Raw genomic sequence first — 288,358 nt, 5'->3', positions numbered from 1 at the left:
TGCTGCAACCTGCCAGGCTCACTGGGGTAGGGGGTGGGGGTGGGGGTGGGGTGGGGAGGTGGGGTTTGCTTCAAGCTGTTTCTTTCTAATGAATTGACCATTTCACTGCCCAAGTTCTGAAATGGCCGACAGACCTTAGAAAGACATCTCCTTAGGCTCCTGCTTGAAACCAGCAGTGTCAGGAAGCTGCCGGCCTTGATTCAGGACCAGCTGAGTTACTTTTGAACATCACCAATAGACAGGCTGGGTGTCCTTTGACTTGGGGACGATACTCAGAACAGAACAAGAAGGCCACAGGGACCTCCTGGGTGCCTTGAGAGCCTTTGAGCTTTTGGGTTCCCTCTATGAGGCACACAGGTTTTCATTTCTCTTTCATAACAGGCCTTGTCCATCTCCGCCATGTTTTCAAATTTTCCTTTCTCTTTAGCAGACATGATCTTCCCTTACTCTGAGCACTTCTCAGTTTTATTTTATTTTTATTTCATTTCATTTATTTTATTTAATAAATGGCAGTTTACCAGAGGCTGTGAAAAGGAGGAAGGAGGGAGGGGGTACGAAAGATTGATCAGTAGGCTCTAAATTATAGTCAGAAATATAAAGTTCTGTTGGGTGTGAAGATGCCTGGAGGCTGAGGCAGAAAAATCCCTGGGCATTTGAGGCCACCCTGAAATACACAGGGAGACCCTGTCTCAAAAAAAAAAAAAGAGAGTATGACATTCTATTTTTTTTCCGAGTTATTTATTTATTTATTTTTTAGGTAGAAATAATATGTTCAGAGGAAAAAAAACAGTAAGAAATTACTAGTTGATGTTTATATATTGTCGTTTTACAAATAGTTGTTCAAGATACAAAAGTGGAACATATAAAGTGGGAATTCAAACAGCAAGACTGCAAACAGTTCTGTTCAACTGTCCAACAAAAGCTTAGTAACATGGTTGTCATTACTATACACTTAAACATACATGCAGTTATCCATATCTTCATTTATACAAACTTAAAGCAGGTTAAAATCATTCTGAACAAAGAATAATAGTATTGCTAGATGTCACATCATGATACTCCGTGATCAGCACTGGGTACTGTAGTGTCTTTTTTTAAAAATTTAATTTAAAGAAAGACTAAACAAAACAGAAAACAAGTAGAAATAATACATACTTTCAAAAAAAAAAAACAGTAAGAAGTCACTAGTTGATGATTACAGATTGTCCTCTTACACATTGTTATTCAAGATACTAGAGTGGAGCATATAAAGTGGGGATTCAAACAGTGAGATTGCAACCAGTTCTGTTCAACTATCCAACAAAAACTTAGAAATATGGTTATCAATCCTATACACTTAAACATACATGCAGTTATCCATATCTTCAATTATGTTGAGACTGTTGTAAACCCAAGCAGGCTAATATCACTCTGAACAAAGAATAATACTATTGCTGGGTTTCACACTATGACACTCCAGGATCAGCACTGGATACTTCGGTGTCTCTTTTTCTTTAGAGTATTTGTTCATTTCATCATGTGTCATAAGATCAGTTCTCATAAACTGTTTATAGATTCTACACATGCATGAGTCTTAACATGTATTTCTATCTTTTCTATATTAGAGGGAGAAATAAATCAAAGCAACACAGAACAAAACATTCCTATAAACACATGGAATGAAAAAACATGTAAGACCGTTGTACAAAGAGTGTTACCATGGTTCCTGTGTTGTCTCTTGTTATCTGCAATAGAATTGGCTATATCATCAGATATAGTATAATTGAATATATCAGTACAAAACAGTATTAATAAAAACACAACTTGGTATATAGTATAGAACTTCAAAAGCCGGCAGTTATCAAACTAGAGTGTGTATCATTGAGTCTTGTCATCTTCAGTGTAGTAGCCTATAATCTCAGACTTGATACTATCAATCATATCAGTTTTGAATAAAATCTGTCGATACCAAACAGCAATCAAATAAACCAGATTTAATTAAGATCAGTCATGATAAAACAGTATAACTCATACAGGGCTCCAGATTAAGAAAATAGGAAATTAAAGATGATTACTGTGCGATATCCTGATGTTTTTGGGATAGCTGTCTGTGCCCTCAAATCTAATGCAAGTAGACAAACTGGGACAGAATAAAATCTATCAGTAAAAAAGAAAAAAATAGAATAAAATCTATCTAAGTAGAGTGGTGGGAGTAATGTGGGTTTTAAATCCTGATCCACCATTAACAATATCTTCTGCCATCTTTTTTAAGACTCTCCCTCCTCTTTCACTTCCCCAGGGTACACTGTGCATTTTTGGGTCTGACCAAGACCCTGGGTTTTAAATTGGGGGGGGGCTGCTCTTTACCTAAGTGGTTCTGAACCTTCTCTCTCCTGGACTTGATCTCTAATTGTATTCCTTTTCCTATTAAAGCCTGTCTTTCCAACCTATCCACAAATACTGGTCTAGTTGCCCCTGTTACTCTCTGGTTCTCTGTCACATAGAGCATTGTCTTCTCAAATTTGATTTTCAGACCATGTACTCTTTTTCATGTTAATTATATTTCCTATAAGTAGCATTTCCTATTTATAGCATTGCCTCCTGATCTACTCCATGTGTGGTTCTTTTTTTTTAATTTAGTGCATGAAGGCCATCTATTTTAGAGATTATAACCAACCTTCTCTGCCTCATTTCTGTTATGCTCTTTTTTTGCCATCAGTTGTATGTTTATCTTCTTCTTTCTGTTTTCTGCTCCATTCATTGAGGCCTCTCTGCCACTGTTCCTGGAATCCTAGTACTTTTCTCTCTCTCTAGAATGCCCTGCAGTATTCTCTATAGGGTTGGATTGGTAGTTGCAAATTTCCCAAGTTCTTCTTTGTCTTGGAAGCATCTTGTTTCTCTGTTAATTTCTAGAGACAGTTTAGCAGGGTATATGAATCTTGGCTGGAGGTTATTTTCTTTCAGGGCTTGAAATATTTCGCTCCAGGCTCTTCTTGACTTGATGGTTTGTGTCGAGAAGTCTGCCGTTATTCTGATGGGCCTTCCTTTATAGGTTATCTGTTTCTTGTCTCTAACAGCTTTTAACATTCTGTTCTTATGTTGAATTTCTGGGACCTTGATTATTATATGCCTGGGTGTAGCTCTGTTTTGGTTGTAGGTGGCTGGAGTTCTGTATGCCTCATAGATCTGAATATCATTTCCTTTCCCTCTGTTTGGGAAGCTTTCCTTAATTATTTCTGTGAATAGCCTTTGTAGTTCCTTTGTTTGTATCCCTGCTTCTTCACTCACATTCTTTATTCTCAAGTTGTAGATTCTCTTGTCATCTTCTAGCCTTTGTATTGTTACTGCTTGTTTTCTTGTTATTTTAAAAAAGTTTTTCCTTTCATAATCCTACATTGCAAAACTGTCCTCCAGTTTGGATAATCTATCCTTAGTTTCTTTCAAGCAGATTTGCCATCTTTCCATAGAGTTTTTAATTTCCTGGTGATTGCTTTGAATCAGCTTCATGTATTCTATATTTTCTTTATATTCTTCATCAAATGGTTCTCTCCTTTGTATGAGTTCCTCCCCTCTTCCATTTGTGTCTTCTTGAGGGATGCTTAGCATCTCTTTTATTAATCTTCTCATATCTTGCTTTACTTGGCTAAATATTTCCCTTTTGAACTCATCTATGAGGTCCCGAAGATATCTCTTTATGTCCACTGGTGCTGTGTTTGATATTGCATGTTTGCTGTTCTCATTCTCCTTTGTATTTACCTGTCCTGGGTCAATGTTCTCAGGGCTGGGACCTGGGGACTTTTTGTTGTTGCTTCCTCTTCCCATCTTTTTTGCTTCTTCCAGAGGCCCCAGTTTCTTTCTTTATTGGTTACAATTTTTCTGAAGCGGCCTGGCTAGATGACCTTTCATACTGCCCTGTGCTAGTGAGTTGCAGACAGGGACAGTGTATGCTGGCCCCCTCCCTCCAGGTCAGTCAAATTTCTGATGCTTCACTGGGTTAGTGTGCATCACTGCCTAGGGACTTGATTTCCTATTGGGTCTCAGCCAGGTCATGTGACCCAGTCCTAGTTCACTCCACCAATGCCCTTCAGGAAGGGAACAACTGACTGAAGTCACTGCTGCCCCTTGTACTTGCCAGTCCTGCCCTGTCCCAGAATGTCATCTGCCAGAGCCCCCCTTTCGGTGGAATGGCTCCACTCTCTTCACTCACCACAGGTTGATGCAGGCACCCGGCCAACTCAGCCCTCTGTTTGGCTCACTGACCTCCAATCTCAGTGTAACTGTACCTCCAGTGAGTTGAAGTGGCCAGACCTCTGACGGCTTGGCAAGTCACAGTGGGACCTCGGGCGGCCTGGCAGCTTGCGTAGGGGCCCTGGATGGCCCAGCAAGTCACCCGCTGTGGGGGAAGTACTGAACCTTTAGCTGTTCCATTAATAGAACCGGGACTGTATTTTTGGTTGGTTTTTCTCACCTTAATTTCTTCTTGGGAGGAGAGAATTCATCTCTATCTGTTTGGGGCTCTCCACGCTGTATTATGTTGAATTCTAAGTTGAGTATCTCAGGGAGCCTCTGTAGCCAGTTGTTATCTATCCACCATCTTTTTGGATCTCCCTTAGAGTATGACATTCTAGTGGGCTGTAGATAACAATTACGTGCTGCACATGGAAAGCTAGAAAACAGAATTGTGAATGTTTCACCATAAAGAAATAATAGTCTGAGGAGATCTTTAATTCCACCTAAACATTATACAATGTATTCATGTATCAGAACATCTCATGGTACCCCATAAATATGTACTGTTTTAATGTGTCAGTCAAAAACATAAATTTAGGGCCAGAGATTCAGTTCAGTGGCACACGTGCCTGCCTGGCAAATATGAGGTCATTAGTTTGATCCTTGTTACAAAAAAAAAGAAAAAAAAATCCCATAAACCTAGAGCCGGGATGCAGCTCTGGGTAGAGCCCTTGCCCAGCATGGATGAAGCCCTGGTTCAATAACCAGCCCTGAAAAAAAGAACTGACCATCCCAAAAACAGAAGGAAGGAAAGAAGGAAGAAAGGAAGGAGGGAAGGAGGGAAGGAAGACAGGTAGACAGACAGGCAGGCAGACAACAAAGAAAACACTGACTGGACCACCTTGAGTCCTGTGTCCATCCACAGACCAATTGCAAATGAGAAATAAATATCTCAAGGAAAATCAGCTTAACATAATGTTTAATTTATTTCCTGGAAAAATTTACTTTTAGAAAGTAAGTACATTTGTGTATTAAAGATATACAGAATGATGGACTCACGTGACTAGTAGAGACATTTAAAATGCAACCACTCAGTGTAGCGGCTTTTGCATTCCTGACTTCTTTTAAACTGTGTTGTACAAGTTATTTTACTTCACTACATGTGATCATTCAGCATAGGAAAATGCTTAATAAAGTAAAAACAAAAGCTGCGCCTGTGGTGTTAAACAGTTTCTCTAAACAATACTTCATTTTTTCAAAAGCCTCCTGAGAACATTGCAGATGAGAGCTGAGCTTGGAAAGGCTAAGTGACTTGTCCAAGGTGAAACCTGCCAGCGGTGAGGGGCATTTGAACCTAGAGCATTTGCTTTTAGCTTCTCTGGCTCCAGTAGGCTCCTGGCCACAGCACGAGCAGCACCAGGAGCTCAGCTCTGGGGATCCGGCACACAAGCTGTTCCAGGGCTGAGGTTCTTTAGCCTCATTGTTACCCAGCGCCCCCTCAAGGGCTGATAGCGATAAAATTAGGTTAGGCTGTGCTTTCAACTCCTCTTCTGCTGTGCATGAAAGGGAGGTTTCCTTTGTAGCCAATTTAACACAAGGTTTACTTCAGCTTCCTAGGGCCAGGCTAACAAAAGGATGTTCCCTTTTCAGTACATTCCAAAGCGCCTTTTAAGAACAGTGTAGAACCGGAAGGTTGCTGGAATACAGAACACTGGCCTGGTTAGAATGAGACCTAAATTCCTCAACTTCTGGTTTTTCCAGTCATCCCATGTGACTTTTTTTTTTTAATGTCTTTTTCATTTTTATCGGTACCAAGGATCGAACTCACGACCGCCTGCTTACAAGGCAGGTGCTTATGCCGCTGAGCTATATTCCCCAGCCACCCCCCCCATGTGACTTTTAAAAATCTACTTAACCTCTCTGAGCCTCAGCTCCCTGAACTGAAGTTGAATTAGGTCAGTATATTCTGATGGTGGACATACCATGCTGGTTCTTAGTTTGCCCATTTTAAAATTTCAGTCATTATATATTAATTTTGACATATAAAAAAGTAACACATCGGGCATTTTCTAGGGATCACCTCTTAGCATGATGCCAAGTTAAAAGGGCAGGGTTATTTAGGAAGATCATATTAAGTGCTAGGAGAAAGTCATACAATTGTGGTGTAAATTGTCAAGGTGCACTGTGAATAATGTCTAGGACCCACTGAGCAGAAAACAGAAGCTAACATTTACCAGGCACTTCCCATGTGCCAGGAACCTTGCATTTTATGTACATTCACTTATTTAAGTCTTCAAACAATCCTAAGTGACAGATGTCAAGTGGTGTGGTGGCCAAGAGCTCCTTCCCAGGCTCTTGCTGTCTCAAACAAGTGAAAAATGCAGAGGCTTTGCACTTATTAAAAGTAAAAGTAAGGAAAAGAAATGTTCTGAAAAGAAGAGCTCTGCAGTGTGAGTGAGGGTCAGTTAAAGTAGGAAAAGCAGTATGCTTTGCAGAGTGTAAGGCAGTTTGGTGAAGAGGCTCACAGCAGGCAAGAGCTTCATGACCGCTGTCTTTTATACCCCTATTCTGACGTCAGAGCTAGGCCATCCTATCAAAGACCTGCTTGATCTTGTGCCCGGAGGACTGAAGATAGCATTTTCTGATTGGTATTAAGTACAGTGCTCGGAAGCTGTTCTGAGCATGTGTCCTGAATCTCTTTGATTGACAGGTCTCTGCGATTAACAGGTCACACCCAGTTGCCCAGCTGCTTTGTGATGCCCTAGGCTGCCTTATGTCATTATTTTATCAGAGGGGACAACAGGGCACACAGCAATAGAGGGAGTTGAAAGCTGTTTTCTTATGGTTACCTGCCAATATGTGGCAGATCTAGGGTTTGATCTCAGGCTTTGTTCTTGGACTTTAGACTCTGCTGGCAATGATATTTTAGCATGAAGCACTTAACTGAGACCCAGTGACGTGATCCTGTGACCTCACAAGTCATACACAGAGGTCAGCACGGACAGCTCCAGGGGATTGTGTTATAAAAGCAGTCAGTCCTAGCCTCTCCTCCAAAAGTCCTGGCTATTCCCCTGGAGGGGTGCGGGAATGCCAAGTCTTAACAATCACCCAGGAAGCACGTGGGCCTCCAGGGTTTGAAAGCTGAGGGCAACCTGACCTAACTACTCTCTCACTGTTGGGTCAAAGTACCCAACACAGACAAGTTAAAGGAAGAGAGACTTACTGTTGCTCAGTTTGCAGAGGTTTCGGTCCATCCTCACTGGTTCCGAGGCATGGTGGCATGGCAGAGGGACACGGCAGAGGAGAAACAGTTCATGATGTGGTAGGCAAGAAACAGAGAGGGACGTGTACCCTTCCTGGCCACCTCCCCAGTGACCCATGCCCTCTACCCGGGCTTTCCCTCTCATCACATTTAGTTACAAATTCATCAGTGAATTACTCCACTGATGTGTACCATCCCGCACCCCCATGATCCAGCTACCTCCTCAGAGCCCCGCCTCTGAGCCCATGAGCCTTTAGGGGACATCCAGGTATAAACCATAACACAGCTGAATCAGGAGATGAGCCCCAGGGCTTGTTCCTCTGGCTTGTGGCTTCCACCCGAGGCTTATTTTCAGCTTGCGGGACAGAGGTAACGAGGTCCTGTTAAGAGCTTCTTCTAACCTTTCCGCTTGTTCATCACAGCATCAGTGAGGATTCTTCTCATGTTTCTCTGCAGCAGAACTACATGCTTCTACCAAACATGAGAAATGTCAAAGTGGAGAAAGAGGAAAAAGAGTTAGAAAAATTAAATGGGGAGGTCAGCAAATTCCAGTTTGCAGGAATTTTCCCCACGCATGCACTGCCACCTGCCAGCCCTGCTTCCTCTTCTGCAGCTGAGGCTCATTAGGAGCCCAAATAGGCCAAAAAGATGGGGCTGAGAGAGGCTCAAAGGAAGGGGGAGAATGTGTGTGCCTGTTCCAAAGAGCCGGTGAGGAAAGAAATGTCTGTGATCTGGCACGGCTTTGCCAGTAGGGCCTGCTAAAAAGCGAAGCAGTGGCAGGGGAAGGATGGAGAAGCGAGGATGTTTTGACCATTCGTGTACTTGGACATTTTCTTTCATCTAAGTCATGCCTGGATTCCTATCGGATGGGCCTGCTGTCCAGTTAAAGCATGATAAAGCATCAGTGCAGTTGCAGAGGATGTGACACGGAAAACAACGCGATGAGAGACCACGGGGTCTGGGTTGGCATGGCCTCGTGTGCCATGCAAAGGAGTGTGTGGTATGTGTGTGCCTTCACTGAATATGGAAGTTGCATAAGCTTATATATATATTATATGTATGATGCATGAGCTTTTTATCACTGTGACAAAATACCTGAGATAAGCAATTTTAAAGGAGGAAAACTTGAGTTTGGCTCACGTTTTCAGAGGTTTCAGTCCATGGTTGCTTGGCTTCTTTGCTTTGGGCCTATTGTGAAGCGGAACATCATGGAGGGAGCATATAGCAGAGGAAACTGCTCACTTTGTGGCAACAGAGGAAGGGGTCAGTGTTCCAGGATCCCCTTCAAGAGCAGTCCCTACTGGCCTGACTTCCTGCCACTAAGTCTAGCCTCCTACCGTTTTCACCCAATGCACCACAGGCTGGAGACCAAGCTGTCACCACATGGACCTTTGGGGGAAGCTTTTCCAGACCACAGCAAAAGCGTGCTGGGAGTGTGTCATGCACATGAAGGGTGTGGAGGTAGAGCAGCCCCTAAAAGCCAACCCTGTAAATGGTAGGAGCCCAGAACAGTGAGTGAGTGGCTTAGGAGTGATGACCACAATTGTACTTCAGAAACATCACTATTGTATCACTAGTGTGAGAAGCTGACACAATATAGGTGTGTGTGTGTGTGTGTGTGTGTGTGTGTGTGTGTGTGTAATCGTTAAGATAGTTATACTACTGATTTCTCTGTGTTAATTGTAGTGAAAGTTTGTGCTGGTATTGTTTGGACAATTGAATGCAGGCATCTTGTGCTTCTGGTGCCTGATCTGGGGATGACAATGCACAGTGTATATTTTGTTTTGAAATTTTGTTTCATTTCTTTCTCTTTCAAGAAAAAAAAGAGCTGACATACAGTTGTAGTGCAATAAATGTGGCCAGTTTCTGTGGGCCTTATTACAAGCAATTTATGTATTTTCTACTAGGTTTAATACAATGAAAATTATTCTGTTTCACATCAAAAAGAAAGAAAGAAAAAGAATCATCACTCAGGGGAAGTTGGGAGGGTGAGGGAGAAAAGATGATCAGGAGCACATGACAACAGTAACCCAGGTGGGTCTTGGGTTCCCCTCCCCATCGCCAGCTCCCCTGTTCCTCCCTGAATTGGTCATCCTGACCAGCTCAGTATTTGTGCTGCTGAAGTGAACGCTCCTGACTAGCTCAGGGCCTGGGATGTTGGGCAGGAGATCAGGCCAAGTGGGGGCGACTCTTCTACTGAAAACAGTGGTCTCTGTTGCATTTTCTCCTTCCTTCTGCTCGCCCGGACTTTATGCTATCTGGTCTACCCCAACCCTGCCCCAGAACAAGGGACTGAACCCAGTGTCTTAACACTTGAGTTGCATCTCTAACCCTTTTATAAGTTTTAAATTCTGAGACAGGGTCTCACTAAGTCATCAAGTTGCCTAGGCTTGCCTTGGACTTGCAATCCTTCTGCCTCAGGCTCCAGCAGTGCTGGAATTACAGGTGTGCGCCACCATGCCTGTCATACGCTTTAGTCTTAATCTATAAAAGACTTTGGATCATGTGCAAATGTGGGAGCTGGTCTTTGAAAAAGCTTCTCCTGCAGGCTGGTGAGCCTGTGGAGGCAAGGAAGAAGTTTTCGGGAACCTCAGAGAATATTTTTTATCCATAAGGCAAAGCCTGTACAAAGAAGCCCAAGCAAATGAGCAGAGAAGGAACCTCAGAGAAAGTACCCCATATCCCTGTGCCCTGATTGGGGTACATAACTGGTCTAGAAGCAACATTTCTTCTGGATGCACAGAGTGGTCCAGAGTAAAGGAAGGGGAGGAGAAATGAGAATATTCTTTTCCCCATCGCTCTTTTCCAGGAGAATATGAGGATTTAACCTAGGTTTTGTTTCATCCTAAACTGCACCTGGGAGCATTCTCTGTGGTGGATGACAGAAAAGCAAAACCAAGAGGCTAATTGTGGGGTGCACAGACACGCGATCTGCATTTCTCGGTTTTGTGTCACTGGAACACAACGTCCACAGTCAGTATTGCTGAGAAGTTTTCCATCTGCTCCACAAAAAACAAAAAAACAAAACGAAACAAAAAACTAAGAAGGTAGATCATTCAAACCACCTGATACTTGGTCATTAAAACGGCTTCTGACAAAAAACTTGATTACATGCTGGTGTGTGTGTGTGTGTGTGTGTGTGTGTGTGTGTGTGTGTGATGTCTGTACTTTTGTGTGAGCATGTTGGGCTGGGTGGGAGGAGGAGGATGGAGGGCAGAACAAAGGATTAAATCTCTTAAATCCTACATTTCATCACCAGGGCCCACCACAGTGCTACTGCCTGGTGACTAGAGACGCTGAGACCTGTCCCTATTGATTTCTCTCCATGCCTCACACCATGAGTGGAGATGAAAATAACAATTTGACATCTGGAGAACAGAAGTCCCATTGCAATTTCTGTTTTTTATTTTATATGCCCTCATGCACACAAAAATCTGAAAGAATAGTTTTGAGTCTGGAGAAGATCGATCCTATAGTATAAACTTTATGATAGTTTCAAAGGCGTTTTGCTTTGGTTGAGCTTTCTGGATCTGTTTGGAAAAATCAGGTTATAGAAACACAGTGCATTTGCAAAAGTATTTATTTTTATGTCTTTTATGTTGTTTCAAAATGTTTGCTGTATATATTCATTGTTTTTTTGTTTTTTGTTTGGTTCTAGGGATTGAACCTAGGGTTTTGCACTTGCACATGCTAAGCACATGTTCTGCTGTGAAGCTCTACTCCAAGTCCATTGGCTGTTTTTAAACAACTCATGAGTGTGAAACTAAAATTTAGAAGCTTTACAAATTAAGTTTCGCATAATTTCGTAGACCCCACCCATCCTGCTGAGATGAGTCAAGTGAGACAGAAGGGCTGTGTCCCCAGTCTTTGGGGAAGTCCCGAAGGAGTTCAGAGGGCAGATGGAGAAATCAAACTCAGGCGTGGTTGCTCTAGTGAAGCCACTTTTAGCTGCACAACCAGGGTGAGTTATTTAGCTTCTATGTGCCTTTGAAACATCTACTTTGGTAAAAAATAAAGTGGGGCAGGGAGTAATAATACTTGCACAGTTTCAGTACAGGCTATGGATCCATCCAGTAAATGGTAATGATGCCACAAAAAATGGGCACATAGGCACACAGAAGGAAAAACACTGGCAAACACGATGGGACCCGGTGTTTCTTCCTTTGTACATGTGTTAGATGACCCACAGGCATCTTTTCAGCATCAGATTATTACGTTAGGGCCTTCAAAATTAAAAGACAGACTTTGCTAACTCGCATTTTAGTCAAGACATATTTTCCTACTTTTAGGCTCTTTGTTTTGTTTGTAAGTCTTGTTGACATTGAGGACATATTTAAGGGGATATGGTCCAGAGGAGGAGGTGATGCCAGAACCGAAATACCATGATCTGGTTGGGATGCTAATCTCAGCCTCACAGAAGAGAATTAGGTCCCTTTTTCTGTCAACTTCCAAGAAGTGAAGACAGATTTCTCTATTGTAGAATATTCCTTGGTTCCTTGCTGTTTTAACCTCCACTTACTATTTAGCATCGCACCTGGTACGGAGGCACACTCAAGCATCTCGACAGGAAAGGGATGATGGGCTGGTCCCAGATGTTAGAGGCACTGTCTTGATGAAGCAGCTGATAGAGTGGCCTAAGGCCCAGGCCTTGGGGAGGGGCACCCAGCTCTTCACAGTCTTGCAGGTCATGAGCAGGAACTTGTGTGCCTTCTTACCCATGACCATCTCCCACCAAGGACACAAAACATAGCAAAATGTAGCACATCTCTCCTTCTGTTTGTGGACCACTTTCTGAAAACCACCTCTGGAGTCCTTGGGGACACCAGTTAGCCACCAGAATGTAGCCATTCTTCAAAAGGCTGTCTGCAACTGCATGATCCCCTGTAGCCATTTGAATTACCTCTATTCTAAGACTTTAATGGAGACTCCCCAGAGGTTGTACCGATAGCTCAATTTCAATGTCATTGTGTGTTTTTCTTTCCCCTTTTCAGTTATGACCTTGTTATTTTTCAGCTAGCAGAAAAAGTTACAGAAATCCAGAGAACAGAAACACCATGTTCTATTTAATGCATATTTCTAGACTCCCAGTCCAGGAACCCATAATATTTTTTAAGTAAAAAAGGCAGCTTTCCTTGTTCTATTATAACTAGGAAATAGACAAATGCTGTATCCCCGGGCTACATTCCTAGCCCCATTATAACTTGAAATAGAAGCTGACATCTACTGAGTATTTATTATGAGCTAGGCTCTGACCTAAATGTACCATCTTGTTTCACATATTTTATCTTCACAGATCCTACAAGCAAGGTAAGGTTAGTAAACCTGTTTGACAGACAGACTCAGGAATCTAACTGTAGCCATACCCTTGAGGTGGTGAGCCAGGGATTGTGAACCCAGGCCGTGTGGCTCTAGAATCTGCACCTTCAACCACAATGCCATTTGCCCCTTGATCTCTTTAAACTAACATATGTATTCCTTCAGGTTTCAGTTGGGGGAGTTTTGCCACAGGCATCCATGAGACCGTTGCCCTATGCCATGGTTTAGATGGAGATCGGTTCCCAACGCTGTGCAGGGATGGGCTTGGGAAGGAGACTATTGTCGGTGGGGGGTGAGGTATTCATCCTCCGAGGAACTCGGAGCTGCTCGGCTGACAGGCAGAGGCCTGCTCAGAAGAGGTGCTCACTGCGTGTGACCTGGAGGGTGCAGCTCCTTTCAGCTCCTCCCTTCTCTCTCTCTTCCCTGCCTTACTGTTTCTTCCTTGGAGCTTTTTGACCATGGAATGAACCTTCTGAAACTGTAAGCCAGATAAACCTCTCCTCATTTAAGTTGGTGTCATGCATTGTGTCTTAGTGACATGGAAAGTACCCAGGATAGCCCAGGAAAGATGTGACAAATTCTGCCCATGCTCATGGCTCCAGCAGTGAGTCCTCATTATCTGCCAGGCAGCCACTGGCCTGATTCCTATCATTCTAACTGGTACACTGTATATATTTTTAAAGTAACATGAGGAAGCATGATTTTCCATGTAAAATCAGTCTTGTGACTTCTTGGGGTTGAGTTTCAAGCTTTTTCTAAAGCTTGAACTAAAGCTTATGGACTAAAGTAATGAGGCTCCTGATATTGCACAAATTGTGTTTCCCCTCGACTGTATGTGTGGTAATGAAAGTCTCTTCATCATAGGATGGCATTTCTGTTTACATTTCACTCTCCTCTTCCTCTGGATCACGTCTTCGTTGACTGTCTTTGGTGTCTAGCAGGTTTTCTGATGAGGCAAAAACTATAGAGGTTGGTCAATACCATGAGGGCCAAATTTAATTTGAATAGATATGGAAACAATGCATTCTATTTTCTTGCAACTGAGCACAATACCCAACACCCACAAGTGAAAGATACAAAGGTTTGTTTTGGTTCACAGTCTGTAGAGGTTTCAGTCCACGGTGGGCTGGCTCCAAGGCAGGGTGGCGTGGCAGAGGGGAAAGCTCACCACACGGTGGTAGAAGCAGAGACAAGGAGGATGTTGTGGAACTTTTGAGCACACTTTCTGTCCAGTCCCCCTCTCCTGGCTCATAGGTGTGTGGCCCAGGCAAGGAGTGCTGGAGATGGATCCCAAGCTCTCATGCATGCTACGCAAATGCTCTAGCCCTCAACTGCAGCCCGAGCCCTCTGACTGGTTGATAGGTGAATTAATTGTGGTAGTGTGTGCGGAACCACCTAGAGGACTCTCCTTGAAAAGAAGAGCAACTGTTTCCATTTTGGATAAACTTGGCTCTATCTTCATGTATTGATATGTACAGAGCTGGCTGGGCTATTTCTTTGTCCCTTCAGCTGACTGTAAGCAATGTAAATTGGGCTAGCTGAGGAGCTGATGTGTAATTTCTGAAGCAGAGCAACAGGTAAGTGTTACCCCACCCAGTGACTCCCCCAAACTGTAGTTGAGCTGGGCTGGAGGGAGAGCAGTGCTCCATGTTGCTGGCTGGGATTGAGCCTTGAGAAAGGGGCTATGATTTCCCAGGGCAAAAAGATTACACATCAGAACTGAGGCACAGACCCCAAATCATTAGCTACTACCTCAGTTATATTAGGCAGGTTACGCTTTCTGCATTTCTCGCTCTTTGCTTATCACAGAGGTGATCTCAGAGCTCCTACCTAGTCCAGCTCACAGCAGTCATGGCAGTCACATGTTTCCCACTGTCACTCATCCCTGAGCAGCTCCCCTCATGGAGAATCAGTAAACCGGGGTAGGCTCTGGGTGTGGCCTTTATTCCAAAGAACACCATCTTAGCTGAACTTAGGGCCCCGTTGGCTCCCCATAACTGTGTGTATGTCTTAATGTCTTTATTCTCACCTTGGGTTGCACTGGAAGTGGTAGATGGGATTAACTCACTAGAATTCCAATAACTTCTTGGGATTACAAATATAAACCTTTCTGGACTGTGACGAGGATGGGACATGCAGCGAATTGAATGCAGAACCATAACCCCCCATTATGTACAAAAGTAAAATCAAAACAGATCAAACAAACAAATGTTAAAACAGAAACAACGTGCTGGAAGACAAAATAGGTAAAATTCTTGAAGACATAGGTGTAAAGGATTTTCTGAACAGAACCCAAGTACACAGGAAATAATACCAAGAATCAACAAAGGGGATTGTGTCAAGTTAAAAAGCTTCTGCATGACAGAAAACCGTGAACACAGTGAAGAGACAACCTACAGAATGGGGGAAAAATTTTCCAGCTACATATTGGACATAGAATTTAAAAAAAAACTACATCTCCCCCAATAAAAGAGCCAATAAAAAAAGGACAATGGAAATGAAAGATAAGGTGCAAATGGCCAATAAATACACAAAGACATGCTCAACATCACTGGCCACTGGAGAAATACAAATTAAAACAACACTGAGATCCATCTCACTCCAGAAAACATGGCTATTTTCAGTAAATTAACCAAGGACTGGGGATTTAGCTCAGCAGCATAAACACCTGCCTGGCAAGTGCAAAGTTGTAAGTTTGATTCCCGATACAAAAAAAAAAAAAAAAAGGAAATTAACCTATAACAAATGCTGGTGAGGCTGTGGGGGAAAAGTAACCCTCCCACATTGTTGGTAGAAATGTAAATTGGAGCAACCATTATGGAAGTCAGTATGGAGATTCCTCAAAAAAACTAAACTAGAAATGCCATTTGACTGTTACTCACCTTCTGAGTATCTTCCCAAAAGAATTAAAGGCATCCTATTACAGCAATCTCTGAATACCCATGTTTATAGCAGCAAAATTCATACTAGCTAAATCTTGAAAGAAGTCTATATGCCCATCAACAGATGAAGGATAAAGAAAATGTGGTACTTAATGGTATATGTGCACCCATTGTTATGAATGTAATTATTACATACTGTACACATGTACTAGTAAAAATAAAGAATACAAAAATTATGGTTAAAAAATGAAGCAGAGGGGGTCAAGGGAGGAGGAAGGACATTCTTGCAGGTCATACCCACAGCCACCCACTTCTTCCCACCAGGCTTCACACCCAGCTATAAGCACATCAGTGGACTCACCTAGTGATGAGTATCAATGTCCGTGATTCAATCACTGACCCCAGCCCCCACCTAGGAGTGCACGAGGCTTTGGGGGACATGTTAGGTATAAACCGTAACACCATGGTGAAGTAGCTTTCTATACTGCAGAATTTCAGTGTGCTCATGAGGCACTTTGTGCATCTCAAACTCATCTCCCCAGTCACTGATGATGGAGAACATCAAAGACTAGAGAATGCGCACAACCAACCAGAGAATTTGCTGAATTGAAATCTACTCCGCAAGACTGACTTCCTGATTTTTCTTCTCAATATGAATAATATTTTTCACATAAAAAAGAAACTATATTCCTTATTGGTGTTTTTGAGACAGGATCTTAATAGGTAGTTCAGGCTGGCCTTGAACTCATGATCCTCCTGCCTCAGCTTCCTAGGTGCTGAGATTACAGGTATGTGACATCACACCTAGAAAAAAGATAACCTTATTGATCACACAGATAATTAATCTTGTTTTTGTGGTGCTGAAAGTTGAACCAACAGCCTCATGCGTGCTGTGATCTACCACTGTGTCTCAGCTCCAATTAATCTTCGAAGTGAGACCATAAAATAATACAAAGTAGCAGGCATGCACCACCATTCCCAGCATACTTTTTAACTTTTATAGTACTTTAAGAACAATATTGCCAGCCAGGTGTGGTGGCTCATGCCTGTAATCCCAGCACTCGGGAGGCTGAGGCAGGAGAATTGTTGCAAGTTCGAGACCAGCCAAAGTGAGCTCAAGGCCAGCCTGAACTGCATAGAGATACCCTGTCTCAAAAAGATTTTTTTAAAAAAAAATATATATATTGCCATTTGCGGACTGTAGGGGAGAGAACCAGGCCTCACAGGAGCTGATCCCTGCCTGGAAACGGAATCATTTTCACTGTTTTCTTGGGTTGGGTTTTATTCTCGTTTTGTTTTATTATGTTAAATTGATGGCATGAGCAGCTACTTAAAAGATAGCAAGACATATTACAGTAGCCATTTTGGATTTACTATTGGCTTATTTTGAAATCCTTTATTGCATTCAATGTTTTATTGTTTCTGCTCTATTCTGTTCTGTTCAATTTTTACTATGTATGAAGGTATTTGTAGCTATTTTAAAGACAATAAAAGGCATTATGGTAGCTATTGTTGATTTCATAAGGTTTTGATGTCCTGTAGATTTCATTGTTTTATTTTCCTTGGTTTTATCCTCTTTAAAATAAAATTTTAAAAAATGCAAAAATAAAAAAAAGAACAATATTACATGATAGCTGGATGTGGTGGCTCTTTCCTGTAATCCTAACACTTGGTAGGCTGAGACAGGAGGATTGCCATGAATTTGAGGCCAGCTTGAGCTACATAGTGAATTCAAGACCAGACAGAATTATAGAGTGACATAATGTAATCACACACTTCTACTGGGAGAAGTTTGTTCTCCTAGGGATCTTAGGCTCCTCACTATGTTTTTTTTTTTTTTTTTTTTTTTTTGTCTTTTTCCTTTTTATCGGTACCCGGGATCGAACTCACGACTGACTGCTTGCAAGGCAGGCGCTTATGCCGCTGAGCTAAATCCCCAGCCCCTCCTCACTATGTTTTCATAGTTTGTTGAGCCAACTCTTCTTTTTTCCCACCATGTACAAGTCAAGCAGAGCCTAGTCTAGATGCTACGATGCCAAGAGAGGAAATGATGAATTCTCTTCCTGTTCATTACTTTTCTGTCATTTCACTGTTCAGTAATTCTAGGGACTTAGGCAAACCAGATTAGAAAAATGTGGAGAGATTTGACTTAAACCTTGATGCTGCGCCTGGGACTTTTGCCCATGTAATAATGTGAGTACATGAGTCTTCCTGAGTCTTAGCTGTGTATGGCCGCTCCATCTCTAGCTGCATAGCTTTTGCATTGAATCTGGACTCCACCCATAACCTCTTTGGTTTTTCTTTGTTAGATTTATTATTTGTCTCCTACGATTTGAGTTCTTCAAATTTTAGTATTTGCTGGCGAAGTCTGGCATCCAGCATTTTCTCCCGTCTCCTTGCCGGTGGGCTGTGTGTTGCTCATCACTGAGCATGTTTCTCAGTCTCCTCCACATGTGAGGAATTTGCTGTGGGACATAGCTTGATGTCCTCAGTGTTAAATGCTAGGAAGCTGCTGAGCGTGGTTGGCAGCTGGGGAAAGCTTCACTGTAGCTTAGGTTAAGGACTGAGATGCTCAGAAGCAATGTGTACTCTTGACCATGCATTGGCTCACTTTTCATGGGCTTGTCTTCCATAAAACTAACACTTCCTCCTGACAGAACTTCATGAAGGATAATCGGCATCTTACGGAAGCCATAATATCCATAAGAGTGCATATTTAAGAGGTGCCTTGGAACAAAAGGGCAAAGACTGTCTTATCTGTCTAAAGAAAAGAGAACTTCATTTAATATAGGAGGTCTTTATCCTTGGTTTCCACAATTCAGAGAAAATGAGCATTATTTTTATTAGTAAGGCTCGATAGTACTTTTAAGGGTCTGACTTAAACTAATTCTTTTGGGTAAATGGGTGATTTAAAATTTTTTTTTATTTTTGAAAAAATTTTTTTTTATTTTAAAGGGGATAAAATTAAACAGAACAAAACAGAACATAAGAAAGCAATGTAAATTTCTTTTTTTTTTTTTTTTGTCTTTTTCGTTTTTACCGGTACCAGGGATCGAACTCACGACTGCTTCCTTGTAAGGCAGGCACTTAGGCCGCTGAGTTAAATCCCCAGCCTCAGCAATGTAAATTTCAAAGCTAGACAACCTGAGATCTTCATTATCATATTGTGTCTTGTTTTCTTCCAAATAGTTGTCCATGTCTTCATATACAAAGAATTCATACAAAACAACATAGAATAAAACTGATCTGAACAGAATTAGGAAGGCGTTTTAGGTCTTCAAAACCAGACAATAGGGAAGTCACTCATGGCTGTTGTAGAGTCTCTTGTTCTTTTCAAAATAGCTATCCATACTTTCATGTATATTGAAGTTCAACAGAACAAAACAGGCAGTGGGGAGGGGTTGCTTGGTTTCCCAGTGTTCCAGGTCCCAGCATGGCACGGGTCCCAGTAAACGCAGGTGGCTTCCTTCCTGGGCTGCCGCAGCCTGCCATGCTCACAGCTGCTCACCAGGAGTGGTAGGGGTTGCTTCAAGCTGTTTCTTTATAATGAACTGACCATTTCACCGTCCAAGTTCTGAAATGGCCAACAGACCATAGAAAGACATCTCTTTAGGCTCCTGCTTGAAACCAGCAGTGTCAGGAAGCTGCCGGCCTTGATTTCAGGGCCAGTAAAATTAAAAAAAAAAATTTTTTTTGCATTTATACTCTTCTGCTTGCTTTTCACAGAGGAATAATTAGTTCTTTACAATGATATATATATATATATTTTAATCGTTACTGGGGATCGAACTCACGACTGCCTGCTTGCAAGGCAGGCGCTTATGCCACTGAGCTAAATCCCCAGCCCCGACAATGATATTTTTATACCAAGTGTCTTTCAAGCTTGCTTCCTCTTAGAGACAGTTTGCTTTTATAGATCATTAAGTACAGGTAAGGGCTTCTAGATTTTGTGTAGTCGTCTGGCCCATTAGATTGCCTGCTTTCGAATGGGAGCACACAGGACAAATTCTACTGGAAGGTTCCACCCTACCCTCCAACAGATGACACCAGAGGAATGTTCACACTTCTACTCTGCTAATTCTTCCTACTTCATGCAGGTTGTCCCCAGCAGGGCTCCTTCCCCTGCAGAGGTGTCCTGGGAAAGCTATGCAGTTATCAGGAAAAAATTCTGTCTGGTTCTTAGTCCTCTTCTTCCCCATGGGAAGGGCAGCTTTGTGTGCCCTAGATGTGCTTACTTTCGCTTCCTAACAGGGAGCCAGACACTTTCATTTAATCATCAAATCTCACTGACCTAACAACTTGCGAGGGGGAGAAAGAGATCTTTTGTGTAAAAAATGCATCTAAAACCAAGTTTTCCAGCTGTGATTTTTCCAACTATCTTGACAGAGTCTGATTTATATGCCATAGCCAAAAATTAAAGAAAAAATATTTTTAAAAAAAAATTAGCAGAATAGGCTTTTGTCCCTGGAAAGTATGTCTAACTGGTGATTAGTAATGATTTGGGAAAACTGTTGAATAGCTTGCCTGTGAAAGTTATGGCCTTGCTATAGACATTAAGTGACCAGGATGATAACTAGGAATTCACAGTGCTCTAGAGCAAGTTTTACACACACAAAAGACTATTTTGATAAGGCTCATCCTGATAATATGGAGAGATTAGAGATCATATTTGTTTTTAAAAAGATCATGGATGTATGTATGGGCACATATGTAAGCTCCTTGTAATTATTACTTATCCTAAGATGTCAGACATAATTAACAATGATCTTAATTCTATAGATGAATGACATGGTGTCATGCTATTTGACAAAACAAGAAGTCTTTCTCCTTTCCATTTGCTCAGTAACCATGGCACTGCTTTTTCTATATTATTGTACCTTAGTTTCATCACATCTATGAAACTGCAAGGAAATCATTAAGATCAGGACCAATCCTCACATTTTACAGATGAGAAAGCTCAAGCCAGGGAGATTTAAGTGACTTCCTCAAAGTCAACTCTTAGTAGCAGAACTCAAGTCTGACTCTAAAGTCCTTCAACCTTCCCGTCAGACTATTATGCTCTGGAGCTCTGGTTTTCTATGTACAGCTGTTTCCCCCACTAGATTAGAAATGGGTCCAGAGCAAGCCAAGGAATGTTTGTTTGTCTTATGCATCCCTTATTCTTTCCCAAGACTGTAACATGGCAAAGTGATAAAAATATGTACTGAATCTAGATGTTACCTTTTACACTTCTTAATGCCAACCTTGGTGTGACTTACTATCTTCCAAGTTGGAGATGAGGAGGCCAAGAAGAACTGATGAAGAACCAGATTAGATAAACTGCATAGTGGTGAAGACATTTGAGTCTTTCCTTAATAAATATTAAAATAGGAGACACTACTTTTGCCTCAAAACCATTTAAGTTTTCGGGTAAGGATGGAAGTACTTAGGACACCCTTGCTATACTTCTGTCAACCTTTAGATGACTGTAGGATCCTGATAAGTCATAGGAGTAGCCTAGTGCTAACGAGATGATCTGAGGATGAGGCACCTTTAGTAGGTAGTCATAATCCATCTAGCTACACAAGAGGGCAGAGCAAGGATCCCTGGGGATCAACATATTTTAAGAGCCAATCCATTCTTTTAATCTAACTCAAAATCTCGTAAGGCTGTCTTCATAATCAATTTGGTAAAATAAATAGTGATTGCTCACTATATAAAACATCATATTAAACAGTACAGTCAGAAAAAAGTTTTTGCTTTTGAGGGGATGTAATCTTCTAAGGCATCTACTTAATCTCATTATGGTAGGGTAATATATCAACAATAAACTTTTTTCATAAGATTGGAAAAAAATAGCTGAAAAATAGGCCATTAATCCTCAAGTTAATGAGAACACTAGCAAGCTTCACTTTGGGAAAAAAGGTGATCAAGTCTTTTAATCTGTAAAATACCCACTGAGGAAGATTTGCAGGCTCATGTTCTCTGATATTTATATGTCAAAGCACTGGACCCAAATTAAAAGATCAAGATGAAGTTCTATTCCTGCCTTTGTAATGGTTTTGGGAAGCTAAGACAGATAACCTTTTGGAGGTAATTTACTCATCTTTAAAATGAAGCAATGTGAGATGATTATAGGAAACCCACTCTGAGCCTCATCTTGATCCAGAGGAGTTCATATTTGTAATCCTAGGGAAAAAGTTACTGGAATTTCAGTAAGTAATTCCAATCTACCAGTTCCAGTGTAACCTACAGCATGAATACAGAGATAAATACATTACCTGTAGTTGTGAGCCAGGGAGGTCCAAAAGTTCAGTTAGAACAATGGTTAACTGGAACAAAGGCCTTGATGCAGGGCTGAACCTGGGTTTTATTAATTCACTAACTATATCCTCTGCCATAAGAGTGAATCTTAAGGATAAAATCTTGAAAGCAAGAATGTATTGTTTCCTATCCTTTAATGCGAGTGAGCCCCAGGAAATCTTAAAGGAATATATTATCAATGCTGCTAATAAAAATACAATCCCATAAGGGTTTATTTATTGGTGCTTTTTATTAGATGCACTGACATAAAAACTAAGCCTACACATAAATTAATCACATAAAGTATACAACTCGAGATATACATGTTTCATGATGAAGTGGAAAATTAAAATCAAAAGGAGTTAAATATCCCATTGCTTCACATTCTCTGAAAATAAAAAAGGTACCCAAGGTAGACAACTATACTTATACAAATAAAGGCATTCACCCTTGTATGCATTTCCATAATGTATACATATCATACTGAAAATTCCCTACTATAATGGATCAATCATCACAAAGAAAGTCCTAATAAAAGGTAGGCTTTTTCAGCACAAAACAGAAGGCCAAAACAGGACTGCAAGTTCAAGGCCAGACTGGGCTAACTTAGCAAAACCCTGTTTTAAAAAAATCCTAATACATTTTCAGTTTTAAGATGAACTTGTTTCTCATGATCACGGTAATCAGATTTATTTATTCTTTAGGACATGTCTTTGATACACAAATTATGTATTCTCATCCTCCAACATTCTGATGGGCCAAAATCAAAACCAATACAAATTCTGACAGGTAAAATAGTTTCTTCCTGAATATAATTCTTTAGAACTCTGAGTACATTTTTTAAAGAAAATATTCCCTTTGAATTTGTGCAGTATAAAGTTGAAAGAACTTCTACTGAACTTGGAGTTAGTAACTTTATAAGAGATGTAAACTTGTCCCTACATTCAATATTCTGAGAATAATGCACCACGGCTAGTCATTTTGCTCCTTCCAAAAGATAAATTTTGTGATGGGAGAGCAGATTAGTGACTGAACACTTGTCTAGCACACGAGGCCCTGAGTTCAATTCACAGAACCATGAGGGGAAACGAAAAAAACAGTTTTTGTTTTTAAGTTGGATAAACAGAAACACATGAACTTTTTACAGTAAAATTGAGAAATTTATTGTGTCCATGAAATAGTAAGCAGAATTAAAATAAAGAAATATACAGCTTGAAACAAGTGAAAGGATCCTACAATTTAATAACTATACATTTATGTCCAAAAGAAAAAAGAATACTTTTACATAATTAATTCACTGTAAAAATTTTGCTCAATAATTCTTCAGAAATTAAAATAGACATGAGGAGCACTGGGATCTGGGCACCTTATAAAATGAAATAATGCCACTTTATCCTTCTAAAAAAGTATGATCCTTGTAAAACAGTGGTTTGGTTCTGCCCTTCACTCACAGAAGCCACCTCCCTTTATATCATTTAAAATGTTATGATTATCAGTCTTTTCTGATTTGTAAGGATGCCAACTTTGGTTCTATTTAAAAATATTTTCAGTACACAGTCCAAAAAATAGACTTTCCCAGCCTTCCTTGAAGAGTGGAGGATCAGCACCCCAACAGTCAGCAGGTCATGGCTTTCTTCTAGAGCTCACTGAGGTCCAACTGCCTCATGTACTTACAAATGTTAAAAATCAAAATTATATCTTAACAGCAGCCAAAAATTTATATATTTGTATTTACAGTATTGTACATATTTACATGACATCAATACTGAATTGTAGAAATGAGATCATTCATAAAGGATAAAGGCATTCACTTAATGCCCCAGCATTACTTTTGTTTGCAAACAGAAACTTTTCTCAAACTTCTGTGAAAGCTAAAGACCATCGACATTCCGTAGGCCAACATCCATGGTTAAAGACCCAAACCTAAAATACACAAAAGAAAAAAGATAATCTCAAAAGATTCATTCACCTGATCTCTGAGAGTCTTTGTATTTTGCAGAACAGAGGCTAGAACCCAGGGCCTTTTGTACGTATTGGGTAGGGCTCTATACTGTTCAGCCATATCCACAAACCCAGTGTTTGAAAGAATATAGAATAGTTTTAAGAAGAATATGTAAATAAAAATAAAGCTACTTTTAGAGTTTAAACAACTGTGATTTGCTCTATTCTTACTGAAAAAAAACTTTAAGTATCATAAATGAAAAAATCCCAGTGTCTTGGGAGGCTTTTTAAAAGAAAATGGGAGTAATGTAGTTGGGAAAGTATTAGTAAGAACCACAGAACTTCTTTTTGGTGGGGAGGGATTTATAGACCAAGATATGGAATTGAGAATAAGACACTTTCAAGGGACAGTGAGGACCAGAGTCCTGTGGGAACACAGTGTTATTTTGGGGAGCAGTGAGAAATAAAGTTGGGTGGGCAGGCAGGGACCAGACAATTACTTGTATAGCTTTTGAACAGAAGTGTAAATTTAGACACTACTTTTTTTTTTTTTTTTGGTACTGGGGATCAAACTCATGACCTTGCACTTGTCAGGCAGGTGGTGCCTGTGCTGCTGAGCTAAATCTATGGTCCCCTAGACACTACTTCTTAAGTAACTGTAATTTAGACACCTTTAAAACAAGGGAATGGTATGATCATATCAGTATTCTGGAGGACTACTGTGGCTATAATACCTATGACAGATGAGAAGATCCCGGGTAGATAAACAGGGTAGCAGGTTATTACCACAGCTCTCACATGAAGGGACAGATGGGAGATCTGAATGGGTGTGAGGAGGGGAAATTTGGAAGCATTTTGAAGAAAGTTTATCAAACTTCTGGAGAACAAATGAAGAAAATTAAATGTGTAAAATTGTTCTTAACAAAGTAGGAGAAGGTGGTCCTATTGAAGAGGATAAGGGTATCAGTTGGATGATGTTAGAAACAAAAAATCTGAAGTGACAGTGGCACATCCATATGGAGACAGCATAGATTTGATGTTCATTTTAGGTGAGGCATCCATAATCTGAAAATCTAAACTCCAAAATAATCCAAAATTGAAAACTTTTTGGGTACAACGTGAGGACATAAGAGGACAGTTCCATAGCTGACTTCTGGGACAAGTTGCAGGTACACTAAAAATTACCTTCAGCCTACGTATAAGGCATATATAAACTATAGTTTGGTATGGTTCCCATTTTCAAGATTATTTTGTTATAAACAAGTATTTGAAAATCTGAAAATATGTGAAATGTTTCTGGTCCCAAGCATTTTGAATGAGGGATATTCAACCTTTACTGGTTCTGTCATAGATCCTTATGTAGTCACTTAACATTTACATTAAGACTATACAATGTTACATGAGCCAAATACTGTCAAATAAATCTGCAAAGAAACACAGGAGGAACTGATTACTGAACATGCTTTAGGAAGCTGGGATTTTATTGCACAAGACAGAAGTGGCTCAATACAAAATATTGTTAAAGCATCTTAATAGTTTGCTACTTTCTAATCTTTGGCCTTATAAAATAAATTTTGGATTTAGCTAAAGTTGTGATAAAACTATAAACTAGATACTTGATAAAAATTTAGAAAATTTCTGTGTACTTTCTACAAATAGGAAAAGGATTAATTAAAAAACCTAACAAGTAATTCCCAGAAGAAATAAAAATAGAATACATAAAAAGATGCTTGACATGGTTCTTAGCTCAAGAAAGACAAACTAAAAGATCTTGATTTTCACTAAGGAAATTGGCAAACATTTAAAACACTGGTAGACTGTTAACAAAGGCCACACATTATTTGCTTAAGATCCTAACATCCTACCATTTTAAAGAACAAATTTGTAATATCCACGAAAACTTAAATGTGCACACTCTGACTCTGAAATTGCACATCTAGAAGCAACTAGACATTGACTCCTTTGGCTAGGAATATAGGTCAGTGCGACAGTACTTAACTAGGATGTACAAGGCTTTGGGCTTGTCCCTAGCATGGGAAAAAATTAGATCCCTCAAAAATTCTTCTGTGGGGGCTGGGGATTTAGCTCAGTGGCATAAGCGCCTGCCTTGCAAGCAGGCAGTCGTGAGTTCGATCCCTGGTACCAATAAAAACGAAAAAGACAAAAAAAAAAAATTCTTCTGTGAATTCTTACATAAAGCGATACACTGAAGGATGTTCACTGGAACATGGTTTATAATTGTAAAAAAATCAGAAATAGCTTAAATGTTCTTTAAAATGGGGCAACACTAAATAAAGTAGGGAAAGGACTGTGTTAGGGTATGGAAGGCTGGGTTTTGGCTCCAGCTCAGCCTCTTGGGTATGATTTTTTTTTTTTTTTTTTTTTTGTCTTTTTCCTTTTTATTGGTACCAGGGATCGAACTCACGACTGCCTGCTTACAAGGCAGGCGCTTATGCTGCTGAGCTAAATCCCCAGGCCCTTGGGTATGATTTTAATAGCTGGAGATCACAGCTTCTGTACAAGGCTGTAAAGCACACAAAGTGAGATAATACAACAGGAAAGTGTACTGCAAGGGTATAAGACACCATGTTTTCTTTTTTGAGACAGGGTCTTACTATGTAGTGCAGGCTGGTCTTGAACTTGCTTATGTAGCCCAGGCTGGCCTTGAACTCATGGTAAACCTCCTACCTCAGCCTCCTAAGTGCTGGGATTACAGGTGTGTGCCACCATGCCCAGTGACACCATGTCATTTGAGGTATTTTTATTAAAGGTGAGAGAACTATAGAGTGCCTAGGGCTTGAGAGGGAAAGAGTTCTCCAGAGCAAAGTATGGCTGTACTTCTCTGAGAGATCAGGACAATGAAACAGCCATTCACAAATGTTTCACTGGCTCTGTATATTTTCAATTCTTTTCGGTCTTATTTATTAGGACACCAAGGATGATAAAGTCAGCCAGCTCTTCAAAGAACTGCAGTTGTGTATGGTAGTCTCCTGAAAGGGGGCTTGCAAAGGGCTTAAGGTTATGCACTACCAATCACTGTGGTGGCATCTTATAGCTGACATGAAATTTTGGAACAGAAAAATCATAATTATAGTAAACAAATGTTATATTTTCACAAACTGATTCAATTAGGCAAACAATTCTGTTAATCAGTGCTTCTAGGAAATGTAGCAAATCAATCATTTGAAAGCATAACAAATTCAACATCATGCTGAGAGAAAAACAAAGGGTTCTATCTTTTGTCCCCTTCCTGTTGCTTAAACTGATAAAGGACGGCAAACAGATACAAGCACAATGTGCACCTACTCAGCTGCATATAAAACCACATACGGACTGAGTTCTATAATACATATAAATACACATACTGGCTGAGTTCTATAATACTCACCTTTCTAGAATATGATTATTTTCAGCAAGTTCTTTAACCACTCCTTCCATCTCTTCCTTTAATTTCTTCATACTGTGAATATAAAATAAAGATAAAAAACTACTTCTGCTCAAAATGTACAAAATGTTTTAGAATGTTTACATAATGTTTTAATTTTTAGATCTAATCAGACATAGAATCAGATGTTAGTTAACACTAGATAACATTATCAAACATTAAAAAATTTCAAAACATAAGAACAAGATTCCAAAAAAAAAAAAAAAAAAAAAGAAGCATTACAATTTACAAATAATAAATTTCTTACCCTAGTGTCATTTCCACTAATGTGTTAGAACTTGGGTAAATTGGGGTCATGGTATGTTTGATTCCACTGGAAGCTGCAAACATTTTCTGAGGCAGAGTTTCCTGTAACTAAAATATCAAAAAAGCCACACCACAGAAGTTCTTACTGCAGAACACAGATCAAGGGCTACAGCATTAATGAGTCCTTTACAGTTTAAATTTCTATTTCAAAATCATTGATGATATCATATTTAAATCAATGTGCCCTTTGAAAACTTTTCTTACAAATGATAAAACTATGGTTTATCTGATGTTTTTAGTTGTAAAACATCTAAATTTAAGAAAATTGGCTCAAAATACGTATTGAAAATGGGTGAGCACAGGAGAATACAGGCATATGAAATGTTCTGTCTGCCTCAGTCATTAGCAGAATAACTCAGAATAATTTTTATTTTTCCAAACAGAAAAAAATTACAGGAATAAAGATTTTTTTCTACATATTTTTGACAGATATACCTCATTAGTATAGTCTTGATACTTTGATACTTCTTCTTCAATATCAAAACACTGGTTAGTTAGAGATAACAACTGTTTCCTAAGATGAAGCATCTTTCTGAAAACCAAAAATAATTCATTATAAACAGTTTAGTGAGAGTCTCACTTAAAATTTACAACATATTGTGCAGTCAATTACTATTACCCATAAACATGTTTACTTACCTCATCCATTCTTCTGACTTATTCAAAAATGTTTCATACTTTTTAACACATTCATCTGAGAAAAGTGTCATCGCTTTTGTTGCATGGTAATACAATTTTTGCCTACAATTTAGAAATAATCAAAGATGCTTAAACCAATTCCACTATTTCTGCTTCCAATACTTAAAAATTTCAAGTGTATGAAACTGGTTTCCTATAATGACTTAGGGTTATAGAATATTTACATACAAAGCACGGTTCCTAGGAGAGAAAACATAGCTATAAGAGGAGATCCAAAATGGAGAACATTTGAAAAAATCTTTTTTGAGTGGGGTTAAAGCAAGGTGGGAATACTTTTTTTTTTCCCTGGCCTCTATTTGCCGCTCTTCTGCTATCAGAAAAAATAAGGTGGAAGACTGAGTAGAACGAGGATCTTTCTGTCCCCTCATCCTCCTGTCTTGGTAATTCCTCAATTGGATGGGATTAGTGGGCCACAAAAATGTGCACCCCAAGTAAAAATCTTGTAAATCAAGATTAAAATTCTGGGGATGGCGGCACATATCTGTAATCCTGGCACTCAGGAGGCTGAGGCAGGAGGATCACCATAAGTGAGAGGCCAGCTTGGGCTACGCAGTGATTTCAAGGCTATCCCTAACTGAATAATGAGACCTTGTCTCAAAAAACAAACCAACCAACTCACCCAAAAAAAGGCCAAAAAATTTTAAAATATACTTTTATAATTAATTCCAATTTTAAGAATCATATTAACAGCAACAATCAAAACATCACTAAAAAACCACCTATTGAACATTATCAAGACACTTACTTATCGAATTTGTGGATTTGTTCTTCATTATAAGCCAATCCTAGAAACAAAAAATACATACTTTGTTAGTTGTAACATAATACCATGCATGGTATTTTCTTCTTAGATTATTGTATTACTAAAAAGGCAGAATTTGAAGCCAATGTCACGGACTTGAACTATTATGACCCACAGATGCTTTTGCTTGGTCTTTATGTAAGTTAGTTGCCAACATTTAAAATTCAGGGTATTTGTAACAGAATCTGTACTTCTAGCTTGCCTGAGAAATGGGAACCCTGGGAAACCTGCTGGGTGACCCTGAGCAGTGGTCTCCCTTTCAGATGGACTCTGATCATGTTCCTGTCTGTCACGGGCCTCACTTCCAGGCGTTTTGGAATTCAGGACCCTGATTTAAAATATTCAAAAGATTGGCTGCACTAGTAATTGTTAGTGTATTCAAACTCTTTCCAGAAAAACATTACATTTCTGAAACAAATAACTTCAGTAGTCACCTTTAAAAATATACCAAATTAATACAACTGAATTATGACTGCTACACCTGATTCATTAGATTAACAAGTAGGAAATTTTACTTACTACGTTCTGCTTTGTCCTTTTTGAACTGATAGTAAATCTCTGTGATGCAATTTAACAGGACTTGTAGTTTTTCTACACTATTTAAGGAAGAAAAACCCAAATAAATTAACTGAAACAATGTGAAAAAGGACATTTAGTAAGAGCAGAAACTATCCATAAAGTTTAACCTACTTTCTGTCTTTTGGATGAGTTCCTTCTTGATGTGCCCATGCATCTGTCAATAATCCACCTGGAGATAATTTGCTGTCAACGTCCTGCAGACTGGTTTCTAATGTTCCCTGAGAACTGGAAAGCTAAATGAAACCAACAGGTTGAGTTCTAGATTGCCAAAGTCAGAAATGATGATCACAATGCCAGCGAAGTCTAGAGAGTCTGGATCACATTTCTTTGTAGATTACTACTTCAATTCAAGGCAAACTAGTTATTTCCAGTTTTAATTTCAAGGGCAGTTTCTTAGATTGATTTACACCAAGAGTATAAAAAATATGATAATGAAACATAAGACTAACTGGTATTAAAACATTTCATCAGGAAGTAATTTTTGTGTGTCTGTGGTGATGGAGATTGAACCCAGGCCCCCATGAATGCTAAGCAAGTAACTTTGCCACTGAGATACAGCCCCAGTCTAGAAAATACCTTAAAAAAAGTAGAGCACTTTTAATAGTTCAATTAATCTTCTGTATTCTTTGTTTAACAATGCTTAATTCTCTATCCCAGACTTAAATAAATATGAGAACCACTGTCACAGTCCCAAGTATAAAATATCGCATGATTTGTGCTTTGTTTGGAGCTCCATCTCCCTGCAAAAAAATCTAACTTTATTGCTTCTTATTTTATAAGGTACTAGGAATTGAACCCATGGCCTTAACATTCAGCTACATCTCCAACTGTTTTTATTACTTATTTTGAGACAGAGCTTGCTAAATCATTAAGCTGCCCAGGCTGGATTCAACTGTGTCATCTGCTGGAGTTACAGGCATGTACCACCATGCCTGGCTGAAAAATAACTCTTCTTAAAAACAAAAACTCGTAAGATGCCTTATCTAACATCACTTTGTTCAAACAGTAAATTTATCACTTGTCTACCAAAGAAGTGAATATGTATATTTATAAAATTTAATTATGTTAGTATATATAAACTAGTAAGATGAAGCTTATATTTAAGAGATAAATATGTCTTAAATACGAGTTCTGATACAAATGCCTGCTTTTCAAATAAAGTTTTAAGTGACACTGCCACTAGAAAACAAGGAAGCCCTTCTTACTATATACTTTTTTTTTTTTTTTCCGGTACCGGGAATTGAACTCACAACTGCCTGCTTGCAAGGCAGGTGCTTATGCCGCTGAGCTAAACCCCCAGCCCCTTACTATATACTTTTGTCAACATCAGTATTACAATTTTTTTTTGGTACCAGGAATCGAACTCAGGGTCTCACACTTGCCAGGCAGGTGCTGCACTGCTGAGCTACATCCCTGGCCCAGTATTATACTTTTAAGCCTTGATAATTTGAAAGACAGAATGATAACTTACTATTATAATATGCAACTTCCTACTACAATTAGGTTTGAATTTTATTTGTATTCAAACTATATTCATTCATTTGTAAATTATCTCTAAATGTTCTTTGCTTATCTATTTATTACAGATTTAACGTTTTCCTTATCAATTTACATGAGACAGGGTCTTTCTATGTAACACAGGCTGATTTGGACCTCTAAACAACATCAAAATGTAACACAGTTCTGGTTTGAGCCTGCAGCAATCCTCCTGCTTCAGCCTCCTGAGCACTGGAATTATTATTATTATTTTTTTGTCTTTTTCCTTTTTATCGGTACCAGGGATTGAACTCACGACTGCCTGCTTGCAAGGCAGGCGCTTATGCTGCTGAGCTAAATCCCCAGCCCCAAGCACTGGAATTATTGACGTGTGCTAAACTCCTGGCTTACATAAGCTGTTTATATAAAAAACATTGCATTTCTCCAACTTGCTTTTTAAAATTTTTTTTAAACATAGAGAGATCTTACATTCTTATACAGTCAAATATACACCTTCATTTTTATGTTTCAACAGTAATGTTTAGAATATGTTAAATTATAAAACAATATTTGAAAAATAATTTAGGGGGGCTGGGGATTTAGCACAGCAGCATAAGCGCCTGCTCTGCAAGCACATGGTTGTGAGTTCGATTCCTGGTACCAATTAAAAAAAAAAAGAAAAATAATTTATGGAAAAGTTATTTCTTAGTATTATATAGAAAACTAAAAAACAGCAAGGAACCTAAAAAACTAATAATAAGGGAAAAATAAGTAAGAATACTAAGTCCATGGACTGCAATTTTATGTATATTAGGAAAATACTCTTGGTCTGGGAAAGTAGTTTAGTGGTAAAGCACTGCCTAGCACGCAGAACGCCTTGGGGTTTAATCACCAAAAATACAAAACCAAAAATACAAAAAAAACCCCACCAAAAATACAAAAAGAAAAAAAAAAAAAGATTTACCAACTTAGAAAATGTGATATTAGTAAAAAAACCTCAAACAACTACAAGTTATTCTTAATAATACATACAAAAGTGTAAAAGTAGGCTGTCAAAATGTCAGCAGCATCAGGGAGCTCCTAAGGAAGCCTACAAGAAGCCTTGCAGGGCCCCACTGTCAGTTTCTGACTCAACAGGGGTGGAGCAGGCCCAACCTGCTTTCCTAAGTCAGTATCCAGGTGAGGTGACCCTGCTAGCCCAGAGACCATTCCAGGAAGCACTGCTACAGGACACTGAAAAACCCTTTAATCATCATCATTTTTTGAGTGGTTAGCATATGCGGTGTTTTTCCTTTGTATAAATTTCACTTCTGTGGTGGGAATCTTTTTTTTTTTTTAAGGTCTCAATTAGGAAAGGAGCCATAACGGCTCAACAGGTTACATACTGAAAAATAAATGGTCAGAAAATAAAAGTCCCAACTATCCCAAGACTCTGCAATTAAACCATTTAGTTTTCTGTTCTTTCATTCTTAGAAGAAATAGAAATCTCACAAAAATGTCATTAAAATGAGACATGCTTTAAACTCTCCAAAGAAAAAGATCATTTTGACTGAAAGCATCAAATGATATTGGCCCTAGAAGTAAGAGTCCACTAGGATAATGAGTCAAGTTCTAAGCCAAAAGCAGGGAGTGAAAACAGAACATTTACAATACGGCTGCCTATATTTATGTGCAGGCAAATACTAGGGAAAACTATTTCTTGTTTCTCTGACTTTTGTTGCTTTGTCCATAACAATGTTTTCCAAACTTCTGACCATGATTCATTTAAGAAATTCACTTAGTTTTAACCCTGTTAACATATGAAGCATAAAATAACTGGATCAGAAGTTTAAAGGAACAGTGATTTCCTAGCATGTGATGCATTCTGACATTTTAAAATCTGTTTGAGAACAGTGCTAATGGTACTGAACTAAACTTCACAGCTTATTATTCATTTGCTATTGTATTTTGGAAAGCCACTGATCTAAAACTAAGGAAAAGAAACAACTAAATATCACACTATGGTGGAAAGAAAAAAGAATAAAGTTCTTTTTCACTTTTAACTGTACATTCATTTTACAAATAATTTAAATACTAAAAGCTTGCAGGAGAATATGCCACTTAATTGGTACAATAACCCATGAGATAAGCAGGATAAGAAACTGCCCATTTGTGAGAAAAAAGAAATGAAAGATTCAAAGAATTGAAGGCATTTTTAGCCAGTTGAGAGCAGAGCAGCTAGGTAAATGGGAGCAGGTCTGAGATAATTCTCATATCTATGTACTTTTATAGTATTAATGAAAGCTCCAGAAACGCCTTGAAATGCTACTGTATTTTTCAGTAAAGACTAGTGCCCTAAATGACTCACTGACTTGATCCTTTCTTTCTTACTCTTTATTTTAGAGAAGATCTGATATATATATTTTAAATATGGAATGCTTCACAAATTTTCATGTCATCCTTGTACAAGCGCTATGCTAATCTTCTCTGTATCATTCCAATTTTAATGCTGCTGAAGCGATCACAAAGTATTTTCTTAATTGCATTTATTTCTGAACTGTACTTATTTCTAAACAGGTTTAAGTATGCTATGTCCAACTGAATAGTAAGTTACATTTATGAACTTCCTTTAATTGCCACAGCAGCAACGTAAGAGCAACATGAATTTAAAAAACAAAAAGTAGGGAGAGGGAGAGGAAGAGAGGAGTAACAAGGGAGGAAAGATGTGGGAGGGAGCGGGAAAGCGGTTTTTAAAGTAGACCAGGCATTTGGAAATGTTACAAAGAACTTCATGGTAGTGATAGTATTTTAATATTGCTAGAAGACTCTAAAGAGGGCAAAAGGCTATTTTCTTTGATGAGTTTTGGAAATACCAATTTTACTAAGAAAGTTTAAGTCTAACTCTGCCAGCAAAAGGAGAGATTGTAGCCTATGATTTTCATAATTTGTACTTACTCTCAACAGTTTGGTGTGTATATCTGAAATTTCACCTAATTCTGCTGCTTCTAGGTTGATCTTCATCAACTTTTCATATCTGCATGAAAGGGCAGTCACAGGAAAAAATTAAGTGAGTCTAAACAATATGTAGATTTTAAAAAGTTTTATAAATTATATTTGAGTTTTTATCATAACTATTTCATAGAAGATTTAAAGTCTGTCAGTCAGCAGGTTTTAAGAAAATCTGTGTTTTCCTGAAGAAGGAATTTTATATACAGTGGTTCCTTTCTATCTATGGTTTCACTTCCCATGGCTTCTGCTACATATGGTAGCAGAAAATATTAAGCAAAAAACTCCAGAAATAATTTAGTTTAAAATTTATGCTACTCTGGTAGCTCAGAATCACACATTATCAGTCCTTCCTGCTGGCAAATAAGCCTGCAGGTCTGCTACCTACCCTTTAGCATTCAGCTTAGGTAACAGATCACCTGCCAAGGTATTTCGGCACTTGCAAACAGGATTTGGTACTATCTGAGACCTTAGGTATCTACTAAGCATCCTAGAACGTAACCCCCAGGATAAGAAAGGAGTACTTCACAAATTTGCAAATGAAGAGATAAGATAGTTAAGGTAAGTTAATTTTAAATAACCTCATGTCAGAATAATATAAAAAAAATATGAGATTTCAGAATAGAGGTCAACAGTAAATACTGATTTCACTTATTATATTTCCTCTGCAGTACAAATAGTCTAAAAAAGAAGCCAGTTTAAAAAATCATTTTGTTTCAGTGGCCATTTTCAGAGATAATAAATTAAAAATAACCCTGAAAATTCTAAAATACTACCAAAAGACTCTTCTTACTTCCTTTGTTGAGTATAGGTTTACATCTTTCTATTCAAATATTCTGCTTTGCAAAATAGATATAAAATATTTGTGTCTCCTATTGGTCTTTCCCTCACAAAGGAAAGGTGAAAATGGTATTCATGGGGGCTGGGGATTTAGCTCAGTGGCATAAGTGCCTGCCTTGCAAGCAGGCAGTCGTGAGTTCGATCCCCGGTACCGATAAAAAGGAAAAAGACAAAAAAAAAAAAAAAAAAAAAAAAAAAGATGGTATTCGTTTCTGACTGAGAAAACTGGTATTTTTCTTCCAAGAAATAACTATAACCTAAGCCTATTACATAATATAAACATATATTACATAACTTACACACAGCATGTCATATTGTTCTAAAGATAATTTTTTTAAATAGTTTTATTATTTTTTACTTTTCAAATCCATTTTATTCATAGAAAGAAAAAAAAGAAGAAAAAAACTACAACAAAATTTTAAAGTATATCAATCAGGGGGTAACAATGGTATATACATTGCACATTGTCATTCCTAAATCATTCGATACAAGACATCTGCCTTCAATTGTCTGAACACTACCTCTAAAGATAATTTAAAAAACTGGACAGAAAAAAATATTTATTTTCTTAACTTTTACCAGGAAGGAAGTAATCTACTCACACTTTTACAGTTTTTTCAATGTTTCTGATGCAGAAATCCAATGTGATCACAACTTCTGTCTTTTTATGAACAGTTTCATTGTAATCCTCTTTAGCTAATTCACTAAAAAAAATTACTCCCGTTAGTTTAAGAATTCTTTTCTCCTTGCCTACTGTCCTACTATCCAAACATATTTCATTCCAGTATTCTTAGTAGTGTGAAAGCCGAATCTCATTTTTAGGACAACATTAAAAGCACTTCTATACCCCTCATACATATATAGGGCAAGTATATTTTTATCAGGCATTAGTATAGAGAAACCTAAGGCATTCAAATTGTATTAAAGAAAAAAATTAATGCACAATTGAATTGGTAAGTTGTATGGCACTGACACTTTATACCACCAAAATTAATTTTACTACTCATAGCTGATGGCTCTGATTTTATTCATTTTTGTGGTACTGGGTGGGAGTCAAACTCGTGTCTTACACATGCTATGTATCCTATCACTAAGCTATACCTATAAACCATGGTTTACACTTAGTTTGGTACGACAGTTAGTGTGTTCGCTAAACAAGGATGACATAATTGAAGAACTTTTGGTGTTTTACAATGAGGCATTAACAAATAAGGCTGGAAGCCTGTTTCTGCGTGATCCGTAAACAAACATCACAGTTCAAAAGTTGTAAAAATAAAAGAATAATAAAGAAGAGATGACATATGTGTAATGATACCTAAAATACTGACAGACCCTTTAAAGAAAAAGTATGCCAGATATGGTCTATACTAATAACTAATTTTTATGACCTACTAAAGTAGAAAACAAAAGGAATAAAAACTTCATAGATCAAGGAGTAGGGTAGAAAACTGCCAAAGAAAATGAAAGCTGTTAATACACTTAAGATTTTTTTCCAGAAACTATTTAGGAAAATAAGAATATTTGGGGGGTATGTGTATCCCAGAGACTGAATCTAGGATCTTATAGTATGAGCTCTACCACTGAGCTAAGCTACACTAAGCCTCATAAGTAAGCTTTTTGCGGGGGGGGGGAGTGTTTCTTTGAGATAGGATTTCATTGTGCAGTTCAGGCTGGCCTTGAACTCACTTTGTAGCCCAGGCTGGCCTCAAACTCACAGTGATCTCCTGCATCAGTCTCCCGAGTACTGGGATTACAGGAATGAGCCACCACACTTGGCAATAAGGATTCGCAATAGAAACAGAAAAAGAGGCTTAGAAACTGATATGTGACTACAATGAAAATTATTTTAAGCACAAATTTGTGGGCTTCACATAACAGTAAGTGAGAAAAAAAAAGCCTGAAAAAGATAAAAACAACAATTTTTCAAGAAGGGATGGGTGTAAGGCAGGCATACATCTACTTAACATTACAAACAATAAAGCTCACAGGGAGTGCAGTGACATGAGTTTAGAAAACACACCTCTTAGCATCTTTCAGCAAAAAAGGTCATGACTTTGTATACAAAATTCAAAAACTTCAAATGACATGCAAAACTATAAGCACAATTCTCAAGAGATCCATTTATTTTCTACTATCAGATGGAAAAATCACATTATAAAAGGTTTTAAAAAGACCAAATCACATTCATCTTGCATTTCTTAGGATCACTTTCAGGAAGAGAATACTTAAATATTCTGTTCGAGAGTAACTTTATAGAATGCTACAGTAAGACATTACTTTCTGAACTGCTGAGCATATATTCATATTGCATGATTCTAGTTATGATAAAAGCCTGGAATAGGGAAATCTATACAAAGTATATCAGTGATTGCCTAGGACTGCATGGTTTGGGGGAAAAATGAGAAATGAATTGTAATAGGTGCAGAATTTCATTTTGGGGTGATTAAAGTGTTCTAAACTTGAGTGTGATAGCCACACAACTCCACAAATATACTAAAAAACAACTGAATTACATATTGAATGTTTTATTTTTTTCATTACTATTATTATCATTGTTTTTGAGACAGGGTCTTGATAACTAGTCCAGGCTGGCTTTGAATTCACTATGTAGCCTAGGCTGGTCTCGAACCTGCAGTGAGTCCCAACTCAACTTCCTGTGTGCTAGGGTTATAGGTGTGAGACACTATGCCCAGCGCTATGAATTTTACATTTTAAATTGATGAATTTTATAGTATGTAAATTATATCCCAATAGTGCTGTTTAAAAAAGTAAATGTGTATTTCTGTTGGGGAAATGGTAGGAAATGCAGGAAGATTCTGAGGACTTAAACCCTAGAAAATATAGATTTTACTGGATTACAATAATGTCAAAGCCTTCTAAGAGGGAGAAATGACAACCAAGTCAAGGCTTTTAGAAAAGGAATTCATTTGCCATCACATTATGCAGTGTTGCTAAAGTTTTAAAATTCAGATACTATTTGTCGCCGGAGGTTTAGCTCAGCGCTGTAAGTGCCTGCCTGGCAAGCACAAGGTTTTGAGTCAATTCCCAGTACCAAAAAACCCAAAACCAAAGACCCCAAAAAAAAACAAAAAACAAAAAACAACACCAGATGCTATTTGTCTCGCAGATTTCTGTAAAAAATAAATGAAAAAGGGCTGGGGATTTACCTCAGCAGCATAAGCGCCTGCTGTGCAAGCAGGCGGTCATGAGTTTGATCCCCGGTACCGATAAAAAGGAAAAAGACCAAAAAAAAAAAAAAAAAAAAAAGCTGCTAAATATTTTGTAAACTAAATGTGAAGCAAATGTAGTGTAGTAAAAATCAAGCACATGACCTTGTCTAAGTGGTAAACCATCAATGATGCAGTGACTACACAATTTTTAAATTGCAATCTAATACTTACATCAACCATCGTATCCCCTTTCGCATTAATTCCTGATAAAGGAGCAAGGTACTGGCAATTCTACAGGCATAGCACACAACTCCTGTTACTGCCTGATAAAAAAATAAAAAATGTTGATGGTGCCAAATGTTATAGGATTAAAAAAATTTTACACAATTTTCAAGCTATATATTTCTATCATGTTAATTAAAAACCACAATAAACTAATCTTTAAAAGGTAAGGACAGACACAACTGTAGTAAATATTTTATCCTTAGTATTTTCTAAACATGCACTGTCTCAATGGAGAAAATTTTCTTCTGAGTTTCACGAAGCATAGACCGTAAAAACAACACGTGAAACAACTTAGAAAAAGGTAAAACTTAACCGAATGATGCCCTAAGTCATTAGGCATATGTAAGGATAAAATACTTTTTTTTAAGACATGGTTTCACTATGCAGCCCAGTCAGCCTCGAACTCTCAGCAATTCTACTGCCCAGGATCCTGAGTGCTTGGATTATAGGTGTATGCCTCCATGCCCAGCTAAAATATGTTTTATTACTTCTACTACTGATAGGACAATTTACATCCAAATGTTGACACATAGTTTAATTAAATACTAACCTTAGCCATGCTAGCATCCCCATCTAAATCATAACGTGGATGTACTTTCGGAAGGGAAACTGAAATAGGAAGTAAAAGACTTAAAATCAGCAGTGAAATATTTTGAATAAATAATCTTTATATAGCAAACAGAACGCCCAAATTAAACAGCAGTGACATGCTTTTAAATGTATTTTTCCTGGTTAAAAATACTACTTGAAACAATAATGCTCATTCTGTAACTAATCACCCCCAATTTTCTCATGAGTCTCATTTTTTAAAAATTAAATATAGTCCTTTACAATGAGTTCAACCAATGTTTCAAAAAGGAATGTAAAAGTTTGGGCAATTCATTTTTTTTTATACCAGTAGGATGAATAATTCGAAAGGTTTCAAAAATGTAGATTTAATTTTTCCTAGACTGTAAAGCATGACACAATGTCTTATATGCACTGGGCACAATAAATTTGAATGTCATGATATATAATATTAAGTATTAGCAAAACACTTTAAATAAAGTAATAATAAAACATACAAACTATTTCACTATATTCTGAAAAAAATCTGAGGTCAAATTATGTTTATGAGGCTTTTCAACTTTACTATTTTCTTCCAATTAATCTACATAATTTAAATGTTTATGAAAAGTTCTACATTAACACTACTATATGAAAATAAGCATCATTTTTACAATGATAGACTTTTGAGTGTTTTTAAATGGTCATTTATAACAAGAAGAAAAAATCTTAACGCACTTTTCTCATATATTAATCCTATGGTAGTCAGGGGTTCCCGGCCTACTACAAAGATAGGATTTTCCTCTGTCGTTTTAGGAAAATGCTGTGCCAGTCTTCCAGGTTCCAGGACTAAGCGTCGTCCTTCATAGATCAATTCTTGATTTGAAGAGATAATTTTGGTTTGTTTATACACCAATTCATGAAATACAGTAGCACTGTGTGAGGAAGGTTAAAAAAAAGCCAACTAATTTTATCTAGTTTTAGATAAAGTGAGAAAATACTTTTATTAAATATTGAGTTCAACATTTTTAAGCTCATGACCACCAACCAGTCCCTATAAATACCACTTTGTTACTATGAGTAGTAAACTCTCCAGGAAAATGAAAATTCCATATTACCTATCCATATAGCAATCAATTCTGAATTATCTTTATCTTCGGATACCTTTGTAAAGTACAATCCTAATGTTTAAAAATGGGGAAACACATAACAGAAAGGTTAAGAGTCCTGATGGAGTCAGACAGATAACCGGGTTCAAAGTCTAGCTCTTCCATTTACCTGTTGTATAACCTAAATGAAAGTAATAGTACCTCTCCCTCAAATTAAATGATTTGAATATGTGAAAAACTGAAAATACCACCTACAGCAGCATGACTATTGCTAAATAAAATAAAATGTAAAAACCTGGGTATTTTCAAAATGATAGGGAAAAAGATAGAGTTCCCTTGAATTCAACTATGAACTCAAAGAAAGAAACTTTTCAGCAGAAATGTTGTCATCTGGCTCCTGCCTGAGCTTCTATTTTGGTTTGACTCAGGCTTGGGCTTCAGGCTTCTGAAATGAAAATTGTGACTAACATCTAAATATGATGCATATTTAGGCTGTTAAAGTACTAAAATAAAGATAATATAAGCTATACTATATTATTATATTTATTGACATAATAGAGATGTATTGCATATATTACCTATATTTCTCTTTTCCATCTTTCCTCAGGTTTTTGTTTTTTTCAAAATCCTGGAGCTTCATATAAGCCAACCAGCTGCTCTACACCTCCAGCCCCCTTTTGAGTTTTATGAGGCATCAAAACTCTTTGAATTTTGTCAAAATAGACACTAAGACACATAGAATGGGCACAATCCTCTCACTTCATTAAAAAAATTCTACTTTAAAGTTATTGTACATTCACATGTAGTTTTGAGAAATAATACAGAGAAAGCTGGACATACATATACACTTGTAATCCTAGCACTTGGGAGGCTGAGGCAAGAGGATCACTGCAAGTTTGAGGCCAGTCTGGCTACATAGCGAGTTGAAGGCCAGTATGGACCATATAGTAAGTCTGTCTCTAAGGAAGCAATACAGAAGAGATGCTGTATACTCTATCCTGTTTCCCTCAACAGTAACATCCTGCAATACATGCTACAATATCACAACCCAAAAGTTTTGTTTTGAGACAGGGTCTCATTATTTATTCTATTTTTTTTTTTTTTTTGGTCTTTTTCCTTTTTTTATCGGTACCGGGGATCGAACTCACGACTGCCTGCTTGCAAGGCAGGCGCTTATGCTGCTGAGCTAAATCCCCAGCCCCTCATTATGTATTCTAGGATGGGCTTGAGCTCACTATGTAGTCTAGAATGGTCTTAAACTCCCTGCAATCCTCCTGCCTCAGCTTCCTGATTACTGAGATTACAGACATGAACCATCATACCAGGCCACATCCAAGGTATTATTTTGACACAATCCATCTATCTCACATTTTCCAAGTTTTACATGCAAGTGTGTATGTGTGTGTGTGTGTGTGTCTATCCAGCTGTATGTAGTTTTATCATAGAGGTACATTTTTTTAATCATATGGATTTACTGTGTTATGTAAAACAAATGCATTTCTCCAGCATCTACTGAGTGATTTATGTCTCATATTCAAATAAAAACTAATCTATATTTAAGATTTAGGCTTTAATATTTTTAAAATCACAAAAGAATACACTTAATAAAACCTAGCTCATTTACTAGTACATACATGGTATTTGTACTTTTCATAAAGTTAGATAACCTTCATTTAATATCTCTTGTCAATGAATTATGTGATTATATAATCTGAAAGAAATAATGGATTAAAAGTATTTTTAAAAAACTTACAGTTTAAAGATAGGCCAATTTGCCTGTAAATTTAAGAAAATTAAATTTATTTTTATTCCAGAGACAAGTGAAAAGTGTATGTTTTTGGTGGAGCTGAGGCACACTATTTTTCTTAATGTAGGAAAACACTTATTATATAACATAATGTATTGATATAGGAATAAAATAGAGATACTTACGTATTATAGCTATGAATATAAATCTTATGGTGTGTCATTTGTTGTAGCGAAAAAACATGAATTATCATTCGGTGAAGAATATCACTAGTTTCTGCAAAAAATTGATCAAAACCCCAACACTTTTCCTGATCTGCTTCAAGAATGTTTGCAAGAACAGGGGTAAGAAGGACTTGAAGACCCCTAAAATAGTATTGAAAAAAGTTACTTACAGTATGTATAGGTAAACAATTATAGTATTTACCAACAAATCAAAGGAACTATTACTATTGCTACAGGTTGAACATCCTGTGTCTAAAATGCCTGGCACTAGAAGAGTTTCGAATTTTGAGTATTTTCAGATTTTGGAATAGCCGTATATACATCATGAATGCTCTGACAATGTGACTAAAGCCCAAACACGAAATTCATATTACACACACAATCAAAAGGTAATTTTTTTTTAACCATGTAATATACCTGAATTTCAATGGTGATTTGTCATGTGAAGTCAGTGGTGGAATTTTCCATGTGGGTGCAATGTCAGCACTGAAAAATTATAGATTTTAGAGCATTTGGGGTTTTGAATTAAGGGTGCTCAAGTTGCATTACTGACTTAAAATATTAAAGTCTGCTAACTTTTCATAAAGCTAGAAAACTTTCATTTAATACTGCTTGTCAATGAATTAGTAATTACAGCACTTTCATGTAAGCTTATCTTGTACTCAACGTCTTTTATCCTGTCCTTGTCAAATTTCCTCACTTTTCTAAACATATCATATACATAGGTGGTTATCTAAGATGATACCAGTTGATTAGGATAACATGGTCACAAGCACAAGATAATGGTTAATGTCCAGTAAAGGGTCTTTAATGTTTTTGTAATGTATAATTTTGTATGAGGAACTTGTATGGCTTTTTAGTTTGCTGAAATAAAATGACTATAATAATCTAGCCATCAATTACTGCAAATTCAATAAGGAATCTCTGTGAATGAAAAGTTCTTCCATATATATACATATATATATACATATGTATATATATGCATATGTGCGTATATGTGTACGCATATGCATACATATGTATGTATATATTTAATTCATATATATATGAATATATATATATATATATATATATGGTGAATGATAGGACTTTTACTTTGCTTCATGCTTTCTTTAAATTATATAGCATGTTAGGGGGCTGGGGATTTAGCTCAGCGGCGTAAGTGCCTGCCTTGCAAGTGTGCGGTCGTGAGTTCGATCCCTGGTACCGATAAAAGACAAAAAAAAAAAAAAAAAAAAAAAAAAAATTATATAGCATGTTCTAAATGACTCCCAACTGTGGAATTTCAAACAATGAAATTTGACTAAATTAATCCTTTGTCTATTAATAGTTTTTAGGAGACACTAAAGTAATCCTTTGTCTATTAATAGTTTATACACAGTAGACATTTTTGATTTTTGCTCAACAGATGACCATTCTCTGTCCTCCAGGAATACATACATACATGGACATGAGAGCCAAGTTTGGTCATTATGATTAACTGAAGGTCACAAGCAAGTGGCGTAAGTTCATCCATTGAGAACCCAGAAACGTTTCCTAAAACAGCTCAGGAACAAAAGTCTTTCTTCTGAGCTTTCAAGACTGTAAGAATATTAGTCTAGGAATACCAGCAGCCTTCTTTAGCTGCTAAGAAATAGTCTGACATTAAATAAAGAAAAATCACAAAGTAAAGAGACAGGTTTTGATGACAGTCTGTGGCCAAGGATTCAACCACAGTTTGAGTAACATTCATACGTGAACTTTTAATTACAAAGTCAAATCTATTTCTTTTTCCACTTTAATTAGTTGGGTTAGATTACTCTCTTACTATCTATTTCTCACTAATAACATAAGAAAGAGATATCATTATTATTTTTCTTACAGCCCGTTACATTTTTGGTTAACTGTTTTCATTGCTGATTTGTAATGAAGTCCTTATATTTTAAAACAAAACTGAAACAAGTCACATAATATATATTCTGATGTGTAATTTTTAAAAACTATTTTGTAATTGGAGAGACAAGGCATGTTGGCCTCCAGAAACAAGCACTCTAGTTCAGATCATCAGATTACTGACTATTTCTACAGTATAATTATTATCAGTTCATGCTTATTTCCTGAGCCCTTTACATTTTATATTTGCTTATGGTCCCTCAAATTGAGTATACTCTATATCAAAATTTAATGCAAATTACTGTAATATTAAATCTCTGCTCTCCAGCACAATGAATTTCTTTTAAGTCTAGTTGTAGACACAATTTGAAACATTTTTTTAAATAACAAAAAAATTAAAACTGTTAGAACAGTGGTTTTAGAAAATGATTTTATCAGTGGAACTTCTGGCTTAAATCAATTTTGAAAGAATTCAATATATCAATATGTTTAATGAATAGCTTGTTTTAGATATTTACTTACATGGTAAAAGTTGCACAAAAAGCACTGACAACTTTATTAGGTGCTAAGCCAGTAAATTGTGCCCTCTGTGTCTTCACTTGTGGATTACATATCTAGCATACTTGGGGATAACAGAGGTTAATTTAATAATTACAAATTCTAAACACTGGCAAGTAACTCTCGTGGCTGTATTTCCAGAGTGAAGTCTAAAGTAATTCACTTTTTACTTTTAATTTCTTCTACATTCTTTGCTGATGATGACAGGATTCTTTTTAAACAATACTGGTGTTGAACCAAGGGAGCACTGAGTTACATCTCCAAACCTTTTTCACTTAGAGACAAGGTCTAGCTAAGTTTCCCAGGTGGGGCTGGAATTTGTTCACTTTTGGTCTCAACCTCCAAGTAGCTGGGCTAATGTGCCACTGCCTCTGGCTTATAATAGAATTAATAGGATTCTTACTTGATAATAGCTTTTTGAGCTTTGCCTGTTAAATTTCAAGATACATATAAATATCTGAAATGTTATAAAAAATTCTAGAAAATGATTATTTCTCATCTTTTAAATAATTTGGATTTTTAAAAAAATCATGAAGATATTAAATTTCTTTAAAGCTTGTTTTTGTACAACTCCAACTGAGAAATTCACTCAAATATGTGACATCACAGTGGTCCATCAATATGGAGGACAGCCTGTCTCAAAATAAAAAAAAAACTAAAAGGGATGGGGATATAGCTTAGTGCAGAGGTACTAGTTCAGTCCTCAGCACCATGGAAACAGAACAATACAAAGCAACAATTCCTGGGTAGAATTCCCCACAATGGGAAGAATTCTAAGAATAGTGGTCACTTATCTTAAAAATATATATACCCTGTGGAAATATATATCCAGAATATAAGGCAAAAACTGTATGTTTTAATAATATAGTTAAAATAAAACCAACATGTATTCTTCAAGTATTTGAGTGTTTGTGATTTTAGGCAATATCGAAGTGCAAAAGATGAGAATTAGGAATACTATACCTACCGAGAAAGACTACAAGAAATAGGCATGTCTCCGCTCCAATCAATTGGTCCATTTTCTGCCTTCTGTACTCCAGATATTGCACCAGAAGGCTTTCCAGTAATTATTTTATACCTTGAGAAGAATAAAAGCATAATAAAATAAGTACTTTATTTGCAAAGTATTTCCTCAATTGTACCTACAAGTAGAGGAAATTTCACGATTGGTCACACAATCCATAAAACAGTCAAAATACTCTGAATCTGACTGACTTAAGTATAGTGGTTGTACAATTATTTTACAAGTAATTTTTAAAAAATCATGCCATAATTAATTTTCATTTGAGGTCTCAGAGTGCCATTAATAGCATCTTGATGCTCACAACAAACATATTAGTTTTTCTATTTGAAAAATGGAGGAAACACAAAAATGCTGTCACAGAATATCTGTAGACTCTGAAAACAGCATCTCATCCTTCTTATCCATATTAGTCAAAGGCATAGTCAGCTGAATTATATAATTACTGCAGAATAAGACCGTTTTTTTTTTTTTTTTTTGTACTGGGGATCAAACTCATGACCATGCACTTACAAGGCAGGCGCTTACACTGTGCTAATTCCATGGCCCAGAGCATTTCTTAAAAAAAAAAAAAAAAAAGTACCAGAAAAATTCTTCGCACATTAAAAAACACATATAGGAACAGATTTACATAGCAAAATTATAAGCCAAATTTAATGTGATTCCTGATGAATATGATAAAAATAAAGCTTAACAGAGGGTAGAGATAGATAGGGAGACAATAGAGTAGTACAATGGCCTAGTAAGTCAATGAAAGGAGTCCTTTAGGTATCAGAATACTCCTAAATAAAACCTAAAAGTTGGAGAAAAATATGAGTGTCATGTTTTTTTTTTGGCACAGGGATCAAACTCATGACTTCACACTTGCCAGGCAGGTGCTGTGCTGCTGAGGAGAGTTATGCTTTTAAGAATACTTTTCACACTAGAAAATGTAAAACACAATACAGCAGAATCTTATATAAACTTAAGAAATACTATTTCTATTGGATTTCTTTTTGTTGCCTAATACCTAAGTAAATATAATCTGAGGGAATCAATGCATTTTCTTAACCAGTACAACTCATTAAGATCGCTGTCACAATTTTTGCAGTAAACTGTGCCCTCTGTGTCTTTACTTGTGGAGACAGCATGTCTATCACAATTTTTGCTGTAAGCTATTTTTTTTCAAAGAAGAAAATTAATGTGAAAAATGTATTCACATGAAAAGAATCTGACCATAGAGAAGTAGACATACATGAGATTCATACAAAGTGAATAGAATGACAGAATTCTTATACAAATTCTTAAAATGTTTAATTTGGTAAGATCCACATATAGACACTCATAATATACAAACGAGATGCCAAAGGAACAACAATGCCATAATGTGAATGCATCATTCATTGGTAAAGTAAATCAGCCACCACTGACTAAATACCTCTAAACATTCAACAGTATCAGTGAAAATAAATGAGTTCTGTGAAAATAAATAACTTCTCCACCCGGATGTGCTGGCACACGCCTGTAATTCTAGCATTTAGGAGGCTGAGGTAGGAGGACTTCTACAAGTTTGAGGCCAGCCTGGGCTACAAAGTGAGTTCAACGCCAGCCTGAACTGCATAGTGAAACTCTCTCAAAACAAACAAATAAACACACAAAAACCAAAAACCCCTGCAAGATATAGCTTCTCTAATGCATAAGCACCCACGTGACAGTTAGGTAAAATCATCAGGTATTCCTAGTTGCTGATGAGTCATGTTTCCTTCACTAGGAAGCACTATAGTTTTATTTAATCCAGTGTTAGGACGTGAAGGAATGCTCATACTACTTTAAAACATACCTAAAAAAGCATGATTTATCAGCAAGCACAATCTATGTGAAAAACACAAACTGACTCTCAGCCTTTGCTCATCAAAAGATTTTATACAAACAACACTCTTGTAAAGCAGAATCAGGTTGACACTAGAGTGAAATGATTATTCCAGCTAATGTTATCTTTTCGTAAGCATATGTGCACTGTGCTTACTGGAAAATATTTAAATATGAAAGTATTAGCAAAGGTCATTATATCATCTGAATTTTACTTCCTCAAATCAATAAAAGGGAAAAAAATGCTTCTTCCTCAACTCTCTGAGATGATACTAGATGAAAAATTATATGAAAGGCAGGGTCAAATATTTAAGTCTTAAAAATCTGTGAAGATCTAAAATAATGGTTGGGCAGGTTAGGCTATCAGTGAGTTATTGTCCCAAACCATGTACTAAATTAAATGTTTATAACCTTATAGTTTTATGCTTATGTGTTAGCTGTTTTCATGAAGCAAAAGTATTGACTCTCATTTCTTCTAAAACAAAAAGCATGGTCAACATATAGCTGATTTTTTTCTTTTTCTTTCTTTCTTTTTTTTTTTTTTTTTTTGTCTTATTTGAGACAGGGTCTCTATGCAGTTCAGGCTGGCCTTGAGCTCACTTTGTAGCCCAGGCTGGTCTTAAACTTGCAATGATCCTCCTGCCTCCTGAGTCCTGAGGTTACAGGCATGCACCACTATGCCCAGCTAGATGAATTTTATAATACATTTCACATCTAGAAATCTCTCTTTCTTGTTATCTGGTTTACAGTAAGCAATTCTGCACACTATTTCCTAAAAATATGGGAATGCATGAATGTATATTATACTTGTAAAATGTGTGGTCCTAACCTGTGCCACTAGAAAAAACACTAGTACTGCCAAAATGTTATTTTTAAAATGGTAAAAGAAATAAGATCAGTGTAAGATAACTACTATATTTCTTTTATATTTGGTAATGGTTCTAGTATACCACAGAACTTTTTAAACTGTATAGAAGAAAAATGCTGACAAGCACAAGAAGTGAAACAGTGTGCAGAAATAAAATTCAGAAAGAGGTAAACTTCTAAGGATGGACTTAAGACTGGATACCATTTTAACTTTGTATAAAAGGCATTTAAACATGATATGGAAAATTGTGACTATACATTTTAATAGTAAAGCTGTATTTTCATTAAAAACTAGATAGCTTAAAATATTAGAAATGACTGCTAAGCCAATTTTTGTCAATATCTACCTCTAATATATGGGGAAATAATACATATATTTAAAATTTTATTTCTAATTTTAGATGGAGAAACCACTTACATTACTTCTTTGTTGCGACGTGGCCCTTCAAACGGTCTAAATGGCAGTGATCCGGTAGCTGCATGATAAAATGTTACTCCAATGCTCCAAAGATCAACTGTTGCTCCATACTTCTTCTGATGATCTTTTCTTAGTACTGCTCTCTCATACATATCAGGATGCTACGAAACAGACAAAAAAGCACAAAAAATACGAACCTGTGACCTACATTATAAACACAAAAATAGGCACTCAAAGTCTAGAAATTCTATCATGCTTTTCTAGTACATTTTTTTTTTTTTTTTTTTTTTTTTAGTGCTGGGAATCAAATTCAAGGCCTTGCTCTTGCGAGGCAGGCACTGCACTGCCGAGCTATGTCCCTAGCTCCCTAGTACTTACAATTTTACATTTATTTTATAGCCTTTCCATCTCCTTTGATCTTCAGTTTTGATGATCTCACTATATACTTCAGAGAGTAAATGGAAGCAATCAGATCAAGCAATTTCATTTATGTCCTTAACCAACCTACCCGAATCTGTGTCTATTTACCAGGTCTACTTTCCAGTTACAACAAAACTGCTATCAAAGACTGACATTTCCTTTTGTGCTATGAACCCATCATGTTGCTTTACCAACTCTAGAATCAGTTCCTGCAATTATTTCTTTATTTTATGCTAGATCATTTCTTTCCACATAAGAACAAGCTTTGATAACGCCATTTCGTTTTGTTTTGTTTAATGAGACAGAGCCTCACGTTCTAGTGCAGGTTAGCCTCAATTCATGGAAATCTTCCTGCCTTATCCTCCTGCAATTATAGATGTGTGGATAGCTCCATTTTTGAACAAGACTAAATAAAAAACAAATTAAATTGACCATACAACCTTTTCAGCAATCTCTGCTTCTCACCACAGCAAAACTTCCCAAAATAACTATTCATTCTTACAATTATCTTACTTCCTCCCACCTCCCATTATGGTTTACTGTGTTAAATATCATCTCTACGCTTTAACTTCTAACTCCTTCTCTTGTCCTGAGTTCCAGATTCACATGTCCTATTGCTTTCTTTTAATGTTTAAAAGGTAGTTCAAACTTAGCATGTGCAAAAGAGATTCATGGTCTTCTCGTTCAAATCTGTTTCCCTCTTATCTTTATTTTCCTATTCAGCTGCTTACACCCAAAAGCTATCAGGCATCTTTGATTTCTTTCTCATAGCTCATATGCAATTCACCAGAGCAAGTCATCTAGGGTCTGAAACAATAATTAATTCTGCAGAATTGGTTTAGAAGATTAGTTATTTGGGGATCAAGTGACCCACATAAGTAGCTGGTATGATGTCAAACACATGTTGCAGGAGACACTACTTCAGACTTGCTGACTATATCTGGCTCTTCTAAGAAATGTTTTAGGGCTGGGGATTTAGTTCAGTGGAACAGTGCCTGACTGGCAAGAGTGAGGTCATGAGTTTGATCCTGGTACAAAAAGCCAAAAAACAACCCCCCCACCCCCCACCCCCTAAAAAAGAAGAGAAGTGGTTTAGGAGCTAGTAGATTGTGAAGGACATTTAGCTCTGAAGACAAAACCAGTGGCTACATAGACTTCATCTCCTAATATGTGCCTTTGTGGAAGCTAATGCAGTGGCAACTGAAGCTTCTTGGCAGATAAAACTTGAAGAATGTACTATGGACCAAAGTAGTCAACCTCTCAAATGGTGCCAAGCCCAAACAATCCCTTATGATACCGTGGGATTTAGGTTCAGGGGAATGGGACTTGAGACAGGCATCACTGCTGAGAATGACTTCTAAATGACACAGTATATGACTCTGACTCCCAAAGAGTCATAATCTCTGGATTTGGTGGATGGGGAAAGGCTCTTTTGGGAAATACATTGTAGCATGAAATTAGAAGTAGAGGGAAGTAGGTAAGACTGGACTTTGCAAACATATGCCTAACAGATACATGGGTGTCTGAAAGAATTTGCTTATTCTGTGGGATAGCACACAAGGTGATTACTGTTCAAGAAAGTGACAGCCAGACCTCTGACTGTATAAATGGTATCGTGAACAGGCCAAGAGAGCATGGCCACGTCTACTATCTTTTGCAACATGAGGCTTCCACCACAGGAAAAGGAGATACAAGGAGACAAAGGGGTGCTCAGAAAGCACCTCTGAGGAGGTAGAGTCGTAAGCCTTAGGGAGTCACATGTGGATGGCTTGACTGACACATGTGAGTCTGGTATGACTGTGCCCACGGACTCTCTCCTGAATGTGGCACTAGTGCTTAAGTAGGGTTTGGCATTACTGGGCCTACACTACTGCATCCATAGCAGGAACATTAGGATAAAGCCACACCAGGGTTTTCAGGATTATATTACTGAGACAATCTATATTACTGAGTAGCGGAAAAGGTTAGGTTTGTTTAAAAAAAAAAAGGGCGGGGGGGGGGGGAACCTGGGGATTTAGCTCAACGGCATAAGTGCCTGCCTTGCAAGCAGGCAGTCGTGAGTTCGATCCCCGGTACCGATAAAAAGGAAAAAGACAAAAAAAAAAAAAAAAAAAAAAAAAAACCCAACATAAAACAGAGGGTTTAACTTCTGCATGAATGACTGCTGGGAAATTACAATGGAGTAAGGTTCCATCTAATACAGACTATTTCTAGACTATGGAACTTCTAACCACTATTTTCCTTATTTTATTTATTTATTGGTCTTTTTCAGTACCAGGGATCGAATTCATGACCGCTCACTTGCAAGGAAGGCGCTTATGCCCCTGAGCTAAATCCCCAGCCCCAATGACTTTTTTTTTTGGTATTTTCCTTATTTTAAAACTTTTTAAAACTGGTTTTAAAATGAAAACAGGGCTAAGTCTACTTTGGAGTGGAAATAGAGCCGGGTGTGATGGCACATGCCTGTTCCTAGCATTTGGGAGGCTGAGGCAGGAGGATCACTGTAAGTTAAAAGCCAGTCTGGGCTACAGAGTTCAAGGTCAGCCTGCACTACATAGTGTAACCTTGTCTCAAAAAACAAAGCAAAATAAATGGAAATAGATAAAATTTCCCCATAGAATACACAGTATAGATGAGAGTTAATTCATTTAATATTTTGTTCTATTTAAAAATCCCTTAAGAGGTAAAAGCTAGGGGCTGGGGGTTTAGTTCAGCAGCATAAGCACCTGCCTTGCAAGCAGGCAGTCGTGAGTTCGATCCCTGGTACCGATAAAAATGAAAAAGAGGTAAAAGCTAAACAGTGATTCTAAATGGAGAGTATATAAAATAGAAATGTTCACTACTTTGAAAAATCATGCCCATGATGATATCATAACTTGTGATGTATGAGTCACTAATACAAGATATTAATGCGTTTGTATTTGAAGTGTCATTACAAGCACATACGACTATTTATTTGCTAGAACTCGTTCCTAAATTTTACATATTAAATACTTAGTATTTTATTATAAAATATTTTGCTTTAAAATATTAGATATTATGCTATTCATTCACTTAGGTATGCAAGTTAATGATATTATCTAATAGTTTCATTCAAATGAAATTTAAGTTTCTTGATGCGGGCCAGAAAGAGAACCAAGAAGCCAACCTATGCTCTCCTATGAGCCAGCAGCAGTTGTGGACAGGGAAGAGAACCAGTAAGTCAATGTGTGCCCTCCCTTGAGCCACAAGAAGCCATGCAGGCAGGGAGAAGAACCAAGAAGCCAAGCTGCTCTCTCATGGAGCTAGCTGGTACACATGGGCTGGAGACAAGAAAGTATTCTTCCTTCCCCTATAAGCAATCGGCTGATTAGGGGGAACATAGGTTGAGAGCAAGTGAATTTAAAAAAACAACTTACTGCTTGAATTGTCTGATTGACTTTGCAGGCCTACAGCCAGTAGTCTGAGCATCTATTTAGAGGACAACAATATGCAAAATAGCAACTATGGGAAATTTCCTTCTGCCTTGTTTTTGAAATCCAGTATTGTTCTGTTTTGTTCCATTTTACTGTTTTGTTTTATTCTTTTTACAGAAAGTGAAAGAAATGTAAGTTTCTTCAAAGATAAAGGCAGATGTCAAACATTTATCATAAAAAGGGAGTGTTCATCTGACAGGGTAGAAATTACAAGCCTATGTAATCTGGCAGGCCCTGATCCCTGCTCCATTTCTAACTCCTAACACTTTCCCCTCATTCAATAAATTCCAGTCAAACCGCCAGCCTTTCTGTCTCTTGACTACCTACTGTCATTCTTGTCTTAGCCTTTAAGGTTCCTGTGTCCTCTGCTTATAATATCCCCAAATCCATGCTTGGTTTGCTGCTTTTAATCATTTCAGTGTCAGTTCATCTATGTGTGAAGGAGCCTTCCCTGGCTACCCTTCTCCTCTAGCCACTTTTTAATTTCACTACTTTAATTTACTGTCCTCACAAAACTTCAGTGATCTGAATTTACTTTATTTACTTGTTCATGTGTAATTTTCTGTTTTCTATACTAGAATGTGGGCCCCACAGAGCAGAAATGTACGTCTGGTTTAGTATAGAAAGGCTTGAAGAGTGTCTGGTATACAGTTTACTTCATAAACATTTGTGGAATGAATGAATGAAATACATGTTTAGGTATCCTCCACCGCAAGACTGAGTCTCACTAAGCTATGCAGGCCTTCAATGTGCAAGCCTACCTCAGCTTCCTGAGTAGCTGGGATTACAGGTACACATTATAGCACTCAACTTGTCTTTAAGCACATCTCCGGATTAGTTTGGGCTATTTATTGTGAAGAGCCTTTAAGAGGTCTTAATTCGGGGCTGGGGATTTAGCTCAGCGGCATAAGCGCCTGCCTTGAAAGCAGGCAGTCGTGAGTTCGATCCCTGGTACCGATAAAAATGAAAATGAAAAAAAAAAAAAAATAAGAGGTCTTAATTCATGCCAGACTTGGAAAAATCTTAATAAAGCTATCAGGGTGGCGAGATTCATCTTTCATTTTGTAACATTAACCAGAAGAATCCAATGGAAAAAAGTCATAAAGTCTAAGACTCAGGATCAAACCGAGTGATGACAATAGACATAAGTTACAAACTTCCAATTACATGCTAAAAGTATCTTAAAATATATTTTTTTGGTGTTTTAAATTTTACTAGTTTTTCATTAATGCTTACATACAAAGTTCTGGATTTTTAGCATTTCAACTTAGATATCTGCAGAGGCGTTTCATCTTTTGTGTGTTTCTAACAATGGTTGTTTTGGCCTATCAATAATGAGCTCCCCGCCTTACCAAACAGAACCTTCTGTTTGAGAAATGTAATGAATTTTTCTCTACTGAGAACTGTATTATAAAAAGCTCATAATATATTAATTGCTGTAATCCAAAACTGGAGTCTTTACTGGCTAGATAGTACAGATAGATTTGTCTTTTAGTATCGATCTATGTCATTAATGAAATCAAAGGATTTAATGGTGCTATAAAACCAATGATTTTAATAGAAAAATATCAGCATTTGTAGGAACAAATACCTAATTCTCTTCTTTTTTTTGTCTTTTTCTTTTTTATCGGTACCAGGGATTTGAACTCACGACCGCCTGCTTGCAAGGCAGGTGCTTATGCCACTGAGCTAAATACCCAGCTCCTAATTCTCTTCTTACACAATATATTCATTAGAATAGAAACTTTAGTTTTGGTCAGAAAAAATTATAACCTAGAGTGAATTGCTTCACCAATTATCTGATTATATTTGCAATATAGCTAGCTTTTAGAATTGAAATCAATGATAGATGACTTACCAAATATTCCTCTGTGCCATAAAGAGAAACAAATTGTTCATCATCTTCTAATTCTCTGGCTGCACCAAAATCTGTGAGTTTGTATACCGACTGCCCATCCTCCCCGATGACACGCATGATGTTTCCTGGCTTGATATCACGGTGCACTATGCCATTCTCTCGGAGGTGATTCATTCCACCCACTTCAGCAAAAAACATAAAATCAAATCACACTGTAGGTATCTATGTGTATTTAGTTCCCTAATTCACAGATCTAACACATTCACATTCACTCAAATGTAAGTATTTTTAATAACTGAGCTATAAATTGGGACAATGTCATTTCATCTAGTATCAATCAAGGTACTGGGGTTTGAACCCAGGGCCTTACACAGAGCTGTAAAACCCAGCCCCTGCCCTTTGGTTTTTTTTTTTTGTTGTTGTTGTTTTTTCTTTTTTCTTAATTTAGAGACATGGTCTTGCTAAGTCCCTAAACTGCCTGAGCTGGCCTAGAACTTGTGATCTTCCCATCTCAGCCTCCCAGAGTGGTGCTGTGATTATGCACCATTGTGCCTGACCAATCTCTTAAAACACCACCAGAAAAAGAAAATGGTCTTAAGTATTTGAATTCCTGAATTACTATATATATATATATTATATATATAACTTAAAAGAGTAATAAAACTTAATAATAAAGATTCTAGAAAGGTATCTTTCACCAGTTTTAGATTCTTTTATCTTGAGAAAAAATGCCATATAAAGTAAATGGAATTCAATAAATAAAATAGTAGGAACTGAACAGAAAGAGGGCAAAGTGCCAGACTTTTTCCAGAAAAATGTATTTCTAATATGCTTAGTACTATTACAGAAAGTTTATTTTCTCTCTCTTTTTTCAAGGGCAAAGGTGGCTATGCTGTGGAGTGAAGCTGTTTTGGCTGACAATATCACTGACGGATAACCTGAAACATTTCTTTGATAGCTGATAGATGAATGCCCCTACTAACACATGAAAAAATGCTTAAGGGTGTCAATGTATAATCATTAGTACTCAGGGTTCTCAATGTACTCTTAGGAAGGCACCAACTACTAATAACATCTATCTGATTAAACAACCTAGCTGGACGTAGTGGTACATGCCTGTAATCCCAACACTCAGGAGGCTGAATCAAGAGGATCACCAGTTTGAGACCAGCCCAGGATACACAGAGACGTCAAGGCCAAGCTGAATCACAGAGTGAGATCTCGTCTCAAAAAACCAAACCCAAACCAAACCAAACCAGTCTGTAGCACACTTCTTTGTTTCTTTTTATCTTCACCCCAATGGTCTCCACTCTGCTTTCAGCACCAAGAATTCCCATTAAATTTGTACCTCCTTTATCATGGACCTTTTCCCATTCCTAAAAAAACCTTTTTTTTCCAAGAAGATAATTACTTTCTTGCCTTTTTTTTTTTTTTTTTTTTTTTTTTTTGGTACTGAGGATCAAACTCTTTTTTTTTTAAATCTTTTTCTTTTTTTATCGGTACCAGGGATCGAACTCACGACTGCCTGTTTGCAAAGCAAGCACTTATGCCACTGAGCTAAATCCCCAGCCCCAGAGGATCAAACTCTTGACCACGCAACGCAGGCGCATACGCTGCTGAGCTAAATCCCTGGCTTGCCTTATTTTTTAAACAATAAATGTTTGAGGTGTGATGCCCATTACATTTATCTTTCTAAAAGCATATAATTTAGTGATATTTATTACAATAACAGATTGATACAAATATCACCACTAATTTCAGAATATTTATATCACATCCTAAATAAAATCCCCATTCATACAACCAAAAGAAATTCTATACCCATTAGCAGCCATTCCCCAACTCAGCCCCCAACCACCATTAATATGCTTCCTGTCTCTATAGGATTTGTCTCTGCTGAACATTTTATGTGAAGGAATCATGTAATACTAAGGCCTTTTGTGTCTGTCTTCTTTTATTGAGCATCACATTATATTTTAGCATGTATCACTTTTTTTCTTTTTAAAAAGAATATTCCATTGTGTGGAGGTACTACCTTTTTGTTTAACCATTCATCAGCTGATGGACATGTGGGCTGTTTCCATTTTTTTTTTGTTATTTTAAATAAAGCCACTCTGCAACCTAATGCACAAGTTTTTATGCTTAATACAGGGTCTTACTATGCAGTTTAGATTGGTTTTGAACTCACTGTACAGTATAGGCTGGCCCTGATCTTGCACAAAGTCATCTGTCTTAGCTTCCTGTGCCACCACAACCAGCTTGTATGGATGTTTTAAATTCATCTAAGTGTCTACCTAATACTAGCATGGTTGGGCCATACATAATTTGATATTTAACCTTTTGGGAGAACTTCCAGACTGTGTTCCAAAGTGGCTAAACTGGCTGGGTGTGGTGGTACATGCCTGTAATTCTAACACTTGGGAGGCTGAGACAGGAGGATCACTGTGAGTTTCAAGCCAATCTGGGCTACAAAGTGAGTTAAGGCCAGTCTGAACTGCACAGTGGAAGCCTGTCTCAAAAAGGCAAAGAAAGAAAGAAAGAAAGAAAGAAAGAAAGAAAGAAAGAAAGAAAGAAAACCCAAAGTGGCTAAATCATCTTACAATAGTACTAATAATGTAGAAAGACTTCCAGACTTCCAGTTTTTCTATATACTTTTTAATTTTTGTCTTTTTGATTTTGGCCATTCTGAGATAGGAAGGGGTATTTCATTGTGGATTTGATAGGAATTTTCCTAGTAACTACTGATATTGAACATATTCTAATGTATTCATTGGCCATTTGTAAGTCTTTCTTAGAGAAATGTCTATTTAAATCCTTTGCCCATCCTTAAATTGGAGTTCTTTTTACTGTTGTCTAGATAAAAAATTTTTTTTTTTCTTTGAGAAAGGGTCTTATTATACAGTTCAGGCTGGCCTCAAACTCACAGCAATCTTCTAGCTTCAGCCTCCCTCCTGAGTGCTGGGATTTCCGGTGTGTGCCACCATGCCTAGGTTAGAGAAATACTCTTATGTGTAATTTGCAAACATTTTCTCTCATTCTCTGAGTTGTCTTTTCACTTACTTTTTATCTTTTGAAGCACAGAAGTTCTTACTGCTGAAGTTCAATTTATTTTTTTCTTTTTTAGCATTTGAATTTTTGATGTCATATCTAAAACAGCACTGCATAAAGGTTTTTTGTTTTGAATGTAAGAAATTTGTTCTTTTATTCAGTGTCATTACGTATATATAAAATCATATAAATAAACATACCCACATCACGTAAAACAATTAAAAATTCTGATTCTGGTAGTCCATAGGCATTAGATGGCTCTTCTAAAACTGTGTATAAACTCCCACATGGACAAAATTCCATAATGAGTACTTTATGTCTGGTTGTTGTCTGAAAAAAAAAAAATCACTGATTGGGAATCAATATAAACAACAAGCTTCGATTATATGGCAGAACTTAGCTGATCTCATTTAAATGTAGGATTTGCTACATTTAAATGAGAACATTTTGAATTGGTTCACCTGGGATTCATTAAAATATCTGTTCGCATGTATAAGAATTAACAGATTCCTTATATGTAAGAAACTGGGATCTGTTTTGGAAGACAGTGAAAACTGAATGTATCTGAATCCCAGAATCATTGTTACAATGCTATAATGGTTCTTTTAAACTTTTTAATTTTTGTGTATAACAGTACATTTGAGACAACAGTTCTAACAAACCTTTTACACACTTGAAATCTCTCTCCTGACAAAGCATTTTTACTTCAAGGAATGGAATCTTAAGTCTTAAAAACAAGCAGAATAGCTAAGTACTCCCTCTTGCAGCAAAGTTTGGTTTGCTCTCAGTTTTAAACTTTGATTTTATTTTTTATTTTTTTTAGTACTGGATATCAAACTTACAACCTTGTGCTTGCCAGGCAGGTGCTGTGCCATTGATCTAAATCCCTGGTCCCTTAAACGTTGACTTTAATGTACCGCTGACATGTTTTTTTTTTTTTTTTTGGTACCAGGAATCGAACTCATGACTTTGCACTTGCCAGGCAGGCGCTTACACCACTGAGTTAAATCCCCAGCCCTGTACTGTTGATTTTAAAATGCATATTAATATAAGCTTTACTGGGAAGAGGAAATCAAAATTACATGTCAAATTACGTAATTCATAATGATCGTAAGATCCACACCAATTTTAGAAACTTAAAAATTTTAGTCTTAAAATCTATTATTTATCCCCAACTTTTTCCTTTTATATTTTTTACTTATCCCCAAAATATTTTTATAAATTATTTAAATTTCCTTAGTAATTAGTAGTTAAATTTTCAAATACTGTAAAATAAAATACTGTTTTTAAGTGATATATATATATATATATATATATATATATATATATATATATAGTGATTACTGAAAATTTGGGGAAGACATATAATTCTATCACCCAGGAATAATTATACTAATATTTGGTCTATTTCCTTCCAACCTTTTTTACATAGCCCAAATCATAATGCTATTTGTGTACCCTACTAAATATAACAATGACATACTGCACAAACATCTTTAGTCCTGATTTTCTTATACAATAGTATATATGCTCCCATGTGATTAAAATTATGGTAAATATCTGTTTTACTAGAGTGTGTGACAATGGGACTGATTCACGGTGCAGTGGTAGTCTCTAAAGCACTAGGATTAAGGTGTGAACATGACCTGCTCTAAGTAGCCTGGAAAAACTATAAGGGGTAGAAAGAGCTGTGGTCTATTTCTTGCTTTGTTACCTTCTGCCTGATGTAAACCATTTTTCTACTGCAATGCTTGTCTGCTATGTCATCTTGCCTTGGAGCCAGCCAATTATGGACTGAAACCTCTACAAAGTGTGAGCTAAATCTCTTCTCTTTTCACTTTGTGTGTCAGGGATTTTGTCTAAGCAATAAGAGAACTAACTAAGACGATGTGATTTATAATGGAGACTTTAAGACACACCATATCAATTATAATCTCCAAAAGAAATGGACACTGTAGGAATGAGCCCAAACTTATAGAAAAAACTGGGGACCTAAGGCCAGCCACACAGGCATAGTGATGGACACTCAGTAATCTCTGTATCACAAAGGCTTAGGTGGGTCTTCCTAGTTGGCGATTCTCCAAGCATATTTCCATACATCAAAGCTGGGAGACTAGCTGAATTGTTTGTTTTGTTTTGCTTTGTTTTAAATAAGTGACAGAATTTCCTATCTTGTGTAGGCTGGCCTGAAATTCAGAATTCTTTTTTTTTTTTTTTTGTCTTGTTTTTATTGATACCAGGGATCAAACTCACGACTGCCTGCTTGCAAGGCAGGTGCTTATGCCGCTGAGCTAAATTCCCACCCCCGAAATTCAGAATTCTTATGCATCTTCCAAATACCTTGGGACTACAGGTGCACACCACTATTAACCTATTCAACTTTTTAACTAGTCTGTCTTATAAATAGGGTACTAACTAACAGCTTTATGCATAAAACCATAATTTATATTTGACTAGTTCTTTTAAAAAAAATCACTGAAAAGTCAAATCACTAGAAGTAAAAACTGCCAAACTATTTTTCTAAATGTATTTTATTGATTACCGATGTATTAAGCAACTGAAATAGACCTTTGATTACACTATTTCTGGATTATTTTCCTATTCTTTTTTTTGGCCTTTTTCCTTTTTATCGGTACCGGGGATCCTATTTTCCTATTCTTACATTTATTATTTTTCTCTAACATCAACTGTACCTTTTTTTTTTTTTGGTACCAGGGATTGAACTCATGACCTCATGCTTGCCAGGCAGGCGCTTATGCTGCTGAGCTAAATCCCCAGCCCTCGACTGTATCTTTTATAATTGGATTTTATAGATTAATCTCTCAGTTACTAGTATTTTTACTGTTTTTACAAGGCTTTTGTTCTGACTTTCTCTTTGTACTTTTTATAATTATATCAATTTAACTTCACTTTTCTTTTTTTCTTTTAGTAATTTTTATGACTTATGTCTTGATGTCTCCCAAAACCTCATGAGGTCATAGATGGGAGTTTTTTAGCGGTGGCAGAATACAGAGTGTGCTGGGATTATGGGTATGTGATTACTAAATCAGCCAACTGATTGATTTGGTACTGCCCTAATTCTGGCACACTATGACTTGTTTGGCACTGCTCTAATTCTGGCAGCCTAAAGTATTAAGGGGCAGAAAGAAACTGCTAATGTACCTTACTTGCTTTGCTACCTTCTGCCCACCATGAACAATTTCTCCTCTGCAACCCTCTACATGCCATCCTGCCACGTAGTCAGACAACACTGGAGTCAAACCTCTACAAACTATGAGCCAAATAAATTTTCCCTCTCTTAACTTTGGGTGTTGGGTATTTTGTCTTAACAATAAGAAAGTAACTGAAAAAATAATATCAGTAACCAAATTCTTTTTTCTTTTTTTGTTACCGGGGATTGAACTCATGACCTCGTGCTTGCCAAGCAGGTATTTAGTTGACAGAAAATTTAGTTGTCTGAACCCTAATTTTCATCTGTTTTTACAACCATTTTTTAGTATTAGATTGTGTCTCTTAGATCATAACTACCACAAACATAAGATTAACTAAAACTTGATTACTTACCTCTTCTTCAATAGCAAATAACTTGACAATATTTTTGTGATTCAGTTTTTTTAACACTTCAAATTCTCTCATTTGAACATCCACTGGACGAAGGAAACTTATGTTATTAAACACTTTGATAGCAAATAAATCACCAGTTTTCTAATAAAAAAGAGAAAGGTATTAGTATTAGCTATAGCAATTTGTGTTTCTTACACAACAACACCATGCATCCTTTAGGCAAAGGTAATTTATACTAGGACCTGACTTTTTCAAAAAAAGTTAAATCTATCAACTGCTAGGCATTTCTTTCAAATTATATATTCTGGAACTTTGAAAAGCCTATTTTTTCATATTATCATTAAAACTTACATTGTTATACACTAATGGCAAAGATATTTATACATCAAATGATAAAACTTCTAACAGTATCAAAAATAAAACTTTCCACTGAACAAGAAACTAAAAATTAAACTATCTCCAGGGCTTAATTGAAAATTATATTCCACTCCTGAAATTTTTATTAAAAATACCAAAGAAGTGCAATTGCTTTTTGGAAATATTTCTTGTCTAAAGGACAACCACACACAATAGTACCGAAAGGCAACTTAATGAAAAAGATAATACATTTTGAATAACAAAAAGTATACTTAAGAACCTGGTCATTTAAGCAATAACACAAAAAAACTAACATAATGATTAAAAATCCATTCAATAAGACCAGAAGATCCTGGAAGGAAGGGTTTCAAGCCACAAACTCACAAAGAAGAACTAGATAAGTGAGTTAAAATGACTTCTTTGTTGGATTATATCACAGCTGACCTGGGTAACTTTCTGCAACTCCATTACGATGCTTAAGGCAGGTTGCTCCTTCATAGACTAACTCTAGAAGATCCTTCTCTATAGATGTACCTAGCACCCTTCTCTTACTCTCACCTGGCTTACTGAAGCAGAGAACACACAGCTGTAATTGGTAGGGACTCTGAGAGGTACAAAACACATACTTAATTTTCAGGCAACATCCCATTGCATGTTCTTCACATTAAGTTTCCTTTAAGAGTCTTTTCCAGACCTGACCACTTCTTTCCAATCACTCCTATCAATGAGCCTCTCCATGTGGCCAGTCCAGATTCCACTGAGTTTAGTCTGCATTTTTTCCCACTTATCCAAGGCTAAACTTCCCTAAAGCAAATGGAAAGATCATCTCATCTTTGAGTCTAGGGTTCAAGCATGCCCTACTTAAAAGATATTTCATGGCTTTCTGAATGCCAGGACCTCTGTTCCTACTTCATTACTGCTATATTACTTTCCACAGACTGAGTGTTAGGATCACGGATTCACTACGTACAGCCATTCAAACATCCTTCCTTCAACCTAGTACTATAATCTTTTTCTTAAAACTATTTACTAGTTCCTTAAGTTCAATTATACCGTTTTTCCATTTTTTTAGCCTGGGTAAAGACACTGCCAAAACTATGTATCACTAAACATGGTTAAAGACACTTTTCTTAAAAGTTTAAAATAAGGAGAATATTAACAGAGGAACAGGCAAGGAAAATAATACAGTGTTGCAGTGTACCCACTGTGATCAGTGCCAGAACTTTCCAAATTTTTGGAGTCCATTACACCTGCAGGATTATCGAGATATATGTGGGAATGTGCCATTTTTCCCTTTACTCATCTGCAGTCATTTATCATTCACTAAGTCAAAGCATACAAGAATTATGGAGATCTACAAACAATGCATATAGTTATATGCAAATCTACACATCCTACCTATAAGTTTCTTTCCTTAAAATTGACAGTGGTCATCACACACACCCCCAACTACACACAACAGTAGTTAAAGGCAACTTAATGAAAAAATATACATTTTGAATAACAAAAAGTATACTTAAGTACCTGGTCATTTAGGCAATAACACAAAAGAGCTAATATAATGATTAAAAATCCATTCAATAAGGCCAGGAGATCCTGGAGGGAAGGATTTCAAGCCATAAAACTTCCAATTTAGACTTTAAAATTTTCAAGGATGAGACAATGAAGCCAACAATGCCAAAAAAACAATATACAAGGCAGGGTTAAGTGTGTGTGTGTGTGTGTGTGTGTGTGTGTGTGTGTGTGTGTGTGTATGTATCAGCAATAGGAAAATAATTCAATGTCAGATATTCCTTTCAGTAATAACTCTTGATGTGAATTTTCTCAATTCCCCAGTTGATTAAGGGCAGAATGGATCAAAAAACAAAACAATATACACAATACAAGAAACATATTTGATCCAAAAGAGGTATGCAGATTAAAAATCAAAGGATGGAAAACAATATTCCATGCAACAAGAACCCAAAAAAAGCAAGAGTAGCTTTCTTAACTTCAGACAAAGTGGATTTCAAACCAAAACTGATCAGAAGAGATAACAGTTATAAAGATACATGTACCACAAACTACCACACCAAATTTCATAAACACCACTGGGCATAAAAAAATCAGATAAATCCCAACATATTTTAAATGAGGGACCGCAATACTCTACTGTAATAAGTAGATCAACCAGACAAAGATTTAACAAAGAAATATTAGAGTTGAATCAAAGCTTCAAACAAATGGACCTAATATCTACATTGCTCTACCCGACAACAGAATAAGAACATTTTTCTCACCAGCATATGGGGCTTTCTTCAACATACGCCACATGCAAGGCCATAAAACATACTTAAGTAAACACAAAAGAAGTGAAATTATTCCATGCATATTATCAGATTATAATGCAATGAAACTAGAAATCAGAGGCTGGGGATTTAGCTCAGCGGCATAAGCGCCTGCCTTGCAAGCAGGCAGTTGTGAGTTTGATCCCTGGTACCGATAAAAACGAAAAAAAAAAAAAAAAAGACAAAAGAAAAAAAATAAACTAGAAATCAATGCGAAATCACAGAAATTATGCAAACACATGAAACTTAAGCAATATCCTCTATTTATGAATGAGTCATAGAAGAAATAATGAAGAAATCAAACTATTCTTAGAATTCAACAGCAATGTCATTTGAGACACAATGAAAATAGTTCTAAGACTAAATTTATACCTATGAATGCCCACATCACAAAAACAGAATGAGTCCAAATGACCTAATGATGTACTTAAACATCCTTGAAAAACAAGAATCTAAATCCAAATCTAGAACAAAGAACAAATTATAAAAATCAGAGCTAGAATTAATGAAATTGGGATAAAAAAAAAACCCACAAAGAATTGATGTGGAAGAGCTAATTTTTTTGAAGAATATCCAAAACAGACAATCCCCTAGTTAATCTTTCCAAAAAGGGTAAGAAAAGCCCCAAATCAAAATCAGTGCAACAAGAAAAAGAAAAACTCAAAAATCACAACAGACCCTGCTAAAATTCAGAAGATTAATAAACATTTTGATAATTTTATGGTAATAAAATAGAGAATGTAGAAGAAATGGCTAAGACTCCTCATACATATGAACTATCAAAGCTAAACAAGGATGATATAAAAATCTTGCATATTACAGTATCAGGCAATGATATTAAAGTAATTTTAAGAAACCCATCAACCAGTAAAAGCCCACATCCCAGTGACTTCACTGCCATATTCCACAAGAACATTAGGGAAGATCTAATATAAATACTTCTCAAACTCTTTAATGAAATTGAAAGGGATGGAGTACTCCTGAACATTCCTAGAAGCTAATATTATTGTGTTATGGTTTAAATGTAGATGTCCTCCCAAAGCCTCATCAACTTACAGGTTTCTAGGAAGTGACTGGATTACAGAGGGATGACATTCATCTTTAGATTAGTCTATTAATGAGTTTATAGGTAAATATGATTTGGGAAGTAAAGCCTGGTAGGAGGCACTGGGTCACTGGAGGCATGACCTGTAAGGGTGTATCTCCCTCCTTCTTCCCTTGATCTCTACCTGCTTCCTGACTGCTAAGCAAACTTTCTCTGCCATGCTTGTTGGTCACGCCGCTCCATACCTTGGAACTAGCCAATTATGGACTGAAACCTCTATGAACTATGAGCCAAAAACAAATCTTTCCTTCTTTAAATTGTGGGTGTCATGTATTGTGTCCCACTAACAAGAAAGTAACTAAGACAGAGCTGAGTAACACAGAAGTGAGATTATTACTGTGATGATACTGGCCGTGTGGTTGAGAAGCTTTTGGAATTGGTTTGCAGGAGTTTGTGAAGGTTTGGCGATTCTAGTTGGAGAAGCAGCCTGAGAATGCTGTAACCTGAGATTGATGGGGGAGATTGTGGCTAGGGCTCACAAGACCAGAATGCTGACAGAAATGCAGACAGAAAAGATGAGGTTCAGGAAGTTTCAGCTGAGATCAAGGCCTCCACTGGTAGCTGGATTCATAATTGTAGGTGTCCATACTTGGCCAGAAAATACGTTTACAATTTGCTCATGTCCTGAGATTTTGTAGGAGGCTGAGGTTAAGGGTAGTGGACTAATTAGTCTGGTGAAAGTAATTTCAAGGCAGTCTAATTATAATGCAATGGTATGGATATGGTTGGGGGGCATTTAAGCACCTCCCTACCTTGAGACTCAAGAGCAAAAGGCACTACTTATTCTAAGCTTTAATCCGACCAGGAAGGAAATTCCAGTAAAGTTGGAATTTTTGCAGATGAAGTAGAGAGTTTGGTTGACAAAAATATTAGTGTTAAAAAAAAATCAAACACAAAGATACCTTGTATTCTGGTAATACAAAATGCCTCATGGCCAGAAGAGGAATTCAAATGATCCTGTCCTTCCCAGACTCAAATTTTTGCTTTGAGAGCCCCAAGGCCTCAGTCTAAGGAATGGGACTTGATTCTCTAGGATTTAGTTCACCTTGCTCAGCTATCTAGACAAGAGGCCTCTGCAATTACTCATAAGATCCCAGGGCTCAGCCTACTGCTCAGGCTTGTGGCAGACCTTGGCACCATCCACAAGGTACTGTTGTTACATGCAGGCAAGATGCAACAGTTGTGGGGTCAGGGAAGCTTCCGGCCAGATTTCAGAAGGCCTGAGAGGCCAGGCAGTAAGACCCTAAGATGGCAGTGCATAAAAATGTGAATATGAAGCTCAAAGTGCAGTGCAGATCACAGAAAGTTAGAAAAGCCAGGAATGTGGAACTGACAGTACATTAGGGCGTGGCACGCTACTGGGAAAGTAGGTGTGATCTGATTCCTAGTACAGGCACAGGTGTACTTTTACCTTGCTTCTTCCTCTTTTATTGGGTCCATGTTCTCTCTGCAGGGATAGTTTTTCCTGCACTCTTTTCACTTTTACTTTTTCAATTAAACTTTGTCACTGCCTTTGCTCATTTCATTTAATTCTTTGCTTGAGATGTGGGAAGAACCTAGAATTCAACTCCAAAAGGCAAGGTGAGCAACTCAAAACCTAGTAACATTTATTTGACAAGTCAACATTTATTTGACAAGTCACTTTTCGAAGGAGCTACCCGATAATACTATTTGAGGAAAGCCATGAGTAATAAGCAAAAGCAGCCCAAGAAAGAAGCCACAAGGGCTACAACCACTGGCAATGCTGTAGCACTGGGGCCAGCTAAGCCTTTGAAGTTTCTGCCACAGACTACCCCTGGTGCTGGGCCCAGAACTAGGAGATTTAATGTTTATCTGGCTGGGTTTCAGGCTTGCTTTGGTCTCTTTCCTATCCCCCCATTTCTCCCTTTTGGAATAGGAATGCTTACCTGGTGCATTTATATTTTTATGTCAACAGGGTTTAACTTCATTTTGATTTTCACAAGTGTTCACAGCTAGGAGTTTTGCCTTAAATCTTAAGAGGATGCTTTAGAGTTAGTCTTTTCAGCAATGTTAGAAGTGTTAGGACTTTGGCAACTCTTACAGATGGACTAAATGTATTCTGCATAAATACATGGCTATCAGTCTTTTTGGGACCAGTGTAGAACATTATAGTTTATATGCAGAGGGTCCCCAAAGCCTCATGCACTTATAGGTGGGGGTTTGGGGAAGTGACTGGATCATGGGGCTGCAAGTTTATAGCTAAATGGGTTTGGAAGGTAAAACCTGACTGGGGTGGGTGGGTCACTGAGGGTGTGGCAAGGAAGGGTATGTCTCCCTCCTCCTCCTCTTGATTTCTCTCTGTTTTCTTTCTTTCTTTTCTTTTTTTGGTACCAGGAATTGAACTCACAACTGCATACCTGCCAGGCAAATGCTTATGCCAGTGAGCTAAATCCCCAGTCCGGATTTCTCTCTGCTTTCTGACTGCCATGTCACAAGCAAATTTCTTCTGCTATGCTACCATGCCACTTTGCCTTAGACCCAGTCACCTATGGACTGAAACCTCTATAAACTGTGACTCAAAATAAACCTTTGCTCCCTTAAATTGTAGGTGTCTAGTATTCCAGCAACAAGAAATAATCAAGGCATCCTAATTCTGAAACTAGAAAAGGACCCAACCCAAAAAGAGACCTACAGGACATTTTCTTTAATGAACATTGACATAAAATCCTTGACAAGTAATCTCAGCACTTAGGAGGTTGAGGCCAGCCTGGGCTGCAAAGTAAGTTCAAGTCCAGCCTGCACTACATAGTGAGACTCTGTCTCAAACAAACAAACAAACAAACAACAACAACAAAAACACAAGATACTGGTAAAAAGGATGTTACAAATTATCAAAAAGATTATACATCATGACCAAAGAGTCATCCTAGCAATACAGGGATGATTCAACATAGCAAATCAATAAATGCAACATAGTACATAAACAGAAGGATAAAAATCACACGATCATCTCAAATGACACAGAAGAAGTCTGACAAGGTCCAGTGTCCAGTCATGATAAAAACTGTGTAGAAAGTAGATACAGAATTGTTCTCAATTTGATAAAGACGTATCAGTGGCCAATATCATATTAATTAAGGAGAAACCAAAAGCTTGCCCTCTAAAGCCAGGAACAAAACAAAGACGTCCATTATCAGCACTACTGTTCAATACAGTTCTCAAAATATTGGCCAGAAAAATCATGCAAGAGAAAGAAATAAAAGGGATATGTGTAGGAAAGGAAGAAGTCAAATCACCGTTAGTTACAGATAACATGATCCTCTACATAGACAAATCAAAAAGTTTCACCAAAAGACTTTTAGAAAAACCCAATTTAGTAGCATAGCATGATACAAAGTCAAAAGGAAAAAGCAATAGCAATAGCATTCCTGTATAGCAACTACAAACTTACAGGGAAAGAAATTAGGCAATACTTCTATCCAAAAAAAAAGGAGTTAACCTACCAAGGAAGTAAAAGGTTTACAATGAAAACTACAGTATTCTGAAAAAAAAAAAAGATCAAAGAGGAAATCAGAAAATGGACAGATACGTTCTATTCCTGGACAGGCAGAACCAATACCAGGCAGAACCAGTTAAAATGGCCATTCTTCAAAACTTAACACATAGATTTAATGTAACCCCACTGAAAATACTAATAGCATTTCTTAGAGAACTACAGAAAAAATTTCCAAATTCAGAGAGACCCAGAAAATACACAGAATAGCAAAAGCAGTCCTGAGCAATAAGAGAAAGGTAAGAGGAATCAAAATTCTGAACTTCAAGTTATACTACAAAGCCACAATGATAAAAACAGCCTGGTACTGGCAAAAACAAAAACAAAATAATTTCCCACAAACCCAAATATGTGGATTGATGGAATAGAATACAGGATGCAGAAATAACTCTAAGTTATACTACAAAGCCACAGTGATAAAAACAGCCTGGTACTGGCAAAAACAAAAACAAAAACAAAATAATTTCCCACAAACCCAAATATGTGGATTGATGGAACAGAATACAGGATGCAGAAATAATGCCACAAACTTACACTGGAAAAAAAGCCTCTAACAAATAGTGCTGGGAAAACTGGATATCCATATGCAAAAGATCAAAGCTACACCCTTATGTTCTACTATGCACTAAACTAAAATCAAAATGCATCAAAGATGTAAATATTAAAAAAGAAACAATCATTTGGAAGATAAAATACATTTTTGAAAACACAGGTACAAGCAAAGACTTTCTAAACGAACTCCAACTGCACAACAGGTAATACCAAGAACCAACAAATGGGACATGTCAAAAGTCTACTGCACCCAAATGAAACAATAAACAAAATGAAGAGACAACTTACAGAATGGGAAAAACCTTTTGCCAACTTTTCCATAGAGGACTAATATCTCTAATATACAAAGAACTAAAAAATATTAGATTTTCCTCCCCTCCCCAATAAAAGACCCAGCGGAACAATGGGCAACTGAAATAAATAGACACTTTTTAGGAGAAAAAAACCAAATGGCCAATAAATACATCAAAAACATTCAATTAGGAAGGGGAATGAGAGAGGGGGGAAGGAGAAGGGAAGGAAAAAAAATAGAAGAAAAACAAAGTTTTGTAAATAAGGAGGGGAAGCAGGGTTGATGGGAAGAGAATGGGGCAAAAAAGAAGAATCAAGGTATATTATGAGCAGGTTCAAATTCCCTATGATGAACGTGATCATTATGTGTATCACAAAAGTGTACCTATAAAATTAATTTAAAAATAATGTTCTTTTTGGCCATTAGCAAAATGCAAATTAAAACAACACTGAAACTCCATCTTTAAAACAAGGCTAATATCAAAAAAGCAGATAACAACGAACGAGGCAAGGCTGCAGGGGTAAAAGGAAACTCTTCTTCATCACTGGTAGGAATGTAAACTAGTACAACCACTATGGGAATCAATATGGAATTCTTCAAGAAACTCAGAGAAGAAATTCCATTCAAACAAGCTAGGGTTGATACACTGCTAGGTATCTTCCTGAAAAAGTTAAAGACATCACATTCCAGTGATAGATCAATACACGGGTTTATAGCAACACAATTCACAACATCTAAATCTTGGAAGCAGCCTGTATACCCATTAGCAGATGAATGGATAAAGAAAATGTGATATTTATATATAATGGAGTGTTACTGTGCCACAAGGGATACACTTGAGTCATTTAAGCAAGGGAAATGGATACACCCTGAGACCAAATCTAACACATAAGCTTAAAAAGCTCAGTTTCTCTTACGTGAGAAATCCAAAATATAAAGAGCAAAATAAAAGATAAATAATAGGAAAAAATACAAGAGGAAATAATACATGGAGGGTAAGGAAAAATGCAGCTAGGAGGGAGGGGACAGGAAGTGATGTAGAAAGAATTAAAATGTGTCAAGTACAAGTACCAATTCCTTACCGTGAATGTAATCATTATGTATTGTAAACAAATACTAATGAAGAATTCTTTCACTGGCTAAGGCAGGATTTTTTTTTTTTTGGAGTAATCTTAAATACTTAAAATTAATATCTCTAAGAATAAACATGGCTTCCTACCTTTTTTTTTTTTCGTACCAGAAATCCAACTCAAAACTTTGCGTTTGCCAGACAGATGCTTGCCAGACTGAGCTATGACCCTGGTCCTTGATTTTGTTTTGTTTATTTGAGATGCATTCTTACTATGTAGCCCAGACTGGCCTTGAATTCATGGAGATCCTACTGCCTCTATCTCCCAAAAGCTGGGATTACAACAGTACACCACCACGGTTGGCTAACATGGTTTCTCAAAAAACAGACTTGAGAACACAGACTTGAGAAGACTATGTGAGGGATCAAAAATTAAACTAGTTCTTAGCAATCTTTTATATGTCTTTTTTTTTTTTTTTTTTTTTTTTTTAGATAGGATCTTGCTTTCAATCCTCCTGCCTCAACCTCCTAAGTCCTGGGGTTGTAAGTGTAAGGCACTATACTTAGCTTGAGTCAAGTCTCTTATCTCTCAACTTCTTATTTTAGAATTCCACTCTGTATTGAAAGAAGCACATCTATCTTTGAAGAACTTAAAGCCGTTTTAGGGTAATCTAATGCCTTCATTTATTCTTCATTCATTAAATATTTAGAGTACTTAAGTACTCTAGGCATGTCCATGAAGGATACTGAGAAAGTAAAGAAACAGAACCAGAGTACATGAAATATAGCTACTAATACCAGGTACTTTTTTGGAGGGATTGAACCCATGGTCTTGGGCATGCCAGGCAAGTGCTCTTCTACTCAGTGATATGCCTATCCCTTTCTATTTCAATACAGGGTCTTGCTAAATTACCTACACAGGCCTCAAACTTAGATCCCCTTGCTTCAACCTCTCAAGCAGCTGGAATTATAGGTAAGTGCTACTTTGCCTGGCAGCAGGCACTTTAAATATGTCTTATTCAACTTCTACTGACTGTCATTAGTTTTCAATTTACCTCCACTTTATGCCTCTTTGTTATTAAAGCAAACTGTGTACAACTGCACATTAATTGCATGTAGTTATATATTCACTAGGTTCACCCCAGTGCCTGATATAAATCGAAAAATCATTAAAGTTTCTTTTGGTACCAGAAATTGAACTCAGGACCTTATACTTTATCAGGTAGGTGCTTATCCCTCTGAGCTATATCCCTAGCCCTAAAGTTTTTAAATTAAGCTGGAACTCAGGAAGACAGGGGGGAAATGCATTTTCAATGCTAAATTCTCTGTCACTGCCTGTTTTCTTTCTGCATAAAATAAAAGCAATTTCTAGGACACGAATATTTAAGATTGATTAGAATAAACCTAGGACCCAGCATGAGAGGGAAAATACTCAGAGCTGTCCACATGATATTTCTGGATCATTTTCTGTGATCCACCACACCCGGGAAACAGCCTCTCTCTGCATGCTTATGTCACTGACAAAATTCCTGGTAATCTTGAGGCTAAAGTAAAACAGGAAGACATTTCTCCCTACTGCAATGTTTATAGACCTTGATTCTAAAAGTAAGATGTTAGGGGGCTCCAAATATCATTCAGCTGAAAACAAATTCATAGTCCTGAAAAAATAGCATTATAATGGATTTTATATTTCATTATTTTTCTAACTTCTTTCCCACAATAGATGCTTTACTTATCTTCAATTTCTTCCCTTTAAATTAATTATATTTACTTTCATCCCCCAGTATTCTGAGATTAGCCCCTTACTATTCCCATTCTAATACCAGGTTTGGATTATCTCATACCCTATGCTTTTTGCTGAGAATCTCATTTTACTCCCATGTGCCTTGTAGAATGGAGTTTTTAGCAGGTGTATAAAACCTCGGTAGAGCAGATTAGAATTACTTGTAGGTTCCCCTCCTTCCCACACATTACCCCAAATAACTCTAGTGTCAGTGAACTTATTCACTACTCAGGAAGCAGAGAATCAAAAAGCACAATACTAAAGTCCTACTCCTTGGCTGCTTTTCAATCAACCTCTTAATTTTTCTCCATTCTATAACATGTGACCTCTGCCACCATTAGGGCGATGTTTCACTGCCTTTAATACGTGTTAAACCTTAAATAGTCACAAAATCATTTAAAATATTTTATTAGATAAAATAATCAGAATCACCAAGTCAAACATTTTAATGTTCATGTGTCTCTCAGTACAGAATATACACAGTGACAAAAAGACTTTAGGTGTGGCACAGTGGCCCACATCTGTAATCCCTGCTACTCAGGAGGGGGAGGAGGGAGGATTACAGGTTAGTCTGGATTACTTAGTGAAACCTTGTCTCAAATAAAAACAATGGTAGAGAATCCTGGGTTCAATTTTAATACTATGAAACCAAACCAAACCAAACCTTTGGTTTTCACTGTACCAACCTTATGTCTTCCACGAAAGACATTTGCAGTAGCTCCTTGGCCTAAGATATCAGATAAAAGCCACAGATGGTTAGGAGTGCTCTGCATCTCTGCTTTGTCGTGTTCTCTTGTTTTACTATGGAAGAAAAAAAGATTTGCATGTATAGCATAGGAAAAGATTTGCATGTATAGTATAGGAAATGACACAGTTAAGAAATAAACGTTAGCTATTTTTAGTCTCAAGACTACCCAGAATTCACTGTTAAACTAAAGTTATAAACAACTCAATGTAAAAATATGTTTCTACCAATATTAGAGACAAAAAATGTTATGTAGGCTCTAGAAGCAAACATTTATTGAATATATATATATATTCAGCTTAATTTTACAAAGTTTGAAAAAAGTATTTTCCTTCTAATTTTGTCTTTGCCAATGACAGTGATACTTCCTTCAAATATTTTGCAAGATCAATGTTAAGTTTTACATAAACAATGTCCCCTCAAAGACTTAAAAACACCAAGAGGTAGAGATTTTGAAAGGAGATTAAATATGGGGTGGGTGCTATAGCTGACTTGATGTTAGAAGGTAGATTCTAGTTGGAAGAGGCGGGTCACTAGGGGCAGGACCTGCAAGGGTGTATCTACCACCCCAGCCCTGCCATTCTCTCTCTGCATCCTGGCCACCATGATTTGCGCAGCTTTCCTACGCCTAGGCCTTTCCACCATGCTGTTTCTGCTTTGGAGCCAGCAACCAGGGACTGTAAGTGTGAACCAAAACATATTTTTTTTCAAAACACATTTCTTTAAATGAGGACTGTGCCTCAGCAGTACAAAAGTGGCTAAGACAGTTCATCAACAATGAATTATATTTTAAGTATTTTACAATAAAGAAAAGTAATAAAATACAACAGAGAGATAGTAACTTTTACTTTGTTTCATTCAGGGGCAGGACAACACTAATGGAAACAACTGTTGTCACTATGTAACATTTCTACAATCTAAAATTTCATCTATATACAGTCTTTACAATCATTAAAGAAAGGTACCAAAATTACTATTCTTGAAATGTTACTAACTCTTCTAAAATTTCAAGATAGTTTGTCTAACTTCCAGGTATTATATATAACTATACACACAATAAATACTTACATATTACCAAGTCTTTAAAAAGTAAGCATCACATCTAGTCGTTTAATGCTGGAAGTGTATGAAACTATAAAAGTATTAAAAATGTTTAAACTTCATATTGGAATAAAAATGAGGCATGGTAATACAGCATAACCACTAGTTCCACCATGCTCCCTTAAACGTGCTCTAACACCAGATCAAAATAAAACCTTGACATATTATCACCTTAAATTAGAACCAGAAGCAGTACACAGGACTGGGCATTTTATGATCCATTAGTGACTCCAATATTCCAGGCAGGGTTAGCAACATATAGAAAGGTAAGGGCCTAAATTTCACCAATTTCTTGTATAATAGAAAAGTTATATAATTTTATGATACATCTAATTAAGACAGGAAATTTTACATAGTTTATTGGAAATAAGCAATGACTCCCTTCTCAAAATAAGGAATACATTTATTTATTTATTTTTGTCTTTTTGAGACACAGTCTCAACCTGCAGTTCAGGCTGGCCTTGAGCTCAACTCATAGCCCAGGCCGGTCTTGAACTCACAACAATTATCCTGCCTCAGCCTCCCAAGTGCTGGGATCACATGCATTCGCCATCACACCTAGCTAGGAATATATTTATTAATTATTGCATTGTATTCTATAAATGATAAACTCTATAAATAATAACATATCTAATAAAAAACGTTTATTAGTGTAATCTTGCTGTTTTTCAGTAGCTGTAAACTATTCCAAAGAACCCAGTTGATAATATAAAACACATGTATCACTTACCTGCTGTTTACATGGTAATACAAAAACATGTGTCCTCAACAGTGATCAGGAGAAATGCCTTTTGAAATTATCTTCCAATGGCCCCATCATACTCTCACAATAAAACATGACTCAGCACACCCACCCAGTGCATGCTGTATACATCTTTACAACATTTGGCAAAAGTATAGTATTAACAGGCACTCAACAAATATATTACTAGTGACTACATCTTAGGTTCACTTTCTTTTTCCCTCCAAAACAAAAGTTACCAAGGATGAAAACTGCTTTGGTGACAGGGCCTACGGGACAAAGTTCCAGGACCTCTAGACTCTACTTATCTATTATGTCAATCATTGAAGACATACTATGTTGAAGCTGCCAGAGTGAAAAAGGTCGGTCTCTGGTCATACATTGTACAATTACGATGGAGAATCTGAAAATTCCTGGCAAATAGAAAATAAACCTACAAATCAGACCCACTGGGGGCAAGGAAAGGTATAGAAATCAGTATTTTGTCTGTGTATATGAAGAACGGCTTTAGCTTACGATGAAATCAATCTTTGCTGTTAACTTCACTGGAACCTTGGTGAAACCTCTAAAAAAATCTGAAAAGCCAGTGCATTTAAAAAAGCTACCAGTCGGAAAGGGGTGGCAGACGGCAGGTCAACTCCACGTCTCCACGGAAACAGCCCTGCCTCCTGGGGCGGTCACGGCCCAGACCGGCAGCGGACCCGGACTGTTCTGTATGTCCGCCGCCCGACCGGGGCCGCAGCACAGAGGGTCAGCCGCAGGGCGCCCGAGATGAGCGGACCGGCCGCGCGACCCGCCCCAGGCGTGGCGCCTCAGGTACGAGGGGGGCGTTCTCGGCGCGCTCGGTCCCGGGAGCTCGGCCGGAGATTCCCGGGGGCCCGCTCAGCCCCGTTCTGACTCAGCATCCCGGCCGGCCTCCCTCAAAGCGCGGATGCGCTCGACGCCGCAGACCCTCCCGCCCAGGTCCAGCAAGCCCCGGCCCTTCAGCCGTCCCCGCCCCGCTTACCCAACAGGGTCTCTGCCGCGCCACCGCGAGCGGGCTCCCGCGGCCTCCGAGCGCCCGCGGCCACTTCCGGCTTCCAGAGCCACGACCCAGGGCTCGTGACGGAGGCCGGCGCGCGTGCGCACACCTGCCGGCCCGTGCGGCAGCTGCCGCCTATTGGACAGAGCTCCGGGGCTTCTGAGGCTAGGGTGGGGGGCGCGGGGGACTGACCCGGACACACCTCCGCCTGTGCCGGGGACCCGCTTCCCCGGCCTTGAAGGCGCAGCTGGGCAGCCCAGCTGCGCACGCAGCGCAGTGCCTCAGATTCCCGCAAGTGCGCTTCCCGCTCTGTCCCGGGCGCCCACCGACAACGAGCGGCGGGGCTAGATTCCGTCTAGACAATCACGGGTGGGCGCGATGCTGGACGCGCGAGGGGCCGCCTCCGAGGACCTCTGGAGGGATGTATTTGTATTGGTTTTAAATGCTTTGCGGTGGTGCCAGATCACATTAACAGTATTCAAGAGATTAGATTCTTAGTATGTTCACTTTAAGCCCTGTTTCAGACTATATTTTGGAAAACAGCAATTCTGGAGAACTTAAGTACTAAATTTAAGACTAAAGCCAGTACTAAAATCAAGTCCTACTTAAGTGTTTTCCACACAGAACAGCACCGAAGCCTTGTTGTACTTCAGGAGAGAGCAGAGACCAAGGAGCAGAGGCGTTCAAATGGAACAGACCCAACAGTGCAGTCCCAGTTCTGCCTGCCAGGTACTTCAGGCAAGTCTGTTTTATCAGATGCACAGTGGAGATAACCAAAGCCCAGTCCAATGAATTCTTAGGAAGTTACTTTATTAGAAGCTTAAACAATGTTTAAGTGATGAATTCATCTAACAACAAATCTATTTACTGCTTATAATTCCAACCAGTTTCATTGTTCTGATATCAAATGACACAGTGAAGACCTGTCAGCTTCCCTCCAACAGTAAAACCCACAGCTTAAAGTCCTGGGAGGAAATGTGACATGTTTACATTAAGACATACAGTACATAGCCAAGTATGGCACACACCTGTAAACCCAGCATTTGAGTTACTGAGACAGGAGGCCTACAGAGCTCAAGGCCAGCCTAGACCACATGCTAAGATGCTGTCTCAACTCACCCGCCCCTCAGAAAGTGATAATGCGCATTAAAATACCACACAGTACTTTAAAGGTCAAGCCACTTGTGAACAAATTAAGGTTAGTATTAATATTTAAATAAACTGTTAGGCTTAGGACTCAAATAGGTATCACAAAACTCTGGTTCTACAGTCAATTCTCACAAAGCTGTAAATTTTGTGCCTCCTTTATCTCCCTTGTAACAAGTGAGATTTACCATTGAAGCAATTGTTTGGGTGCTTGCTTCTCTTAAGGTATCTTGATGGCAGTTTCCTGATGGTGCTTGGAGCAACTTCAAGGAATGAAAACAAGAATTATACATGGTTATATAATATGGAGCTTAATTGCTATTTAAACATTGGCTTCCATGTCCTGATTTCTCTTAATTCTAAACACATGAATCTTTTAAAGGGCTTTAAAGAGGTAGCGGAAAAGGTCTTGCTTTTTCCATGTATAAAATTACAATGATACACCCTAATATCAAGGCCTTATGTGTCAGCTACTGTAATAAGCTTTCCTGTTCAACTCACTGAATTCTTAATGAGTTATGAGGTAGCTACTATTATTTCCCCCATTTTTGAGATAGGGAAACCAAGTTTCTAAAACCAGTTACCGGCATAACTAGTATTGGAACCTACATAATTTGGGTCCTGAGCCTGTATCACATAAACTTTTAATTATGATGCCATTCATTTCATTAACGTACTTTTTGTCATAGATACAATTCTCTCTCCCACAGTATAGGAGAACCTACCAAAAAAACCCCACCCAGCTTTCACTTAACTATTTTTAAAAGCATTTTTTATTGAAGTATAAAATACATTCCACTTCCACTGATCTATTTGTCTACTTCAGTGTTGATTTAGTGTCTTTATTCCATAATGTAAAGAAAACGTTTAAAATCTTTTCTGGGAATAAAAAGATTTCATGTGCACTATTTAGAATATAATTTTAGGAAACTTATAAGTCACTGAAGCCTATTCATGAAACCCAAAAGTAAGTAAGACGAAACCAATTCCCTACCCCCCAATTTTATTTTTTGCTCTTTTGGTGTTGGAGCTAGTATCCAGGGCCTTGAACATGCTATGTGTGGGATCTGCCACTGAGCTACATCCTGAGTCTGCCTTCCTAAAAATTTTACATGGAGTTTTAAAATGAACTTAAATATCTGTGGTTACATTTGGTTTTGCCCCCCAAATCTCTCTTTCCAATGCTACTACTGATACTATTACTTTTCCTCTTGCCTTCTTCACTTGCCATGAATAAAAATGAGGGCAGGCAGAGGGGAATACTTCCAGTAATTAAATAATAGCTGACTATAGTATATACAGACATCATTAACACACAGGTACATTTTCTTCTAAGTTCACCCAGTAACAGGAAAAACACTGGTTTATTAATATCAACAGATTCACACAGATTTTTTTCTAATGCATTTTAAAGACTTATTTAACAATTAGGTTGCACGTAACCTTTTAGGAGACTAATGAAATAAGGCATCCACATTGATTTTGCAAACCTTTAAATGGGAAAATCAGAGAGCAATTAAGATGGGAAAATAAAGCTGAAGTATTTGTAATAATTCCAGAAAAGACTTGATAGATTTCACTACATAAAATTTATTTTTTTAATAAAAAATATGTAATATATGCACCTACTTTTAAATCAATGAATTTATGAGCCCATTTTCTCTGTAGAATACACAATGGCATTGAAGTAGTTTAAGGAAACATAATGGCTATCTACAAAAAAATCAGTTTTGATTGTTTTATTTCCTATATTTTTTATGTCCACATATGTAAAAGAAAAATTTTCAAACATTTTATACTCATCAATTTTTTTTAAAAAAGTAGCTTTCCACTCTATGATGGTCTTTACAAAGGACTTAAGAGTTCGAAATTTAAAAAAAGGTATTCGGATAACTCTGCTGTTATCAGCATTTTCATATAGAATAATTGAGCTGGCATGCAGCAACTTCTCTTGTTACATACCTATATTTAGGGGGATATTACACCCATTTTACAGAAAGCTCAAAGCAATGTTAAAAGACCAGTGTAAATGGCACACAAGAAATCATTTCTTTATAAATTATTAATTGGAATTCCTGATCATGATGTAGGCATAGGGAAATCCAGTCCTTAGGGCTTTGCTCTCTGGAAGAACACCTATAAATAAAGTATTCATACAATTAATACAAATGTCACAAAACTGAACCTCTTTTACATGAAGAATGGCTTCAAGTTCTGAATGCTAGTCACTCTTCTGTGATGTACAACAGATACAGAAAACATTTCACATAATTTATAAATCCATACAATAATTGAATCCATGTAATTCTTCTTCTGAAGAATTTGATAAAGTCTAGATATAAAATGGATGACATCACTCAGTTGGGAAAGTATTGGACCTATGGTATTATTATTATTTTTGGTACCAGGGATTGAACTCACAACTGCACGCTTACAAGGTAGGCGCTTATGCCACCTTGCCCCCTTATCCCCAGCCCCCTGGAACTACGGTATTATTATAATGTGTGAAGTCCAATAGTATGAGAAAAATATGCTCTCAACACCTTTACACTGATTTGACCTGCTTTCAAAATTAACACTGGAAATTAAATTCTGAGCTAAAGATAGCAGTTTGAGTCTGAACAGAAATTATAACTCACTGATGATTAAAGGTACTTCCAATTCAGTATTTGAGACTATCAAGGAGCAGGCTATAGCCCGTGCTAGGCAATGATCCAGTATTACACACTGCGATTCAGTCAGGTACATGAGACTAAAAATAGTAAATGGCTAGCAGTAAGTTTGCTGAGGACAAACTAAATTTACTATTTGTTGTATCCCTTGCATCTGCTGGATTAGATATGCAGTTGAATCTAAGCTGAGAAAAGAACAATCACTATATGAGCAAAAGAAAGGCTTTTAAGGAGGTCATGCTTAAGGTAAACATACAAGAATGGCAAATCCATGAAGGAAAACTGCTAATAAGGCAGGATTGTTTTGTTTGTTTTTAACAGCAAAGTTTTATTAAAAGTAGAGAAAAAGAAAGAAAGAAAGAAACAAAAGAAAAACAGGTTCTGCAGAACAAGTTTGGGCCAAGTAAAAAAAAGGAAGGAAGTACACCCGACAACAATGAGGGTGGACCACCATGGGAGAGAGAACTCAGCGGCTAAGACAGGATTTTTGAAGAATAATAATAGCAAAGACAGTCCCTTCAAGAGAAATAACAAAGGCAGTATGAAATCAGAATGTGGAAGAAAAGTTAAATGCTATACCAAAAAGATGAACTTGTTTTTAGTGAACAGCAGGTTTAGGAAGAGGGTGAAGGAAAGCAATGAATTCGTAATGACATGTTTTCGAGTCGATCAGCCTTGTTAGAACAAATGAAGGGAGATCAGAGATAAAAATGAAGTAAGCCTACCAGATGAGGAAAGAATCAGTAAGATCTGAGATTAGAGGGGGAAATGGGCACATTTATTCCAACTGGAAGAACAATGCTAACTCTGCGACAACACTATCCCTAATATAATGCCATCAGTGAGGACGAGCTGGAATAAAGAGGAAGACTTTTTTTTTGTGGTACTGGGAATTAAACTCACAACCTCGCACTTGCCTGGCAGGCACTTATGCTGCTGAGCTAAATCCCCAGTCCAAGAGGAAAACTTCTTATAAATGCTGTGCAAATGAATAAATACATTGGGAATATAAGCCTTTTACAGTGTCCCTAGATTTCCTATTATTGATCTAACGGATTCTTTTGAGTCCTTCAATCAAGTTGCAATGGTTGTTTCCCTATAGACACTTTGCTTTTATAGAAAAATAAGGGAGAGTAAGATTCCCAATGATAAAAAATGGTAACTAGAAAAATAACTGACAAAGGCAAATTTTAGAATTACTAACCCAGTTCTGTGTCCTGTGATGCTAATTCTGTTTCTAGACAGTGGGTTCCTTGGGAGAGATAAAAATCACTAATAGTAGTATCCACAGCATTCACCACAGTGCTTGCTTGGTATATAAAAAGAAGTCATGAAGTGAGAAATGACTGATAATCCAGGAGAATGCAGTTTATCTTATTAATTTAATCAAGTATAAATACCAGACAAACATTTGGTACTTGCCAATACTAGGTTAGTTTTTTAATTCAGTGACATAAGAGCTTTGATGCCACATCTTAAGATTCTCCTTTTGGTCTGTCACACAACTAAAATGTTTCAAAATAGCATACAAACGTGTAACTCATACTTCTGTTTTTATATTTTTAGCATCTTCCTCTTAACATAGGCAACTGTTAAACATTTCTTGTTCTCCCAATCTTCTAATTCCTATTTAATTACATCTTGAAACTCAAAGAAAATTGGCACTTTCATATTGATATACTCTGGGCATGTGTACATGCAGTGTGCATATCTAACTTTAAGTGATCTTTTGTGGGACCTTAGCTGAAAGGGGCTTTGCAGAAACATCTGTAACTGCAGATTCTTGAAAGTAGACTTAGAACGATGGGAGCCCAAAGTACGTAACAGTCAAACTATAGCATCTATGTATTCTCTGTGGGCCTTTAAATACCTAATTGTATGAAGACAGGAAGTTTCCAAATATTTACCTTTAAATAATTTTTAAAAACTTTAGCATCAGGTTGCTGAAGTGCTTGACAAAACTCCTAGAAAGTGGGAAAAGGAAGAGAGAGGAGAATCAATGTTTGTATTACATTCACTATAATTCATTCAAATATTCAACATTCTTTTTTTAACTGTGGCAAAACCTCCCCAACTTACTATCCATGTTAACCACTTTTAAATGTACACTACAGTAGTGTTAGCTACATGCTCAGCAGATCATTAAAGCCTTTTCATCTTTTTTTTTTTTTGATATAGGGTCTCCTATGTAGTCCAGGCTGGCTAGAACTCACCATGTAGCCCAGGCAGGCCTTAAATTTGTGGCTATTTTTTTTGCCCGAGTCTCTTGAGTCTTGGGATTACAAGTGTGTGTTACCATACCTGGCACCTTTTTCATCCTGCAAAACTGAAACTATGCCTCTAGAACAATTTCTGTTTCCTGTTGCTTACTCCAACAACCACCATTCTACTTTCTGTTTTGGAAAGTCTGATCACTTTAGATAGCTCATAAAAGTGGAATTGTGTTATATTTAAATCCTTTTGTGCTTATTTCATTTAACATAAAGTAGTCAAGTTTTGTTTATGTTACACCAGACAGGATTTTCTTTTTTATATACAAATGAGTAATAATAATGTATGTATGTGCCCTATTTTATTAATTCATCAATCAATAGACATTAAGAATGCTTCAAATCCACAGTATTCCTATTATGGCTTATCAAAAATCAAACCCTCAAAATCCACACCACAAAAGGTTATATGGCATTTTCAAATACAATGCTTTTCAAACAGGCTGCTTTTACTTTTGAGAACATGCTTCTGCTGGATAAGGTGAACTCATGCCTGAGAAAAGCGACAGTACAAAAACCACACTTTTATGCCATTATTCAGGAAAAGGGATCAGTGAGCACAGCTAGAACAAAATCAAAAAGGCAGTTTCCTTGGTACAATTCTCCAAAAAGTGTTTTCAGAACATAAAGCATATTAAGAAGAGGAAACTGAAGTTCCTTATACTACCCTACAATCAAATTATTAATAGAAATATTATAAGTTGCATCATTTAGCAATCTGGAAAGATATATAAACTGTTTAGTATATTTCTACTTATCATGGGTACAAAGTTCATGAGTAATTAATATCTTAGGGTTTTTATGAAAATAGTTTTTAACTACCCTATTTTTCAATGCTTGTTATTAAAAGCCAGCATTATAAAAACTGTTTAAAGCATTCTTTTCCTCTCATTGATGCTGGGTGTTAAACCTAAGACCTTACAAATGTTTCAATAATGAGACACATCCCCAGTCCTAAATATTCAAACTATCCAAAATGACACAAAAGATCTCTCTCTTTTTTTAAAATCTTTTTGAGACAGGGTTTCACTACGCAGTTAGGCTGGCCTCGAACTCACACCAGTCTTTCTGCCTCAGCCTCCCAAGTGCTGGGATTACAGGCATGCACCACCACACCTGGCCTTATAAGGTCTCAATTATGCAAGGAAAATAAATCCTAGTGATTTGCCTAATGTTGTATAGGTGCAATACTGTCCCTAAATTAACAATATTGTATTACACAATTTAAAAAATCAAAACCTTGTTGGTAAAGAAATAAATTTTAGACTATATAATACACTATTAATTCTAGTTTTAATCAAAAGTTTGAACTGCCAGGTGTGGAGGTGCATTCTTATAATCCCAGCACTTGGGAGGCTGAGGCCTTAAGACAACCACCATGAGTTTGAGGCCAGCCTGAGCTACATAACCAAGTTCAAGGCCAGCCTGCACCAAATAGTGAGACCCTGTCTCAAAAAAAAAAAGAAAAGAAAGAAAAAGAAAAAACCAAGTAAAAAACAAAAGCAACTACCACAACAAAAAAATACTTGATACTTCACTGGCTATGTATATTATTGGACAAAGAGTTTGGAAAGTCATACCCTAAGAAGAAAACTGAATGGTATTATACTTTAAAAGTTCTAGCCACTTATCTCAAAATATAGTTTGAGATTTATAAATGAAGATTTACAAATGGAATATAGTTTAAGATTTACAAATGAAGCATTGATAAACTTGGCACAAATCTTCAGAACAGAGTTTCTATTATGTGCTAGTCCCCTTTGGCCATCTGAAGATACCTACAGGTTCCTTTCAGAATGTGTTTTTGAAATGCATAAAATACCATACTATAGGATTACAAAGTAAACAAATTCTAATGAATTATGTACTAAATATTTAAGGTGTGGTAAAAATGAGACTTCTCTATTAGATTATAATATATATATACACACACAGCACATTACGAGTAACATGTAATTTCAAAACAATAACATTTATAAACAGTATTTCAGTATCTCCAACCACTCATGTGACATGAAAATATGTGTGCTTTCTACTAGACAAAAGTCCCAGAGAACATTACTGCTGTCATCGGTCATCTATTTGATGGCAGGAAATTAAATTTCTGTTAGAGGTAAATGAAAATAAAAAAAATACATTTTTACCCATGTAATTTCAGTTACCCTGCTTTGGACTTCACATTACTTAAAAGCTCTTGTTATTTTATACATACAAAACATCAAGGCAAATGCAATCTGGCATATTTGCTCAAAATTCAGATTGAACTATATTCTCATATTTCTTAATTAAATTAAAAAAGGGCTACGATGTAGCTCAATGGGAAGGCCTGGATTCAACCCCCAGAACAAAACCTGCCAGGACAGCTCTTACCTGAATTATTTCTGGAGCTACTTGTAAGGAGGGCAGATATTCCTGTTGAAGATATTGAACACATTCTGGCCCCTAAACAGTAAAAGAGAAATTTTTTTTTAAACAGATATTAATAATATTTAAAAATAAATTAAATTAACAGATGCTTTTTTTTTGGTCTTTTTGAGACAGAGTTTCACTATGCAGTTCAAGCTGGCCTTCAGCTCACTTTATGATTTATATAAGCTGTTACAGCCGCAAGGAAGAATGGAACATTCTGAAGTAATGAAGTTTATAATCATTTGTCATAGAAAGAAACTGGAGAAACACACCTATGAGGAAGCTGGATCTTGAGATTCTGGTTAAGATTTTTCATATCATTTGTCAAACCAAAACAAATATACATCTGAACCTTTTTGTTATCCAAAACTTCAAGAATAATAATGGCTACTGCTATTTCTATTTAACTCCTTTCCTACATCCAAAAAAGTTTATACTGCAGTTAATTATCTCAGAAAAGATGAGTCAAACACAATTAAAGACATAACAAATCTTAGGCACAAGATGAAAATGAAGATGCACAGATTTCAAACCTTACCCGTTTGAGATGAATTGTTTTCAGCGTCACGGCACACTCAGAGAGCGCCTGTGAAAAAAAAATTGTAGAGTTTTAATATGGTCACTTTGTGATTACTGATCCAACTTTATATTTCCCTACTGTCTGCTAGAAAATAGATAACTCATTGCATGGGACTGATAAAAAAACAACTGTTTCACATAAAATATTCCAGAGATGAAATTCTGAGAAATTATCATATAGAAGAAGAAAGTGGACATTTAATGTTCTTAATAGCTAAGGAAAACCATTAATTTAAAGTAAGAGGACTGGAGATGTAGCTCACTGTAGACCCTGGGTTTAATGCCCAGCACCCCAAATAGATGAAGTCGTAATTTAAAAATCACTGAACTGAAAGAAAGAAAAAGCAAATGAAAGAAACAAAATATAGTCATCCTGGCACTAAAGAAAATATGCACATATGAGATTGACACAAAGCGAATAAAGATTCTGAAGCACTTACCAATACTGTTTGTGCATCTGCCAGGTCAAATGTTTGTTTTAAAGGTGCTAGGAAACACGCAGGAACGATGTGCTTATAAACAAAATCAGCAAATCCCACTGGTCCATCTTTACCTCCTGTTAAAAGAATTCAGATTTTCATCTTGTATGCAGGGAAAATCAATTAATTCACCACCATAGAAAATAAACTCCCAGTTCTTATGTTTGGGCTAGGGTTCGATTTCATCTCTAAAATCAGTCTTATTAAACAGGTTGGAAAACAAAAGGTTAAAAAAATTATCAGGTTGAAGTTGTAGCTTAAAATAGCAGTTATAAGGCCTTGGGTTTGATCCCCAACACTAATAATAAATAAAACAAAACAAAACAAAAATTATCTTACCCCAGAGTTCTACCAACTTTGAGAGGATGATAAAACATGTCTTCTGTGCAATTGGATCTGGATAGTCAACTGCTCCTTGGATAATGGTTACCAACACTTGTTCTACATTCTCTGCACCTGAAGACAAAATATGAGCTTAACTTCAAAAAAACCTAAAAATCTGAAACTCTCATTTCATACAAAGTAACACGTCAAAAAACATTAACTGGGTCTCTAAATGTTAAGCCCTGAAAACTCCCTTGACAGTGTGCTCCTCAGGATTTCCTATACAGTAGAATTCTCTATGGTTTATTGTTGTTGTTGTTGTCTTTTTGAGACCCTGTCTTTTTGTACGGGGTCTTGCTATGCAGGTCAGGCTGGCCTTGAGCTTACTTTGTAGCCCAGGCTGACTTCAAATTTGCAACAATCCTCCTGCCTCAGCCTGCCTCCTGCTTCAGCCTCCTAAGGGCTGGGATTATACACATGCACCATCACACCTGGCTGAATTCTCTATGTTGATCTATATAATTGTTTATTTTTAATTTCAAAATGCAATTGACCAGCAAGACTAAACTGTCTCATCAACTCTGGCAAGTAATCACTACACTATTACTAAAAAAAGGAATACTAACTTAGGAAAAGGGAAACTAAATTAAAATTTATTTTAAGGTATTAAGAATGTAAGTAACTGATTTCTATAAGAAAAATATAACAAACTGCTTTCCTGGAGCTCAACATCCAATTGTTTAGCATTTACTCCAATTCATCCTTGCCCAAATAGATGTACAAATATGAAAAAGATTTAAGCAGAGAACCTATGCATGGCGTGCACCTCACCTTGATTTGCTATAACTTCACTCATTCCACTGCCTGTGACAGTCTGTAGGAAGGCAAAGTAACTCCTCCGCAACATCTGCTTCTCTAAAGCAGCAGACTGGTCATTCTCTTCTGCTGGTCGGAGAAGGACCTCAAAAATTGCACGAAGCAAAGGCATGAACATCTGCTGTAAAAATGGGGAAACCTGTATCTGAAGATAAGAAAAAACTATTAGCACTTCAGACTTAAGAAAATGCAAAACGTGGGAAAAACTTTTTACATAAAAATGTATCCTCAGAGTTTCTATTTAGGATTTACATAATTCAGTTAGAAAAACATCAAGTTTAAAACAAAATCTATAAAACATACATTAATGAAACTCTCACGATCAAGTTCAATCCATTTCCTAAGATTTAGGTTAAAATAATAGTCACAAATATTGCCATGGAGTAATTTCAAATTTAAATTTCCAAGCAATGAATTCGATTGCCAAACTACAAATCAATTTATATGACGGAACTGTGAGGTTTAACCTTCCCTTACAAAAATTTCTTTGTCTCGTTGTACCTCAATTTCCTTATCTATAAATGTCCTATTTCCTAGGATTATTATGAAGATCAAAAGAGTAAAGCCGGTATGATAGTGCGTGTCTGTAATCCCAGCACTCAGGAGGCCGAAGCAGAAGGGTTCTTGTGAGTTTAAGACCAGCCTGCGCTACAAAGTGAGCTCAAGGTCGGCCTGATCTAACTGCATAGGGAGACTCTGTCTCAAAAAGACCAAAAAAAAAAACAAAACAAAAAAATTGTTTATAACAGATTTTTAGCTCAGAAAGTATTATGTTTTAGCAAATTTTTTTTTTTTTTTGTCTTTTTCCTTTTTATCGGTACTGGGAATTGAACTCACGACTGCCTGCTTTCAAGGCAGGCACTTATGCCGCTGAGCTAAATCCCCAGCCCCATGTTTTAGTTATTTTTAATGCTAGTTTATGCCTGGCTTAATTTTTTTATGCAGTCTCACAATGTAGTTCACGCTGGCCTCAAACCCCCAGTGATTTTCCCAGATTACAGGCATACACTACCATGCCCAGCCAAATATTTTTGTACGTAAAACTAATACATTGAATTACTTTTAAACTGTTGCTTGGGCAAATAAATTAGTGCTTCTTATTTACCTCTTTAGACAGGCCTCAATACTATTTTATTAATTTTTCTAAAACAGCAGACTATTTTCTTCTGCTATATTCAGTAGATAAGGCTTTTTTTTTTCTTTTGTAGACAGCATCTTGCTATGTAGTTCAAGCTGGCCTTGAACTCAAAGTGATCCTGTGCTTCAGCCTCATGAATGTTAGGATTACAGGCATGTGACACCATGTCCAGCTATTTAGTCTGTTTTTATTAAAGCATTCTAGTAAGACTGACCTGTGTGTCAGATAGTGTGCTAGACCTGGAGATAAAAGTAACTCATTAAGAAAAATCTGCAAAATGAAGACATGACTGAAAATAAGTATGTCTAATATTAAAATCAGAAAAAGATGGTTAAATTAGGTGAGTTTTAGAGCTCTGAAAGTTTGTGGTACCTTAAATTTGGCTGTAATCTGGTTGATAAGGGGAATGAACTCCTGTAGGTCTTTTGCTTCACAATCTTTGAGCATATGTTCTGAGGCAGAAGGTATAAATGGAAGAACTTCTTCCTCTAGACAAATAATCATTCGATGAAGGAAAGTGCGTACTCCACTTCTGAGAACATCCTTTTGTAAGGGACAACTGAGGGCTGGCAAGAATGTCTGTAAACAGTCCAGATAAACTTCGGAACAGCCACACTGTTTCACAGTCTGTTTGTTGCTAAAAGCTTTGCTGGTGCGACTATGTAAGCAAAATCCAGACAACTAGAGTTAACTTTTACTTTAAGAGTATTGCGGAGTATTTTAAAGCAATGCGCATACACACAGAGTCACATACAGACACACAGATCTAAGAAATCAATCATCTTCCTCATCACAATTACTTCCATCTTTAGCCTTCATGACTATGTATAAGCTACTGCTTCTGGTCATTATTCTAGAACAAGAGACTCAAATCAATGGGATAGTTAATGCAACCTGAGTCTACCTAAATATTTTAGTAAAATCCTGATCAAGTATACAGAAAAGAAAAAAATCTATTCCCTATACCTAAGCTATACAGGGCAATCTGCAAAATATCCACTAAATTTAGAAAACAATGTCCAGAATCTATTTAGATAACCTTTCTAAGATCTAACTCTTGCTCTATGTATTCAGTAGAACAATTTCTCTGTAACCAATCACTGCAACTTTCATGCTATTAGTTTGCCAATAAAAAGCATATGTGAAAAGAAACAGCTGTTTTGGTGGCTTTCCAGACCCAATGCAACAGTTAAAGATAAGGCTTAAGACCTTCTCTTTAAGGTACCAAGACCAACCTAACAAGCCCCCATACTGCTTAGTATATAACATAATCAGTTTGTACTAAAGAAGCCAAAGGAGAGGTTAAAGAATTAGCCAGTGATCTAAAGAAAAATGTAGAATAGTATATGATCTATTACTTTCTTTAGCTAATTTTTTTTTAACTTACTAGACTTAGAAGAGAAAGGTCTAGACATCTTCCAAATAATCCAGCTTTTGGAAACAGATCTGTGTCTATTCTAAGATACAAGGAAGAAAATCTATGCAGATACATACACTTTATGATTTGAATTACACTCATGCTCACCTGGCAAATCCAACAGCATGATTCAGACAGTCTGCCAAAGATGCCTGCCTTTCTTCATCTTGTGCCAACATCAATTTTTCTAATAGAATTTTAAACTTTTCCATTAGTGGAGTCAACAGATTCCTCATTAATGCTTGTTTCCTATCTGCTGGGTATTCACTATTAACAATAAGTACTCCAGCTGTCTCATAAATAAATAGTTGATCATCGCTGCTCAATAAAGACTGGTATCCATTCTCCTAGAATAAAACTCTTGTTTAGTTTCTCTTAATCATGAATGGATTAGGAACAGGAGATTTAATGTACTGCATCGATTCACAGATCAAGTTCTTACAAACTTTCTCCCACAACCATGTCAACCATGTAACAGAAAAGAAACTGTTTTAATTAATTGTAGTCTTGGACTAGGAGTATATAGCTTGGCAGTGGATGGGTGCTTTGTATTCAATCCCCTGCACTGAAAAAAATACTAGCTTTGGTAAGTCTTTGCAAATCTTATATATAAATAACCATTAGCCCTTTTACTTATGTCCTTTTGTAAAAATCTTATTTGTAAGACTGTTACAAGGTTAAATGAGGTATTATATAAAAATGTTTTGTTGGTACAAAAGCCATCACAAACTATTTTTAAGTGTTCAAAGCTCACCCAATATATACACATACACAAGTATATAATATCAGTTACTTTAGAACATGATGAAAAACAAGACTATAAATTAAAAAAACAAAAAAACCCAGATCTCATTCATAAACAGGCAAACATACCATTTGCTGCTAAAATTTTATTATTATCAGATTTTGTTAATATTGACACTAACACACTCAGAGATTAAGAGTTTCAAATTAAAAGGCCACTCTAGGTGTAACATTAAAATTCTCTATTAAGACACTGTAGTTGGGCACAATGGTGTGAGCCTGTAATTCCAGCATTTTGGGCTGAGGCAGGAGGACTGTAGGTTTGTGTCTGCCTGGGGAACTCAGTGAAACCCTGTCTCAAAATACAAAATAAAAAGGGCTATGGATGTAACAGTGCCAAAGGCCCTGGATTCAATCCCCAGAAAAAACACATACATATGCATGTGCATGCACACACACACACACACACTCATATATAAAAACCTAATCTCAAAACAGATAAATAGTAGTTTGTTATAAAAAATTCTCCATCACTTAAAATATCCTTGCTGAAAAGTAATTAACACTTATTAAGTACCTGGTAGGACTTGTCACTCTACAAATATAAGGCAATCTAAAAGTGGTCAATATTTAAGAAAGCAATGTGAATCAGCTGCTTTCATGCAGTGAAGAAGGATTACAGTTCAAATGAAAATTCACATAGAAAATTTGCAATATATATAAGATAACAGCTTCTTGAATGCCAGTGTCTCATGGGTCAGCATAAACTGCCAAGCAAAACCAGCATGAAGTAGGTGATTTACTTTAAAACAGGTTTAGGTAGAACTAAATAAGCACATAATTCACTAATAAATAATCTTTTATGCAGTGATGTTACAAACCTTTCCAACCTGAATTGTGATATTTACTTAAAAAAACAAAAGTATGACTTTGCATTTAACATTCTCAAATCACAACTCTAAGAATCACTTTCATTAATTGACAGTAGGTAGCTTTACACAAAAATGTGTAAGTCAAAATGTACTTAGGAATATCTCACATCTTTCCAGTGAAATGGACACCCACCAGCATGTAAATATTATTAACCTAAGCCTGAAGACACACAGAGAAACTTCCATGTAATAGCAGTTGCTAAGAATAAGACTGCAGTAGTATTAAGTAGATAATAATTTAATGTTGAAAATTTTTTCTATCTATAAAATGCTTCACCAAAATTAATAGTACAGGGAAAGCACACCATTCTCAACCCTGCCAAATTTATTAATCAACTCTTGATTCTTCTCCATTATTATACTTTAGATTCTTTAGATTCTCCATTATTATACTTTATACATTATTATACTTTGCTATTATACATAGCAAAGGAATTTTTTTTTTTTTTTTTGGAGACAGGGTCTAACTATGTAGTTCAGGCTGGCCTTGAACTCAAAGGGATCATCCTTACTCATCCTACTGAGTGCTGGGATTACAAGTATGTACCACAACACCTGGTGCAAAAGAATTCCGGTAAACAGAACCAAGTAAATTTTATACACACACCTTTCTCCACTGCAAGTTAAAAATAACAGAAAGTATACAAAGACAAAAGCTTATATTTGTGACCTCAATATATGAGTAAAAGACAGATACTTACTGGTGGAGAAAGGGCCAATAAATCTTGTATTCTATTCAAAATATCTTCAATGAAAGGATTCATTTGTTTACTGAATACAGGCAAAAAGGAAAATGATTAAGTAAATAACAAACAAATCAAAAAAACTGCTAAAATACCAAATCCTTTTTTAAGACAGAACTAAAAGAATGTTCAACCCTGTGCTAACCATGATTCTTAATCAGTCTTACTTAATTCAGTCTTACTATGATTAATTTTAAAAATTACCTCTATCTGCTCTGTAGTGATAGACTGTCAAGACAACTTATAATCTTATAGTTATTTTCATACCAGAAAATAGTACTATAAAACAGTATAGAATACTATAAAACAGATTTAAAATGCATTTTCAAGGACTATTTTCAAGAATTTCAAAGAAATCATACAGTGATCTGTTGTTATGTAACTAGCAAATGCCACAAGTGATGACAGTATCATCTATTGGACATGTGCAGCAGCAGCTGAAGTGCACTTCATGCACTTACTATGTATGAAGCCCTGGGTTTTACCTGTTGTGCTGACCAAAGTACTTGACTAATGAGCAGGAACATATGTCAAAACATAAAGACACAGCCTGGCAAGGTGGTGCATGCTTATAATCCCAGCACTTGGAAGGCCAAGGCAAGAGGACTGTCACGAGTTTGAGGCCAGCCTAGACTATATAGTCAGTTCAAGGCCAGCCTGAAATGCATAGCGAGATCCTGTCTCGAAAAGAAAAAAGAAAAATATACCTAGGGAAGCATGCCTTAGAACAGGAAGAATCAAATTTATACCAGGCTCTTGGGAAGTAATTTACAGTTACTTCATAGTTCAAAACAAACAAACACTGCACATTAATAGTTGAAATTTCATACTTACTTTAGAGACTTGACAAATCTAGAGAACAGGTAAGCAGTTCTGCTCCGTACTTTAGCACTCGAATGCCGTAGACCCCTTTGATCTAAGAAAGCCATCTAAAGAAACAGAGACACTTTTATTATATCTGCACTTACTCAAGGCTTTTAATTACTCTTGTGCCACATTTCTATTCACATCACATTTTATTTTTTAGGCTCCTTTATTTCAAGGCCAAGACCAGAAATGCCTAAGTAATTTTATATTACACACAAATAGGACTTATTTTAAATGATAAAATTTTGACTCCAAAAGTAATATAACACAGAATACTCTCTGGTTGTTAGCTGAACTATCTGGAAAATAATGCAGAGTAAAGTGCTTACTTACTAGTACATTTGGAATGTGCTGAGGTTCAACTGTGAAAAACTTTTCATATCTAACAACAGTTTCAAAGAATTCCAATGTCACAGATGTGTGCTGGTAGGAACTGACTCCTGACGTTACCAACTGAGTAAGAAAAAAACGAAACCTGTTCTTATTTATTACAATAGCAAAAAGTTCCAAATAAACAAATACAAAGCTCTAACAGTTAAGAAACTTTCAATAACTCATAGGTAAAATGTTCAATTAGTTTCAAAATAAATTATCTTTAGTATACTCACGGTTCGCATCATATCCTGCAACGCACTAGCTTTTGAAACATCACCTGAGAAGTGAGCACCATGAGATACTGGAAGAGCTTCTGCCAACATATACAGCAATCTTATTGCTACTTCAACTTCCATAAACCGTGTAGTCTGCCAGTTCCTACCAAGGGGCAAACACGTCAATGAAACCTGAATGTAAATTTTTCACACAACTAGTGATGCACAAGATGGTAATTCACATTCAAATGCTTTTCATAAATAAAAAGTCCTACTGTTCATTAATTTTTCCAAGTGACACAATTTATATCACAAAAAGAGACTGGGTAAATTATAAAGAAAAAGTACATTGTTTCCAGAGACACCAGTAAGCAATATGGATTAATCACATGAATCACTGTTTTTATTAGGAAACAAAGAAGCAGGCTTGTTACAAAAACAGGAACAAACTTACTGAAGTGTAGAACTAAAAACTCTGCGAACAGAAGCTAGCAGTAACTCTGGTGAAACTTGAGCAAGTCTGTCCAACAGTAACTTCAGCTGTTTTCTATATTCTACAAACATGGCTTCATCTTCACCCTATGGTACGGGTGAAATACTTGTTAAATTTTTGTAAAGAATTCATATAAATGTTGAGCTCTGCACTTTTCTGCATTTATTAAGTTCATACTTTTGTCATCAATATTTATATAAAAAGTCACTATACCTAGTAGCTGTTTTCCTCCTGTTTGGAAATTAGTATTTCTCAACACAGCCCTCGCTCTCAAGTCTAGTCTAAAGTCTACAGTGCAAGAGGGTGGTTAAGGATGAAAGTGTAGAACCAGAATGGATTCACACCAGACTGAGACCTTCAGCATCTTGTTTACTCTCCTTTAATTTCAGAAAGTGGTAATAATAATATATGATAGGAGACACAAAATATTAGGAACTCTGGCTGTGTTGATCATAATCATAATTATCTTTTACAAACAGTCCAAAGCTTTCAAATGCTTGAGGTGGGAATGGGGTATTTTAACTCACACCCAAACAGGACCTGCAACAATTGAGTTCCCAGGAAGCATCTGACAGCACCGTGCTTCATAGGAAGCTGACTCCCACAGCTCTAGAGCTAGAATGAGTCCAGACAGCTTGGCATGGTGGTGCATGCCTGTAACCCCAGCACTCAGGAAACTGAGGCAGGAAGAGTTTGAGGCCAACCTGGGCTATATAAGTGGGTTCAAGGCTAGCCTACACTACAAAATGAGACCCTATCTCAAAAACCAAAAAAAAAGAAAAAAAAAAACAAACCCAGACAAGCCTCATTCCTACTCTCTAAATCCAGACTTGGTAACTTAATACTTCCTGACTCAGCATCATCATTCTTATTAAACATAAAGTGACATGTGGTCACCAATAACATTGTCAGTATTTTACTGTTTTTTTTTTTCTTCTTTCCCTTGGCACTGCTGGGACAGAACCCAGGATCCTGTGGATGCTAGGTAAGCATTCTACCATTGAGCTACACCAACATTCCTACAAGCTGTTTTTTTGTTTAAAAGGTATTAAACTCAGGACCTTTCCACCCCTTTATTTTCTGAGACAGAGTCTTCCTCAGTTACTCAGGCTGAGCTTGAACGTATGTTGTTCCTGCTTCGGCCTCCCAGAATGCTGGGAGGACAGTCATGTGTCACACTCCTGGCTCTAATCGTGTTTAAAAATGATCATAAGTGGGGGAAAAAGTCAAAGACGACAGACTAAGAGGCTTCTATTAATTTTACCCAAGTTAACATCAATATAAACAAGACTGATTTTTCAAATACTACTTCTTGTTTTAAAGGGCCCCCAAACAACAAAAACTTGAAACATTAATTTGATATAAACAAACAATAAAATTCTTACCTCATTTTCAAAATTATATTCTTCATCATAAGTCAATTTTTTCATAACAGCCAACATGATTGCCTAAAATTAAAAGTAAAATAGCTCTTTGTCAACCAGTCTCTGTTAATTTCATATAATTTGAAATTAAGTTACATTTCAAGGTGGATTCCAGACTAAGACACTATTATAGATTTAAAGTATAAAGAAGCCAATTACCTCTACATTAGCTTTTTGTTGATCTGAGAGCACCGTAAGCTGTAAAAAAGTAAGCGATAATTTATGAGGCTTCCTGATATTATACTTGCTTGTAAGAATAATTTTTGAATCAAGTAAGATCCTCTGAAAAATACATACAAATTTCTGGAGTGGTCTGGCAGCATCTATCTATATAAAACATACTTAAGATCTAGTCATTTCACTTCTAGTAAATACATCTAGGCAGCTCTGTAGACAGATGTGATTTTATTTATATATTTTTTTATCTTTTTGAGACAGAATCTTGCTATGCAGTTCAGGCTAGGCTGGTCTCTAACTCACAAAGACTCTCCTGCCTCAGCCTGCCTAGTGCTGGGATGAGAGGTGAGCGCCACCATACCTGGCTTGACAGATGTGACTTTTAGAAGATATCTAGAATGTATTTACCAAAGAAGTAGGCTCCGCACAACGGGAAGGAGCGATTTCCTATTGCTTTTACTCAAAGTAGAGCAAGCCTACAAACCCATTTAAAAGATAACATTGGAATTACCATTAGTGATCGCACCTTCTACGATAACACAAGTTTCTTAATGTATGCAGGCAGACATGTTATGTTTATTAGCAGTAAAGGAAATTAAGCTCCTTTGAAAAAATTAATTTTGATTCAATTAACCCAATGTAAATAAGAAATGGATTACTCAATGTCATAATGAGAAGTAACTAATTTTTTCAAAAGCAACAAGGCTATGATATGGTGACTAACATCATTTATAGTTTGAATTCTTATTGGAAATAACTGAGCAAACAATTTGAAAAGTAGTTTATAAGAAATAATTTTTATGAAATTGATAATCATATTTAACAAAATTTCAAATGTAGAAATAAATATAAGTTCAAGGACTGGGGATTTAGCTCAGTGGCTCAAGTGCTTGCCTGGTAAGCTTAAGGTCACAAATTCAATCCCCGGTACCAAAAACCAAACAAACAAAAAAAACCAAAATGTAAGATCAAAATGAAAAAAAGTCAGGCATGGTAACACATGCCTGTAATTCTACTACTCAGGAGGCTGAGGCAAGAAGATTGCTCCAACTTTAAGGCCAGCCTGAGCTACATAGCCAAAAAACAAACACCCCCCCCAAAAAAAAAACAAAAACAAAAAACAAAACCACCACCAAAAACCAAAAACTCAAGCAAACCATCCCAAGACTATCAATAAGCTTGGTAGTCTGGTGAATTTTAATTCTCCTTTTTTGGCTAAGAAGTATTATTAAAAACACAAAACAGAGAGCCAGGTATGGTGAAACACACTTATGCTCTCAATATTGTGGAAGGTTGAGGAAACAGAGGCTCATAAATTCAATCCCAGCCTCGGCAAATTCCTGAGTTCCAGCCTCAAAATGAAACAATAAAAAGGGATGAGGATACAGCCTACTGAGAAGGCCCTGGGTTCAATGTCCAGTACTACAAACAAAACAAAACACAGCACAAGAGGAGAATACATCAGTAATCAAAATATCTCTGGGTAGTACCACAATTCTATGGGTATTGTCTTACTTTCATTTTCCTCATATTTTCCAATTCTTCATGGTTCTTTCATATTATCTACTGGGCAAAAGAATATAACAGGACTTACCTGTTTCAAAATATGAAGATAATCATAACAAAACCCAATTATGTTAGAGGAGATGTCATCATCCTCATGAATGAGCAGCTGCAACATAAGTGCCACTTTTGTTTCAATAGCTTGTAGTGCCTCTTGAGCATTTTTCATATCCCCACTCTTAATTAATTTAGTCCAGCTAACTATCAATGACTGTCCCATTCCATTAACCAGCTTAGAAAATCTGGCCAGGAAGTCCACATCTTCTTCCTATAAGCAATCAAGACAAACTTCAATTTGTAACCACCTATCACAAGAATATGTCCCATAAAGTAGGCGCTGCCACATTGCAGTGTGTGCCACAATTTACGAGAGTCCTTTCTGATTCTACTGATTTAGGCCTCAACTACCCAAGAGCACACAAAACTGCTACTGCAAAAACCTGCCTCAAGTTCTTAATCAGTGTTAAAGCCAGGGCTCAAATTCACATTCACCAATGACTCTTTATTAATTACCCTTAATCTGTTTTCCTATAGCAGTGGTGTTAAACCTATGGTGTGTGTGCTGCAGTGGGCTGTTTATCATTGTTAAGTTCTAAAAGATTTGTAATTCTTAACCTTTTCAGACTCTTTTTATCCAAGGAATAAGAAAGACATTAGTAGAAAGATATGAAATATTACTATTGGTCTCTGAGGAAGGAAGGGAAACAACAGAGTCATGCTATAGCTGTATCATTAATACAAAGGTGTTTTAGAAATTCTTTATTCTCTGTCACAGCTAAGACCTAAGAAGTCTTCATGGGCTGGGGATATGGTGCAACAGCAGAGCACTCACCTAGCATGCCTGAAGCCCTGGGTTTGATTCCTAGCAACACACAAAAATACACTCACAAAAAAACCTTCAAATTGTACCCTTCACTTTTTGGGGGCTAAACTCTTGAAGGCACAAGTAAAATTCAAACATATGACAAAAATGCAATTTTTATGATTATTGGGCTTTATTTTGATCAAAATGCACTGTCATGTACTTGGTATAGTCCTTTGCTACTCAGTGGTGTATTCACCAACAGTGTCAATGACGGTAGTCTGCAAAAATTATATGAACACTGCACAGGCCTGCAATCCCAGCTATCTGGGACACTGAGGCAGGAAGGGCCAACTTGGGAGGTCAGCCTCAGCAACTTTGGAAAACCCTGCTTCAACTTAAAAAAAAAAAAAAAAATTACAAAGGACCAGAGATTATAGTTCAGTGCTTCCTGGGTTCACTATTCACTAATATCACACAGATACCCCCCACCCCCAAAAACCAAAGAAAAACCACAAAAATTCACAGTTGAACACACCACTCAAACTTTCAAGTTTAGGAACTGGCATGACCTACTGTGTATGCAAGCTAAGTGCAACATAATAGTAAGGCTCTCCTGATAATGTAGTTTATTATAATTACAAGGAGAATTTCCAATGTTCAGAGAAAATAAAAAAAGAAATAGCTAACTTTCTGTCTCTTGTCATTCGTTCTAACAATATTTAAAACTTTATGATACATAAATTTACTCACCTGGTCAATACTGAAAAACCCGGCAGTCTGTAATACTTGACACAAAGATTCTACTAGTTTCATTTTATCAACAGGATCCATCCCTTTATTTACAATTTCAAATAAACAGTCACATGCTTCTTCCCGTAGAACTTCTATTGACATATGACCTAGCAGCATATTTATAAACCTGGTCATGGGGGAATAAAACTGTTTCAGCATTTTCAAACTTGTCTTAGACACTACACTTTTCACACCTGTATTAAAGATCATAGGCATACATACCTATCATTGGCTATAAGGGATAAGTCTATCCAAGAGACATAAGCCCCAACTACTTCAAGGCACTGACATGTCACTTCTGAATTAGTATACTGATAATTTTGTAAGATTTGGTACCATGATTCCACCAAATTTGGAATGCACTGTTCCCTCATGGTATCTTTTATCAGCGTATTCCTACGAGCTTCCTAAAAAACAGCAAAATAGATTATAAAGTTTGACATCAGAATACAGTTACAAACCATAATTTCCTCCATACTAAAGTTCCAGACTTGTTAACACATTCCCTGCCTTGGTTTCCTATTTACCAGGTCTAAAGTCACATCCTGTGATTCTTTTTACTTCCTCTTTCCGTTCTACTCCTCTGCTCCAGACTTAATTTCTTACCAAATACAAAGTTTAAAGATAAGCATTGCTTTAAAATCTTGAGAATGTAGTAAGGTATCTCTTTCTTTCCTTCTTTTTGTTTTCAAGACTGGTTTTCACTATGAAGTTCAGACTGGCCTTGAATTCATATCGTATCCCAGGCTGGCCTTGAATTCACAGCAATCCTCCTGCCTCAATTTCTCAAGTACTGGGATTGCAGGAGTGCACCACCATGCCCAGCCTTGTAGTTCTTAATATTAGGTAAATATTATACCTATACCATTTAGAAATGAAAGTAGCTTAAATATGTAGTATCTTTTAGTATGTGCTGCCAAAGGGAGCATGTTAAATGTATAATATCTTTTAAAGTTTAGTTACAATGATCTTAAATTACCATATACATTTGAAGTATTTCTGTTGTGTCCTTTACAAACCAGGCAAAAGTGCTGGGCATAGTGATACATGCCTTAATCTCAGCACTGAGGAGGCCGAGGCAGGAGGACTACAAGATTGAGGCCACCATGGGCTATATGAGTCCAAGGGCAGTCTGGCCCATATAGTGGCCCTATCTTTAAAACACTCCCTAGCCCCAATTGACCAACCAAACCAAAAGAGGCAAGTTACATAGGCTAATAAAGAAACTGAGAAAGGTGCTGGGCTGTATGACTGAGAATATAGTAATCAGCACTGACAACTCACAAGCACTGCTTTTTCCTTGCTGAGGGACTTTATAGCAGTACTGAATAAATGCTATATATCATAACAAATTCATGGGAGAAAATCAACCCTGGTATTTCACAGCTGAAAAATTTTGAGTACATTAAAAAATAATACTCAAATTTCAAGCTACATATGGAAAAGAAATCAAGTTTAAGTTCCTTTTTCAATAAAATTCCAAATGCTGTATAAATTTATATTTATCTTTAAAACTATCTGAAAGAAAATAGATTTCCTACTCATTTTCTCCTACAAAATCTCCATAAAAGACTAAATGTTAATGGGAAGTTACTTGCCTCTGATGTATGAACCACATCACGATCCACCAACTCTGAATCGATAGCCATGAGGATTCGGAGGTACAGATCCACTCCCCTTGGATTTAGGTCCACTACTGAGAGAATGTCGAAAAAAAACTTGGGCCATTTAGTGAGATATTCTGTAACAAAAAGCAAGGCGAAGACTTGGGCTGCTTTGTTGCGTATAAAGGTCTTCTCTGCTTGGAGACTCAGCATCTGACAAACAGAAAAAGTCCATGTAATCACTTTCGAATTGAAAAGACTAAAAATCAGTTTTCCTACATATTGTTAGTAGGTAGAACCTCACCAAACTTCCACATGGTCCAGATTAGAGTATAACAAAATTGTGAACAACAATCAAATTATGGTTCTAATCAATACGTATTTTTACAACTTTGAGAAAAGTTTCAGGCACAAAATTTTAGTCATCTGTATAATTTCCTCTAAGAAGGAAAAAAAAAAAAATCCTCAAATTTTTCTGTTTGCTTACTCTTCAAGGGAAATAAAAAACCCTAGTTAAAAAATGATACACATGTTGATTAGCTACACTTAAACAAATAGTACATGTTATGAGTAAAGAACTCTACTGGCCTTTTGAAAAGGGTCCCTTTAAAGCTGTCCAGGAGGGCTCACCTTTAAAAGCTAAGTAGAAAACCAGCTTTTGCCAAGAAATAAAAAATACTAATGAATTATTTTTTTTTAAACCCAGGTTTCCACAAAATCATGGAACTAAATTTCAGTTATTGACATAATTTAAAGTATTACTGAATTTCCTTCTACCCATGATCTTCAAAAGCAGGTACTTTTAATATATGTAATCATTTGAGGCACTGAATGAAATTAACTATTTTACCTGAGCTTGAAGCCAAGATATGAGTGTCTCCCTAATTAGTTGTTGTTGAACAGTGGTTAGTTCTGAATATCTGTTCAAAATAAAGCAGAAAAAATAGTGGCTGTATTCGGTGTCTGTGGTTTTGAAAAGGAACAGTCTCATATAGTAGAAAGGAAAGTTTATACAGCACTCAGTTATATCAAGTTTCCTAAGTTAAATTACAAATGCCTCTCAACACTGCTGTAATGAAAAGACAAGGATGAGAGTGGCTACAGGACATCATTATCAATCTTCGATTTGCAGCTCACTTCATGATAAAACAAATGACAGCTACAAATTTTAAAACAGAAAAATACCCATGTTCTGAGGTTTGTGGTCTACAGAATGAATCACTTAACAAGTTTTTGCTTTTCCTTAAAGTAGGGATCCTGAGTAAAATGTGTTGCCACTCAATCATCAGAGAGCTGTCACAAAGAAAACAGACCTACTGTTGTTACAGCTTCTGGCTTTCCCAGAGAAGTTGGACATCTAGATTTTTAATGTATATAATTTTATATGTAACCAACTAACTCAGTTTGGGATAAATGAAATCCATCTATACACTGGATCTAACCTATGCACTGCAGATTTACAACCTCTATTATGAGTTCCTCAAGAAAAAAACAAAACAAAGCAAAAGAAAAAAATGAAAAATAAGTTTCGCCCCACAAATCTCTGAGTCAAAGCTTTAAGGAAAGCCTTACTTGTATTTAACTTGATGTTCTAATACTTGAAAGCAGAAAAACTTTATGTGATCATCACTGAAAAAAAAAAAACAAAAAAGAAAATTAGATAATCACAATATGAACTAGGAATAATAAGAGCAAAAATAAGTATCAGAAGTTTCCCAAACTGGACCTTTGGATTTGATTTCCACTTACCAGTCTCATTCTGTAACACTGAAATCCATTTGCTTATAAAGAACTAACAGACTTCTAAGTCTGTATATATGTCATACAATATATTCATTGACCTTGGCAAACAAAATAACCAAAACATTTAAGATGTACTTAAACACAGTGCTTTGTAAACCAAAGGCATTCTTCCTGAATTCTAATGTTAAGACTCCTGAAACACTTTGTACTTTTTACAAAAGAAAGGTTGGGTACAAAATGACAAACGAAGTAACAGCAAGAAACTGAGTCAAACCAAAGATGGTCATCCAAGTCCTATTGAAAATTCAACCTTAGATGTACTGCAGCCAAATCCAAAATAAACACAAACTATTAATCTCATCTCTAAGTTCATATAGGAAATGAAACTGCATATTACTCTTATATGATAATAACCACTAATTAGCCACTCTCCATCTTCTCTCTAGTGGTGACATAGGGAGCCAGGTATAAACTCTGACAAAGTTCCTTTAGGGTCTAACAATCTGCTTATTTAAGGTAATTGGCTTAAGTCAGATTTAGTCATAGAACAATTTTCCTAAAACTTAAATTAAGAGGTCCAAATAAGAACAGAGATTTCTTCTTAATTAGGCTACATGAATTGACCTAATAAAATAATTTCATGCAATATAAATAAAATTAACATTTAATTAGCATCCCTTTCAGATTTTATGTTTCTGTCTTTATTATGAATTATCTTTCAGCTTTAAGAAAATTACAGATTTTCAGTCAAACATGGTGGTACACATCTATAAAACCAGCTACCAGGGAGGCTGAGGCAAGAGGATCACATGTTTTACATGAACTTGAGCAACTTAGCAAGATCCTCTCTCAAATCAGTAAGGGAGGCTAGGGATCGAGCTCAGTGATAGGGCACTTGCCCAGCATAAATGAGTTCCTGGATCCAGTGTATACTACCACCAAAAAAAAAAATAAGTATAAAATTTTTTCAGATATTTTACTCAAGAAATAAACTAAGGAAGCCTTTTAAACATCATCTGTAAGACCCAGATGTTCCTGAAACCAACTTTCACTACATTCAAGCAGTAAGTTCCAGCTATTGAACAGAAATGAGTCATATAGTCTCCCATCAACTGCAGCCAGGAGGCTATGCACTTCTGCTCCCAGCACTGAGTTGTGTTTACTGCTACCTAGTCAATTGCGATTTTCATGGCAGTTAATTGTGATAAAATCATGCCAGTTTTATTTTTTTAAGTTACTTTATAAATAATGAAATGAAATGACAAGTTTCTATTTCTGTAGAATTAAACTGATTGCTTTAGAATGACTTTATAGAAAGCCACACTGCAGGGGGAAAAATCTTGTGCAGATTTGATGTGGGTGAAATAATCAGACTTAAGAGCTGGGAGCAAATGTCTACAAATCTGCATTCATTGTTCCTTACTCCACTAGACATTCATACCAGAAACAAGAGGATGGCTTATGGGTGTGGTCAGCAAGAATGAAGTGAATGCTAATGACAAGACATCTGTCCAACAGCAAAAGAATGGTAACTGAACGCTTACTTATTTACACACGTAAGCAAAGGACAGTTTTACTGAAATGTCAACTCTGTCAATTCTATAGTAAATGACTACACATTAAGGTAAAGGACAAGTCACAAAATGCTTTTCTGGGAATGCTTTCCAAAAACAGGTAAATTTAACAGTCCTGCCATATTCACAGAAACTTACAATTCTTTTACATGTTATAAAAATTTCATTTTAAATACCTGTATGTCCTCTGGGCTAGAGCTTCTGCACACACCTGCCAAGCATCTGGGGAAATCTTCAATTGCTCAAAATAGGCCAGGGCCTGTTAAGATTGCAAAACAAGGAAAAGCATTTAGAATAGTTAATCTCAAAGCTCTATTAATACTAAACAAAGATTTGGTAATAGCAAACCAATTTAATGAATTTAATAGAAAGATGGCTAACACACTTAATTCCAGATTCTGAGTATGTGCTAGCCAAAAAAATTAAACAAAAGACAAAGTCCATCAGTTAGATATTAAAATCTGTTTCCTTATAGCAAAGGAGGTAACATAATAACATGCTACATACATCACTGGTTTATTAAAAAAGCTAAGCAAGTATTTTATCAAATTCTCTCTCTCTCTATATATATATACATATATACATACATATATACACACACACACACATACACATACTATAAAAGTATCTATGATGGGTGTTTTTCTTATTTAATGGCAAGTCAGCTACTAAAAAGTGATTACAAAAGATAAACCATATTGTGTATTCATTCATTTACTATTACACAGGAAAGTATTTCAATTACATCATGTAAAATCCCTAAAAAGGAGATTAAATACAACTACATGATGATGTGAATTTTGGCAAACTATCAAATTTCATTATCTGCTATCCTACTTGGAGAGCTAGTTACTTATTTAACAGGAGAAGCATGTACTATGTTAGAAACTACATCAAATTTTTTTCTTTTTTTTTCACTACAGTAAAAACTCTGCTTAAAGGAAGAAAAAAATGGCTATAAAATTTAGTGGGATTGTTAATCTCAGTCACCTCTTTTATAAAAACTATTGTTTGTCACGAGAAATAAAAAACAGAAAAATTCCTTTCCTTCCTTATATCCTGTACTTCAAAACACCCACATGTCTTTAAAAATTAATTACAGGCTTGTTTTTTAGATTCTTGTTTCATTCAACTATAGTCATGATTATAGTTGTTGGCTACATTATGTTTAATTGTTTATGTCTATCCAAATATCCTAGCACCTCCTAGTGTATCTGTCATGTACTCATTTTATGAAAATTAAGACATGGCATATAATAACAACTTATTTACATGTCAGCCTGGACTAAATAACATGGATGTTAAATATCGCTGTAACACAAGAGTTAAACAACTTGTACAGACCAGGCCAAACAACTTAAATATGCACATGTGCTACTACAGAAAGTCCCTTGAACAATCCTCTGTGTTACAACTTTTGAACAACTGAAATAAAGACAGATATTGCACAAAGATCTGTCTTGAATCACAAGATTTCCATACTTTTGTTCAGTAAATTAAATAAAAAATAAACAACTCACGGTTCCTGCATTCAGAATATACTTACCTCAATTTGTCCATTCATTTTCACCCAAATTATCATCAGAAATAATTTTTTAGTCCTCTAATGTGTATTCATGGTAGCATGCTTTAGGAAATGCTTAAACAGACTAACTTACCCTTTGTCTAAAGTCTGAATCAGCATTTGGATTTAGCCCTAAAAGAGCCTGTTCATCCATTCCTGTTGTTATACTTGGAGTTTTCTGATTACAATAGGCGTGCCCTCTGATCCCACAGAATCCACAAACATCTGCACACAAAAATCAAAGGTGAAAGAAAACAATAAACAAAACAGATGCTTATCTAGAATGCCATAATTAGTGAATAAAGATGTAAAATGATGCTTGAGAGTTTGAATCTTTTTAAAGTCACTCAAATTACTACCAAAGGAACCTGTTTCAGAATAGGGTCTGCTAAATACACTCACTAATGTGTAATTTTTTAAAAAACTGAAGTATCCCACTAATGCTCTCAAGTTACTGTAGTTCTCAAAATCTTTAATAAAGTAGAAAACACAATTATGTCCTTCTTTAAACAGCAGAAGCATCTAATGTTCTCAGTGTTGTTATTATTTCCAGTACTTACAAGTGCAACTATACAACTGAACGAGGTTAAAATGACAAATCTAGATTATCTTGTTACAATTAATTTCCCTGCTTCCCAATACCAATAACACAAACCTTTAAAAAACGTAATAGCTAACATCAGTTTAGTGTTCTTATTGGAATGTTTGCAAAGTACAAGACAGACGTTGAATGAAAAATCCATCATTTAGCTTTTTTTTCTTCTTTTGGTACTGGGGATTGAACTCACAACCTCACGCTTGCCAGGCAGGCACTTATGCCACTGAGCTAAAATCCCAGCCCTCATTTAGCTTTTGAACAACAGACTTCTGCTTTTTTCTGATGTCTATTTTTACCAACCATTTCTAGAAATCTATTTCCAAGAAAAATAATAATAGACAAAAATTCTCAGGTGATTAATACAGATTATTCTAAGAATTTTTAAAGACTCTATGAAAAGTAATCCACAAATTCACAGTAAAAACCTGTGGATAGTACCTCACTTATTTACAATATAAAATCTAACATTCTTAAATCAGAACATAAGGCAGCTTAGTTTCTGAGGAATTTACTTCAGCAAACAAAACAATTGCTAAACGATATGTAAATCACATTCTCTCAAGGCCTGTGTGGCAGAGACTAAGGTTTACTAGTCCCATAATAAGTGGGGCTTTTTGTTTTTAAAATTAGAACCTAAAGTGGCTAAGAGACTAACTGGCCAAAAGGGGTACAGCCTTTTAGGAACAGTGAGGCTACCTACCATCAGATCCACGACAGGACTCACACTTTTTTGTCTTCCCAGGCCCTCTGAAGTGGGCTGAGAGCCTTGGAAAAGCACAACATACCTTCACACTACCATGAGGCATGTTAACTCCCCAGTGCTCTCAAGATTAAGGCCCAAACACTTCTGAATAACTCCTCACCATTTTGCATCTTAACTCAGGAAGGCCAGCAATACTGCACCACATGGCAGTTCTCCAGTGGTACCCTGTCTTTCATGTTTGCACACACTGTTCTTTTCAATAAACGTGGTGAAGCCCCACTTCTCCTTCAAAATTCAACTTAGAAATCATCTCTTTCAAGAATACTTCCTTGATACCTATTGTCCAAGCCGGCCCCACCAGATTACACGGTTATAGATAAATCTCTTTAACACTCCTGTGTTGTCCCTATCAGTTAACTAAGCTTTCTTTCCTCAACGTTAAAGAGCAAGGGCTGTTTGGAATATTCATCACTAGGTCTTTAAGATGAAGAACACAGGTTTTAAAGTTACAAAAACCTGGGTTAATATTCCAATCTGGTCATTTCTTTAAAAAAATTGGGGTCACATAGGCAATTTAAGGAGAGCCCTTTCTATGAAAGGGGAAAAAAGACTACACCTCATAACGTTAGCATGCCTGGGTAACACTGTAGACTCTCAAGAGGTTATTAATTCAGAGGCAGGCACACAGCAGATAGGAACTATTTGAACCATTCTTAAACTAATTTTCAACACATGAGAAAACAAAAATGTTTTCCTTTTCTTGGGCCACAAGGGAAAACATTGATTACCATTCCCTTAAAAAATACCCACAAAGGGAAAAAAGAATTCCAGTTTCTATGAATCCCTGATTTAGGAATCTAATAAAAACTTCAATTTGCCACTTTATGGAAAACTACTGAAGCATTATCAGGTTACTCTGATTCGATCAAACAAAGAAACAACTGGTCCTGTGCAAAAATATGGCCAAAGAAGGAATCTCTCAGAGAAAGCATTTAGATAGTCAATATGCAGTGCAATATTATGGTAAATTACCTAACTGTGCTGGAAGGACTGAAAAGTTACACCAGGGTAAAAAGGTAGCAACCTATCCAGTAAAAGATTGGGCATGAACAAAGTATTCTAGTCGACATAACTTGTGTAGGCTTACACATTTGTTACAATATGGTAAACTTTTCAGTTACACATATTGCAAAAGGGAAGGGGAAGTAACATAAGGGTAAGCCTTAACTTTTCCACCCAGCCATTAGGTCAAGAATCAATTTGGAAAATTCCTCTACACCTACTGAAGATTGTTTCAAAGACTAGGACTCAATCTTTCCAACCTTTTAACATCAACGCTGCCAAGGCTCTTTAATAAATGTAATCTGCCCCTGTAAAAAGTAATTAGCGCTTTCATAAAGTACTCGTTTTTCTGGTTAGAGACACATCATGGTTCTCAACTCCTGCAGGGTTGTAGGAAGGGAAGAAATGGAGTGTCAATGCTGGCAAATTAGTGCACAGAAATAATTTTTTTCCTTTTTGTCCCGGGTCAGGGGGTGCATCAAGTTTGAGGTCTCTACAGTTGAAACGAGTGGGACGCACGCTACAACTATCACACGTGGGCGTGGGTATGTGGCTGGCACAGGCGTGACTACCTTTCTCTGCGGCCTCGCCCCCCATCTTCCCCCGGATGCCTTCTTAAAGAAGCCTCGTGGCAAGTCGAGTGATGAAACACCCAGCAACTGGCGGCCACGCACTCGGGACGCGCTCCGCGACCCACCCACCCCCTCGGCCCGCCAGCCCCGGGGCTCCCCGCCATGGAGGGTCCCGATCCGCACCCGTGCCCGGCGTCGGGGCTCCCCCCGCCGGTCCGCCCCGGCCAACTTCCTCGAAGCCTCGCGCAGACCGCGCAGGGTCCAGGTCCCGCCGCCCCCGAGCCTCCAGTCACCTTCCCTATCACTCCATCTGTCCTCCCCGCCTGCACACCCGGGGGCCGGTCAGCCGAGGGGAGCAGCGCCACGGGCAAGAGCGGGGAGCTCGGCCCTCGTCCTTGTCGCCGTAGTCCTCCGCCACGGCCGCCGCGCTAACGCCGGAGACCGAGCGGGCTGTGGCCGCGCGCCTCTCGCCGCTCCGCGTCCCCTGCGCTTCTCCTGCGTGGCGCCGAGCAGGCAGGCTAGCAAGCAGGCGGGCGGGGTCGGCGCCCCAGGAAGGGAAAGAGCGCGAGGGCCGGCTCACGCCGCCGCCACCGTCGCCGCTGAGTCAGCGCGAAGCGCGCTCCCCGCGTCGGTGCCGCGCGGGCCAGCGCCAGCAGCCTCATGGAGAGTGGGACGGCAGCCCGCGGGCCGGGGCCGGGGCCTACAACTCCCAGCATGCAACGTGCAGCGGCTTCCGGGCGGCGGGGTGCCCACGCGCTGCCAGGAGCTCCTCGCGGGGCGTGGTCGCCGGGGCCTGCGGTGCATGCCGGGATGGGGCATCCAGCGGCTTGCTCCTCTGGACTCCAGAGCCACAGAGCAAACGAGATCTGGGTGGAGTCTGCGCGGAGCTGGGGACTCCGGGTCAGGCTTTCTCCCGGCCTTTCAGGAAGGCTGAGAGCTGATGCGTTCGGGTAGTGAGTGCTCGCGATGGGAATGACTCAGTTCAAACCACGTGTCCGTTTAAGTCCTTTCTAAGATTCTGTGTGGCCTGGATACCAGAGTTTAAAGATCTGATGAGTGCTGACATGTTACAAAATTCACTTTAAACATTCTAATATTTTCTCAATGGAAAGAGCGTTCGTAGAAAGTCCTGTGTATAGGTTTTTTCATTGGCAGTTAGTGATACTTGGTTTATTTGGTGACTGAGTTGTTACTTTGTTGATGTTGCATAGAGGCTGTCTCGCGCAGCCTCTAGATTTGATTGATTATTCAGTACACACGGAATACAGACTAAAAGCAGCCACAGGCTACAGTGCAGAGTAGATAAAACCTGGCAGTAGGGTGAGGCGGGGAGACACAAGAGAGATGGAGTGTATAATTAGTGTTACAATTCAACAACTACATTTGACCACTATCTTCAAAACACACACGATTTCATATAAAATATCTTGACCCACTTTTGTATCAGATTTTTAATTTAATTGTTTAAAACATCAGGTTAGGATTGCTGTCCTATTTTATTGTATCCCCAGAGTGTTAGCACAATGCTAGCCTATAGTTGCAACTCAATAAACTACTCATTAGCTGTGATGCTCAGTGAAGGACTACAGAATATTACTTTTGGTCAGACCTTGAAGTCTTTTATGTTCAGCAAGGTTCACTACCTCATCCTAAAGAAACTGATCTTCAGTAACTGCCTTTCCTTCCCTTTTCCACTTACAAATTCATTTTGTATTCATGCTAACATTCGTATGTTAAAAGCTTCTGCTTATCTAGCGTCTATAGTTTATACAGTAACCTTGGCCTATTATGGTAGTTCATACAATTAGAATTGTAAAAAACCTCTCTAAATTTTGTAAACTCAACTGATTTCAAAACAACTGAAGGTGGAATCCAACTGAAGAGGATGTGGAGGAGGGTATGAAATTTGACCATTTGGGGCTGGTGATGTAACTCAGTAGTAGAGCATTTGCCTAGTAAGTGTGAAGTCCTAGGTTCCCCAGCACTAGAAAAAATTTTGACTATTCCATATTTTGGCTGCTTTCAGAGTAACATAAGATGCTTATCAAAATGCTCACAAATAAACTAATGTCCTTTTTTATTGTTCTTAAACACAGCCTCTGTCCTTTTTCTTTTTCCCTATATTGAGAATTGAACCCAGGATCTCATCAAGGTAGGCAAGCATTCTACCACTGAGCTACATCCAGCACTCACATCTCCATTTTAAAATAAGGTATGTTGGGGCTGGGGATTTAGCTCAGCCTTGCAAGCAGGCAGTCATGAGTTCGATCCCTGGTACCGATAAAAAGGAAAAAGACCAAAAAAAAAAAAAAAGGGTATGTCCCTGCATATGGCAATGCTTTTTCAGTATTTATTATTCACTAGACAGTTTGACATCTCACAACTGAATGGCAGTAGGCACTGCTGTTATCCCAGTTTTATAGATGAGGAAACTAAAATGCAAAAAGGTCAATTAGCATGGCTGTGATTTACACCTACAGTCTCATCCTTAGAAGGCTGCCCCTAGCCAGTGTTTCTCAAAGGAGGGTCCATTAAGACCGACAACATTAACAACTGTGAAGACAATAAGATTCATTATGACACCCATTCTGGTTTGACTATTATCTTCTTTTGAAGTTCTGTAATGTCTCCAATGTTTTGGTTTTATTGGTTTTGTTCTTTACTGTTTTGTTCAATTTTATTATAACTGATGATATAGGCAATTCTTTTTAAGATAGCAAGAGGCTTTCTGGTAACCAATGTTGATCACCTTGTTTTTTGTTTTTACAGAATGTATTATGTCCATCCTTTTGATTTGTATGTATATTTAAGTGTATAAGATAGATAACCATATTACTGAGTTTTGTTGGATCATTGAACAGAACTGTTTGCAGTCTCACTGTTTGAAAGTCCACTTTATATGCTTTAATTTTGTAACTTGAACAACGATTTCTAAGATGACAATATGTAATCTATTAACTAGTGATTTCCTACTGTTTATTTTTTCTGAAATTCTGTATAACTTGTACCCTTTTTCTGTTTTTTTTCTTTTTCTCCTTAAATAAAATTTAAAAAAAAAAAAAAACCAAGACTGACAACATTGGAGAACTCTAGTATACAGTTTTTTTCTATAGATGTGCTCAGAAGCCCCTTTCTTATAACAGTAAAGCTTTTATTTTTTCCTGCTCCTTATCTTCCTTTTATCAATTGCCAGAGTACTTGAAATAATTATGATTAGGTAACATTTGTAAGTTTATTTCCTTTTGATTTACAACATGGCTTCTCATATCTTAATATTTTCCCCTTTAATATTGTAGGGACAGACCAATATAATTTTAAATTTATGGGTAAGGAAAACAAGATGAGCTGTTTTAAGTACTGCATCTTAAGTTACAAGGTTAGTAAATGAGAACCTAGAATCCCGGACTCCTCGGCTAGTGATTTCTGGTCTCTAGTGTGCCTTGTTTATTACCTTTGCTTACTCATCTTTTCTGTTTGTAATTTGTTTTCTCCTCTCAGACCACTCTACTGAAATTGCTACAAATTATCCAACCCAGGGAAGGTTTTTTATTTATTCATTTCTTTCAGTTCTCTATTGACTCTTTCCTCCTTGAAATTCCCTCCTCTGCTGACTTCTGATCCCATGTTATTCCAAGTTCCTTTTACTTTTTTTGACTAATGCTCTATTTTCTTCACCACCTCCCTACTTTCACCTTTTTAAATAAGTGCTTTTAAAGGCTGTGTTCTTCGTCACCTGATTTTCTTTTGCCTACACGTGCTTCCTCAGCAATTATTTCTACAGTTTCAACACTCAGTGCTATGACGACGACTTCCGGTTCTATACTTCTGATTCCAATAGTCTTTACTACCAACTCACATTCCCAGGCACCATTCTGTCTCATCAGCACCTCAACTCTATCATATCTATAACAGACTGTTTATGTTCCCTAAATCCACATGTTTAAATTCCAAACCCATTGTGATGCCAGTTGGAGGAGGTAATTCAGGCATGAGGATGGAGCTAGCTAGCCCTCTTATAAAAAAAGGACCAGGAAGCTAACTAGTTTTCTGTCCACAATACAAGGACACAAGAAACTAGTCACACAACACATCAGAAAACAGGCCTTTATCAGATGCTAGACCTATCAGTCCCTAATCTTGGGCTTACTATCTCCAGAACTGTGAGAAATAAATGTTTGTTGTTTAAGTCTCATCATCTGTGGCAATTTGTTATAGCAGCTCAAACTGAGTAAGACAATATCTAAAACCAAAGTCATGATCTCCACAAAATATATCTTCTTCATGTTGTGGTTATTTCTCTCAGTGAATTTTTCAACCTATCTTATTGCCTTTTGGGTCACTTGTGTCTTCTTCATGTTCAAAGATCCAGTTCTATTTGAGTATAGTATGATTTGTTACAGCTGTCTGTTGTATCTTGTACCTTACTTTTTCTGTTTTTATTAGACCCTGGAGGCTTCTCTTGGATTTCAAGGAAAGCAATGCATTTATTACTTGAAATGATTATCTCTAGACACTACAGTTTCAGGGTGTTTTTTTTTTTCTTGTAAGTTTTTTTAATTTTTAGAAATACTCCACAGTGATCATATATTACTTTCATAATAAATAAAATTTTAAACTGAGTATATTAAAATAAAAAAGAAATAACTGCCTTTGAGCATTGATTGAGTGCTACCTCATTAAATCTTTCCAGATTGCCTTGTTCAGAGTCGTGCTTGATCATTACTTTGACATCATTTGTTAACCTTTTTATGTCCTTAGTATGTTTTAAGTTTTGTAATAAATTTGTGTAATTTGTACTAAATTTATCTCATTATTCAATTATTAAAGACATTATTACTCTGATGCTGTTTGTGGATAATAATTTCTCAGTGAATATTTGAGAATTGTTTTGAGTTGAACCAAAATTATCAGCTGATAACCACTGAATTCTGTGTCAGGGTCTCTTCTTAGTGTGTTTCATCTCAATGTTTGTTAAGCCTGATGTCATTGTCACCAAAAGCTCCTTCATGATGAGCTTTTTGTTTAAAAAGAAAGAAATTAGGTCAGGTGTGCTGTTCTTCCTAGCCATAGTTCATGCACTGCCTTCTTGTAGAGGAAGTATGTCTGTACAGTAGCAGGAAGGCTGAGACAGACAAAATGGGTTACTGGAGCATTATTCAGTAAACAAAAGAAATTTGAAGTCTGAACCATTTGCCTCTTCTAGATTTCATTATACTGACATCTCTCCTCTGTATGTTATTGCTAATTGTTACAGATATTTAAATGGATAGTATTCATTAATACTAAGTAGAACCACTAAGAGATTCCTAAATCAGATAACTTTAAAAATTCAAGTTTTATTTTCCTATTCCAAGTTATAAATACCTTTCTGTGTATACTGTCCTTAGCTTGAAGGGGGAACAATGGGGATATTTGAGATCTGTAGGCCTCTTGAAGGACCCCTAGTTTGAAATATTTACAGGGGTCTCATGATATAATCCACTATTCACTTCTCCATTAAAAATACAGTTAAAGGGCTAGAGTGAAGCTCAGTGACTAATGTGCTTCTCTAGATTCTCTAGCATGTGCAAGGCCCTGGGTTCTATCACCAGTACCCAAGAAACAAAATAAAAATAACAAAGCTTTTCTTGTTTGTGTTTGTGTTAGATTCTTGCCTGGACCCTTAAATTTAGAGAGATTCAACTAACTTTTTAATTATTACATCATAGGTAGAAAATAGAACAACCATATAACAGGGAATCATTTGCTGAACTTCTTTAAAGACATTTGCATAGTGGTTATTACAAGTATTCTCATTTTTCTCACCCCCTGGTGCTGAGAATTGGATCTACATTGGGCATATACTGTATTACTGAACTTCATTTCTAGTTTCTTTTATTTTATTTTGAGGTAGGCTCTTGCTAAGTTGCCCAGGCTGGCCTTAAACTTGTGTTCTGATCTGATCTGTCCTGTTCTGTCAAAACAGGGTCTTGCTACATGGTTCAGGCTGGCCTGAGCTCACTTTGTAGCCCAGGCTGGACAGTGATCCTTCTACCTCAGCCTCCCAAGCACTGGAGTTATAGGCATGCACAAACATGCCTCATATGACCTTGAATTTGTGTTTGCCACAGCCTTCTGGGCATCTGGGATTATAGGTGTATACGACTACGCGTGGCTCAAAGTACTTTTGAAGGTTCATTAATGCTCATCATAACTTTTAGAGTTGGTACTGTTATCCTCATCTCACTGGGGAAACTGAGGCATAGATAAACTTGCCCAGGATCATTCAGATACTGAGTGAAAAAGCTGGAATTTGAGTCCACATTATCTGACTCCTCAGTCATTCTTACTCTCCTTCTGTACTCAGTTGGCCATCTGTGGACCCAAGACCACTATTCTGAGCAAGTCAGGGAGAGTCCCTTTGGTACTTTGATAATTACAGGTAAGTAACACTCCCTTTCTTTTAGTAGCTTTCAGAAAAAGTATCTATTAAATGCTTGAAGGCTTGGAATCTGTACCAAATGCTTCTTGAGTTTGGATACATTTAGAATGTAGGGAGTAAGTGCCTGTCTCAGCTGCATTTGGGTTAAATATCCATGTAAAGTTTACCAAAAGATAAAAGAACACGAATACATCATATGTCTGTAATGCTCCTAGAATGCATAGTTCATCACATTGGATCCTCACACCAACTCCCTGAGGAAGATGGGATAAGTATCAATAGTTTCATTTTACAAATGATGCAATTGGGGCTCAGAAAGTTTGAATGACATTAAAAATCTCACAGAACAATATGTTAACATTCTCATCTGGTTCTACTGGCTCTAAATCCAGGGATCTTTCCTCTATATTTAACCCCTTTCCTGCAATTGGAACTTTGCTGTTGCCTTGGCAACAGAAGAACACTGGGTAGCTGGAAACCATGGTACTGCCTTCTTTCTGTGCCACAAAAGGTTCAACTAAGGGCACTTTAAGTACATGTACCTGTGTCATGTTCTTGTCTCGGTGTGTTTCTCTAAGACTGGCAAGATTAGTGCCTTTGTCACTAGAGACTGGCTTACTTGTGACAGGCTTCTTGGCGATAGATGAGATACGCTGTCTTCTGGTTCTGGTCCAGTTATTATGTTTCTCTTAGTCCTGAGAAGTGGATATGAAGCAAGAAGCCTAAGAAAACAGTGGCCCGGAGTGAGGCCTTTCCTCCCACTGGGGCCTCTTGCCATTTGCCTCTCAGCTGCTTTTATGAGAGATGGCTACTGGGCATACGGGAAGGGCCTTCACCATGTTGTTTAAAGCAGCACCTCGAGTTGTTGTAGATCAGGTTTAGTTTATATTTTAGAGAAAATAGCCATAAGCTTATCAATAAAGCTTATAATGGATGGTGCACTCATAGTTTGTCTAGGTATAAAGGATAAGACCTATATGACCACATTCAAAACTCCAAATGCAAGGAAGGCCATTTAAGCTTTTGCCAGCAGGTGGCACCTCTCTCTTACTCTTACTAAATACAGTCTCTAAGCAAAGACACAAAGGTTATTATTATTATTATTTTTTTTGCTGTCCGTCCTTCAGAAGTATCTTACTGCTTAGCCAGGGTCAGACATTTTTCTTCCCTTTTTGTAGAAATGTAGCCACCAACATCTGTTTTTGCATTGCAATACGTTTAAACCTCTTTCCACAAAGGATCTGAAATTGCTTACAAAATATAGTATACAATAAAAAGAAATACGAAGAAAGAGTATAAATTACCCTTTAAAACATCAGATTTGATTCAAGGTTGCTAGTAGCTGAAGTAGAAATATGGTTTTCCCTATCGGGTTTTTGAGTGAATGGGGAAGGAGTGCTCACTTAGGACATGTTTTTGTGTCCTTCCCTATTTAACCTAATTTATAAAGTTGTTCCTCCCCTATAAAACTAGTCTGCATTTTGAGGACTATGTACATTAGGGGTTTTTTTTCAACCTATGAGCTTTACTTTTTCTTTTCTTTTCTTTCTTTCTTTCTTTTTTTTTTTTTCCTTTTGAGTCAGGGTCTCTGTATGTAACTCAGACTAGCCTTGAACTCACTATATGTAGTGAGTTCCTACACTATATGTAGTGAGTTCCTCCGGCTGGCCTTGAATTTACCTTTCCAAGATGCAATCTACACCGTGCATTGATCTCAAATTATCCTGGGCGTTGGGAACACAAGCATTTATCACGTAAGTCGGCTTGTCTTGTGCCCAAACAATGTATAAGAATCCTCTGCGTCAGTTTTCGACTAGGGAAAGATTTAGTTTACAATCAAGACAAAATCAGAGAGTTCTAAAAGTGTTCAAGTCTGTCGCCTACTGCGGTTTTAAACCATAAGCGGGTCCATCCCGTCTTTCACGTCTCTAACAGGGCAGCTGGTCACAGCTTCCTTCCTGAGTAGTTTGTGCGGGACTCAGGGTCAGCGTTAGCGGAGGTGGGGGAGGCCCCCCAGCGCTGGGAGGTGAGAAGGACCGGAGAGCGCCCCGCCCGGCCCCGCCCAGCGCTGTCCCCGGCTGGGACCGAGCGGGAGGCCGCCTGGGAAGGAACCCGCCAGCCGGTCTCAGCAGCAGGGGGCGCGGCTCCTCCGTGCGCTCGCTCGCGAGTGCGCCTCCTGTGGCGCGCCGGTGCCACCGCGGGCGGCGGGGAAGGCGCTCGCGGTCCCCGCACGGTCCCCAGCGCCGATGGCCAGTCCCGCGCAGTCCGGCTTCCCCACGCGCACCAATAGCCGCCTGGACACGTTCTTGAGGCGGCAGCTGCCACCCGAGGACTACGACGCCATCCGCGCCTACGAGCCGTGCGTCGTGGTGTCACACTCGGAGAAGCACGCCTGCAAGTACGTGGTGCTCAGTGACCAGCTCATCTACCTGGCCGACAACCCGCCCAAGTCCATCCGGCGGGTCGTGGCGCTGCGGGACATCGTGGCCATTGACCTGGTGAGGCGCGTGGGCGGGCGGGCTGGTGCGCACAGCGGGGCCCGTTCGCGGCTCCTCCATCCCCACCTCCTGCTCGCGGGGAGGACGAAGACCTTCCCACTCCCATTAGGGATCGGTACTCTCTTTTCGGGGCGAGCAGCCACGCAGGAAAGCTGTGGATTGCCTTAGGACTCCAAGATGCCTTTCCCATTCTCAGCGTATCTGCTGGTCCCTAAGCCCCCACCCTGCCCCATAGAGCTGTCATTCTTTTGTCCATTGAGCACCTCATCTGCAGTGGAACTGTGCTAGACCAGGAGCACGCAAAAACGAAGTAGGACCTCTTCCTAGAAGCAGGTTTGTGGGAGAAACTGAAAGCCAGTATCAGTGCAAACAAATGCTGTATAGTAAGTGGCACTATGCTTTATTTACTTTTTGTCCCATTACTTGCGGCATGTTTGGTGCTCCAGAACCAGTGAGTGAGTGAATGAGTGAGGCGTCTCCGGACGCTGACCAGTCTCAGGCCGGTCACTTGATCCAGATTAGTCTCTGGGCAAGCAGGGAGCAGGGGGCAGAGTGTATTCCTGGAAGGACTGGCATCAGAGCCGAGTCCTGCAGGAGACACACCTGGCACAGCCTCACCGTGTCCCAGTTTTTATTATGCGCTGCTGTCTCCCTTTCCTCCAGGAATAGATGTACCTTGTAAAACCAGTGACAGGTTGGAAGCAGGATCTTCTCTCCAATTACTGCTTTTTTTTTTCTCTTGGTCCTTTTGTCTGAGCCACTCCAGGTCTGTGGTTAATTTTTCCGTTGGGGACAGATGTCTAGTCTCCCTTTCCCTTGCCTAAAGCTCTATGTTCCCAAGAGAGTGGCTAGTGAGATGTTTGATGGAGTTGTTTTGCTTAGACCATCATAGCTTGATTTGAACATGTCTGTAAAAAAATAAAAAATTAAATGAAAAGGTTTTTGTTTTTTGCTCTATCTACTACTACTACAGAGGGCTAATATCACTGGGAACATTTATTTCATTTTTGAGCAAGAGTTGGGAGTAAAACTTTGCCTGTGAGCCCACTGCTTCCATTCTCTTAAACTATTTTTTTTTTTAACAAAATGAATTTCCTTTACTAACTTTTCTTGTTTTTGTTGTGTTTGTTTTTTATTTTGTGCTGGGGTGAGAAGCCAGGGCCTTGAATTAAATAAGAACATTTCCACTGAGCTAGATACCTAGCCCTACCAAATGTTTTAGAAAAGTTTAAATACTCAACTTTTTCTAGTTTTTCAGTGTAAATATTTATTACTTTAGCAAAAAAAGTAATAATTTTGAGATATTGTTACTCTTCCCTAAGAAAGACACTATATGTTTTTCAATAGTTGTTATATATTTTCCTAAGATACCAGGAAACGAAAAGTGCTATAAAATTCCTTACGCCTCAAGACAAGAATCCTATAAAAAGGCATACCATATTTGGTCGTGCTTTATGTATAAGGCTTTTCAGGCATGTAGAAGAATATGTTATATCTATAAATGTGCAGAACAAATCTAAGATTTCATATTATTGATAGATTGAACATTCATTTTGCATAATATATAAATTTAACTTTAGAAATTGTACACAAAATAATTACTCCCAAAAGAAGATCACTTCCTAAATTTCTAGAACCTGTGAAGGTGTTACATGCCAAAGGGAAAGTTAGGTTGCTAATCAGTTGATCTCCAAATCAGGGGATTAATTTGGATTGTACAGGTGAGTGCAAGAACGAGGTAGGACAGTTGATGGCAGCCTGCAGCATGATAGGCTCAACTAGCCACTGTTGCCTTTGAAGGAAGAACAAGGCCAGGACACAGGGGATGTAGGCATCTTCCAGAAGCTGGGAAAGGCCAGGAAACAGGCTTTCCCTGAGAACATCCAGAAGCTATGCAGTCCTGACAATACCTCTACTAGAAGCCCAGTGATTACTGCCATCCTGTTTCTGCTCTAGGAATTGAACCCAGGGCCTTGCACATGCTAGGCAAATGCTTTGCCAGAGCTATATCCTGTGTCTGTGATCCAGTTTTGGATTTCTGACCTTAGAACTGTAAGAGAATAAATTTGTGTTGTTTTGTGCCATTCTGGTTATGAGAGCGTGTTACAGTAGCCAAGCCACAGGAAATGAATATAGAAGTATTTCCTGTTGTGTTTTTTAGTGGGTAAAAATTATTGTTTCAATGAGAAATAAATATAATCTAAACATTATTGTTTGAATGAGAAAAGTTGTGGCTTGTAGCTAGATGTGAGAAAGCCTCATGCAGTCATAAGTGGAGGAAGTAGACGGATTTAGAGTATGTAATATTGAGATCATGGGTGCAGTGCTGGGATTAAGAGTGTGGATGCTATCCATCTGAAGGGTAGTAGCCCAGGTAAAATGTAAGGGACAGAAATAGGTTTGTCACTTGTTGTTTGTTGCTTGCTGTCTTCTGTCTGCCTCCTCTGCAATGTCCTTCTTCCATGCCACCCTGCCTTGGAGCCAGCCAACTATGAGCTGAAACCTCTGAAATCTGTGAGCCAAATAAACCTTGTCTCCTTTAACTTTGATGTTGAGTATTTTGTCTTAGCAACAAGAAAGGTAATTTATTTATTTATTTTTAGTTTTAATTTTTATTTTTGGTACTGGGGATTGAATTCATGACCTCACACTTGCCAAGCAGGCACTTATGCCACTGAGCTAAACCCCCAGCCCAAGAAAGGTAATTTAGACAAGAAATAAATATAATCATGCCAAACACAAAGGCCTTACCAATTATTTTCTAAATTTTTATAAAATAGTTCTCAGGTTATTATAGTTCAGTGACTTGAACTAAACTTTGTAGGTTGTGTGAAAAATGTGTGCCATGGAATTGCTTGGTGTAGACCAATTAAGAACCACAGATGTAATTGACTAGTCCTCCTGTGTGAATACTGGGTCACGACTCCTTTACAGTGTGTAAAACTTTCCTGATTTCTGTGTTGTATCTGTCTACCCATGTTCAATCAGTCACTTAAGTTACATTGGCCAGCTCCAAAGAACTTTATTTTTTAGAACCAATTCCTCCTTCCTTGAAAGATAAGCTGTTTAATCTCCTTTTCTACCAAGGTGAAGTCCTTTTTCTAAGGCCAACTCTTTAAACATTCTTGTCTATCCTCAACTATTTTCTCATTTTACTGGACAAGTTTATCTTCTTGTTGGTTAGCTTTCACTTGTCTCAAGTTCCCATTCTGCCTTTGTTCTTTCTGTCACATGATTGCTGGACTTCAGCAGAGTCCCTGAGCAAACCAGTCTTTCCTTTATGTATCTGAGCCTCAGATATCCTTGTTCAATGTTGGGCCAGACACTTCCATTTAGTTCATGTCATATGTTACAGTTATACATAAGGGAAAAATACCTGAAAATATATGAATAAAATGTCACTCTCCCCAAAGTAAAATTATAAAACAATCCCCCTGCCCAAAACAAGGTAATAGCCACAAAAAGTTAGACCAAAAGTCTACACGTGTTTTGGAGACAGTACACATTTGATGAGGATGAAAGTTCCCTTTTAACAAAAATAAGCATTTAAAGTACACTTGGAGAGCTCATAAGGTGTTTATGTGGTTCATTTCAAAGAAATGATAAGCGTGCTTGAGCAAAGCTTTTATGAAATGCTGACATTTCTTTTAAAAGTTAACTTTGATGGAACTGTCTAGAGTTTTACTCTTATGTACATCAAAATATTATTCTGTAAATCAATCTAAGTTTAGACATTTTAAAAGTGTGTGAACAAATACCCAGGACAGTTTGAATTTCCTAAAGTTTCACAGTCCTTAGAGCCTTCCCATCACCTACAGGAAAAAAAAAAAAACCAACACCAGCCCTGGCCTTTCTTTCTTCTTACCCCTTCACTACTCCCTCATGAATACCTGCTCTCCAGTAATCCCGGGCTTTGGAAGCTTCTTTGTACAGGCAACAAAAGCACCTTTTACATGCTGGCCTGATTGCTTGCCAGGCACATTTCTTCCTTCTTCCATGTGGTTGAGATCATGCCATGAAAACTCAGTTGTTTCATCCTTAGTATCCCATTGCATTTATATATTCACCAAGATATTCATTAAACACATACTTTGTGCTGTTCTTCTAAAGTAGAGGACAAAAGAAAATTAGAAAATAGTTGAAAATAACTCAAAAAGGAGCATCTCTAATAGGGATGTTGCTAGGTTACGATGAGATCAAAAAGTGGTATCTTCTGATTTTGCATAGGGAGGCAGAAATGGAGGTAAAGGCAATGAATGAGAGATGCAAAATAGTGTAAACTACCTAAGAGCACAGACTCTGGATTTAGACTGTTTGGCATCAAAACAGAGTTTTGTGCCTACCTTGGAAAAACTATTTTACTTCTCTGTCTCAGAGAAATGGAGAAAATAATAGTAACTTCCTCTTAAGGTTGCTGTGAAGATCAGACGAGATCACTTACATGATTCATGTGGCATGGTAAATAGGTCAGATACAAGCAATGAATGAATGCTAGCTGTGATTACCTCGCAGAAGCAAGGACTCTTGAAGGAACGATGTTAATTTTCCAGGCATGCATTGTGAAGCTATGTATACTATATTGAGCTAATTGCCATATGATTTCCTGAGGTCTTTATGTTTCTTTTTTTTTTTTAGATTTTATTTAAGGAGAAAAAGAAAAAAAAAACAGAAAAAGGGTACAAGTTATACAGAATTTCGGAAAAAACAAACAGTAGGAAATCACTAGTTAATAGATTACATATTGTTATCTGAAATAGTTGTTCAAGTTACAAAATTAAAGCATATAAAGTGGACTTTCAAACAGTGAGACTGCAAACAGTTCTGTTCAGTGATCCAACAAAACTCAGTAATATGGTTTTCTATCTTATACACTTAAATATACATGCAGTTATATCCTTTAGAGCACTTTCTTTTCCTCTTTTGTACAATGACAATTACACATTTTGGGTTTTATTACTCCCACAGTTCTTATTACTTTTTTTGAAGAGAGTAAAACCAAATGTGACATAACAGAACAGAGTCAGTCAAATCAAAAGGATGGACATAATACATAATGTGAAAACAAAATACAAGGTGATCAACAATAGTTACCATACTGCCTCTTGCTATCTTAAAAAGAATTGCCTATATCATCAGTTATAATAAACTTGAACAAAACAGTAAAGAACAAAACCAATAAAGCCAAAACATTGAAGACATTTCAAGACTTTAAAAGAAGATAATAGTCAACCAAAATGGGCGTCATAATGAATCTTATTGTCTTCACAGTTGTTGCCTATACTTTCAAACTTGGTACTATCAAGCAAAGCAGAATAGGGGAAAATCAGTCAAAACAAGATGGCAAAGGCAATACAGGGTTTCAAATCAAGTTAATAGGAAATCAAAGTGGGTTACTATAATATATCCTGCTATTTTTTATTTATTTTTCCCTTAATTAAAAAGATAAAAATAAAAAAGTAAATAATTACAAAAAAGAGATTGAGGTAAAAGAGGGCATAAAAACAAAACAGTGCAGGTCAAAACATAACCATTTAAGCAAAATAGTGTTTCATCACAAGATATCCTGACATAAAAGTAGTTACCATAGTGTCTCTTTCCTTGAAATCTTTGAGTATAACTTCGTATACTGTACCACCAAACATATCAAGACAATGTAAAACCATTCAAGAGAATGACAGTGTTACAGGGTATTTAGAACCAACTATCAGAAAATGGACAATGGTTTCTGTAGTCTATATTCTCTAGTCTCTTTGTCTATAAAAGTTTTTGTTTATATTGTCACATATAATAAAATCCAATAAGATATAACCTGTTAAGACCGATGGAGACAGAAGAATAAAAGCTTGATGGGAATTCAAAACAAGATGATACTAAATCAGCATTACTTATTATGACATCGTTTTCTCCAAAATAGCTGTTCCTACCATCCAACCTTCTCTGGCTCATTTCTGTTGAGCTCTTTTTCTGTCGTTAGTTGTCAGTTTGTTTTCTTCATTTCTCTTTCTGCTCCATTCATTGTGGCCTCTCTGCCACTGTTTCTGGAATCTTAGTATTTTCCTTTTTTAGAATATCCTGCAGTATTCTCTGTAGAGTTGAATCAGTGGTTGCAAATTCCCCTCGTTCCTCTTTATCCTGGTAGCACCTTGTTTTTCCATCAATTTCCAGGGACAGTTGTGCAGGATACACCAATCTTGGCCAGAGGTTATTATCTTTTAAAGCTTGAATTATTTCCCCTCATGCTCTTCGTGATTTGATGGTTTATACCGAGAAGTCTGCTGTAATTCTGATGGGTGTTCCCTTGTGAGTGATCTGTTTCTTGTCTCTGATGGCTTTTAATATTCTGTTCTTATACTGGATTTCTGGAATTTTGATTATTATATGCCTGGGTGTAGCTCTGTTTGGGTTGTAGGAGGCTGGGGTCCTGTATGCCTCATACATCTGAGTATCTTTACCTTTTGCTAAATTAGGGAAATTCTCTTGGATTATTAATGTGAAAAGCTTTGTAGTCCATTTGTTTGTGTCCCTACTTCTTCTTTTATGTTCTTAATTCTTAAGTTATAGATCCTCTTATCATCTTCTAGCCTTTGTATTATTGCTGTTTGTTTTCTTGTTATTTTTAAGAAGTTTTTCATTTCATGCTCCCACATTACAAATCTGTCCTCCAGTTCAGATAGTCTATCCTTAGTTTCTTTGTAGTTCTGTATCCTTAGTTTCTTTCAAGCTGTTACGCCAGCTTTCAATAGGGTTTTTAGTTTCCTGATCATCTCTTTGAACATGCTTCACGTATTCTGTTTTCTCTATTTTCTCCATCAAAGAATTCTCCCCTTTTTTCTGTTCTTCCATTCCACCATCTGTTTTTTCTTAGGAGGTGCTTAGCATTTCTCTAACTATTCTACTTATATCTTGCTTTATTTTGTTAAATACTTCACTTTCGAACTCGTCTATGAGGCTCCGGAGATATTGCTTTATGTCTATTGGTGCCGTGTCTGATATTGCATGTTTTCTGTCCTCCTTTGCATTTACCTTTCCTGGATCAGTGTTCTCCGGATTAGAGACTGAGGACCCTTTCTTGTTGCTCCCTCTTCCCATACTTTTTGTTCCTTCCATACAATCGTATATAAGAGGCCCAGTTTTTTTCTTTATCAGTTACAGTTTGTTTGAACCTGCCATCTAGGTGTTCCTGCACACTGCAGTGTACTAGGGAGACCCAGACCTGGGCAGCCTTTGCTGGGCCCGCCCCTCCCGGTCAACCTACTGAAGGCTTCACTGGTAGGGTGCACCGCCAGGCATTGGGACCTGGTTTGGGCTAGCCTACTGGATCTTAGTCAGCAGCATCACCCAGGCCAAGTGCTCCACACCATTCCCGCTTGAGAGGGGAATATGTGACTAAGGTCACTGCAGCGTCCTGTTCCGGCTAGTCTGCCCGGTCCTAGAATGTCCTTTGTTGGAGCCTTCTACTCTATGGAAGGGTCCCCGTTCTGCTCACTCACCACAGGTCGATGCAGAGCTCCCTGACAGTCCCGCTCTCAACTCCGTTCGGTGATTCCCACTCTCAGAGCTTTCGCGCATCTCCCTGCTGTGTGGATTTGGATACAGCAGTAGCAGCAGGAAATTCAAATCGCGGCTTCCAGTGGTGTGGGTTCCAGCTTCCGCACTGAGATTTTATCTGTTCCTATTATAGCACCAGTATTGCATTTCTAATTGGTTTCTCTCAGCTTAGTTCGTTCCTGGGTTGGCAGGGTATATCTCCCGTTGCTTAGGACTCCTTGCACCGCACCATTCCTGGATTCTAAGCTGGGCATCTCAGAGAGCCTCCATAACTGCTCTTATCTATCCGCCATGTTCTCGGTCTTTATGTTTCTACACAAAATCTTAGTCATCCTCATAACCCAGGCCTGGCAATTATCAGGAGTTGAATATAATTGTTGGATGGGCAAATGTATAATGAATTGCAGAGTACACATTTGTTTACCTTATAGTTGTGAGATTTTAAAACAACTTTTTCAGCACTTTATTATCACATTTATCTGTAGTGTGGAGGGGGTTGGAAAATGTCCATGACATTTAAAATAAATGTTTAGTCCTCTCTGCTATGAGCAAGAAAGTGATATTAACACAACAAAGGAAGTATGTATTACCTCACAGTCACCAGGATTAGGCAAAATTAAGCAGTTAGACTTTACCTTGTGTTTGCTAAAATATGGAGAAACAGAAATCAGGAAATGTTCTACATTGCTGCTAGGATTTGTCAGTAGCTAAGAAAAACTATGTACCTCTTTGTATTCACCAATTTTTTACTTACTCTGTGCCCCAAATGTGCATAATCTTGAAGTATTGTTCAATAATAATTGTAACAGCCAATGTTTGTAACAGAAAAAATTACCAGCAGATTGAGTAAATATTAGCCAGTAAAAAAAGAATGAATTAGATTAGATAGATAGATAGATTGATAGATAGATAGATAGATAGATAGATAGATATGCTGCATGGAAAAAATGTTTCAGGAAGCTGTATTCAATATGATGCCATTGATACAAAAGTAGGTCAAGGTAGTATATAGCTATAGATAGATACATATTTAGTAGCAGTAAGAAAACACTAGTGGGGATGGTAAATACCAAAGAGAATGGTAACCCCAGGGAGAGAAAGTGAGGCCACAAAAGAAGACTTTAAAAAATAAAAAACAAGCAAACAAACAACAGAAGCACATATGGCAAAGTATTTGCTGGTGAAGATGCAGGATATTCATTACATTCTCTGGGTTAAATTTTTCACATTCAAAAGTTTCAACAAATGATTTTCTCTACCCGTAAGAAAGGTCCATTTGGAATTCTTATTTGATGACAGAAAGACTTAAAATAAATTAGATGTAGGAGCAACCAGTCAAAAGTCCTAATTTTCAGCAATAACGAGATGAGAATGAAACTAAAATCCATAGATGATGACTCTGGGGGAAAATTCTGTCTTAGCTAGCTCCTTCTATTAGGGCTTATCTAGAATGGACCGATTTCAGTTCATTTTCTCATTTGCCCTCAAATCTTTAAGTCAAATTTTAAGATGATAATAAGCAAAGGAAGGGCCCAACAAGAGAAAGGTAGCCAGAGGGAAAGAGAACAAAGATAAATGAATACCATTAAAGTGAGTAAACTGTCCTTAGAGCTGAAGAGACATTTACAGTTAAACGTGGGCCTAGAAGGAGTTTTGAGGAAATGGATTTTTGTCATGCAGCACATAAATCTCATAATCTGACACCTTCACCTCTTCAGTGTGTTCTTGTTGCCCTCAGGGGTATATATTCTCTTGTTGGTGCTTCCTCAAAAGTCTGCCCAGTACTTATATCAAATTCAATATGTTCAAAAACAGAATTTCTGATTTCTACCCCCAAATTAGTTCCTCCTATCATTTTCCCTATTTCAGAGTAATCATCCTCCATCATCTTGATTCTTTGTTTCATTTCCCACATCTAATCCATGAGTATATCCTCTTGTATTTCAAAAATATGTTCAATTATGAACTTTCTTACCTCAGTTTCTGGTGCCACCTGCTCAGTCCCTTATCTAGACTAAGGAAATATCTCAAAGCTGATTCCTTTCCACATTGCAGTTGCAATGATCTTTTCAATACAGAACATAGACTATATAAATTTTCTGATTCAAAATACCCATGAGTTTCCAAGCTACTTATGCCCACAAGAGCCTCTGTGATTCACTACTTCTGCTTTCATATTTCTTTTACCCATCTCCTGCCATGCTTTGCCAAGATCTTCATGCTTCTTCTTCTTTTCTTCCAGTATTGGGATTGAACCCAGAGCCTTATACAGAGCTACATCTCCAGCTCTTTTGATTTTCTGTTTTGAGACAGTCTTGCTAAATTGCACTGGCTGGCCTTGAACTCACAGTCCTCCTGCCTCACTCTCCTGAGTAGCTAGGATGATAGATGTACACTACTTTATGCTCTTTTTTTTGTAATACCTCAGGGCCTGGGATACTTTTCTTCCAGACCCTCTAGAGGATTCATTCCTTTGTAGCAGTTCTATTTTAGCCCAAATTCAGTATCAATTCCCCTGGAATGCTTCCCTGGCTATCCAAATTATCATCCTAAAACAACTGTATGGATCATGGTAGAACATGAGTTTAGTTTGCACAAAATAGTAGGTTTAGTTCCCTCAACTAAAAGGAAAAAGAAAAAATACTGTAATACCATTCTTCCATTTGTTGTGTGTATACTATCACATTTGTCATATCTTTTTTTTTCAAAGCATTCAACACTCCGTGTCTCATAGATTAACTAGTTAATGATTTGTTAATATCTATCTCTCATATTAAACATAGGCTCCATGGAAGCAGGACTTTGTCTTGTTCATCTTTGTCTCTGACCATTATATTCCTTGACCCAAAGTGGATGGTCAATAAATATTTGTCAGTTGAAACAATGAGTGAATGTTCAGATCCCCTCCTGCAATTTACCTCTAGAGAAGGAGCTCTGGTTTCCTTACTCCCAGTGTTGAGGGGATCTGGAGACTGACTAGTCTTCACACTAGCCAGGGTTACACAGCACCAGTGAAACCCCAGGTCATGTGATGCACATATAACTCTCTCGTCAAACTTCTTTGTTCTTGTGTAAGGTGACTGCCGTGTTGGTTAACTGCATCATGCAGATGTAACCATATAATGAATACATCTTCTCTAGCTTTTCTCTTTGACTCCTTTATAGCATTTCAAACTCTCCTTTGGGAGGCAGAAGGAAATAGCAAGTTTCCATTGGACAGTCTGGCTTATTTTTAATGGTTTGGCTAGACTAGCTTTAATATGGCAAACAAGTCTTAAGGAACTCGTGAGGGAGGAAGGTTGTCAGTTTGATTCACTGCTGTAACTCAGTGACTGTATATGGTATAATACATTGATCAAGATTAGTATGCACAAAGTAAGCCTAGGTTAAGCAGTGATAACAGCCTCAGAATCTCAGGGCCTTAACATAGCACACAGTTTGTCTCATTCAACCCATTTGTCCATTATGGCTGCTCATGTGACAGCCATTCATTTTAATATCAGAGGTTCTATCTTATCATGTGCTTGTTTAAGCTCTATGGTAGGAGAAAATTATGCACTGGAAAATTATGCACTGGAAAATTATGCACTGGTTTTTAAAGATATATGTAGAATGATACTTACCAGTTCTCCCATTTCATTAGCTGAAGACAAGCACACAGTCACACTTACTTTAAAAGGGGGCAGGAAATTAGGATCCTAATGTATCTGTATTTCATGAGTTTGAAAGAAAGGAGAACAGGAATGTTTATGGATAACTCTAGTACCAACTTCAAAGTGCTGACCTTTATTGAGTGCTTTTACTGTATGCCACTTAGCTGTCATTCTAAGTGCTTAACTTGGCATGTATGTATGTATGTATTTTTGTGGTGCTAGAAATTGAGTTGGCCTTGTGCATGCTGGATAAACACTCTACCACGGAGGTAAATCCTCAGCCTGGAACAACTTCATTTTCTAATCAAATCCAGGTAATACTGTTGGCTCAGTTTTACAGAAAAAGAACCTGAATGATAGACAGTTTAAGCATTTTGATTAAGGTCATCCACCAAATGGCAGAACTAGAATTTGAACTAAATAATCTAGTTCAGATTCAGTGCTTTTAATCTCTAGGTTACAGCTGCCTTGGCATGCAGTTGATCATAAAACATTTTTTGTTTTGTTTGACTGAATCTCCATAAGACTTTAAATTCTTTGAAAGTAGAAATTCACTTCCATATTTCAGTTTGGGGCTTTTAAGGATCTAAATAATAGCTATCATGAATCAAATGGAATAACTTAGAAACAACTAGATATCAGCTACTACAAGTTTGAGAGTATTTTTCTGTAATTAAAAGCTGTTAGAAGAAATTGAAGTCAAAACTATGAAATCAAGGTGAAGGGATAAGATAAATATGCATTGGCACACAAAATGCAGTATGGGAAATAAAGAAATAGGAGTACTTCCTTACATTTTGGAAGTAATGTTTTAATATAATTAAAAGAAATCAATACCAGTGCAAAGTATAAATGCGATCAATAATGATGTAGATACATAGTATTCTTACATATATATTTGAAGAAATTAGGAATATTTTCAGAGATATATATAATGTACATATTTGTATATGTCATATCTTATTCATTTGAGATAATAAAAAATTTTTCTTTTTCTCCCTAAATGACTCTTGCTGCCATCATCAAAGACAAATACTAGATTAAGTGGAGCATAAATGTGGGTCTGTGTTTTATTACTGAAGTTCTTTGTTTTTGTTTTGTATTGGTTTGCTTTGGTTTTAGTTGTTGGTTTTTTGAGACAGATTTGGTTTTGGGGCTTTGAACTCGATCCTCCAGCCTCCCGAGTGCTGGGATTACAGGCATGAATCGCCATTCCCAGTTTTACTGAAATGCTTACGAAAAATCAGTGCTCATTGTCTTAGTTGTTTTTTTGTGGGTCAGACACAGTGTCGAACAGCCACAACTTTTTAAAAAATTAAGTTTATTGGTATAATTTCAATATACATAATGATCACATTCATCATAGGGAATTCCCAGCACAATATAAAGGAGAAGTTTTTTTCAGCTTAAAGTTGCAGTCCACAGCTGGTTGCTCCAAGGCAGAAGTGGCCTGGGAGAAGGACCTGGGTAGAGGAAAGCTGCTCACATGATGGCAGCCAGTGAGCAAGAATGCAGGAGTGGGCCAAGAGTGAAATAAACTTTTCCAGGTCAGGCCCCAGTGACTACCACTTCAGACTGGCCCCTTCCTTCCATTGATAAATCCAGAGTCCCCATGATCTAAAAGTTCCACTTCCAAAAGCTTACTTCTGAGTGCTTGAGGATTTGGGGGGATATTCTCAATCTAAACCATAGCAGTCCTTAATAATGACCAATACTGATTGACAATATACTATGTGTCAGCCTTGGGTGAACATTTTAAATAGATTACTTCACTTAATCTTATGAACTTTATAAGGAAGATAATGTTGTCTTTTACAGAAAAGGAAACTGAGGCAAAAAAGTGGTAAATATTTGCATAAGGTCACATATTCAGAATACATCTGAGCTGGAATGTCAATCCATGCCTTTTGACCTCAAAGTGAAACATTTTAAAGCTGCTATGCATGTGTTAGCTTTTCCACCTTTGGACACAATGTGGGGTACCTGCAGTTTATTAGAGAAGAAGTTTGATTTAGTTTGTGGTTTTAGTTCATGCTCAGATGGCTCCAAGGAAGGAACATCACAGCAGAAGGGCACAGCAGAGCAAAGTTGCTTACTTCATGATAGGCAGGAAGCACAGCAGAAGAGTGCCAGAGAGGAAGGGGCTAGAGATCCCATATAGACTCACCTAGACATATCCAGGACCATGCTGTGTGTACCTGCTAGGTGTTTCTTAACCCAAGGAAATGGCCATATCAGGATTAAGGGTCACATTGCATCTAAAAACAACTGATTTGCTGTAAATTTGTGCTATTTCCTTAGGAGGTTTTAGGTTTTGCAATAGAGACCCGAGTAAGTGAATTATACGGTTCCTAGGCATAGGTTGTCACGGGAGGAAGAGATGAACTTAGAAACAAGGAGCCTTTTTCACTCCACAATATTACTCTGCAGTGAATATTGTTGTCTTTTAAGGCTGAAACTAGTAGGAGGTTCAAGGGCATCAAAAGGCCCAGGTGAGATTTGGACTCTTCTCACAACTCCAAGACTGGACTGTGGTTACAGGCCCTGAGAAAATGATTTTTTAAGTCATACATTGAAATAGTCTAGGGGAGCTTCAATATTTCGATAGTATAACCTAATTCTTAGGTGTTAATTCCTTTTTTAATGTGTGGGTGGATCACTTCAAGCCAGCAATATCCATAGATTCTAAAAACAACTCATCTATGCAAACTTCCTTAGGGAAAGGTATACTAAATCTCAGATAAAGTATAATGGGAAAAACCACCTGTGGAAACTACAATGAGTTTTTAAATTATGACAATTTAAGGATTTCCCAAGTTCTAAATGTAAAAGTAGCTTCTACTTAGGATTAAGCTTATGCGCAATGTGTTAAAGGCAATTGCTAATGTAGTTTAATTTCAAAAAGATCCACTCAAAATACCTCCAGATATTGGCCACTCTTATCAGGGTATTCAATTATCTGGGTTTGCTATTGGTCTTCCATTGTAGTCTCTTACAAATACTCTTGGAAGAAGTAACTAATTTACACTAAAAACATAATCAGAAAACATTTGTGCTGGAATGTAAATCCAGCTCAAGTAATTAATTACTCACTTGCTTTTCTTCCTTTACTGGAGACTAGAGTTAAAGCTTATTGTGCATGAAGGACATTAAATCGTGAAAGGACCGTGGAAGTCGGAAGATGTCTATTTAGCTTTTGTTTGACCTTACTTCTATCACTTAGTAGCCCATTAAGCAAGCCAATCTCCAAATGCAGAAGACCTACAGACTTTTCTCTACCCTGTACACTTGTACTGAATGGATAATAGATTTTATATGAGATGTTTCATCAATGTTTTGATTACCAGGAACTAAAAATATAAAAATGGATCAAAAATAGTGTTTTTTAAGAAACAATTTAGAAAGGGAAACAAGAAAATGAGAAAGAAAAACAGTTATAAGCAGATAATTATAATAAAATGTGAAAATAGATGTAACAAGATTATTGTAGGAACCTGAAAAAGAGAGTGACATATTCTGTCAAAGGAATGACACAGGTGAAGTTCCATGGAGGAAATAAAAAAGCTTGATATTGAAGAATGAATGGAACTTTCCAGACAGAGAAAAAGTGAAAATTTATTCCAAAAGGAGAAACTAACATGTGCTTGATAAGTTCTCTAAAATGTGTCTAAATACAAATCAGCAGGATCTAGCAGTACCCTGTTTCTAGGAAGGCTATTTAAGCTTTCTGTTTCAGGATTTCTTCTACAGTTTGTTCTAACTAAGACTTAAATAGGAAGTACACATTGCACTTGATTGTTATCCCTATATTTTATTAACTTTTTCTTGTGGAACATCCCAAATCTAAAAAACCTAAACTGAAGAGTATAATGAACTTCCAAATACCCATCATCAGTTTCAGTAATTATGAACAGATAGCTGACCATGTTTTACCTATCGTGCATGTATTTTTCCACTAGAGGACTATCTTAAAAGAGTTCTGATACATATCTTAAGAAAAAAAAAGTAGAGCCATTAGTAATACCACCTAAAAATCAACAATACTTTAATAACATGAAATACTCAGTTCAAATATCCCCAACTTGCTCAGAAATGTCTTTCATAAGAGGATTTATTAAAATCAAGATCCAAAAAATGCTTGAACTTTATTGGCTGATCTCTTTCTTAATTCCCTTTTAATCTACAGTAGTTCTTCCTTTCCCTTTATACCTGACATTATTTTCTAGAGAAACCTGGAGTCCATTAGTTACTTTTGTTGCTGAGACAAAATATCCAACACCCAAAGTTAAAAGGGGAAATACTTACATGGTTCACACTTTGTAGAGGTTTTGGTTTATAGTTGACTGGCTCCAAGACAGGGTGGCATGGCAGAGGGGCATCACAAAGAAAGAGTTCATGGCAGGCAGAGGGCAGCAAGCAGTAAGCCACAAGGGACAAATAAGAAACAGCAACCCTCTTTCTGTCCCTTATGTCTTATCCAGGCTACCACCTTTAGGGTGAATAGTACTCACAATCAGTTTAGGGAAACCTTAATCCTAGCATCACACCATGAACCAACCCCAGCATCACATCCTTGATCCCAGCAGCACACACCCTAGATCCAGCCTCCTCTGAAAAGCCCCACCTATCACCACATGAGGCTTTGGGAGGACATCTAGATACAAGCCATAACATCTAGTAACTTGTCCTAGAAATTTTCCACATTCTGAATTTGCTTGATTTCTGTTGGGCCCTTTTTATACTTTTCTGTCCGTGCTATTCACTATAAATCAGGCTGGTGGAAAGTGAATTCCACTTTTGCAGCACAAAAATGCTCACAGCAGGTACTATGTACTTTCCATTTTATTCCACAATAGTCACACATCATCCTTTCTAAAAAAAATACTATTAATCAAACTCAGGGCTTCACACATGCTGGGCAACTGTTCTACTCAAAATAATTTTTATAAATTGAATTTGATTAGATACTGATAGCTTATCATTGATCTATAATCTTCAATTACTCTAAATTGGGCTTTTACATTTTTTGTTATTTAATATTTTCTTATATTTTGTAACAAGAGAAAGATGAAACTGCACATGGGAAATATTTTTCTTTAAGTTCTTGAAAAAAATCTATAGTGGAATTCCTTCTGATTCTTGAATGGTTTTATATATGCTTATAGTAAGTCTCTGAATTTATATAATTATCAGATATTATCAAAACCATCATAAAAGGGAAGCAAGTTATTGAAGAGAAGACCTAAAACTCAGTATTTATTAATATATTTTTTATTTCACATCAAGAATAGAAAATAGAGCACTTTGGAGAAAGCAGAACACATTTTTAATAGTTTAAATATAAATGTTTGTACTTATAATCTCTGTGGACTATTAAAAGATTTTGTTGTCTGCATAGAAAATTCCTAGTTTAAACCCAATTAATTGTATTTTTTTTGAGACTTTTTAAAAAAAGCAGAATCCAGGCCACCCGTGGGCAACCCAGTGCAAGTAAGGAGCATCAGCAGACAGGCTCCTGCGCATCTGCCACCATTGGGATGTTTTCTTCCCTCAGATAACCAGCATAGGTAGGGACAAACAGCCAGATACCCTTACGCATCTGCAGGATGCCATGGGAGAAGCTTGCTTCCTGCAGGCAGCCACCGTGGGCTGGGAAAAATCACACAAACATGCCCCTGTGTGCCTGCTACCACTGGAGGAGTCCCAGTGTAGCCACACAAGCTGAGAGAGGTAGCCCTGTCACCATGCACCTATGGCCATCAGGGAAGCCTCACATAGATACATGGGTCTAGAGAAGCCCTCTCCATTCCCCAATTCCCCCTGAGAACCCAGGTTTGGAGAAACCCAGGTGTATGGCCCATTCTCCTGTACCAAGGAGTGGCAGCCAATATGGAAAGTGCCTGGGACCCCACAACTCACTTGTCAGAAGGAACCCAGGAAAATGTCAAGATAAAGGAACAAAAGATAATCTCAGACCTCCAGCCTACACAAAACAAGCCTGGGAGACATAGACAAAGAGGAAAATGGAAGTCACTTACCTGAGATCTCTGAAAGAAGAGTAACTGAAGCAAAGAAACAACTTCATGAGGCTGCAAAGTAATCAAACAGAAATAATATTTCCAGTAAAAGAAGAAATCACAAACATAGTGAAAAAATTGCTGAGCATATCTAAATAAAAAAGATAGATAAAAAGAGCATAGGAAAATGTTGGAAACCTTGAATGAACAATATAGGAAGGAATTACAATGCATGAAACTGATTCAGAGATACCCAGCAAATTTAAAAATCCATCAAATACCTCATAGAACTCAAGAAATCACTCCTAAAATTCATCTGGAGCGAGAAGAGACCTAGAATAGCAAGGACAGTTCTAAGCAGCAAAGGCAAGGCAGGAGGTATTACAATCCCTGACTTGAAGTTATACTACAAAACAACTGTAGTAAAATCAACATGGTACTGGAACCAAAACAGAGCTGAAGATCAGTGGAATAGATTAGAAGATACAACCACAACTACAAACACACTCAACCACCTTATCTTCGAAAAAGGGGCCAACCATGTTCACTGGGAGAACGACAGTCTCTTTAATAAATGGTGCTGGAAAAACTAGCTCTCCATATGCTAAAAACTAAAACTAGACCCATGCCTATCACCATGTACTAAAATAAAATCTAAATGGATCAAAGATCTAAATATTAAAACAGAAACACTAAATCTATTGGAGACAAATTGGGTAAAAACCTTGAAGACATAGGAGTAGGTAGAGAATTTATGAACAGGACTCAAACCCAGAGTCAATAACTGGGACCACCTCTTATTAAAAAGTTTCTGCACGTCAAAAGAAATCTCCAGCATAGTGAAAAGAAAACCCACAAACTGGGAAAAAATCTTAGTGAACTGCCCCTCAGACAAAGGACTTCTGTCTAAAACATATAAAGAATTAAAAAAAATCAGACCCCCAAAATTCAAAGACCCAATCCAAAAGTGGGCATCTGAGATAAATAAACAATTTTCAGATGAAGAAATACAAATGGCAAATAAATATATGAAAAAATGTTCATCATTAGTCATTAGAGAAATGCAAATTAAAACCACACTGAGATTTCATCTCACTCCTGGAAGAATGGCAAGATCAAGAAAACCACCAACAACAAATGCTGGAGAGGCTGTGGGGGAAAAGGAACTCTCCTGCACTGTTGGTGGGAGTGTAGACTAGTGCAGCCATTGTGGAGATCAGTCTGGAGATTTCTCAAAAAACTGGGACTGGAAGCCCCATTTGACCCTGCTGTACCACTTCTAGGCATGTTCCCAGAAGAACTGAAAGCATCGTACCACAGTGATATATGTGCACCCATGTTTATAGCAGCACAATTTGTAATAGCCAGATCTTGGAAACAACCTAAGTGTCCATCAACTGAAGAATGGATAAAAAAGTTGTGGTATTTTTATACAAGGGAGTACTACTCAGCTATAAAGAATGATCACATTGAGACATTTATAAATAAATGGATGCAGCTTGAGACCATACTCATAAGTGAAAAAAATCAAACTCACATGTATAAATACCGAATAGTTTCCCTAGTGTAAGAAATGGTAAGAATACATAAAAGTATGTGGTAATCATGATTCCCAATCATATTGGTTTGAAGCCATATAATGTTTTCACTCATTAATTGCAATGGTTTTAACCTGGGTTGTTCAATTTTAGTATCTGTGATAGTATGAATAGCTATTTTCAAGAAAACAATACAACATAAAATCTAGTGCTGATTTAATATCATCTTGTTTTGAAGTCCCATCAAGCTGTGTTACATCTGTTTCCACTGGTTTTAACATGCTGTATCTTACTATATTTCACTATATGCTATAGTATAAACCAAATTCTTTATAGGCAAAGAGATAATATAGAAACGGTTGTACGTTTTCTATTAGCTGGTTCTAAATACCCTGTAATTCTTGCATTCTCTTGAATGGCTTCACACTGTCTTGATATGCTTGATGTTATAGCATACGAAGTTACACTCAAATAATTCAAGGAAAGAGGAACTATGGCGACTACTATTATGTTAGATTATCTGGTGGTGAAACACAATGATACTTGAATGGTTCGGTTCTGCCCTGCATTGTTCTGTTACAATGTCCTCTCTTATCTCAATCTCCCCCCCTTTTTTTAAAAATTAATCTATTTTCTCTCATTTTTTTAATTAAGGAAAAACTAAATTAAAAAATAGCAGGACATATTATAGTAACTTTTTTGTTTTCCTATTAACCTGCTTTGAACCCCAGTATTGCTCTTCCCCATTTTGTTCTGTCTGATTATTCTATATTCTATTTTGTTTGGTAGTATCAAGTTTGAGGGTATAGGCAACCACTCTGAAGGCAATAAGATATACTATGATGCCCAATATGGATTGACTATTATCCTTTTTTTGAAGTTCTGTAAGGTCTCCAGTGTAGGTTTTATTGGTCTTTTATTGTACTGTTTTGATCAATTCTATTATACCTGATGATATAGGCAACTCAACTTAAAAATAGCAAGAGGCACAATGGTAACCACTTTTGATCACCTGGTATTCTATTTTTGCATCACGTGCTATGCCCACCCTTCTGTTCTAACTGACTCTGTTTTGCTTAGTCACGTTTGGTTTTATTCTCTTCAAAAAAAGTAATAAGAACCATGGGAGTAATAAAACCCAAAAAGTCTAATTGTTATTGTAAAAAAGAGACGAAAGAAAGGTGGACTAAGGGATATAACCACAGATATATTCGAGTGTGTAGGATGGAAAACCATATTACTGAGCTTTTGTTGGATCACTGAATGGAACTGCCTACTGTTACTGTATGAATGTCCACTTTATATGCTTTAATTTTGTAATTTGGACAACTTTCTGGGAAGATAATATGTAACCTATTAACTGGTGATTTCTTACTGTATATTTTTTTTCTTGAAATTCTCTATTACTTGTACTCTTTTACTGCTTTGTTTCTTCATGTCCTTTCTTTTTTTCCTCTTTAAATAAAAAAAAATCTATCAAAATCTGGCAAAACCCACTTGAATGAGACTGAAGATCGACTTTCAGACCCTAAAGACAGGATTGAAGGAAGAAATCATGAAAGGAAAGGTTTTTTTGTTGTTTTTTTGAGACTGAGTCTTGCTATACAGTTCAGGTTGACTTGAGTTCTCTTTGAGGTCCAGATTGGTCTCAAACTTGCAATGATCCTCTTGCCTCGGCCTCCTGAGTGCTAGGAAGATCTATTAAAAATAATAAGGAACCAGGAAATAACAATTCAGTGGCTGTAAGATGACACAAAGAAAAATAAGAGTGATAGTTGTCAGCAGAAAAAGGAGTAAACACAAATGACATAAAAAGCTTATTTACAGAAGTGATACCAGAGAACTTCCTAAGCATGGGAAAAGCACCTGGCATACAGATATGTGAGGTATGCACAACTCCAACTAGCCATAACCAGAATAATCTATACCCAGACATATAACAATCAAGATTCCAGAAGTTCAGCACAAGAACAGAATATAAAAGGCTGTTACAGAAAACAAACAGATGACTGGCCAGTATCATGGCAGACTTCTCAACACAAACCATCAAGTGAATAAGAACTTGAGTCAAGTGTTTCAAATCTAGAAGAAAAATAATTTCCAACCCAGATTGATATACCCTGGAAAACTATCTTTCAGCATTGATGGAAAAATAAGATACTTCTATGACAAAGAACAACTGAAGGAATTCCTGACTCCCAAACCAACCCTACAGAGAGGGCTAACAGATAAGAGAGATAAAAATGACCACATTTTCAGGAACAGAACAGAGGGGCATCAATAAACAGAGCAGGCAATTGAATGGAGGGGAAAAGTGAGAGGCCAACAGCAGGACAGCATGACAGAGATGATCTGGTGTATGCTGGTTGTAACCATTAGTGTAGATGGCCTCAATTCACCAATAAAAAGAAACCCAGGAAGAGTGGATCAAGAAACATGATCCATCAATATGCTGTATACAGGAAACACATTTAACTTAAAGGGAATTCATAGACTGAAAATCAAAAGAGAGAAAACAATTTTTTCATGTGACAGGAAACCAGAAAAAAGCAGGGGGGTAGCTTCACCACTGGCCACAGAATGGATAAGAAAGATATGGTATTTTCATACAATGGAAAGCTTCTCAGCTATAAAGAAGGATAATCTTGAGGCTCTTGTTGATAAATGGATGCAACTTGAGATCACGCTCATGGGTGAAATATTTCAGACTCACATGGGTAAACACTGTGCTACCTCCCTAGCATAAAAACTAAGAGTTAGTGGAATCAAAAATGTACAATAGATACTGTGATAGTGATAGAGTAGGAAATATCTAAACAGGGAAGGTGGTAAAAATCGTTAATTTTCTACTATCTTGTTTTGAATTCTTGTATAATTTTCATAGTTTTGTTAGATTTGGTTTTATTCTGTCTTGTTTTGTTTGATTTTACTACGTTTGATGGTATGGATGACTATTTTGAAGAAAACAAAGACACATTATGGTAGCCATTGTTCTTCCTATTATCTTTTTGAGGCCCTGTATCACTTTTATTGTTCTCTTCTGATTAGCTTCATTCTGCTTTATTTTGTTTGGTTTTATTGTCTTTAAAATAAAAAAAAAATCCATTTGCAAGATGAAAGTGACGAGTAATATATTTTAATGCATACAAACACTGTTACTATTTAGTTAGTAACCCTATAGTATAAATAGTTTCTTGAGTTTTGTTATTGAGCACATTTTTAATTTTTGGCGCGCGCGTGTGTGTGTGTGTGTGTGTGTGTGTGTGTGTGTGTGTGTGTGTTTAAAGATGAAATTTCCCTAACTAGTCAAGTGTAGCCTTAGACTTGCTATGTAAACCAGTCTAGTCTGCAACTCACCACCTTCCTGCTTCCGATTCCTAAGTGTTGCTAAGCACATTTTTAGTGAAAACTAAAATGGATGAAGGAAGAATAGGGAAACCTAAGAATAAAGACATTCCAGTGGAGCATATGAAAAGACAAAAATATAGTTTAAACTTGACTTAGTGATGGGGAATTATTAATCCCAACTGGGTAAGTAGTCATATTTGTCTTCAGTAAGCTCAGTTAATTTTCTTTCAGGTTGATGACTACCCAGAATTTTTGAGTTCATCAGACAGAGAAATCAACCAACACATTCGTATCATCTACTCTTCAACTGGTTTGAAAAAAAAGTGTGGAAAATCAAGAGCTGTCAGGAAATTCCTTTTTCCATTTCATCGCAGCAATGCTAGCAATCAAAATGGTATGTAACATTTATCAGATGTGTACGTAGCTTTTCTTTAATCTAATTGTTTAAGTCTTTTCGAAACAAGGGCTCTATGCAGTGCAGGCTGACCTTGAACTCATTTTTGTAGCCTAGGCTGGTTTCGAACTTGCAACAGTCCTCCTGCCTCAGCCTCCGAGTGCTGGGATTACAGGCGAGCACCACCATGCCCAGCTCTTTATTTTTTATTAGTACATAATAGCAATCATCACATCTTAATTCTTTTTATGTGTATATTACATCCTAACTCTTTTTATGTTCTTTACCCTTCTCTCCCTCTCCTAAAAGGATGTCTACCATATTTCTTTTTAAACCAGGTTTTATTGATACATTTTACATACTGATCACTTTCATCATAGAGAATTTATGCCTGTGCATGATATAACTTGATTTTTCCCCATTTCGCTACCCTCTAACCCCTTCCACTCTCCCCATTTACAAAAGCTTATTTCCATGTTTTCCTTTTCTACTCATTTTATGTCACTTTTCCATTCTTCCCTTTCCCCTTCCCCTCTCTGTTGTTTCCCTTCCCATTTGAACATTCTCTTCCTATTTCACAATGCCTGGTATACATTTGGTCCTATTTGGTTTCTCACACCAGATAAGCAGTGTGATAATTATATATGTATGTCTGATTTATTTCACTTAAGACTCTCAAGGTGCATAAGTTTTCCAAGAAATGTTTTGAGTGTATCTTTTGTGGTTGAGTACTACTCCACTACATTAAAAAAACTACATCTTTATCTATTCACCAGTTGGTGGACACTTGGGTTGTATCCAAGATTTGTCTATTGCCAACTGTGTTGCTATTAACATGGGTGTGCATATATCACTGTTGTATGATGCTTTTAATTCTTTTGAGAAAATGCTCAGGCAGGAGAATGGCTGCGTCAAATAGAACCTCTAGTTCTAGTTTTTTGAGTAATCTCCCCAGTGATTTCCACAGTGGTTGCACTAGTCTACACTCCCACCAACAGTGGAGCAGGGTTCCTTTTTCCCCACAGTCCTGCCAGCATTTGTTGATTCCTGATAATAGCCATTCTTCTGGGTTGAGGTGGAAACTCAGTGTTGTTGTAATTTGCACCTTTCAAACGATCAGTGATGTTGAAAATTTTTCTCATATATTTATTTTCTGTTTGTACTTCTTTATCTGAGGAGTGTGTAAGTCATCTCAGATGCCTATTTTTGGATTAGGTCTTTAAATCTGGGAGTCTGATTTTTTTTGACTTCTTTATGTGTTCTTGAATATTTGTTTGAATAGCTGGCAAACAGCTGTTATATTGTTGGTGGTTTCTCTTGCTGTGCAGAAGCTTTTTAATAAAATGAGATCCTAGTGGCTGATTCTTTGTGGTAGATCTTATATGGTTGGGGTTTTGTTCATAAAGTCTTTCCTTCCTACTCCAGTGTCTTCACTTACCTATTCTATCTTCCAGCAGATTTAATGTTTCTGTTTTAATATTAAGATCTTTGATCCATTTCAACTTTAGTTTACTTCATGGTGAAAGAAACATCCAATTTTAACTGTATTATATTTCTTAAAATGACAGTTTTAAAAAACCAGTTTCTTTATGAAGTTAAAAAAAAAAAAAAAAAAAGAGTCACGTTCTTTACAGTGAGATGAGCTGATCGTTCAGTAGTGCAGCACCTGGGCAAAATCTGCAAAAAAGCAAAGGGTCCGTGGGAAGGAAGAAAATGAAGTAAAGAAAGGGAGAAAAGGAGTGAAGGAAAAAGTGATGGAGCGAGGAAACTAAAGTGAAGGTGAGAAGGAAGGGAGAGGGAGGAAAAAAGGAAGCAAGGACAAGTGAAAGATCAGAAAGAAGAGAGGGGGGAGGGGACGCCTTGACCTGTGGGGACCTGTGCTAGCTAACGTCACTACTGAATTGAATTGCAGGACAGCCAGTTGGTATCTAGAGAACTGAAGAATTGGTTTTTGTGTAGAGTAAAACTCCTACAACTTTGGTATCAGGGCTGTTGTGCGGAAAAAAAAAAAAAAAATCTCAGAAATATACAGAGGTAGAAATAAAGACATGTAGATGTGGTTAGACCTGTATAGAAATATGAGTCCTTTAAGGAACTACCCTATAATTGGAAAATGGTAAAAAGAAAAAGAAAAAAGTAGAAAAGAGCATCAACTTTGAACCAGCCCCACATTTCCTGGCTGTGTGACCTTCTGCACGTCTCTTAACCTGTGGAAGCCTCCGTTTCTTCATCTCGGTGACTATCTTCAAGAGTTACTGTGGGCAGGGTTGTATACACAGCTAGGACTGCTGACTTACTATTGAGACTGCACCCTTATCGTAGAAGGCAAAGGGGAGAACGAAGATCCAGGGTGGTCCATGCATAAGCCCTTTTACTTCCGGCTCCAGGCAATATAACCAGATAGCCCAAACCTCTCCATTTACCTCCACTGCAAGCCAGACTCAGCCTCTCAAACTATTATACAGTTATGAAATATGAGAAAAATTCTATAGTGTTTGCATACTTTCATTGACAATTACCTTTCCATGCTGCAGCATGGAAACTGTTAGTAGAAGTTGTCATTAGCAGACTTATTAAATCCCTGGTTGCTCACCAGGTCTCTTGTCAGACTAATTAGGGCATCTAACTGGTGTTGGTTGCCTTAAATGCATATTTATCTTTGTCCACAGGCATAATTATCCTTGTTTTTTTCAACATATAAAGAAACATGAAAACACATCTAAAAATGTAGTAAAAATGGTGGAAATTTTATGAAATATATATCCCCAGAAACTTTGCAAATGATGTTAAAGCAGTAAAAGAGTTTATCCTGTGTACGTACACGTGGTTATTGATAGAATTACACTTTCTGCCACCTTTTCTTTACTTTCATCCCCAAAGGTCTGACACTTCTGTGCACGGGTTGTTGAAACACAAAGCTGCTGCTGTCTGTCACAAGGAGCACAGCCTACATTACAGGATAAAGACATACTCCTTTTCCATCATGCTAACTGTGATGTCCTCTGTATTTTCTGGTCTCCAAGCCAGTTGTTCCCTGGGTTAGATATGTGACATATGGGGCTCTGTATCTCACCTCCTAGACAATCAGCAATGTGTGATTCAGAAGGAGTTAGGCTCAAACCTGTCTGACTATCTACTTATCAGTAGTCATTAATAAAATCTAGAATGCTATCGATGATATCATGCCTAGCAAAAGCATCAACTACTGAGCATTTAAATATAGATAATTATTAGGACTGACTCCAAATCTCTTGGGAGAAAGCCTGGGGAATATTTTTTACAGTGTGGCAAAGTTGTCCACACTTCAGTCAACTCAATCATCTAAATGAAGGAAAATTAAAATTGCAAATCACTCATAGTAAAAATACCTAGTTTAAATTATCCTAGCTAGGCCCAACTTTGCTAGAGATTGAGAAATTTTTTTCTCCATAGTGTATATGTGTCTTTTTTAAGGCTATCCTTACAGTTTTTACATTTAGCTGGAAGATGATACTTATTAAATTGTTAGACAGCTTCCTTTTACTATAACAAATAAATCTGTGATAAACCAATTTAAGAGGAAAAGTTCATTTTGGCCCACATTTTTGGATGTTTCAGTCCATCGTTGGTTAGTCCTGCTGCTTTTGGGCTTGTGGCAAAGCCGCATTGTTATGGAAGGGAGCTCATGGCATGGCAAGCTGCTTACTTCATGGGGGTTAAGAGGCAAAGAGAAAGACAGGAAGGCTGGGGTCCCCATGTCCCCTCAAGGGCGCAGTCCCAATGACCTAACTTCTCCCGCTTGGCCTCACTTTTTTGTTTGTTTGCTTGTTTGTTTCCTTGTGAGACAAGGTCTTACTCAGACTGTCCTTGAACTGACTTTGTAGCCCAAACTGGCCTCGAACCCAGGTGATCCTCCTGTTTCAGTCTCCAAAATTCTGAAAGCACCACCACACCCAGTTCCACTTTTGAAGGTTTTACCACCTCTCAATAGTGCCACAGAACGGGGCCAAGCCTTTTACATAGGAGTCTTTGGGAGAAATTCCATATCCAAACTGTAGCAGATTCTCAGAATGCAGAGGTGATGGTGGTGAAATGTATTAGTAGCTAAAACTCTTCAATAGATTGGATTATTAGTTACTTAGGTTCTGGTACATGGTAGGATAACATTGCAATAGGACCTTCTACAATGATGGAAATGTTTTAGATCTAGTCTGTGTTTAGTACTGCTACCTGTGGCCACTGAGCACTTGAAATGTAATTGAATTTTAATTTAACTTAGTAAACTTGAAATGCTACATGTGGCTAGTGGATACTAAATATTCATTGAAGCTGTGAATCACAGATGCAGCCTTAAAGGTCGAGTGGTATATTTTGAAAAACTGTGTTGGCATAAGTAAAATAGATTAATCCTCAAAGAATGAGACATAATGTAATAAACTCAATCAGAGATTATCTATCTATCTATCTATCTATCTATCTATCTTAAACCTAGGACATTTCCCAATATCAATGTTGCAGGGATAATCCTAAAACTAAAACAACATGACACTAATGAATCTCTAAGGATTAGTGGGTAGTTTTTATAGAGGGAAGCATAAAAGTTTCCCTATAGGAGTGACAAATATAATAAACTTTCTGCAATTGAGGAAACAGATATATTGTTTTTAATATATCTGTATCTCTTTTAGAAAGCATTCTTCAGCTGGCTAGCACTGCTAAACATTCTGTCAAACATGCATAACGCTAACTGAGGACTTCACAGCCAAACCACTGAAGAAGAATATGAACTACCACATGCGCCTTAAGAATTACATGGGAGATAACTCCATCTTTAGGCTGTTTTGTCACGCTTGCTTTTCCCTGCCAGGTTCTGGCAGGAATGCCTCCAAAAACAGACATTTCACCAAGTATAGAAGCACAAGTTGAACTGTGCTTGTGGAGAACACAGATATTCCTAAAATTCTCTGTTCCACCGTTGCAAATGAAAACTTAAAGCTAACAAAAAGAGACAGGGACATGGACATGGACATGGACATTAAATTGTTATGTATTTTTAATGACCTCACACAAAAAAGAGAGATCAAGTTTGGTTAGTGAACCTGGATGAAATCAGGCTTAAGTGAAAACTTAAAACTAGATATAGATTTTTTAGATAATGCCAGCTTCCCAAGAGATACGCCTCAGTGCTATCTTCCCCCTTTTTAATAGTCCAACAGTAATGTGCTCTGTTTTTCCTATTCTTCTCTAAGCTGCCTGTTCTTATATTGCTGAACCCCTGGGGCCCTAAGGTTCACCTCCTAGACATAGACTGTATGTAATACATGGTCCAAAAGCAAGGAATAGGGTTAAATCTGTCTTACATACAGGTTACATGTGATAATATGTTCTATACAATTTTAGCAATAATAAAAGACATTATCTGCATTACACCTGGTAGCAACATTTGTCAAATGCCTGCTGTTAGAAATGACTGTGATAGTTGTGACTTTAAGGTCCTTAACTTGAAAGTAGGAATATATATATATATTATATTAGTGTACAGGGGAATTTGTTATAAAGATTTTGGATCTCTTAGAGAATCCAGGAAGGCACATAAAAGTTAAACAGTGGAAAGCACTTGTGCAAGTGATGGGTAGTAAATCTTGGAGTATTATTCATTTCATGGAAATCTTTTTTCTTTTCTTTCTGGCTTTCTTTTGTGGGGGCTCTCAGGCTAACTGTAGGGAGAGGATAGTTCTTCAAAAAAGGGAGGTGTTGGGAAGTCAAGAGGACAGAAAACTACTGTTTTAGTCTGTTTCTGCTGCTAAGTCAAAATGCCTTAGATCAGTTAATTTATAAACAACAGAAACATACTGATCACAGTTCTGTAGGTTGGGAAGTCCAAGACTGGGCCACTGGCTGACTCAGTTTCTGCAACATCCTTGGTGTTTCAAGCATGGTGCCCTCTTGTGGCACTTTCACATTGAGGGAGGGACAAAGACAGTGTCCTCTCGTGGCAGAAGGGTAGAAGGGATGAGCGTGTTTCCTTTTACAAGGGAACTAATCTTATGGCTTACTTACTTCCCCAAGGCTCTACCTGTTAATACTATCACATTAAGTATTAGCTGCCAACAAGTGACTTTGGAGGAATACAAACTTCAGGCAACAACGAGCACTTCACCTGGACACCTTCCACAGTCACCTGCAGGTGTAGCTTCCCCAAGAATACTTTCATTTTTTTTTTCAGTGAAGCCCTTTATTTCAAATCTCCAGGCAGTCTCTGATTTTTATAAGCAATTTTAGACTTCAAGGAGGCTGTGGTGACCAGAGGGTCACCACTGGTCACTGCCTCGACCAGTGCCAGCCATGTCCGTATAGACCCTGTCCTGCATCGTCTTTGGCTTCTAAAGAGTGGGATTCCCTTCTAAATGTGTAGGTGTTTTAGACTCCTTGTAGACACAAAAGTAAGAGAAAAGAGTTGCACTGGGCAGCCCCAAAGAACAAGAGTCAAACAACGAAGTACACTTAAGATTTTTCCCTTTCATTTTATGTAGATTTTATCTCAAAAGATAAAAATCCTCTAAAACAAAACAAAGCAAAAACAAAAACAAGAGAGGAGGAAGAAAGGGAAGCAAGTGAACCAAGCAGAGAAATAGCTAAGAGAGTCAGAAAAATGCCAGAAGAAGTTCTCTTTGGGGGCGAGGGCTTCTTCCCTTCCTCGCTGAGCCGATGGGCTTGTGTATCCTTGGCTCGGCACGCTTCTTCAGAGAATCAAGGGGATTAGAGAGAACTACTAAGTTTCCACGGGAGGCTGGAATGTGCAGCTAATACTGACCTCTTGTAGTAGCTTTTGGAAATGTTAAGTTTGGTTCTTGTCCAGGATAACTATTATGCGCTATTATTATTTATTTTCCTAAATAAACAAACAAAATATACTCACATCATGAGAAGGAAATGACAGTTTCTTGGTGTAAATAACGATCAGTTTCTTGATTTTTATTAGCATTTATTCAATACTGTTATCAATTGAGTTTTTCTATTCACAAAACTATTATCTCATTTTTACAAATTAAAATACTGAGGCTTGAACAATAAAGTAACATGTAGATTTCATTCAAGTGGTTAATGAAAGGATCTACACTTGAGCAAACATTATAATATCAAAACCAAAGTTATTTTTGCTTCATCATGCTGCCCATCTTATAATTTTACATAGCATTTCTTTTTAAAAGACAGGATCTTGCTATGGTGTTCAGACTGGCCTTGAACTCTCTCTTTAGCCTAGGCTGGCCTTGAATACATAGCAATTCTCCTGCTGCTCAGCCTCCTGAGTGTTGAGATTACAGACACGTATCACCATGCCCCGCCTAGCTTATAATTTTGAACTTGTGTGTTTTTGTAAGGATTTATGATCAGTTATCAAATCAGTGCATGTGCCTATCTTCTTCATAAATTCAACAAAATTATTTAATTAATGATCAAACAACTTTTTTTTTTTTTTTTAGTCAAGGAAGAGCATGATTGCCCTATCTTTTGGAGAGATAAGGAGCCTTCAAGTCTGAGTGAATCCTCGTTCAGGTGAGACTGTTGTTTGCAGTATCATTTTGATTTCTTGACTAAAACTTGTTTCATAATACACTTTGTTTTTCATTGTGCTTTTAATCTAATAATGACCTTGAACTGACTTCTGTGTATCTTATATACGTAATAATAAAAAACTTTCTCCTAAATTCAAAAGCAATTAGTTAAAGTAATGAGATATAAATTTTCTCACTTCCATGGAATATATAGATGCTGCAATGTAAATAAATAACTGATTAAAACAGAATTAAAAACATTTATCAAGCTCCGGGTCTGTGTAAAGCATCATATTAGGCCCTATGATGGATATAAAGTTGAATAAGATATAATTCCTGTCCTTGAGAAACTGATATTTTTCCTTTTTTTGTACTGGGATTCAAACTCATGATGTCATGCTTGCCAGGCAGGCACTTATGCTGCTGAGCTAAATCCTTGGCTCTGAGAAGCTGATTCTAACCAATATATATAATATTTGGATAAATATAATAGAATACAAACTTGGTAAGTATCCTAAATGAGTTGAGGTAACACGTCAAAGATGTTTAATAAGGTGAAAGGTGTATTCAGTTGTTGGGAGAAAGGTTAGATGCAAGGTGATACACGTGGAAATGTGGTCATTCCTGTTGAGGGAACAGTGAAAGCTCGGGCACAGGTAGTGGTGTCTAGTGGGAGCAGTAAGCAATCCAGTGCATCTTACAACAGAACCTGAAAGCCAAATTGGTCTATACTGTAGAGAGTCTTAGGGTAAAGGAAGACGTTACAATTCATTTCATAGGAGTTAGGAAAACTCTTGAAAGATTGACGGGAAGTATTGAGAATCTGAACGGTTGGTGGTGATGATAACAAAAAGTAATGAATGGCAGACACCTTGCAAAGGCAGAATCCATAAGACTGGCAATAGACTAAAAATGGGAGAGACAGAGACCACTGGGATTTCAAGCTGGAGTAACAAATGCACATGGGGATTCCCTGCAAGAAACAAGGATAATGAGTGGATCAGTCCAAGTACTGGTTTAGACTGGTTAAGCTTGAAGGCCTACTGGGTCTCATTTGGGGAAATTCATCTGGCAGGTGAAATTTCAGTTTTGATGGAAGAAGAGAGGACTGGGTAGAAATTTAAAAGAAAGCCCCCACACTCCATAACTTGTGCTGTGATGCTGTCGCACATTCAAGTTTCTACACATTGGAAAGATGAGGGAAACAGGATTCTAAAAGCTGCCTGTCAACGGATATAGAGTACAGGAATGTGGGGGCCCTAAAAGAGAGATCATAGCAAGGGGGGAATCCATGTGTCTTAGTCACTGTCTAACCACTGGGACACAATACCTGACGCTCTCAACTTAAAAGAAGATCATGTTTTAGAAGTTTCAGTACGTGCATGCTGGGCCAGCTTCAGGTAAGAGTCATGGTGGACGTCAGGCAGAGGGAGGCTGCTCACCTCCTGGTAGCTGGAAAGCATGGAGTCAAAGGGAGAAGCTTGAAGGGGAGAGATACCCTTCCACGTTATATGTTATGCCCACAGTGGCCTGCCTCTTCTGACCACACCTCTCCTCTAACAATAAGTCAGCTGTAACATTTCCATAATCCAATCACCTTCTGATATACCAGGCTTTGGGGGACATTTTAGATCTAAGCCATAACATTCTGTACCTGGTCCCCAAAAGATTCATAGGAGATGGACCAAATGCATTTTGTATAGACACCTATGTATCTGTATGTCTGAAAAATAAGCCCCTTGTCAATGATGCCAAGCTATACTCTTGGCTCTAGCAATAATCAGGGCTATTTGCATTCTGGCTGACTGATCCCCAAGTGCCTGAGCTCTGTACTTTTTTTTCAAATGAAAGCTTTACAGCTTTACAACCTTAAGCTTGCAGTGGGTGGGGTCTTGTGAATTTCTCTCATACCCTGGGGTTTCTACACACTGGAATGATGAAGGAAGCATAGGGTTCTAAGACTTGCCTGCCAGCTGGTCAAAGATACAGAGTATCCTGCTGATGAAAAGTGCTTGGCTTCTTCTTAATGCTACTTTTCAGCAACCAGCTTTTCTTGCTACAACTTTGCAGGCCCAACTTTTCCACAGTTTCCTTTCTGGCCAAATGCAACACTTTTAAAAAATTATTTAGCTCTGCCATTTGTGCTTGATTTTCAGTACAAACATGGCCTAAAAGCTGTCAGAAGTACTCATGCCACTGTCTGAATGTTGGACTGTCTTAAAACATCTTCCCCCAGGTTAATTAGTACACTGTGTTTAATCTTAGCCTCCCACCAAGTCTTAGGACATGAACAAAATGTAGACACATTTCCTGCCAGAGCCTAACACATGTGGCCTGAAGTCTAACTACCAATGGGGTCCTAATATCAACCGAAACCTCTTAGTGTCGTCTTTACCAGCTGCATTTATAGTCAGCATTCCCTTCTTTCAAGCTCTGACCAGAATCTCTCATCAAGCTCCCCATATAGCATTCTAGGGCTTTTCCAGTGGCATCTCCAAAGGTTTTCAAGCTCCTCCCATGAACCAGTTCCAAAGGCTTTTGAGCCACAGAGACAGGTAACAGTCACAGCAACAACCCTATTTCTCTGGTACCAAAATCTCTCTAGTCTTTGCTGAGACTTTCTTTGCTTGGACAAAATGCCCAGCAACTTAAAGGAGAGGTTTATTTTGGCTCACATTTTAGAAGTTTCAGTCCTGTATGTTAGGAAAGCACTGCAAAATTGTATACAGGGAAAGTGAATTTGTAACTGGGAACATTCACAACCTATGGTGTACAATGTAGCATGCTGCTGTTCTTGGGTTGCTGAGGGGAAGGCGATTTTTCTCACTTTGCTTCTGTTGGTTTTCATTTTCTCTAACTGAACAAGAAGACCTACAAGTTTTCCTCAAACTAAATTATTATAATTTCCTTTCTCATGCTCAGAACAATGGTTTAGGAATTTTTTTCCTACTGGAAAACACATCACTGGTTTGCTTTATAGAATTTAAACTTACAAACAATCTTATAATGCAATAATGTACAATGGTTAGATTTGTATGTTTCCTTTGGAACAGGCATCAAAGCCAGCAGCCCCCGAATAGAAGTTTACATGGTCAAAATGTGTTTTTACAGCCCTTCAGAGGTATAATTGACTTTAATAAACTGCACACATACATTTTATCATATGTATCTGTGAAACTATCTCCATTATAAATATATGTTTCTACCCTCTTCATACACTGTGGTCTGGAAACTTTCAAGGCAGTAAGCTGGTGCAATTGCTAGGTCTTATTTTGATTATTTCCTACCTCTCAGGACTCATTATCTTTTTTTTTTTTAATTTTTTAAATTTTTTTTGGACTCATTATCTTTTGATGCCTGATGTCTGGTATCTTGAGAGTTATTTTATATTTTGCTCAATTTTTGAATGTTTCAGTAGGAACATTTATCTTGTCCCTATCATTCCACCTTGGCTAGAAGCAGAAGAAAAAAAAGTAATATAATTTTAAGCTTACACTAGTATATATAGAAGAGAATTTGGATTGGTATCAGATTCTTTGTGAATCTGGTGATTGTTTTTAGATTTCTATAGAAGAGGATCTTTGGGGCAGCAATAGAGGAGAATTGGAAACTCATACATTTAAAGTGTGTGATTATTTGGGGTGGTTCTTCCTTAGCAGTCACAAGTACACTGTTTTTATACAGCATTCTTATTTATGGTGGCTCACCTGAGGGAGGACTATTAGGGACTGCAGGGAGTGGAGGGCACCAGAGCCACTGTCTGTGCTTTTGCCTTTGAGAGCCTGCATTTCAGACCAACACATGAATTCCAATTCTACAGCATATTAATGAAGAGATTCCAGAAGCTCCGAATGGCCCAAATTATCAAAGATTCATGAATGTTTCCTATTCTGCTTTTTACAAAAAGACAAAACCACTCACTTCTGGAAAACCTCCTTAATAACATCAAGTATCTAAAACAAGTTTGGGAAGTCAGTTGAACCCAAGAGCCCATTTCTCCCAAGTACTTCTGCTGTTTGAGGTTAGAGGCTATAGAGGCCTGAATTTGCTCCTCGGTAACCAGGGTCTGGACGCCTGCACAGCTTCCTGAGCTGCGATCGTATCTCACCTGTGCTACTCAGCACCTCCATCTTTGTTCAACTCTGTGACCTACCCTAAAGTCAAAGCAATCTTTTTACCCTGTCCTTTCCTACTTAAAACCTATCAGTGGCATTCCACTGCACAGAGGGAAAATATTTTACTCTCTAGACATCTTGCCAACCTGGCCTTTGCTATTGCTCTGGCTTAGTTTTGGGTCGCCTCACATCTTTCTCATCACAAAAACTATCCAGCACCCCAAGCTCTGTCCTTCCCTTCATACATGGCATGTCACATGACGCACTCATTCTCATCTCTCAGGTCTTAGCTAAAGTGTTCCTATCTCAGAGCAGTTTTGCTGGATCACTTCTAGAGTACCCTGTAACAAAAATGCACAGCTTTTCTCTCTATGAATTTATTTCATACAACTTTCATGAATTATAATTACATGCATATTACTTATTGTCAGTCTTTTTAGAATGTAAGCTGTTTGAAGGATGTACTTACTCTTGTTCATTGATATATTCTGGTATTGGCTCAGTGCTTAATGTTTGTTCAAGGAATAATTATGTTCTTGACGATCTAGCTTGCTTGTATATGACATGATTGTCTGTCTGGAAGGAGTTGATATGCTTTATTTCCCTGAAGACTGTGATTTTGAGATTCTGGAAGAGAGCTCTCTGTCTCATAGAAGGATGCTGAATGCAATTCTTATTGTGGCCTTTGTGCCTAGAAAGATGGAGGAAGAGGCAGTTTCAGCGATAGCCATTTACATGCTCCCGGACTCAGTGACCTTCACTGCATATTTTGACATATAATTCCCAACTTTCTCTAGGACATTCTGATAGTCTCATTGTTTTCCTCCAAATTATAGAAATAAAATAGGTAGCTGATGAATGGTGGTAGTAGTTATTTTAAGTGATTGTGCAGGCTATTACTCTGTTAAAATGGACAGAAACGAGCTTATGTTAAAAGGAAAATTTACCAGTACCAAAAAAAAAAAAAAAGAACACAGGCTAGTTCAATCTCCAGTGCCTCCCCAATAAAATAAAATGTGAATTTATTGGAAATTCTGAAGCAACTTATGTAATTCAACCTTCATTCAATAGATGGAGAAACAGATATAGATGCAGCTCTATCTAGTCACCTGCTCATGTTACCAGACATATTCTAATTATTGGGTTTTTGTGTTCGATTTTAGATAAACAATGATGAGCAAAATCAACAAAGATTAAAACCAAACAATAGTAGCATAGGAATGGTAAGAATGAAGCTATAATTTAGGCACAGTTGGAAGCAGAGGCTGGAGGCCACCTAACTCTGTCTTCTTTCATGTTTGTGGGTCAGTTTCATTTTCTCCATTCAATCCTCTGTCTTCTATAGGACAACAAAAAAAATTACTGCTACCTGCCTTAAATTTACATTTTATAAACATAACACAATTTACATTTTTTCCTTCCTTCACTTTTTGAAAATCCTGGTGAAAGTTTCTGACTGCTCAGCTTGAATAAATCATTCATTCCTGAAAAATATCCTCCACAGCCAAGAGATCAGCGTCTTTAGAAACCTGGCATCTTCTGTGTACCTCATTTGTGCTGTAGGCCAGCAGTTTCCAAATAAAGAAGGTGGGAGCTGGGCTACCAACCCATAGTTTTCTAGCACTTTCATCTCTGTAATTAAACATCTGAATCAGAAGTCTAAACAAAAGGCAGGCTGGGATAGAAAATACTAATTAGAAGACTACAGGATGCTCACATGTACAGAGCTTTGAAATACCTCTTAGGTGCAAAGTTTTAGGCCTAATTATGAGGAGCTGTAGGTCATAAGAAGGATGCTGTTATTTTGGGACATTAGACTTACCTAAGTGTGATTACTTTTCAGGATAATAATGAGCAACATGCCTTTAAACACTAAGGCATAGAACACGGACTAGTGCTCTCTGATAATGAGATTAGTACTGTATTTAGGTTTTTTCCTCTTTGGGTAGCTCTTTATCAGTAAATACTTCCATTTATTCATATGTGTTTTACAAAAGAAAATACAAGTAGGCACTTTGCCAACATGTTTTTTATTTGTTTGTTTGTTTGTTTGTTTTTGGTGGTGGTAGAGAAACCATATTGTGACTTACTTAAGAAGTCCCTAAAACTTGGGGTTGGGGTGCAGGGAAGAAAAATTAACAAATAAGTTATCCCATTCTTTACTAATGGAATTGTTTGGAATGGTAATGTGCAGTCTTCAGCTTCCTAGATATCCTTACTAGAGATGGCCATGCGAACAAGTTCAATAACTATAAGCTGAAATCCTGTTTTACATAGATTACATACATCGTGTTGTCTAATATTAAGGTTGGCTATCTCAAATACATTCTTTAAATTTGATGAAGATATGATGTGTGACATATGACTTCATGTGATGCAGTAACAGCAATATAAACTCTTTCTCAAGGATTCATTGTAAGTAAATCCTACTGAGAACACTTAAAAATGCAAGAAAGAAAAAAATACAATTGATAAAGGCAAAAAATCAATGAAATAAATGATAATATGAACAATACATAAAGTTGACATTTCTTCCTTTCTTCTTTGACAACCAAGCCTTTATCTTTTGGTTTTTCTCTATTCTAATTATTACAGTATTTACATTTTGGACAAGGACTGGTATTTTCTTTCTTTTATACATTTCACATTTCTATAACATTAAGGTAACCATTAAGCTGTGTACAAAAATTCAGAAGATGAGTAATCATCTAGTTTAAGTTCAAGGGTGTTAGGTAGAATGCTGTCACTACATTCATGTCAAGAATTTTCCAGAGAGTCAGATGGTGTTTGCTTACATGAGAGTATACTTTTTTGTTGTTTTGTTTTGTTGTGTTATAGTTCAGGGTGGCCTCAAATGATGGTCCTCCTGCCTGTAATACCAAATGCTAGTATTACAGATATCTACCATCACACGCAGCTGGAGAGTATGCTTTTGATAATTGCTTTAAATCCTACTCTGGAGCTCAAAGTTCTGTATTGAGTACTTACAGTATCTCTAATATTGCCTAAGAAAACTTGTTTGGTGAAAACTTCATAAATGCCATATATATTATTAAAATGGTTGCTACCTAACTTTTAAATAAGTAATTTTCAACTTTAGCTGGAGATTAAAAAAATATTAGTCCATGCAGGTTTATTGAGTCTAACAAGTTGGATTTTTCAGGAATTCCTTTATGGAATCTGCTTTATAGAATTTAAGTGATTCCTAAACATTTATATATATTTGGGCTAAAAGGCTGGAATGTGGCAGGAAAACCTTAAAAAGATTAAGTACGATAGCCAAATTTAAATTAGAATAAATTAAATTTATTAGAAATAAAGCCAAAGTATCTTAAAATACTGAATACTAGGCTATAATATTTAATTTATAAAATTCTGACTTAATTATAGCTCTACATGAAGTAGTAAAATGTGTCAGATTAGTTATTATTTTATTTTATTTTGTAACCAGGGATTGAACCCACAACCTCATGCTTGCCAGGCAGGCACTGTGCCACTGAGCTATATCCTCGGCCCTAGTTACTTTTTTTAAATAAAAAGTTATATAAATATGTATTGAAAATAAGGTTCAGAATATTCAGATATGCAACAGCATTTTTTTTTCAAATTTTCTCTTTTTAGAATTGTCATGATAATTCTCATTTTGTTGGTCATAAGTGTCAAAGAAGCAGATTATAAATTTTGTCAAAGCTAAGAATTGTATCATTAGAGCGGGGGATGTGGCTGACTGATAGCATGTGTGAGGTTCTGGGTTTGATAGCCTCAGTGGAGCTGGGGAGAAGAGAAAACAAAAGAAAAAGTGTATTTCTTTAGTGAAGTATGGACTATGTATCATTCCTTTCATTTTTAAGCCAGACATATTCTTTCTTCTCTCCCACAAAAGTTGTCTTAGACAGTTTGGGCTGCTGTAACAACTATCCTAGGCTGGGTGGCTGGTTTCTAACATAAGAAATGTGTTTCTCACAGTTCTTGAGGCTGGAAGTCTCCAGGTGTCAACACAGTGAGTGGCCCTTCTGGATCGTAGGCAGCTGACTTCTTACTGTATCCTTCTAGAAGAAGCTTCTAGAGGTCTCTGAGGTGTGATCCCAACTGTGATGATTCTATCCTTATGATATTATCACTCCCTAAATGATCTATCTCCTTATATCATCGCCCTGGAGCTTAAATTTGGAACATACACATTTGGGGAGAGCTTTACAAGTTTTCAATTTATAGCATTTATTTATTTGATTGTATTTATTTTATTATTTTTATTGGTACTGGGAATTGAACTCAAGACCTCACACTTCCAAGCAAGCGCTGTGCTCCTGAGCTGTATCCCCAGCCCAGCATTCATTTATTTGAAAATCCTAGCGTGAGCATCTTACAGTCTGAGACCCTTAAATAGGACTGTTATAAGATACTAGAATCCTGTTGTCAGCAGCCTTGTGAGTTCTCTGGAAATCAGATGTGCCCAGCGGGAATTAGTGAAGAGAAAAGAGTTTATTAGAATCGTACAGGATCTTGCTGCAGGCTGCCCCAGAGACAGAAGGGCCCAGGAAGAGCAGCAAAGGAAGCTGCTGCACAGACAGAACAGCCCTGTGGTGGGGGTGGTGAGATCATGGACATTTTCTATGAAGCGTCAGTGTGTGTTTGAGGAGTGTAATAATCACAAAATGCATGTGCATGAAGCAACTGCCAAGTATGCATGTGTGATTCTCACTCAGTCCTGTTTTGTGCTCGGCAGTGCTTTCGCCTCCCTTTGAGTGTCTCTCTGCTTGTAAATGAGGGTCTCAGTTACTTTAGGACAGGTATCTGGGGAGCATCAATTCACACCACCTCAGAGCCCTCCATTTTTGTCTTAAGCAAAGAGGAATGGTGAGCTTTCTGTCTTTACCTCAAATAGTGCAATGAGTGAGGTTGGTGCAACTGTTGTTTGCCTCAAGAGGAATGTTTTTCCCCTTGGCCATCAGCCATCACACCTTAGTTTCCATCCATCACTTCTAATCCTGTTTCTCTTTCCTCATAGTGAAGAAAGTAGGATAATGTAGGATGCTCACTGTAACAGCACTTAGGTGTTGTGCATTATCTACAGTAGTTTGTGCAGTTGTATCATTAAAATCTGGTCATTCTGTGTGCCACTCCACAGGGCAGGAAGAGTAGGGTAGCTCAGCTTTTCTTTCTAGACCTTATTCTAGGGTCACAGAGCCAGTGTGTGTACCCTGAAGCTTGAGAGTTTGGCAAGGGATCATGCCTACAGGGGGACAGGACAATGATGAGAGATCTGAGGTGACCACTACTGTGTGTGTGTGTGTGTGTGTGTGTGTGTGTGTGTGTGCAAATGTGTGCACATGCATTGGAGGGAAGGAGTGGAGATTGGAACTTGATGCAGTCAATAACACCATACAGGCAATTAGGAAATCAAGGCTTAGACCAACTAAGGTGTAAAAAGAGAAAATTACCACAAATTTTAAGATCAAATTGGCTTTTATTTCTGGTCATAGGATGAGCCAGTACTTCATTTTATAAAGCAGAATGAATATTCTGATAGGCTGAGTGTAGAAGATTGCTTCATAAGCATAAAAGGGCTAATGAAAACAGGAACACAGAACAAAAAACAGACTAGTCTTTGTGAAGTTACTTTCCTCATAAAGTTAAAGCAGAGGAAACTTCCTGTGGAAGCTGAGTCTATTTGAGCCTGACCGCATGGAACTGAACAAAGTGACTGCATTCTGGTGGCTGGCCTGCTAGGGCCTGGTATGGGATGTTAGGGCAAAACAAGGGCCTTTTGTAAGCCTTGGTTAGCAAAAGTTGCATAACACAGAGCGGCAGAGCCAGGACTGAAATTTAGATCTCATTGTACTCTAAATTCTTAGCATCTCCAGTCTGCTTCCTGTGCCTTGGAGGAGATTTAGTTTTTGGTGAGGTGGCAAGAATGCAGGAGGTGAAAGGATGGGACCTGGCACTGACGCAGAAGTGCTATTGGGATACTAGGAAATTTGGAAGTGTGTGAATTAAAGAAAACACCATCTAAAGAATCTCTCTTCTTCTTCATGTTTGATTATTTTTCCTTATAGGACCTCTTATTAATGCAAAGAATTAATAAGGTGAAAAACTAAAATAAAGTAGTCCTTTCAGTGAAAATATTGGGGCTCCAGGAAGGACAGACACATTACTGTCAATGTAAAAAGCGTTTCCTGTATAACATTAGTAGTTTTATTTTGAAAGCAGAAAAGCAGACTAAAGGATTGTATGCCCTATTTCTCCCAATTATCTAATTGATGAGGAACAACAAGTGAGGTTAAATCACTCCTTTTTGCCCCTCCCTATTTCTCCCCCTTTTTTTCAATATTGAGAATTTAATCCAAACTCTTCCCATTGAGCTACATATCTTGTCCCCTTTTTATGTCAAGATCTCACTTTTTATGACAAGATTTCACTAAGTCACTAAGTTGCGCATGCTGGGCTCCAATTTGATCCTCTTGCCTCCAGAGTGCTGGGATTACTGGAGTGACCTCTTAACAAGCATTTGATTTAGGTGGAAACAGTGGCTTTCAGTCTTAGACTGCTGCAGTTGGTCACCAGGTGCTGTTTGTTCCTTACTGTAAAAGTCTTGTTGCCATGTTTGACACTAAATTCTACCAACAGGGACAACCAAGAGAGCTACAGAGCCTTCACGGACTCAACTCCCAGTCCTCCTTCAGACATCAACAAGCTGTGCCTTCTGGGCCAAAGTGCCTTTCGGCCCTTACCTGCGCCCCCCAGAAGGAGCTGTCCACCCTCACCAGCTGCTGGCAGGGCTGTCAGCTCACCATCTTGCATGACAAACACAAAAGAACCCCAGGGACTTCCAGATCTCCCTGAAGACTCTTCAACTGAAATCTCTTTCAAGTGGGAAGGGAACACAAATGAGTTTCACTTAGGAAATTCTCTCCCAGATTCTCCTTGGCAGAGTGATTTAAATCAAGAGAAAAATGAGTCAGAACTTCACTTGTACGCCGTTTCCACAACCTCATCTCTATTTCTGCACTTAAGAAGTTCGTGGAACAATTATGTTATAGTAAGTGTCCTCTCCTTAACCTGAGGCTCATTTCTTTTAAAGGTACAATGCCTCCCCTGCACCCCTGCATTTGGGAAATTTTGTCTTATGACTTAGTAATATTATGAACGAAATGATCCACTGAAGAGGTGACTTGATTCAGGCTATTGTAGTGGGGAGAAATGCTCGTTAGGGAAGAAAAGCTTGTAGAAATAAAGAAGCTGGACTTTTGTAGAGGCAGGCAAGGCGAGTCTTAGCAGGTGGCAGTTTGCACTCGGCTAGGGTGACACAGGGCTTTTTAAAGAGCTGAGTTTCCTTCATTAACACATTTTATCTGTGTAACCAACAATAATTTGGCAGTTTGCCATCTCAAATTATATGAAGATGAAATGTGGTTATTTATTATATTTTACATACTATAAAGGTAGCTTCTGGAAAGATAAGTTACTAAGGCATATTCCAAATTAAAGTTATAGATTTAGGCAAGTATAAACATTTGGAAAGGGGAAAAGGGCAGTTTTTAAAAAATGTAGAGCCATGATAAAAGTAGTAAGAATAAAAGCACACATTTACTCATTACCAACTGCCCGCTTCCTGCTTTGACATTAAGAATAAGACAGGGGAAGTTTGTTTTGAATTACAAATCCGCAACGTTTCAGAAACCTCTTCTGACCTAATAGATCTCAACATAAATAAAAAGTTACACAGAGTCCTGAATGCTACTTGTCTGATTTGAGGGGTGAAAATAAAAGGGAAATGTCAACATTAAATGTTTAAGAAAAAATTAACCTTATTAGTAGGGGAGAAATTAACAAAGGTATTGTATAGCTATGGTGTGGAATATTAGCTAATCACTTTAAAAATTGCAGTAAATCTGTGTATATAGATACACAAAACTGCTCACCAATCAAGTTCTAGATTAATATACATAATATAATTTAGCTAGGATTATATCTCTTACAAATATGTCATAATACATAAGTACTGTAAGTGTATATATTATAATTAATGTGTTTTCTAATGCCTGAAAGGATATGTCAGACTAGTAACAGTTACTTTGAATAGTAATGAGTGAAGAGAAACAAAATTTTATCTTTTACTTTGGCAATTATGTCCTGTTAGAATTTGATAAATTATTTTAAAACAAGTTAAAAAATAAAAAAGTTATATTTAAAACTTTTTGAAAATTAGATTACTAAACATTCCCTGTGGTGTTATCAAATACTGGAATTAGTCATATAAGCAAATATTGTACCATAGATGGTATTAAAAATACACACACAGGGGCTGGGGATTTAGCTCAGCGGCATAAGCGCCTGCCTTGCAAGCAGGCAGTAGTGAGTTCGATCCCCGGTACCGATAAAAACGAAAAAGACAAAAAAAAAAAAAAAAAAAAAAAAAAAATACACAGACAAAATGGCTAGAAATAGGGTTAATTGATTTTCAGTAAACAGAAATTCTAATAATTCCCCCTTTTTTTCCATTCAGAAAGCTACTCTTTTACAGGATCCCCAATATGCTACTGAGCTCAGTCCTGTTATTGGAAGTCAGAAGCCATATAGGTAAGGAGTGATGAAGTGATAGAGTTTCATGGGGGATTTTTCTCTCCTCTTTATGTTCCTGACAATGTTGTTATATATGTGGTTGATGTCACAATTGGCCTTCTACCTCAACTCTCAGGCCTGAGGTTTAGGCCTGCAAATATAAGTGTTCGCTGGACAGCACCTCTTGCATGTATCACAGGAATGTAAAGTTAGCATCATCACAAGAGAGCGCGACACCTTTTTTTTGGAATCTACTTTCCTCTGTGTTTCCTAACACAGGGAGTGAGGCCATTATCTTCAGGTACCCTAAGATGGAGTCCTAGATGTTACCCTTCCCTCCTCTCTCTCCTTCACCACCACCCATATCCAGCCAATCACCATGTGATTTTTTTAATGCCTTGTTACTATGTCTAGACACTTTCCACTGTTCTTGCTCAAGTCCAGTTACCTTTGTTCTCCTCTCTTAATGGTTCTTACCTACCTGGCCACTCAGCCTTCGCTCTTGCTCCACTCTAGCCCATTTTCGTTACACAGAGAAATCTTCCCAAAGCACAGATCTGATTCCCTAAAAGCCTCTGAATGGCTCCCCATTGATCTTGGATAAAAGTGCTAAAGTATAAGTGTCTAATAGAGTACACAGATGCTACTTTTATTTTTCCGTCCTCTATTCTTGTGCATCCCCACCTGCTCCTATCTTGCATGCCTACTCAAAATGAACTACCCACAGTTTTCTTAATTTCCCTTTTTTTCTGGGCCCTAACATGATGGCCCATTTTCTAGAACCTCACTTTTTTTTCCTTCTTATGAAATAATTTCAGTCCATTAAATCTTAATTTTCTTTAAAACTCCTTTTTAAACCCCTCAAAACTAAATTAGGACAGACTTCTCGATAGCATCTTTTGCTTACACATCTTGTAGCACTTACCAGTGCTGTAATGATTGCTTATTTGGTTATGATTGCCTATTATGCAGTATGCTTCTGAAGGCAGGGTCTCTACCTTGATCATATAGTAGGCTGTAATAATTCTTTATAGAATGAATAAATAAATGATATAAGATAGAGGCTGGACATAGTCATTCCTTACCCAAAGGAGCCAAAGTTCATTAGAATGCGTGTTAGTAGATCTGGGATAGGAACATACAAAATGAGTCCAAAACAGGTGATAGAAGAAAGCAAGAACATTGGGGCCCTAACTAAGGGAATTAGGTGCCCACATGAAGGGGCTCCCGATAGCCAAAGGTGGAATAAATTGAGCATTAGAAACAATGAGGAATGGAGAGGTTGAAACACAGTGAAATAGAAAAACTCAGAAGTGTCCAATGATTGATTGTAGAGAGAAGATTCACTCTGTTCCTCCACCAAGAAAATAAAACACAATGAATATTATAAGAAAATAGGGCACCAATCCCTTCCTCTGGAAATCAGGAAACAAATGGGAAGGATTATCCTGCCTTTTCTACACCAGCTATAACCACTTCAGGATAACCAATTAGCCTTAGTTGATAAGAGCTAATTCCCTTTTATAGAATTCCATCTAATGAATGTGAAAGTTCTAATAGAATTAGAAAATCAACACTTTCGCAACTTTTAATGAAATGAAAGATTTGTGCAAGAATCCTGTGTGAGTGAAACCATTAGACAGAAAAGTGAAACGACTTTGAAATGGACGGATCATATTGCAAAAACTAAATCTTTCAGTTAGTCTTAGCATCACTTAAGTGAGACAACCACAATTTGTACGCCTCATTATTTGATGTTACATAAAATACACAGCACCACCTCTGAAGTATTTGTATTACAGCTGTTAAACCTGAATCTGACTTAGAAGTCTGGACATATTAGCAGTGAAAAGGAAAGTAATTCTGACACATGTTTAAACATGAATGAACTTCAAAGATGTGTCAAGTGAAATAACCCAGACACAAAAGAGCAAATGTCACATGATTCCACTTATGGAGGCATCTAGAAAAGGGAAATTTATAGAGACAGAAAATAGAGTTGAGATTACTAATGGGTAGGAGTAATGAGGAATAGAGAATTGCTGTTCAATGGATACAAAATCTCTGTTTGGGAAGACAAAAAACTTCAGGAAATTGGCAGTGATGATAGTTGTACCACACGGTAATACCCTTAATCTCACTGAATTGTACATATAAAATGAGTACAACAGTAAACTTCATGTTTATTTATTCTAATTTTGAAATAACATGTTTGCATGTATGAGAGAGTGTGTGTATGTGTGTAAAGGAATAGATAAAGCAAAATTGGTTAAATGTTGAAAATTATTGTAACTAGGTTATGGGCATGTGGGAATTGCTTATATAATTTTATTCAGAAAATTTCTATAATTAGAAAACATGGGACATACTTGTAATCCTAGCATTCAGGAGGCTGAGATTAAAGAATCACAAGTTTGAGCATAACCTGGTCACCTTAGTGATTTAGAAAAACCCTGTCTCAAAATAAAAAGTAAAAAAAATCTGGCGTTGTAACTCAGTGCAAAGTCCTGAGTTCATTTCCTAGTACTGAAAAAAAATATTTTGCCATCTGTCTAAAAAAATACTTTCTGTTCAAACAAACTGTGATCTTGATTACTTGCCTGTGGTAATATATACTGTCTAATCTAATTTGAATTTATGATACACATGAGACCTCAGTTTATACATGAATGAAGTTTTAATATGAAGAGACTAGTGTCCTTTTTCATGTGGAAAATATTTGGTCATTAAAGGAAATTAATTTTGCATGACAGCTATTTTCATAAGAGGCAAAGGATTAAAAAGTTATGTATCATAGCACATTGCCAACTCTGAATGGGGAAAAGTTAAAAAAATTTCTTTCTATTTTTCTTTCTTTCTTTCTTTCTCTCTCTCTCTCTCTCTCTCTCTCTCTCTCTCTCTCTCTCTTTCTTTCTTTCTTTCTTTCTTTCTTTCTTTCTCTCTTTCTTCCTTTCTTTCCAGAGTCTCAGTACATAGTTCAGGCTGCCCTTGAGCTCACTTTGTAGCCCAGGCTGGTCTAGAACTTGCAACGATCCTCCTGCCTCAGCCTCCTGAGTGCTGGGATTACAGGCATGAGCTACCATGCCCAGCTAAAAAATTGATTTTAAAAGAATTCTGCTGATGTATTTTTACCCAAGCCTTTTCTTTTTCTATATTCATTTATTTTGTTGTTTTGAGAGTTCTCAGAGAGTAGAGGGATTAATAATTTTTCAAAAGCAAAATAAGGTAGTGATTAGAAATAAATTTATAGTGAAGCAGGATCTCAAATTTATTCTTGTTTTTATTTAGAATGTGTGTTAAGGATACATGTTAAAAGTATCACAGCATAGTGGATATTTTTATCATCTCTATTGTCTAAGGCATTTGAAGCATAGGGAGGGTAACTCGCCTGTGGTAATAATTATCTAGCTGGGTAGAGGCAGATCTAGGATTCTGACTTTGCCCTCATGCTTATAATCATTATAGCATTGCTATTGCTGAATTTGTAATGACCATCTTCTCTTTCACGTTCCCATTATAAAAGAGACGATCTTTCCAGGAGGTCTTAATTTAGGGGTTATAAGAGAGGTTCTTTAACTGGATAGGGAGAACATCTTATAAGGGGGTAAGTGGCTGATATCACAGGTTTCTGGAGGAAGGTTAAAATTGTTTTCTCATTTCACATAAGAAATGCAAAGAGTCCATCAACCTGTGCAGAATATGAACTACCCCTCCAGTCATTAGTTTGCACCCACATATTCTTAGCCTAGTTTTCTGACTTTGGACAGGTTACCTAATCCCTATAAAATGCCATGGTAATTCCCAGCTCAAGCCCCTCAGTGGCAGTTAGTTGGGTGAACTAGTTTGTAAATAGAACCCAGGCCAGAACCCTCTGCATAGTCAGTGCCCAGTTAAGCACAAATTGTTAATGATTCCAGTGTGCGACACAAGCAATATTCAGCTTAACAACAAATTTTTTCAAATTGCTGAAAATCAGCCGAGAGGCCAGGATTCTAACACAAATGACAGTGGGATGAAATAGGATTAGCATGATATCAGAAGTGTTAAGGCTCTGCAGTGAGAGGGGCTATATTCATTGATAAAACCAGGGAAGTTGGAATAAGGGTAAGTGCCATCTTTGCAGCTCAGCTTGCTTTTACCAAAGTGTGGGGTGCATGTTATTCAGTGATGGCACGGCACTCTGACACGGCCTGAAATAACTTCCAGTTCCAAGATAGAAAAGTGATTCCTTTTGCCAGCTGGTCAGGTAGCACCTTTTGACTCCCTGAAGGGACAACAAGGGCAGTTCTGTAATACAAGTTCACCCAGCTTTTGTGCAAAGACAGAGCAAGGCTCCAACTCTGATCTCACTTAGGATCTGTGTAGCATTCAAGCTGTTTTTTAAAACACTTCCCTACTGTTTATGCCAAGTGATACTGCTTTTCCATTTACAAAGTTTTCTTTATAAACATCTTTAAGCAAAAGCCAAGCAAGTTGACTGAAAGAAAAAAATTTAAGCAAATAATCCTATGCATGGTGTGTGGATTATGGTAAATGATATAGGCAAGGCTCGAAAGAGGCCCGGAAGTTTACTGGGGACCATGAGGACATTCCTGGTGAGAGCACAGCTTCACTAAAGAATGTGGCTCAAATGAAAATTTGGAAGATGACACACTAACGCTGGAACTACAAAACTATCTTAAGGTTTCATTGGTAATAAAATTTTATAGCCAAGTCATTGATATTCCCAAACTGATCTCTCTTATTTTTCACATGGAACAATTGTTTATTTGTTTCTGCAGATCTGAGGAGAAAGTTAAGCACTTCAGTCAGCTCAAATCTGAACTTTTTCATAAAGACAATACATTGAGGAAGATATTTTGTTTAGTTACAGAACTTAAAGTAACAGCACAGAAAAATTTTATTCTGAAAAGACTCTTCTGGAAAGTAGGTGTTTAATTTTTAACCTTTAAAATCCATTTCACCTGGTTATCACAGTTAAGTGTAAAATAACATATAAATGGAAACCGTCTCGTGTTCTGATGCTGTATTTTAAAATGTGGATAAAATTTAATGCAGTCATGTCTTAATACTTGAAGAGTTAGATGATCAATAGTATGCAGCGGGTGGGGAGCGGGTGCAGGAAGAGAGAGGCCGTACAGCACACAGTAGGCTGGATTAGCAGGGTCACATGTGAGGTGTAAGACGGGAAAGGAGACTTCAAGGACTTTTACTGTGTACATTCACCTGTAGAAAAAATATCATTAAAATATTTATGAATGTAAGAGTGACATTTTAAAAAATGTGGAATTAGGGTGCAACCTAACTCTCACTTGGTAAGTTACAGACACTTCATTTTGGTCCCCAGTGAAGGGATTAAGGAGCCTAGATGAGTAACGCTGGGGTGCTAGTGAGGCCAAGAGGAAGAGGTGAGCCCTTGCTACGGGGCCATATGTTGCATCCTACTTCTGCCAATGGTCTTGTGTGTAGCTGTTCAAGAAAATGGAGCAGCTGTGAAGTGCACAATCTCCCAACCATTCGACAGTCTTAGACCTGTCTTAGATTCTAGGTTACATTTTAGGATGATCAGCCATCTTGGTTTGCCTGGACTAGGATAATTAGCCGTTACAGTTTGCATGGGACTGAAGAAGTTCCAAGGTCATGGGGAAGCAAGGATAATCTAATGGCCAGTCAGCCTAATTAGAGGACAGAATAGCTATAGAGACTATCATGTCAGATATCTAAGAACATTGAGATTCAGGTAAAAATGATGTGGTAATAATCTAAACTGAGCAGTACTGGATAGATCTTGTTAGGAATATACCATCCATGTTTTGACTCTAGATCTTCAAACCATTATGGGAAATATGGGGATAATGAAATTGATTTTGAAAATGGAAATGGAATTCATGCATAAAAGCTAAAGAAATTGGGATTATTTTCCACCTAACTTCTCCTACCCACCCCCTACATGGTTGGTATCAATTTAATCAAAACCCTAATTGTATGGGACTACTTGATCAAAAACTTTTGTGGTTATTAAATTAAGTACAGACATTTTAGCATTTAAGTCTACTCACTAATAGCTTCTGCTATAGATTCTAAATTGGGGCATGACATTTAATTTTGCAAGGAAGGTTAATCATCAAGACACCATCATCTGATAGAACTAATCCAGCTAGAGATGTTCATGGAGAAGGCACAGCACCTGAGATTGAGAGTGAGCTCTATATAAAGTATCCAAAGTGAAGTACGTAGGCATTTCAGTATGTAGGTGCAATTACACTCAGATGTCTGCATAAACACTTGGCACCAGGATGATCTGCTTTTTTAGGGTGTGGGAACAGATCCTGTATGGAATGTGAGTTCTGGGACATGGAGTGAGGTCTTAGAGATTGTCAAGAGTAAAGACAGAATCTGGGAAAAGACCAGAAAAGGACGTAAGACAGAGCTAGAGAGAAGTCCATTTAGAGAAAATGAACACAATTAGGGATTGAGTTTAAGGTAGATGTTTAGGTTGGATAGGAAGTAAAGTATGGATGTTGAACAACAGAGTGTTGATCTGGAGGTTATTTTAAGCATTTTCACTCTTTTTTTTTAACAACAAAAAAATAAAAACCATGACACAGAATTTTAAAAATAAAAGAAAAGGAGGTTAACACTGGTTAATATATTGCATATTGTTATTTTCAAAGTAGTTGTTCATTTTACAAGATATAAGCATGAAAACATAATCAAAGAATCGAACAATGAAAGCACAAACTGTTCTTTTTGATGAACTAACAGAGACTAGTTATCTTATATTTATATATCTTTTTCCTTCTTTCTTTTTTCCTTTCCCCTATCCCAGTAGTTCTTTCCTTTTGAGCAATTTCTTTCCCTTTCACTTTCACAATATATATTGTACATTTTTTTTTTGTAGGATATATCTTTTTTTATTTCTTTTTTTTTTTTAATTTTATTTAAGGAGAAAAGAAAAAAAAAGCTGAGAAAGGGTACAAGTTATACAGATTTGCAGAAAAAAAAGTGAACAATAGGAAATTACTAGTTAATGGATTACATATTGTCATCTTAGAAATACTTGTTCAAGTCACAAAATTAAAGCTTGTAGAGTGGACATTCCATCAATGATACTGCAAACAGTTCTGTTCAATGATCCAATAATATCATATCATATTCTGATATCATATTCTATCTTATACACTTAAATATACATGCAGTTATATAGTTTACAGCACTTTCTTTTCCTCTCTTTTGTACAATGACTATTACACATTTTGGGTTTCATTGCTCTCAACGGTTCTTATTACTTTTTTGCAAGAGAGTAAAACCAAATGTGACATAACAGAACAGAATCGGTCAAGTCAAAAGGGTGGACATAATAGATAATGTGAAAACATAATACAAGGTGATCAACAATGGTTACCATAATGCCTCCCGCTATCTCTAATAGAATTGCCTATACCATTAGTTATAATACAATTGAACAAAACAGTAAAGAACAAAACCTACAAAACCAAACCATTGGAGACACTGTAGGTCTTCAAAAGTAGATAAAAGTCAACGAGAATGGGCGTTATAATGAATCTCATTATCTTCACAGCTGATGCCTAAATTTTCGAACCTGATACTATCCAGCAAAACAGAATAGGGGAACATCAGTTAAAAACCAGATGGTGAGAGTAATACAGGGCTTTAAATCGAGGTAATGGAAAGTGAAAGTGGGTTACTATAATATATCCTGTTATTTTTTTTCCTTTAATTAAAAGAATAAAAATTTTAAAAAAGTATTAAAAAAGTAAATAATGGAGTAGAGATTGAGATAAAAGAGGGCATAACAACGAAACAGCACAGATCAAAACATAACCATTTAAGCAGAATAGTGTTTCACCACCAGATAATCCTGACCTAAAAGTAGTTACCATATTGTCTCTTTCCTTGAAATCCTTGAGTACAACTTCGTATACTGTAGCATTAAGTATATCAAAACAATGTAAAACCATTTAAGAGAATGACAGCATTACAGAGTATTTAGAATCGACTAACAGAAAATGAACAATGGTTTCTGTATAATCTCCTTGTCTTTAAAAGGTTTTTGCTTATACTATCGTACATAATAAAATCCATAAGATACAACCTATTTAGACCATTGGAGACAGAAGGACAAAAGCTAGATGAGACTTCAAAACAAGATGATACTAAATCAGTATTACCTATTAAGATGTCATTTTCTCCAAAATAGCTGTTCCTATCATCCAATCTTCTCTGCTTCATTTCTGTTGAGCTCTTATTCTGTCAGTAGCTGTCAGTTTGTCTTCTTCACTTTGTTCTCTGCTCCATTCGTTGTGGCCTCCACTATTTCTGGATTCTTTGTATTTTTCTTTTTTTAGAATATCCTGCAATACTCTCTGTAGAGTTGAATTGGTGGTTGCAAATTCCCCCAGTTCCTCTTTATCCTGGAAGCACCTTGTTTTTCCATCAATTTCCAGGGACAGTTGTGCAGGATATCTCAATCTTGGCTGGAGATTATTATCTTTCAAAGCTTGAATTATTTCCCCCCACGCTCTTCGTGATTTGATGGTTTGTGCAGAGAAATCTGCTGTAATTCTGATGGGTGCTCCCTTGTAAGTGGTCTGTTTCTTGTCTCTGACAGCTTTTAATATTCTGTTCTTGTATTGAATTTCTGGAATTTTTATTATTATATGCCTGGGTGTTGCTCTGTTTGGGTTGTAGGTAGCTGGGGTCCTGTATGCCTCATACATCTGAGTATCTTTACCTTTTGCTAAATTAGGAAAATTCTCCTGGATTATTTCTGTGAGTAGCTTTTGTAGTTCATTTGTTTGTGTCCCTACTTCTTCTTTTATGTTCTTAATCCTTAAGTTATGTATCCTCTTATCATCTTCTTGTCTTTGTATTATTGCTGTTTGTTTCTTTGTTATTTTTAAGAAGTTTTTCATTTCATTCTCCCATATTACAATTCTGCCCTCCAGTTCAGATAGTCTGTCCTTAGTTTCTTTCAAGCTGTTATGCCAGTCTTCGATAGACTTCTTAGTTTCTTGGTAGTCCCTTTGAACCTGCTTCACGTATTCTATGCTTTCCCTGTTTTCTCCATCAAACAATTCTCCCCTCTTTTTCTGTTCTTCCATTCCACCATCTGTTTTTTCTTGGGTGGGGCTTAGCATTTCTCTAACTATTTTGCATACTTCTAGCTTCAGGTCGTTGATAACTTCATTCCTGAATTGGTCTATGAGGCTCTCTATATGGTGCTTTATGTGTATTGGTGCGGTGTCCGCTATTGCCTGTTTCTCAGAATTGGGGGCTGAGGAGCCTTTCTTGTTGCTGCCTCTTCCCATATTCTCTGCTCCTTATATATGCAAGCTTATATGAGAGGCCCAGCTTCTCTCCCTGTCAGCCACAGCCTGATCGAATTGTGCCGGTTAGGTGTTCCCACTCACCGCTGCGCACCAGGCAGCCTACGCGGGGGCCTGCCCCTCCCGGCCTCCGTCAGGCTCTGGGATCTGGGTTGGGCTAGCCTACGGGGTCTGCCGGCAGCGTCACGCAGGCCAGGCACTTTTCACCAATCCCGCCCGAGAGGGGAATGTGTGGCTGGAGTCGCCAGCGCGCCCTGCTCCCGCAGGACTGCCCGGGCCCAGAAAGTCCGCTGGAGTCAAACTGTGGTGGAGTGTCAGTTTCTCTCACTCACCTCGCCACAAGTCAGAACGTGCCTCCCTGCCCGTCCTGTTTTCAACTCCGTTCACAGATTGCCGTTCTCAGAGTTTCCGCGCGTCTCTCCTTGCCGAGCCGATGTAGAGGCAGCCAGCCACCGCGCGGCGGGAAACCCAAATCGCGGCTTCCAATGGCGCGGGGTCCAGCCTCAGCAGCGAGACTTTTCTGTTCCTGTTTTAGCTCCAGGACTGCATTCCAAGTTGGTTTCTCTCAGCCGAGTTCGTTCCTGAGTCAGCAGAGCATCACTTCACCTGCTTATGTCTCTTTAGTCCGCACCATACCTGGCTTCTGAGCCTAGTTTTTCAGAGAGCCTCCGGTAGTTGCTGTTATCTGTCCGCCATGTTCTCCCGGAAGTTGTGATATTGTACATTTTGGATCTTATTTACTCTGTCAATTTTTTACACTAGGTAGACAATACAATATTTATACATGTGAGTCTGATTTATTTCACTTATGAGTATGGCCTCAAGTTGCATCCACTTACCTATAAAAGCCTCAAGTTTATCCTTCTTTATAGCTGAGTAATACTCCATTGCCTAAAAATACCACATCTTTTTTAGTCATTGTTTAGTTGATGGACATTTGGGTTGTTTCTAAGATTTAGCTATTACAAATTGTGTTGCTATAAATGGGTGCACATACATAGCACGGCATGACATTTTCAATTTTTCTGGGAAAATACCCAAGAGAGGAATAGCTAGATTGAACGGGACTTCCTGTTGTTTGCTTTTCCAGAATGTGTCTTCCATATTCTTTTGTAAAAATATGATCCATTCTTCCATTCAAATGCCACTTTTTTCTGCCTTTCTTGTTATCCTTACTGAGGAACATTGGTGCTTTTCTGTTTTTGATCCTCACTGAAAGTTCTGTTCACAGAACTTTGCTATTTTATCATCTTCTGTGTTCAATAGGTAGATATTATTTGTATGTGGCTATTAAGCACTTGAATGTGGCTAAAGACTAAGGAAGAGACATTTTAATTTTAATCTAATTTAGTTGAATAATTTAATTTATAGGGCAGTGCAGTTCTATGGCATCTTTCACAGCAGTTTCTCTTTAGCAATCCAATCAACATTTACTTTCCTAATCTGGGTGAGGCATGGTGATAGGAATCAGAAATGCATGTATAAGATGTCGCTCCTACTCTCAAAAGTTAGCACAGATATTTTCTCACTTATTAGAGTTACTAGTACAGCCTTCTTATTTACCACATCATACCATAAGCTTCTTCTGGACAGGCACGTGTCTTTACTTATCTTTATGTTCTCCCTGAGGCCCAATCCAGGGCATACCTAAACTATATTCCAGAGGCTGTTCTTATTGAACGTCACCCTTTCTCCGGTGAAAAGTTAATCTGAGTGGAAGTCTAGGGATAAAATTCAAATTTGTTTCATATTCATTGAAAATTCTGCACCCATTCTTTAACGTAATGTCCTTAGGTGGAAGAAAATAGAAATCTTCAGATTTGTTTGTCAAAAAATGAGAAGCTAGCACGAATGAGAAGGTCAAAGGCCAATAAATAGTATTCTTAGCTAGAGTCTTTCCATATTTTAGCGGACTACTCATGGCTGTCTCCATGACAGGTCAGCAAGACTTTATAGCTGTATATTTTCTCTAACCCACAAACAAAATCCATCCTCATGTTCATTACAGAAAGTTTATATACATGACTAATAAAATTCGACTTTCTCAGCTTTTTCTAGGAGTTTTATATCTAAGTTATTATCTCTTGTAGCCTTAAAATAAAGCCATGTTTTTACAACCTTGTGCTGGGCTTCCTGAACGTGAAGCTCCCTCAGCAGCCTTTTAAAATCAACTTCACTGGGGGGCAATAGGTTTTTCTTTAAATCATCTTTATTCTTTTATTGTAAGTAGCATTTAAATTATGAAAACATTACCTCATAAGTTGAGTAAGCTAAGTTTTAGGAGTATAGACACCTTTTTTATTTTTCTTAAGATACTATTTTATTACCTAACACAGAATCTGCTACATAGCTAGTAATAATTAACTTAATGTTCATTGACTAGATAAATGAAAGAGTTCTGTATTCATGTTCTCAGCCTTTTATTTTTCTCTACAAGGTTATTTTTCTTGAGTTCTTAAAAAGCTCAGTAAAATATACATCCCATGTAATTTACCACTGACACACTTTTCGCCCTATATTTCAGCGACATCAGCACATTCACACTGCTGTATAACCATCTTGGTTACTTTTCTCTTGTTGCTGAGACAAAATACCTGATGCCCAAAATGAAGGAAGGAAAGGTTTGGTTAGTTCAGCTCACGGAGGTTTCAGTCCTTACTCACCTGGCTCACGGCAGGGTGCTGTGGCACAGGGCAGCGCTGCAAGGGGCAGATGACAGCCAGGGCAGCAAGAACAGAAGGGGGAGGTGAGCGAGCCTCTTCTCCTGCCTTGCACTAAGGGAGCCACCACCCACCCAAGGTAGGTGTAGCATCACGCCACCTGTCTGCCCTCCGCTTGCAGAGGGCCAGGCCTCGAGTGTTAGGCTGTTGTTCTATGAGTTTATCAGGCACTGGATGAGTCCAAGCACTTGGAGGGCCCCTGATGCTCCTGTTGTGTCCCCCTGCCCTGTCCCTTTCTCCACAGTCATTCTCGGCCTCTTTTCACAGCATATCAGCTAAATAAGGGCACCCATATACTTGTCAAAACAGAGGGTAAGTTGTCAGTAGTACTCAAAACTCAGAGGCAAAAAAGTGAGCCACAGAGGAAAGAAAACAGAAGTGATTGCAGTGTCTTTTTTATTAGTACCAGCTTCCTGATTTCATGGGCTGGTGCTTGTTTTCATTCTTCATTCAGCTCACGAGATTGGGTGAAAATGCAAAAACACCAGTCCTAAACTCCATCTGTGTTTAGTTAGACAAATGGCGATCTGCATTTCCACTGCATCATCAGGAAAATTAATATCATTCTCACCATTTTTAACATGTTGTGCTACTGTTGGCTATTTGTTTTTATGTTAGTGAATACTTTTAAATGAGAACTTTCCTATCCATTATCTCACTGTATTCCTGGGAATAGTCAAATTACTTTGGAAAGGCAAGAAATAGCAGTCTCATTTTCCTGGAAAACAGAACAACTTGGGAGTACGCACTCACTTCTGGATGATCTTCAGTACTGGCCATCCCCTGACATCACCTTTTAGCTTCTGTTCCTGTCTGCAGGGCACTCATATCCTAGTTGTAAATAAAAGTACATTTTCAATTTGGATTACCCTAGTATCTTCTCTAATCAATAAACATTTTCTTTAGACTTTTTTGCAAGGTTAGAGTTTTAAGAGCTGATACCTTAACTAACCATTTTCTTTCTCTCATGTTTTACAGACCAGTGACCTTTTCTGTTTCCTAGTGAACAAACTTCATGAATATTTGCCAGAAGCTAGAGATAAACATGCACTTCATAATAAAAGCCAAAGGGCTGATGAGTTGGTGTAAGTATTAGATAGTCAGACAAATGTTAAACATAAATGATCAGCACTAGACAAAATACATGCAGTGTAAATGATAATGGTGGTGCAACTTTTTGTTACACATATATTTTAAAAAACAACAACATACTTTTTGTTCTGATTTTAATAGCAGAATACACAAGAAACTAGAAAAATACGGGAGAAAATGATTGACTGGAGAAGAGACATCTTTTCCATGTATTTTCTTTTTTTACTTTTCACATTTTGAGCCATATATTACCTATTTTAGAAAATTAAAATTATCTGAGATGATTTTAAAGTAAATCAGTGCATGATTATCCTAAAAACATTGGGGAAATACACATACAAAAATATGAAAAAGACTTAATCCTGACAGGCAGCTGTCAGTCATTCATGCAACACATACACTATCTTTCATGCATTCACTATTGCACTATAATTCATTCATTCAACACATGTGATGGCTTATTACATAACAGTTGCAGACAGTTGCAGAAATTTTTATTTTATATTTTATTTTATTTATTTTGAGACAGGGTCTCACTATGTAGTTCAGACTACCTTGAACTCACTTTTCGGGCTAGGCTGGCCTCAAACTCATGGTGAACCTCTTGCCTGAGCCTCCCAAGTGTTAGGATTACAGGTGTGCACCGCCATGCCTAGCCAATGTTGACAATTTGGTATAAAGAAATTCCTATGCTTTTTTGAATGAATGTCTGAAAGCAATTTTATCATTACTGCTTTCACAGAGTTCTAAACTTCTGATGAAATCATGCTGGTTCCATTCTTTTGTCTTTGTTTCCTAGGGCTTGCATTGAAATTATACAGACCCTAGGACTGATGTTCAGAGAGACAGAAATTGAGTCATCACGTCTGAACACACTGGCAGCTAAAAAGTATGGTTTTGGGGTTGTTGTTGTTGTTTTTTTTAAGAAGACATTGGGATCTGTTAGCTTGAACCCATTATTACTCTTCAGTGTCTTAAAATATTCATACCTAACTTCTCTGTAACCTCACATAAGCACATTACATTCTCTTGCCTTTCCACTTCTGTGATGAGTAGATTTAACTGGCACATGCTGCCCCTCTAGCTTATTACAGGTACAAAGATTTTCTGACCCATCATGTATTAAAAGTCTCCATTAGAATTTCCCAGAGCACAGTTATATCCACAACAGAAAATTACACTGAAAAGGCAATTATTACAGTAGTCAATTTATTATGGATAGTCATGTGTTGCTTAAGGATAGGGATTTGTATATTCACATGAACCTATAGGGGATAGGTTACTGCATACCTTGTCTGTATAGAGTGTATATCTATATATCTATATCTATATCTATCTATCTTTCTATCTATCTATAGGGCATAACCTATTACCCCTAGGACGATGACAAACAAACCACATGAGATTAAATCATCATGAGAGAAAGTGATGCAGTCAAGTGATGCATGAAACAGATGTTTGAGGCTGTTGCTTGTGTTATGGCACATTGTTTTATAGTAATTTGTTATTGGTTAGTAGGAATACACTCTAAAATAATATTTAAAAGTATAGTAAATACCTAAATAAGTCACATTGCTATTTATCATTATATACTGATATAATTGTGTACACTACACTTTATGTGACATGCAGCACTGTAGGTGTCTGTGGCCCCATTACCACATACAATATGAGCAATGCATTGTGCAACAACATTATGACGGTTACAGTGTCATGAGGAGAGAGGAATTCTTCAGCTGCATTATAATCTAATTGGACCATCATCATTGACAAAAACTTACTTTTTATTCAGCACATGGCTGTAATTGTGTGACCTTCGCATGAATGATGTTGGAGAGTTTACAATACATAGGATGTGGTGCTTCAATGAAGATACTCTAAAATACATGACCAAAAGAAAGTAGAAATTCAGATCCCTCGTGATTCTTTGCTTGGGTAGTGCTTTTTCTGTGTTCCTCATTGAAGCCCATTGTTGCTTTGACTTGATGTAAGTTCTTTGACAGAGCATATTGCTTGGTTAAATAACCTGAAATATGCATTGGAATTGTGATATCTTGTGAAATTTACAAAGTGGGACCAAATAGCTTTTGATGCTGGTGGCTCTATTTTAGGTGCTGCTACAGCCTCCTCTAATCAGTTCTAAACTGTGTAGTAAACTGCTGTGGAGAAAGTATGGTTTCTGCTCAGGATGAGGATTTCACTGACCTGTCCTACAGATTCAAAGCAACTCAAGGAAAACCTCATCTAGCATCCATTTAACTTTAATGGATCTTGTATGATTTTGATAAGAATTGCTTATATACTTGTGCCCAGATTTTTGAGATATTTGTTCCTCTGGAGATGCTGTGATTGTCCAAGATAGCTATATTATCAACCTTTGGTGTGTCTTCATAGCTTCACTTGGAAAGGCAGGGCTACAGATGCAAATGTAGCACTTCTGTTTTTCATAACTACAGCTTATGCTAGTAGTAGTATATAGTCCTTAAAAGGGACTTGAGGAATCTAAGCCCCTCGGATTCCTGAAAGTTTTTCCACCTAATGAGATAATCTAGCAGTTTTTCCTAGTTTTGTATCTTTGGTTCAGTAGAAATATTTAACAGGGGCATGTGACCACTTGAAGCAGAGTCTGGGTTTCTCTATAGTAAATCCCTTGGCTGGAAGTAGAAGTTGTACACTTGCTACTGGTAAGAGTGAAGTGAATGGGTAAATAAACCTATCCTGGTGCTGGGAGCATTCCCTACAGGAGTTCAGTCTTGAAGAACATGTTGATGTAGGAATTGGACTCCTAGGAGCGCTGTACACTGTATCTCCTGGCCAGCCACTTCTGAGCAATAATGTTGACATTATTTGAGGTGGCAGGTGTGTGGCTGCCTTCTGATGTGTTTGGATGAATAGCTGAAGCAGCCAGGAGAACTTTGGACAGGTAAGCAAAAAATAAAGATTCTCATTAAACTGAAGACTTCATTTGAGAACCAAAAGCAAGATCTCTTGGACCTTCGGCCACATATTTTCATTGAAAAGTGTTCATCTTTCCTATAATTTTGTTAGGGATTATATTATTGCGAGATGAAGTGGGAGTAATATGATGTGGTTTTACTTAAGCCCATACTATTCAGGAAATCTGAAGACCTGAAGCAGATTCAAATTTCAGTTTGTATAACTTTTTAAAAGACTGTGAAATTACAAAAATGCACATGAATCAAGTTTTAACAAATTATACGACAGATCGATGAGACAGTCCATTGTACCATTTCTTTCTTTGGATTCTCAGGCTTGGTTTGGCAATTCAAGAACTCTGTAACACTAACAAACTCAATAAAGAGTAAGTATATGGACAAAAAAATTTAGATCTTTGTCACATAACAGTCCAAAATAGACAGTCAAGCTTTCTTCCCCAAGGAAGACTTATGTTTCCTCTCTTTTGTTACCGTGGCATCTCCCACCATCCTGTCTTTGTCCTCATGGTGGAAGGTGGCTCACCTCCCCGACTTCATTATACCCTCGGGAAGCAGAAAGTACAGGTTTTGTTTTTGTTTATGCTTTATTTTGCTTTTTTTGTCTGTATGAGGTACCAGGGGCACTTTACCACAGAGGTATCTTCCTATCCCATTACTATTATTATTATTATTATTTGTATCAGGGATTGAATTTGTGATCTCAGGTTTGCCAGGCAGACACTTAAGACACTGAGCTAAGTCTCTGGTCCTCCTTTTTATTATTTTGAGACAGTGTCTCCCTCTTGCTGAATAGTCCATGCTAGTCTCAAACTTGTGATCCTCCTGCCTCAGTCTTCAAAGTAGCTAGGATTATAGGAGCCCAGTGCCCACTGTGCCCAGCCAGGTGTCCTCTGTAAACAAGGCATATAACACTTTTGCTCATATCTCATTAGTAAGAACACTAGAAAGGATGAAAAATGTATCTACAGTTGGGTGGCTCTGTCTGTAGCAGACTTTGGATGATGGTGAGGACACCTCTTATTCAAAGGAAGCATGGAAGAATATAGGGGGGTTACCAGCATTCTTCTCAGGCCAGGGATTTAGTTCAGTGGCATAAGTACCTGCCTGGGCAAGCACAAGGTTGTGAGTTTGACCCCTGGTATTCCCCTCCCCAAAACAACAACAACAACAACAACAACAACAACAACAACAACCCCAGTATTCTTCTCTACAGAAAGTATTTGTTTTAGGTTTATCTGCTTGACTCTTTTATATGTACTTCAGTGCTAACTTTTTTTGGTACTGGGGGTCGAACTTACGGCCTCATGCTTGCCAGGCAGGCACATAAGCCAATGAGCTAAATCCCCAGCCCTTTTATAGTACTTAAGGACTATGAATTATATGCTTGGGTGAAGTTTTGTCTAGAACATATTTCTGTCCCCCTTTATCACTTTTATGTAAATTGACTGTACTATAAAGTGGAGGAAGAATAAAGGTCATGAATTCTAGAACACTCAAAATGTGGGACAATAACGACTTTTGTTTTTGGCACCAGGAATCTAACTCAGGACTTTGCACTTGCCAGGCAGGTGCTGAGTCACTGAGCTATATCCATGGCCCAATAATGACCTTCAGTAATACTTTTTCAAGTTATTTATTAAAGACTTTTAAAAATAAGTTTTAATGGTAATATTCATCAATATTTCTTAACGTGATATGTACTGGAAACTATGGGGATGTGGTGCTTTGTAGCAGGAATGGGAAAACCTTTCTATAAAGAGCCAGTTGGTAGTATTGCCATTTCTGTAATCTCCAGGATGGAAATCCAAGATTATTTCTGTTTTCTCTTACACTGAAGTCATTTCTAAGTCTTTTTTACCTTTTTCTCTACCTCTTGGTTTCTACTTTTCTTTCTGTTTGAAAGACCCCTTTGCTCATGTAATATAATCATAAACATGACAGTCAAGAATAAACACAGGTTCTGCCCATATTTAAAGGAAAGGGATTATATAGGAATTAGAAATCGATATCCATATCTATATCTTTCTCCAACAAGTGGGAATCCTGAACCATGTTAGAATTTTGCCTTCCACAATGTCATAGACTGCCTTATGAAAACAAAAGTTTGCCTTTTAGTGTCTATTTTAAAACATATCATAGTAGATTAAAAATTCATATTAGAAATAAAAATAATCTGAACAATGGAAGTATTAAGTTGTTGGAACTTTTTAAAAGCCTGTAATGTCAGTCTTGTAAGTCTCTATTTTCAGGATGAAATTACCATTTCAATTAAAATTATTGACCTCATGGATTTTAAATTAAATGAGCTGGCAGAAGGGGTGGACTTAAAATTAAATTCTATTTGAGTGAATAAAGGGCAGTTATTCATTTGAGCATTCCCCTGTATATTATTTTCGTAAGTGGAGATATTATTAGTTCAATCAACTTCCCTGTATCCTTCTTGAAGAATGCCATCTCTTTTCAGTATTGTTAGGTTTGAATTAATATATTATCACAGTAAGTGACCCAATATTCAAGAGTTCCTTCCCTTAGCTTTGAAAAGAAGCTGTTACTGAAAATAGAGGACTATAATTAAATATAACAATGAATGGAATGCCAATTTAAACTTAATATCAGGAAAAGCTCCTGGAAGCACTATTTTGTTTATTTTGGAAAGGTCTTCAAAAAATATAGCCTGCGGCCATCTCCTGCAGAGGAGGAGCTGGGCGGATCCGGAGTCCCTGCAGAAGCCCGTTCCTTTGTCTGAAGGACTGAATACTTCTGCAAGCAGGGAGGCATCGCAGCTTCCTGAGGCACCTCAGCCTGTGGTGAGTGCCCAGCACAGTCTGCCCAAATCTCAGACTGTTCCGGACCCCCCAGGCTTCTGGGTGCAGTGAAGTGGAGCAGTGGGTTAGAGGCCACTACAGCTGCCCCCCCCCCCACACTTGGAAGTCTGCTGAGCTCCTGATGGATGGGCGGGCCTACACTAACCCCCGAGCCCAGCCGCGCCTAGCTATCTGCCTGCAGAGGAGGAGCTGGGCGGATCTGGAGTGCCTGCAGAAGTCCCTTCCTTTGCCTAGAGGACTGTGGATATCTCTGCAAGCAGGGAGGGATCACAGGCTCCTGAGGCACTGTGGCCTGTGGAGAGCACCCTAACCCGGCTGCAATTGAAGAGCTGTGGATCTTCCAAGGGGCAGGTGGGCGCACAGTGTCCCTGAGGCCCAGCTTGTCTGGAACTGCGGAGTTCTGAGCAGGCAGAGGAGGGACCCTGGTTCTGCAGGCCCAATGGCTTGGGGTAGTGTGGTGTCAGAGGCTCAGTAGCTCCAAGCATAGAAGGGGATTTTCAACAGATCCTGAGGAAGCTTTCAAATAACACTTGAAACACAGAAATATACAAAATGACAAAACGAAAGACCAAATTACAACCTCAAACCTCCAGCCCATCTCAGGAAACCCTAGGAGCAATGTATATAGAAGAAAATATATCCCATCCACCTCATATATCGGACATAATAGCTACTGAAGTTGACAAACAACTCCAGGAAGCTTTAAAGAAATTCAAACTCGAAATAATCTCCCAGATAAAAGAAGAAATGATAAAAGAAATGAAAGAGATTCTAAATATATCTAAAGAAAACACAGATAAAAAATTGGAGGAACTAAACAAAAAGATAGAATCCCTAGACGAGCAATATAAGAAACAAACAGAATACATAATGCAGATGCACAGAGATATACAGGAAATAAAAAACTCCACTGAAAGTTGTAAAAACCGCCTTAATGAAAGTGAAGATAGAATTTCAGACCTTGAAGACATGATTGCAGCTAGTGAACAGGAAAGGAAAGATCTTTTGAAAATAACAAGGAATCAGGAAACAACAATTCAACAACTGCAAGACGATGCAAAGAAGAATAACATAAGAATGATAGGGATTAATGAAAGAGAGGGAGACAACATAAAGGATGTCAAGCGGATATTTAGAGAAGTAATAGCTGAAAATTTCCCAAGCATGAGATCAGAAACTGACATCAAGATCAGTGAAGCATATAGAACTCCAAACACTCATAACCAAAATAAAACTACACCCAGACATATAATAATCACCATCCCAGAAATCCAACACAAGAATAGATTACTAAAAGCTGTCAGAGAGAAAAGACAGATCACTTATAAAGGAAAACCTATCAGAATCACAGCAGACTTCTCAGCACAAACGATAAAGTCAAGAAGAGCATGGAGTGAAATATTCCAGATCCTAAAGCAAAATGATTTCCAACCAAGACTGATATATCCTGCAAAACTATCATTCAAAATAGATGGTGCAATACGATACTTCCATGACAAAGAACAGCTGAAGAACTTCATGAACACCAAACCGACCCTGCAAAAAATATTGAAAGACAGTTTAGATACACAAAGGAAAAAACCACTAAGCAAAGCAAATAATTAAACAGAACAGAAAGATAAAGATGCAACAGCAGAGAGATAACATTCCTACAATTAACCAGCATTTAACAGTAATAACCATTAATGTAAATGGTCTCAATGCACCAATCAAAAGAAACAGACTAGCAGAATGGATCAAGAAACAAAATCCAACCATATGCTGTTTACAGGAAACCCATCTAACCCAGAAGGATACTCACAGACTGAAAGTCAAAGGATGGAAAACAATTCTTCATGCAGCAGGAATCCAGAAAAAGGCAGGAGTAGCCATTCTGTTTGCAGACAACGTGAACTTTAAACCAACAATGACCATAAAGGACAAAGAAGGTCACTACATACTTGTAAGGGGAAAACTCCAAGAGGAAGAGATAACTATCTTAAATATATACGCACCAAACTCCAGAGCACCAAGTTATATAAAACAATTATTAACAGAAATGAAAACTCAAATTATCAGTAACACAATTGTAACAGGAGACCTTAATACACCATTGACACCAAGGGACAGATCAACCAGACAGAAAATGAGCAAAGAAATAACAGAACTGAATCATACCTGTGAACAAATGGGTTTGATAGACATATACAGGATGTTCCACCCAACAACATCAGAATACACATTCTTCTCAGCAGTACATGGATCATTTTCTAAAATAGACCATATATTAGCTCACAGAACATATTTAAACAAGTGCAAAAGAGCTGAAATCATCCCTTGCATGTTATCGGATCATAGCGCTCTGAAATTAGAAATTAATGATAAAAGATACTGCAAAAATCCCACAAACACATGGAAACTGAATAACACACTCTTGAGTAATCAGTGGGTCACAGAGGAAATTAAAGAAGAAATCAAACAATACCTAAAAGAAAATGAAAATACAGATACAACTTACCGGAACCTGTGGGATGCAATGAAAGCCGTCCTGAGAGGAAAATTTATTGCACTGAGTTCCCACATCAGGAAAACAGAACGAATACAAATAAATAACTTGATGCTACACCTCAAACAGCTAGAAAAAGAAGAGCAAGTCAAGCCCAAAGCCAAAAGAAGAGAGGAAATTATAAAAATCAGAGCAGAAATCAATGCAATAGAGACTAAGAAAACAATCCAAAGAATCAACAAATCAAAGAGTTGGTTCTTTGAAAGAATAAATAAAATCGATAAGCCCCTAGCCAACCTTATTAAAAAAAGGGAAGAAAAAGCTCAAATTCATGCAATAAGAAATGAAAAAGGAGAAATCACTACAGACCCAATAGAAATACAGAAGATCATCAACACCTACTTCGAAAACCTCTACTCTCAAAAGTTTGATAACACAGAAGAAATAGACAGATTCTTAGAAGCATATGAAGTGCCAAAGCTAGATCAAGAGGATGTAAAACTGTTGAATAACCCAATCTCTGTTACTGAAATTGAAAATGTAATTAAGTCCTTACCCACCAAGAAGAGCCCAGGCCCAGATGGATTCACTGCAGAATTCTACAAGAAATACAAAGAAGACCTAATGCCGACACTCCTCAAACTGTTCAATGAAATTGAAAGGGAAGCAATCCTTCCTAAGTCGTTCCTGGAAGCAAATATTACTCTAGTACCAAAACCTGAGAAAGACCCAACTAAAAAAGAGAACTATAGACCGATCTCCCTAATGAACACAGATGCAAAAATCCTCAATAAAATATTGGCAAATAGGATCCAGCAAATCATCAAGAAGATTATACACCATGACCAAGTGGGATTCATCCCAGGAATGCAAGGATGGTTCAACATACGCAAATCAATAAATGTAATCCACCATATCAATAAAGCCAAAAATAAGAATCACATGATCATTTCTATAGATGCAGAAAAAGCCTTCGATAAGGTCCAACATTTATTCAGGATAAAAACTCTACAGAAAATTGGAATAGATGGTCTTTACCTCAATATAATAAAGGCCATTTATGACAAACCAACAGCCAGCATCATTCTAAATGGCCAAAAATTGAAAGCCTTTACTTTAAAATCAGGCACAAGACAAGGATGTCCTTTATCACCACTCCTATTTAATATAGTACTGGAAGTACTAGCCAGAGCAATTAGGCAAGAAAGAGAAATAAAAGGGGTAAAGATAGGAAAAGAAGAAGTTAAGTTATCATTGTTTGCAGATGACATGATACTCTACATAGAAGACCCCCTAAACTCCATTGAAATACTCTTAGATACAATAAATAAATTCAGTAATGTGGCTGGATACAAAATCAATACTCAGAAATCAATAGCATTCCTATACACGAACAACAAAATTACAGAGAGGGAAATAAGAGAAACTGGACTATTCACATTAGCAAGCAAAAAAATGAAATATTTAGGAATTACTCTTACGAAAGAAGTGAAAGACTTATACAGTGAAAACTATAATACACTGAAAAAGGAAATTGAAGATGATCTCAGAAAATGGAAAGACATCCCTTGCTCATGGATAGGAAGAACAAACATTGTGAAGATGGCCATTCTCCCAAAACTCTTATACAGATTCAATGCAATCCCAATAGAAATACCATCAACATACCTTATAGATCTAGAGAAATCACTCCTAAATTTCATCTGGAACCAGAAGAGACCTAGAATCGCAAAGGCAATTCTAAGCAGCAAAGGCAAAGCAGGAGGCATCACAATCCCTGACTTGAAATTATACTACAAAGCAACAGTAGTAAAATCAACATGGTATTGGAATCAAAACAGAGGCGAAGATCAATGGAATAGATTAGAAAATACAACCACAACTACAAACACACTCAACCACCTTATCTTTGATAAAGGAGCCAAGCAGGTTCACTGGAAGAACGACAGTCTCTTTAATAAATGGTGCTGGAAAAACTGGCTCTCCATTTGCCGAAAACTAAAGCTAGACCCATGTCTATCACCATGTACTAAATTAAAATCTAAATGGGTCAAAGATCTGAATATTAAAACAGAAACACTAAATCTATTGGAAGACAAAGTGGGTAGAAACCTTGGAGACATAGGAGTAGGTAGAGAATTCATGAACAGGACTCAAACCGCACGGGAAACACTTCCCAGAATCAATAACTGGGACCACATCTTATTAAAAAGTTTCTGCATGTCAAAAGAAATCTCCAGCATAGTGAAAAGAAAACCCACAAACTGGGAAAAGATTTTAGTGAACTCTCTCTCAGACAAGGGACTCTTGTCTAAAACATATAAAGAATTAAAAAAACTCAGACCTCCAAAATTCAAAGATCCAATCCAAAAATGGGCATCTGAGATGAATACGCAATTCTCAGATGAAGAAATGCAAATGGCAAATAAATATATGAAAACATGCTCATCATCATTGGTCATCAGAGAAATGCAAATTAAAACCACACTGAGATTCCATCTCACTCCTGAAAGAATGGCCAGGATCAAGAAAACCAACAACAACAAATGCTGGAGAGGATGTGGGGAAAAAGGAACTCTCCTGCACTGTTGGTGGGAGTGTAGACTGGTACAGCCTTTGTGGAGGTCTGTCTGGAGGTTTCTCAAAAAGTTGGGATTGGAAATCCCATTTATTCCAGCTATTCCACTTCTAGGCATATTCCCAGAAGAACTGAAAGCATCATACCACAGTGATTTATGTGCACCTATGTTTATAGCAGCACAATTTGTAATCGCCAGATCTTGGAAACAACCCAAGTGTCCATCAACTGAGGAATGGATAAAAAAGTTGTGGTATTTCTATACAATGGAATATTATTCAGCTATAAAGAAGGATCACATTGAGATATTTATCAATAAATGGGCGCAGCTTGAGACCATACTCATAAGTGAAATAAATCAATCTCGCATGTATGAATACCGAATAGTTTCCCTAATGTAAGTAATGATTCAAATATATGAAAATATGTGGCAATCATGATTCCCCATTATGTGGCCTTGAAGCCTTATAAAATTTTCACTTATTAATTAGAAAGGCTTTATTCCGGGCTTCTTGATATGGAAATATTTGAAGCTATAGTATATGAAGTTTTATCCAAATATCTCAAGGAAAAAGACAGACACTATGGTAACTATTATTCTTTAAAAAAATTATTTAGTTATTTCTTATGTTTATTTTAATTAAGGGAAAAATTTAAAAAATTAGGATATATAATAGTAACTCTTTTCGATTTCCTATTAACTTGTTTTGAAGTCCTGTAATGCTCCCACGATCTTGTTTTGACTGATTAGACTCTGTTCCATTCTGTGGGATAGTATCAGGTCCGAGGGTATAGGCAACTACTTTGAAGGCAGTAAGATTCACTAAGATGCCCATTCTGGTTTGACTATTGTCTCCTTTGGAAGTCCTGTAATGTTTACAATGTCTAAGTTTTATTGGTCTTGTTCTCTACTGTTTTGTCCAACTTTATAATATCTAATGAGATAGACAAATCTTTTTAAGGAAACAAGAGACAACGTTGATAACTATTGTTAATATACCGTATACTCTGTTCTACATCATGTGCTAAGTCTATCCTTGGTTTTCACTGACAGCTTTGTTCTGCCATATTTGACTTTATTCTCCCCCCCCCCAAAAAGTAATAAGAACTAAGGAGTAATAAAATCTAAAATGTGTAAATTTTGTTGTAAAAAGAGAGGAAGGGGAAAAAAGAGCTCTAACGGATATAACAGCAAGTGTGTATAGGGATGTTGAATAGCTGACTATATTAATGTTTTTGGATCATTGAACACAGCTGTTTGTAGTCTCTCTGTTTGAATGTCTACTTTGTATTCTTTGATACTGTGATTTGAGCAACTATTTCCAAGATGATAATGTGTAATCTATTAACAGGTGATTTCTTACTGTTATGCTTTTTTTTTTGTAGTTCTGTATTATATGTAACCTTACACTGCTTTGTTTTGTTTTGTGTTTTTCTCTTTTTCCTCTTAAATAAAAAAAAAATATATAGCCTGCAAAACTTTAGTAAATAGCCTATAGGATCTATCTTGCTTTTTTGAGAAATATACTAACATGATTCTTCTCAAGGCAGAATAATTAGACTTACATTTTTAATTGGAAGACCTAGATATGGTTTTATTTTGTTGTGCTTAGAGTCTTGTAATACAGCTCAGGCTGGCCTTAAACTCACGGCAATACTCTTGAGTGCTGGGATTACAGGTATGTGCCCCATGTCTAGCCGTGTGTGTGTGTGTGTGTGTGTGTGTGTGTGTAAGATTGTATTTTCACTGGAATTTTGGTTAATTACGAGCTTCCAATCATGGTAATGATTTAAATTATAAAAATACTAGGAAGTCTCAAGTATTAGTAAACAAGAATTGTTTATAGCCTCTTTTATCCCATTGTGAAAAGAATGCTTATGGTTACAGAGAATTTTAGAGAAGTCTTACCTTTGCGTTATCTTTCTCCAGGCTCCAATGTGACCCTGACGCTGTTTTCATTTAGGCAACTGATTTTTCTCTACCTTTTCTTCTTGTTCTTGTTCTTGTTCTTGTTCTTGTTCTTCTTCTTGTTGTTGTTCTTCTTCTTCTTTTTCTTCTTCTTCCTCTTCCTCCTCCTCTTCCTCTTTTTATTCTTCTCCCCCTCCTTCTCCTCTTCCTCCTCCTTCTTCTATCTCTCTTTTTCTCCACCCTTGCCTTCTTTCCTTCCTTTTTCTTACTGTATTGCCCAAGCTGTTCTTGAACTCATTTCTGTGAACTCATTTCTTGGCTCAAGTGATTCTCCTGCTTCAGCCTCCCCAGTAGCTGGGGTAACGGGGACACTGAGTTAGACAGCTGATTTTGTGGTGGTCTACCTTCAGCTTCTTTTCAACTGTACATAAGTTTGTTCTTAACATTTGAAAGCGATAATACTGACCCAGCTTGTTAAGTAGCACATTTTGAATTGTGATTTTTTTTGTCTTTTTATTTTTCAAATAATTAATTAGGTAACATACTACTCAAACATGCAGCAAAATTTAAGTGAGTTCATGTAGGTTAATGTGCAGTACACTGTATTTGAAAGCAAAAGATCTGAGATTTAATATGTTTTATTATTAATACCCAGTTGTGCTCAATGGAACAGTAAACCTCTAAAATGCTCAGCTGAAAAAAGGATTTGGGTTTTATTATATGTGATAGTGTAAACAAAAATTTTTATAGACAAGGAGATAATATAGAAACCATTGTTCGTTTTCTGTTAGTTGGTTCTAAATACCCTGTAATACTTTCATCTCTTGAATGGTTTTACACTGTCATGTTATGTTTGATGTTATAGTATATGAAGTTACACTCAAATATTTCAAGGAAAGAGACACTATGGTAACTACTGTTATGCTGGGTTATCTTGTGGTGAAACACTGTGTTGCTTAAATTGTTCTGTTCTGACCTATGTTGTTATGTTGTTATGTACTCTTTTATCTTATTATCCTTCTTTTTAAAATTTTTTTAGTAAAAAAAAGGATTTGGAGATTACAAAACTTGGGCTCAAATAAATATTTTTAAGAACATTTCACATATTCACAATAGCCAAGATATGGAATCTGCCTAAGTGTCCATCAGTGGGTGGATGGATAAAGAAAACATTACATATATATATATATATATATATATATATATATATATATATATGCACACACATATAGTTGAATCTCAAAAAAAAGAAGGAAACCCTGTCATTTATGACAGTAATAGATGAGTGTGGAGGGCACTGTACTAAATGAAATAAGACATGTGCAGCAAGGTAAATGCCCAGTGGTATCACTTATATGTAGAATGTAAAAAAGTTGAATTCAGAAATGAAGGGTAGAATGGAAGTTTCTAGGAATTGGGACTGGGTGATGGCATTGGAAGATGTGGTCAAAGGACACAATATTTCAGTCAGGCAGGAAGACTAAGCTCAAATGATTTATTGCGAGACACCAGGGACTGTAGCTAATAGCAATTATCACATACTTGGAAATTGGTAAGAGTAGATTCAAAGTTTTCTCATTAGAAGAAAAAAGATAAGTATGTGAGTTAGCATAAGCTAACTAACTCAGTTCAGCCATTTCAGAATGTAGATGTATTTCGAAATATCATTTTGTACACCATGAGTATATACAAGTTTATTTGTTAATTTAAAAAATGCTGCACACATTGTTTCTTGTCCCAGGGATACACAGTGCATATTAGCATATTAAAGTCTTTGCTGTAGTTAATATAACCAATAAACTTAGTTGAGCCAAGTACTCCTCTACTTCCTTGGGCCACAGAATCTACTTTGATTACAACAATGCCTGGAGTTAGTAAAAGCCCTTTGGAAAATATTACTATAATCCAAATAATCAAAATCTTTCTTTAATCTAGATTTGTTAAACAAGAAAGCAATACTACAGACCCAGCTCGTTAAGTAGCACATTTTGAATTGTGATTTTTTTGTCTTTTTATTTTCAAATAATTAATTAGGTAACATACTGCTCAAACATGTAGCAAAAGAAATTATGTTTTCATTTCAGTTTTTTTCTGCCTTCCCTGACACTAGGGACTGAAACCAAGCTCTTGCACAGAGCTATACCTACAGCTATTTTTTTTTTTTTTTTTTTTTTTTTTAGATAGTCTTACCAAGTTTTTTGGGCTGCGCTCAAACTTGTAGTTCTGCCTCAGCTTTGCTAGGATTACAGTCAGGTGTCACCATGCTTAGTTTAAGTTTTTTATTTCAAAAAAAATTATTTTCTAAGAAGACATTCATGTGAATGATCAGGGACCCAAAAAAAAGTTCAGTCAATAAATATCTGTGAACTTAGTTTCATTGTTTTTCTTTTCCAAACCTTATTTGCTAATGGCCTTTAATGTATTCTTTCAGGGGAACATTATTTAAACTTTTGGTGATTTTAATTAGCAAACCTCAGATTCCAAAACCTTGTCCTGTGCTTGACATTCACGTGGTGGCTGATTCACCTTCAGCTGAAATGTCTTACGATGCTGAGGTAAGATGCAAATTTGGGAGGGGGTAGACAGACTATAACATGGATGGGTAGTAGTTTCTTTCAGTGTAGATTATGATGATATAGAATATAGAAATATACTTAAGTAAAAGAGTAGGTATTTTGTTATTCAACTAAAAACTTAGTGAACTGTTCTGTATATGTGTGTGTGTGTATGTTGTTTTAAGGTGTATGCACTAAATAAAAATAGTATTCTGTATAAATTATATAAATCTTATTATCTTTATGTGCAATATTAATATACATGTAATTTTAATTTTAAATTACAGAAAAAGCACCATTTTAGGAATTTTACGATTAACTTTGGGCTTTAATTTACCATCTCTCTACTTATATGAGTAGTAGAAACTCTCAGTCATAGTTTTTTTCTAATATTAAATTAAAGCATTGGAAATATCAAGTTGCCTAGGAACATGTGTAGTGAGTGAGTAAACCAGTTTATTATTAGTTTATTTTGAGTCAAGTCAACATACAATGTTTTTAATGGATGGAACATGATTGGATATTCTTAAATATACAATTGGAATTAGGTTTTAGAAAATTTTTTCACTTAGTTAATATTTATTAGCATCTATTATGAGCAAACAATGTGCAGAATCTAAGAAATAAGCAAAACAGACCCCATTTCTGCCTGCACCAGATCTCCATCATTATAGAGTCTATATGGAGTGTCTGCAGTATACTTTCATTTGGAAGAGTACTGAACAGTAAGCTAGGCTCAAACTGGCAATGTTGCTAAGAATTAATGCGGTAGTGTAGGTGAGGGATGACACAGGTCAGAAGAAAGCTTTCCTTAACCTAAAAAGACACTAGACCTCTTCACAGCTCTTAACTTCCCACATTTTTCTTGCACAGCCTTGGATTCAGTTTACAATTGTGACTTTATTCATTTGACCGTTAGATTGATAGCTGTTTTTCAACCAGATTTTATATTCAGCAGGGGCAGTGATCGTGTCTGTGTTGTTCCCCATTGTATCCTCCATACTTATCACAGTGTCTGATATATATTTGTCAAATAAATAAAGTTAATAAAAGCTCTTTTATAAGTATCTAAAGGGAACCAAGGGAAATATTACTTTCTGACTCAGCCTATGATATTGTATTGATTACTCTTGGAAATTGTAGTTACAGAAGCTTATCCTGGAATATACAGATAAAGCTACAGCACTTTTATATGAGATACTACTTGTCTTTCAGCAGGTACATATTTTTTTATTATATGTCTTATATGATAACATAAATGTTATGATTAAAAATATGCCAAAAATGTTTCTACTAAAGGTGGTCCCCAGAAGTGGTTGATTTAAAAACCATCTTTTCTCTTAGGTGCTCATTTAGCTTATTAATAAATACTGATCTTAAAGATTTGATTAATCAATATAAAAGTGTATTTCAGAATGAGCCTTTTTATGTGCAATTTAAACTTCATGAGACAACTTGTCTGTTGCTTGCATTTTTAGGGAAATCTTGGATTGGAGTCAACAACATTTGCTATTAGCTGGATGATGTCCTTTCTACAAAATTGTCCTCCCATAGTAAGTACTTAGAAGTAACACAAAATCACTACTTGTCTTGGTTACTTTTCTCTCATTGCTGAGACAAAATGCCTGACACCCAAAATAAGAAGGAAAGGTTTATTTAACTTACAGTTTTTGGAGGTTTCAGTCCATATTCAGATGGTTTCAAGGCAGGGTGTCATGGAACAGGGGCAGTCATTCATTGCAGCAACAGGTACACATGGTAACTAGCAAAAAGGGCAAAAGGGACCTCCCTTATATTGTGTGCTGGATACCAGCCCCTGGGCAGTGCAGCACTCACACGGCCAATCTCAGCACTAGACAATGAACCAATCACAAAGACGAGACTCAGCCACCCTTGAAAGGTCCACCCACATGATCATACGAGGCTTTTGGGGGACATGTAGACACAAACCATAAGCCTGCTGAAGCCTAATTAACCAGATGCTGTTGTGTTTAATTAACAAATTTTCTCTATGAAGTACTGAAGTTTATAAAACAAAAGCAAGGTATAAATTTGATAATTTTATTACTTAGTTAAAATAAAATGCTTTTACATTTGCAATCCAACATTTAAGATATTAAAATGATATCCTAAATGTCATTTTTATTTTATGAAAAAACCAAAATATTGTTATTGGGTTTATAATTAAGTAAAAAGATAAATATTTACCTGAAAGGCCAAATAAGAACATAATCCTTGGGATCATCTGTGCACTTTGGTTAGGCTAGAACCTCTCAGCCTATACTATGTCATCTCTCTCCCTGGTGCTACACTGGCATCCAGAAGTTTGGTCTCTGTTTTCCCATCAGGTTACAGCCAGAGGAAGCTATTTAAAATAAAAATCTCATTGTAATTCCTTGCTTTAAATCTCTCAACAGCTTTTCTCTTTGAACAAAGACTCAATTCCTAATACGGCCTTCAAAATCCCATACATTGTGGCCCTCCAAGTGTCCTTTGGGCCCTCCCTCACCTGGTCATGTGGTGTCTCTCTTCCTCCATCACAGGATCTTTGCCAGTGGTCTCTTCTGTGCTCTTATAAAAAAGTACCACAGACTGGGTAATTTTTAAAAAATTTTTACACTGTTTAAGTCTGTGTAACTGTCTCACAGAGGGGAGAGTGCTGGGATAGATTGGACTTTCTTGCTCTAGTAAGCTTAAATTATGGCAGACTATTTTGCTAATATGTCACAGTGTTGCTTGCCAAGGTCGGGTAATTTATAAGATATCCATTTAACTTACGGTTCAGGAGGCTGGGGATTCCAAGATAAGAGAGCTGCATCTGATGAGGGCCTTCTTGCTACACTGTCCCAGAGCTGTGGGACCATGGTTGAGAGAGCATATGCGAATGCAGGGGTGCACACTCAGCTTTGTAACAACTCTTTCTTGCAACTTGGAAGCCACTCCAGTAGGGATCCATTTGGATGAATTCAGCCATACCAGCACAGCCTTCGTGACCCAGTCACCTCTTCTTAGGCATCACCTCCTAACTCTGTTGCACTGGGGATTAAGCTTCTAACACATAAACTTTGTGAGAAGTATTCCAACCTTAACAGTCTCTCTGGACTGCTGTTGCCTCTTTACTAACGAATTACACCACCTCATTGTTCAGCCCTCAGTGTTCCTTCCTGGGGTAGGAGGCAGAGGAGAAGTCACTAGGTCCTTGCACTGGTCAGATTTGCCCTTCGCAGTGGACCTCATGCACAGCAGAATGTCCTCGTCTTTCCTTCATAGGACTTGTCATGGTCACAGTTTACATTTGCATTACTGTGTGGTCTGCTCTGTGGTAGCCACTAGTGACCATATGGGGTCTGGCTCTTCTTCTTGCCATGAGCATGGTAGAACTATACTTTCCTCACTGAAATTAGGTGGGTCTCTGTTTTTTATTTGACCAATGGGGATTGTGAGCCCAAGCAGCATTTTCACTTCTGAGAAGAAGTCATAGGAGCCAGTGCATGCTTCTCTGCATTCTTTTCCTTCTGACATGGTGACTGCTCTACCAGCTGATGGCCCTACAATGAACAGGGGCCCCAGTAACCCCTGAGGGGCATATAAGATGAACAAATAATAAACCTTTACTGTTTTATGCAAAGTATTTGTTTCAAAGGTTGTTACTCAGCATAACTAGCCTATTGTGACTCTTTCCCAATACATGAAGGAGCCCTGAGGGTAGGAAATGTATCTGTTGTGCTAGGTGCATAAAAGATGCACAGTAAATTATCTGTTGAATTAATTTAATAAAGTCTCCCTTAGTCTCTTCCCACCCCTCAATTTATTTTCCCTTCATTCATTCACACATTCATATATTTAACTGAAAATCTCTCCAAAAAGAAGTAATCCAAACTAAATTTTCCTGTGAATAATAGACTTGACATATGGTAAAATGTGTTCCCTTTCCACATATGAACATGCGCCTGTGGATCATCCATAGTTTCTTGCTTTAAGTTGTTCGTCTAGTATGATATTCGGTCTGTTCTGTGGAATTTAGGTTCTCTTGTCAGATCCCTGTGACATACATTTATGAGAAGCTGGCTGGGGCTAGAAAGTACATGTGTCAGTAGAATAGCCAGCTATGTTGTTACAGAAATGAATCCCATGGTCTTGGCTCTTTAAACAGTGCACAGATTCCAGCCAGTCTCAGGCCCACTTTGAGGAGTGTCATAATTTTCACTCACAAACATGGGAGATTGTACGTGCAAGTTGCAAGATGCCTACTTATTCTATATAGTGGTTGTAAGTGCTATCATGAGCTGATGGGTGAAAATCTGGGGTTCTAAGGATTCTAAAAAGCCGGAAAATTCCTTTATCAATCACTAGAATTGGTTTCCCCAAGGTACTGAATTGAGATTATTCTCTGATGACCATGTGTGTGTCTGGATGAAGGGTCACAAAAGAATCACAAACACTGTTGAAACCTTCCCTGATAACTGAGTTCTAAATAGCATGGGTAGAAGCCATCAGAAAGACCTCTGCAAGCAAAGAAACTATCAGGATCATTGCATGCACCTCCACGGCAGTCAGCTCTGATTATCTTTCAAGGTCTCTTTCGAGGCACTAACCGAGTTAAAAACTTAGGCCCCGATTGACACAATGTGGTGTGCTCTGGGTACCAGTTCAGCAGGAAATAGCACCCCGGCACTGGTATAAGGTGGTGAGGCTTTGGTTGAAACAGAGGCCGTTATGAGTGGCATGCAACTGAATTTTCTTGTCTAGATTACGTTTGTGGCCAATATTGTGAAACAAGTGGTGAAGGGGCTCTCAGCCTCCTTCCAGCTGCTGAGTCCCTGCCAAGCGGTTCTGTTGTACCAACAGTTTTACATCCTCAAGAGCTGCCTGCAGTATAGCAAGACTCTAGCTGAGTACATCAGGAATGACTACAGTGAAGAATTCAGGTAAGTAAAAATTCTGCATCTAATCTGCAATACAACTACTCATTTCTGATTTTTATGCAAACCTACAACACTGTCCAATATTTAAAAGATTAGGTGATAATCGAAAATTCTACCTCTTTGATAATATTTCACTTTGATCAGAAGTACGGTAGGATTTGGAGGGACTTCTAAGAACCATTGCCATTTGAGGTATGTTCTCAGGCCACTGAAATATCAAACACTTTGAAAGACTGTTTCTCACTCATTCTCTTTCTTACAGCTTGTGTTTCACAGAAGTAGTCGTGATTTTAACCAGTTTTGAATAATTAGGAGTAACAAACCCTTGAGAAGATTATAAATATACAGATTGTGAATTCAACTGAGTCATTGGGGGAAAATCAGTAGATAAAGGAGGAATGATTAATAAACACTGTTATTAGAGTGTTTTTTTTTTTGTTCCATTTACCCTACTCTTAATCTGTAAAGAACAGTAAGAAAAAAGCAGCAACTAGCATTGATTTCATCAGTCAGCCTGTTCTTTTGCACCTCAGGGGTTCACTTCTATTTATAGGCTGGCAAAGCCAACTGCACTTAGCTGTACAGCCTGCATTAACACCTATTAAGGAAAAAAACCTCAGGTTGTATGTGTTAAAAAGAAAAGGTTGCAGCCAGCATAGCTTTGTTGCTAGTTTGGATGCAGACATAGAAGGATATGAAGACATACATTATGGCCTTAAGATTGGCTTAAAAGTGTCATCCTTGTTTGTGGAATGTTTTTCTTCCATGTGTTATTCCACAATAAAGTGTATTCTGGCTGCCATAAAAGGCATTTGTTTGGCTCTCAGTTGGTCCAAATAACCCAGTTCCCATGCCCTCTCATGTCTGTCTCCTTACTTCCTTTTTCTTTTTTATTAAAGAAAAATCCACATAGCATGAAATTTACAGTATATATTTCTGTGACTCTTAATACTTTATTTCACGATGTTTTGCAGCTATTACTATTGAACTGCAGAATAGTTTCATCACCCCAAAAGAAACCCAGAACCCACTAAGCAGTCACAGCTTATTCTTTCTTCCCCTAGCCTCTGGCAAGCAGTGATCCCCTTTTGTCTTGGTGAATTTGCCTGTTCTGACCATCTTGTCTAAATGGAATAATCCAATATGTGGCCTTTTTAAAACCAAACAAACACAGGCCCACCTATGTTGTGGCATGTGTGACACAACACAATTTTAAAACATGAGATTGTAAAAATCAGGGTGACTGGAAAAATGGTGCACTCCTAGATGGCCTCAGTTAGCTGGAGCTCCCAGCCATGGACCATGTGCTATTAGTTTGCTGCCATCTCCTTCTGTCTTGTTTTCACTCACAAACATGGGAGATTGTACATGGGAGATTTTCTTATCCAACCTCTCTAATTTACATGATTTGTGTGCATCTAGGTATGTGACCTTCTTGCAAACTAGTGATTTTTCAATTCACTTTGCATTGGAATCACCTGAGTAACTATTAACACTCCAGATCTAGTCTCTCATGTAGAAATTCTGTTTTATTTTATCTGGGGTAGGCTGGGTAGTGATGTTTCTTAAATATATATTTTTATTCATGCCTATTAATTTTATAAAACAGTGAGTTTCAATGTATTTTCATATGTACACAAAATCTATGTTCATTTGCACCCTTTATCACTTTCCTTTATATTCTCCTTTTGCTCTACCCTGCCTCCCTTCCTCTGGGGTGGTTACCTTAAGACAGCTTCCCAGGTGATTCTAAATGCATATTCAGAGTTTAGAACCATTCTTTGAAGCCATCCAAAGGGACAACTGAAGACTACTTCACCTTTGTTTCTTCCCCAGCCCTTCCTATACTTTCTCTGAGGTCCTGGAGGTAAACTCTCTCCTCTTGACTTGGCACTGGTGGTCACCATAGCTTGGCACTTTCAATTCCCCACTGAGCAGCTCCTGAGAAACCGTTAGAAAGCAGCAGCCTGGGGTCATGCTGTGGTGAAGACTATCTTGGCTTCCTTAATGCTTTGATGGCTGATACATTATTAATGAAGCTCACTTCCTTTGCTAAAGCGTTTCAATGAGGCACACATATCAAAGATTTTCTAGGTCACAAATGGGGGAATTGGGGGTTAGAAATGCTGACTGAGTCTTGTGGCTGTACTGACGTGACCAGTGTGAAAACTCCTGTTTTTAAAGTATTTTGTTTCTTTTATGATTTTCAGGTACTTTATTCACATACCAGCTTTGAAAAAGAGACTTCCATTGCATTACCCTATTACACAGCCAACCACCCAACTTTTTCATGAAGTTCTGAAATTGGTTGAACAGAAACAATATGTAAAATGTTAACAAGAGGATAAAAAACGTTAACTGGAACACAATAGTTAAATATTTTTTTGATTTATTTAATATCTAACTCTTGAAGACGTAGGAGATTTTATTTGAAAGATTTATTTAAAGATTTTATTTGAATGCTCCATCAATACCTAAGTTTATTATTTGCTAAAGAAAAAAAAAAACCTGTCTAAATCCTTTCTGACATATATAAACTGGTGCTAAAAACTAGTAGTTTCTCCGGGAAGAAAAGTTTCTAAAGACATAAAAAAAAGTCCAAAAAAAGCTATAAAGGAAACAGAAGCTCAAGGAGAATACATGCAGGAAACACGATCTGGTGAGTTTTGTTGGTGTAATCATAGTGAGCAGTGGGAAGACCCCGGAACACCCAAAGAAAGAGGTTTGAGGAGAGTATAAACCACACAGTGATGGTTAGAGGGATACAACAAAATGACGTCCTCCTTATCCACCTAGTAACGTAAGTATTCATGGAAGAATAAGCAGAACACAAGCACAGCTGCACAGAATGTCAGTTCCTTATTTGTTGTGGGGGAAATCATCCTGGACTTTCTTCAACAACACTGAATGCGTTCTGACACTCCCCTTCAGGCAGCTGTTGGCTGTTCTGAGCCTTCCCATAGCATCTCTGTGGGAGAGAAATTGTCTATGAGCGGTTATGGCTCTCCTTTTTAAAAAAGTCCTTACCACGTGTCATGGTCATTAACTAATTTTTGTTTTGTTTTGAGATAGGGTCTCACTACGTAGTTCAGGCTGGCCGTGAACTCCCTTTGTAGCCCAGGCTGGCCCCCAACCTGCAGTAATCCTCCTGCCTCAGCCTCCGGAGAGCTGGGATTACAGGTGTGTGCCACAACATGCAGCTCATTAACTAATAATACAACAAACAACTTAACTTTGGTGTCTCTGTGAACTATTGAATTTGGACTTCTAAGAATCTGGAAACTGGACTCTCAAACTTATTGTGACTTGATGAAAAATCAGAAAAAAACCCACCTCCAAAGAAAGAGCTCCTAGGGCAAATTTGCCTGTGTTGTGTAGTTTACCTATAGTCACAGAGTTCATTAAGGAGACTTAGCAGATTCTTATTATTAATTGGTCCTGCAGCATGTATTTAAATGCTATTTATAAAGTTTGCTGATAAATTTTGTACTGTTTACAGATTTTCCAAGATATTTCTTTGATGTTGATATTTATAGAGCTTTGTGTACACTAGGTAGAAACAGATCTGCAACAAATATGAGACTTTGTGTGAAAACTGTACACAGTCACACATGCTGCTAGCTGCTACCTAAGTTCCTGGCTGAAGGGATGCTCGGTGGTTAAGGCAGACACCTTCTGCATTGTTCCTCCTCTTAGATACATCCCAACGCTCTCAGTGGTAGCCTCACCTCACTTTGCTGGGTCCCCTGCAGCTTTAGTAAGGATTTAATCTGCCAGCAACACAGGTCCCATGATTTACAAGCCCCGATCTTCTTGTTTGGTTATTAGTACAGTATTTAATACATAAAGGTAGAATTACTATAAGATTTTTTAATAAATGTGAACATAAATGCAGTACTGACTTTTATAACTAAAAGAATTGGCATAATGTTACTTTGAAAAATAATGCTCAGATACACTGTAAGTTGTTTTTGTTCACAAATTTTCTTGTTTACAAATTGCCTATTAAAAATTGCATTTTTAATGGAATTTCTTAAGAATGACTTTTTAAATGTCTTAGAAACTAAAGTGTTGCAAAAAAAGAAAAGAATTATACACATGATTTTAACTAGCAGTTTAGGTTTCTTTTTAGGCTTATCTTCTTCCTCCTTGGCCTCTCTGATATGTGGAAGGGTGGACCTGCATTCTTTTAAATTCCCTTCCTGTTCTAATGTTCTCTGCTTGCACGAGATACTTCTTTAACATTGCAAAATGAGGCAGTGTGTTCCTCTGCCATCCTGGCTCAGTAGATGATGTCACACTGATTCCAAATAACTCCAGTTCCTCAGTGTCACCAATATCTCCCCAGAAAGTTTCTAAGCCTTCTCCCAAATCATGGAATAAGAATTGCAGATCCCCCACACTCTATTTTGGGGGCAGAAAAAGGGCCAAAATGAATATCCTGGACTGTCAAATGAGGGTTTTTTCTCAAAAGATGATCAGTCAGAGAAATACTAAGAGATTCTTGGGACACGGGCAAGGAGCATGTCAAACTGGGCCAATTTATTGGTAAATGGCAGAACCCACTTGATGATTCCTTAGCTTCTAGCCAGTGCTTTGGCTCTGGGCTGGTAACTGCAGACTTGAGGGCTTCGTTTCTCTCCCATATGCTTTCTGTCTATACTGCTGCTTCTCTCCCAGTGAAATCATGCTTTGTCTAATCTCTGAGAGCAAAAGCTCTGTCCAAATATACCTGAATCTTTTTTTGTAGGGTAGAAATCATGGGGGTATTTTTTCTTTTGTTTTGTTTTGTTTTTTTGAGAGCTGACAGCTGAGTATTTATCAGCTTCGTTTTCTTCAGTTTAGTCTATGTAACTCAGTTTAGTCTATATAAATGTCTATTCATTTTTGCACAGTCTAGAGGAGGTGGAAACTAGAAATTAATAGTTCAAAGGGTTACTCTTCCATAATTCTTTTATGCCATGCACATTGTTTCTATTATTGCCAAATGCAAGGAAAAAAATCTTTCTATTAGTCATTAGACACATTTAACATTTCAACTAAAGATTGACATCAACCACAAAATAATTACTGAAAATTTACAGAAAAAATTGAATATGGAAATCACACAAACAATTTGAAGAATATAAAGAATCACCAAAAAAGCAGGCATCCTTAATCAGCTTTTAGGTGGGTTCAAGGTTCTGGACTCTTTGATCACCTTTATAACACTAACAGGCTATTCATGACCCTCTGTTTTCCCCACAGCAACCAGCTCTGCCTTTAAAAATATTTTTAGAAGTATAAAAATACATTTGATATATAATTTAAGACTGCTGGCTTAAAGGCCCAAATGGATGAGTTTAAATCAAGTTCTGCTTCAGTTTTGAACTAAGGAAATAACATCTCTGGATTTCATTTAAAGCAAAGGTAATAGAACCACCACATAAAGTTAGGTAGTTTACGTTAAATGTCATTGCTGAAGCACATATTACAGTGTCTGACATATAGTAAGGATTCAGTAAGTAGCACTTACTGTTATCATTAATGCCAGTACTTATTAGCAATCCCTTCAAAATATGTCTCATCTACTAACTCCCCATAATTACTACTTATGACCCTAGCTAAACCTGCAGCACCTACTTATCATAATTTATTTAGTGACCTTGACCACTATTTTTTAAATGGCAAGTGATCTTGTGAACAAGGGAATCAATACATTTCCTGTTTCAGACCTTTGTACTGTTTCCCTTATTTAGGATTAAGTCCAAAGCCCTTACTATGGCCTTGAAGGCTTCTGTGGCTTGACCTCTGTCAATCCCTGTGACCTGACCCGAATCATTCTCAAGAGTTACTCTCCAAATGTACTGGCTGTGTGCTGTTTGTTCAGATGAGCACTCCAAGCTTCTTTCAGGCACTGTAATGTTTGGGTGTGCGTTTGGTACTGGGTGCTCTTAGCACTAAGCTATATCCCAGTCTTTTTTTTTTTTTAATTTTGAGATAGAGTCATGCAAAGTTATGTAGGCAGAACTCAAAACCTATGATCCTCCTGCCTCAGGCCCTGGAAATTTGCAGTTCCCAGTGGTTTTCCTCCAAGTCTTCAAATATCATTTCAAAGAAGCCCTTCTCTGATCACTCTTAAAGTAGCCTCCCACCCACCTATCTCACCTTTTAGTGCATGTTTACTTTGCTTATTCTTTTCAGTGTAAGAATTTAAGAATGTAAACTATGTGAAGACGTGACCTTCCTTTCTCTTGTTCAATTCTATATCCTGCATCCCAACACTAGAACACTGCCTAGCACAAAATCCCTCAATATGAATGAATGAATAACAAGTCAGATTTAGGACTAATACTATGGTTTCAATCTAGATCAGTGTGCCACCAAAGTCTCATGTGCGGGTGGAGCTTTTGAAAGCGGATTGACTAATGGGGGCATTATCCTGATGGGTGGATTGATCTATTGATGAGTTCATATCTAAATATGCTTTTAGGAGGTAGGGGCTGGCTGGAAGATGTGTCACTGAGTACATGCCGCAGGAGGGATTAGCTCCCTCCCCTGCCCTCCATTCTCTTGCTGCTTCCTGGCTACCACAAAATGAGCAGCTTTCCAAAAAAATAAAAAAAAGAGCAGCTTTCCTCTGCCATGTCTCTCTACCTTACTGTTTCTGCTTCGGAACCAGCCAACCATGGGCTGAACCCAAAGGAAACTGAGTCAAACAAACCTCTCCTTCTTTAAGAATTATGGATTTTGTGTCAGTGACTGGAAAGCTGGCTAATACTGTTATTACTGACCTATGATTTCATTTTGATTTTTAAAAACATCAATGTAGCCAGGAGTGGTGGCTCACACCTATAATCCCAGCACTCGGGAGGCTGAGGCAGGAGGATTGTTGTGAGTTCAGCCTGGGCTACAAAGTGAGCTCAAGGCCAGCCTGTACTGCATAGAGAGACTCTGTCTCAAAAAAAAAAAAAAAAAAATCAATGTAGTGGCTGATCTCTAAAGATGTCCCAGTCAGTACTACCCCTCATTACAGCTCTCCTCCTATTTTTCAGGTCACTTCTTCCTCTACGAATTGGGTTGTGGTCCTTTCATCTGGGCTAGGCATATATAACTCTGATCAACAAAATGCAGAGGAAGTAAAGGTCTAGGACTTATTTATACTATGATTTTAGCAGTAGAAGGGAAAAAAGAGTTGGGAGGGCATATAGATGAGTATTAACAGTTGTGGCCTGAATTCTAAACTTTAAAGTCTATCTGTCATCTTCTGCTTCTTGCTTTTGGAGGCTGTGGAAGGTGATGCCATGTGCATAAATAAATGACATGGGGATTATCAGCCCACTTTGCCACTTCACACCAAATATGTGACAGACCTCAAGTGTAACCCACATGGTCGTCCAGCCAATTCATTGAATTGAGGTATAATAAAGAGTTGCTGTGAACCTGTAAGTCATTCATTATATGGTAATTGATAAACAAAATCATATAAAACAATTTCAATTATTTAAAAAAGTATTCCTTATAGCCATAAATTAAGTGAAATAAATTATTCGACACTCAGACCACAAAAGTTTTACTCGTCCATATACTCTGTCAGCTATTTTTTGTGTTGCCAAAATCATAAAATAGATTAATTATCCATTTAATCTTTTTGAATGGATTTCATAACATTTCACAGAGCTCTTTGTGTTTGTGTATGTGGTGCTAGGGACCAAGGTCAGAGCTTCCTGCATGGTAAGCAAGTGAGTACTCTACCACCGAGTTACACACCTACCCTAGGACTACATTTTTAAAATAATCTGTTTGACAGATTTGGTGTCCATGTTTTACTTCTTTCTTATTAGAGAAGGGACCGTAGGAGTCATGCAGCAAGATTAATATCTGGCCACATAAGACAAAGAACTGTTGACATTTGATTTACTACAAGTAGAGTAAGCTTGTTCCTTTTCTCAATTCCAGAAAGCCTCCTGAAGGCACCAGTGAAAGAAAATTGGGAAACTGGAAAGAGACAAGGTGTTTGGGAGCTTATTGGTTTCTGAAAAATTTCTATGGGGAGCTCTTGAGCCTAAGGACCTCCCCCCACCCCCCCACCCCCACCCCCGCCCCATACATATACCCTGGGTTTTTCATTTTGGAAGGTGATTCTAACTCTGGAAAGCTAAAAGGAATGATGAATGGGGAAAGAGAGAAGGCAAGATTTGTTTAATATTTGCCCCAAGATTCTAGCAGGGGCAATGAAGAACTTTAAGTTTGCAGGTGGTCCACACCCTTGATGCCCTGGAGTGGTGAGAAGTGGCCAGGCAGGCGCATATAGAGATGTGAGATTTAACTGAAGCACAAACCCCCTTCCCTCTGCTCTGCTCTGCTCTGCTACTTTTCTCTTTCTACTTGTGGGGAGATGGGGACGGAATGGTGGTGGTGGCAGTAATGGTGGATACAGTGATTCTGTGTATGTGTGTGGAAGAGGGGAGTAAGATGTAAATCAAGCAACATAGTGCTCCATCAATGTTATTTCAAACATTATTTATATAGGCTTTGGTGACACGTTCTGCACTATCTGCCATTACTTATTGTTTATACAAGAAGTAAGTTCTCTCTTCCACATTCTGACCTACAAATGAATTTGGAAGACACATTTATAAAGGGAGTATTTTACTTTCATTTGCAGCAATAACCACCAGGGGGCATAATTGGACTAGAAAGGGGAAAAAAATACATTAAGTACCTCATTTATGAAGGAGTTTCTTTCCTGGAGAACATTCCGAAATTGGATTTGTTTGTAAGTCCAACAAAGTGAGTCTTATACGCCTTTGACACAAACACAATGTAAATAACAACAACAACACACACACAAATACTGCAAATAAACTATTTTTACATTTACAGTTACTTTAAAATGGTAAGGTAAACAAATGAGCTATTTCCGCAATTTGTTTGCATCTAGGAACGTTCAAAATGCGAGGTTCCTTCCTATTTGTGAAAGTTCTCAACTCTAATGTTTGTAAGTCAGAACTTACTATACAGAGTAAATGGTGGTCTAATCATGGAACATTTATTAATTGTAAAACCATATAACATTGGAAATGTTAATTGGATATACTATAGCAACCATTTTACTACAGATATCTTATAACAACATGTTGTATACCATAAATATACACCCAAAACTTTTATTTAAAAAGTTAAGGTCATAAAAACATCTGCTAAACATTCAAGCAATCCTTCAAAATTAAATTTTTCTCTATTATGCTTCTTTAATATGGATTTGCATAAAACTAAGTAAATGCATTATGATATTCTAAAATCAACATAAATAATTCAAAAATTTATAAAATGAAGTGCGAGTTAGTATTGTGAGTGATGTTTGCTGAAATTCCATCTCTTGTAAAGTGAAGAAGGGAGAATACTAGCAAATAGATCCTTGGATTCAAATAGATCCTGCCATCACATTGCATTTTGCTCTTCCAAAACTACAAGTCTTTATTTTGACTTCCACTTGATTTGAACTTCTTATTGTGTGTACATTCACCCTATGTTCTGCTTTTGGCCAGGAACAATTAGATTTATTCTACTTAAGGACAAATAATGGACCCATGTAAACAATGTAGACACAGATGTTTACACTACAGTAATTCATTGCAATGAAAACAAAGTATAAACTCTCAAGTAAGCCTCTCAGACTTCCAAGTTAAAATTTAGAGACACCAATTTGAGAGGCTTCTAGTAGAATATAAGTGGCTTTATGTTTTAAAAACAAGTGACCTAATGTCATAGTTTGCCAGTGTGGCCCCTGGTTTATGTCTTCTCTTAGCACCCCTTTCAATTTCAATTGTCCTCATTTGGAAGATAAAGTATTAAAGGTTATATATCCTGGTCATAAGCCAGTCCTGGTGTAGGAATTTAAGATCAGGAAGGACCTGTGCCTTCACAGTCAGAACTTGGAAACAGAGAGAAAAATGTCTTTTACAGAAGTTTCGTAGACCTCCCTGAGGTCCCTGACCAATGCACACGAAGCTTTGGGAATGAATCCAATCTTCAGATGTGTTTTTGAGTTCTTTTCATTACTCAGAGACAGTGGTTGTTGTCCCCCAAACACTACCCCAGAACCCAGGCTATAAGAAAGGAAATAAAGTGAAAGATTTTATCGCAGTTAAGTCCTTCTGGTATCTGAGAACATAAAAGGTCATTTTAGGGAGGAGGAGTAAAACTTTTGAAGGGCTGGTGTTTACCAAGAAAAGCTGGATGGCAGGACAACAGTTTCATAATCACATGACATAATTTGGCTGACAGTGGGATAGGGGTTGCTACACAACAAAATAATTTCTCATTGCCAAGTCTCAAGACTAAATCCAGTTGCCAACGTGACTTCAGATAGTCCAGCATGAACAATGATGAAAATATGGTATGAAATAGTGCTTTTTAAGATGACTGAAAAATATTTCTCTAAAAATTATATAAATGGCTTTGAGAAAGTGTGCAAGTGGGTATCTGTGTAGTTGAGTGTGTGAACTGGACAAGATCCAAAAGCCAAAATGGCACCCACATTGAAATATGGTGAAAGGGGCCCTCATTCTTCCACAGGATGACTATTACTAGCATTATTTCCTATTTATCAAGCTCCAATCAGGGCAACTTGGCATAATGGCCGAGGGGAAAGCACCATCTGTCTGTGGCATTGGCAATCAGCAAGGGAAAAAAATGTTTAAAAGTTGTCTGTCACAAGGTTTGGAAAGTTGCATTTGATTTTCAAGTTCTCAGTGTCCCAGAGAGAAATGGATTCAATTCAATAAGCATCTGAATTTTCTGGAGTGTAAGGACACAAAAATAAATAAAACTGGGTGTCTTCTGTGGAGGACTTGCATTCTAAGTTTTTCTATGCTAGCTTATTTGAGTGTAACCCATAATTTTTCCATGCAATCTGAATTGTTTACACAATATTTTTAATATTATTTACTCAATAATTTTCCAGTGTCTCTACCTACCTTATCTTTGTCTTGAAGAAAATCTGGGAAATTAAAAAATTGATATTCCAGAAATATATTTTTAAATATGTATGTGTATGCCCACATATGGCACACACCTACAATCCCAACTACTCTGGCAACTAAGGCAAGAAGATAAAAAGTTTGAGGCCAGCCTGGACAATGCAGCAGGATCCTATCTCAGTGTAAGTGGGGGATGTTGCTCAGTAGTAAAGTGCCCTTGAGTCCAGTCCCAGAAACCCCCTTCACACACCCACATTGTGTGTGCACATACATCTAATACACATTTAAAGCAAACACAATTTTTTTTTGGGTCTTTTTTCCTTTTTATCGGTACCGGGGATCGAATTCACGACTGCCTGCTTGCAAGGCAGGCGCTTATGCCGCTGAGCTAAACCTCCAGCCCCCAAGCAAATACAATTTTTAAAAAGTTAAATGTCTTTCCTTGGATTATCTGTAATTATCTTTGCACCACTCTTGGGAATGACCATAGTAAGGAATATGCAAAGAAAACATACATGGGAAAAACAAGTCAGATGCTAAAGGTACAACAAAGTGCTATAGGAAATCCCAGGAAAAAAGGCTCAATTCTGATTGAAAACATTAAGGAGGCCTACTTAGGAGATTACATATTGAGATTTTAACAGCTAGCTAAATCATATATATATAAAGCAACAAGGCAAAAGCTTGATTCTGAGTTTAGAAATACTCATATATTAGTCTTCTTCATTGTATATACTTCACAGTAACAGTAACAACATGTGATTTAGAAAAGATAAACATTTCAAGTGGAAAAGAAAATATGGGTAAAAGCACAGATTTCTGAAGTTTAGGGCTAGCAGAGGTGAGTGCTAGAAAATATGATACTGTAATGAGGTAAGATAAGGTCAGAACGTGAAGGTTAGCCAAGTGGTCCTGGCTGAGGAGCCCGTGGTAGAGGCAGTGGGTGACCCCGTGAGGTTTCTGATGAGTAAGATATAACCACATCAGTAGATTAGAATTTGCAGGACAGGCAAGGCTTAGAGATGGAAGGACTTTATAATAATGGTTTAAATGAAAATACAGTGGTCAATTTAAACTACAAAATCCTGATTTCCTTTCTGTTCTGCTTGCTTGTACTGTTTTTTCTTTTAAGAAAATCCACTGGACAGTCACATTTCTTCCTTCCTATCCTGAGTCCTTTGTAGTCTCATTCATCTATATTATAGAACAGAGCTTGGTAAATTTTGCTATAAAGGATTAGGTGGTCAATATTTCAGGCTTTGGAGGCTAATGGACTCTGTTGTAATTATTCAATTCTGTGACTGTGGCAAGAAAAGCAACCAAAGAAAATACATAATGAATGGGCATGGCTACATTGCAATAACATTTTATTTATTGTCACCAAAATTTAAATTTAAGATGATTTTTATGTGTCACAAATTTTTTTATTTTTTCAATAATTAAAATGTAAAAGAGATTTTAATTTTCAAGTATTAACTTGAGAAATGTAAAATAAAACTATAAGACTGGAGTATAGTTCATTACACTTGCTTAACAGGCACCAGGCCTTAGGTTTAGCCCCTGGTACTGCAACAAACAAAACAAAACTACAGTAAGTGTGTTAACTTGATGGCACTGTAATTCAAAACCTGAAATGACCACACTGTAAAGAGAAAGGTTTATTTGACTCATAGTTTTGGAAGTTCTAGTCTATGATTCCATTGGCCCAATTTTTTGGAGCTTGTGGCAAGAGCATATGGCAAAGCAAACTTTAGGAAGCAAAAGTGAGAGTGGGAGGTTCTACAGTTCTCTAAAAGACATACCTCCGTGCCTATGGACTTCTCCTAAAGTTTCTACTTGTTCCAAAAAGCAACACTCTAGGGACCAAGTTTATATAATCTGTGGACTCTTGGGGAACATTTAAGATCGAAACCATAGCAATGAAATCCAAATCTTCTTCTTGGATGGCTATAAGAAAGATGCATAACTAGTGTTGCTAGGCATAAGGGGTAATTAAAACTTTCATACATTACTGGTAGGAATGTGAAATGTCATAGCTCCCTTGGAAAACACTGTGGGTTCTTCAAACACGCAATTATCAAATGCTTTAGTAATTCCACTTCTAATACATTAGCCAGCTTTCCCATTGTAGGAACAAACTGCTTGACCCTCACAATTTAAAGCAGAAGTAAGAGAGTTTATTTGGCTAGTGAATTCAGGGGGCTCAGTTCATAGTTATCTGGCTCCAAGGAAAGTGGCATGGCAGACAAGTGCCTGGCACAGGGAAGCTGCTCACTTCATGGCAGCCAGACACAAAGAGCAGAGTCAGAGCAAGAGATATATCTTCCAAAAGTATCCTCCCAGTGACACACCTGACCCAACTGGGCCTCACTTCCTAACAGCACCTTCAGCTAAGAACTCATGAGTGAATCAATCCATTGTTTAGTGTAGTACCCCACAATCTATTCACCTCACAGAAGCCCCCCTCTAACTGTATGAAATTTTAGATCTAAACTATAGTATGTAGAATATAAACCTAAGAGAAATGAAAAGATATCTCTTCAAAAACTTGCACATAAACATTCATTGCAATATTATTCATAATAAAAGCAACCCATAGGCCTGTTAACTAGTGAATAAACTAAATCTGATATATCCATATGATGAAGTACTATTTGTCTATAGGAACAGAACATTGATATGCTAAAACATAGATGAATTTGGAAAATATGTGAAGTAAAAGAAGCCAGTCATAAAAGATTATGTTACGTGATTTTATTTATATGAAACGTACATAATGGGAAAATCTATACAAACTGAAAGTAGAACAGCAGTTACCTAGGGTTGAATGGGTTGTGGGGACGGGAATAACTGCTAATGGGTATGGGATTTGGGGGGTGTAGGTGATGGAAATGTTATAAAATTGATTGCGGTGAAGGTTACACAACTCAGTAATACATGTTTTTTGTTTTTTCATTTTATTTAAAGAAAGACTAAACAAAACAAAATAGGTAGAAATAATACATACATTCAAAGAAAAAATAAACAGAAATCACTAGTTGATGATTACAGATTGTCTTTATACAAATAGTTATTCAAGATACTAAAGTGGAGCATATAAAGTGGGGATTCAAACAGTGAGATTGCAACCAGTTCTGTTCAACTATCCAACAAAAACTTAGAAATAAGATGATCAATCCTATTCACTTAAACTACATGCAGTTATCCATATCTTCAATTAGGTTGAGATTGAATAAACCCAAGCAGGCTAATATCACTCTGAACAAAGAATAATACTATTGCTGGGTGTCACATTATACACTCCTGGATCAGCACTGGGTATTATAGTGTCTTTTTTTCTTCAGAGTATCTGTTCATTTCATCATGTGTCATAAGATTAGTTCTCATAAACTGTTTATAGATTCTACACATGCATGAGTCTTAACATGTATTTCTATTCTTTCTATATTAGAGGGAGAAACAAAACAAAGCAAGACAAAACAAAACATATTCCTATAAACACAGGAAATGAAAAAACATATAAGACTGTTGTACAAAGAGTTCTACCATGGTTCTTGTGTTGTCTCTTGTTATCTCCAATAGAAATGGCTATATCAGCAGACATAGTATAATTGAATATATCAGTACATAACAGTATTAATAAAAACAACTTTGTATATAGTATAGAACTTCAAAAATTGGCAGTTATCAAACCAGAATGTGTATCTTAGTGTCTTGTCATCTTCAGTGTAGTTGCCTGTACTCTCAGACTTGATACTATCAATCATATCAGTTTTGAATAAAATCTCTGCCTCATTTCTGTTATGCTCTTTTTTTGCCATCAGTTGTTTGCTTAGCTTCTTCATTCTGTTTTCTGCTCCATTCATTGAGGCCTCTCTGCCACCATTCCTGGAATCCTAGTACTTTTCTCTCTCTCTAGAATGCCCTACAGTATTCTCTGTAGAGCTGGATTGGTGGTTGTGAATTTCCCAAGTTCCTCTTTGTCTTAGAAGCATCTTGTTTCTCCATTAATTTCTGAGACAGATTTTCAGGGCATATCAATCTGGGTTGGAGGTTATTTTCTTTCAGGGCATGGAATATTTCACTCCAGGCTCTTCTTGACTTGATGGTTTGTGTTGAGAAGTCTGCTGTTATTCTGATGGGCCTTCCTTTATCGGTGATCTGTTTCTTGTCTCTAACAGCTTTTAATATTCTGTTCTTATATTGAATTTCTGGGATCTTGATTATTATGAGCCTGGGTGTAGCTCTGTTTTGGTTGTAGGTGGCTGAAGTTCTGTATGCCTCAAACATCTGAACATCATTTCCTTTTCTTATGTTTGAGAAGTTTTCCTTAATTATTTCTGTGAATAACCTTTGTAGTTTCTTTGTTTGTACCCTGCTTCTTCATTCACATTCTTTGTTCTCAAGTTATAGACCCCCTTGTCGTCTTCTAGCCTTTGTATTGTTACTGCTTGTTTCCTTGTCATTTTAAAAAAGTTTTCCCTTTCATACTCCCACATTGCAAAATTGTCCTCCAGTTTGGACAATCTATCCTTAGTTTCTTTCAAGCTGATTTGCCAACTTTCCATAGAGTTTTTAATTTCCTGGTAATCACTTTGAATCTGCTTCATGTATTCTATATTTTGTTTATATTCTTCATTAAATGGTTCTCTCCTTTGTTTGAGTTCCTCCCTTCTTCTGTCTGTGTCTGCTTGAGGGGTGCTTAGTATCTCTTTTATTAATCTTCTTATATCTTGCCTTACTTGGCTAAATATTTCACTTTTGAACTCATCTATGAGGTCTCAAATATATCTCTTTATGTCCACTGATGCTGTGTCTGATATTGCATGTTTGCTGTTCTCATTCTCCTTTGTATTTACCTGACCTGGGTCAATGTTCTCAGGGTTGGGACCTGGGGACTTTTTGTGGTTGCTTCTTCTTCCCATCTTTTTGCTTCTTCCAAGAGGTCCCAGTTTCTTTCCATGTTGGTTACAATTCTTCTGAAGCACTCAGGCTAGATGAGCCTTCCCACTGTCATGTTCTAGTGAGTTGCAGACAAGGACAGCGTATGATGGCCCCTCCTCCTCAGATCAGTCAAGCTGCTGTGGCCTGCATTGTATTACTATGCACTGCCTCCCCTTTGGGTCAGTCAAGCTGCTGTGGCCTGCACTGTATTACTTTATGCTGCCTCCCCTCTGGGTCAGTGAAACTTCTGAAGCTTCACTGGGCTAGTGTGGTTAGTGTGCACCACTGCTATAGGGACGTGATTTTGGATAACCCATTGGGTCTCAGCCAGGTCATGTGACCCAGTCCTAGCTCACTCCACCAATCCTGTTCATGAAGGGAACAACTGAGTGAAGTCACTGCTGCCCCTTGTACTTGCCAGTCCTGCCTGGTCCCAGAATGTCTTCCACCAAAGACCCCCTTTCTATGGAATGGCTCCACTCCTGTCACTCACCACAGGTCGATGTAGGCACCCTGCTAATTCAGCTCTCTGTTTGGGTCACCGACCCCCAAACTCAATGTAACTGCACCTCCAGTGAGTTGAAGTGGCGGGACCTCGGACAGCTTGGCAAGTTGCAGTGGGACCTCAGCAAGTCGTGGCAGGACCTCGGATGGTCAGCAAGTCAGCCACTGCAGCAGGAACACTGAACCTTTAACTGTTCCAATAATAGCACGGGAACTGTATGTTTGGTTGGTTCTTCTTACTTTAATTTCTTCTTGGGATGAGAGAATTCATGTCCATCTGTTTGGGGCTCCCCACTCTGTATTATGTTGAATTCTAACTTTACTGTCTCAGGGAGCCTCTGTAGCCAGTTGTTATCTATCCACCATCTTTGCTCCTCCTCCACTCAGTAATATATGAAGAACCACTTAACTATGTATTTTAATAGGATGAATTGTATAGAATGTGAATTACATATCAATAAAGGTATTAAAAGGTAGACAATAACAGGATGCAGGCTAATTGGTCTTATAGGTAGTAGTTTTTCAGCCTCTGTTGCAGACAAAATCATGCAAAACACAAGATAAACTTTCAGAAGCTGTCTTAGTAGGTTCAATTATTTGAACTCAAAAAATTCAGTTTAGATCTTGAAGGTGGATAGACTCAGAAAAATTTTTGTTCCCAGGTCTTACTAAGGGAATCTATGTCTTATAAATGTATATACAGTGATGAATTGCTATCTACCTGGTGTCTTGTAATTGAAGTCAGGAATTCAGCCTATAATGTAGATACTCCGGTGATGTTGAACATATTTTCATGTGTTGCTGTTTATATTTCTTCATCTGACAAATGTGTATTTTTCTCAGATACTCATTTTTGGACTGGATCTTTATATTTAGAAGGTTTGGCATTTTAAAAATTCTTTATATATTCTATGTATTAGTCCTTTGATGAATAACTGGCTAAAATTTTTACCATTCTCTAGGTTGTCTTTTCACTCTGCTGGTGATTTCTTTTTCTGTGCAAAAGCTTGTTAATATGATGAGATCCCAGTTGTTGATTCTTTATAGAATTTCTCATGCAATTGTGGATTTGTTCATGAAGTCTTTGCCTAAACCTGTGTGTTCAAGAGTTCTACCTATGCTGTCTTCCAGAAGATTTAGTGTTTGTTTTAATATTTAGCTTTTTGATCCATTTTTACTTTAGTTTAGGGCATAGCAAGAGCCACAGGTCTAGTTTTAGTCTGTGGCATATGGAAAGCTAGTTTTTCCTGTACTGTTTATTAAAGAGGCTATCTTTCTTCCTGTGAATGTTTTGGACATTTTGTCAAGGATAAGATGGTTACATGTGTTTGGAGTTGTTTCCTGCATCATCTAATCTGCTGCATTGATCCTCAGGTCTGTTTTGTTTTGGGTTTTTTTTTTTTGTCATACCATGCTGTTTTATCACAGTTGCTTTTTAGTGTAGTTTCAAGTCAAGAATTTTGATGTCCCCTATCTTGCCTTTTTGCACAGAATTGTTTTTATTATTCTAGGATTCTTCTGGTTCCAAATGAATTTTAGAAATAGTTTCTCTAGTTCTGTTAAGTATTACTGGCAATTTGAGAGATTCAAATTAAAATACTTCAAGGAAGATAGTGGAGAGGTGAGCAGCGAACATCCTCTCTGAGATTTGGTGAGTAGACACTGGAATGTAGTAATGTGAGGAAGCAAAGAAGAAGAGAAGTGGGTTCCCAGGAGCCAGGAAAGATTTGAAGTGAGAATTGAAGCCCACAGGGAGATTGTAGAGAGAAACTTCAATGAAGAAGGAGGAGGCCAATAGCAATTTCTCGCTAAAGCAATGCTGAGATTCCATGTTATCCCAGAAGCTATCATCAAGGAATCAACCAATAACAAATGTTGGCATGGGATATGGTAAAAATGCAACACTTCTTCACTGTTGGTGGCAGTGTTGACTGGTGCAACCACTATGGAAATAAGTGCAGACATTCCTCAAAAAACTAGGACTAGAGGTCTCATCTGACTCAGCTATTTCTCTTTTTAGTATCTTCCCAAAAGAACTAAAAGCATCACTCTGCAGTGATATATGCACCCATGTTTACAGGAGAATAGTTTCTAATAGCTAAATCTTGGAAACAGCCCAAATGACCATCAACCAAGGCATAGATAAAGAAGATGTGGTCTCTTTATCCAATGGAGTACTACTCAGCTATAAAGAAGAATAAACTTGAGACATTGCTAGGAAAATGGATGCACCTCGAGACCATTCACTTAAGTAAAATAAATCAGACATATGTGTAAATATTACATTATCTCTTTGAGATGAGAAATGGAAATTGTAAGTAAGGGCCAAAATGCATAACAGATATTGTAAAATAGGAAGAAATTGCTCAAAAGGAAAGAGGAACTAGGGAGCGGGAAAGGAAGAAAGGGAAAAGAAAAGATGGATGAAATGGAAACAGCTTTGTAAGTAAGTGGAGAAGGGTTTGAGGGGAGGAGAATAGGAAAAATAGAAGAATTACGATATAATCATGTACAGGTAAAAATTCCCTATGATGAATGAGATCATTATGTATAACTAAATTGTACCAATAAACTTAATAAAAATAAATGAATAAAATGTGTTAATCTTAAAAAATAAAATAATAATAAATGAAATTTGTTATTCTCAAAAAATAAAAAATAAAATAAATAAATGAAAATTAAATTAGATACACTCAAATGGACTCTAGTTTCCTAGTAATGAGCTCTTCTTAGTCAGTAGCCAGTACTTTACCTGGTCGCAGCCAAGCTTCCCAAGTGTGACAGTTAATTTAAATTCTTAATTTGACTAGCTTAAGAGATCCTGTGAAAATTAATAAAGCATACTTATAGGTAGGTCGGTGGGGGTGTTCCCAGAGATGATACTCATGTAGGCCAGCAAACCAAGGAGGGTAGAGAGACTCACCATGACTGTGGGCTGGGAGCATCCAATAGCATTATTCTACATATAGAATGAAAAGATGAAGAAGGAGCTGCCCTACATTTGAAAAAGAATGCCATTCTTTGTGAATAGGTATATTTTCTGCTGCTGCCATAACCTGAGGTCATCAGATTACAGCTTCTTCAGCCTTTCTGTGTGAACTCATGGATTCTCCATGGAGCTTCTAAGCCTTCAGTCTCAGACTGAAACTGCATTGTTGATCTCTCTTGTTCTGAGGCTTCCAGGTTCTTCAACTAAGCAGCTACTGGCCCTCCACTATGCATAAAACCATTGTGAATTATCCCACCCCTGACCCTCTAAGCCTGTCTAATAAATATTTATACATATATACACAGTCTGTTCTTCTCGAGGACCCTAACAAATACCACTAGATAAGAAATCATTTTGTCCATCTCTTTTTTCAGAGCATTTGAAAAAAGTCGGTTCAGGCTAATGCAACAAAATCCTATAGACTGGGCAGCTTATAAACAAGAGAGGTTTATTTCTCAGTGTATCAGGGGCTGAAAGGTCCACAATCAAGACCAGCAGATTCAATGTCTGGTGCACACCCTACTACTGTTTCAAACATAGCTGGCCTCTCACTGTGTGCTCACAGAGTAGAAGGGGCAACAGAGCCCTCGAATCACTATTATGAGGGACAGTGATTTAGTTTTAATATGCTTTGTTCCCTCTGAAACTCATGTTGGAGTTTCATTCCCATTGTGAAGCTTTAAGAGTCATAAAACTGGAGTTCTATGACTCAGGATTGATGTGTTTTCCTCTCCCTTTTTATTTTTTTTCAAAGTACCCATCCAAAGTACTGAAGGCTGATCAGACCCTCTGTTGCCTGCTCAAATCAGGTATGGAAAGGGATAATGAAAGACAAACAAACTTTCAGGCTCAGGGAGAGTGGAGGTCAGTGCCTTAGGACAAAGATCTCTTTAGCTGGTCCACTTTTAACTAGCTAGTGAGCAGTGCAGTGGGGAGGGGTAATGTACTTTTCCTGGAACTATGACTCTGGTAAGACTTAGGGAATACAATGAGGAACAAATTTGCCATCACACACAAATTAGGATCCCTTCCCACACCTGGTACTTATTTTCTTTGTCCTCAACAGATGTTATCTTGCTTCAGAAGCACAAGGAGTTATGGGATTATGTCCCACCCAAGCAGGAAGCCTGCAGCCTTCACAAAAACTTCCTTATCCCTCAAGTAAATCTGCATCTGCTTTGTGGCTGTGGAGCCTGTAGTTTGGCCCCCACCAATCTATCACATAGCCTGGTCCCCAACACCAAAGATGTATTTTCTCGACAAAAATACAAAGTGATATTATCATGGACGAAGACAGAACTCTGGCTTGTGAAGTCTAAAGCTTATATATACTTATAAAAGCCATCAATTATGATAATATTCACAAAATGCAGAAATAAAATCACAATGCTTTGGTTAATAAAGCAAGAATGCCTCTAGGAAACGTTACCTTTCCGTTACATTCTAGCTTTTATTTTGCTCTTTATTTAGAAAGAAAAACCATGTTATTTAAGCTTGTATGTCTGATTTATTTCACTTAATGGTCTCAAGGTGCATCCATTTTTCTAACAAATGACTCATTTATCTTTCTTTATGGCAGGAGTAATCTACTGTTATAAATGCCACATTTTCTTTATCCATTCATATTTTGATGGACAAACTGGTTGTTTCCAAGATTTAGCTGTTGTGAATTATGCTGCTATGAGAAGAGCTATACATGTATCATTGTGTTACAGGCAGCTGAGTCAGTTAGAAATATTATAGGTGGTCAGACAGGGCTAGGCCCCCAAGGAAACCCGGCACAGAGGACCAGATATCTGATGACCTTGGAGGGGACACACACCTCTTGCTGTGGGCCATATCTCAAGACAGAAGGCAAAACAAATGCAACCACACCCTTAAGTATAATCCTTAGGGATTAAATCTGGATCACTTTGAAGTCCGGAGTCACCATTCCAATCCCTGGAGAAGAGTCACTGCTTTCTAAAAATGTGCACTTCCTACATGACTTGCTTTCCCATTTGTCCCTAATGTAATCAGTTTTACCTGAACTATTGATTTTATTGGCTAACTATAGTTATGTCCCACCTTATGCCCATCTGCCTTGTGAGTTCCCAGTTTTTCCCCATCTTAAGCCAATGGCTTTACCCTATAAAAGTCCCTGAAAAAGACAGAGCCCTTGGTAACTTGCTCGGGACCCCTTCTGTCTCTTCAGACAGAAGCTTTCTTTCTCTCAAAAAATATATTCTGCTCTTAACCTCCGTTGTTCCTAAAATTTCATTCTTCGATTTTAGAGAACAAGAACTCACAGACATAGTAGGTTGGGAGTCTCATTCCCCTATATTAATTGTAATATAATGTCTTTGATTCTTTGAGATGATACGTAGAAGGGGAATATTTGGGTAAAATGGAATTTCTGGTTTTGGCTTTTTGAAGAAACTTCATACTCATTTCCATAGTGGTTGTTCTAGTTTATATTTCCAGAAACAAAGTAGAATGGTTATTTTCCCCTAAAAATTCACCAATATAGAACATTTTTTCATATAGTTTATTGCACATTTGTACTTCTTCTGAGAAATGACTGTTCATTTCAGTTACCCATTTTTTGAGTGAATCTTTTATTTTGGGGTGTCTAGATTTTTCTGAGTTCTTTATATAATCTAGGTATTAGTCCTTTGTCCAATGAATAATTGGCAAAAAAAAAAGTTTTTTCCCATTGTCATGGTTATTTTTTCATTCTGTTGGCTGGTGACTTTGCTGTGCAGAAACATTTTAATTTGTATGGTCTTATCTCAGCAATGAGAAAAAATAAATAAAAAAAAGAATCAAGACTAAGTTGATAAGATTATATCCAAAAGATGAGAAGTATAAAACAAAAGAGGCCTTTATTCTGAGAACACAGAGAAAACCAAAACCCCCGACCACTGGAGTCTGGGTTTCTCTCTGGTGGACATGTGGCGTGGGGGGTATGTAAGAAGCCTCGGTTTGGGGTGGAACCTAAAGGGCATTAGGGATGTACAGGTAGCCCATTGGTCTTTGTTTGGTGCCTAGGTAAATTCCTAGAGGGCGGGGAAGGTGGAGTCACAGGTGAATTCCTAGGGGTGGGGAAAATAGGAGCTCCTTGGTTCCGCCTATAAGGCTTCACCGGCTACAGTGTCCTGTCTGGGTCAAAACCCTTTCATAAGTAACTAAGGGTAAGACAAACTTTGTCTTAGCGTCTTGTTGCTGAGACAAAATAATCAACACACAAAGTTAAAGGAGAAAGGTTTATGTGGCTCATATTTGTAGAGCTTTCAGTCCACAGTTGACTGGCTGCAAGCCAGGGTGGTATGACAGAGGAGCATCATATAGGAGAAATTGTCTTCAATAAGTAGACGGACAAGAGCAAGCAAGGAACCATAGCAGCTTCTTTGGGCCCCTTTTATGCTCTATTGAGGCTACTGGGATTAGGATGGTGCCAAACCCATCAGTAGACTGATTTAGTAATCACACACCCTTAACCCCAGCATCACACACTCTAGATCTAGCCACCTCTGACAAAGCTCCACCTATAACCACATGAGGCTTTGGGAGTACATTTAGACATAAGTCATTCTTCCCCAAAGATTCATGTACATTTCTTTACAAAAGGACATTTAGTCCATCTCTGAGAATTGCCAAAGTCTAAACAGTTTCAGCACTGTCAAAAAGTCCAAGTCCAAAGTCTCCTCTAAGATTAAAGTCTTAGCTACAAGCCTCTGTACAAATGAAAACAAAAACACTTCCAACATTCAATGACATAAGATAAATATTTCCATTCCAAAAGTTACAAATAGGGGAATACAAAGGAATAGGATCAAAGCAAGTCCAAAATCCAGCAGGGCAAACATTAAATCCCATAGTTCCATGTTGAGCATCTGAGGCAATCTGTGGTAAGATGTGAACTCTAAAGGGGTTGGGTGGCTCCTCTTCTATGGCACTTCTGGTGGTGCTAGCTCCTATGGCTTCTCTCTTGGGCTGGCTCTGATCCCTTCTTTTAGTTTTCTTTTAAATCCACATTCCTGGATTCTCCAAACTTCTGGGGTCTCCACTGCACCTTTGACTTCACACTCACAGCTATAGATACACTGCCCTCTCAGGTGCACATTGCCTAGCTTCCCAGGCCTCCTTCAAAAATTTGAGTGGATGCCTTTCTGAACCCATAGCTCTTGCATTCTGCATGCACCTAAAACTACCACCACATGGATGATGCCAGGGTCTACTGACAGCTAGAGTAGTAACTAGGATTTCTTTTTTCTTGACTTGAGTGTTTGCATCATTGAGCACCCAATTCCAATCTCCAGGCTGCCTCTATTCTGGAACATGATGCTCTGGAGCTCTCTTCTCAAACCAAAGTATTTCATCTTTGCAACTCTTAGGTTGCAAAGGCTGGGGTCTTGCTGGTTCTTGTGATGTCCTCAGGCAACCTTTTCTGAAGTACTTGGCTTTTCTTTGATAGTCTGTCGGGTTCTGTCCTAGATCCTCAATCTCCCAAATGAGTGTACGGCGGAGGTTATGTAAAGAGACAGACAAATTGTATGATTTTTAGGGCTCCAGGAGGATCAAAACCCTTTAATTAAGCTCAAGACTTTGGGGGTAAAGGCAAAGGATTTTCTGGATCAGTCCACTTATATTAGGACCAAGGACAAAGGGCAGAGAAACTGAGGAAAGTGCAGGCAATGAACAGGACCTTGGACATCACTTCAAGGATGTCTCCAACTAATGAATCAAGTCAGTTCAGTAGCACTATCTTATCATGAAGACATGGCAGAAATTGCAGGAGTAATCTTTGCAACTGCAGTCTCTACCTCGTTAATTGGGGTTGGAGCCAGAGTCTCCGAAGCTGTGGCCTTATGTTGCCCTTTGAGGTAACTCTGGCCTCACAGGCCACTACAGGCTTCAGCCAGAACCAGTGATTCATAGAGGTACCCTTACTGTGAATCAGCTCTCATCGCCAGGCAAGGGGCCTAGGCCTAGAACAGACTCACACATAAACATAGAAAGCCAATTAGTAAAATTTAAATCCTGCTCAGAGCCGCTTCATAGTGGTCTCCAACAAAAGATTTCTCAACTGTTATATTTCTTTAGGCTGACTTTGTGGGTACTTTATTTATGGCCAAATTCATAATGTTTTTAATCATTCTGCTGAGTGCTTTGCTCCTGATTCTCATCATAAATTTGGCTGAAAGCCCCCCCCCCAATAATAGCCATGCCATCGCCTCAACATTAGATTGCCTTGAATTTCTTCTGTCAGATTAATCAGTTCCCTGCTTAATCTCAGTCTCAGGCAGTCTCTGGATATGAGAAAAATGTAGGCAATCTTCCTTTCAAGCCATAACACACATCATCTGGAGTCCAACAATCAGTGCATTCCTTTCCAGCAGAAACTTTCTAGCTGGGTCTTTACTGATAGGATTTCTATCAGCCTTCTGGACTACTGAGTGCTGACCAAACTGTCCCATCAAGTATAGCCTAAAGTATTCCAGCTCTATTTTTCATCTGGCATCTCCAAACCTTTCCTAACTCTTTCCCTTCCCACAGGTCAGTCCCAAAGGCTCCCAAACCACATGGTCAGGTCCAATCACAGCCATGACCCACCTTTCTAGTACCAAATTCTATCTTAGTTACTTTTTCTCATTGCTAAGACAAAATACCTGACACTACATGTTAACAGAAGGAAGGTTTATTGCTCACAGTTTGTAGAGGTTTCAGTCCCTGGTTGAGTGGCTGCAAGGTAGGATGGCATGGCAGAGAGACATCACAGAGGAGAAACTGTCCACAACAAGTAGACAGACAACAGCAAACAAGGGAACTTAGTAGCTTTTTTCTGCCCCTTTAATATTCTACCTAGGATACTGGTATTAGGGTAGCGGCAAATCGATCAGTGGACTGATTTAGTAATCACCTATGCTTAATCCTAGCACCCTTAATCCTAGCACCATAAATGAATCACACACTCTAGATCCAACCACCTCTGAAAAAGCCCCATCTATAACTGCATGAGGCTTTGGCGGGGGACATGTAGATACAGGTGATAACAGTCTCATTTGTTGATCCTTGATATTTATTGTTTCTTGTACAATTGGTTTTCTGTTCAGGAAGTTCTTGGTTATGCCTATGTCTTGAAGAATTTTACATAGTTTACCTTTTAGTGGGTGGAATGTTTCTAATATTTAGAGCTACAATCCATTTTGATTTTGGTTTAACAAATGGTGACTGATATGGAGTTAGGTTCAATTGTCTGCATGTGGATGGTCAGTTTTCCCAGAACTATTTGTTAAAGAGACTGTCGTTCCTACAGGGTAAGTTTTTGGCCACTTTGTCAAAGAAGGCAACTGAATATGCATGGAGTTGTTTCTGCATCCTTATTCTGTTCCCTTGATTCACATGTCTGTTTTCATTTTGCAAATATCATGCTGTTTTTAATTGCTGCAACTTTGTAGTAAACTTAAAACTTAAGAGTACAATGCCTCCTGCCTTAGTGTTTTTGCCTATGATTGCTTTTGCTATTCTTGGTTTCTTCTGGTTCCATATGAATTTTAAAATTGTTTTCTCTAGTTCCATGAGGTATTTTGATTGGCATTGCATTAAATCTGTATATCAGCTTTTGAAGTATGGTCATTTTGAATATGTTTTGGCAATACAGGAAAAAGGGATAACTTTCCACTTCTTGATGTCCTCTTTGGTCTCCTTTTCAGGGGTTTTAGTTTTCATCCTAGAGGTTTTTTATTTCTTTGGTTAGGTTAATTTCTAATTTTTCTTGATGCTATTGTGAAAAGTATTGTTTTCCTAATTTCTTTTTTGGTGAAGTTATTGGTGTGCAAGAATGTTACTGATTTTTGTATGTTGACTTTGTATCCTAATATACTATTGAATTTGGTTATTAATTATAGGAGTCTTGTGGTGGAATTTTTTGGATCTCTTGCAAATAATAATAATTTGACTTCTTTTTCCATATATATCTGTTTGATTTCTTTCTCTTGTCTGTTCTAGCTAATGTTTCAAGAACTATACTGAACAGGAGTGGTGATAGCAGACATTACTGTCTTGTTTCTGATTTTAGATGTCAGCTTCTCTCAAGTCAATATGATGTTACTTGGTTTATTATAAGTAGCTTCTTCTATCAGATTGAGATAAGGTTTTTCTATATCTACTTTTTTCACAGTTTTTATCATGGCTATCAATGTTGGATTTTGTCAAAGGCTTTTTCTGTGTCATTTGAAATAATTATGTGATTTTTTGCCTTTGCTTCTGTTTATATACAGTATTACATTTACTGATTTGCTTATGTTGAGCCATCGCTGTATCACTGGGATGACTCCTACTCAGTCATGATGGATAATCATCTTGGTAATTTGTTGCATCCTTTTTGTCAGTATTGTGTAATGCTGTTGTTAGTATCTGTAGTTCTCTGGTTTTTTTTTATTGGGTTTTTGTTCGGTTTCAGTAATGTCAGCTTTCAGAAATGAATTTGGGAGTACATTCCCTTTTCAATTTTGTTATTCCATGTAAGAGTTTGAAAAGTACTTGAATTACATCTTCTCTACAATTCTTATAAATTCATCAGGATTGGGTTTTACTTAGTTGGTAGTTTTTTTTTTAAAATGATTTCTTCAGTTTTCTAGCCTGATATTGGATTATTGAGAACTTTTATATCTTTTTGGTTCAGCTTTGGAAGTTCATATGTATCTAGGAATCTATTTATTCTGATTCGTCCTTTTTCTTAGAGTACAGGTTCTCAAAATTACTAGATCTCCTGGATTATTAGAGTCAATTGTTATTTCACCTTTTTCATTTCTAATCACTTTTATTTGGGTCATTTCATCCTTTATTTTGGTAGGATCAGCTGGGGATCTTTCTATTTTGTTTATCCTGTCCAAGAACCAGATCTTCTATTCATACTTTATCTTTTAGTTTCAATTTTATCAACTTCTGCTCTGATCTTTATAATTTCTTTCCTTGTTCTTATTTTTCTAGGAACTTGAGGTGAATCTTTAGGTTATCTGTTTGGACTTTGCTTTTCTGATTGTGGGCATTTACAGTATAAACTTCTCCCTTAGGATTGCTTTCATTGTGACCTCTGGGGTCCTGGTATGTCATACTAGCCTTATCATTTAATTCTATCAAATACCTAATTTTCTGCATGCCCCATTGATTATTTAAAAAAGTATTGCTTAGTTTCTATGCATGTCTGTAATTTCTGAAGTTTCTTTTGCCTTGTGATTACTAGTTTCATTGCATTATAATCTGGTAATATGCATGTATTTTATATTACTTATGCCTGCTTTATGGAATAGTATGTGATCTATTTTGGACAAAGTTGTATGTGCTGCTGATAAAAGAATGTGTACTCTATAGCTGTTGGGTGTAGCTGTAGCTATCTGCTAAGTATTTGTTTGGAGTTTGGTTCAACTCTGCTATTTCTTTGATTTTTTTCTGTATGGTTGACCTATTGTGACAGTGGAGTATTAAGGTCCCCCATTATAATTATGTGGGTGTTTATCTGACTTTTTAAAATGTCCATTAGTGCTTGCTTTATGAAGTTTGGTGCAGTGCCAGTTTTTGGTGCATTTATGTTTACAAATTTTATCTTTTCCTGTTGAATTATTGACCAATATGTAGTGATCTTTCTTGCTTCTTTTGATCAGTTTTGGATTGAAATCCAGTTTGTCTGAAATTTAAAATTTTTTTTATTTTAAAGAAGGCAAAATGAAACATAACAAAACAGAATAAAATAGATAATAAGAAAACAATTTAAGAAACACAGATTTCAAAGCAAGACCATCAGAGATCTTGATGGTCTATCATATTGTCTCTTGTTTTCTTCCAAATAGTTGCCATATGTTCACACACAGTGAATATATACTGAATAATATAGTACTAAACTGATCAGAATAGGATGATGAAGGTATTTTGGGTCTTGAAGACCAGACAATAGAGAAGTCAATAATGGCTGCCATAATGTCTCTTGTTCTCTTCGAAATAGTTGTCCATATCTTTACATATGTTGAAATTAAACAAAAGAAAATAGATTAATATCACTCTGAACAGAGAATAATAGTATTGCTAGATTTTATATCATAATGCTATAGAATTAGAACTGGATATCTTAGTGTCTCTTCTTCAGAGTATCTGTTCTTTACATCATGCATTATATAATCTATTCTTGTAAACTGTTTAGAAGTTCTACACATGCATAAATCTCTACATGTATACCTACCCTTTTTGTATTATAGGGAAAAACAGATCAGAACAAGACAACAAAACAAATTCCTAGAAAAATATGAAATGAAAAAGACATAAAACCACAATACTAGGTGATCTACAGTAGTTACTATGATATCTCTTGTTATTTTCAATAGAATTGTCTATATCATCAGGCATAATATAATTGAACATAGCACTACATAACAATATTAATAAAAACACAACATTGGAGACATTGTAGGACTTCAAAAGCAGTTAATAATCAAATGGGAATGGGTATCCTATTGCATCTTCTCATCTTCAGAGTAGTTTCCTCTACTCTTAGATTTGATACTATCAAGCATACCAAATTCAAATAAAATCAGTCAAGACAAAACAGCGATCTAACAAACCAGATTCAAATATCAGTCACAGTAAGACAATGTAAGTAATACAGGGCTTTAGTTTAAGTTAATAGGAAATTAAGGACAGTTACTGTAGAATAACCTGCTATTTTTGGGATGGCTGTCTGTGCCCTCAAACCTAGTACAAGTAGACAGACTGGAACAAAATGAATTCAAACTAAACAGAGAGATAAGACGAATGTGGCTTTTAAATCCTGATACACTATTAACAATGTCCTCTGTCTTCCTTTTTTAGACAGTTCCTCCCCTTTCCCTTTCTCAGGGTGCTTTGTACATTTGGGTCTTACAAACTACTTTAGTTTTTAGATTAGGGGAGCAACCTGTTATCTACCTAAGTGGTTCTGAAACTTTTTACTCCTGAGTTTGATCTTGAGCTGTATTCCTTTTCCTTTATTATAGCTGAGTAGTTCTCCACTGCATAAAAGTGTCATGACTTTCCAACTATCTTCAGCTATTGGATGAGTTCCCCCTATTTCTCTCTAGTTCCCTGTCATATAAAGCATTGTTTTCTCATCTTTGACTTTTGGTTCATTAACCCTCTTTCAGGTTGAGTATATTTCCTATTCAGAGCATCTCAGGGGACCCTATCTCCTGATCTACTTTGCCTGTGTTTCTTTTTGTTAGTGTTTCAAAGCCATCTATGTTAGAGATTATAGGCAACCTTCTCTGTCTCATCTCTGCTATGCTATTTTTCTGCTGTTGATTGTCTACTTTTCTCCTTCATTCCACTGTCTGCCCTGATCACTGAGTCCTCTCTGCCACTGTTGCTGGAATCCTGGTATTTTTTTTTCTCTCCCTAGAATGTCCTTCAGTATTTTTTGTAGGGTTGGATTGGTGGTCACAAACTCCCCCAGTTCCTCTTTGTCATGGAAGCATCTTGTTTCGCCATTGATTTTGAGAGACAGTTTTGCAGGGGACAGCAATCTGGGTTGGAGGTTATTTTCTTGCAGGGCTTGGAATACTTCACTCCAAGCTCTTCTTGATTTAATAGTTTGTGTCGAGAAGTCTGTCATGATTTTGATAGGTTTTCCTTTATAGGTGATCAGTTTCTTTTCTCTGATTGCTTTTAATGTTCTGTTCTTGTGATGAATTTCTGGGATCTTGATAATTATATGTCTGGGTGTAGATCTGTTTTGGTTGTACTTGGCTGGAGTTCTGTAAGCTTCATTTATCTGGATATCATTTCCTTTTCCTATGCTCAGGAAGTTTTCCTTAATTATTTCTATGAGTAGCCTTTGTAATTCATTTGTGTTTCCTCCTGCTTCTTCACTCACATATTTTATTCTTAAGTTATCTACCCTATTGTCATCTTCTAGCCTTTGTATTGTTACTCCCTGGTTTCTTGTTATTTTTAAGAGATCTTTTCTTTCAGGATCACCCATTGCAAATCTGTCTTCAAGTCTGAAAGTCTAACTTTAGTTTCTGTCAAGGCATTTTTCCAGCTTTCAGTGGAGTTTTTAATTTCCTGGTAAGCTCTTTCAATCTGTTTCATGTATTCTAGATTTTGTTTATATTCTTCATCAAAGGTTTCTCTCCTTTTTCTGGGTTCCTCCATTCTTCCATCCGTGTCTTCTCCAGAGGTTCTTAGCATTTTTTTCATTAATCTTTTTATATCTTGTCTCACTTGAATTAGAATTTCAGTTTTAAGTTTATCTAAGAGGTCATGAAAGTATTTATTTCTGCTGATGCTGTGGCTGATATTGCATGCTGCCCTTGATCTCTTCTGTGTTTACCTCACCTGGACTTATTTTCCCTGGGTCAGCAGCTAGAGGCTTTTTCTTGTTTCTTTCACTTGTCATGTTTCTGGTTTCTTTCAGACAGGTGTATGGTGGAGATCTCAGGCCCCTTCTGTATTGCCTATGGCTTTTCTGAAGCGTGATGGCTAGGGGATTGCTGTCCTCTCCAGTTTACTATTGATCTGAGGTGCACACAGGGATGATGTGGGCTGGCCCCCCTCCTCTGAGCCAGTTAACCCGCGAGTGTCTTCAGCACATTAGTCTGTGCCATGTGGACATCCCAGGTTCGGGACAGTTTCATCCCTGGCTATTGGGTCAGGACCAGGGGTGTGACCCAGTCCAAGCAGATCCCACCAGTCCTCTTTGGGCCAAGGGTGTTGACTGACACCACTGTGGTTCCAGGTTCAGGCCTGTCCTGTCCAACTCCAATATGTCATCCAGCCAGTCCCCCCCCCCCGCCCCCCGTGGACCCAATTCCTAATACTCACCATGGATTAATGCAGCTCTCCACACTGGTTCTGCTCTCTGTTGTGCCACATGCTCTGGCCAAGGGCCCTGGGCTCACCAAGTCCTGATTTTGGCAGCCGCAACTTCAGTGAGACCGAGAATCATCCGACTCCAAGGTGTGCCCAGCACAGTGCAGGACTGGACCCAGTGAGAGCATCTGGTTCCAGCCTTTCATTCACAATTTTCCTCCCTTTCTTTCTCTTTTTGCCTTATTTTTCCTCAGTTTCTTCCTGGGTCATTCCTCTCCTTTCATCTGGTCTTCTCCATGGTGTTAAATTCTAATATCTGAGTTGTTTTTCTCAGAGAGACTCTCTACCCTGCTACCTATCAAGCAGCCATCATCCAGTGTGTCTGAAATTAGGACAGCTATTTCTGCTTTTTTCCAGGGTTCAGTTGCATTGTTTTCCATTCTTTGATTTCTTTGTAATTTTGTAAATTACCTTTTGAATTAAACGTATTTCTTGTATACTGCGTATACACTGAGTTTGACTTCTTGATCCATTCTGTCAATTTCTGACTTTTTATTGGGGAATTAAGAACATTCATACCGAGAATTATTATTGAGATATACTGCATTATCCCTATCACTGCATCATTTTTCTGTTGCTGACTTCCTTTCCCCACCACCCTCCTGCTTAACTGACTCTTCCTGGTATAGTCAGCCTATTAGTTTGGTTTTATTCTTTTTTTTTTGTGGGGGGGGCATTGTCAATCTCATTGTCGCTGGCATATTCTTGAAAATTTTTTAGAGTTCCAATTTGGTGCTCTTTGTCATGAAAGTACCATATTTCTCTATCAATTTTGAAGGAAAGTTTTACAAGGTGCATTAGTCTGGGTTAAAAGTTATCTTTTAAGGATTGAAATACTTTAAGCTTTCCTGGCCTTTAAGCTTTGTGTTGAGAAGTCTGCTCCAATTCTGATGGGTTTATCTTTATAAATGATTGTTTTTCTCTAACAGCTTTTAAGAATCTGTCCATTTTGGACTTTTGGTATTTTAACTATTGTGTAATATGGAGACAGTCTCTTTGATTATGACTATTTGGAGTTCTATGTCCCACTTATCACTATTTTTATTTTTCTCTATATTTGGAATGTTTTCTGCTATTGTTTCTGTGCCCAGGCTTATTACATCATTTGTACTGTCTTCTGATTTTTCTCTTATTTTTGTTAATTTTAAATTAGTCTTATTTGGAACATCTGGCAGTTGTGAGGTCCATTTTTCATGTTCTCCTATTGTTTTTAAGGTACTTCTGAGTAACTGGTCTCTGAAAGCATCCCTCTCCTTCAATTCTGATATTTTGTCCTCAGTTTGGTTTATTCTGCTGCCCATACTTTCAATATAATTTTTATTCTCCTGGACTTCTGTTTGGAACATTTTCATGGACTCTAATTCTTTTCTAAACTGGTCATTCATGTTTTGTATCATTTTGTTTAGTGAAACTAGTTTTTTTTAAATCATGTCTTCTGTAAGCTCTGTTCATTTTATTTAATATTTCCATTATCCATTTAGTTACATCTTCTGTAATCCCACTGAGTACCTCGTTATCCTTTTTTTTTTTAATCTCAGTTATCTTTTCAAATAATTTGGGTGTGTGGATTTTGTTTTCTTCCCTCCTAGTGCCCCCAGCATCAGTTTTGGGAGAGATTTGAGTACTGGGAGGAATTTTTTTGGCTTTGTCTTCTTATATTTCCATCATTTTTTATTTACTTATTTTGTTTTTAGATGTGTGGGCACTTACAATGGAAAGACTTTATTGCTAGTATGGAGATCTCTTCAGTCCGCTTTCCAGTGATGTACTTTGGGCATGGCCAACTATAGCTCTTTGCCTCTATCTTAAGATCCAGCCACCTCTGTTAATTTGGGAGGGAAGGATGCAGTGCAACTTGCCCAACATCTACTTCTTGGAGAATATTGTACAGTATTGTTAATGTGACAAAGTAACCTGAGTGTTGGCATACAGAGAAAATCCATTAACAACATTATGTGACCCTGGAAATCCATAATAAACCAGTAGAAGGATAATATTATCCCAGGCAAAGTGGATATTGACATAACAGAAGAACAGATGATGTATCACCTTTAACTGTGGGGAAAAAACCTTACAATTATAGTAAAATCACTAAGATGACCCAGATAGTGACATACTAAATGCAACAATTATATCTCCACTAATGATAGACAAGATTGCAACAGTAACAACATAGAATTACTATCTGAAGATTAATAAGGCTTAATGGTTATATTACTAAAAATGTAAGTATGGGAGAATTTGAGAGAAATTTTTTTAAAAAATTAAACAATGGGTGATGTGATGAAGGAAAGAGAAATGAAACAAAAGATCCTATTAAGGAGTGGAAGGATACTTATAGAATTAGCTAAAGGTAGCAGAAAAAAATGTATGAGAAACAGAAGATAAAAGAAAAAGAGTGGCCACACACAAAGAACTGCAAGCATCTGGCAGGGCCCTGAACATGCACAGGTTGAATGTCAGCACACAGGGAAGTCTTGAAACATTGTTCCTGGACACTAAGACCACATCTTTCCTCTGAAACCACTGGAGAATGTATGGGAGGTCCTGCAGGCCTAACTGGCCCACACCCAGGGAACACCAAGCAGTTAGCAGGGACCTGAATTCAGCCCTGGGCGCTAACATGCATAGGTTGAATCCCAGTGCACAGGGAAGCCTTGGGAACATTGCATCCAGATGGTAAGACCACACCCCAAATCTTAAATCACAGGAGGACACACAGGAGTCCCCACAGGAGTCCCTGCAGGCCTAACTGGCCCATGCCCAATGAACTCTAAGCAGCTAGCAGTTGCCTGCAGTCTTCCCCAGGAGCCAAAAGTGGGGCAGGTGATTCCCAGCACATGGGGAAAGCTTTGAAATGTTGCTTGAAACCCAGAAATATAGGGAAATAACAGAATGAAGGAGAAAAATGCAATCTCAAACTTGCAGCCTGTCTTAGTTACTTTTTACTCATCACTGAGACAAAATACCTGAAGCCCAAAGTTGGGAAAGGAAAGGTTTATTTCTTACAGTTTTTGGAGGTTTTAGTCTACACTCAGTTGGCTCCAAGGCAGGCGGGCATGGCTGGGCCACCCTTCATGGCGGCCGCAAACAGCAAACGGGAACCAGCAAAAAGCAAGACACACCTTCTTCCTGCCATTACATCACATCCTGGCTCCACCCCTATGTGGGTGGAGCACTGACACCATCCATCTAAGCACTATACAATGAACCATCACAAATGAACAATGCAAACTCATGAGGCCTGGGGGCCACAGACATAAACCATGACACAGCCCATCACAAGCAAGCCTAGGAGACATGGACACAGAAGAAAATATAAGCCATACACTTGAAATTCCTGAAATAACAACCCAAGTAAAGAAACAATTCCAGGAAGCTATAAAAGAACTCAAAACAGAAGTAGTTTGCCAGGTAAAAGAAGAAATGATAAACATAACGAAAGAAATGCTGAGCACATCTGAAGAAGGCACAGTTAAAAAATTAGAGGAATAATGCAAAAAGATAGAAACTCTGAATGAACAATATAAGAAGCAAAAACAGAATGCATAAAGTAGATTCAAAGAGATATACAGGAAATCAAAAATTCCATCAAAAGTTGGCAGAACTACCTCAACAAAAGTGAACATAGAATTTCAGACCTCAGAGAAAAGATTGCAGCCAGTGAACAGGAAAGGAAAGACCTTTTAAAAATAACAAGGAACCAGGAAATAACAATTCAACAACTGCAAGATGATACAAAGAAAAACAAGATAAGATTGATAGGCATAAATGTAAAGGAAGGTGACAACACAAATGACACCAAGAGGGTATTTACAGAAATAATAGCTAAAAATTTCCCAAACATGAGAATGGAAACTGATATAAAGATCAGTGAAGCATACAGAACTCCAAATCGCCATAAGCAAAATAAAACTACACCTAGATATATAACAATCAACATCCCAGAAATACAGCATAAGAACAGAATATTAAAAGCTACTTAGAGAAAAGAGACAGATCACCTATAAAGGAAATCCTATCAGAATCAAAGCAGACTTCCCAACATAAACAAGTCAAGAAGAGAATGGAGTAAGGTATTTCAGATCTTAAAGGAAAATGTCTTCCAACCAAATCAATGTACCCTGAAAAAACTGTTCTTCAAAATGGATGGGGAACTAAGATACTTCCATGACAAAGAACAGCTGAAGAACTTCATGACTAGCAAATCAACCCTGCAAATACTGAAAGACATTCCAGAGAGACAGGAAAAAAACACTAAGCAAGGCAAACAATTAAACAGAGTGGAAAGGTAAAGAATCAACAGCAGAAAGATAATATGTCAAAAGTAAACCAAGGTATATCAGTTAAAACCATTAATGTAAACGGTCTCAATTCACCAATTAAAAGAAACAGATGGCAGAATGGATCAAGAAACAACAACCATATGCTGTATATAGGAAACCCATCAACCCAAAAGGAAACTCATAGACTAAAAGTCAAAGGATAGAAAACAATACTCCATGCAACAGGATCCTCCCCAAAAAGCAGGAGTAGCTATTCTGTTTGCAGACAATGTGAACTTCAAAGCAAGAATGATCCAAAGAGATAAAGAAGGCCACTACATACTGTTAGGGGGAAACTTCAAGAGGAAGAGATAACAAACTTAAGTATCTATGCAACAAATTTGGGAGCATCCAGCTATACAAAAGAAATATTAACAGAAATGAAGAATCAAATAAGCAATAACACAATTATAACAGGAGACCATAACATGCCATTGACACAAAGAGACAGATCAACTAGACAGAAAATAAGCCAAGAAATAACAGAACTCAATCACACTTGTGAATAAATGGACTTGGTAGACATATACAGTGTCCCATCCAACAACATCAGCATATACATTCTTCTTAGAAGCACATGGAATATTCTCTAAAATAGGCCATATTCTAGCCCACAGAACATGCTTAAGTAAATGCAAAAGAATTGAAATTATCCATGCATGTTATCAGATCTTAGCACCATGAAACTAGAAATTAATGACAAAAGAAACTGCAAAAACCCCTCAAACACATGGGAAAATGAATAATACACTCATGAGCAATCAGTGGGTCACAGAGGAAATTAAAGAAGAAATTAAACAATATCTACAAGCAAATGAAAATAAAAATACATCTTACTGGAACCTGGGGGATGCAATGAAAGCAGTCCTCAGAGAAAAATTTATTGTGGTGAATTCCCAAATCAGGAAAACAAAACAAACACAAATAACCTGATGCTACACCTCAAACATCTAGAAAAAGAAGAGCAAGTCAAGCCCAAAGCCAAAAAGAAGGGAGGAAATTATAAAGATCAGAGCAGAAACCAATGCAATAGCGATTAAGAAAACAATACAAAGAATCAATGAATCAAAGAGTTGGTTTTTTGAAAGAATAAATAAAATTGACAGGCCTTTAGCCAACCTTATTTTTAAAAACTCAAATTCATGCAATAAGGAATGAAAAGGGTGAAATCACCACATACCATGTGGAAATACAGAAGACATCAATACCTATTTTGCAAATCTCTACTGTTATAGGCTTGATAAACAGAAGAAATGGACACATTCCTAGAAACATATGAATTACCAAAGCTAGGTCAAAAAGATGTAAAACTGCCAAATAACCCAATTTCAATTAATAAAATTGAAAATGTAATTAAATCCTTACCGACAAACAAAAGCCCAAGAGCAGATGGATTCACTGCAGAATTCTACAAGTAATTCAAAGAATAATTAATGCTGACACTCCACAACCTCTTGAATGAAATTGAAAGGAAAACATTCTCCCTAATTCATTCGTGGAAGCAAACATTACTCTAGTACCAAAACGTGAGAAAGACCCAATCAAAAAAGAGAACTACAGGCCAATCTCCCTAATGAACATAGATGCAAAAATTCTCAATAAAATTTTGGCAAACAATGCAGTAAATCATCAAGAAGATTATACACCATGACCAAGTGGGATTCATCCCAGGAATACAGGGATGGTTCCACACACACAAATCAATAAATGTAACCCACCATATCAACAGTGCCAAAAATAAGAACTACATGATCATTTCTATAGATGCAGAAAAAGCTTTTGATAAGGGCCAACACTCATTCATGATAAAAACCTTTCAGAAAATTAGAATAGATAGTCTTTACCTCAATCTGAAAAAGCTATCTATGACAAACTAACAGCCAGCATCATATTAAATGGCCAAAAACTGAAAGTCTTTACCCTAAAATCAGGAACAAGACAAGGATGTCCATTATCACCACTCCTATGCAATACAGTGCTGGAAATACTAGCCAGAGCAATTAGACAAGAGAGAGAAATAAAGAGTAAGTATAGGAAAAGAAGAAGTTAAACTATCATTATTTGCAGATGACATGATACTCTACATAGAAGATTCCCAAAACTCCACTGAAAGACTTCTAGGTATAATAAATAAATTCAGCAATGTAGCTGGATACAAAGTCAACACTCAAAAATCATTAGTATTCCTATACACTAACAACAAAACCACAGGGAGAGAAATAAGAGAAGCCACACCCTTTAAAATAGCATCCAACAAAATGAAACACTTAGGAATTAACCTAACAAAAGAAGCAAATGATCTATTCAGAGAAAATTGTAATAGCCTGAAAAAAGCAATCAAAGAGGACCTCATAAAATGGAAAAGACATCCCTTGTTAAGAATAAATATTGTGAAAATGGCCATTCTCCCAGAATTGTTATACAGATTTAATGCAATTCCAGTCAAAATACCACTAGCATAGCTCACAGATCTAGAGAAATCACTCCTAAAATTCATTGGGAAACAGAAGAGACCTAGAATAGCAAAGGCAATTCTAATCAGCAAAGGCAAGGCAAGAGGCATCACAATCCCTGACTTGAAGTTACACTACAAAGCTACTGTAATAACATCAGCATGGCACTGGAATAAAAACAGACCTGAAGATCAACAGAATAGATTAGAAGATACAACTACAAATAGCTTTGTAGCTATTGAGCAAACAACTCAGCCACCTTATCTTTGATAAAGGTGCCAAACACATTCACTGGAAGAAAATAGTCTCATCAATAAATGGTGCTGGAGCACTGGGGATTTAGCTCAGCAGTATAGCACCTGTCTGGCAAATGCAAGGTCATGAATTCCATCTCTGATACTAAATAAATAAATAAATAAATAGTGCTGGAAAATTGGCTCTCCATATGCTGAAAACTAAAACTAGACCCATGACTATCACCATGTACTAAACTAAAATCAAATGAATTAAAGATGTATATATTAAAATAGAAACACTAAATCTTTTGGAAGACAAAGAAGGTAGAAATCTTTTTTTTTTTTTTTTTTTTTTTTGGTCTTTTTCGTTTTTATTGGTACCAGGGATCGAACTGGGCAGGTGATTATGCCGCTGAGCTAAATCCCCAGCCCCTAAGGTAGAAATCTTGAAGACACAGGGGTAGGTAGAAAATTCATGAACAAGAATCAAACTGTATGCAAAACACTTTCCAGAATCAGTAACTGAGATTGTATCCTATTAAAGTTTTTGCCTCTTGAAAAGCAATCTCCAGCACAGTAAAAAGAAAATCCACAAATTGGGAAAAAATCTTAGTGAACTGTCACACAGACAAAGGACTTCTGTCCAGAACACATAAAGAATTTTTAAAAAATCAGATCCCCAAAATTCAAAGACCCATTATAAAAATGAGCATCTGAGATGAATACATAGTTCTCAGATGAAGAAATAATACGGCAAATACATGAAAAAATGTTCTGCATCATTGGTCATTAGAGAAATGCATATTGAAACAACACTGAGATTCTATCACTCCAGAAAGAATGGCCAGGATAAAGAAAACTACCAACAACAAATGCTGGAGAGGCTGTGGGGAAAAGGAACTCTTCTACACTGTTGGTGGGAGTGCAAACCGGTACAACTACTGTAGATGTCAGTCTGGAGGTTCCTCAGAAAGCTGTGATTGGAAGTTCCATTTGACCCAGCTATTCCACTTCTGAGTATATTCCCAGAAGAACTGAAAGCATCATACCACAGTGATATATGTGCACCCATGTTTATAGCAACACAATTTGTAATAGCCAGACCATGGAAACAACTCAAATGCCAATCAACTGAGGAATGGATAAAAAAGATGTGGTATTTTTATATGATGGAGTACTACTCACCTATAAAGAATGATCACATTTAGATATTTATAAGTAAATGACTGTAACTTGAGATTTTACTCATAAGTGAAATAAATCAAACTCACATGTATAAATATCATATAGTCTCCCTAGTGTAAGAAATGGTAAGAGTACATAAATGTCACGGTTTATGTTTACGGCCCCCAGGCCTCATGAGTTTGCATTGTGCATTTGTGATGGTTCATTGTCTAGTGCTTGGATTGATGGTGTCAGTGCTCCACCCACATAGGGGTGGAGCCAGGATGTGATGTAATGGCAGGAAGAAGGTGTGTCTTGCTTTTTGCTGGTTCCCGCTTGCTGTTTGCTGTGGCCCAGCCATGCCCCCCTGCCTTGGAGCCAACTGAGTGTGGACTGAAACCTCCAAAAACTGTAAGAAATAAACCTTTCCTTTCCTAACTTTGGGCTTCAGGTATTTTGTCTCAGCGACAAGTAAAAAGTAACTAAGACAATAAGATACAAAAATCTCAGTAATTATAGTTAAATGATAAGAATCTAATTAAAGGGGGAAAATAATATCTCAGGGAAAATGAGGAAAAAGAAAAAGGAAGGGAAAAGAAAAAATGTCTAAAATTATACAAACACACTTAGGATAGCTAAGATGATTGTGCTACAAACTCTGTAAGTTCTTGGGACAAAATAGTTAACATTCATAGGATTGGAACAATTGTGCATATTATTGCATGGTGATATGAGCAACTTTTGAAGATCACTATGTAAAAGAACAAACCTAGTTATGCTCATACCACCTTGTTTTGAAGGCCTCTATTGTCAGTGTTCTGGGCTCTTTGCTATTGTTGTTTATGTGTTTTTCATTTCATGTTTTTCTAGGAATCTGTTTTGTCTTGGTTTGCTTTGTTTTTCCCTCTAATACAGAAAGGATAGGTATACATGTAGAGACCCATGCATGTATAGAACTTCTAAAAAGTTTATGAGAATCGATTACATAATTCACAATGAAATGAACAGCTACTTTGAAAAAAAAGAGACACTAAGGCACCCAGTGCTGATTCCATAGTGTCATGATGTGAAACCCAACAATACTATTATTCTTTGCTCAGAGTGATTTTAGTCTGTTTTGCTTTAATTTCAACATAAGTGAAGGTATGGGCAGCTATTTTGAAGAGAATGAGAAACATTATGGCAGCCATTGTTGACTTCTCTACTGTCTGGTCTTCAAGACCTAAAATGACTCATCATCCTGTTCTGATCAGTTTTATACAATGCTGTTTGTACGAATTCACTGTGTGTGAAGATATGGACAACTATTTGGAAGAAAACAAGAGACAATATGATAGATAGTGAAGATCTCCAAGGGTCTTGCTTTGAAATCTGTGTCTTACATTGTTTTCTTGTAATTTTTGTTGTTTAATTTTACCCTCTTTAAAAATAAAATTAAAAAAGGAAAAAATAAAAAGAGTGAGTAAAAAAGAAATATGGATAATAAAAATAAAGGAAAAAAAGAGAAAAAAGTAGTGGAGGAGGAAAGACAAAGGAAAATTTCACAGACCTTAAAAAACCAGTGAGACAGGAGAAAAACAGAAAAGAAAAAAATGACTACAGAATCAGAAAAAAAATTCTTATGTATTTTTCTTTCTTTCTTTTTTTTTTTTTTTTTTGTCCTTTTCATTTTTATTGGTACCAAGGATCAAACTCATGACTGCCTGCTTGCAAGGCAGGTGCTTATGCCGCTGAGCTAAATCCCCAGCCCCTCTTATGTGTTTTTCAATGAGTGGTTTCTTTCTAGAATCCACAGTTTTGGAAGCCAGCAGTTCATAGTTTTCCCCCACTTAACATTAAGGCCTATGAGTTTGTGAGGTGACCCCTCTCTATTTCAGAAACACCCTACTCCAGGCTGTGGATATGTCCAATCTGAGGAGTTTCTCCACTTGCACTGGTGGATAAGAAATCAATCAGACTCCAGATCTGGCTGCATGCAGGAAGTAGGGCAAGAGCTCAAATATCCAAGACACTAAAGACAGGCCTGTCTTCCAACTGGGGGAGCCTGAGGGAGTGTGTGCAGTGCTTATGTTCTTGATTCCAGCTCTCAGTCCTTCTCTGGAGGTTTATTTTCAGCCCGTTTGTGGCTTTTACCCAGTATTACTATTTCTCACTTGGTAACACTGAGTGAGTCTCAATTTCAAACAGCCTCTTCCCAGAGTGATGCCTGTCCAAGCACTCCCTGGCCATATGGTAGACCCATGAAGAGCTGTTGCCAGCAGTATGGAAGGAATGTCCTTGGAGCAATCTTCCTCCCCTTGCCCCTTGGCTTGTCCCTGCAGATCACAAGAACTCTAGGCTTCCTCTGTAGTCCACACCACTGGCCCAGTCCACTGCTGTTGCTGTTCCCTGGAGCTCCCAGCATTCATCTTCTTTTTTCAGAGCCAGGCTCTCCTCTCGAGACAGTGCAAGCTGGGATGGGGCGAGGGACGACTCCAGACCACTTTGTTCCCTTGCACTGTGGTCCAGTTCTCAAACTTTCAGTTCCTTCCTAATTCCTGGTAACCTACTTCTCTTCTTTTGTTACCCAAGTTTTTATTTGTTTGTTGGGGTTTTTTTTGGTATGGGGGGGGGCGGGGCATTGAATTCACAACCTTGCACTTGCCGGGCAGGCACTTACCCTGCTGAGCTAAACCCCTGGGCCCCAAGTTGTTATTTTCAAGTGGCCAGATTTCAAGGAGAGCTGAATTTTACTGCCAGTCATCATCCTAACACCTTGATTTAGTCGGTGGCTTTATAAGAAGCAGGACATGTGTGTCCATTTCTTGCCATGCAATATGCTATGTCTCCTTGGGACTCCATCAGCAATAAGGCAATCACTAGATATGGCCTTAGCTTTGGAATGGAACTATGAGCCTTAACAAACCTCTTTTCTTTATAACTTACCCTGTCTATGATGTAATGTTAACAACAGAAAATGGACTAATATAGGTTTCAAAGAAACTACTTCCTAGTATAATCATACTGGTTTCAACACATAAATTTGGGGTAAGCACAAACATTCAATCTGTTACAACTAGTTAGTTTAAATTTATAAATTTCCCAGGTGCGAAATTTATATGCTTTAGTAGAGGTAATGTGAGAGGCTGATGGTAGGTGTTTACCCTAAAATTTTCTACTTGCAATCAGAGATTTGGAAGGCAATTTGCTTAGTCTCTGTACTGTACACTGGGGTTTGCATGTTCATTCCACAAATACTCATACAGTGCCTACTATGTGTCAGGCACTACTTCAAGTGCTAGAAAAAGTCATGAACATGATATAGATTTGCTGACCCCATTGAGTTTATACTTATTTTTTCCACAATGAAATACTATGCTTTGTTTTCATTAGTTTTGAATCTGTCTCCTGTGTGCCATGAACAGGCATTTTTATTTACCTTATCACCTACGCAAGATAAGATCCAAACTCATCACAGAATATAACAGGTAAGCCCTGTGAATTCTGTCCACAGTATGATTCACAACAAGATTACAATAGAATTTTAATGGTATCTCTGAATGTTTTCTCATAGTTATTAAAATAATCAAACCTGGTCATACCTTTCCTTTCTTAAAACCTTCCAATAGCTTTTCTATTTTTCATAGGATTAAGTCCAAAATAATGTGACTTGTGGTAGTAATGCATGTACTGATTTCTGCCACTTCACCTCAAATTATTCCACCTTAGCTCTGCAATGTGCCCACATTATTGGTTTTAATCATATCAGTACCCAACATAAAGAAGTTATAATGGTGAGGGTTATTTTGACTCTCGGTTTGGAGTTTTCATTCCACAGGTGACTGGCTTGGGGCAGAAATGGCATGACAGAAGCGCTTGCTGAGGAGGAAATTTGCTCCCCTCCTGGCAATTAGAAAGCAGAAAGGGAAAGGAGCAACTGGGAAGGGAAATATTCTCTTCCAGGCCATCCCCCCAGTAACCCACCTTTTCTGACCAGTACCCATCTCCTAACAGCACATTTAGCTATAAGCTATCAGTGGGCTGACCCACCTACGAGTATACACTTCTATGACTCAATTACCTTTCAAAAGCCTTGCTATGATTGCATGAAGCTTGAGTGTTAGCATGGAGATAGAAGCCCTACCAATATTTGTCATCTGCCAAGCTCCCCATATCTCATGCTATCACCCTACACCAGCAACACTTCTCCCACCTTCACAAGGTTTATTTCCATTTGCACTCATAAGATTCAACCTAAATGTCATTTTCTCATAGAAGCTATTTTTGATTCCATCCTATTATGTACTTTGCTATTACATAGTTATTTATGCTATTATTTAACGAAAATCATCTCCATTCAACCATGAGGGGTTTTTTGTTTGTCTTTTTGCACCAGGGTCTTGCTATGCAGTTCAGGCTGGACTTGGGCTCACTTTGTAGCCTAGGGTGGTCTTGAACTTACAGCGATTCTCCTACCTCAGTCTCCTCAGTGCTGGGATTACAGGAGTGCACCACCATGGCTCAACCATGAGTTTTATGAAATAGGGCATGTATAATTTGTTTACCACTGTATCTTCCTACCTAGCCAAAGATCTAGCTAATATGAGATGCTCCATAGATGTTTTCAATGAAAAGATGTTTTGAAAAAAAATAAACTCAATTAGGGCAAGAAGACTAAACAAAAAAGTGAAAAAGTACTTTATGACTACATATTATGATGCAGTGTAAATCAGAATACAAAAATGAAAAAAGAAGGGTTTGGTCAAACAAAACACAGAGGAAGACAGTAACAAAGGCACAGGAAAAAATTGGCATAATCACAGCTATTTGCAAGAGGAGGGTGAAGAAAGTAATTTTATTTAAAATGAAATTGATATCTTGACTGCAGGGACACTTATTTTAGGAATAACACTTTGGAATAAGGCTTGGAAAGTTGAAACTCAGAGCTGCTATTCATACACTAGTCAGAGTAGAATGTCTCAAATATTTAATAATGATTTTGTTCATCTTTATATCTTTTTCCTTAAGCCTTTAGTATCTCCCCAGTGAGATAGTACAAGTCTTCCTCAGGAGGGCTAGAAGTTTTAGGAAATCAGGCACATAGCAGATTCTCTACTTTTATGAGAAAATAATTCACTTCCAGGCTCAGTTCTAAGATAATTTGTGTTTCATCTCTTCTCTCTTTATGCTGCCCAAGTGGTGACAGCCAACTAAAAATAATGGAAGGGAATCTTCAGTTTTATCATTAAGTGTCAGGAAGAAGATATTTCTACAATAGAATGTTTAATAACACACCAAAAGCAAAATCCCAAGAGTCCCTGCAGACCTTTGCCTCATAGGTAAATGGATGGATGGAAATTCCAGGAAAGGCAGTAAAGAATGAGTGAATGTTTAGAGGAATTAAGAATTTAATGATACATCCATACTTAAGAAAAAATACTCAAAAGAAGTGCACAAAGTATGAATTTTAATGATGGTAATGATGTTATTAAAAGAAACAAATTCATGATCACTTAAAGCATACAGGAAGGGTCCTAATGAGGCTTCCAATCTTATTCACAACTGGAAATTGTTGAAAAAAGTTTATTTCCATCTAGTTCTATAGTTTACATGATGTCTACACATCAGAACAATTAGATATTAACAAAACTTATAAAAATCATTTTTCTGGGGTACATCATGCAACACCAGCAAAATAGATTGCTTTAATTAATTCAACTATTAATTACTCAGTGTTATATGTTAGGCACTAAAAAACTAGTAAGACCCAGTACCTAACTCCAAGAAGCCTACTATGTAGCAAGGAGAATTAATTAACAACAATAATAATTTTTTATAAAACCCTTAAGGTCTTTGATAATAAATGACCAGGAGATTCAAACTTTTATGAAGCTTAGGAAGAGAAATGGCTTACATCTTATTCAGACAGTCTAATATTTTCATGAAGGAGGTAACAATGGAGGTAGAGCTTTAAAATAGTAATATTCATACTCTGGGATATGAAGCAAAAGCATTCCAGGGAATGGATATGCAATGGCAAAGGTACAGAATGGGAAAGTAGAGAGATTTTTTTTTTTTAAGGAAACACAATATTTTGTGGTGGTGGGGTGACATTGACATGAAGACCCACTATGCAGTCCAGTAACTACATATCCCAGGCTGGCTTTGAACTTGGTTTAATCCACCTGTCTCAGTTGCCTGAGTGCTGGGATTGTAGACATGCACCAATATGCATAATTCTCAATAATTTCTCCAAAATATACATTACATGAATTTGGGAAAATGGGCTGTAGGAACCACAACTAGTAAAGTAGGTAGAAGTCAGATTGTAAAGAGTTTTTCATTCACTCATTCATTCACTCACTCAGTCACTCAGCAAACAGTCACCCATCATTTGTGCCTGGCATTATACTATCACAGGGAGAAGGGAAAGACAGGGATCCTAAGTGCTGCAACCACAACTATGTATTCACAAACTTTCATGAGGCCTCATCTTCAATAAAATTAAGTCACATCAGTTGTCTGCAAATCCTATTAGTCCAATTTTTCAATGGTGGAGGTGAGTCCAGGAGATATGCCTTCTCCCTGTCTCAGATTCAAAAGTACTTGTGAGGAAGGAAAAAACCCTCATTTGCAACCAATTATACTTACAACTATAGTAATATTCCAGTTTTAAGGAACTGGGTCAAATTCCTTTGCAAGTTTACAAGGATTTAACTTTTCTTTTTTGGGAAAAATGACTTCTCTAACTCATGTAACAAGAGGCTGAATGTCTCAGTGAGGATAACATGGTGATGATCCTGTCTCAGTGGTTGATCCACCAGGCTGGCCAAATCTGGTCATTAGCAACTGAAGTTACTGCTAAAGAATTTCAAGGACAAATTTTTACAGCTGTTTTCAGCTTTGAACATGACTGGAATATTAATCTATAAAGTGGCTGTGGCACATCTTAAGGGTCTCTTGAAAAGACAAGAACCCAGAATTTAGAGTGGCAGAAATAGGTTTGTGGGCTATTAAAATAAAGAGGGTGTGTCCTCAGTTGAGCCCTTTTAAAAAGAAATGTGAAATAAATCATTAAAAATAGAAATGGAAGTAAATGAAATGCAGAACAATTATATAGTGACAATTAAAATGAAATGTAAGAATACATTAAGGAAAAAGCTGTAATAGCAGATTATCGTTAACTCAAGGAGGTATTAGAAGGCTTCCCAGGCCGAGTATTAATTGGGCATAAGGTAGAGGCAGGGGCTTGAAAAGCTTTCTCAGCTTGAAGACTTACTGCTAGAACTCCTTGTCCTCAGGATTTTAATTTAGGACTGAGACGAAACACTTTAGAAACCACTGCCAAACTTTTCATCAAAAGTTCTGGTACAAAGACTCTGGCCTTGAATGGCCTCCCTGATGACTGTGAATTTATGCTACTTACCCATTTACATGCTAGCCTTCTAGTGTCTCAGAGTCCTAATTCCTATCCTTTTACCTCTTCAACCTGAAATCTATGTTGGGCCAGCCCACTTAGGAATACAGCCTAGATTTGATCTCCCAGACAAGTGTAGGCCTCATTCTTTTAAATTTCTGCCTGGGTAACTTTCTGTAGCTTGGAAAGTAAGACACAGCAGAAATACGGTTCATTTAACTCAGTCAATATGTATTTGAGTGCCTAATATAGTCTTAGCACCATACTTGATGCTATTAAAAAGAAGAGTGACAGAGGCTAAGGATTTAGGACAGACACAATTTAATAAAGGATAAGACAGTACAAGATTAGCTGCTAATCTCTCTTCTTTGTATGTACTGTGTTAAAAAGATTTCTCTGTCAAAATGCCTTGGTGGCATGGTGACAGTTACTATAAAATGCACAGGTGCACAAGTGAATAGGTTTCACAGTTCTTTATTTTCTGGTGTGGAGGATTAAATTTGGGATCTTGGATAAAATGCTGTATGAAAATAAAAGAAAAAAAGATCTGGGGATGGAGGTCAGTAGTAAAGCACCTACCCAGCATGTGCGAGGCCCTACGTTCCACTTCCAGTAGGGTTAAAACTTTTAAAAATCCCTAATTGACTGTATTCTCTTGTAAGGCAGCTTGCTGGTAGTCTGGTCTGATCCTGAGCTGTCTTCTGTCCTAAAAACACTAGGAGTAAGTCAGGAGCATCTCTATCTTGGATACACCAAGTCTAGGTACTCTAGATTGCAACAATATCCAAAAGCATCCCCGTGTTTTGCTTTTTGCCAGAATGAACCAGTCTAGTATTTCTGGTGATGCAGAATTACAGGCAGCCTCCATACTGGGTAAGTACACATTGTGGAGGTAAGTTCACTAGATTCAGGATTTTGCATTGTGAAGCATGCCAATAGGAAATCAAAAGAAAAAACAATTTTAGTTCTTCATTTTGATAGTTCCTTTTTTTACTTGAAATGGGTCAGTTCAGATTCTTTGATTCTACAAGTTTATTCTAAGAAAACAAAACATTTTAACCCTGGAGACCATACTGAGTCTCAGGTAACTATATGGAGAGTTAATTCCTGACAGTCTAGAGTGCAAACCAGTACACATAGTGCTTGCTTCAAAACAAACTTTGTTGATTCTGTACTAGTAGGCATGAACATGATAGGGTGGCACATTTTCTAAAATATCCTATTTGAGGAGAAAGGCTCTATTTATTAAAGGTCTATTTTCTTTTTTATCCACTACTGCCTTTTGAAAGTACATAACTGGAGGAGCTAAGAAAAAAAAGATTTATGCAAAATTACTGACTTATTCCTATGCAGCTTTAGTACATATAATAAAATTGTAGTAGCTTTAATAAATATAATAAAATTGTAGTTTATCCAAGATAGCTTATGGAATTAGGTTTAGGAAGACTATGTAGATTTTTTTTCTATTCTTCCCCCAAGGGAAAAAAATGCAAAGGTTATGGACAAAGCTACATAAAGTCAAAAAGCACAAACACTGGGAATGTGAGATGGTAATGCTTTCCCTCCCTGATTTTTATGTTACTGTTATTTAAATATGTACAAAGATGTTAATCACTTAATTTCTAATAATGTCAGAAATAGTGACATTTAAGCTGCAAATAACAGAAAATCTAAATTCAGTAGGTATATATAAAATTTTTCTTTAGTGCTGAGAATTGGACACATGTTCTCACACGTGCTCAGCAATACTCCATCACTAAGTGCCTTTAAATTTTTTTAAAACTTATTTTGAGGTAGGATCTCACCAAGTTGCCCAGGATGGCCTCAAACTTTTGATCCTTCTATCTTAGCCTCCAAAGTAGTTAGGATTATAGCTTAAACTCACTTCTTAATGGCTAAAACTTTTCAGTAGATATATAGGAAAACTATGTATCTAGGAATATTTGGTTTTCTCATTTCAGAGTTAAGCTAGTAAGGCTAGAAAGTGGGAGTTTGTCAAGTTTTAGGGTCTACGCTATGAAAACCAGGAAATACTAAAATATTAAAAAAATAAGATTGAATATGCTATGTTCTAATGAGTCTGAGGTAGTTGTATAAATTGTCAATGTATAACAAGTGATTCATAAAATATCAATTAAAATTACATCTTACACTGTTTATAAAACAATAAACAAATTTCAAATATGTGGCATGGAGGTTAAGTGCAGGACAGTTACTACAGAAGCTTTAACTGCTATCAAGCGAAACTCCAGTGCTGGGATATTTCATTACACCTCAACTGAGGAACTATGACTTTATACACCCACAACTGACCAGTTATTGGATTTGGGCTGCTCAAAGAGGGTACATAACCTTGTGTGAGGTACTTTCACACAAGGCAATTTTGGACAGGAACTCAACTGAGAGCCATCAACAGCCAAAGTTCCTAGCAGATATTCCTAGCATTGGGATCCTAGCAATGCACCACAGAATTCACTAGACATGTCAACAGTGATTATTGTTGAATTTGGGAAATAAGGGTGACTTAATTTTTTCCAAATCTGTCACAATGAACACAGAATTATTCGAAGGATCAAATGCATCAAAGCACTCAGCACTATTTCCAAACTACTCAGTAAGATTTACTTATTTTTTGCACTTGGATTTTTTTTTTTTCAGGTAGAGGATAGAACTTAGGGCTATCTTCATGCTAGACAATCACTTTACCACTGAGCTACATTCCCAGTCCATTTTGTATTTAGATTTATAGATACAAAATAATCATAAATTAATTATATACTTAATATATACATATGAAATTTGAAAAGACAGTCTAAATATAGATAATTGTCAAGAATGAAATTGTAAAATACATTTTAAAATAATAACACACAGGCCTGGCTGTTCGTTTAGCTTATTTTATCTGATCTGAGATTCTTTATGACTTTCTTTCCATTTCTGCTTAACAGAGTATTTTTGCTGACAGAAATCTGTATCTGTGTTGTCCGGGATAGTAGTTACTAGCTACAGATGGCTATTAAACATTTGAAATGTGGCTAGTACAACTAGGAACTAAATTTTCAGTTTTAGTTTTTAATTCATTTGTATATTAGCAGCTACCATATGAACAGTACAGTTTAAGAACCATCTTGGACAATGGTTAGAAAATAGATCTAAAATAATATTTTGCTCTTGAACTTGGAAGTTTTCTTTCTTGTTTGTTTTGTTTTGTTGTGTTTTAGTACTGGGAATCAAACTCAGGACCTTATGATTCCCAGGCAGCTGAGCTATTCCCCAGCCCTTAGATGAGATCTTCATTCCAATATTCTAGTCCCCTTAGCCTGATTTTGAAATCTCATAATTAAGACAGGAAAGGAAAAAAATAGGAAGTGCTAATTAAATATAAAGGAGTGTATATGTGTTAGACATTATTTTACATTTAAAAGGAAAATTAATTCAGTTGAAAGTTAAATGGTAAAGAGCTATGTTTTGCTAAACGTGTAGTATTTTTAGTTAATAATCTGAAAAGAAAAAGGCTGTTTTACGTTACATACTTGATTCCTTTTAGGAAGCCAGAAAAGTCTTTTCACTGAAATTTTACCTTTCAGTCACACTGTTGATATAGCAAAAAATAATTTGCAGACAATTGACTAACAATAAGAAGTCTCTTACTATACAGGCAGGAGGCTGTGGGAAGGGGTAACTGGTTAATAACACATTTGTGGAGGAAAGACAAATCTCTGTGTCTCACCCTTACCAGTCACTGGCTCTGTCCATTTGAGAAAGGTTACCTAAACTTAAAGGACCTTCATTTTTCCATACACAAATGGTGACAGCTACATCTATGTGGCCTTATGAGTGATATGTATGTGATCCAGCACATAGTAAGTGCTAAATCAGTGACAGTTCTATTATTGTTTTATTGATATAGGGGAAAATATAACTCCTGACCTGCTCTATGTCAAATACATCAAGTTCGTGTCTCCTAAAATCAAGAAAACAAGACATTATGGCAGCCATCGCTGATTTAATATCATCTTGCTTTGAAGTCCTACCATGCTTTTGTTTTTTTGTTTCCATTGGTTCTATCCTGTTGTCTTACTCGATTTTAATATGTGTGATAGTATAAACAAATTTTTTAAAGGAAAATGAGATATTATAGTAGCCATTATTCATTTTCTCTTATTTGGTTTTGAATGTCCTATAATACTTACATTCTCTTGAATGGTTTTATATTATTTTGTTATGTTTGATATTATTGTGTGTGAAGGTATGCTCAACTATTTCAAAGAAAAGAGACATTATAGTAGTTACTGTTGATATCTGGTTATCTTACTGTGAAGTGCTGTGTTACTTGCATTGTTCTGTTCTGATTTGCTTTGTTCTGTTCTCTTTTGTTTTATTCCCTTTAAAATAAGATCAAAAAAATAAAATCAAAGAATGAATTTCAGAGGACAATGGAGGTTAAGAGTAGGAAAGATTTACTGAGAAACAGTAACAGCTTCTGAAAGACAAGAGGGGTCCGGGAGGTAGGGGGCCACCAAGGTCCTCTGTTAGCAAAGTCACACTGTGTTTAGAAGAGAGGTCGAACTGCCACAAGCCTATAGCATTACAAGTATAGCTGCTTAGCTAATAAGTGGTCCAATAGTGGAGCAGGTCATGTAGCAAGGGCACATGCTATAAACAAAGGTATTTTTGGGAAGGGATGGGTCTGCTGCTCTGGTCACCCACCTGGATGACTCATCCCTATCTGGACTTTACCAGACCAGGTAATACCAACTACAATACATTTCCAACTTAGTATTTATCCCTTAGGAAAGCATGTAGGCCTGGCCATTGCATCTTTATCTTGAGGCCTAGTCTTCTTCAGATTTGCCTTCTGCCACAATTCTTACATCTTCATTTTTCAGCTAACTTCTTTGAGAGCCTAGTCTTTCTGTGACTATGTTTTAATTTGTAAGTAACTTAAATGCCTATAATACTAGGTTCAGAAAACAGGTCAGGTAAAGGGAAGGAAGTCTGAATATAAAATTTAAGTAGTAATTAACTAGTATAAGTATTAAACTGCAATCATTTTTGGTAAATGTTGCTTTGTATAGAGTAATCATTAATAAAACCTGGTCTACTATTTATTCAATAAATGAAAAGATAAATACCTTTCCTTATTTTCAGGCTTCATGCATTTGCATTGTGCTTTTGTGATGAACCCATTATCTAGTGCTGGGATTGGGGGTTTGAGTGCTACACTATCCTAGGGGTGGAGTCAGGATGTAATGTAATGTAATGTAATGGCAGGAAGAAGGCGTGTCTTGCTCTCTCTCTCTTTGCCAGTTTCCTCCTTGCTGTTTGTAGCTGCCATGAACTGTGGACCAGCCATGCCACCCTGCCTTGGAGCCAACTGAGTATGGACTGAAACCTCCAAAAACTGTAAGAAATAAACCTTTCCTTTCCCAACTTTGGGCTTCAGCTATTTTGTCTCAGCAACGAGTAAAAGGTAACTAAGACAGAATTTGGTACCGAGGAGTGGGGTTGTTTGCTGTGACTATACCTGATCATGTTTTTTGAGAGGCTTTGAAAATGGCTTGTGGGCAGAGTTTGGAAAGGTTTGGACATGTCATCTGGATGCACAGCACTGGAGCAGCTGAGGCTGTTCTGTAGAGGAGATTCTGGTCAGAGTTCAGAAGACCAGAACTCTGATAGAAAGCCTGATGGTAAAACCAGGCTTGGGAGGTTTCTGCTGAGAAGGACTGTATTGGTTGTTGGACTTCCCATGATGTGTGTTATGGCTTGGCAAAAAGTTTGCATTTTGCTCATGCCCAGAGACTTTGCCTGAGAATGAGACAAAAGGCAATGGACTGATTAATCTGGAAAAGGAAATTTCAAAGCAGCCGAATGTTGAGGCTGTGGCATAGCTATTGTTGGGGGCTTTTTGGCCAGCTTTATGCTGAAAATCAAGAGCAAAGAGCCCAGCAGGATAATTTACAACTCTCTGAATTTGGCCAGAAGGAAACCTGGGATTGTAAAGAGTTGAGACTGATTGCTGAAGAGAAACAAAGAGATAAGAAAGATGGCCTCAGGGGATCCCAGGAAGCCACGGGTCCCCACCCTTTGCCCCCAAACTGCAAAGGTGAAAGAATTTGCTCAGAGGAGAAAGCTGAAGAACACCATGCTCCAGAATGGTGACGGAGGCCACATGAGGTTCCAGAATGACAACAGAGGCCACATGAGGTTCCAGAATGGCAGCAACATAGAGAAGCCTTTCTTCACAATCAGGTTCACAGAGCCCAGTGATACAGGCAATCGATCCCTACAGCCAAGAGAGAAAAAAGCCTGGCTGCTGCTCCAACTGGCAACAGATCTTGGCAGCATCCACAAGGTACTGATTTTAGGTACAAGGAAAATGCACAAATTCTGAGGGTAAGATGGCTTCCACCCCTATTGCAAAGGGCCTAGGAGGCCAGGCAGTGTGCCTCTGAGAGGGAAATTTGTAAAGATGTAAGGGTGAAGCCAAAGATGCAGTGCAGATCCCAGAAGTTTGGAAAATCCAGGAACATGGGTCATCCAAGGAAAGCTGCAAAAAGCGAGAAGAGAGGATTTAAGAGAGAAGCTGCAGGAGTTGAAATCCCTGAAAGTGCCAAGGGGGTGAAATCATCGAAGCCTTTTGCAACCAGATTGCTTCAAATGCTGAGCATGGAACTCTAGGACTTAATGTTTGTCCTGCTGGCTGTTGGACTTGCTTTGTTTCCAATGCTTTATATTCCTGTTTGTAAGTTTTGGAATGGTAATGTTTATCTTGTGTCTTTGCATTTCTGAAATGTTTAAGCTTGTTTCATTTGTACAGATGGTTACAGGTGAGTTTTCCATAGATCTTGGAGGAGACTTGGGACTTGGACTTTTCAACAATGCTGAAACTATTAGGATCTTGGCAACTCTTGGAGATGGACTAACTGTCTTTTGTATAAAGGATGTACATGAGTCCTGGGGGCCAGGAGTGGAATATTATGGTTTATATCTGTGGCCTCCAAGCCTCACGCCTTTGCATTGTGCATTTGTGATAAACCCATTGTCTAGCACTTGGATTGGGGGTGTAAGTGCTACACTGGCCTAGGGGTGGAGCCAGTATGTAATGTAATGGCAGGAAGAAGGTGTGTCTTGCTGTCTCTTTGCTGGTTCCTGCTTGCTGTTTGCAGCCACCATGAACTGCGGCCCAGCCATGCCACCCTGCCTTGGAGCCAACTGAGTGTGGACTGAAACCTCCAAAAACTGTAAGAAATAAACCTTTCCTTTCCCAACTTTGGGCTTCAGCTATTTTGTCTCAGCAATGAGTAAAAAGTAACTAAGACAGTTGTAACTAAAATGATTTTGTCATAGGTACTGTCAGTATGCATATTTTCATAGACCTGTAAAGAATGTCAAATCAATGGTATTGAGCAGTATTTTTTTTCTAGTCTTAACAGGAGACATCTGGGCTGAAATTAAGAAACAGTATTATGAGCAACAACATATTACTGAAAAAGCAGTTGAGAGTTTTTATCCTTAGGTATTTTTAAGACCACATATCATTCTCTACAGTGGATATTCCATAATTTATGATAGCTAGTGTCCAGGATAGTCTACAATGATCCTTGCTTCCATGGCATTTATGCCCTTCAGTAATCTCCTGCTCAAATTCACTTAAGGTTGGTACTGAATATGGCAAAGATGATATGTGAGTTCCAAGGCTTAGTCATAAAAGGCACTGCAGTGCCTGCTTTGGTCTCCTTGATTAATTACTAGCTTTCAAACAAGTCAGCTGCATGTTGTGAGAACATTCAAGTAGCCCTGTAGAGAAGCCCATGTAGCCAAAAGTCTTTGCCAACTCATCAAACATGTCAGAGTCACTTTGAAAGTGGATTCTCCATCTCCAGTCAAGTCTTCAGATGAATGCAGCCCTTACAAACATCTGACTGCAACCTTTTAAGACACTGAGACACAACTTCTGGAGTAACTCTTGAATTTTTGACTCCCTGAAATTATGAGAAATAGTGAAATGATTTTTATAATCTTAAGTCACTAAATTTCAGGATATTTATTACACAGCAATAGTTCATATCATCAATAAATAAATATTTATGCTGCTATGCAAAATATTTTGCTTATGGGCTGAACCGGTCATGACATAAAGTAACTCTTGCTTTATAACTTTAATGTTTTAACAACTTAACATGTCTTAAACTACGTCTTATAATGTTCTCACAAAACAAGAATCTGCCAATGATACTTAATGAACTCATTAATACTTAATGAATTCATTAAATTCAAGTATTATTGTAATTCCTACAAGTATATAGCCTCTGAAGACTAAATCTTGAAGAAACCAAACACTGAATAGGTCTAAAAGGATGAGCAGATGGAAGCAGATAACAAAAAACTCCCCAAAAAGAAAAAGCTAGGGCCAGATGGTTCATAGGTTAAGCCTGTGAATAAAAATTTAAAGAATTAATGCAAATCTTCAAATTCTTCCAAAAGCTAAAGAAGGACTACTTCCAAAATTCACTTTATAAGTGACTTTACTAACCAACACATCAAAGTCAGACAAAGAAATTGCAAGTCAGTATCTCTGATGAACAGATGCAAAAATTCTCAGCAAATAGCAAGTCCAGTACCACAATAAAATGATCAGATGCCCTGATCAATTATCCAAATTAGGAATTAAGAAAACAATCTCATTTTGACAGCAACAAAAACAAAACAAAATTTAGGAGTAATCTAAAGGAGCAAAAGATCTGCAGAATAAAAACTACAGCTTGCTGACAAAAGAACCTAGGAAAAGCATGAATAAATGAAAAGATATCCTAAGTTCACAGACTGGAAAAGTTAACACTGTTAAAATGTTTATAATCAAAGCAATCTTCAGTTTCAGCACAATCATCATCAAAATTCTAGTGGTATTTTTAAAAATAAGAAGTGGAAGAAACAATCCTAACGTTTGTAGGGAAATGACAAAAGACATTAAATAACCAAACTAAACCTGAAAAAAATATAAGGCTAAACTTATCATACTTCTTAACCTTAAATAATAATACAAAGATGTATTAATCAAAACAGTAATGGTATTATCATAAAAGTAAACATACCAATCAATGGAACAGAAGAGTCCTGAAATAAACCTGTTATCAGTTGATCTTTTCAAGAGCATCAAAATGTGCAATGGGTAAAGGATGGTTCTTCAACAAATGATATTGGAAAAATTGGCTATCTGTATACTTATACATAAAAATTAACTTGAACGGATTAAAGACATAAATGCAACATCTGAAATTGTAAAATTTCTACAAGAACATACAAGAGAAAGGTCTTTAATATTGGTCTTGCCAATGTTTTGTTGCGTATATGGCACAAAATCACAGGCAACAGAAGCACAAATAAACAAGCAAGACTATAACACTATATTAAAAAGCTTCTGCACACTAAAGGAAGCAATCAACAAAATGAAAAGGTGCCAGGCCTGGTGGTCCACGCCTGTAATCCCAGCATTTGAGAGGCTGAGGCAGGAGGATTCCTGTGAGTTAAGGGGGAGCCTGAACTGCATAGCAAAATGCTGTCCCAAAACAACAACAAAATAAAAAATAAAAAAAAGAAAACAAATAACAAAAAATAATCAGTGGTAAAGGAGAAAACCATGTATCTGATAAGGGATTAATATCTCAAATATCTATATTTGTATAAGTACTTTAATACCAAAGAAATAAAATGAATGACCCGACTAAAAATTGGCAAAGTATCTGAATAGACATTTCTCCAAAAACACGTAAATGGCTAACAGGAACATAAAAATACTTTCACTGTTACTGCTCATATGCAAAATGCAAACCAAAACCATGAGATATCATCTCACATCACTTAGGATGGCTATTATCAAAAAGATAAGAGATAATGTGTTGTTAAGGGTTTGGAGAAAAGGGAATTTTCATATACTGTTGGTGAGAGTGAAAACTGGTATAGTTATTATGGAAAATTACATGGAGGTTCCTCAGAATACTAGAAATAGAATCATCATATGATCCAGCCATCCTGTTTCTTGGTACATATTGAAGGGAAATGATAACAGTATTGTAAAGGTTGATACACTATGTCAACTTGAGAAGTTTAGAAGTTTAACTGAGGACTCAGCAAGGAGCCAGGCTCCTTACTGTGTAAATATCCTTATCCTGTGCAAGAGGAGGGCACAGATATTTTGTGAGTGCTACACATGCTTAGGGTGGGGGTGGAGGGTGGGCCAGTGGGGTGGTGTTAGCCTGTGTATAATATAAAAAGAAGAGGCCTGTTCCCTCTTTTTGCTCTGACTGCTGCCTTGAAATGTTGTTCTGTGCCATGCCACTCTGCGTTAGAGCCAGCTGATTATGGACTGAAACCTCCACAACAGTGAGCTTAATAAACCTTTCCTTCCTTCTTTTTGGGTGTTGGATATTTTGCTCCAGAAATGAGAATAAAGTAACTAAGACAAGTATCTTGAAAACATACCCATACTCAGTCCAGCATTAGTCACATAAGTCAAGATACAGAAACAATGTAACTGTACAGACAAGATGAAAAGATAAAAGAAAATGTTATAGAAGTGGGGGGGGAGTCAAAAATGTACACACATTTCAGCAGCTTACCATATTAATAAATGTCTTGAAGTTAATGACTACCACTTTGAGCACTTCTTGTAATTGTAGAGACCAAAGGTAACTTGTATTAATCTCTTGATGTCCCAATATTTAGTATTAAAATACTTATACAAGTTTTTCTTTTCCAGATGTACATGTGTAGATTTGGCGCATTTTTCTCTCTCTCCCTCTCCCAAATCTGTGTTCAGTTGAAAAGTATGTTAAACAATGATAAGTATTACTAATATTAGGCATCTCCTTTGTCTGTTTTTGATACACACACACACACACACACACACACACACATACTGCTTTTTTTTTTCATACTTTTTGAGACAGAATTTCACTATGTGGTTCAGGCTGGCCTTGAACTCACTTTGTAGCCCAAGCTGGTCTTCAATTCGAGGCAAACCTTCTGCCTCAGTCTCCTGAGTGCTGTATCCTTTCTTATTCACACTGCCAAATGCCAAATGTTTTCCAGAAAGTTCATACCAAGGTATACTCACGTCTGCCATAATAAGGACAGATTCAACAATTTGAAAGTTTTTGTTAGATGGAAAATAAACTATAGTTTTATCTGCATTTATTTGATTACTACTGGGTTTAAGCATTTAAAGTAATAATTACTATGTTTTATATATCTTTTTGGACTTGTATATTCATGCCCTTTTATTTTTACTGGTCTGAAAGTGATCTTGACATGTTAGCACTTTAAACATTAAACCTTTGATATGTATTACTAACACTTTTCCCAGGTTGGCTTGTGTTTTCTTGACATGAGAAAATTTAAAATTTTTATATAGTCAACTCACTTTGTAAAGTTCTTCCAATATTTTCATAATTAGCTTATCACTAGATCAATAAAATATTCACTTGTATTTTTCTATAGTTTATGGGTTTTTAAAATACATTCAATAATTCTTTATTAGAGGAAAAAAACCTGAAAATCTCACCATGTCTCCTTCACTTCTATTGAAAGTTATGCCACTCATTTATGATGCCACCTTTTTTATCAAGGAATTTTTTCTGGTACTAGGGAATGAACCCAGAGTCTTTGGATTAAGCTACATCCTTACTCTTTTAAAAAAGTTTTTAGTTTGAAACAAGGTGTAAGTCACTAAATTGTTCAGGCTAAACTCCATCTTGCAAGTGCCCTGGTTCAACTCACATACCCAGCCTCTATGAAACTCTTACACAGTATTATATGGGTATGTGTAATGAGCTCTGTAATCTCTTATGGTCTATTGGTTTGGGGGCGGCTGCTACACTGTGTTCGATTACTAACTTCTATTCAATCATCAAGAACCATTACATTCTCCTTCAGAAACCTAGCTTCTTCCAAAGATGTACTGGCTCTCCCTATTTGCATCTTCATCTCGCATAAAACTTCGCCTTATATGCACAACAGCACTGAGCTTACCCATTTACATTCTTGGGGGCAAGGAACACATGTACAACATATGATCACTGAAATTAGATTAATGGGATTTGCATTACAAGGCAGTAAAACCGTAACAGTTTTTAATATCACAAAAAAATGAAAACAGGCAATTCCCTTATTCATGTACTGTCCATTTCGAAACAACTGTACTGCTAAGTGATGCCTAGTCACTGTCCTAGGCGGTTCACCACTTAGGGGGAAGAGATCTGTAAATCTAGGTGATTGAATACAGTGCGATTGAGTAACAAAATTAGCATGTACACGAAGGGAGACATTCAGGGCATGCTAAGGAGTATTTCAAAGCAGCAGGCATACCTATAAGGTGGGTTAATGATGTTTCTTTAAATGTCAAACAATTTCTAATTAATCTGACAAAATGCAGCAATTTACATTAATTTATCCTTCAGCTTGAGAACTTTTCATGGCACTTTGGATAGGATGAGCAAAGTGAATCGATGCCTGTAGTCAGGGGAAGGTGGTAAAAGCCCTGATCCGACCAGAATGGGTACAATGGAATGTTAACCAGACGACAAAGATGAGACACAAACCTTTTCCTATCAGGTTTCTCATCTACATGTCACTTTCTTGAGTTGGTTTAAAGGCGATACACACTGCCTGGGGTCCTTGTGAGAGCAGGTGAGCACCATCCCAGGTGCCATCCTCGTGCATCTGTCGGCACTCTCAAACCTAGGACTAGCCCTGGCCAGAGGTGAACGCAAACCTGACGTCAGGAGAGCGTGACGACATCGACCTGACGCAAATCACAGGGCGGGGCCAGGCAGCTCACCTCAGAGCGCCGCCGGCTCCAGCGAGCTATGAACTGGACGCTCCCGTTTTAGTCCGAGGCTGTGACAGTCCGAACAGCGGAAGCCAGAGCGCCATGGGAGCGTAGGAGCGGCGGTCTCCCCGCTTCTGACCCTGCTCGCGTCTTCGGTGAGGCCTAGCCGTGGCCCCGGCGCCGCCGCCTGACGTGGTTACGCGCACGCAGACTGCTGCGCACGCTCGTTCCCTGAGAACCCGGAAGTGCGAGGGAGCGCAGAACCACGTGGGTCGAGCTGGAGCTCAGCTCGCATGGGGGAGGCTATCCCGCTTGCCGCCCCGGTCCCCGTGGAACAGGCGGTGCTGGAGACTTTCTTCTCGCACTTGGGTATCTTCTCTTACGACAAGGCCAAGGACAATGTGGAGAAGGAACGAGAGGCCAACAAGAGTGCGGGTGCCAGCTGGCTCTCGCTGCTGGCGGCCTTGGCGCACTTGGCCGCGGCCGAGAAGGTCTATCACAGCCTCACCTACCTGGGGCAGAAACTAGGTATCTTCGCGCCTACCCCTACCCCTAGAGGAGGAACGAAAAGGGGTGTATGCTCCAGGCGGCACTAGCTTGGGTTTCCTGCCTCTCAACTCGGGCTCCTCCCACTGTTCCTTTCCTTCCCTTGGCTTCCACAAGCCCCGCCCACCGGCCTGCCCCGCTGATAGATTGGCAGATGCGGCGGAAGCTCTTGCAGGGCTGCCGCCAACCCTAGGGGTTTACTGTTTTGCCTCGTGCATGGATTGATTTTATAAATGAAAAATTAACCCAACTCTGTCCTCGTCTTTCTAACTAGTGACACTGTGGTCAGGGAGCAAAGCTTGACAATTCAACCTAGTTGTATTAATATAAAACGACTTGTTTGGCTTCAAGGTTAAGGCCCCTTGAATGTTAGAACTACGCAATCCTATCCATCCGTCATAGTTCCTCAGTACATAGTTAATGAACGAAGAATAAATGGATACTGGGCAGGAAAGACAAGAAATATGCCAAACCCTAGAAGAAGCTACTTAAAGGGAAAGTGCTAGACACTTTCAGTGCCTTGTGTTAAGTCTTGCCTCTGAAAATAAGATACAGGAGCTCATTCAACCGACTTTCATTAGTAACAACAGCTGGTGCAACTGGTATGAGCAAATATGAGTGGATAAAAGGAAGTAATCAATGTAGGTGCAAAGACTATACATGCTAAGTATTACTTGTAATAATGACAAACCCAGGGTATTTGGGGTGTTTTAGTGCTTTGGCCTATTTTGGCACGTTGATTATATAGTATGAACAGAACCTGGTATGAATAAAAGTACATTATATACAATATAAGACTAGAAATGAAAAATAGGTTGTAAATTTCATTTTGATTTCCCTTTTACATTGCCTGAAGGGACCACTTACTGACCTGGGAAACTCTACAGGGGCAGGGTTTTTGAAATTTGTATGCTGCAGCTATTGAAATAGCTTGTTTAGTTATGTAAATATATTGGCAAAAAGCTAGTCAGAGTTTCACCGTGTGTGTGTGTGTGTGTGTGTGTGTGTGTGTGTGTGTGTTTCCCTCTTTTTACAGTGGCATCTCTCACAAATTGCAGTTGTTGTTACTATGTTATGATTCTCCTTTCTAAGAATTAGCAAATTGTATATGCCATAGCAAAGTGATAGAGCCCAGACAAGCCTACCTTTGAATTACCAGGTCGACTGTATTCATATAATTTGTTAAAAATGTATACATATAATTTATTATATTTTATATATACATAAATATGTATATATATTTATATAATGAAAATGGGCAGGGATCTAAGTGTAATTTTAAAATAGATACTATTCTGGCAATTCTAGTTGTTTTTATATTACCCCATTTAGAAAAAAATGGTGATTGATCCAAGTGCCACAATTCTTAGATGATGATGATGATGATTGGCTTATCAATATGAATTTGATGAAAACTGAAGATTTACTTCCCAGAAAAAATGTGTGCACTAAACATTTTGCATATAAAATGAAGGGGTGTTAATTGGATTTCCTAAAGCCTATTTACAGACTCCAGTTAAAAAGTATGTTACTTTAGTAATACATTGTATAAATAGGGTTTTTGTGTAAATAGAATTAGCTGCTGTATGTAAGAACATGTGCATGAGTCCTTCACTGTCTCCTATTTGAAGTGGCCGTTATTATGCAAAGTGGTGAGTTCTGCTTGAACTCTTAGCTGGTTTGGATGGGCCTGAGAGTTTGAAATTATCTTACAGTCAGTTCCTGCTGTGAAACAGGCCTAGACACTGCTAGGCTCCCAGGTGATATCACTTTTGAATAAATGTTCTGGAAATGACATGTTTAATTTTGCCTCAGGACTTACATATAAAAAGTATCAGTGCAGTTAATGTAAATTCCAGAATTTAAACTCTTTACATTTTTTGTTGTTGTTTTGTATTGGAGCATATGGGATATCAGTGTGATTACAATAGGATCTCATGATTATTAGATTGACTGTCCATTTTCTTAAAACACAGGGAAAAATTTTTATGTTGCTATATAAGATTTCCATGTTCTATAACTACTTTAACAGTTTTATATTTTCTTTATAAAGCAAGACAAAATTTGTGCTTACTTTTAAAGATTCAAAATATATTTTGGAAAAGTTTTTTTCACTTTATTGAGGTGTAATTAACAAAAATTGTATACATTTAGATGTACAACTATTTTTGATATACATTGTGAAATCACCACGGTGGAGGTAAGTAATGTAGCATATATGCATATCGTAATATCTGTCTTTCATCTTTTTAAGAACACTTAAGACTGTCTTCACAAGTTTCAAGTGAAAATTAGCCTTTTTTATCTCAGACCTGTAGCGGTGAATCCTTATTATAGATGCAAATGTGGGCTTTCAAACAAAAGATAGACCTGACAGTAGCCTTCTGTTCCTGTCTTGGCTCTGTTACTTAAAAACTTTGAGCAGTGCCCTTATCTTGGCACCTTCTCTTTCCTTTGAGTGAAGAATTATATCTGTTTGGAAAAGGATCATTGACTAAAACCTACTGACTCACTCACTACCTGTGAAGGATTTTAGGTCATACTTTTCTCTTTAGTTTTACTTCTGGAGTTTTCTCAATCTCTTATTGCTAAAATTTGACATTGTAGAAAATGAGAACTGATGTTTAAAAATTATCATTAGTAAGAATTTGTAGAGTTTAATACCCAAAATGTTTTACATGTTCCTTTAATATATTTGGAATTTTGTCATGTGAGATGAACTGTTGAGATCTTGAAAAATAATGAGGATCCTCAACCAGAACCTTCTGAGAGTAATGCAAAGTAATCATATTTTATAAATTCAAAATATTGAAAAGAGAAAAGAAGTCAAGTGTTTGTGAGTAGGAAAGAAGGTTAGTCTGTTTCCCAGCAGGAAAGAAGGTTAGTCTGCACTGGATATTCCAAACCAGGGTAGTCAACAGATAGGATTGTGTTCTTGAGAGAAAAGAGATCTGTCTAAAAGAAATGCATTGGTGGGCTCTCTCTTCCTTAATATGGTTTCATTTTACGGTTCATGTACTGGACACTGGTGTTTATTGATAAGCTTTTAGAAGTATTCTTTGTATTTGTGTAGTGCTTCCATTCTCCTAGATAACAGTAATCTGATGGGAGTAAGTAGCCTGGTTTCAGGTGCAAAGTTGAATTTTTCACCAAGGCCATCCTGTTGAGCAGTGGAAGTGAGTACAAGTTGAAGTCACCTACCTATGTGACAAAAGCCGGGAATTTACCAGAGTTTTCCAAACTCAGTTATGTATTACTGGGAGTTTTGTTGTATCATTTATAAGTGCAAGAAAATAGGACTAGTATCATTCAGTATGTGGTTTATTCCAGGCCATATTACAGATGTTATTTATTTAATTTTTGTTTAGCAGCTCTATTACTAGTTTCATGTCGACGACAACAATAAGGCTCAAAATGGCTAGGTAGTTTGTACATCATATAACTTTTGAGTTTTGGAGCTAAAATTTGAAACCAAGTCTTTCAGACATCACAATTTTGGGGTTTTGCATAATCATACTTTACTTTCTTCCCAATCTAAGAGATTTTGTCTAGATATGAGCACGGAGACCTATTTATTCTTACCTGGCATTCCATAAAGTCAGGACATATAGACATGGAAGGAAGGGAGACCCTACAGGGTATAGTCCTATCTGCAATGTTAATATCGCTGTCACTAATTTTTTCTCCTTTTAGTAGGAGCTGCTTTGTTTAGATAGCATATTGGAGAAAACACATATTAGTACTTTGAAGAGTCATGATTTAAGTTGGGTGACCAACAATTCAGATTTGTCCTAGATCAAAGGTTCCCAGGCATGGGACTTTGGAGGGGCAGTGGCAGTACTAGGGTTTGAACCTAGAACTTTTGAACTAAATTATAACCCCGGACCTTATTTTAAGTTTGTCTTTTGAGACAGGACCTATCTAAGCTACTTAGTTGTCTGAATGGGATTGATCTTTGCCTCGCCTCATCTTCTCAGAGTACAAGATTGCAGAGATGTGCTACCACATCCCATAGAGAACATGGTTTTAAACTGGATTAAACTAGGCTATCATACAGATTCTGCTGCTGGCAAACTAGGGTGGGAAGGTCATTTGAGCCAGTGAATTTGAGACCATCCCGGGCAACATGGTGAGACCCTCATCTCAAGAAGCAAACAGACAAAAACCCTAGACTCAGGAAGCCAATCTTTCAATGCTAAAGCCTGCAAAGTCCTGGGAAAACTGGGACAGCTGGTCATCATAGTAGTAAGGGATGGGAGATTCATTTCTTGAAACATCAAACTAAAAATACTATAAAATGGTTCATTTATTAAGTAGATATTTTAAAAATACCTTGATAAATTGAAACTGATTAATATGTTTAGTAAAATAACCATTATTACATTCCAGGTTTATTAACAAAAAATTTAAACAGGCACCTATCTTAGATTTTTGTAGATTCCTAGAAATTAGTGTTTTAAATGTACTGTTTCTTTTTTCTTTGCTGGCTCTTTGGGGGATGCCAGATTGCTTAAGAAATCATTCATGAAGTTGGTTCTAATTAGAAATATGATTAATCATATATAAATCTGGAAATAAATGATATCTATGCTATTTGACCTTTTTTAACTTATAAAAAGTGAGTTGGCTTTATTTTTGTTGATTTCTTTTGGAACCTCTAAATCATAACAACAGCCACTTACAATTAGTTACTAACAGCCACTTACAATTAGTTACTGGTCTTAGTAAGTCAGAACATGGTACTTATTATATCTTACAGTGTCAGTCTTGTCAAGAGTGCTATGACTTTCTTTTTTTCCTCTGAGATCTCAGTATGTATTCTTGCATATAAGGAGTGTGTGTGTGTATGTGTGTTTGTGTGTATTTTTGTTTTCTGTTGTGGCCTGAAAGATAAGATTTTTCAAAGGAAAATGCAACTCTAAAGCAGAAACAAAAAATTCTTATTTACCAGAAATAGGAAAAGTGTTTTTGTAATGAATACTTTGTTTTGTTTTAAATATATTTATGTGAAAATAAAGGCTTTTAGAGCCAAATTGATAGTATTTGCTAGGTTAGTGATGCTTTGAAATAAATCTCAATGCTTATTGTAGTGCAGTGGCAGAGAATTAGTACCTGGTTGAGACAATCCTACATGACTGTACCAAGTATTCATTCAGGTCATTCCTCAGTAAAATTATGATCCTAAAGTGTTTGTATCCCAGTCAGGGTCAGAGAAATGACAGCGGTGAGTTCTGTGCTTCCTGTTGTTTCCTTTTGGCTGCTGGGAGGTGTTGGTTATTCAGGCTTTTCTTTACCTATTGTTTGCTCCTGTCATTTGCCTACTAGGTGGTCAGTCTTTCTTTAGCAGGAAGGATTCCATTCGCACCATCTATACATCCCTGCATAATGAGCTGAAGAAGGTGGTGACAGGCCGAGGAGCTCTGGGTGGGACTGCTCCGCATGTGGAAGAACTCCTTTCCCACCTATCAGAGCAGCTCTGCTTCTTTGTTCAGGCTCGGATGGAGATCGCAGACTTCTATGAGAAGATGTACACCCTCAGTACACAGAAGTTCATCAATGCTGAAGAGCTTGTGGGCCTTCTGGACACCATCCTCAAGAAATACAGCTCCAGGTGAGTCCGGGTGTAGGGGGAGGATGTGGTAGCTTTCTCAATCCCATGTAGGCTCTGAATTTTTCCTACTATCCTGAAATAACTAGTAAAATAACTGGTGAAAAAGAAGTAACTATATTCCATTTTATACATGTTAATTTATCATCAGTTATGCATTTGGCTCTTGGAAACTTTTGTAACTGGTAGCAAAATACTGAGAATGAAGTAATTATTAAAAATTACATTATATGTTATTTTGTTGCTTATGAAAGAGAGTTGTGTATAAAATAATGTCACATTTTAGTAAATCACTATTTGAACAAGTGTTGACGCTTCCTAAATAGTAATCTTTGTGAGTTATCTCCTCTGATGGAGCCATCACTCTTTTCTTTTTTAATCAGGAATTGAACTCAGGACCTTGGTTGCCAGGTAGGCACTGCACTGCTGAGCTACACCTCGAGCTGCATCACTCTTAACATGTATTAGAAACACCTTTAGTTGCTTTCAGTGTATATGACATATACTTTGGTTTGTTTCAGACTTCATTGGTTTAAGCAGGCATCTGCTTTTGGGGAATGTATACTGTTTTTTTTGATAGCCAAAAAGTTTTTTGGAGATGAATTGAAGCTTTTTAAAAAGATATTGATCAAGTGAAGAATTGTTCTTATTGGAAGGACATTGCTACTTATAAAGGAATGAGACTGGTTATGATACACTGGTCTCTCTAGCCAAAAGGGCAATATGAACACATTTCAGAAGCATTATGAATATCATAAAAGTGAATGACTTTTTTGAATGACTCAAAAAAACAATGACTTATTTTTCTTAACTTGGAATCTGACATAGTATCTGCATATAGAAGCTGCTGAATTTTTGTACTGACTGAAAAGTGGTTTCTTTCAGGGATACCATGCATTTGGATATATGAAATCAGATATGTTTGCTTCATGTATAGAGGTAATTATATTCCCAAATGAAAGCTAATACATGTGTGATTAATGGAATGGAAGGAGTATAAAAAGTAGGGAGATTAAAAGGCTTCATGGAGGAATAGAATCTCAGATGAGCTTTCATGCAAAGGTAGACGTTTCAGAGCAAAGGAAAAGGAAAACAGGTGCTTTGTGGTGAGAATGTATGTTCAAAAAGAAAACGGTCTGAGACATTTGGTATGTGCTGTTCTCTCTTCCTGAAATGTTCTTGCCTTAGTTGTCTTCTCATCTGTCTTAGTTCAAATGTCAGAGAAACTTTAGCTACAAAATTATCTTTTATTTAGTCACTATCATAGTCTTCGTTATTTTTTCATAGCACTTACTGCTGAGAAATTACTGTTACTTGCTTATAGTTTTTTTAAAAATTTCTTGTGAACTAGAATGTAAGCTTCATGACAGCCTTTGTGTCCTCAGAACTTGGTACAGAAGACGTACTAGAAGCTCAGGGAATGAGTGTTCCAGATGTAACTATTTTTTTGGAGTTTATAAGTATTGGGAACTGGAAAGTTTTTCAACAGGGCAGTCTCGTGTTACCATTTTTTTTTTTTATTTTAAAGAGAAAAAATGAAACAAATGTTCAAAACAAGATAATTAGAGGGTGACAATTGTTAATATATTACATATTATTATCTTTAAATTAGTTACTCAGTGTCCAGGGTATCTGCATTTAATTGTCCAAACAATATTAGCACAAAACTTTCTTTTCAATGAACTAAGAGAAATTAGTACTATAATTATCTTAAATATATATAATTTCAGCTTCTTACACTAGGAAGATAATATGTTTACACATTAGAGTCTGACTTATTTCACTTATGAGTATGGTCTCTAGTTGCATCCATTTACCTATAAAAGTCCCAAGCTTATCTTTCTTAATGGCTGAGTAGTACTCCATTGTATAAAAAACGCTACATCTTTTTATCCTTTCTTGGGTTAATGGGCATTTAAATTGTTTCTAAGATCTAGGTATTACAGATTGTGCTGCTATAAACATGGGTGCACATATATCACTATGGTATAATGTTTTTAATTCTTCTAGAAAGATATTCAGAAGGGGAATAGCTGTGTCAAATGACCTCCAGTCCCAGTTTTTTGAGGACTCTCCCTCCATACTTCCAGAGTGGTTGCACCAGTCTACATGCCCACCAACAACGGAAAACCATTCCTTTTCCCCCATATCTCCTCCAGCATTTGATATAGCCATTCTTTGCAGGGTGAGGTGGAATCTCAGTGTTTTTTTAATTGGCATCTCTTGAATGACCAGTGACGTTGAACATTTTTTTCATGTATTTATTTGCTGTTTGTATTTCTTCATCTGAGAAGTTATTGTAGTCAGGGATTGTACACAGAGAACAATTAGGATCAAGACATGGAGTTTATAATATTATTTTTATAATGGTCACTGGGAGTTAACACAGGAAAATGCAGGAAATCTATCCACAATACCAAAGACATAGAATATTTAGTCAGCCTAAATCCCACAGCAATGTCCCATATGAGTCCAGATAAAAACCCAGAGCTCAGGACAACGCCTCCCACGAATCCAACTGGAGGTCCAGAGCCCACAAGAAGGACTCACACCAGTCTCTTTTACGGATCCATGCTGGGAAGACCCAAGGGTCAGCAGTGGGAGCCAGAAAGTCTATGCCAGCAGGTTGAAGGAGCTGTGCTAGTTGGATGAGGGTTCTATGCTGGAGCCGAGAAGTCACACTCACAACAAAGACCAGGGCAGTCCTGAAAGGCACCACAGCTGTCCTCAGCGACACGGAGGCCCCGAGCTCCTCCTCTGACAAGCACAGTCGGGTACATGCCAGGAAGTAACGTGCCAAGTTCATCCTTGTTCATCCTTGGAGACCAAGCGGCACACGTCTTCCCCTCTGGAGCCAGGAAGCAATGCTCAATGTGAGGACCAAAGCTTCTCCAGGAGAACCAACAGCTAAAACTGCAACTTGTAGGAGAACCCTCAATGCCTCCACACAACAACTCATTAACACCTCGACCCTCAACACCTCCCTCCTTCTGCACCTATTTATCCTGGCAGCTTTCCTCAGGTGGAGCATCTTCGCTCAATGCCATGCTGATGTGATCCAGCTGGCATTAAGTTGACCACCAGTTCTTAATCCATAACAGAAGTGTATATTCATCTCAGATGCCCATTTTTGCATTGGGTCTTCAAATTTGGGAGGTCTAATTTTTTTTTTGAGTTCTTTATAGATTCTCAGTAGTAATCCTTTGTCTGACGAACAGCTTGAAAACATTTTTTCCTACACTGTCGATTTTCTTTTCACTTTGTTGGTAGTATCTCTTGCTATGGAAAAGCTTTTTAATATCCCAGTTGTTGATTCTTTGTGATAGTTCCTGTGCAATTGGGATTTTATTCATAAAATCTTTGCATATACCAGTGTGTTCAAGAGTTTTACATATTTGATTTTTCCAGAAGATTTAATGTTTCTGTTTAATATTTAGATCTTTGATCCATTTCAATTTTAGTTTAGTGCATGGTGAAAGGTATGGGTCCAGTTTTAATCTTTGGCATGTGCAGTGCCAGTTTTCCCAACACCACTTATTAAAAAAGCTCTCTTTCTTCCAGTGAATGTGTTTGGTGCCTTTGTCAAAGATAAGGTGGCTTAGTGTGTCTGAAGTTGTTTCTGCATCTTCTAATTTCTTCCATTGATGTTTACATCTGTTTTTTTTTTTGTTTGTTTTGTTTTTTGCTAGTACCACACTACCATCACAGTAGCTTTATAATATAATTTCAAGTCAAGGATTGTGATGCCCCTGCCTTGCCTCTGTTGTCCAGAATTGCCTTTACTATTCTTGGTCTCTTCTAGTTCCAGATAGAATTTTAGGGTTGTTTTCTCTAATTCTATGAGATATGCCATTGGAATTTTGATTTGGATTGTATTGAATCTATGTAACAGTTTTGGAAGTACAGCCATTTTCACTATATTGGTTTTTCCTACCCAAGAGTGTGGGATATCTTTCCATCTTCAATATCCTTTTCAATCTCCTTTTACAGAGTACTGTAGTTTTCAATGTAGGAGTGTTTTACATCCTTCATTAGATTGATTCCTAGACATTTCCTTTTTTTCAATGCTATTGTAAAAGGTGTTATTTCCCTGATTGCTCTTTCAGAGAGTTTGTTAGTCATGTACAAGAAGGCTATTGATTTTTAAATGTTGACTTTGTATCTAGCTATGTTTCTGCATTTGATTATTAAATCTAGTTGTCTTTTGGTGGAGTTTTGGAGTTTAAGTAGAGTATCATGTCGTCTGCAAATAATGATAGTTTCACTTCTTCATTTTCTGTCTTTATTCTTTTTTTTTCTTTCTTTTGTGTAGTTGTTCTGGCTAAAATTTCTAGAATTATGTTGAATAAGAGTGGAGAGAGTGAACATCCTTGTATTGTTCCTGATTTTAGAGAGGTTTTCAGTTTTTGTCCATTTAGTATGATGTTGGCTGTTGGTTTGTAAGAGATGGCATTTATCACATTGAGATGAAGACCATTTATTCCAATTTGCTATAGGTTTTTATCATGAATAGGTGCTGGACTTTGTTAAAAATTATTTCTGCATCTATGGAGATGATCATATGATATTTTGTCCTTGGCTCTATTGATGTGATGTACTACATTAATTGACTTATGTATGTTGAACCATCCCTAGATCCCTGGCTTGAATTCTGCTTGGTATATAATCTTCTTGATGATTTGCTGCATTCTGTTTGCCAATATCTTATTGAGGATTTTTGCATCTATGTTCCTTAGGGAAATTAGCCTGTAATTCTCTGTCTTGGATCCTTTTTTGGTGTTGGTATCAGGATAATGCCTACTTTCATGAATGAATTTGGAAGTGTATTGATTCTCTTTCAGTTTCATTAAAGAGTTTGAGTAGTGGTGTTAGGTCTTCTCTTAATTTCTTATAGAATTCAGCAGTGAATCTGTCAGGGTCTGGGCTTTTCATTGTTGGTAGGTTTTTAATTACATCTTCAATTTCATTGATTTATATTGCTTTATTTAGGGTTTTTATGTCTTCTTGATTCAGTGTTCATAATTCATATGTAGCTAAGAATCTGTCCATTTCTTCTGCATTTTCCATTTTATTAGAGTGCAAGTTTTCAAAGTAGATATAGGCGATCATCTGAATTTCTGCAGGGTCTTTTGTGATTTCACCCTTTTCATTCCTAATTGTGTGGATTGGATTTTCTTTCTTTCTTTCTTTCTTCCTTCCTTCCTTCCTTTGTTTGTTTCTTTCTTTTTGGTACAGAGGATCCAGCTAATGCCCTTGTTCTTGCTAGGCAGGTGCTTGTGCTGCTAAACCCCTGGTGCTCTTTCATTTTTTTGATAAGATCAGATAAGAGTTTGTTTATTTTATTTAATCTTTCAAAAAGCCAACTCTTCAATTCATTGATTCTTTGTATTTTTTTCTAGTCTCTGTGTTAATTTCTGCTCTGATTTTTATAATTTCCACCTTCATACAAGCTTTTGGCTTAGCCTGCTCCTCTTTTTCTAAAAGTTTTGAGATTTCCATGAAGGTGTTTATATGCACTTGCTCTACTTTCCTGATATGGGTATTTACTGCTATAAATTTCCTTTTTAGGACTGCTTTTGTTGTGTCCCATAAATTGTAGTATGTTGTATTATCATTATCATTCAAGGGCAAAAACTACCTAATTTCTTCTTTAATTTCATCTGTGATTCATTGGTTGTTGAGTTTTTGTTTGTGAAGTTCTTGTGTTACTTTCTCCATGGATTTCCAGTTTCATTGTACTATGGTCCGATAATATGTATGGGATAATTTCAGTTCCTTTTCATTTACTTAAGCTTGTTTTGTGAGCTAGTATGTGGTCTGTTTTGGAGAATGTCCCATGTGTAGTTGAGACGAATGTGTATTCTGATGTTGTGAAGTGGGCCATTTGTTCAAAAGTTTGGTTCAGTTCTAATGTTTCATAATGAACTTTTTTGTCTGGTCATTTTTGTCTTAGACTGATCAGTAGCACTGGTGCAAGAAATGAGATGCTAAATGTGTGGTTATGGCTATTAAGATAGCATGATAAGTAGTAGTAGAGCCACATTTGTTGCAAGACAGTGAGAAACAAGACAGTGACAATTGTCTGTTGGTCTTGGCAACAGGATGCTAGAGATCATGAGAGATGCTGCAAAAGGTGATTTGGTGGCTTTGCCCTCCACAGAATCAAGAGGTCAAGAGAGGAAGGTTTAGAAGGAAGGTAGTAAATTAAATTTTGAGTAAGTTGAGTTTGAATTGTTAGTATGTTTCCAAGTAGATTCGCAGGTGGTTGGAAATGGGATTTGCTATGGCTTGTGTCTAGAGTAAGATAGAATTTGGTACCAGAGAAGTGGGGTTGTTGTGACTCTTCCTGACCATGTGGTTCAGGAGCCTTTGGGATTGACTTGTGGGCAGGGTTTAGAAAGGTTCAGAGATGCCTGCTGAAAAAGTAGAGCTGGCGCTACTTAGGCTATACTTGAGATGAGATTCTGGTTAGAACTCAGAAGACTAGAAGGCTGATAGAAATCCTGCCGGTAAAGACCAAGCTTGGGAGGTTTCTGCTGGGACGGAGTGCTTTGTTTGTGGGATTCCAGATAGCGTGTGTTACATCTTGGCAGAAAGTTTGTTTGCATTTTGCTAATGTCTAGAGACTTTGCCTGAGACTGAAATTAAGGGCAGTGGGGCAGAAGAAAATTTAGAGCAGGCTGAAGTTGAGGCTGTGGCATGGATATTTTGGGGACTTGTGACAAGATTTAAGTTGAGATTCAAGAGCAAAGAACTCAGCAGAATGTTTCAGAATGGGAGTTTGGCCAAAAAGGAAGTGCTTATAAAGTTGCAGCCTTGCAAAGATGGAACAAAGGAGAAATTGGTAGCTCAAAAGATTAGTAAGGAAAAACCAAGAAGAAAAATTGATTTCTGAAAAGCCTAGCAAGGAGCAACCAAGTTTTTAGAAAAATACAACAGAAAAAATGGTCTGAGGACATCACAGCAGGACTCCAGCCTTTGCAGCCTCAGAGTTGCAAAGGTGAAAGACTTTGCTTCAAAAAGAGAGCCCCAGAGCACTATGTTTCAGAATAGTGGCAACCTAGGGAATTTGTTCCTTGGGATTAGCCTCAGAGTATTTAGTAATCTAGACATTCACCCCTGTAGCTAAGAGAGAAGGAAGCCTGGCTACCACCCAGCTGGTAGCAGACCCTGGCCTCATCCACATGGTAGTAGTTTTAGGTGCATGCAGACTGCAAGGGCTGTAGGGTCACAAAGGTTTCCACTCTTTTCAGAAGAAGGTATAGGAGACTAGGCAGGGGACACTTGAGGGGGCAGTGTGTGAAGTTCTAAGTGTGAAGCTGAAGGTGCAGTAGACCACAGAAGTTTGAGAGGCCAGAGTGTAGATTGTCTGAGGAAAACTGAAAGGAGGGAACAGAGCCAGCCCAAGAGAGAAGCCATGGGAGCTATAATCACCAGAAGTGCCATAGTGGTGGAGTCACTCAAGCCCTTTGGAGTTCACATTTTGCCACAGATTACCTCAGATGCTAGACATGGAACTATGGGACTTAATGTTTGCCCTGCTGGATTTTGGACTTGCTTTGATCCCATTCCTTTGTATTCCCCTATTTGTACCTTTTGGAATGGAGTCTCAGTAGAAATTTTGGGTCTTCTGTATAGAGGATCATATCATTTGCAAACAAAGATAATTTGAATCTTCGTTTCTTTCTCTTCGCTGATTGCTCAGATGATGTCTTTATTTCTTTATTGAACAGGATCAGTGATAGCAGACATCCTTTTTCCTGCTTCTAGAGGGAAAGTTTTCAGTTTGTACCCATTTTCTATGATGTTGGCAGTAGATTTGTTTTAAATGGCTTATACTACATTGAGATGAAGTCCTTTTCTGCCTATTTTCTTCATAGTTTTTATCATGTTGGATTTTGTCAAGGTTTTTTCTGCATTTATTTAGATGTACATGTGATTATTTTCTTGCTTCTGTTTATGTGATTTATTACATTTATTGATATGCAATTGATCAACCATCATTATATGCTTGGGATGAAGCCTGCTTGGTCATGGGGTATCATTTGTTTAATAATTTGTTGTACTCTGTTTGCCAGTACATCTTGGTGAAGATCTTTGCATCCGTGTTCATTAAAGAGATTGACGTATAGTTTTATTTTTTAGCTTAGTCTTTTTCTGGTTTTAGAGTCCAGGTAATAGTAGTTTCCAAGAATGAGTTTGGCAATACTCATTCCCTTTCAATTCCTTTAAAAAGTTTGAGAAATATTGGCATTAGATCCTCCCCGAAGTTCTTGTCAAATTCAGTGGTGAAAGTCCTGACCTTTTTTGAGTTGGTAGGGTTTTTTTTTATTGCTGCTACAATTTTATTGCCTGTTATTGGATTGTTTAGGGTTTCTGTATCTTGGTAATCTGTTTTGGTAATCCGTATGTGTCTAGGAATCTATCCATTTCTTCTGGCTTCTCTTTATTGAAATATGGATTTTTAAAGAGTAATGATCTTCTGGATTTCAGCTGTATCCATTGTGACTTCTGCCTTTTTTCCTACTGATTGCATCATTGTAGTGCTTTTCTTTTACTTATTTATTTTTTTGGTAAGGTTAGCTAAGGGATTGCCTACTTTGCTTATTCTTTTGAAGACCAGCTCTTAAAATCACTGATAAATTTTATTTTTCTATAGTGTCAAATTCATTCATTTTTGCTCTGATCTTTATCATTTCTTATACTATTTTGGATTTGGATTGTTCTGTTTTTCTAGGACATTGAGGTATGTTTCTTTTTCTGATGTAGGCATTCACATCTATAAACTTTTTTTTCTTTTTTTATATTTTATTTAAGGAGAAAAAAAAACAGGAAAAGGGTACAAGTTATACAGTATTTCAGAAAAAATAAACAGTAGGAAATCACTAGTTAATAGATTACATATTGTCATCTTAGAAATAGTTATTCAAGTTACAAAATTAGAGCATATAAAATGGACATTCAAACAGTGAGATTGCAAACAGTTCTGTTCAGTGATTCAACAAAACTCAGTAATATGGTTATCTATCTTATACACTTAAATATACATGCAGTTATATCCTTTAAAGAACTTTCTTTTCCTCTCTTTTGTACAATGACAGTTACACATTTTGGGTTTTATTACTCCCACAGTTCTTATTACTTTTTTTGAAGAGAGTAAAACCAAATGTGATATAACAAAACAGAGTCCATCCAATCAAAAGGATGGGCATAATACATACTGTAAAAACAAAATACAAGGTGATCAACATTGGTTACTATAATGCTTCTTGCTATCTTAAAAAGAATTGCCTATATCATCAGTTATAATAAAATTGAACAAAACAGTAAAGAACAAAACCAAAACATTGGAGACATTACAGGACTTTAAAAGAAGATAATAGTCAACCAGAATGGGCGTCATAATGAATCTTACTGTTTTCACAGTTGTTGCCTATACTCTCGAACTTGGTAGTATCAAGCAAAACAGAATAGAGGAAAATCAGGCAAAACAAGATGGTGAGAGCAATACAGGGTTTCAAATAAAGTTAATAGGAAATCAAAGTGGGTTACTATAATATATCCTGCTGTTTTTTATTTATTTTTCCCTTAATTAGAAAGATAATAAAAAAGTAAACAATAAAAAAAGGAGATTGACATAAAAGGGGACATAACAACAAAGCAGCACAGGTCAAAACATAACCATTTAAGCAAAGTAGTGTTTCACCACCAGATATCTCAACATCAAAGAAGTTACCATAGTGTCTCTTTCCTTGAAATCTTTGAGTATAACTTCATATACTATAGCATCAAACATATCAAGACAATATAAAACCATTCAAGAGAATGACAGTATTACAGGGTATTTAGAACCAACTAACAGAAAATGAACAATGGTTTCTGTATAATCTCCTTGTCTTTAAAAGTCTTTGTTTGTATTATCACATATACTAAAATCCAATAAGATACAACATGTTAAGACTGATGGACACAGAAGAACAAAAGCTTGATGGGACTTCAAAACAAGATGATATTAAATCATCACTAGCTATTATGATGTCTTGTTTTCTCCAAAATAGCTGTTCCTACCATCCAACCTTCTCTGCCTCATTTCTATTGAGCTCTTTTTCTGTCATTAGTTGTCAGTTTGTCTTCTTTATTTCGCTTTCTGCTTCATTCATTTTGGCCTCTCTGCCACTGTTTCTGGAATCTTGGTATTTTTCCTTTTTTAGAATGACCTGCAGTATTCTCTGTAGAGTTGAATTGGTGGTTGCAAATTCCTCTAGTTCCTCTTTATCCTGGAAGCATCTTTTTTTTCCATCAATTTCTAGGGACAGTTGTGCAGGATATATCAATCTTGGCTGGAGGTTATTATCTTTCAAAGCTTGAATTATTTCCCTTCGTGATTTGATGGTTTGTGCCGAGAAGTCTGCTGTAATTCTGATGGGTGTTCCCTTGTTAGTGATCTGTTTCTTATCTCTGACGGCTTTATTCTGTTCTTATATTGGATTTCTGGAATTTTGATTATTATATGCCTGGATGTAGTTCTGTTTGGGTTGTAGGCGGCTGGGGTCCTGTATGCCTCATATGTCTGAGTATCTTTACCTTTTGCTAAATTAGGGAAATTCTCCTGGATTTTTTCTGTGAATAGCCTTTATAGTTCATTTGTTTGTGTCCCTACTTCTACTTTTACATTCTTAATTCTTAAGTTATAGATCCTCTTATCATCTTCAAGCCTTTGTTTTATTGCTGTTTGTTTTCTTGTTATTTTTAAGAAGTTTTTCTTTTCCTGCTCCCACATTACAAATCTGTCCTCCAGTTCAGATAATCTATCCTTAGTTTCTTTCAAGCTGTTATGCCAGCTTTCAATATAGTTTTTAGTTTCCTGGTAATCTCTTTGAACCTGCTTCACCTATTCTATGTTTTCTCTATTTTCTCTATCAAACAATTCTCCCCTTTTTTTCTGTTCTTCCATTCCACCATCTGTTTTTTCTTGGGCAGTGCTTAGCATTTCTCTATTATACTTATATCTTGCTTTAGGTCATTAAATACTTCACTTTTGAACTCGTCCATGAGGCTCTGGAGATACTGCTGTATGTCTATAGGTGCCATGTCTGATATTGCATGTTTTCTGTCCTCATTCTCCTTTGCATTTACCTTTCCTGGATCAGTGTTCTCAGGATTGGGGGCTGAGGACCCTTTCTTGTTGCTCCCTTTTCCCATACTTTTTGTTCCTTCCATACAAGCGTATATAGGAGGCCCAGTTTCTTTCTTGTCAGTTACAGTTTGTTTGAATTGCGCTGGCTAGGTGTTCCCGCCCACTGCCTTGTACTAGGGAGACACAGACCTGGGCAGCCTCTGCTGGGCCCACCCCTCCAGGTCAGTCAACCTTCTGAAGGCTTGACTGCTAGAGTGCACCGCCAGGTGCTGGGACCTGCTTTGGGCTAGCCTACTGGGTCTTAGTCTGTGGTGTCACCCAGGCCAAGCACTCCCTACCAATCCCGCTTGATAGGGGAATACGAGACTAAAGTTACTGCAGCGTCCTGTTCCAGTTAGTCTGCCTGGTCCCAGAATGTCCTCTGTTGGATCCTCCTAATCAATGGAAGGGTCCCCGTTCCTCTCACTCACCGCAGGTCAATGCAGGGCTCCCCGCCAGTCCCGCTCTCAACTCCTTTCGCTGGTTCCCACTCTCATAGAGGTTTTGCCTCTTTGTCCCTGCTGTGCCAATTCAGACGCAGCAGCAAATTCAAATTGCAGCTTCCAGAGGTGCGGGTTCCAGCTTTAGTGCTAAGATTTTATCTGTTCCGGTTATAGCACTGGGATTGCATTTCCAGTTGGTTTCTCTCAGCTTAGTTTGTTCCTGGGTCAACAGGGTATATCCCCCCTTGCTTAGGACTCCTCACACCACACCATTCCTGGATTCTAAGCCGGCTAACTCAGAGAGCCTCCATAGCTGCTGTTATCTATCCGCCATGTTCTCCCAGAAGTCTATAAACTTTTTTCTTAAGATTGCTTTCATTGTGTCCCATAGGTTTTGTCATGTTTACTGGCATTATCATTTAATTCTAGAAATTGTGTAATTTCTTGTGTCCCCATTGATCATTGAATAGTGTATTTAATCTCTGTATTTGCATAATTTCTGTCATTTCTTTTGCCATCAATTTCTAGTTTTGTTGTACTCTGATTGATAATTATGCATGAGATAATTTTGGCTGTTTTTGTTTTATCATGCTTTATGGGCTAGTATGTGGTCTGTTTTTGAGAAAGTTCCATGTGCTGTTGAGTAATAATAATACATATTGTGTTATTGGTTGGAATACTCTGTATCTTTCTGTTCAGTTTGACTGTGTGGTTCATGTCTGATACTTAATGGATTTTTTTTGTCCAGTTGATTTGTCTTTTTGTGACAGTGGGGTATGGAGGGCCCCTACTATAATTGCGTTGATGTTCATCTGATCTTTTATATCTAGTGGTATATGTTTTATGAAGTTGGTTGTACCAGTTTTTGCTTTGTGAGTATGTTTATATGTGTGTAGTGACCTTTTTTTTTGTCTCTTCTAATCAGTTTTAGGCTTGAAATCCACTTAGTCTGAAAGTAGGATAGCAACTCCTGCTTGTTTTGGGGCTCCCATTGTAGGAAACATTGTAATCTTTTAATTTTTAGTCTATGAATTACTTTTTGATCTAAATTGTTTCTTTTATAAACCATATTGTCAAGTTTTATTTTTTGATTCAGTCTGACAATCTGTGTCTTTTGATTGAGCAGTTGACCCAGGAATACTGAGGGTTATTACTGAAAGATGTTAACTTGTTTTTGTTATTACAGTACTGTCCTGTTGCCAATTCCTTTTTCTTTTTCTTTTTCCTTCTGCTTAACTGCATGCCCTTCCTGATGTATACATTCTAGTAGATGTTTTGGTATTCTTGCCTTCATTATTTCTCTAGAATATTCTTGAAGTTTTTTGAATGGTTTCATGGTTATAAATTTCTTAAGGTACTCTTTGTCATGGAAATGGCTTATTTCTTTTAGAGCTTGAAATACTTCAAGCTCTCTTGGCCTTTAGGGTTAGTGTTGAAAAGTTTGCTGCAGTTCTAGTGGGTTTATCTTGTAAGTGATTGTTACTTTTTTCTAACAGCTTTTAAGCTTTTGTCCTTGTATTGGACTTCAAGGGTTTTGACTATGATGTATCAGGCCATGAGTTTCTTTTCTGATCATGATTATTTGGATTTCTATGTATCTTATTTATCTGTATGTTAAATTCTTTCCCCATACCCAGAAATTTTCTGCCATTATTTCTGTAAACAGGTTTTTAAACACTATTTATTCTGGTTTTTTTTTTTTTTTTTTTCAGTAATTCCAGTTAATTTCAAATTAGTCTTCCTAGGTCATCTAGCTACTGTTGAATCATTTTCCTTATTACCTTTTTGTTTTTACAGTATATCTGAGCATATGGTCACCTGAATCACCTCTGTCTTATAATTCTATTACTGTGTCCACACATGGTCGCTTCTGGTGCCTGTACTTTGAATAGAATTTTTTATTTCCTGGATTTCTGTTTAATACTTTTTCATGGACTTTAATTTTTTTGCCAAACTGTTCATTTATGTTGTGTTATTTTGTTTAGCTCAATTAGATTTTTATTAGTGTCTTTTGTATGTTCATTCATCTTTTTGTTTATTAAGTCTATTTGTTTAGTTGTGTGATCTTTGAACTCACTGCATATCTGTGGTTTTTTTTTTTTTTTCTCTCTTTTGTGACTGTATTATTCAGCTGTTTGGCTTAATTTTCTCTACTTTGATGCTCATGGCTTACCTTTGTGGGTGTTTGGAGGTATTTTGTTGCTTTGTTTTCTCAGGTTTCGTGTGTGTGTGTGTGTGTGTGTGTGTGTGTGTGTGTACGTGTGTGTCTGTATGTCTGTGTGTGTCTGCATACAGAGGGATGAGGGTCAGTTATTGTGGAAAGATGTTTTTGCTGGTATAAAGATCTCTTTACTGTCTATTTTCCAGTGGTGTGCTCTGAGCAGGGTAACAATAAGCCTTTGCCTCTGTCTCAGGACCATCTCCATTAATTTTCGGAGGGGAAGGGTTGGTATAATTGGCATAACCCCTAGTTCTCTAGCAGTGAGCAGCAGTATTGTTGATGACATAAAGACAAACCAAATACTGGCATATAGCTAAAATTAATAGGAACAACTGTTTCACCCTAGCAGTAGCAACAAAATCAGCAACAATAATAGACTCAAAAACAAACTGAATATCATTATACCATAAGAACCTATAAAACCTACTACTGTGCCATCCTTAGTAATAGGAGAGGTACCTGAAAAATAAAATAATAATAATAATAATAATAATAATAATAAAAACAAAAAGGCAAACAAAATATTAACTGATAGTAAATGTCTAGTAAGTACAACAGTTGTACCACTATTAGCAGTAGTAAAGAAGTCAACAATATGGCATAGGATAAAATAAATATCTAAAGATTTATAAAGCTTACTAGGAATACTAAAAAAAGATGGAGTTGGGGAAGATGAAAATGAAAGTAAAAAATGAAAAAGAAAAGTAAGATGAGAAGGGGAGAGAAAAATGAGATGAACTATCCTATTAAGGAGAAAAAGGATGATAAAAAATAACAGAAAAGAATGACCAAGAAAAAGAAGAAAGACTGAAAAGCTCAAAAGACAGAAATAAAAAGCATCCCTCAAACCCAGAAAAACCAATGAGAAAAAGAAAAATGAATCCAGAGAGTCCTCTGTGGTATTGAATGAGTGGTTCCTTTCCAGGGTCTGCAATATTGGAATTTGCTCAATAGTTGGGAAGGGTGGTGAATCACTGCTAAGTCCTATTTTGTTTCCATGCTCGTATTTTTGTATATGAATGCTAAGTTTTGCCTTACCATTCCTCCTAGGCATTGATGTCTTCTCTAAGGTTGCATTCACTGTAGCCACTTCTATTTTGGGTGTCCCTCTGTGCCTCCAAGTCACTGATTTTTCCCTGCTAGCTTTACAGCCTGTGGGTTTATGAAATGCTCCCTCTGCTCCAGAGGCCATTCTGTCCATGAACTCCATTTTGTGGTAACCATGTAGTCCAAGCCAAGATGTGACCCTGATCACATAAGACAGATGCAGCAGGGCAGTGGGTGGAGGCAGATGTCAAGCAGTTCACTGGACTTAGTGCTATCACTTTCAGATCTAGCCCTCTCCTAAAACTGCACATAACCGGTCTTACTTACTATCACTGAGGGTGGGACCTTCATGTCCTTCCCAGTGTGAATTTAAACTTCTCAGGGGTCTTTTTTTAGTCCATACCCTCTCTGTAACTGTTCTTGTGGCTGTTTCCCACCCAAGCATTGTGGTAGTGTTACCTCAGAACCCCTGAAGTACAGTTATTCTGTAGCTCAGTCTTGAACAATTAACCCTTTCCCAAGTGACTCTTGATTAAACACTCTCTAGTGTAGTGGTAGACGCTACACTGGATATATTCTCCCACTCTAGCCTGCCATATGGAAGGAGTTACTTTCAAAGTAAAACCCCAACCTGTTTCTGAAGTTTAGAGTAACTGTGGGCTTTCTCTGGGCTAGCGCGGATGGCCCAGTGCATTGTTGTCCTTGGATCTGCCAGTTCTCTGCAGGCCTCAGCAGATACAGGTCCTGTTCTCCTGGATGGAGCAGGGGTTGGTGTTATAAACTGCTTTTTCTGGGTTGTTTTCAGCTTTAGTTTCTCTGTATTTTCAGTATTCTTGTCATTCTTTCTTATTTCCTAGAGATCTACTCTTTTTTTTTCTTCACTTATTTGTTATTTTCTAGGTATCTCAAAGAGACTATATCTTGCTTCCAATGTTTACTTCATATATCTTTAAATGAGTATAATTGTGCAGTTTTTATCTTTTTATGAATGGCTTACCTCACTAAGCATAATATCCTCTGCTTTATCCATGTTGTAGCATGTGACGTTATTTCTTCCTTTATTTAAGGCTAAATAATGATCCATTATATCTATATATTATGCTTTCTTCATCCATTCATTATTGGATACTAGAATTGCTTGCATCTCATATATATTTCTACCACCTCTTTAAGCCTCATGGCCCAATTCAAATGCCATCTCCTCCATGGCTTCCATCATCATTTAATAAAGAGGAATTATTCTTTCCTCCAAACTGTTACTTTATTTGTATCCTTCATAGTAAATGTATAAGTTTTCTACCTTGCAAGTAAATACTTCCTAACATATAGGAAGGTCCTATAGGACAAATCCCTGGCTAATTTGTCTTTGTATAGTAATTCATACTGATCCATGGTTGCTTTCTTTGGTTTCCACAATTAGCTGTCCTCTGAAAATATTAAATGAAAAATTCTAGAAATAGACAATTCATAAGTTTTATTAGTACATATTTATAGTACATAATGTTTGTATTTCTTTGTGGAGTTGACATATTAGCATAACATCTTTTAATTCCACTTGTCATCCTGTATCCATCTCTTCTCTCCTCCCTCCCTGCTATTCTGAAGAGCAGGATGAAATCTCTCACTGTCACACCTAGCATGTGATTCATCCTTTAGTCCAGTGTACCCGTGCCCATTGAGAGTTGAGTGAGGCCACATTCATATAACTTGCATATTATTATAATTATTCTACCTTATTACTAGTTGTTAATATGTTACTGTGCCTAATCTATAAACGTTATCATAGGTGTATATGGGGAAAAAAGTAATGTATATAGTGTTGAGTACTAGCTGAGGCTTCAGTCATCCTCTGAGGGTCTTAGAACATAAGACTGTCAGATGGAGAAGTTGTACTGTTAACTTACTAGTATCAAAAAACTAGTGAACTAGTCAGTTCAAGTGAAAAGAGGTTACAGATTTCTCTTTATTGTAGTAAAATTTCAGTTGAGTGATTACAACATAAAATTTGCCATTTGCATGTGCAGTTTTGTGGCATTATGCTACAGATTATATTTTTAACTAGGCTTTTGATTTCTCATATAAATGAGACCAGTGTACTTGTTTTGGAAAGAACTCTAGAGTGTGGATTTGTACAAGAAAAAGGTTGTATTTTTGAATTGGAGTTTTGTGACTCAGAATATTACACAAAGTTGTCTTTTTAAAAATTTTCGTCTATTTTGTGGAGTATGCTATCTTACCTTCCTTCTTTCCTGCTCTCATTCTTTAGAGATACGCTCTGCAAATTGTTGTTAATTTCTTCCCTATTCAGATTCTTTTCAGACTTGCCGCCATAGGTTAGGTGTGTATTTTTGTATTACAACAGATTGTTCTGTAGTACAAGTTGTGAATAATTCTGAGACACAGCAGAACTGAAAAGGCAAAAATGATGCATCATAATGTTAATCTCTCTGTCTTGGCAGACTAACTTTAAAATGCAATTTTTAGCTCCTCAGGATAAAAAAATAGCTTCAATATTCACATTCATCTTTAATAAATGTCAAGCATTTAAACATGTTAGTATATGTTATGGAAGACTGTTGAGAATTTTCTAAAGGCTTATACAGGGAATTCATATCTTTTTGAGGAGAACATTAAATATAAATGATGATTTCCAGCTGAAAGCAGTAGAAAAGTAACAGAAGTGTTATGTAGATGGCCCCTGACTTACGCTGATTCAGCTTGTGGTTTTTCAGTTGTACCATGGGGCAGAAACCATACACATTCCATAGAAATCACACGTGGAATTTTGATCTTTTCCTAGGCTACTAACACTTAGTGTAGTATTCTTTTGTGATGCTGGGCAATGGTCATGGGCAGACATGTAACGAGGAGGGTAAACTGTTGATAGAGTATTTTGTGTCACTAATCTGTGATGTCCAACAGGTTAAGTACATTAAATGCATTTTAAATTTTTTTTTATTTTAAAAAGATTAAGATAAAAGAGGACATAACGAAACAGATAAGAACAGAACATTTTAAGCAACATAGTGTTTCATCACAAGACAAACAGTAGCTACCACAGTGTCATAGTAGCTACCGACATAACAGTAGCTACCATAGTGTCTCTTTCCTTGAAATATTTGAGTATACCTTCATATACTATAGTATCAAACATAACAACATAGTATAAAACCATTCAAGAGAATGAAAGTATTACAGGATATTCAGAATCAACTAACAGAAAATGAAGAATGGTTATTATATTATCCCCTTGTCCATAAAAAATTTTGTTTATACTATCAGACATAATAAAATCCAGTAAGATACAACATGATAAAACTGATGGAGACAGAAGAACAAAAGCATGGTAGGACTTCAAAACAAGATGATATTAAATTACCACTAGCTATTATAATGTCTTGTTTTATTCAAAATAGCTGTTCATACCATCACAGACAATAAAATCAACCCAGAATAAAATCATTCCAACTAATGAATGTAAACATCACAAAGCTTCAAAGAAATATAATGGGGAATCATGATTACCATGTACTTTTATGTATTCTTACCATTTCTTACACTAAGGAGACTATATGGTATATATACATGTGAGTTTGATTTATTTCACTTATGAGTATGGTCTCAAGCTGTATCCATGTATTTATAAATATCTCAGTGTGGTCATTCTTTATAGCTGAGTAGTGCTCCATAGTATAAAAATACCACAACTTTTTTATCCATTCCTCAGTTGATGGACACTTAGGTTGTTTCCAAGATCTGGCTATTAAAAATTGTGCTGCTATAAACATGAGTGCACATATACCACTGTGTTATGATGGTTTTTTTTGTTTGTTTTTTTTGTTTTTTTTTAATCGGTACCGGGGATCCAACTCACAACTGCCTCCTTGCAAGGCAGGCGCTTATGCCGCTAAGCTAATCCCCAGCTTGGTTATGATGTTTTTAGTTCTTCTGGGAATATGCCTAGAAGTGGAATAGCTGGATCAAATGGGACTTTCAATCCTAGCCTTTTGAGAAATCTCCAGACTGACTTCCACAATGGTTGCCCCAGTCTACACTCCCACCAACAGTGCAGGAGAGTTCCTTTTTCCCCACAGCCTCTCCAGCTTTTGATATTGGTAGTTTTCTTGATCCTGGCCATTCTTTCAGGAGTGAGATGGAATCTCAGTGTGGTTTTAATTTGCATTTCTCTAACGAGTAATGATGCCGAACATTTTTTCATGTATTTATTTGCCATTCATATTTCTTCATCCAAGAATTGTGTATTCATCTCAGATGCCCATTTTTGGATTGGATCTCTGAATTTTGGGGGTCTGTTTTTTTCAATTCTTCATGTTTTAGACAGAAGTCCTTTGTCTGAGGGACAATTCACTAAGATTTTTCCCTGTTTGTGGGTTTTCTTTTCACTGTGCTGGAGATTTCTTTTGATGTGCAGAAGCTTTTTAATAAGATGTGATCCCAGTTATTGTTTCTGGGAAGTATTTCCCGTGTGGTTTGATTCCTGTTCATGAATTCTCTACCTACCCCTATGTCTTTAAGGTTTTTACCCAATTTGTCTTCCAGTAGATTTAGTATTTCTGTTTTAATATTCAGATCTTTGATCCATTTAAATTTTATTTTAGTACATGGTGATAGGCATGTGTCTAGTTTTAGTTTTCGGCATATGGAGAGCCAGTTTTTCCAGCACCATTTATTAAAGAGACTGTCGTTCTTCCAGTGAACATATTTGGCCCCTTTATCAACGATAAGGTGGTTGAGTGTGTTTGTAGTTGTGGTTATATCTTCTAATCTATTCCATTGATCTTCAGTTCTGTTTTGATTCCAGTACCATGTTGATTTTACTACAGTTGCTTTGTATTATAACTTCAAGTCAGGGATTGTGATACTTCCTGCCTTGTTTTGCTGCCTAGAATTGTCTCTGCTATTTTAGATCTCTTCTGGTTCCAGATGAATTTTAGGAGTGATTTCTCTAGATCTATGAGGTATGTTGATGGTATTTCTATTGGGATTGCATTGAATCTGTATAACAGTTTTGGGAGAATGGTCATTTTCACAATATTTATTTTTCCTATCCATGAGCAAGGGATGTCTTTCTGTTTTCTGAGATCTTCTTCGATTTCTTTTTCAGGGCATTATAATTTTTCCTATATAGATCTTTCACTTCTTTCATGAGATTAATTCCTAAGTAAGTATTTTATTTTGTTGGATGCTAGTGTGAAGGGTGTGGCTTCTTGTATTTCTCTCTCAGTGATTTTGTTGTTAGTGTATAGGAATGCTATTGATTTTTGAGTATTGATTTTGTATCCAGCTACATTGCTGAATTTATTTATTATATCTAGGAGACGTTCAATGGAGTTTTGGGGGGTCTTCTATGTAGAGTATCATGTTATCTGCAAATAATGATAATTTAACTTCCTCTTTTCCTGTCTTTACCCCTTTTATTTCTCTCTCTTGTCTAATTGCTCTGGCTAGTATTTCCAGTGCTATATTGAATAGGAGCGGTGATAAGGGACATCCTTGTCTTGTGCCTGATTTTAAGGTAAAGGCCTTCAGTTTTTGGCCTTTTAATATGATACTGGCTGTTGGTTTGTCATAGATGACCTTTATCATATTGAGGTAAAGACCATCTATTCCAATTTTCTGTAAGGTTCTTATCATGAATGAATGTTGGACCTTATCAAAAGCTTTTTCTGCATCTTTAGAAATGATCATGTGATTCTTATTTTTGGCTTTATTGATATGGTGGATTACATTTATTGATTTACATATGTTGAACCATCCCTGCATGCCTGTGATGAATCCCACTTGGTCATGGTGTCTAATCTTCTTGATGATTTGCTGCATCCTATTTGCCAATATTTTATTGAGGATTTTTGCATCTGTGTTCATTAGGGAGATTGGTCTGTAGTTCTCTCTTTCAGTTGGGTCCTTCTCAGGTTTTGGTACTAGAGTAATATTTGCTTCCAGGAATGACTTAGGAAGGATTGCTTCACTTTCAATTTCATTGAAGAGCTTGAGGAGTGTTGGTCTTCTTTGTATTTCTTGTAGAATTCCACAGTGAATCCGTCTGGGCCTGGGCTCTTCTTTGTAGGTAAGGACTTAATTACATTTCCAATATCATTAATAGAAATTGGGTTATTCAGCAGTTTTACATCTATCTTCTTGACCTAGCTTTGGTATTTCATATGTTTCTAGGAATCTGTTGATTTCTTCTGTTACTGAATTTATGAGAGTAGAGGTTTTTGAAATAGGTGTTGATGATCTTCTGTATTTCTACAGAGTCTGTAGTGATTTCACCTTTTTCATTCCTTATTGCATGAATTTGAGCCTTATCTTCCCTTCGTTTAATAAGGTTTGCTGGGGCTATTAAATTTTATTTATTCTTTCAAAGAACCAACTCTTTGATTCATTGATTCTTTGGATTGTTTTCTTAGTCTCTATTGCATTAATTTCTTCTCTGATATTTAAATTTTCTCCCTTCTTTTGGCTTTGAGCTTGACTTGCTCTTCTTTTTCTAGATGTTTGAGGTGTAGTGTCAGATTATTTATTTGTATTCGTTCTGTTTTCCTGATGTGGGAACTCAGTGCAATAAATTTTCCTCTGAGGACTGGTTTCGTTCAACCCACAGATTCCGGTAAATTGTATTTGTATTTTTGTTTGCTTGTAGGTATTTTTTAATTTCTTAATTTCTTCTTTATTTTCTCCTGTGACCCCCTGATTGCTCAAAAGTGTGTTATTCAATTTCCAATGTGTTTGTGGGATTTTTGCAGTTTCTTTTATCATTAATTTCTAGTTTCATGGCTCTATGATCCGATAACATGCATGGGATAATTTCAACTCTTTTGCATTTATTTAAATATGTTCTGTGGGCTATTATATGGTCTATTTTAGAGAATGTCCCAGGTACTACTGAGAAGAATGTGTATTCTGATGTTGTTGGATGGAACACTGTGTATATGTCTATCAAGTCCATTTGTTCACAGGTGTGATTTAGTTCTGTTATTTCTTTGCTGATTTTCTATCTGGTTGATCTGTCCCTTGGTGTCAATGGTGTGTTAAGGTCTCTTGTTGTAATTGTGTTATTGCTTATTTGATTTTCATTTCTATATTAATACCTGCTTTGTATAACTGGGTGCTCTGGAATTTGGTGCATATATATTTCAGATTGTTATCTCTTCCTCTTGAAGTTTTCCCCTAACCAGTATGTAATGACCTTCTTTATCTCTTCTGATTATTCTTGGTTTGAAGTTCACATTGTCTGCAAACAGAATAGCTACTCCCACTTTTTGGGGGATTCCTATTGCATGAAGTATGGTTTTCCATCCTTTGACTTTCAGTCTGTATCTAGGTGTAGTTTTAGTTTAGTTATGGCTATTTGGAGTTCTATATGCTTCACTGATCCTAATGTCAGTTTCCATTCTCGTGTTTGGGAAATTTTCAGCTATTACTTCTCTAAATATCCTCTTGATATCATTTGTGTTGGCCATTGTTTTTCATATATCCCTATCAATCTTATGGTTTGTTTTTTTTGTTTTGTTTTTTTTTTTTTGCATCATCTTGCAGCTGTTGAATTGTTATTTCCTGATTCCTTATTATTTTTAAAAGATCTTTCCTTTCCTGTTCACTAGCTGCAGTCTTGTCTTCATGGTCTGAAATTCTGTCTTCACTTCCGTTGAGGAGGTTTTGAAAAGTTTCAATGTAATTTTTGATTTCCTGTATATCTCTTTGAATCTGCTTCATGTATTCTGTTTGTTTGTTATATTGTTCATCCAGGGCTTCTATCTTTTTGTTTTGTTCCTCTAATTTTTTAACTGTGTCTTGTTTAGATGTGTTCAGCATCTCTTTCATTACTTTTATCATTTCTCCTTTTACCTGGGAGATTATATCTATTTTGAATTCCTTTGAAGCTTCCTGGAGTTGCTTCTTTATATCAGTTGCTATTATTTCAGGTATTTCAGGTGTATGGCATATATTTTCTTCTATGTACATAGCTCCTAAGGTTTCTTGGGATGGGCTACAGGTTTGAGATTGCATTTTGGTCTTTCGTTTTGTCATTTTCGTGTATTTCCCTGTTTCAAGTGTTGTTTCAAAACTTCCCCTGGGCCTATTAGAAATCGTCTGCTATGCCCTCAGCTCCTGGGACTCTGGCTGCCCAGTTCTTTGGATTGAGAGAAGTTTACTGTGTGGCCCAAGCAGACCCAAAACCTGCGGAGCCAGTTGAGTGTAGCAGGAAGCTGGGAGGTTCCTTGATCACTGGGAGCGATGATCTTAAAGTCCCAGGGCTTGGGATGGTGTGTGGACACTCACCTGTGGCTGCCCAGTTCCCCAGATTGAGAGAGGGTCGCTGGGGGTGGCGCAAGTAGGCTGAAAACCTACAGAGCTGGAGCCAGTGGAGTGTGGCGGGAAGCTGGCCAGTTCCTTGACCACTGGGAGTGATGATCTTAAACTTCCCAGCTCAGGATGGTGTGCAGGTACTCACCTCCGGCTGCCTAGTTCCCCAGATTCCATTAAATGCATTTTTGACGTATTTATTTTGGCATATAATCTCCATAAGTCAAGCAATATATGAATTACAGGTATCTTTAACTCCATATATCTTTTCTGTTGTTAACTTTCTGTATTCATAGTTCTTGGTAGATTTTCCCATAGCCATGAGTATAAAATTGTGATACTTAATGTTCATAAGTGTAAACAAACCTAAAGTTTAGGATGGTAGGACCCTTGCTTACAGTTCAAAATTTTTGAGACTTATGCTAGTACATGTGCGTGTGTGTGTATTATATATTAGACTTTCTGAATGTTTATTCTAAAACACGTAATGTGTGATGAGTTTACTTAAACAGAGTGAGCTAGAAGATTTGAGATCTGGTTTATCTTGCATATTATTAGATGTGACCCTGCACCAATGTTTTAACTTGTTCTTGAAGAATGGTTAGGATAAAATGTGGATAATATATCAAAAGGAGTTTTATTTTTATGTGAATAACTATTCTGTTTACCACAGTAATGAGTTTTAGTCTTACAGTGTCCAACCCAATATGTGCTTCCTTAAATATAACTCCTTTAATTAGTGTTTAGATTTTTTTTAAAAACCCTTTAGATACATTTGTGATGATTTTTTAAATTGTTTTAATTAGTCACAAGCATTTTCCTCTTCATGAGGAACAAAAAGCAAGCTGTATGTCAAATGTCTGTTCTGTTAACAGCGAAGTGATATTAAATGGGTGTAGGCCTGTAAACATCTACATAGTGCTTGAAGCGTAAGATATACTCAGTAAATACAAATGGTTCCCCTCACCCTTCAAATAGGGTTATTTGCTGAAGGATTCCTGCAGTCTGTTCTGGTGGTGCTTTTGATCTGTAGGGAGAATAAAAAGACTTGATGTGGGCTTGTTGAGAAGAAGGCAGGGTTTGCTAGGCAGACACCAAACTAACTGGTCATTTCTTAGAAGGAAAAGACTGAACAAGAATGCTCTGAGTGGTCCATACATGAAGGACTCTTCTTAGCCATTACACTGTTACAGAACTTCATTTAGGTCACAAGCAAAATCAATAAACAGAGAGTAGAGTTCAAGTCATAATATATAGTCAGCCACTACTTTTACTGGATTCCTACTTGTGCCATCTATTCTAGAGAAAAAGGAATAGGCAGGCTATTATTTGTGCTGTAGACGGAACTTAAAGGTAGGGCAACTGTCTCAGATTGTCTGATAAATTATAAGATCAAGCGACTTCTATAAAGATGGTATTAAAAAACTAGAGGATATAACTAGATCCTGACTTTGGGAGTGGACAGAAGAGACTTCTGAGGAAGTGCCTCTGTTGAGGAGACCTCAGAGAAGCACTGATGAAAAAGCTGCTGATGTCATTCACATCAGGCTGTTTGTACTGTCCCTGTCACCTCTGCCTGGAAGGGAAAATGGTTATAGGTAGCAAGCAGCAACCTGTGAGTCTTGAAATTAATTTTTGAGTAGTAATCTGTTTTTAAAATATATGTTTAGTATAGTAGAAAATATAAAGTATATTGTACATAGCAAGGATAAATATGAAACAAAATTTATGGATCATATATGTACATATTCATAATATACAGATATTTCTTAATGTAGATGATGGTTATACTATCTAAAAGATATTTTGTTTAGAACAAGTGGGAATGCAGTCATACTATTATCTTGATTGCATTTTCAATTTAATATTTACAGGAAGGCAAAAGAATAGAAACATGGTTTAAGTTGAGAAAGGGCTAGATTTTTCAAGGCCTTAGAAGATAAATAGAAAGTGAACAATGCTGGATGTTTCTTTTTGGCCACCATTTTATCATGACTACATATGAAGAGGCTTTGGGCTATAAATATGAAAGGAGTAAGATCTTTCTGACAAATGCTGTATTCATTAAATAAACATTTAATATGTTCTTATCTGAAATGAAGGTTTAATAATGCCTCATGGAGTTACTATAAAAAGTGAATGAGTTTATCTGTGTTACGTATGCACTCAAATTGTTTTAGTGACTTTTACTTTTACCTCTTTAGACCCACACCCTGAAAAGAAGGTGATTTGTTTTGATGATGATGTTAGTTACAAATTCCAGAATAAATAAGAATTATAGCTGAATTTATTTATATTTAAAAAGAAGAAGGTCTCATTGTTTAAAATGCCAGGCTGTTTCTGTGGAATAAGATAGTGACATAATTCTGAAATTGTGAGGTTATATCTTAATTTTAAAATAACTGAACAGAATTCTTCTGTCCTTCTCCTGCCCTCAAGTGTAATACTATTTGTCTGGTTACATAGATTTTTTTCAAGGTAGAGAATACCAACATGGAGTAACATTTCCACTTATTTCTACAAATTTCCTTCCCTCTTTTAGATTTCACCACCCAATCCTCAGTCCTTTGGAGAGCAGTTTCCAGTTGGAAGTCGATGTCTTGAGTCATCTCCTAAAGGCCCAGGCTCAGGTCTCAGAGTGGAAGTTCCTCCCTTCCCTGGTTAACTTGCACAGTGCTCACACCAAGCTGCAGACCTGGGGCCAAATCTTTGAAAAGCAGCGAGAGACCAAGAAGCATCTGTTTGGAGGGCAGTCACAGAAGGCCGTTCAGCCCCCACACCTTTTCCTTTGGCTAATGAAACTCAAAAACATGCTCCTCGCCAAGTTTAGCTTTTATTTTCACGAGGCACTGAGCCGACAAACTACTGCTTCAGAAATGAAAGCATTGACTGCAAAAGCTAACCCAGACCTTTTTGGAAAGATTTCCAGCTTCATCAGGAAATACGATGCTGCCAATGTGTCCTTAATTTTTGACAACCGAGGTTCAGAGAGTTTTCAGGGTCATGGCTATCATCACCCCCATTCCTACAGAGAAGCCCCTAAGGGCGTGGACCAGTACCCAGCCGTGGTTTCTCTGCCCAGCGATAGGCCTGTCATGCACTGGCCCAATGTCATCATGATCATGACAGACCGCACGACTGACCTGAACAGCTTGGAGAAAGTGGTCCACTTCTACGATGACAAAGTTCAGAGCACCTACTTCCTAACCCGCCCAGAACCTCACTTTACCATTGTGGTCATTTTTGAGTCAAAGAAATCTGAAAGAGACTCCCACTTTATTTCCTTCCTCAATGAGTTGTCACTTGCTCTAAAGAACCCCAAAGTTTTTGCAAGTCTAAAACCTGGATCCAAAGGTTAGCTGGTGACATTGTGTGAAGATTCTCAAGACTAAAAATTGTTGTTTTTAATTGCTGTAATGATCTACAGTGGTTTGTGACTAGAATTTACATGCATTCATGCCTCTTTCAGAGCTAAATTAAAAACAAATCCTCCCTAATTATGTTGCACACTTTATAAATAGTTAAGACCAATTGAATTAAATATCCAAAGAGTAATATAGGAAATTATCATGGATTGCTGTCCATATGCATGTAGAGCAAAGTAGTTTTGGTATTTTCTCCTATTTTTCTGTATTTCATTTAGATTCTGTTTAGTCTTTGATTTTTTCCTTCTAGATATTTTTTATTATTCCAAACAGTGTGTTTTAATGCATTTCCAAGCATCCCTTTCTTCCCTTCCTGGAAAAGTAATTGGGGTAGGATATTAAATGGGTATGTTTTTGTCTCATAAGTTAGTCAATTAACATGGAGCTTCTTAATTTTGGTATAAAAATTAATATTTTGATGCCACAGGATCTTGGTAGAAATTTCTATTACCTACAGAAGTTAAAGATGGATTATTAGTACTATAATATCAAGCTTTAATGGTTAAAAGACCTTCATGGCAGCTTTAATGGTCATAGGTTCTTTCAGAGTGAAAGAACTAATACATGTACTTTTACTGTTATAAGGTTTGAGTTTTCACTGTCTGCATAAGCCATCATAAGAGTTTTTCATTCTTTAGTGTATTATCATCCGTACTTTCCGTTTATCACTCCCCTGTTGAAATATATGTTCATGTTTGGCTCTACTGGTTAATTTTAGGCTTACAAAGCATGTAGTGTTGGTTTTTCAACCACTTGAAGTTTGTCACACAACAGAGCCTACTTTTGTAAAGTCAAAATGAAGACCTTTTGATACCTAGCACTTGCTAAAAATCACTTATGCTTTCAAAAAACCTCTTTTTTATAGTAGAATAATCAACTCAGTACCTATGCACTTTGAACTTGGGTTTCATGTCTGCCTCCTACAAATTATAAGCAGTGCTGCACCTTAGCCTGCCTTATCATTTTGCTCTAGTATGTGTTCATAGGAAAGTAGATAGATCAGTGAAGGAATAATAGGCTGTGGGAATCTACACTTCTGTCACTGGTTGAGGGTAACAGTAACCACAAAGAATAACTTGATTGTTACTACTTTGATAGTTTCTTCAAAGCTTGTGTGAAATGTAAAGATCAGACCAGTCTTGTCTTTCATGATACATTGGAGCCATTGGGCATCCACAGCAGGGATGGGAGGGGCGTCAGCAGAACCGAGACTCAATGTGGGAGGTCTGCCCACCTGACTTCTTCTCTGGAGAGAATATGTTTTTATTTTCCTTTATTTTTTTTTGTACCAGGGATTGAACTCACAACCTCATGCTTGCCAGGCAAGCACTTATGCCGCTGAGCTAAATCCCCAGCTTCTGGAGAGAATATGTGTTTTTCTTTTCTTTATTTCTCTTTCTCTCTTTTTTATCATATTGTTTGTAAAAAGCCAGTTCACTTTAAGTAGATAGTAGTGTTTATCTCTTCATTGTCTTCACTCAAGTTTTATAAAAATATAAATAGGTTTTACATTGATCTAACAAAAATTGAAAACAGTTGGAAATAAAGAGTCAAATAGTTTTCCCTCCTTTTTGTGTTTTGCCAAAAAACTGAAAAATGTTCCTTAGTGTTTATGTATCTTTCTTTCCAAGATAAAGCCACCATTAGCCTTAATGATAGGGTCCCCACATAAAAGAATCTATGCTTCCATGGAGCCCAGAGAGGAGTGTAAATAAAACCTACATATAATACATAAGTAAAATATATAAATATTTGAATTGTATATTTATTTTTAAATCTATTTTTAAGCATAAATACAAAAAGAGTTTACGACAGAAGGTAAATGGGACTGTTAAACAAATTCACAGTCACTATGCAGCTGTCATAGACTGTACTGATGGAGTCTTTGAAGATTAAATATTGATACTTTAATCATTTCTTAAGCTCTTCAATAAGGTTTTCTAATTACATTAAGAAGACATATTTTGGTTCATAACAAAGCCATTTTTCTCTCTTAAGATTTGTCCTCTAAGGACAATATGAGATGAGGTGTAATACATGCGTTTAATTGATTTGAAGAGTGAATCTGTACATTTTCTATGGACTGCCTACTTTGAAATCTGTTGCCAAACCGCAGCCTGATAAATGTTTATGGGTAACTGGGATTAGCAGTCAACACCGAGCTTGCCAGAGTTGTTCAGGCTTCTGAACGACTGTTGACTTCAGGCTGTTGTTGGACACAGGAAGAACATTTACAACTTCGTTTTCTCTTCATCCAACCTGATATTTGCTGTGTTGTTTTGTGGGGAGTGTGTGAACTGATTTGTGCATTTGGACATGTTGGGAAAGGTTGCTTTCAAGAAAGAAAACAATTGATACTTCACTTTACTCGTAGTGGAATCACTTAGGTGATGTTTACAATATGTCCAGACTGATCTAGTAGCAAGTTAAGTTCTGAGTTCACTATTTCTGTCTGTAAAATGGGGATACAAAAATGTGAGTTACCTCTTTTAAAGGCTACTATCAACTGTAAAGAAATCATACTAAAAAAGGATTTGAAAACTTGGTATAGTTTGAAAACTGTTTAAATAAAAGATGAAGCCGCTCTTCCCTTAAACTTGATACCTCTCTCTTTTTCTTCATGTCTGTGCTTTGTCATGAATTTGAACACTTCTTAAAGAGCTAGTTTAGAAGACACGTATAAAGGACCCAACACACTCACCTAGTCTTCCTATTTTAGAATCTTTTTTTTTTTGTCTTTCCTTTTTATTAGTACCGGGGATCAAACTCACGACTGCCTGCTTGCAAGGCAGGCGCTTATGCCGCTAAGCTAAGCCCCCAGCCCCCTATTTTAGAATCTTTGTTATTCTTTGTTCCCAGATTTCTATGGTTGGTTGATCACATCAGTTCTATTTTTTAAAAAATATTTTTATTTTGTGAAAAAAAGTGAAACAATTTCATAACAAAATAGAATAACAGAAGGTAATACACTATATGTTATCTTTAAAGTAGTTGCTCAGGGTGCAAGATAAGGGCATAAAAATTTCACCAATCAGTATTAGCACACATCTTTTTAATGAAGTAAGAGACAGTAATATAACTGACTTACATTTTTCCTTTTCTCTATTATCCTTTATCCTTTCACCCATCCTAATTCCTTTTGAACAATTTCTATTTTACAATATCTGTTGTACCTTTTAGACCTTATTCACACGTGAATCATTTATTTCATCTGTGAGTATGGTCTTGAGTTGTATCCATTTACCTGTAAAAGTCTCAAATATATCATTTTTTTTTGGTACTAGGGATTGACATGACCTTGTACTTGCCAGGCAGGCAGTTAAACCACTGAGCTAAATCCCTAGCCCAAGTGT

At 37.3% G+C, this 288,358-nt stretch overlaps 4 protein-coding genes, 3 long non-coding RNA genes and 4 other non-coding genes across 20 annotated transcripts; 3 read left to right on the top strand and 8 right to left on the bottom strand.

Annotated features, from left to right (window-relative positions):
- Positions 1 to 73: 73 nt before the first annotated feature.
- LOC111753317 (small nucleolar RNA SNORA2/SNORA34 family) lies at positions 74 to 210 on the bottom strand. The gene has a single exon (XR_002788135.1). It is a non-coding gene; the product is annotated as a small nucleolar RNA SNORA2/SNORA34 family (small nucleolar RNA).
- An 18,990-nt stretch (positions 211 to 19,200) lies between these two features.
- Positions 19,201 to 19,338, bottom strand: LOC111753318 (small nucleolar RNA SNORA2/SNORA34 family). Its single transcript, XR_002788136.1, has one exon. It is a non-coding gene; the product is annotated as a small nucleolar RNA SNORA2/SNORA34 family (small nucleolar RNA).
- A 3,751-nt stretch (positions 19,339 to 23,089) lies between these two features.
- On the bottom strand, positions 23,090 to 75,784 carry Tbk1 (TANK binding kinase 1). 2 transcript variants are annotated; one of them, XM_003475949.5, is made up of 21 exons: positions 75,628 to 75,784; positions 72,720 to 72,834; positions 61,035 to 61,175; positions 57,671 to 57,800; positions 54,423 to 54,604; positions 48,690 to 48,850; positions 45,503 to 45,613; positions 42,067 to 42,246; positions 39,764 to 39,960; positions 39,030 to 39,088; positions 38,426 to 38,517; positions 35,627 to 35,728; positions 34,134 to 34,212; positions 29,835 to 29,956; positions 29,664 to 29,740; positions 29,088 to 29,127; positions 28,283 to 28,384; positions 28,079 to 28,175; positions 27,585 to 27,691; positions 27,281 to 27,352; positions 23,090 to 23,874 (listed from the first exon to the last, which is right to left on the bottom strand). In XM_003475949.5, exons 2-21 carry the CDS (start codon positions 72,804 to 72,806, stop codon positions 23,823 to 23,825), a joined length of 2,190 nt encoding a protein of 729 aa, XP_003475997.2. In that variant the 5' UTR covers positions 72,807 to 72,834; positions 75,628 to 75,784; the 3' UTR covers positions 23,090 to 23,822. The 2 variants fall into 2 exon arrangements, with proteins under 2 accessions (XP_003475997.2, XP_023423350.2); XM_023567582.2 differs by lacking the exon at positions 75,628 to 75,784 and adding an exon at positions 74,610 to 75,132.
- LOC111753366 (U6 spliceosomal RNA) lies at positions 33,603 to 33,705 on the bottom strand. Its single transcript, XR_002788172.2, has one exon. It is a non-coding gene; the product is annotated as a U6 spliceosomal RNA (small nuclear RNA).
- LOC134477350 (uncharacterized) lies at positions 75,132 to 85,164 on the top strand. The gene is made up of 3 exons (XR_010049347.1): positions 75,132 to 75,437; positions 76,267 to 76,371; positions 84,272 to 85,164. It is a non-coding gene; the product is annotated as an uncharacterized LOC134477350 (long non-coding RNA).
- On the bottom strand, positions 76,436 to 107,938 carry Xpot (exportin for tRNA). 4 transcript variants are annotated; one of them, XM_063255068.1, is made up of 25 exons: positions 107,796 to 107,938; positions 104,662 to 104,792; positions 103,180 to 103,262; positions 101,259 to 101,315; positions 100,537 to 100,606; positions 99,677 to 99,899; positions 98,305 to 98,485; positions 98,041 to 98,209; positions 96,517 to 96,753; positions 94,905 to 94,943; positions 94,707 to 94,769; positions 93,283 to 93,407; positions 92,847 to 92,991; positions 92,572 to 92,691; positions 92,206 to 92,300; positions 91,330 to 91,399; positions 89,061 to 89,299; positions 87,908 to 88,193; positions 86,353 to 86,542; positions 85,537 to 85,653; positions 85,159 to 85,274; positions 84,678 to 84,725; positions 84,101 to 84,172; positions 81,368 to 81,424; positions 76,436 to 78,924 (listed from the first exon to the last, which is right to left on the bottom strand). In XM_063255068.1, the coding sequence occupies exons 2-25, from the start codon at positions 104,719 to 104,721 to the stop codon at positions 78,898 to 78,900; spliced, it is 2,889 nt and encodes a 962-aa protein (XP_063111138.1). In that variant the 5' UTR covers positions 104,722 to 104,792; positions 107,796 to 107,938; the 3' UTR covers positions 76,436 to 78,897. The 4 variants fall into 4 exon arrangements, with proteins under 4 accessions (XP_063111138.1, XP_063111137.1, XP_063111140.1 ...); XM_063255067.1 differs by having other exon boundaries at positions 107,686 to 107,825; XM_063255069.1 differs by lacking the exon at positions 76,436 to 78,924 and adding an exon at positions 80,683 to 80,712 and having other exon boundaries at positions 107,686 to 107,825.
- An 8,097-nt stretch (positions 107,939 to 116,035) lies between these two features.
- CUNH12orf56 (chromosome unknown C12orf56 homolog) lies at positions 116,036 to 196,551 on the top strand. 5 transcript variants are annotated; one of them, XM_063255061.1, is made up of 13 exons: positions 116,036 to 116,421; positions 138,757 to 138,919; positions 146,383 to 146,455; positions 157,197 to 157,608; positions 159,076 to 159,149; positions 163,913 to 164,057; positions 172,180 to 172,286; positions 173,093 to 173,182; positions 187,479 to 187,602; positions 188,746 to 188,820; positions 189,081 to 189,155; positions 192,352 to 192,530; positions 194,738 to 196,551. In XM_063255061.1, the coding sequence occupies exons 1-13, from the start codon at positions 116,170 to 116,172 to the stop codon at positions 194,862 to 194,864; spliced, it is 1,896 nt and encodes a 631-aa protein (XP_063111131.1). In that variant the 5' UTR covers positions 116,036 to 116,169; the 3' UTR covers positions 194,865 to 196,551. The 5 variants fall into 5 exon arrangements, with proteins under 5 accessions (XP_063111131.1, XP_063111134.1, XP_063111132.1 ...); XM_063255063.1 differs by having other exon boundaries at positions 116,037 to 116,421; positions 192,451 to 192,530; XM_063255064.1 differs by lacking the exon at positions 188,746 to 188,820 and having other exon boundaries at positions 192,451 to 192,530.
- Positions 116,803 to 133,868, bottom strand: LOC134477349 (uncharacterized). The gene is made up of 3 exons (XR_010049344.1): positions 133,661 to 133,868; positions 120,312 to 120,525; positions 116,803 to 117,329 (listed from the first exon to the last, which is right to left on the bottom strand). It is a non-coding gene; the product is annotated as an uncharacterized LOC134477349 (long non-coding RNA).
- Positions 184,905 to 252,359, bottom strand: LOC134477348 (uncharacterized). Its single transcript, XR_010049343.1, has 4 exons — positions 252,221 to 252,359; positions 189,811 to 189,967; positions 189,268 to 189,364; positions 184,905 to 185,401 (listed from the first exon to the last, which is right to left on the bottom strand). It is a non-coding gene; the product is annotated as an uncharacterized LOC134477348 (long non-coding RNA).
- Positions 190,221 to 190,340, bottom strand: LOC111753381 (small nucleolar RNA SNORA28). Its single transcript, XR_002788184.1, has one exon. It is a non-coding gene; the product is annotated as a small nucleolar RNA SNORA28 (small nucleolar RNA).
- Kics2 (KICSTOR subunit 2) lies at positions 252,244 to 287,601 on the top strand. 2 transcript variants are annotated; one of them, XM_003476113.5, is made up of 3 exons: positions 252,244 to 252,739; positions 258,083 to 258,368; positions 284,123 to 287,601. In XM_003476113.5, exons 1-3 carry the CDS (start codon positions 252,505 to 252,507, stop codon positions 284,937 to 284,939), a joined length of 1,338 nt encoding a protein of 445 aa, XP_003476161.1. In that variant the 5' UTR covers positions 252,244 to 252,504; the 3' UTR covers positions 284,940 to 287,601. The 2 variants fall into 2 exon arrangements, with proteins under 2 accessions (XP_003476161.1, XP_063111136.1); XM_063255066.1 differs by lacking the exon at positions 252,244 to 252,739 and adding an exon at positions 252,836 to 253,398.
- Positions 287,602 to 288,358: the final 757 nt, after the last annotated feature.

Source organism: Cavia porcellus, unplaced genomic scaffold (genome assembly GCF_034190915.1).
Source record: "Cavia porcellus strain 051 isolate PalLab524CR breed Dunkin Hartley unplaced genomic scaffold, mCavPor4.1 scaffold_8, whole genome shotgun sequence".
Classification (NCBI taxonomy): Eukaryota; Metazoa; Chordata; class Mammalia; order Rodentia; family Caviidae; genus Cavia; species Cavia porcellus.
The sequence above is the reverse complement of the archived record's forward strand: the minus strand, read 5'-3'. Positions and strand labels throughout refer to the sequence as shown.

Bases quoted from the DNA above. Each gene is read 5' to 3' on its own strand.
- Tbk1 (XM_023567582.2), bottom strand. From the start codon at position 74,638: ATGTTTTTGTATTACCATGTAAACAGCAG. The intron at 34,213-35,626 runs GTGAGTAGATTA...CCTTTCATGCAG, and splicing joins ATTGAAAAAACTGTAAAAGT to ATATGAAAAGTTGATGAAGA. The intron at 27,353-27,584 runs GTAAGAAATTTA...TTATATTCACAG, and splicing joins TTAGTGGAAATGACACTAGG to TATGAAGAAATTAAAGGAAG.
- Xpot (XM_063255068.1), bottom strand. From the start codon at position 104,721: ATGGATGAACAGGCTCTTTTAGGGCTAAATCCAAATGCTGATTCAGAC. The intron at 100,607-101,258 runs GTAAGGCTTTCC...TATTTTGAACAG, and splicing joins GAACATCAAGTTAAATACAA to ATATTCAGAACTAACCACTG. The intron at 94,944-96,516 runs GTAAGTCCTGTT...ACTTTTTTACAG, and splicing joins ATCTTCATATTTTGAAACAG to CTTACGGTGCTCTCAGATCA.
- CUNH12orf56 (XM_063255061.1), top strand. From the start codon at position 116,170: ATGGCCAGTCCCGCGCAGTCCGGCTTCCCCACGCGCACCAATAGCCGC. The intron at 157,609-159,075 runs GTAAGTGTCCTC...TTTTCCATTCAG, and splicing joins CGTGGAACAATTATGTTATA to AAAGCTACTCTTTTACAGGA. The intron at 164,058-172,179 runs GTAGGTGTTTAA...CATGTTTTACAG, and splicing joins TGAAAAGACTCTTCTGGAAA to ACCAGTGACCTTTTCTGTTT.
- Kics2 (XM_003476113.5), top strand. From the start codon at position 252,505: ATGGGGGAGGCTATCCCGCTTGCCGCCCCGGTCCCCGTGGAACAGGCG. The intron at 252,740-258,082 runs GTATCTTCGCGC...TTTGCCTACTAG, and splicing joins CTACCTGGGGCAGAAACTAG to GTGGTCAGTCTTTCTTTAGC. The intron at 258,369-284,122 runs GTGAGTCCGGGT...TCCCTCTTTTAG, and splicing joins CTCAAGAAATACAGCTCCAG to ATTTCACCACCCAATCCTCA.